This window comes from Nycticebus coucang, chromosome 2, assembly GCF_027406575.1.
Source record: "Nycticebus coucang isolate mNycCou1 chromosome 2, mNycCou1.pri, whole genome shotgun sequence".
NCBI classification, from domain to species: Eukaryota; Metazoa; Chordata; class Mammalia; order Primates; family Lorisidae; genus Nycticebus; species Nycticebus coucang.
Window position 1 is genome coordinate 112769692 of NC_069781.1, and position 288358 is coordinate 113058049.

At 45.1% G+C, this 288358-nt stretch overlaps 3 protein-coding genes across 5 annotated transcripts; 1 reads left to right on the plus strand and 2 right to left on the minus strand.

Moving 5' to 3' along the window:
- Window positions 1-20593: 20593 nt before the first annotated feature.
- ROR2 (receptor tyrosine kinase like orphan receptor 2) lies at window positions 20594-233095 on the minus strand. 3 transcript variants are annotated; one of them, XM_053579054.1, is made up of 9 exons: window positions 232644-233069; window positions 71514-71591; window positions 54539-54826; window positions 53691-53721; window positions 40236-40363; window positions 29016-29330; window positions 27180-27425; window positions 24035-24237; window positions 20594-23007 (listed from the first exon to the last, which is right to left on the minus strand). In XM_053579054.1, exons 1-9 carry the CDS (start codon window positions 232738-232740, stop codon window positions 21562-21564), a joined length of 2832 nt encoding a protein of 943 aa, XP_053435029.1. In that variant the 5' UTR covers window positions 232741-233069; the 3' UTR covers window positions 20594-21561. The 3 variants fall into 3 exon arrangements, 2 of the variants coding, with proteins under 2 accessions (XP_053435029.1, XP_053435032.1); XR_008377500.1 differs by having other exon boundaries at window positions 22882-23007; window positions 27214-27425; window positions 232644-233095; XM_053579057.1 differs by lacking the exon at window positions 20594-23007 and having other exon boundaries at window positions 23934-24237; window positions 27214-27425; window positions 232644-233095.
- On the plus strand, window positions 156703-157053 carry LOC128576961 (small nuclear ribonucleoprotein Sm D2-like). Its single transcript, XM_053579060.1, has one exon. It carries the CDS (start codon window positions 156727-156729, stop codon window positions 157051-157053), a length of 327 nt encoding a protein of 108 aa, XP_053435035.1. The 5' UTR covers window positions 156703-156726.
- A 46732-nt stretch (window positions 233096-279827) lies between the features above and the next one.
- On the minus strand, window positions 279828-280345 carry LOC128569864 (thymosin beta-15A). The gene has a single exon (XM_053568494.1). It carries the CDS (start codon window positions 280282-280284, stop codon window positions 280147-280149), a length of 138 nt encoding a protein of 45 aa, XP_053424469.1. The 5' UTR covers window positions 280285-280345; the 3' UTR covers window positions 279828-280146.
- Between the last annotated feature and the right edge of the window lie 8013 nt (window positions 280346-288358).

Here is a 288358-nt window from a genome sequence, read left to right on the forward strand (position 1 = left end):
CTTCTTTGGCACTACTTTAAAAGGAATAGAGTCCTTAACTGTTTTTTCAGCTTGACTATTGGTATATATAAAGGCTACAGATTTGTGAGTATTGATTTTGTAACCTGAGATGCTGCTGTATGCCTTGATCACTTCTAAGAGTTTTGTAGTTGAATCCTTGGGGTTTTCCAGATATGCAATCATATCATCTGCCAAGAGTGAAAGTTTGATCTCTTCTGACCCTATATGGATACCCTTGATTGCCTTTTCTTGCTTGATTGTGATGGCTAAGAGTTCCATTACAATGTTAAAAAACAGAGGAGACAGTGGGCAGCCTTGCCTGGTTCCTGATCTGAGGGGAAATAATTTCAATTTAACTCCATTCAATACGATATTGGCTGTGGGTTTGCTGTAGATAGCTTCTATCAGTTTAATAAATGTCCTTTCTATACCTATTTTCTTAAGTGTTCTGATCATAGAAGGATGCTGGATATTATCAAAAGCTTTTTCTGCATCAATTGAGAGAATCATATGGTCTTTGTTTTTTATTTTGCTTATGTGATGTATTATATGTATATTGAACCATCCTTGAGACACTGGGATAAAACCCACTTGGTCATGGTTTATAATTTTTTTGATGTATTGCTGAATTCTGTTTGCTAGTATCTTATTGAATATTTTTACATCTATATTCATTAAAGATATTGCTCTATAATTTTCTTTTCTTGTTGGGTCTTTTCCTGGTTTGGGGATCAGGGTGATATTTCCTTCATAGAATGTGTTGGGAAGTATTCCTTCTTTTTCTATGCTTTGGAAAAGGTTATGTAATATAGGTAATAATTCCTCTTTAAAGGTTTTGTAGAATTCTGATGTGAAGTTGTCTGGTCCCAGACTCTTTTTTTTTTTTTCTTTTTGCAGTTTTTTGGCTGGGGCTGGGTTTGAACCTGCCACTCCTGGCATATGGGGCTGGTGCCCTACTCCTTTGAGCCACAGATGCCACCCCCCAGACTCTTCTTTTATGAGAGACTTCGTACAGTTTATGCTATTTCAGTACTTGATATAGGTCTGTTCAACATTTCTAATTATTTCTGGGTAAGTCTAGGAAGGTGGTATTGGTCACGTATTCCAAGTATTGGTCAATTTCTTTCAGATTTTCGTAGTTCTGAGAATAGAGTTCTTTGTAGTATTCATTAAGAATTTTTTGAATTTCTGACGTGTCTGTTGTTATTTCACCTTTGTCATTTCTGATTGATGAAATTAGGAATTTTAATTTTCTATTTCTAGTAAGGCTAGCCAAGGGTTTATCTATTTTGTTAAACTTTTCACAAAACCAACTTTTTGATTCATTGATTTTTTTTTTTTTTTGCAGTTTTTGGCCAAGGCTGGGTTTGAACCCACCACCTCTGGCATATGGGGCCGGCGCCCTACTCCTTTGAGCCACAGGTGCCACCCATTCATTGATCTTTTGACTAATTCTTTTGTTTTCAATTTCAGTTTATTCAGCTCTAATTTTGGTTATTTCTTTTCTTCTGCTGGGTTTGGGGTTGGAGTGTTCTTCCTTTTCCAGTTGCTTGAGATGTCCCATTAAGTTGTTGACTTCCCCTCTTTCCTTTCTCTTAAGAAAGGCTTGCAGCACTATAAATTTCCCTCAGAGGACTACCTTTGCAGTATCCCAGAGGTTCTGATAATTCATATATTCATTATCATTCTATTCCAAAAACTTGGCAATTTCCTTCTTAATCTCCTCTTTGACCCAGATATCTTTCAGCATAAGATTATTTAGTTTCCATGTCTTTGTAAGAGTATGCAGATTCCTGTTATTGGTGAGTTCAACTTTTATTCTGTGATGATCTGAGAAAATACAAGGAATAATTTCTATTCTTTTAAATTTGCTGAGGTTAGCCTTGCAACCTAAGATGTGATCGATTTTGGAGGATGTTCCATGAGCTGATGAGAAGAATGTGTGTTCAATTTTGTTAGGATGAAATTTTCTGTAGATGTCTATTAAATTCAATTGTTGTATGGTGAAGTTTAAGTCCAGAATTTCTTTTCTTAGTTTCTTCTTGGAGGATCTATCAAACACTGCCAAAGGGGTGTTAAAATATCTGACTATTATGGTGCTAGAAGATACCAAATTGTTCATGTCAGGGTCTTGCTTATAAATTGAGGAGCATTTTGGTTGGGCACATAAATGTTAATAATTGATATCTCATCATGTTGAGTGTTTCCCTTAACAAATATGAAGTGACCAACCTTGTCTTTCCTTACTTTTGTTGGTTTAAAGCCTAATATTCTGCAAATAAAATTGCAACTCCTGCTTTTTTCTGTTTTACATTTGCATGGATTATGGTTGTCCATCCCTTCACCCCAAGTCTGTATTTATCCTTTCAGATAAGATGAGATTCTTATATGCAGCAGATATCTGGCCTGAGTTTTTGTATCAGTCAGCCAACCTGTGCCTCTTTAGTGGACAATTTAAGCCATTACCTTAATTGAGAGTATTGATAAGCCTGGTAGTATTTTGGGTGTCAATTTTTTGAAAGACCAGTGGACGTTTTTAATCCTTTTCCCACTGTGGAAGTTGGGTTTTGATCAATAATTTCTAAATGAGTTTACTTTGGTAGTAGAACATTGTGGTGGTCATTATGGAGGATGGGTCTGAGAATATCTTGAAGAGCTGGTTTAGTTACAGCAAATTTCTTCAATGTATGAATGTCATTAAAGTATTTGACTTCTCCATCATAAATGAAACTCAGTTCAGCTGGATACAGGATCCTGGGATGAAAGTTGTTTTGTTTTGGGAGATTGAAGGTTAATGACCATCCTCTTCTGGCTTGAAATTTTTCAGCAGAAAAATCTGCAGTCATTCTAATATTCTTCCCCCGATAGGTTATGATTTTCTTACGTCTGGCTACTTGCAGGATTTTCTGTTTCATATTAACTTTGGCAAAATTAATTACAATGTGTCTAGGGGATGCTTTATTTGGATTGAGTTGTGCTGGGGTTCTGAAACTGTCTGCTATCTGAATTTCAGTATCTCTTGCCATGTTTGGAAAGTTTTCCTCTAAAATCTCTTGGAGTAGAGTATCTGTGCCTTTCAGATCATTCTCATCACCTTCAGAAATCCCAATAAGGTGAATGGTTTTTTTGGTTTGTTTGTTTTGGTTTGCTTTTTTGGAGTGGTCCCACAACTCTCTTGGGGAATGATCCGTCTTTGCTTCCCATTTCTCTTTGTCTTTGAGCATTTGGGAGTGTTCAAAAGGTTTGTCTTCAATGTCCAAGATCCTTTCTTCTGCCTGCACCATCCGATTACTGAGGGATTCTACTGTATTTCTAAGGTCTTTGAGGGATGCAACTTCTTGTCTCAATTTGTCAAAATCTTTGGTTGTTTTATTTTGAATTCATTGAATTCTTGAGCCAACTTTTGAATTACTCCTTGAACTTCTAATTCCAATTTTTCTTCAATTCTGTTAATCTTATTTGCTGTCCAAATTCTGAACTCAATTTCTGACTCTCAGCCATTTTTTTATGAATAGGTCTTCTGTTACATCTCCTTTGTTGTACCTTGGGGGAGGTGATCTACTCTGGTTATTCATGTTGCCTGAGTTTTTCCACTGATTCTGCCCCATGGTTATTTTTCATCATTTGTTTAGAGAGTCTGGTAAAGTGGAATTAAATTGAGGGCTCCTGGAGATGTAATTAATCAGCCCTTTACCAGAGTGCTCGGCTTTACCAAGGTCCCATTTCAGTACTACAGCCTGAGATATGGGGGCCTGCTTGGGGGCTAGGTGGGTCTGTCTTGTATTTAGCTAGACTCTGACCAATCCTAGTGGATCAGTGACTTTGGGTTGAAATCTCAGCTGTGGAGGAATACAAGTAATTAAGACACCATGCCCCCCACTGGCAATAACTAGGGGAGGAGAATCAGACCTTCCTTCTACAACACAACCAGGGTATAACCTTGGGGGAGTCCCTGGGTGATTGGCCCAGATCAAGAGTTCCAAACCAATTGTCCCAGTCAGCACAGATCAAGTGGGAGAGTTCAAAAGGTCTTGAGCAACTGGCAGCAGGTGGCCACTGATAGCTCAAGTGTGATTCACTCCTGTGCTCTGAGGACTCAGAAAGCCCCACTAAGCAAAAGAATTATTCCAGGGGAGCTGGGCCTCTTTTCCCACTTTGCATCACCATCACCTCCAGTCACTGGCTACCCCACACGGCTGCAGCCCAGCTCTCTCTAATACTCAAGTACACCAGGGACTTGCACCTAAGTCAAAGAGGAGACAATGCCTCACCGACCTGCCATTTCACTGGGCAACCTGTAAGCAGGACTTGTTCTGGCCTGATTCCCTCCAGTGATCATTGGAAACTGGGGAGTGTTCCACCTGTGTCTATGCCCCGCCAGGGGTTACCATAGAGGAGTGTGGTTCTCTCCCTCAGAGACCAGGCCTCTGCCTTGGCCATAGTCCACCTCTGGAACCCCTGCAGGTGAGGTCAGCTTCCCCCTGTGTTTCACAGGATTGGGGAGGTTTCTCTCCCAAATTTGACCACAGTGGGAGGGACCATGGAGCTGCCACCACTGTCAGGGGTGGCACCACTGGTCTGGGGTACTGCTGTGTGTAGGTCCCAGGAGTCAGTTGGAGAGGTGGAGGGTGGGGTTTCTGGCCGTGGGCCACAGAGGTCCCAGGAGCCAGGCTGGAGTCACCGGCCATGGGTCATGGGTCACAGAAGCCAGGTGGGGAGACCAAGGGCAGAGTCTCCAGCCATGGGTTCCACTCTCAGGACCTGGGCAGGGAGCCAGCGAGCCTTTGGGAGGTGCTCTGTGGGTAGCAGAAGCGGGTGGGGTGTGGTGCCCACCATGGTCCCAGGTGGTTGGTGGTGCAGGTCCTGCACTATGCTCTTTCCAACACAGAGCAAGTCCCCGCCTCCTTTTTGGTTTTTAAAAATATTTACCTAAGTGTTTTGATCTTTTCTTCCTTCCTTAGATAGACTCTCACTTTGTCACCTGGGCTACAGTGCTGTGGCCTCAAGCAACAGCAATCTCAAATTCCTGGGGTCAAATAATCCTTTTGCCTCAGTCTCCCAAGTAACTGGTACTACAGGCACACGCCACTACATTTAACTAATTTTTCTATTTTTAGCAGAAATGGGGCATTTCTGCTCTCATCTGTAATCATTACATTTCCTTTCCTTCTGCTAACATCACTATTAATTTGTTCTTTACTTTCTAATTTCTTGGGGTACAAAGTTTGGTTTTTTGAGATATTTTCTTTCACTTGATGTAGACCTTTATTTCTATAAAATTCTCAGTTTGATCTATTTTTACTACATCCCATAAGTTTTGGTATGTTGTGTTTCCATTTTTATTGTCTCAAATATTTTTCAAATTTCCCCTCTGATGTATTCTTAGACCTGTTGGCTGTTTAGGAGAGCATTGTTTAATTTCTAATACTGGTGAATTTTCCAATCTTTTCCTGTTACTTATATTTAATTGCATATCATTGTGTGCAGAAAGGATACTTGATATCATTTCAATCTTTTTCAATGTGTTAATACTTGCTCTGTAGCTTAATATAAGATCTAGCCTAAAGAATGTTTTGTGTATGCTTGAGAAGAATGTGGATTATTCTGCTGTTGGGTGGAATGTCCTACATATGTCTGTTAGGTCTATTTGGATGATGATGTTAAAATATGATGGTAACTTATTGATTTTTTGTCTGAATGACCTAGACATGGTTGAAAGTAGGGTATTGAAGTTCCCTACTACTGTTGTATTCTGTTTATCCCTCACTTTAGCTATGCTAATATGCTTTATCTATTTAGGTGCTCTGATGTTCAGTGCATGTATATTGACAATTGTCATATCCTCTTGATGAATTTACCCCTGTATAATCATATAGTGATCTTTTTTGTTACTCTTGTGATAGTTTTTGACTGAGGTCTGATATAGATATGTATCAAACTTTTGTATTGTCTGATATAAACATAGCCACTCTTGCTCTTTTTTGGTTACCATTTGTATAAACTATCTTTGTCCATCTCCTAATCAACTTATTTGTTCTTAAAGCTGAAGTGAGTCTCCTATAAGCAGCAATATTGTTGGATTTTGGTATCTTTTTTTTTTAATTTATTCAGCCACACTCTGTATCTTTTGATTAGATCATTTAATTCATTTATATTTAGGCTAATTAATAGTAGTTAAGGACTTGCTATTGCCATTTTATTAATTGTTTTCTAGCTTTTTAATATTCCTTTGTTCCTTCTTCCTCTCTACCTTTGTGATTCAATGACTTTTTGTGCAGTATACTTTGTTGTCTTTATCTTTTGTGTATGTACTACAGCAGCGGTTCTCAACCTGTGGGTTGCAACCCCTTTGTAATAATGAAAATACATCCTGCATTTCAGATATTTACATTATGATTCATAACAGTAGCAAAATTACAGTTATGAAGTAGCAATGAAAATAATTTTATGGTTGCGGGTCACCACAACATGAGGAACTGTATTAAGGGGTCACAGCATTAGGAGGCATTAGAAAGGTTGAGAACCACTGCACTAGAGGTTTTTATCTTTGTGGTTACCATGAGGCTCACATAAAACATCTTATAACACTGTATTTTAAGCTGCCATATATTTCAATTGCATACAAAAAACTTATCACTTTTATTTCTGCCTCCCATTTTATGTTATCGATGTCACTCTTTATATCTTTTATATTATAGCTATAGTTAATTTTAATGCTTTTGTCTTTTAACTTTTATAGAGAGATAGTTTAAAGTGATTTATGCACAACCTTCACAATATTAGAGAATTCTGGGCTTGACTGTGTATTTGCCTTTACTGTTGAGTTTTTCACATTCACATGTTTTCATGTTATTAATTAGTATCCTTTCATTTTAACTTGATGAACCTCCAATAGCATTTCTCATAAGGCAGGTTTATTGGTGATTAACTTCTCCAACTTTTTTTTCCTTGGAATACCCTTATTTTCTCTTCAATTCTGAAGAACAGATTTGCTGGTAATAATATTCTTGGTTAAAAAGCTTTTTCTTTCAGCCCTTTCAATATAATATTCTATTCTCTCTATCCCAGTCTCTCTGGCCTTCAGGGTTCCTGTTGAGATATCTGCTTATATGAACATTCCCTTGTATGTAACAAATCAATTCCCCCTTCAACTTTCAAAATTCTGTGTTTAACTTTTAACAATTTTACTATAAATCTTTGGGGTTTTTCTTGTTTGAGAAGTTTTGAGTTCATGAATCCAGATGTCATCCATATCCTTCCCAAGAGATGGGAAGTCTTTAGCCATTATTTCTTTAAATAAGCTTTCTTCCCCTTTCTTTCTTCTCCTTCTAGAAATGCCAGAATTTATATATTCATTTGTTTGATGGTGTCTCAGAGGTGTTATCTGCTTTCTTTGTTCTTTTATCTTTTGTTCCTTTAACTGGATAATTTCAAAAGACCTATCTTTGAGTTCACTGATTCTTTCTTCTGCATGATTGAGCCTGCTGTTGGAGCTCTCTGTTGAATTTCTTAGTTTGATCATTGTATTCTTCAGCTCTAGGACTTCTGTTGGATTCCTTTTTATGGGTTCTATTTCTTCATTAAACTTCTCATTTTTGCTCATGTGTTGTTTTCCTAATTTTGTTTAGTTCTCCGTGTTCTCTAGAATCTCAATGAATCTCTTTAAGATGATTACAGTCTCTAAATATCCAGACCTCCTGTGGCTACCAAAATCCACAGATACACATGTCCTGATATATGACCTAGTATTTGTATGTAATCTAGCCATATCTTCTTGTATAATTTAAATCATCTCTAGATTATTTGTAATGCCTAACACAATGTAAATGCTATATAAATAGTTGTTTGCTCTACTATACTGTTTGGAGAATAATAACAAGAAAGAAATCTATACATGTTCAGTACAGATACAATTTTTTTCAAATAGTGTTCATCCACGGTTGGTTAAATCCACAAATGCAGAACTCACAGATACAGAGGGCTGACCATATTTTGAACTTCTTGTCAGGCAATTAGTTGAACTTTATTTCTTTGGGGTCTGTTGCTGGAGCTTTATTAGTTTCCTTAACAGTGTTATATCTTCCTGATTCTTTGTGATACATGGATTGGATCACAATAGCCTTGGATTGGTATTTGTGCCTTTGCAGAAGCAAACCATTTTTCCATTCCTTACAGACTTATTTTGCCAGGTAAAGACCTTCTCCTATTAGGTTTCCAGGCTGATGGGATTTCTTCCAGGACCACAATTCACTGGGGTTGAAGCCAGGTTATGTGACTGCTGCTAAGTCTGCAATAGCATTTGTAATTGGTAGGTCTGTTACCAAGTGCTTCAGTAGGTACTGATCCTGCCTAGTTCCTGGGCAGACAGGACTGCCTCCTGGACATTAGTCAGTCTGGCACAGGAACAATCATCCACTTTAGGGTTCCCAGATGAGTACACAAATGGCAGGATTACTTCCAGGTGCATAGATGAGTGTGACTTCTGCCAGGTCCCTCAGAAGTCTTTTGCTGGGCCACTGGGAAAGTACAGGACTTGCCCTGGGCCATGACTTAGTGGGACTTCAGATCCCCAGCTGACACTGAGGTCTACAGGCCTGCCAACAGATATGCCTCCTGCTGGGTTCCTGGGCATGCAAGAATGCCCCCAAAACCATGGCTGAGTGGTACTGGCACTGTGTCACAGGGTTGCTCCAGCTTTTGCAACTGGGCTGAGGTCAGAAAATCTACCTCCAGGGTCACAGCTGGATGTGTCTCTCTCTAAGTATTTGGGTGAATAAGGCCACTCTCAAATCATGGTTGAGAAGAGCTGGAGCTGTTTACAGTGATATTTCAGGATCTGTTATCAAACTAAAGTCAGTGGACTTGTTACATGAGGCATAAGCAAACATGCCTTCTCCTGTGTTTCTTGGCAGGTAGTATTGGCAAAATCAGGACCAAATGGAGCTGTAGCATAGTCCATGGAGGAATAGGGCTGTTTCCACATCTGTAGCTCAGAACACAGCCAGTAAGCCTGCCACTGGGAACAGGCCTGCATTCTCAAAATGACCTTCCTCAGTCTTTGGCTCTGCCAGAGATCCTAAAGCTCCTACAAAGGTACTTTTTTATTGTGGGTGTTGCTGAAAAATTTTGATTGTTATAGGGGATATAAGCAGAGAATCTCTTATTCTACTATCTTGCTGAAGTCACTAGAAGTCAGCTTTTAATCACTTATAACACCGGAAGATTATGACCTCCCCCACAAAAAAATAAATAAGTAAACTCAATTTACTACTGGATTAACAAGTTAGCCAGAAGAGGTGGGATGCTCAGGAAGGAAAGGGTCAGAAATCAGGGTTGAGGGAGTGAGGCTGTCCAGAGAGGAGGGAAGAATGGAGTGGGTTGCAGAGCAGAGTGAAGAAGCCCTGATGTCTGGCTCAGCACCTGTAGCACGGTGGTTACGGCATCAGCCACACGTACCAAGGCTGGTAGGTTCAAACCTGGCCTAGTCCAGCTAAACAACAATGACAGCTACAACAAAAAAAATAGCCAGACGTTGTGGCAGGAGCCTGTAGTTTCAGCTACTTGGGAGGCTGAGGCAAGAAAATCGCTTAAGCCCAAGAGTATGAGGTTGCTGTGAGCTGCAATGCCATAGCACTCTACCGAGGGTGATGCAGTAAGACCCTGTCTCAAAAAAAAAAGAAGCCCTGAGGTCTTAGGAAGCCGAAATCACTACAATGTAGACAGAAGGTTAGAACGTAGAGTTCTAGTCAATTCTTGAATCTAAATTGTTCTTGTTTTTTTTTTTTATCAATTTTTAATAACAATAGTAGTTAAGCTATAGTTTTTCCTCAGAATGAAGCTTTAACTCTATCCCATAACTGTATTCCCTTTTCATTGATTTTCTAGATACCATGACTGAATTTTGAATTATTTGTTGGAAAATTGGTAGAACTTTATTTCCTTGGGGTCTGATACCAGAGATTTACTAGTTTCCATTAGGAGTGTCATATCTGTCTGATTCTTTACAATCCATATGCCTTGCATTCCCTACATTAGTGTTTGTGCCTTTGGAAGAGCAAATCTTTCTTCTATTCTTTACGATTTATTTTATCTTTGCTAGATAAAGACCTTCTCCTAGTTTTGATACTCTCTTTAGTACAGGGTTTACTTATAAGAGTGTTTCTTAATCTTCAAGTAGCTATTTTTCTGGCCATATTAAGTTTTATGGAATAATGGTTAGAAAAGATGATTTTTAAAATGTCTACTTTGGAGATTTTAATAAGGTTTACATTATTGTCAAGTACATGATTGATTATTTAAAATATACCATAAAAAGATTTTGTGTGTTCAGATGAATGTTATATTTATTAGCTTGAAGTGAGAGATTGTTTTATTAAAACTAAAATGTTTGCTTATGTTTTTCCAACTTGCTCTTGCAATTTCTGAAAGATGCATTTAATGCTCTGACTATGGCTCTATCTTTAGAGTTATTACTTTGAGTATTTATCTGCCAGCCTTGGTGTTTAATATCTGTGGCTTCCATTACTTTTTCATGAACTCTTATCAAAACATGGACTTCCTCATTATTTCCTTGAGTAATTTTGCCTTAACATTTCAGATTAACAGAGACTCTCCTCTTTTTTTCTTTGTATTTTTAATCAATCTTTTTGACCTCTGGTGAATGGCAAAATTTCTTCCTTGACCAAAATTTAGCCACACTCCTCTGAGTCTCTACTTAACTAGGCCCCAACCTTGGTCTATATAGACTTGAATATCCACTATCATAGTTTCTAAGAGTTCAAGGAGATATCCCCCCACCCATACCCCCCATAATATGCCTACTTAGGAAAACTCAAGGCTGCCAAAGAAATTTACTGTTTGCTTCAGCCAACAACTGGATATAGGGCCACTATCTACAAGCCCTTGTGAGAGAACAGGAGCCTCATTTCAAGAGTGCCAGTCAGCAAACCCAGAGGGTTTCACAAAGACCACCCTCTTTCCCACTTTTTGAAATTTTTCACTTCCCTGACTCTGTTGAGGGTTCCCACTTACCCATTTTTTTGTCCTTCATTCTCCCTTTAAAATGTCCATTTATTGCTGTTCAGATCAAAATTGAGTTCAGCTCTCATTAGACTCTCCCTGTTGCTACTGACTCGAATCCACGCTCACCACTTCTGTGCCTGGCACTTGGCAACATTAAGATACCAAGGGGTTCGGTTCTGATAGAGCACTGGCACTCACATGCATGCACTTCATCTCATATCATTGCTGACATCATACCTTTGATCCACATGAAGACTCATCTGGAGGTTTTTACTTGGTGTGGTGGAAGTCACTTTGAAAATCTCAGTGCCTTAATGTCATGGTACTTGGACTAGGTGTATTTTCAGCCACATATATGGGGGAAGTGCATGAAAAGTGTTCGACTTTTCTTCTGTGCATTTGAGTTCATGCAGACCATGACCAAGACCTGTGGCCACAATGCCTTTACAACAGCTTTATTACTTGATCAAGTTTGAAGCCAGGCGGGGGGAGGGAAGGAATGGGAAAGGTTTCCAGTGAAACATGAAAGTTCCTTCACCTGGCTTCCATCTGTAGGCCTAGGTCACATGAGAAGACAATAAGTGTGGGGTAGACAACAGCAAAACAGTCTCAGGAAAAGCACGATCATAGAGGTGAACAGAGGCGGGACACAGAGAAAGAGGAAGGCAAATAGGATCACACTGGTGTTGCTGGACACTGCAAGATGGACAGCCGCTGACTCTGCTTCGCTCTGCCAGACAAGGTGATAGTCAATGTTTTGTGTACAAGAATGTTCACTGTGACAAGCCTAAGAGCTCAAAAAATCTAGGGGTGGAAAAGTTTATCTAGCAGAAATGCACCATGAGGATTTTTAGAAAGAAAGACAGGGTGTAGTGTTTGGGATGAAATATGTGTGTGTGTGTGTGGTTTGTATGGTGGGTGTGTAGTGTGTGAGAGTTGTGTGTGGTATGTGTGCAGTGTGCGCATTGTGTGTGTGTGTTGTGTGGATGGTGTGTAGTGCGGGGAAGGTGATGTGTCAGGCGTCTGGCCATCTTCCAGGCTCAAAGCAGGTTCGGAGGAGAAAAGGGAGAGGCAGCAGCTATTTCAAGGTAGGAAACTTGGGGAGAGGAGGGTGAGCAAAATGTCCTGTTACCCAGGATCCCACGTTGTTTTTCTCTTGAGGAAAGGGTGGGAGTGAGGTTAACATTCTGGGTCCTTGACACCTTCTGTCCTGACACTGGATTGACAAGCCTTTACGCACTGGCTGCAGGCCAGCAGGCAGTGCAGGTGAGAAGGGCGGCATCTTTACTCTGTCCTCACAGCATTGCATCTGCCCTCAAATGTAAACACTCCAGCCAGCAAAGCTGCACCCTCGAAAGTCTACCAGCCTGTGCTCCATTCCACAGCGGTGAACACGAAAGAGAAAGAGAAATTCCTGTCGTGGGATGGTGGGGACCATCTTCCCTCGTCTGAGGTTCTCACTCTCAGCACACACTTTTGTGGGACCTCAACACACACTTTTCTCCTCCAACTTGTACTTACACCACCTTTAAAGAGGTGCCCAAGATCCTGTCCTTCCCTTTTTTTCTGGCTGTGAACTAAGATTATTTTTAGAGAAAGGAGAGAGAGAAAGAGAGAAGGATCTCAATGAACAAATGAATCGAAATTCCCTTTCTCGTGGCATTTCTCAGAGTTCTGCCACTTGTATTTGGAGCTCCATGACTGACAGGCTGAGGACACCTTCAGGCCTGGCAAGCAGCTTGCAGACTGGCTGCGTGCGGCTGGAGCTCCCGGCAATGTGAGTGGGACAACCAACGTTTCTGTGCAGGTTTTCTTACAGATGAAGATCAACTACTTGTCTCCCCTGCAAATTCAAACTACTCACCACTGGTTTCTCCCACTTTCTGTAAGCCCCAGATCCTAACCTCACAGACTGGAAGTCAGTTTTCAGGGGTGCTTTTCTTGTAAATAATGAGAGTGAATTTCTCAGCTCTCTGTTCCGCTCTCTTACCCGAGTGCGTTGCCTGTGGTGGTCCAGCCTGCACAGGATTGCTTCCGGTCTCAGGGTCTCAATGGTCTCAGGAAGGAAAGGAACCTTGAAGATACCTTTTTAGATGAGTCTGAGTCACAGGATTTTTTAAGAGCCATATTTGATGACTAATGGGAAGTCCTTCCCTCCCCAGTAGGGCCAACGAATCCTCCTCTCCCAGCTGTATAATGTGCTATTTTGTGATGTTGTAGAATGTGCCTCCCCAGGTGAATCTACTCGGTTCTCTATGCCCAAAATAACAGCACCAGGCCCCGGAAGGCTGAGATCTGCATCTGTCATCCAAACTAATCGAACAATCTCACGTTCAATCTTTGTCAGGGTTTCTGTGGCTTGATCTGTAATGCCGCATGTTTGCGTTTGGGACAGAGCATTTCACCCCCAATTTAATCCATACACACTATTCCAAAAAACTGTGTAGCCGCAGCCTATGAGAAACAGGACTTTTCTAATAAGCTCTCTAATTTTCCTGCACATATCTGGAAGAAACTGGGTTGTTATATATACTAGGTTATTTTAGCAAAGAACTTCCCCGAGGTATAAACAAGATCATGAAATATGTTAAAAGAGAATACATGTACAACGAATATGCATATTTATAAGATCTACATAATAAACTCTGCTCTTATCAGATCACTTTCCTTTGTAAAATAAACATGATCAATTGTATTTTGAAGGGAAAAAATGTAACATTTATGTTATGCTAATGAAATCCGCACTGAAAACTATTTGAGGTAACTAGAAATTTACTGTGATTGGATAATAATTAAAACGTGAAGAACATTTACCTGAAGCAAATAAATAAATAAATACAAGCATCACTTGCCCTCCTGAGAACACTGGCCCTGTAGACGGAGTCCCCACAACCTAGAGGGGTGTTTCCTGAACCCTCCAGGCATGGGCTGGACATGCAGAGAACAGCTATTACATCTCTGTCGGTTGGAGGCCCTGGGCACAGCAGATGGAGACAAGATTAAAAGTGAGAACAAACTCAAAGCAACAACATTAATGTTCACGCCACCAAAGTTTCAGTTTGTTCTGTTCAGCCAGGAAGTCATCGTTCCTGCTTTTATAGGGCTATGGGTCCCTCTTAGCACACACTTTTCAGAAAAGGAGGAGGCGTGCTGGGGAGCAGGTGGGATGTCACACAGGACTCACACCCTCTCCTTGCCTGAAATGGGCTGGGAGCCACAGGATGGGAGCTGGGGAGAGGCTAGGCCAGCCAGGGGAGACTGGGAACACTTCCAGGTCCTGGGAGGAGCCGGAGCAGGTGAAGGAAAGGTGGAGGGAAAGACCGGCTTTCTGGGAGGGTCTTTCTGGAGTGTAGTCTCAGAAGACAGACCTCCCAATAATGGTGCCTAAACTTTTCCACACCTGCAACCCCTTTGCATTTGGGTTCCTTCCCGGGATATACATTCTTTTTTTTTTTTTTCTTTTTGAGACAGAGCCTCAAGCTGTCACCCTGGGTAGAGTGCTGTGGCATCACAGCTCACAGCAACCTCCTACTCCTGGGCTCAAGTCATTCTCTTACCTCTGCCTGCCAAGTAGCTGGGATGAAAGGTGCCTGCCACAACAGGCTATTTTTTTTTTTTTTGGTTGCAGCCATTATTGTTGTTTGGTGGGCCAGGGCTGGATTCGAACCCACCAGCTCAAGTGTATGTGGCTGGCACCTTAGCCGCTTGAGCCACATGCGCTGAGCCAGGGATATACATTCTTAATGCAGAAAATAAAACATATTTCAAAGAAAACATTTATATCGAAATTATAAAAATATTGAAAAACAAAATTGCAACATAATATGCATGCTTCCATGTTAACTCAAAAACAAGATAGTGAGGCATGGCCAATAATGGGTATAATTTTGTAGCAGCAGTGAGTGAAACAGAATTTTGGGGAATCAGCCACAACTGCAATGTGACATGAACATAACCAATTTTTAGTGGTGACCAGCCACACACGCTAGTGACACATCTCTGGGATTTTCCCTACATTTATCAGAAGAAAAACTCCATTTCAGTTAGAGGTTAGTGAAGATAAACATGTGATTGTTTCTCCACCCAAGTTCACAGACAGACCCTTAGGAGTCTTGGGCTCCAATGTGGGGACCCTGCTAATGAGTTCTGCAATTGGGGAAACGTTGGGATCTTTACATGAAGGAATAGCTCTGCCACCAAAGACGCCAGCCCCTCCTAGTCACAGCTCTAGGAGCATGCAGCTGCCAGGCCCCCCAGTGAGGCTATGAAGGAGGAGGCAGCCTTCCATCCTTTGTCACTTGCAGAAGCAAGGACCCAGAACCATAAGCATGGGCCTCATCGGTTGTTATAGTTGTTCTCTGGCCAAGGCATTGCTCAGCAAATACCGCTTTCTCAGAAAGATCTACCCTGTTACTATGGTATTTGTAAATACCAGGGATGATGTTGTTCCCTAGCTGTTCACCACCACACTCAATAGCACATGTCCAGGAAACATTTGTTGAATGGCTGTAAGAACAAAAAAATGAAGGGCATTTGGTGAGAATGAAACAATTTGTGGAACTTGCCCTACAACCTCAATCAATCCTAAGTCATGTTTTATTCAGACATTCTTAAAAGTAAACGACTCACATTTCACACCCACCAGGATGACTCTATATACAGTGTGTGTATATATGTGTGTGTGCGCACGCGTGTGTATAGATAACAAATGCTGATGGGGATGTGAAGAAACTGGAGCCCTCACTCATTATTAGGGGGAAGGTAACATGGTGCAACCACTCTGGAAACTAGTTTGCAAGTTCTTAAAAAGATCAACAATTAACCACAGAAGTCAGCTACTGTGACTCCTAGGAATCTACCCAAAAGAAAAACATATGCCCATATACAAGCACATGCCAATGTTTATAGCTACATTATTCATAATAGCCCTAAGCTGGAAAAATCCTAATGTTCACGGATGGCTGAGTGTATAAGAACGTGGTATATCCACACAATGGAATACCACTCAGCAAGAATACGAACTTCTGACAGGGGCAGGACATGGGTGAACCTCACAAACATTCCGTGAGTAAAAGAAGCCAGATGCAAAATACCACGCATTGTGTTATCCCATTTATATGAAACGTCCAGAAGACACATTCCCAGTGACAGGAAGCAGAACAGTTTGCCTGGGCTGACAAGCCTGAGGGATCCTTGCAGGATAATGGAAATGTTCTTAAATTAGATTGGGCAAAGGCTGGACACTCTGCAAATTACTGAAAATCATTAAATTGTACACCTAGAATTTAAAAATGTAAATTATGGCATAATAAAGCTGTTAAAAATATACCCGGTGGCTCAACCTTCTGGGACACAACAGTAGAGACTAAGTGAGCCCGAAGATTTCCACCTTAAAGACCAGAAAAGTAAACAACTCACATTTCACACCCACCAGGATGACTATATATAGTGTATATATATATGTGTGTGTGTGTGTGACTGCGGCTCACAGCTAATCTGCAGCGAATGTCGGCCTGCAGCGCCCTTTGTGTTATTTATGGAAAATCAGGGGGCAGGGGGACACTTCCGGAACCCTAACAGATAGTCCAGGCAATCTGCTAAGTCTCTTGGCTCCTGTAGCCTAACTTGAATTATTTCACGTATCTGGAAGCAGTGGTGAATTTTCTTAACCAAATTCTGGGGTTCCACATTCCACTGTGCACAATGGCCTCCCCACAGCAGGGGTGGGGGGGTGGGTGTACCATGGTTTTCCAGGAGACAATCGAAATATAAAGTGCAGTAAAAAAAAGGAAAGAGAGACAAGATGATGGTTTTTAAAACCCTAGAAAAGAAAGCCATGTTAAACAGTGCGTGAAATACATAGGAAAATGCTGAGCGGGAATGTAATGGGGGCGGGACGGGCAGTCACACAGGGTGACCCCAAGGGGAGCAGGAGTGAGGGGGGTTGGGCCGCCTGCCCTCTACCTGTCTGGATAGCCTCTCCCTGCCCTGACACCTAGTTCCTGCCTAGAGACACAAAATGTCACGCCTATAGGCACCCAGGCCATCTGTAGTGAGTTCCCCAAGATTGGCAGCAGTGAGGGAGCAGAACTGGCCATCCTGGAGGGGGGTGCATGGCCATCTGCCGTGGGGGTGGCTGTTACAGTTGCCATGGGGCTGTGTGTTGCAGTTATCATCCAGGGGAGGGTGTTGAATTGCCATGGGGGGAGGGTTGCAGTTGACTTGTGGAGTTCAAAGGAGATGGTCAATTCCATTGGTTCCCCCCTTTGGTACTTACAGATGCGCCAGGGCCTTCCAATGCCCAATGGATGGTTGACACACTGCTCTGCCTCTGGGCAATATGTTCACTGAAAACCCGTCTCAGAAATACAGTGAACAGGACAAATTAGTGTAGAAAAAGCAAGAATGAGCAAAGAATGCTAACTTACCCTGTCCTCATAAACAGCATGCAGGAAGGCTGAGCCATGTGTCCCCAGGACCCTCCCTGGAAGGTGCCTCAAGCAAGCGGAGACACCTATAGCTAAAGGTGAGTGGCACTCCAGGACCAAGCAAGACGGCACCCTCAGATGTCTCGGTGGCAGCGTGTGTGGCACTATCTACCAAGTGACAGTGCGCTCCACAGCTCCCTAAGCAGGCTGCCTCTGGGCGTGCCTGCAGCAGACACACCTGCGGGCTGGCCAACAAGACAGGGGCAGACTCCGCAGCCACAGAGGGCAGCTGGTCAGTGAGCCACGGGTCTGACAAAGTATGGTCCACCCCACCATGGAATACCGAAGAACCCAGAGTGCCCGTCCTCTGACACACTGAGATCACCAAGATACGCTGCTCAGGGCAAGAAGCCAGGCAGAAAACAGCTTGCAGAGATGTTACCATTGACGTAAAAAAGTAAGAGGAATGAATACAAGAACATATAGGTATATTCACTTACATATGCACGAAAAACTCTGGGAAGAGCCCCAAGAAACAGAGGGGAAAGTCAGGGCAAATGAGGGGCGGAGCTTCCATGGTGCCTTTAAACCAGAGGAATGAACGTATTAGCTATTCAATAATCAAAGAACAAAGTTAAAACTGAAAACACAATACCATAAAGACTCTATTGTCCTAAGTTTAAACATTTGGCAACCAGGCTTATGTCCTTCTTTGTAGCTGCTGAATTTAGGTGAACTTAAATCCAGGCCTTCTCTACCTAAATTAAGCGTTACTCTCTTATTATTGGTGCCCACCGAGAGCAGGGCCAGGAAATATCTGCAGTCTCTACTGCTTCAGGGAACACGAGGGGGAAAGGAGGAGGGGTGCAGGACTGATCTTAGAAATTTCGTGCAGACTAGCAGAGGCCAGGAGAAGGTCAGAAATTTCCCTTGGAAGTACATTTACTGTGACACACCCAGTTTTAAAAATTCATCTTAAAAAAGATTTTAAATGTCCCTGTAAGAATTATTCATATAGAACCAATGCCTGTGCAAGATTTTTTCCAAAAATCATTATAAGAGGACAAACTGTCCAAAAAATAGCTATCAACATGGAATTGTGAGGTTGAACTAAATCTTTAAACTAAGCATATTTAAAGTGTTTCCATGTTGAGAGACCCCAGGGATTTTCCTGAGCTAGTTGAAAGCTCTTATAAACTGGATGATTTAGTTACATACCCTAAATTAGCATAGAAACACTTACCCACTGCTCTAATAGACTGTTGTAACAATTATTATGTATCAAAAATCATAGGGAGTGCAAAAGTATTTGTGGCTTGATTAAAACTCAATCACATTTGGCGGTGCCTCATATACCAGAGGTGGTTCAAACCCGGCCCAGGCCAAAACAAAACAAAACAAAACAAAAAAAACTCAATCACATTTAAGTGAGTTACCCAAGACCTGTAAAAACCTGCTTCTTTTGTGGGTAGAGATAAGGACAGACTTGTCACTAGTGACATTTACCTGAACTGTGCCACTTAGCTCTGGGATCAATTGTTCTGGAACAGCCCAATGAAGTCGCTATCTCTTAAGTGTAGGAACTTTAAAAACTCAGTAAACCTCCTTATGATGCTTTTACATTTTACCAAGATTTTACAATTAGAATGGCGGTAACCAAAAGCAATGTCACATCTCCCTAGCCAAATCCCCCTCACTTTGTCAAAGCGAACCTGGTGACCCTCTTATGCAGGGTCTCTGCTGTGGCGACCGTGCCCAGGGCATGAGTGGCCTGGGCTGTTGCATTCTGTGGGCTGAGTGACACTGAGCTGACAGGGCTTACTTCCCATTTCTGACTGTCAGGTCTCAAAAGAACAGGTAAGCCATCAGGTGTACCAAATCAAAGACAGAATTAAGGTCCTCTTTCAGGTCCGTGGAAAAGAGAGGTAACCCCATTTAGCCTGAGTGCCTTTAATACACAATCCAGGCAACCCTGGCCAGGAGGGGCTTTAAGTCCTCACCCCAATGACGTCACTGCCTCTGGAGGGGATCCATCCTGATTTGGGGACACACACTGAAACATCCGTGAGTAGCAGTATGTGAAAGCCAGGAGACAAGAGGGATGGGGCCCAGGAAAGAAAACCCATGACATGGCACTAGAGGAAATTACAGCTGCAGGGAGGTCCCTCTGCCCCTCCCACCCTTCACCTCAGAGGCAGGTCATGAAACCCTCATTCCAGAGAGGCCCTGCCAGGGGAATGGAATGTCCTTATCTCTAAAGGCAGAGGGACTCAGAGAAGAACCTAAACAGGCCTGGCTAAGTCCCCCAGTCTGCTACTGTTGGGTCAGACCCCTTTGTCCAACCACACCTCCACACTCCTGTCCACTCTTCACCAGACGTAGCATGAGGACAAGCAGGTCTCCCTGCTTCTCTGGGTCATTTCTGAAGGTTCCATGTCATGTAAAATTTATGTCAAATCAACATGTTTATCTGTCTTTTGTAAAAAGGACCTTAGCCACAAACCTGGAGATAGGCAGGATGACTTCTTCTCCCCACAACAGGACAAGCCTCAGGTTTAGAATGATGTGGTCAGTTTGGTGACCTAGCATGTAGGATCTACTCCAAGGGAGGGGACTTGCTGTTACAGGTGGGTTTCTGCCCAACTGAGTTTTCATCTCTCCTCAAAACCAGTTATACCACAAGCCCATCTTGGGCACATCTGGCCACACGGGGGTGAGTGGGGGGTGGGAGTGGGTGTGCAGGCAGCCCTGGGCAATTGGTGGAGGCCCATCTCCTACCCCTCCTTGGCCCACAGCCCTGCTCCAGGACCCCAGGAAGTGCCAGCCTCCAGGTATAAAATGCCAGGGGCTCTGGGACCTCAGGAAGGGCAGGATTGGCACTAAGAAAGCCTTCACATCATCTGCAATTGATACGCTCTCATGACCTTGACAGAGAAAAGCCAAGCAACTATTTCCATCATCTGCCTACCAATGCATACCCATGTGAGCATGGAGCACTGGTCCTTGGCAAGCCCCCAGTCCCACTGGAAGGGCTTGGGCAGAAGGAGCCCCATCCCAGCACCTCGTGCCCTCACGTACCCACCTCGTGGTAGTGCCTCCCACCCAGTGTCCCTGCAACCTGTAAGAGAGTTGAGCGAATGTGCTGTTCCGCTTTATTGGATGTACCAGCTGTGGAGTTTACAGATGGGACCAACGACAGATGCAGGACACAGGCCTGCGAGTGACAGGGGCTCTGAAATGAACGGACCTTGCCACGTGGAACCAGATCAGCACCCCAAAAGCCAATCAGACGGCGTCCCAGCATGGACAATGTGAACAGTTAAATTACTAAGTCATGGCATATTAAAAACATATAAATTACATTTAAGGTCTGTACATGATTCTTAAAAAAAATAACAATACTGTATTCTGTACAATATTGCTTCCTTTGAACATTCCAAACCCCAAAAAACACTTTCCCTCAAATTCCAGATCTGTGGACAAAACACACATGCAGTATAATTAAAACCATTTCACAAAAATACAAAATTGTGTCGGTTTGTTTAAAGGCACACTTCGTTGTAATACGGAGAGCTCCCACTTCAGGGCCCCTTGTCTGTCATGGGACCCAGTGGGCAGCAGGAAGCAGGCTCCATTCCCCTCCCCCCACCCCTGATCTTTGGCTGCTTAGGGAGAAGATTCCCAGCAGGGGGTGGGGGGAGGGCAGCAGACCCCCCATCCCCAAACCAACAGGCCTGGAAACCCAAGATGCCTCCTCGCTGCCTCTTGCAGGCTTGTGTTCCCAAAATTTCAAAATATTCACTCCATATTTATGAAGTGAAGGTGCCACCCATTTTTTTGCAAAGCATTTGCTGGTCGCTACCAACTACCACCAGAATAAATGCAGGGGTCACTGTGTGTCCAGTGTCCAAGGATGTTGTATTGCTGGGCCCCTGGCCAGGCCCAGCACTCCTAGGCAGCGGCAACTCCATGTGTCTGAGGGCAGAGAGGAGCAGGGTTTCACACCACTGAGGCTGCAAACCAGCTCTGGGTCTTATGTCTTTTCAAGGCAGCTGACAACCCCACAGAGTCACTATGGGGCTTCTCTCTCCAGCCCTAGCCCTCCCACCCCTCAGGCTTCCAGCTGGACTTGAGCCTCATCCACCTGCAGGGTGTCATTGTCTCCCAGTAGCTCGGTCTCTGGAACAGAGCCCTCCTCCTCCTCCTCTGCCTCCTGCACGGGGCTCTGGGACACATCTTCTGGGACATTCTGTGCATCCTCCGTACCCTCTGAGAGCAGGGCCGCCCTATCTGCCACAGATGTGTTGGAGGGGGCAGTGGTGACGTAGCCCGTGCTGGTGGAGCCACTGCCGCTGTGGTGTGAGCTGGGCTTGGGGACCATCTGAGGAGGTACCTGCTGCGGGGCCATCTGCATCGGGATCTGGACGGGGTAGAAGTTGGGCAGGTAGGCCCCGTAGGCTGGCACTGGCTGGTAGCCATTGACGGGGATGTAGAGTTGAGGTGGGGGCACCAGGGGCCTAACCTGGCCCTTCATGGGGATGAACGGGGGCTGCGGAAAGGGCTGGACCTTCTGCTTGGGCCCCGTGTAGCGGGCATTGCTCACGTTGCTCACGGGGCTGGTGCTCAGGGAGCTGGTCTGTGTGGTGTTACTGGCTCCGGAGGTCTGCGCCGAACTGGTATAGTTGGAAAGGTTGCCCCAGGCACGGAGCCGGCTATGGATGTCCTTGAAGCGGGGCCGCCGGCTGGGGAACTCGTTCCAGCACTCAACCATGAGGGCATACACCCAGGCGGGGCAGTCATCAGGGCAGGGCAGCACCTGCCGGCTGCGGATCATCTCCACCACGTCCTGGTTGGAGCACCCGCAGTAGGGCTGCAGGCCGTAGCTGAAGACCTCCCACAGAACCACGCCATAGGACCAGATGTCTGAGTCCACAGAAAACTTGCCATACATGATCGCCTCAGGGGACATCCAGCGGATGGGCAGCAGCGAGTTCCCCATCAGCTTGTAGTAATCGGCAGAGTACACCTCCCGGAAGAGGCCCAAGTCTGAGATCTTCACACTCAGCTTATCGTACACAAGCACATTGCGTGTGGCTAGGTCCTTGTGGACCACGTGGTGGCTGGACAGGTACTCCATCCCCGCCGCGATCTGTGCCACAACATGCACAAAGTCAGGGGGCTCCAGGGCGGACTTCACTGTGCGGTCATCGTCAGTGCTGCCCACGTCTGAGTGCGGGGACCGCATGACCAGGAACTCGTGGAGGTCGCCATGTGGACAGTAGCTGAAGACCATGCTCAGGGGCTGGTCCTTGGTCACCACGCCCAGCAGACAGACGATATTGGGGTGCTGCAGCCGTGCCCGCAGCATGGCCTCGTGCCGGAACTCCTCCCGGAGGGGCCCCTCTGCTTTGTCCTTCAGCGTTTTGATGGCGACAGCCTGGGTCTGCTCCCCGGGGGTGGGCCCAAATAGGTGGCCCTTGTAGACCTTCCCAAAGCGGTCCTCTCCCAGCTCCTCCATGAACCTCACTGTCGACAGGCTGATCTCTTTGAGTTTGGCCTGCCAAAAAGAAATGTTCTACATGAAACATTGCTGTCACTGCAACCCTGGAAGAAGGCGCAGGGCAGCTAGGATGGAGCTCAGGAGAAGCAAAGGATATCACAGGCACCTTGCAGGAGACCCACAGGTCCTGCCCGCCTTGGGCTCAGCCTGCCTGGCACACGGCTCTCTGATTAGTCTCTTAGTCTCAAATGTGGCTTGGATGCCATGTTTGCCATGTCTGAAACCCTAATTGGTCCCAAAGGCTACAAATTAGGTCCCTCCAAAGACACTGCTGCAGACTCTCTTCTCACTCATGTGCCCTCCTGTCCTCCCCCCATCTCTCCTTCCTACTTGCAAACACTTGCCTCCTTGCTGAAAAGCCAAATGAGTCAGCTTCCTCCAAGTTCTAGGGAGGGCCCCTCTAAGCCGGGGGAATGTGTCCTCTCACAGCCCACCCTGAGCATATGGCCATTGCTCTGCAGCCAGTGAGGCCATGGCACACCTTCTCCTCTGCTGCCCTCTAGGAGCACGCAGGATAGGGGTGGCCTGTCCCTCCTGCTCCCATTCAGAAACTGGTATTCATCCTTCCTTGAAAAGCCAAACAAAGCAAACCCAACTCACAAAAAAACTGACCAGAAAACAGCTCCCAGTCTCTTTAAAATGCCATATGAACCTCAAATTGCGGGGACAATTTGAACTCCCTTTTTCTTGTGTGTCCCATGGGCACAGCTGAGGCACATGAACAGGGAGGCAATTCACTGAGGCCCAGAAGAGAAGCACAGTCTACTTAGAGGGGAAGCCAGCCCACTGCTGAGGGGGAGGTAAATTTCCAGCTCTTTTATCATTATGGTTGAAGGACATGTGTGTCTTGACAGAGTTTACAGAGGTTAGAGAAGAAATAGCAAAGTGGAGTATAGTTTAAAAGAATGACATATTATGTGCTGAGTAAATTAAGAAACTAGTGTCACAGGCAACCAATCCCTGGGATTAAACCCAAGGTTAAGCCTGGAAGAGCCACCATGTTAGAATGCAGAAGCAGGGAGACCTGTTTGTGTTGGCCAATGAGAGGCATTTCCATGTCCTGGCTGGGCGAGGCCGTCAGCTGCCGGCGCTGTGGTGTGGACGCAGAAGCCTTCTGCTTATTCCGGCACATGCAGACCAAGAAGAAAAGGCAAGCAATGACCAATGGAATTGCGATGCTTGGAACCAGGATGTACAGAATCCCCATCTTGCTGCTGTCTCGGGGACCTGTGAGCAATAATAGGCTTCCATGATTTTTTGGATGACACTCCCCTTTCCATCTCCCACCTCCAGCCAAAATATCTAACTGCAAGTAGATAATCCAATAAATTATGCAAAGAGACAAAACTGTACATCAACTCCCCCAAAGCGATGCACAGACAAAAAATGTATACCCTGCAGCATCCTAGTGAAACTCAGCGCAAGGTACTCTACCCTCTTTTATTTTTATTAAGGTCCCCTCAACTACTGACAAGTCAATGAAATACATTGGATACTCTTGTCCTTGGTGAAAACTTGTACTGGGATTAGAAATGATCCTTTCCTTATTCAACATTTTAATACCCCCTTCCCATTTTTGTATAATGGTTACATATTCTTTTAGGATAATAATTAAAAATGTGTTTGATTTAAAACCACACTGGCATACTCTGGTATCCCTTCAGTTTATATAAATCTTTCTCCTTTTTAAAAGAGCCCTGGCAGTCCAGGAGTCTGTCCCAATACAATATGCGACGCCGACGCTAGAATTCTTGAACAAGAGGCACAGGGCAGGCCTCCAGCAACTATGCCGGCCCTGCTCGCCCAGCCAGAAGTGGCGCGCTGTCTCCCTCTGCAGGGCTTACGGAGAGTTGCAGCGAGGCAGCCAGAGGCTGGGAGCAACAGTGGAAGCCTGTGCTCTCAGGTCTGCCCCCCTACCCCAGCCCTGGACACCTCACTGGAGAAGGCCACACCATTTAAGGAGGCTGCCCCATCTTCCATGTGTGGCAGAAGGACAGTTAGTTTTCTGCAGGGTCACTCACCCACATCCCTAGGTCTCCCCTTAACCCTGAAAATGACTATATTTGGCTTAGACAGCCCTATGAAGAGGGCTGGAAACAAGTAGTTTCTGGTCAGTGGAGTGTCTGGAAGCTTAATTCATTTCTAAAAATGAATGCTCAGTTGTCCAAATCCAGTCTTGCCCCACCCCTATTCTCCCCAAAATAAGATCAAATCAAAACTACAAACTCACTCTCCCCTCCCCACCACCACCAGGAGCTCCTCTTTCTGAAAGAGCCCCCCAGGCAGATGTTCCGGAAAGGTTTTGGGGCAGCAGAGACTCTGGTTCACTTTCCATTATTAGGATTAGGGGAGATTCCGTGCCCCTGACATGAAGGTCAGAGATGTGAGCACTGGTCACGCGTTTGCATGGCTCTTTGCTTTATTATTGTCTATTTAAAATTACCAATGCTTGCTGGGAAAAGATTGTAGTATTACAGAAATGTAGACTTCATAACATGCATATTCCTTTTCCTCAAAGTGTCAGTTGTTAATAGGTTGATGTTCACCTATTTTTTTATGTGTATTTTAGGTTGAACCACACAGAGCAACTGATATTCCAACTGTTTTTACATATAGAAACAGTAGTTTCATATGGTTTTTAAACACAGAATTTTAAATAGACTTCGCTCTAAAGAGAATCATATCATCCTTGTTGTCCTGCTCTGAGTTTGGCCCCATAATAAAATATCTTGGATAACATTTCATGTCAGAACAGAAAGATCTGTGCATTCTGTGGCAGATGTAGCTATCCCACTTCAACTAACTGATCCAACACCTTACTGATTAGTAAAAGATCTGTTTTGTATTTAGCTCCCACAAGTAAGTATGCAACACGCAAACATACTGTGTTTCTGCCCTGTAGGTGCAAATACTTCAGTAATGTAAGATTCTAGGAATTGCCAGGTCCAAAAAAAATGTTTGTTTTTTTTTTTTCCTTTATGTTTTATACTTAATTACAAAAGTAATACCGACTCATTGTAAAAAGTGCCTTATATTTAAACGCTTCCATAGGTCTGGGGAAGGCCCTGCTATCAGTTTGCTGCGCATCTTTCCAAAACTTCATCCGTGAAACTTCAGGTCACCTATGTATGCACAAACTTCCACTCACTTTGTTTCTTTTTGCCAGAAACAAAACAAAACGTTAAACAAAAGTGGCCCTGGCATAGCTCTTGCTCTGCAACTTGCTTATTTTCCTTACAGGGCACCCTGGACCTAAGTCATTTCTTGCAGGAAACAGTTTTAAAGGGCTGGAGCCTTCCAGAATGGTTAGACATTAGTTTAACTACTGATATTTGCAGTCTTAAAATCTGTTTCTGTAATGAACACACATTCTTGAAGATCTGTGTGTGAATTGCTAATCCAAAGGCAATGCCACATTTGGAGCTGCCAGATGACACTTCCGGAAGGTAATTAATACCAGTTTTTATTCCCTCCACTGCTGGGTGGAAGCCAATGGGGCCTGCGCCCCCGAGAGAGGTCTCCCGGCAGTGGGTAGCCTGGGCTTGCTCCATGGGTGATCGATAGTCAGTGTCACACCCTCAATCAGCCACTGCTGCCAGTTCCCACACAAGTCTTGGCCATCCCGCCGCTGGGATCATAGCCACTGCCACTGGGATCATAGCCACTGACAGTGTCAGCCAGTTGCTACATGCTGTTCCCCACATGTGATGCAACAGACACACTTGTGAGGAACGACTGAGCGAACTGAATTTTGTATTCACCTCACTCCACTGCAGTGAAAAGCTTCAACGCTGAGGTGGGAGGGACAGCCTTTTTCCTACTATTAGGAAATGCTGCACAACAATTTAACAGAGAAACAAAATGCCCAAGTGAACATCCTAGGACCATACACCCGAAAAGGACTGACAGAGGATTCAACATACAAACAGTAGTCACCACTGAGTGGTAAAATTGGGTGAGCTACAACTTGTTCATCAGCCATTTCTGTATTTTAAAACATCTTGTAATGACCAGCAGCAGCTTAATTGAAAACAAATGATCATGGTGCTAATATGGGGGCTGCAGTCCCCCGGTACCAAGGCGGCCAAGCCCCTGATCAGGACAGTGTGCTCATCACAAGGTTTACTCAACAGTCAACACTTCAAAAAAAAAAGAGAGAGAATACATACTACACGAGGGTACGTCACACAGTTCCATGCGTACGTTTTTATTCTGCGTAAAGCACCAGGGGCCTTCCATCTGGCCTCCAGGGTTCCGGCAGTAGGCGTGACCCCCTCCGAGCTCGGGGAAGTCTGCACTGGACAGGTGGTGGCTGTGCGGGTGCTGCAGGGCCCATGGCTGGCACTGGTGCCCTGACTTGGTGGTGCGTGCAGTGCCTCTGTAATCCGCGCCCGAGCCGTTGTAGCACTGGTGGTCTGAGAGAGGAAGGCAGGTTAGGAAGCCTCAGCGGCACAGAGTTCACCCTCCTTCAATACCTCAGACAGGAAAACCACTTGCCTACATGTGCCCAAACTAGAATTTGCAAAAGACCAAAGGATTTTACCTAGCTTCCAAGAAAAGCAGCATTAAGAGAAGTAATAACTTTACTAAAGTCCCAAGCCCACAAATGAAAGGAGGGAGCATCAATCAGGGGAGAAAACCTGTCAGAAGTTATTTTGCAGCCCTGAAACTACCTCTGGGACTGGCCAGGCACCCATTTCCCCCTCAGGATCACTTGCTCTCAGCGTAAATTCGGACTGTGCAGGCAGGAAGGGCAGAGTCCCTGGCCTGGCCTTCAACTTCAGGGGCCACCTTGCTCAGCAATATGAGCACAACACACACCAGCCCATCTCCATGGAGAAGCCTTGAGCTGGGTGTGCACCTGTCCAATGTTTACACAGCATTTACCACATGCCAGGTACTTACCATGTGCCAGGCACAGTTCTAAGACCTTTCTAAATATTAACTTATTTAATATTCATTCCAGCTCCACCCACTTAGTGCTGTTAGTATCTCTGTGGAATATGAGGACACAGGAGCTTAAACAACTTGCCCACAGTCACGGTAAGTTAAGTGCACCCTATAGCCTGGTTAGGACCCACACAGTGGGCTGGAGCCCCACCCTCTCATGGAGCCCCCAAGACTAGGCAAGGAAGTTATATATAGCCCAGAGCCCCAGAGGAAGGTGGCCTCTTTCCCGGGTCCCACTCCTCATGAGGGGCAGAAACACTAACATATTCAGCAATATGAGCCAAAGGTTCTCCTTGGAGAAGTCAGCACAAGGACCTGTCCTGTGCCTTCCACCCACCCGCTGAGATGACCCACTCTGCCAGGCTCCCTTGGGGTTCATGGAGGCTCCAGAGAGTAGGAGCCACTCTGCTGCAGCAGGAGGGGCGGTGGGAGGAGGCTTCTCTGTCCTCTGCAGACCCCAGGCTCCAGGCTCAGAAGGATTACGTGCCTGCACCCTGGCCACGTTGCAGAGACCCCAGGAAGGGTGCCTGGAAAGGCAAGGGACCTTCCATATTTCGTTGCCTCAAGAGGAAGGTAGTTCCAAGTCCTTCTTGAGCTCCCACCAGGGTAGACATGGATCATCGAGGCCTGTCTCAAACACAGGCAAGGCTAAGGAGCATACGGATTGCTGGGGACTGTGCTTGGGGAGGAGGTCTGGGGCAGGATCAGATAGTTGGCACTTTGCCAAAGCACGTGAGCGGCCTCAGGAGAGGCGGATGAGGACAGGCGTCCGCTAACGCCCCCAACAGACTCTGAGGGCTAAAAGCACCCTCCCTCCCATTTCAGAGAAGTGAACTCCCAGGCTCAGGGAAGTGGAAGGACTTCACTTCAGCCTCAGAGATAGACGTGGGCCCAGCCTGAGGGCAGCCTGGGGCTCGTGCCTCCAAATCCCCCGCTCCAAAGCCCCGCCGGTCCCAGTGCCCCACGGAGGCCTGGGCCGCTCGGCTGCTGGCAGGGGCTCCCCGCAGCTCCCCGGGCCCACGTTCCGTTTGCGCCTGCACCCGCCCTGGACTCACAGCGGCCCAGCCTCTCGGCTGGGATGCCGATGCGCATGCAGTTGGCAGCGTCTGGGCTCTCGGGCAGGGGCAGCGCCTCGCACTTGGGCAGCTGCAGCCGCATGAGGATGAGCGGGTCGGAGCGCGCGATGCTGTACTCCCGGCGGCACAGCTCCCTCTCCAGCACTTCACACTCGTCACGGCACAGCTCCCGCGGTTTGGGCGAGCGGGAGCGCGCATCGCACAGCGGGAACACGAAGTGGCAGAAGGACGGGATGGCAAACTGCGAGCACTGGTCCGACAGGTGAGTAGAGGTGCCGATCATGGTGAAGGCCGCTGCGGAGGCGGCGACACGGTTAATGGTGACCCTGCCACGCTCCGACCCCTAGCCCCAGATGCCCCGTCTGTGCCCCTACCAAGCGGTCCCAACCCCTAATCTGCACCCCGGTGCCCCACTGCTCACTCCACCACCAACCCTGAGCCCTCACACCCTGCCCTGCGCCCGTCCTCCACGTGGGAGTAGGCCCCAGGGCACGGGTCTGCTCGGATTCCCAGCAGACACAGAAGGTCCTAAGGGCTTCACTTACAAACATCAGAAGCAGAATAAGAAAGAAAACCAGGCCCAAGATCTCAGTCAGCTAAGATGCTTCCTCCAGGACAGGAAACTTAGATTTCAGAGGCAAAGGCCATTTTCTAAGGACCTACCTGAGTGGAGAGCACAGGACCAGAGAGGGCATGAGGCTGGCCTTCCCAGCCCCAGGTCTGCCTGGGAAGAGGGAATCAGCCCGCTCTGGAGATGCAGCTGTGTGTGGGGGAGGGGGAGGGGGACGGGGGGCAATGGGTGGGATGTAGCAGTGTGGGTGTGGGTGGGATGTGGCCGTGGCAGGGCCGCAATACAAATCAGGAAGCAATCAGAAGGCCCTAGCTCCAGTTGGCCAGGGGTGGGGAGCTTTTGCTGCAGGGGGAGGGCCAGAGGCAAAGAGCTGGCCATCCTAGGGCTCTAAAGGAGGCATCGCTGGCCCTGTGCAGGTGCCCCACCTCTACTTGAGAAAAACCAGCTTAGAGCAACTGATCCTGGGTGGCTGAAGAAAAGAGACCCTTCAGCCCACATGCTGCTGAGCCTAACCCATGGGGGTGGGGGGGGGTTAGCCCCACTTCACCAGCCAGAAAGCACCATGCCAGTGCCTAGTTTTCAAAATAAATTTGAATTTATTGTTTTCAAAAAGCCAGAAACCTAGAGAACACCTATTCTGAATTTTCCCTAAAATGTCTATAAAAAGTTGCTTTGATATCTGAGTTGTTTGATCCCTTAAAAAACTCCTGTCCCATTGCCAGAAGCCCCACCCTGGCCATGGCAGTTTGCTCTGTGGCAGTTGCTCAGGCCCCTCTGGGCCTGCTCCTTTACTTGTAGTGTGATTTGAGACCACACACTGGGAGGTGAAAGTCCCAGAGGAACCTATAAAGTGGCTGTGATGCTAGTGGCTCAGGGCTGGCCAGTCAGCTGGTCAGCAGGGGTCTGGCAACAGGCTGTGCCAAAGACCAAGACTTGCTGAGACTGCTCTGACTAGTGCTGGACACCACTATGCCCTTCACATTGTCCTCAGTACTCCAGGTTCCTTGTGGCTGATATTAAAATTCAGGAGCAGAGAGGTGAAGGTACCAGATGTTTGGGATTTGGTGGAAGAACTGAGGTTTGAGCCCAGTTCAGTCCCATCATTAGGAATTTGGCCACTATGGGAAAGGCTGTTAAAAATTAATGACCTCCAGGCAGGAAAAGACTGTCTAAGAAGGCTACACCTGTCACTTCTCCTGGGCCAATTAACTGATAGAATGTCACAGGTGGACTTTACAGGGTTTCTCCTTCTCCCACTCAGAATGTGGCACTCCAGGGCTTATTTCTGAAAGCAGCGTTCAAGGCACCGAGGAGTGTGACAGCGCAGTCTGACAGCAGGGTTCTAGGCACCAAGGAATGTGACAGCGCAGTCTGAGAGCACGGTTCTAGGCACCCAGGAATGTGACAGCGCAGTCTGAGAGCAGGGTTCTAGGCACCGAGGAGTGTGACAGCGCAGTCTGACAGCAGGGTTCTAGGCACTGAGGAGTGTGACAGCGCAGTGTGAGAGCAGGGTTCTAGGCACTGAGGAATGTGACAGCGCAGTCTGAGAGCAGGGTTCTAGGCACCAAGGAATATGACAGCGCAGTCTGAGAGCAGGGTTCTAGGCACCGAGGAGTGTGACAGTGCAGTCTGAGAGCAGGGTTCTAGGCACCAAGGAATGTGACAGCACAGTCTGAGAGCAGGGTTCTAGGCACCAAGGAATGTGACAGCGCAGTCTGAGAGCAGGGTTCTAAGGACAGAGGAGTGTGACAGCACAGTCTGAGAGCAGGGTTCTAGGCACCGAGGAGTGTGACAGCGCAGTCTGAGAGCAGGGTTCCAGACACCGAGGAGTGTGACAGCTCAGTCTGACAGCAGGGTTCTAGGCACCGAGGAGTGTGACAGCTCAGTCTGAGAGCAGGGTTCTAGGCACCGAGCAGTGTGACAGCGCAGTCTGAAAGCAGGGTTCTAGGCACTGAGGAGTGTGACAGCGCAGTCTGAGAGCAGGGTTCTAGGCACCGAGGAGTGTGACAGTGCAGTCTGAGAGCAGGGTTCTAGGCACCGAGGAATGTGACAGCGCAGTCTGAGAGCAGGGTTCTAGGCACCGAGAAGTGTGACAGCACAGTCTGACAGCAGGGTTCTAGGCACCGAGGAGTGTGACAGCGCAGTCTGACAGCAGGGTTCTAGGCACCGAGGAATGTGACAGCGCAGTCTGAGAGCAGGGTTCTAGGCACCGAGGAATGTGACAGCGCAGTGTGAGAGCAGGGTTCTAGGCACCGAGGAGTGTGACAGCGCAGTCTGACAGCAGGGTTCTAGGCACCGAGGACTGTGACAGCGCAGTCTGAGGCAGGGTTCTAGGCACCCAGGAATGTGACAGCGCAGTCTGAGAGTAGGGTTCTAGGCACCGAGCAGTGTGACAGCGCAGTCTGAGAGCAGGGTTCTAGGCACTGAAGAGTGTGACGGCTCAGTCTGATCTCAGGGTTCAAGGCACAGAGGAATTTGAAAGCTCAGTCTTTGTGTCCATCTACACCTGCTCTCAAACTGCATCACAACCAACACCGTCTTGACTATTCATATTTCCAAACCTCAAGTCAGTCAGTTGGGAACAACTTCAAATTTATTGTTTTCAAAAAGCCACAGATCTACAGAACCCTTATTCTACATTTTCTCTTAAATTGCTATATAAAGCTGCTTTGGTATCTGAGTTGTTTGATCCCTTAAAACTCCTGAAGAAATCACTGAGGGTCAATCTTGTGCCTTGAGTCAGTTTTGCCAATCAGTGGGGCCTCGAATTGATCTGGGTTAGCATTTTTTTTTGTTCCATCACTCAATACTGTTTTATTGGGGATAAAATTTCCAGTGCATGAATTTTAGGAGCCAGGGGCAGAATGCTATGGTTTGAATGTGTACCTTCTCAAAAGACGCTAGCTAACTTGGTCTAGCTGATTGACCCTTTTCCAGATCAAATTTGGATATAAATACTTGAATGAAAATAAATTATAATGATACTTTGTGATGCATAAGAATTTGCTTCATCTCTCTAAACCTCTGATAATTTTTTTTCTTTTTCTTTTTATTGTTAAATCATAGCTGTGTACATTAGTGCAATCGCCTGTACCCATTCTAAGATGCACCATAGATGTGCCCCCACCCATTATCCTCCCTCAACCAAAACCTCCCCCCTCCCTTCCCCTTCCTTGGCCCTTTCCCCACAGTCTCGTGCTATAGTTGGGTTATAGTCCTCATGTGAAAGCTATAATTTAGCTTCATAGTAGGGCTGAATACATTGGATACTTTTTCTTCCATTCCTGAGATACTTTGCTAAGAAGAGTATGTTCCAGCTCCATCCATGTAAACATGAAAGAGGTAAAGTCTCCATCTTTCTTTAAGGCTGCATAGTATTCCATGGTATACATGTACCACAATTTGCTAGTCCATTCGTGAGTCGATAGGCACTTGGGCTTCTTCCATGACTTAGCCATTATGAATTGGGCTTCAATAAACATTCTGGTACAGATGTCTTTGTTACATTGTGACTTTTGGTCTTCTGGGTATAAACCTAGTAAAGGAATTATAGGATCGAATGGCAGGTCTATTTCTAGGTCTCTAAGTATTCTCCAAACATCCTTCCGGAAGGAACGTATTAGTGGGCATTCCCACCAGCAGTGTAGAAGTGTGCCCTTTCCTCCACATCCACGCCAACATTTCTGGTTTTGGGATTTTGTTATGTGGGCTACTCTTACTGGGGATAGGTGATATCTCAGAGTAGTTTTGATTTGCATTTCTCTGATGATTAAGGATGATGAGCTTTTTTTCATGTGTTTGTAGATCGTGCATTGGTCTTCTTTAGAGAAGTTTCTCTTCAAGTCCCTCGCCCACCCTGAGATGGGGTCACGTGTTCTTTTCTTGTTAATACATTTGAGTTCTCTGTGGATTCTGGTTATTAGACCTTTATCAGAGGTACAACCTGCAAATATCTTCTCCCATTCTGAGGGCTGTCTGCTTGCTTTACTTATATGTTCTTGCTATGCAGAAGCTTTTTAGTTTGATCAGGTCCCAGTAGTGTATTTTTGATACTGCTTCAATTGCCTAGGGAGTCCTCCCTTATAAAATATTCACCCAGGCCGATTCCTTCAAGAGTTTTCCCTGCACTTTCTTCAAGTATTTTTATAGTTTCATGTCTTAAGTTTAAATCTTTTATCCAGTGAGAGTCTATCTTAGTTAATGGTCAAAGGTGTGGGTCCAGTTTCAATCTTCTACAGGTTGCCAGCCAGTTTACCCAGCACCATTTCTTAAATAGGGAATCTTTTCCCCACTGAATGTTTTTAATTGGCTTGTCAAAGATCAAATAACGGTAAGTAGCTGGATCCATCTCTTGGTTCTCTATTCTGTTCCAGACATCTACTTCTCTGCTTTTGTGCCAGTACCATGCTGTTTTGATCACTATGGATTTATAGTACAGTCTCAGGTCTGGTAGCGTGATTCCTCCTGCTTTGTTTTTATTGCTCAGTAATGTTTTGGCTATTCAAGGTTTTTTCTGATTCCATATAAAACGAAGTATTATTTTTTCAGGATCTTTAAAGTATGACAATGGAGCTTTAATAGGAACTGCATTAAAATTATATATTGCTTTGGGCAGTATGGACATTTTAACAATGTTGATTCTTCCCAGCCATGAGCATGGTATGTTTTTCCATCTGTTAACATCTTTGGCTATTTCTTTTCTTAGAGTTTCATAGTTCTCTTTGTAGAGATCTTTCACGTCCTTTGTTAGGTACACTCCCAAATATTTCATCTTCTTTGGCACTACTGTGAAAGGAATAGAGTCCCTGACTGTTTGTTTGGCTTGGTTATTGTTGGCATATATAAAGGCTACAGATTTATGGGTGTTGATATTGTAGCCTGAGACATTGCTATATTCCTTGATCACTTCTAAAAGTTTTGTAGTAGAATACCTAGTGTTTTCCAGATATACGATCATATCATCTGCGAAGAGTGAAAGTTTGATCTCTTCTGACCCTATGTGGATACCCTTGATCGCCTTTTCTTCCCTCATTGCAATGGCTAAAACTTGCATTACAATGTTAAAGAGCAATGGAGACAATGGGCAACCTTGCCTGGTTCCTGATCTAAGTGGAAATGATTTCAATATTGGCTGTGGGTTTGCTGTAGATAGCCTCTATTAGTTTAAGAAATGTCCCTTCATCAGTGTAACTGGCTTATTGTACCCTCAATGAATCCCCAACAATAAAAAAAAAAAAAAAAAAAAGAGAAATGTCCCTTCTATACCAATTTTCTTAAGTGCTCTGATCATGAAGGGATGCTGTATATTATCAAAAGCTTTTTCTGCATCAATTGAAAGAATCATATGGTCTTTATTTTTAAGTTTGTTCATGTGCAGAATTACATTTATAGATTTACGTATATTGAAACAGCCTTGAGACCCTGGGATAAATCTGACTTGATCATGGTGTATAATTTTTTTGATGTGTTGCTGGATTCTGTTTGTTAGGATCTTATTGAGTATTTTAGCATCTATATTCATTAGTGATATTGGTCCATAATTTTCTTTTCTTGTTGGGTCTTTCCCTGGTTTGGGGATCAAGGTGATGTTTGCTTTGTAGAATGTGCTGGGTAATATTCCTTCTTTTTCTATATTTTGGAAGAGGTTTAGTAGTATATGTACTAGTTCTTCTTTAAATGTTTGGTAGAATTCTGACGTAAAGCCATCTGGTCCTGGGCTTTTCTTTTTAGGGAGATTTTGTATAGTTGATGCTATTTCAGAACTTGATATAGGCCTCTTCAACATTTCCACTTCGTTCTGGCTAAGTCATGGTAGGTGGCGTGCTTCCAGGTATTGGTCGATTTCTTTCAGATTTTCCTATTTGTGAGAGTAGAGTTTCTTGTAGTATTCATTAAGGATTTTTTGAATTTCTGGGGGATCTGTTGTTATTTCATCATTACCATTTCTGATTGATGAAATTAGAGATTTTACTCTTTTTTTCCTGGTTAGGTTGGCCAAAGGTTTATCTATTTTATTGATCTTTTCAAAAAACCAACTTTTGGATTTATTGATCTGTTGTATAATTCTTTTGTTTTCAATTTCATTTAATTCTGCTCTGATTTTGGTTATTTCTTTTCTTCTGCTGTGTTTGGGGTTGAAGTGTTCTTCTTTCTCCAGTTGCTTGAGATGTTCCATTAATTTATTGACTTCCTCTCTTTCCGTTTTCTTGAGGAAGGCTTGCAGTGCTATAAATTTCCCTCTTAGGACTGCCTTTGCAGTATCCCAGAGGTTCTGGTAATTCGTGTCTTGATTATTGTTTTTTTCCAAAAATATGGTGATTTCCTTCTTAATCTCATCTATAACCCATCTGTCCTTCAGCATAAGGTTGTTTAGCTTCCATGTTTTTGTATGGGTACTCAGGTTCCTGTTGTTATTTAGTTCAACTTTTATTCCATGATGGTCTGAGAAGATGCAAGGAATAATTTCTATTTTTTTTTTTAATTTGCTGAGGTTAGATTTGTGGCCTAGGATGTGGTCGATTTTGGAGTATGTTCCGTGGACTCATGAGAAGAACGTGTATTCAGTTTTTGGGGGATGAAATGTTTTGTAGATGTTTGTTAAGTCCAGATGTTGAATGGTTCAGTTTAAATCTAAAATTTCTTTGCTTAGCTTCTTTTTGGAGGATCTATCCAGGACTGCTAAAGGGGTGTTAAAATCTCCAACTACTATGGAAGTGGAGGAAATCGAGTTGCTCATGTCTGTTAAAGTTTCTCTTATAAATTGAGGTGCATTGTGGTTGGGTGCATAAATATTAATAATTGAGATCTCATCATATTGAGTATTACCTTAAACAAATATGAAATGTCCATCCTTATCCTTAATTATTTTGGTTGGTTTAAAGCCTATTGCGTCTGCGAACAGGATTGCAACGCCTGCTTTTTTCTGCTTTCCATTTGCCTGGAATATAGATGACCATCCCTTCACCTTGAGTCTATATCTGTCTTTTAATGTAAGATGTGATTCTTGGATGCAGCAGATATCTGGCTTGAGTTTTTGTATCCAGTCCACCAACCTATGCCTCTTTGGAGGACAATTTAAACCATTCACATTAATTGAGAGTATTGATAAGCCTTTCAAGAGACCGGTGGACATTTTTAATCCTTTTGTGACTGTGGAAGTTGGAATTTGATCAAGAATTTTTTGGGTGGGTTTACTTTTCTGGTGGAGAATTACGCTGGTCTTTATGAGGATAGGTCTAAGAATGTCCTGGAGAGCTGGTTTAGTTGTGGCAAATTATTCAACATGTGAATGTCATTGAAGTATTTAATTTCTCCATCAAAATGAAGCTCAGTTTAGCTGGGTACAGGATCCTGGGTTGAAAGTTATTTTGTTTTAGGAGATTAAAAGTCAATGACCATCCTCTTCTAGCTTGAAAGGTTTCAGCAGAGAGATCTGCAGTTATTCTGATATTCTTCCCGTTGTAGGTAATGGTTTTCTTTCATCTGGCTCCTTTCAGAATTTTCTCCTTCGTATTTACTTTAGTGAAATTGATTATGATGTGTCTGGGGGATGTCTTATTTGGGTTGAGTCGTGCTGGAGTTCTGAAACTGTCTGCTATCTGAATTTCAGAATCTCTTGGCATGTCTGGAAAGTTCTCCCTCATAATCTCATGGAGAAGAGACTCTGTGCCTTGTGAAGCCATTTCATCACTTTCAGGGATTCCTATAAGACGAATATTGGTTTTCTTCAAATTATCCGAGAGCTCTCTGAGAGAGTGGTCTGTTTTTGCTCTCCATTTCTCTTCTTCTTTGAGGGTTTGGGAGCGTTCAAAAGCTTTGTCTTCAATGTCAGAAATCCTTTCTTCTGCTTGCTCCATTCTGTTACTGAGGGATTCTACTGTGTTTCTCAGATCTTTGAGGGATGCAACTTCTTGTCTCAATGTGTCGAAATCTTTGGTCATTTGGTCTTTGAATCCATTGAATTCTTGAGATAACTTTTGGAATTCTAATTCGATCTTATTTGCTATCCAGATCCTGAATTCAATTTCTGACATCTCAGCTATTTGTTTGTGCATGGGGTCTGTGCTGTGTCTGCCCCATTGATCCTTGGGGGAGTTGATCTACTCTGATTATTCATATTGCCAGAGTTTTTCTGTTGATTTCGCCTCATGATTGTTTTTCACGGTTGCCTCTGGCTGTCCTCAGAGTTGGGGAGGTGTCTCTCCAAGATTAGACCCCAGCGGGATCACTCTATTGTTGCTGGATCTTTGTAGGGAGTGACCCTGTGTAGTTCCTCTGGGGCTGCTCTAGCTAGGGAGTTCTGGTTGTGGAAGCAGCTCCAGTTTATGACACACCCGGATCCAGCAACAGGGCTGGGGGTGCTGCGCACAGTTCTGGGAGTGCCAGGAGCCCAGTGACTTTGGCAAAGAGAGCCCAAGGCTCCAGCAGTCTCTGGCCAGGAGAAGAGCTCTGCACAGAGGCAGGGAGGGCTCCAAAGTGCATGCAGCTACCAGAGTCCCTGTCCAGATGAATGGGGTAGTGTGGAAGCTGGGAGGACACAGGAGGGAAGACGCAGGGTTGCGTGGATCCCACAGTTCCTGGTCAGGGAATGTGGAGGCCCCTTGGGTGCGGGTCACCCGTCAGGGGTTGCTGCACAGCTCTTATGGAGGTCTGGGCAGTGCCAAGCCCAGGAGTTTGAGGTTGCTGTGAGCTGTGATGTCACAGCACTCTACCCAGGGCAATAGCCCAAGGCTCCAGTGTGCCCAAACGGTCTTACTCTGCCCCTAAGGATTAAGGCGGTAAGGCAGCTCAGCCCCCACCTTTAGGCTGCTCAGTCAGTAGGTTACTTTGACCCTCCCAATCCTTGCTCTGAGACCCTGAGGGCGGAGCTTGCCAGGGCAGTTCTTTCACAATGGCTTCTTGCGCCCAGCTCAGTGGCTCAGTCTGGGGCCCCAGACAATGCCCAAAGTTCTCCACACTCCTGCTCAAGCTCTCCCCAAGGCAGTTCAACTGAGTGCCAAGTCCAAGAACACCGGAACAGTTCACAGGTAAGGCCTTTCCAGTTTGCAGTCTCACTGCTGCTTGTACTTACGGTTGCCGGCATGATTAGGTCGATCGAACACATGCAACCACTTGCCAGTTTTCCACTGTGTTTGTCCTCCTCTTGGGGTCCAGAAGTCCCTTGCTGGCTTCCTGTATCCTCAAAGGGATGATTATAGGTAGATCCCACCGGCCAGAGATGCCTGGAGTCTTGTCTCCCCAGACTCGCTGTTCCCAGTTGCAGGGAAGCTGTTACTTGGCCGCCATCTTTAATCTCTCTCTGGGTTAGCATTTTAAAAGACAGAATAGGCTAGAGCAGTGGTTCTCAACCTTCCTAATTGCCACATTGTTGCAAATGGAAGAAAGGAGTCGCCACCCACAGGTTGAGAACCGCTGGGCCAGAGGGTGTCAGAGTGCACGGTTCCCATTAAGGGGTATAACTGACCATTTTCTTTGATAAAATACAACTAAAGAGAAAACTCAAGAGTGCCTGGCTTATGTGAGGTTGTTCCTCATACCCAACCCACTTTGGTCTGTGAAGTGCACACATGTGTAAAGTAAGGCACAAGACGAAATCTACTTTTCACTGCGTGCTGGGGTCAAAAACATTTGAGAGATTCTGCTTTAACAGTCATAAAAAGCTTTTGTGGTGAGAGCTAACAATATGTTCAAAACTGTCTCCCAGTGGATGGAGCCCCCAAGTTCCTCCATGGTGCCCCCGAGTTCCTCTGCGTCTCATTCTGCCTCTCCACTTCCCACCGGACGCATCTCCATCTCTTTGTGACAGCACAAGCCAAGCAAGCCCTTCTGTGACCATACTTTATACGCTCTGGTCTGAGGCTGACCTGACCTTAGCAGGGCATGTGTCAATGACACCAGCTGAGTTTCCACCTTGGGTCCGTGCCTCCCCAGACTCTCCCAGGAGCCCTGGCATCAGAAATCATCAGAGAAACTGATGGATGGTCAAGAGCTACTATGTAGAAAATCTGATTAAACTGGGGTTCTGACACCTGCCATCTGCATAAGCTTTTTCTTGATCCGTATGGGGTCAGGATAGAAGATATGTATATGTCTATGAGTTAAATCCTAAAGGACCTGCCACATTTCTTAGATCCTGAACCAGGTACCTGAAGACCTGGCTTTGTTGTCTGCATTCACGGCAGTGACCCCCACCCCCATGACCAGCAACCCTCCCCGCCCCCCCGAACAGCTGCAGTCGGCCTATGTACCTTTGGACCAAATGTGGCCCAGAGGGTTCATGAGGAAATGTAGGACGAGGAGAAGTCAAGCAAGAGTGAGCTGGGTGGGTGGCTGGCCCAGGACCGTGAGGATGGTGCTGTGGACCAACATGTTCGGCCAAATTAAAAAGTGCATATTCTAAGCAACTTGCACTCATAATTTCAGCATACAAGCTGGAAATGTTTCAGGGCGAATATTAGCAACTGTAACTGCTTCTGAAAGTTCTTTGATTTTCTATTGTAAGCTCAATGGAAGGACCTGCTGTCTGTGCCAGTAACTGCTGGAACACACAGTGGTCACCGACTGCATGCCACAGGTATCTGGATGTGCTCACTGTCTGGTGAGGAGAGGGAAAGGTGTGTGCCTCCTACCTGTGATTCGGTTTTCGATCTCCCCCTGCATCTGGAGCGAATCCACATAAATGGTGCGGTTCCCGATGAACCGCGCGCAGGCAATCCCGCGGTAGGGCTGGCAGAAGCCGTCCTCGTGGTAGTCATCCCTGGGGAACACACATGGTCCGTAAGTGCACTGGGAGGCCCCAAAGAATGCCCCGTGATTTTTTAATCCAGCATTTTATAATCTAGCAATTTTGATATGTGGTATTTATCCAAATGAGTCGAAAACTTCAGTACACACAAAAAACCTGCATGTGAATGCTTATGGCAACTTCATAATCGCAACCAAGGTGTCCTTTGGTAAGTGAATATATAAACGAACTGTGCCTCCTCCACACACTGAAATATTATTCAGTACTAAAAAGAAAGGAACTAGGAAGCCATGAAAAGATACGGAGGAAGCTCAAATGAATATTACTGGGGGAAATGAGCCGATCTGAAAAGGCTGCAGACTATAGGATTCCAAGCATGTGAGGTTATGAAAGAGGCAAAGTGATGAAGGTGGTGAAAAGTCCGGTGGGTCCAGGAGTGCTGGGCGTATGGAGAAATGCCCACAGGAGGCAGAGGATTTTTAGGGAAGTGATCCTGAGGGTGGACCTGTGTCACTATACATTGGCCAAAACGTTATAGAGAGTACGACACACAGAGTGGCCCCCAACATAAACGACCAACTTTAGTTAATGACGACGTACAATTCTGGCTCGTGCACTGTAATAAGTGCTCCATGGTAGCTCAAGATGTTCATAATAGGGGAAACTGTGTGAGGGAAGCCTGGAGGGGGGTGTATAGGAACTCTCTGGATTTTCTGTTTGATTTTTTCTATAAACATAACCCTGCTCTACAAAATAAAGTCTATTAATTAAAAAATACTCAGCATGTTTAGGGGAGTATGGAACAAGAGGAGAAATAACTAAAGGTGAGGATGGTTATCAAGATGAGGCACACACGTAGGTGGGGACAGGTTTATGAGAACACACTGGATGTCAAACATGGTATGTGACTCATCTCACACTTGAACACAGCAGAGACAGTGTGGCAAAGCCGGTGCAAACATCCTTTGTTTGCAAACAAGGTTTTTATGAAAATTATGATAACCCAGAAGGTGTGTTCTACCATTAAATCATGGAGAGAAATCTTTGAAAAGGCAAAAGCAATATACAAATGTCTCTTCTATGACATTCAAAGGCAATGAAAGAGACTCCAAAAGGCCTGGCTCTCCAAGAATTCAAAGGATGACAGGCATGTTTATCATACACAGAGAGGCGACCTCCACCATGTCACGGCACAGGTTTACAGCAGGCACAGGAGGTCAGAAGAGGACACGACCACAGGCTGCTTCCCTCCTGCCATAGCCAATTGTTCCAATCCCCAAAGGGACAGCTTTCTCTGAAGGAAAGGGGGCACAGTCCTCAGCCCCCAGCTTGGAGTTTGTACTAAATTCTTTTCTGAAAAACCTGTTACTCTGGCTTCCAATGAAATCCATCAGGGTCACTACCCTGGTGCTTTTTCGAGTAGTGTTCAAGATCTTCCCAAGAGTCGCCAGGGGGCTACGGCAGACACAACAGGGCTGCCATTTCAGGAGTGCAGGTAGGAGGCTCTTAGGACAAGCTTCTCTTAAGCACCTCAGGCCCATAATTTTGTTTGTAAGGTTTCCTAGCAAATCTGGAATCTACCCTAAATCCACTCTACACGGATTTATACCATCCTCAAATGAAATCTGGGTTGTGTTCAATTTAACAAAATGGACTTGAAATCCCTATCTGAGCTCTCACCAAGGCTGAGGCTAAACACTTGCAATAGCAAAGACCTTCTTAAGCCCCTAATGAAAATATTTTTTTCTAAAAAAAGAACCTGGAGCCATAAATAATCTAAATAAGGAGATTTCTGTGTCAGTAAGAGCAAGATGCCCTTCTCTCCGACTCTCTAGCCATTACTGCTTTGGGTCAAGTGTTCATTAAATGTAATTTAAATACAGGAGAGCACACGTTAACAATACCAGCTGCCTCCCCCTCTTCCACTCTTTTTGATCTAAAGTTAACTGCCAATTACATACTGGCCCAAAACACCAACATAAATGAAAGTCACCTCGGCCCGAGTGTGTACAGGACACACCCCATCTGTAGTTGGGTTCAGGATACTTGCCCACTGTGCCAGAAAAATCATTAAGATATGCTGGTCAGATGAATATCAGCTATGCCCTGGGGATGAGATTCAGTTTAGTCCCTTGGAGTGAGCCCAGAAGAGTGAGTCATTCCTTTTACCCTGCAAGAGTCATGGAAGACAAAAGTGGGCCCCTGCCTGAGGCTACTCTCTGGCCACTGGTCAGGTGCCCATAGGAAGGGTGGCGAAGGGTGCTGAGAAGGGACTTGGGCCATCACGCTTCATGTACAGATTACTCTGGCCTCCACTCTGGACAGAGGATATTAAAACAACCAACAAGAGTGGTTGGAAAATGACATCCTACAGGCTATGGAATTCTGAGAAACAAGTGAGAACTGTTTTCTGTTTCCAAACAGAATTATATTTTATCTTCATCTGGCTTAGTTTGGGACCTCTGATGAGTAACACAGGTAGAGAAAGTCTATAAAATAGGTCACTTGGAAACCAAAGGGCTAAGACAGAATGTGGCATCTGTACATTTCTTCATCAACATCAGTGAAATAAACATGCTTGCCAGTGGCAGAGCAGCTGTGGTATGGAAATGCAATTTGAAAATCTCAAATGTAGTTGAAAAATCCAAATGTAGTTGCCTAATGTGTAGGAAGTTAACCTTTTTCCTCCAAAGGATTTTCTTTTGTTAAAAAAAATAGTGACTCAGTCTCACAACCGTTATTCTTAGTGTGAGAGAACCTGCTGGTAATACATGAGCTGCCTGCTTGAATGAAGCAGAGGAAGCTAAATCTGCAACTTACCAGGAGGAAAAGCCAGAGGACAAAGAATGAACCAGCCACATTAACAAAGCTACAAGCTAAAATGCCATAATCTTAAGGTGATCTGACAGTAACTTAATACACTGTTATGCTAAAACTCAATACTCTTCACAAAAAGATAACAAAATCTAGAGTACAAATCACCACATGCCCTATACAATAAAAGATTACCAGACAAGCAAAGAAACATGAAAATATAATTCATGCTCAAGAGAAACAAACCCAAGGATGACTCAGATGTTAAGACTCAGCGGACAGGGACTTTAAAGTTGGTAAATAAAACACAAAGGAAGGTATAATGAAGATGTGGGGTATTTTAAGAGAGATGGAAGCTATAAAAGAAGAACTAAATGGAACTCCTATAACTGAAATATACAGTGTCTACAACAAAATATCCATTGATAGTACAGTCATGAGCCACATAATGATGTTTCTGTCAATAATGGGCTACATATAGGATGGTGGCTCTCTACAACTGTCAACAAAGCTGAAAAATTCCTTCTATTGCCTAATGACATTGCAGCAGTTATAGCATGGTAGTACAATCATTTCATTTTTAACTTTAGGATAGCCTACCTATACAGTGTTTACAAAATCTGTAGCAGTACACAGCAACGTCCTAGGCCTTCCCATTACTGACCATTCACTGACTCCCCCAGACGAACTTCCAGTCCTGCCAGCTCCATTTATGGTAGGTACCCTATACAGGTGTACTACTTTTCATCTTTTATACTGTACTTTTACTGTACCGTTTAATGTTTAGATACACATACACAAATACTCATCATTGTATTACTGTTGGTTCCAGTGTTCAATGCAATAACATGCTGTGCACTTTGTAGCCTAGGAGCATTAGGCTATCCAGTGCAGCCTACATGTGTTTGTGCAAGTACACTCTATGACATTCAGCATTGTCTAAAGATGCATTTCTCAGAACATATCCCCATTGTTAAATGACACGTGACTGAATTTACAATAGATTGGATAAGACAAAAAAAAAAAAAAAACCTTGTGCACTTGAAGACAAGGAATAGGGAGAAATTTCCTAAGTGAAGCAAAGAAACAAAAATATTTACAAGAAGCAAACACAGCGCAGTGACCTTTTAGAAAGTAATTACTTGCAATTAAGATCCACAGCAGAAGTCAGGAAAAATTTAAAGACATAATGACCAAAACGTTTCCAAATTTGATTAAAAAAACAAACTGTATATAAAACCAGCACATTGTACCTCATGATTGCATTATTGTAGACAGCTATGATTTAATTTTTAAAAAAAAAAAGAATAAAAAAAAAAAAGTAACACATTGGTCAAGGCATGTCTATGAAGCCCAAACAAGATAAATACAAAGGAAGTCACACCTGCACACATCACAGTACACTTGCTAAAAATCTAGGACAAACAGAAAAGAGGAATCATGAAGAAATACCAGCCAGTCACTCAATGCACAAAAGAGGACAGGGAATGGTGCTTTGATTTCTCTGCTAGAAGAGAAAATGAACTGTCAACTCAAAATTCTGTATCCAGAAAAATCCTTTTTAAATAAAAAGTCTATTAATTAAGAAGAAATAAACATGAATGTACTTATTTTTTTCAAAGAGTTTCTTTTTATTTCTGTAATATCACTGCATACAAAGGCAATAGACTCCTGACAGTCTCAACGAGAAGTTTACAATTGAATATTTGAACAGAAAACCTGTACACAATATCATTTACATAAATTACATAGTAAATTAACTAAATGCAAAACAAGTTCTAAATCCCTTTGCTGCCTTAACTTTCGGAGTATTCCGGATAATGAACCGACCTAACGCTAATTACAAGTACCAAATTAAGACCGTATAACTTACAGAAAGCCCATCAGGAGTCCTCAAACTTTTTTTTTTTGTAGAGACAGAGTCTCACTGTACCGCCCTCAGGTAGAGTGCCGTGGCGTCACACGGCTCACAGCAATCTCCAACTCTTTGGCTTCCGCGATTCTCCTGCCTCAGCCTCCCGAGTAGCTGGGACTACAGGCGCCCGCCACAAAGCCCGGCTACTTTTTTGTTGCAGTTTGGCGGGGGCTGAGTTTGAACCCGCCACCCTTGGTAGATGGGGCCGGCGCCCTAATCACTGAGCCACAGGCGCCGCCCCCTCAAACTTTTTAAACAGGGGACCGGTTCACTGTCCCTTAGACCATTGGAGGGCCGGCCGGACTATAGTTAAAAAAAAAAAAAAAAAACTATGAACAAATTCCTATGCACACTGCACATGTCTTATTTTGAAGTAAAAAAAAAAAGGAACAAATACATTCACACAGCCTCATGTGGTCCACGGGCCATAGTTTGAGTGTTCAGAGCTTTGTATGAGGAAAACCTCACTTAGCCAAAAACTTAAGTTTCCATAAGGATATATGGGTGTTTGGCACTGACAACACTTTGTCAGACACATGTAAAGAAAGCTGACTCTAAATTCCTCCCATGAATTCATGATTAAATCTAAAACAACTCATTTGACAAGTGGCAACTTCACGTTTAAAACCCTTGTGGAAAGATGTTAAAGGATACTTGTAAGTTTCACATGGAGGCTGGTTAAAATTAAGCAATTAAGTTTGCTGCACAATTGCTTCACGTCCAATCTTCTTGGATTTAGCTCCATTAACAATTTAAAACATGCAAAATACACTCGCTGGTACATAAAACCAATGTTTCTTACAAAAATAAGGCAGCGCAACAATTCCTCGTGAGACAATAAGCTAGGAACAAAGAAACCTTCCAGGTCCAGGGCGCAGCACACGCAGCTCCAACTGGGTGGGGGCGCCTGTTTCTCCGGCGGCCGCCAGGGGGCAGAGCGAGTCCGCGCGAGGAGCCTCCCCGGCTTTGCAGGACTCGCTTCCCGGGCAGAGGCTGCGCACGCGCTCGCGGGACTGTGCAGAGACCCATCAAGTTAGAGGGGCCACTTCGAGGTCTGCAAGTCACAGCCTTCCTCAGCCAGAGGACCTGAGGAGGGGCAGAGCCACTCCTGCGCGTGCTAGTCCCTGCCCGTGGACGGGGGTCTCGGCCGGCGCTGCAGACAGGGGCTTTCTTGGATCCCAGCTTCCCAGTGAGGATTCTCTCTCTTCTAAACTCGGTTACCGAGAAGTTTTCTTTCACGTCTTGCCACTTCCTGGTGAACTGGCCCGGTTTCATCCTCCTCATCTGCATGTGCCCGGTCCACGTACCCAGAGCTGGCTGGGCCTTGGGGGGCGGTGATGCGCACTTGGGGGGGCTTTGCCACCAACTGACTCAGCAAGCGACCCCCGCCCCCGCCCTGCCGGCGCCTAGGGCTAAGTGTATTTAACATCAGAGCTTAAAACGCATGAACAAAACCCCTCAGAACTAAAGGATGAAACAGAAAAAAACCACGATTATATTGATAATTGGGAACTTTAATACCGATCCCCTAGCAATCCATGGCGCTAGACGAAAACAAGAAGAGAAACGGACCTTCACCACCACCCTGAGCTAAGGGACAGCTGCATCTGACCAACAGGAGCAGAACACAACCACCTTCCAATGCACAGGGAATGTTCGCCCTGACGGACTGTATGCCTGGCCAAAGGTAACCATTTAAAAGAACTGAAATCATAAATCCTAACCACAGGAAATTAAATTAGAAATCCATCACAAAAAGTATTTTAAAACTTCTCAAATATTTGGAAATTAAATAACACACTTCTGAACAACTCTTGGGCCAGAGAAGAAAATGCAAGGAAAACTAAACAGCATTTGAAATTGAACATGAAAATACAAAATGTCAACAACAAAAGCATAGGGCACCAAAACTTTTTGGAATGCACGTAGGAATTGTAATTAGAAAGTAATTTATAGCTTTTAATGCTTAAATTAGATGTTTACACTGTAAGAAGTTAGAAAGGGGGCAAATTAAACCAGAAGTAATTAAAACACTAAAGAGCAGAACTCAATAAACTAAAAACAATACAAAAATCAAAGATGAAAGTTAATATAATTGCCAAGAATAACTTAATGACAGAAAACACATATTATTAATGTCACATATGCACAAGGGACTATCACTAAAAGACCCCACAGGTGTTAAAAGATAATTACTATGAACATATGTCAACAAAGATCCAACAACTTAGAAAAAAATGACAAATTCCTTGAAAAACACAAAAATACTAAAATTAATACAAATAGAAAAATCTCAGAATAGCCTTGTCTCTTTAAAAACCTGAAATTGTAATTTAAAAATTCCCCAAAACTAAAACTCTAACCCAAATAATAGAAATGAAATTCTATCAAACATTTAAGTGGCAAATGTGAGCAATTTTACATAAACTCTTAAAGAAGTACAGGATGCTTTTTCATTAATTTTATAAGACCAGCATAACTCTGGTATAAATATCTAAAAGGACATCACAAGAACATTACAGACCAATATGTCTCATGATCAAGCAGCAACATCGGCCTCTAAACATTAGCAAACTAAATCCAGCAAAATAAACATGGAAATTATAAAAGAAAAAATGCATAATGGACCAACTGGGATTAATTTAATGTCACCACACTCTACATTTGAAAATGGTTAAAATACTTAGGAATAAACATAAAAGCCATGCAAGACCTCTACACTTGAGCCTTCAAAACACCATGCAGAGAAAGAAAAATAAGACACTAAATAAATGGAAATATATAGCATATTCATAGATTGGAACACTCAATAGTGTTAAGATGACAATTCTGGTAAAGTGGAATACTGTCTCATCAAAATACTAGAGGATTTCTCTATAAATCACTTTTAATTACAGAAGGAAAACTATATAATGAGAAAATGAGTCTTAGAACTGAGTAAAATTAGCACCCCTGACAAGAAACAAACTGACATCATATATCTCCAGATATGATTTGTAAGAAGGAAACTTAAGGCTGGGCACGGTGGCTCATGCCTATAATCCCAGCACTTGAGAGACTAAGGCGGGTAGATTGCCTGAGTGAGGCCAGCCTGAGCCAGAGTGAAACCTCCACTCTAAAAATCGTCAGGTGTTGTGGTGGGTACCTGTAGTCCCAACTACTTGGGAGGCTGAGGCAAGAGAATTGCTTAAGCCCAGGAGTTGGAGGTTGCTGTGAGCTATAATGCAATGGCACTCTAACAAGGGCAAAATAATAATAATAATAATAAATAAGTTGCGTGTCTATTTGCTAGGTGCAGTGGCTCACACCTGTAATCCCAGTGTTTGGGAGGCTGTGGTGGGTGGATTGCCTGAGCTCACAGGTTCAAGACCAGCCTGAGCCAGAGTGAGACTCTGTCTCGAAAAAACAGCCAGGCATTATGGTGGGCGCCTACAGTTCCAGCTGCTTGGGAGGCTGGGACAAGAGAATCACTTGAGCCTAAGAGTTTGAGGTTGCTGTGAGCTATGACTGCATTGCACTCTACTAAGGGTGAACAAGTGAAACTCTGCCCCTACCCCCCCAAAAAGAAACTGAAGTACTATTTTAGTCAAAACTACAAAACTGCAATCTAATCAGGATTTAGAGACATTCTATACAATAACTCCCCTGTATTTATCAAAAATTTCAATGTCATGAAAAGATAAGGAACTGTTCCAGATTAAAGGAGACTAAACCGACATGATTAGAATCCTGTACTAGGAAAAAAAAATCTAAAGAATATTATTGGTACAATTAAAGAAACTGGAATATGAATGGCTGTTCAAAGACATATATCCTGAGTTTGAAGCTTTGATCTTGGGCAATATACACGGAAATATTAAGGAACAAAAGGGTATAATGAAGCCCTCTAATCTCAAGTGGTTAGAAAGCAAATAATAATTTAAAATATGCCTAGCAGGAATGCTAAATCAAACATGACAAAATGATAAAAACTAATAAATGTGCCTAAAGATTATCCTTTATATTTATTACTCTCTACTTCCAAAAAGAAATACTCCTAACAACTGACTATACTTATGTCATGTAGAATAGACGTGGCAAAAAATGTCTACTTGGTCCCAATTGAACACACCCAACACCAATGTTCATCTTATAAAAATCCAAGTCAGGTGAACCTTTTAGAAATATTGGCTTTTTCCTTGGCCACTCTGAAGGCCAGGGTCATGTAAGGTACCCAGTGGAAAAGAAAATAGTGGCTCTGACAGCACCAGTTCACTGGGAAGTAAATCTCATTCTCTTCCACAGCATTCAGACAGCTGGTCCCCTCCCTAGTAAACCAAACATGTGCCCCCTTGGAAGATGGTGTTTCCCCGGGCAACTCTGCAGGTCGGTGATTAAAGATCTCTCACCGTGCGTAATACAACATGAGGGCTGACACAGGGGATCTGTGCCCTCAAGTGAAAACAAAAAGTCCAAGTGGCAGCATTAAATATGTCAGTGCATATCAAGTGTTCACACTGTCATCGCTCCCATGCAAATATTTTATCTGTGTCACTATGATGTCTGAATTAAAGAGATGTGTGTCTGTGTTCTCTGTTTATGTAACTGATGATTGTCTTTTGCCCATATCACATAATCCAAAAAGGAATTCAGTTCTTTATTCAAGTTCTGCACCAGGGGATTTAAGAAGTTACATTCTCCAGGAAATAGAACCTTTCTTAACAAGATGTTACTGAGAAAAAAAAAAATTCACTCGGCTTCTCCCTTCTTCCCAGCTCCATTTGAACAGAGTTAAGCTTGACTAGGTTGGTGGTTCAACAGCTTTAACATCAAATGGGAAATGTCAGCCTTTCCCCTAAGTGAACTTACTAGCAGTAGGTTTAACTTACTAGCATGGTTTATCCTGAAGTCATTTTTAATTACTGGTTAGTTGTTAGCAGTTTCATCTTTTTACAGTGCTATTTTCCTGTAATTAGGATAAAGTTTGAACTAGACTTGTAACAATTCTCCCAAAATAAAAAAGGAAGGAGTTTGAGGTGGAAGCTGGCCGAGTTCCGCCTAGATGTGCTGAATGTGAGCTCCTGTCTCTGAGTCACACAGAGAGGTTGACAACATGTGGCCTGGAGATGAGACATGAGTCAGACTTGGATGCAGAGAGTCCTGGGCCACAAGCATCTTCACAGTGCAGCTCAGTGGTCTAGGAATCACCCGATGTTTGCTATGTAAGAAGGTGAGAGGGACGGGCCCAAAGGGAGCTTATTTCCCACAGGCCAATAATCGATATTTATCCAAAAGAACAACATACTTTCTTTAAGCAGTCATGTGAGTGAAGCACAGCATGTGTGCATACACTGTGGGCCCTGGGACAGCCACACAGGAAAAGATGGGGGCTCTGATGCTCCCTGTCCCCTTGTCCCCCAGCAGGCAGGACCTGTGCATAGCCTACAGTCCTGCAGAAAACAAAACCCACATGTGACAAGTCAGACAGGGAGCTTGGCATGAGTGCCCAGACACTCCCAGCACACCAACTGGAGAAACGGCCTCTGCATCAGGTTTTTGATCTCTGAGTATACACCCTTCCCACCTGCACCTTTGCATGCATGGAAGGAAAAACTATGTCTTGGTTATAGTAAATCCCTCAACCTCCAAGGATACTCTCCAGAAACATTTGAGCTGATGCACGAAAGACACACCGCAGTGCCCACAGAAGAGGACATGTGAGCTAAGCACCCGGGTAGGGCCACAGGCCAGAGGGTAAGAGTCAGCAGCAACCACCCGCATTCCAGAGAAGAAACAACAGTGGTATCATTACGCTCTGTCCCAACTCTCCAATCACACACTCAGGACACACCTCTTCATCAATAATGAAGGAATGTGAACTGCTGTGAATTTCCTAGGCAAGGGGCTCGACAGTCACTGACTAGGCTAAACCGACCATTCCAGCAACAAATGCAGGGAACTTCCAGCAGTTGTTTTACTTCTCCCTCCTCCTGTCTTCATTTTGGTTAACTCCAGAGGCGTCACACACACATCATAGGAATGCGGAAAGGGTCAGTCTACCGAAACACAATCATGGTCAGTGGGGAAAAAGAAACTCATGGCCACAGAAAGATAATCGTCAATGGTGATGACAAGGTTACAGAATGTCAGAGTGTGAAAAGTCAACTGCTAGAAAGCACAAGGGCCATTACCAGAGGCTCAGGGATGGGAGGTCTGTGGAGATCTTGGCCAAAGGATACAAAATTTCAGGAATAACTCCAACTAAAAAAAAAATTACTGGGCAGTGCCTGTGGCTCAGTGAGCAGGGCGCCTGCCCCATATACCCAGGGCCTGGCCCCAGCCTAACTGCAACAACAACAAAAAAAATTACTTCAAGCTGGAGGCTGGGGTTCCTGGTAGGGCTCTCTTCCTACCACCTTTTCACTGAGTCCTCCCGTCGAGGGGAAAGAGATCTCTGGTGTCTCCTCCTCTTTTATAAAGACACCAGTTCTGCTGCATCAGGGTTCCACCTTTGTAACCTCATTTATCCTTAATCACCTCCTTAAAGACTCTATCTCCAGTACAGTCACATTGGGTTGCCACATGAATTGGGGAGGGCATAATTCAATCCATAGGTGAAGAGGCTGTCCATGAATGTGCCGTTCAATGGTTATTAACCCAACCTCACTATTTACTGGTGAAATCTAATTTGAAGTTACTATAAATTATTATTGGTAAATAATTATTGGCAGAATTTTAAGTTCTGATAATACCACAAGCTAGAAAACAGAGAAATGATAACTCATGCATTGCTGGTAAAACCATGAGGTCCTTAGGCACTATAGAGGGCCATCTGGTCATTCCTAGTAGAGGCGAGAAGTGTCCGTGCACCTGCCATTCTATTCCCTAACCTCTGCCCTGGGAGGAATCTTGCAAAGGGGGGGACGTGGGACAGACGTGCACTGTCAGACTGTCTGTCTCAGCAGAGAGAACTGACCTTCCCTCGGCAGGCAGTGCCTGCCTAAAGTGGCCTGACTCACAGGATGAAACACTGTGTATTAGTTAAAATAAACTTTATCTACATGTATTACATGGACTTCCAGATTGGAAAACCCTCCTCATCAGTCTCCAAAAAATATCTAGTTATGCTATTTTCATAAAACAGAACAGAAAAGTTATAATTAAGTGAGGCAGGAACAGTCAAAAAGGACCCTGGCAAAGGTAAATTTTTTAAAAAGCAGATGTAGCCGGTGAGATGTGGTCAATTTTTGTGACTATGTCCTGTTGCTTAAAAAAAAAAAGCGTGTGGGCGGCGCCTTTGGCTCAAAGGAGCAGGGCGCCAGCCCCATATGCCGGAGGTGGTGGGTTCAAACCCAGCCCCGGCCAAAAACTACAAAATAAATAAATAAGTGTGCTCTGATGGTGCCCACTATTTCTTGATTCTTACATGAGATCAAAATATTAAGTGTGTTATTGAGGGCATCAATATGTATTTTTTGTCCACATGGGTAACAAATATCTGAAAATTTGTTGAAGTCCTCCACACTCATTCTGTATCAGCCCATTTTTATGAGTCTTCTATTTTTTGTTTTGTCCTTAAATACGTATAGATATGAGGCTGTTTGTAGCTTTTTCATTGTTGTTTCTTTTATAGTTCCTTTAATGCTTTTTGCCTGGAATTCAGTTTTGCCTAACAATAGTAGAGCTACACTTGCTTTTGAAAATTTTAACTCAAAAAGAAGAAACAAGAATAGTAAACAGATAGTGATATTCTCACAGATGGGTAGAAAGATCAGTGGAGAAACTAAAGCACACTAAGGTGTGTTAGCATCTAGCTGGTGGGTACACGGATGTTTGCTGTAAAATCCCTTCTACTTTTTTGTATGTTTAAAATTTTGCATGATAAAATGTTATAGAAAAAAATACCTTAAAACACAAAGAAAGTGGTCCTTGATAGAAAAATACAATTTACATCTTAATTCTCACCAAATTTGCCTAAAACTTCAGTAATTCCAATCAAAATATCAGAAATTCTCAAGGGCCTTCTTTAACAAAAACCCCATAATTATCAATAAATAACAGAAACACTTTCATTTTCATATGACCAAGAAGAATAAATAATTATTAAAAATCACCAAAAAATAAACAATGTAAAAGGAAAATGGGCACGGGCTTCAAAGCAACAATTAATCAGGGGAAACTTGAGTGCTCCAAACACACGCCAACCTGCTCAGCCTCCCTAGTAACAGGGGAAATGAGAAGGAAAGCAGATTATTTATTCATTTCTCCATTCTTCAGGGTGGCAAAAAATAAACAAGTTTGGAAACCATCGTATGGAAGTTTAGGAGAAATGGGTCCTCTGATGGTGGGCAGGAGGTACCCTGGCAGTCTGGTCGACACTCCTTTCAGTTACCCTGTGTAAGAGCGTCATCACTGAAAGAAATTAACAATTGCTGTTATGACATTTTCTCTTTACACTAAACATGGAAAATGTAAATGTTCCCCAATGCAAAACAAGCACGGCACCATCCTTACGTGAAGCCCAGCCAACTTCCAGCAAAGACATGAGTTGGCAGGACTTAAAACCTGAATTCTCGTATGATGGAAACCCTCAGAACACCAGAAAATGGTTTGGGGAAAACAGATACTTACTGAAAGTTATGATTTGGGCTGTGTGTTGGACCTAAAAAAAAAAAAAGAGAAAGAAATAAAAAGACAAGTTATTAATACTTCATGATTTGGAATATAGCTTTCTCTGAGTCAAGCCACTGGCTGAAGTCTTTGGGCTCGCTGGTGGCCAGCCGTCCTCGAGCTGGCTCTGCACCTGCCCATAACTGCATGGCAAGCAGTGCTGAGAACCAGGGAAAGGGAAGGGTGTTGGTGTTGCTACAGATACTTCTGTTGGTATTTTGAAGTTTCTGCTGTGCTTTCTCTCTTCTCACCTAATCTTTAAACAAAAAGCCTGTTCTTCTACTTGTGATAGAATGATGTGAGCATAGGGGAGGGGGCTGGGATTGTCCCCCAGCTGGACAGAGGGGACACACCCTTTCCTCTCCATGTGTGAGTTGAGAGTGGTCTTAGTGCTCTGCTCCCTCTCCACCCAGGGAGACAGGCATGCAGCTCACCAGAACCACAGCAGCACCAACTTTCCAGTTGGGTCACACCACCCACGGGGCCAGCCTCCCGCCCTGGCGCCCACAGCCCCAGGCTCCTGGAACACGGCCTTCCTGCCCAGAGCCTCAGACACTGCAAGTCTGGTCTGGGAATACATTCTGTGTGCTCTTACAGATCATTTCATCTGCATCAGTTTTCTTTTATTCGTAGTGAATGGGGGGGCAGGTTAAGCCGGGATCTTGGGCATAATGGGAAAGCCCTGGGGAATGGTTTATGGATTTCCTCTTGTGTTCACTCAATGTATGTTCAAGTTTCAAGTGGCAAACTGACCTCTGGCTTGGTGGCTGTGAAAGTCTAACCCCCAAGCCTGGGCCATCCCAACTCACCCAGCCGCACGAATAGGACTCCGGTGGCAGTGATGGTCTTCACTCCGTTGGTGGCCACGCACTGGTAGTAGCCTGTGTCCGTCGTGTCCAGGTCTTGGATTCTCAGCCGAGAGCCATACTCCGTCTTACGGATGATGATGCGCCGAGGCTCCTGCACCACCGGGGCATCGTTCTTCAGCCACCGCACGTTGGGGGGAGGGTTTCCTGCCACCTTGCAATGCAGAATTGCTGTCTGGCCTTGGACAATGGTGATATTGTTTACAGGCTCCAGAAAATTTAGAAAGTAACCTGCCAAGGAGAGAGGCCACAAAAGAGGAAACGTCAGTGAGGGGTGGAGGGAAGGGCTGCCTGGGGCTCCATCATGAATTCCTCTGAGAGAAGGCTTCGGTTTTCTCTCACATATGTACAGACAGTCAGTTCTTGTTATTTGTGGTAATTATGCTCCAGAATGTTGCAGTGAACACTGAATTGGTGTGTAAGGAACCACCACTCCTATGGGAAACACAGGCTCAGGTTCCTGTGAGCCTCTGGCCATAACATTTTCATCAACTAGTCAGTAATTTGTTTCATGTGTGTTTCTGCATTTCACGTGTGTTGTTGATTCACTCATGCTGAGCTCATGGCCCACCGCCTTATAACTCACGCCTGAATGAAGCTTCTCCAACACAAAGGTTTTTTCCATAAGGCACATCACTGTCCTCTGGCCCTCAGGACACCAGCACTTCCGCATTATGCTTGGGGCCATTTTAAATACCAAAATCACCACCAAAAAGGACAAATGCATGAGAAATGTGGGACTGAACAGAACAAGAAAAGGACACATGCATGAGACCTAAAACCAAGAAGCAGAGCACTGCCTTACTCAGCTTCAGCTGGGAACATGCACGTTGAGTGACGCCTCTAAAAGACCATAAAGCTCCACGGATGTTGATTTGGGGGGGTTACAAATAAACAGTAGCCATTAGGTGAACTTGCAAATATGAAATCTGGAAATAATGAGGATCACTTATACGTTACAAACACTAAATCTAATCAGAATTGATCAGGCTGATGTAAGATCATGCTCAGAAAGTCTCCTTCTCTTCCCCTCCCCCAATACCATTAAGCACAAAGCCACAGGGAGGCCAGGTGCAGTGGCTCACACGTGCAATCCTAGCTCTCTGGGAGGCCGAGGCAGGTGGATCTCTTGAGCTCAGAAGTTCGAGACCAGCCTATGCAAAAGCGAGGTGCCCTGGGCATCTCTAAAATTAGCTAGATGCTATGACAGGCACCTGCAGTCCCACATACTTGAGAGGCTGAGGCAAGAGGATCACTTGAGCCCAAGACTTTGAGGTCGCTGTGAGCTATGACACCATGGCACTCTACTGAGGGCAACAAAGTGATACTGTCTCAAAAAATAAGTAAATAAATAAATAAAGCCACAGGGAATAAAATTTGAAAAGAAAATATATGACAAAGCATGGACATCCCAAAGTCAAGCCAGCCTCTAGCCTGTAAACAGAACAGAAATTCCAGTGCTGAGGGCAGCTGAATGCTCTGTCCTACTGTGCCCAGGCCAGGAACAGGCAGGACGAGACCAGGGTGCCCATGTGGGAGGGGGCCCTTAGCAGCAAGTACCGCTCTCTAGAAGGGAGCTTGAAACACTGCCCCGGTGTATGGGGAGCCATAGGAACAAAAGATAGTACCCAAAAAGGAGGAACTGTGTGCGCATGTGTGCACGTATGTGTGATGTGGTTGGGCTGGAGGACTACTCTCTCATAAGACAGACATGCAAACTAAAATGTCATTACACATAAGGAAAACTAACGTCAGACATGACAACCACCAGGATTTGAACTTACATCAGATAAAACTACAATAGGAGAGCAATCCAAAGGTAACTTGAAAATAAGTTAGATGCATGTTCTGAATCTTTTGGCTTATTTTTGGTTGGCTAGCTCCTTTCTTTTTAAATGAAGTTGAAAGATAGTGTATATCTGTTGCTACCATTTTAACTGGAAAATTATAGGATTTCTTATGGCCCTCAGGAGTGTGAGGGTTGTAGGACAGCTGCTGGTCCCCAGACACTGGGCAGTTGGAGGTGGCCTGGGAGGTAGAGGCCAGGTGTGGACTTCCAGGAGGGAAGCTGGGCTTCACTCACGAGGACAGTGGGTAGCTCCCCGAGTGCAGAGCAGTCACTGATTACAGCGATCACCACTGACAACTGTTATTCACAACATTGCTAGGCCCCCCACCAACCCCTTCTCAATGTGCAGGGTTAAGCTACAGAAAGCCATTTTTATGGATAACACAAAGCTACAAGGTAACAAAGGCAAGGAACAACTCCTTGAAAAGTGGATCTGAATCAAGCAGGATGAATTTCTGTACATACGGTTTTCACTAACTCAGCCACGCACAACCTGAGGACCCTGCATTCCTGAAGCTCCTGTGTGCCAGACCCCCTCTGTGGAACACAAGATCTATTCAGATTTGACTCTGTGAAGCAGCTGCCCATCCCAACACATCATTTCTCTGTGTTCTGGCCAAATTAGGCTCAGATGAAGAGGAAAAAGGTACTCCTCAATGGCCAACTGGGAAGATACTGGGGCAAAGGCATGTCCAGGCCTGCCCAGCAGAGCATAGACCAGGGCAGAATCTCCTGGGCAGCTCCACGTCCTGCCCCCACCTAGACTCAGCCACCTTCACACCGCACTGAAGCTCAGTAGGAACAGACCACAGGTTGGACAGTAGGTAACTTGCTAAATTCATAGTTCTCTCCCTAGGTAGGTGAGTAAAACTGAGCCTTCAGGAAGAGATCAGGAAAATGGATAACGGAGAAGGACTAATTTATAACCATGGTATCAGCCTCCTTGGATTTTCTCTATCCTTCCCCATTCTTCCCCACTGGAGGGCCGTCCCTGCTGTCCCCTAAAACACACCAAGCTGGCCAGGCACACTCCCTCAGTGTTCTGTTATCTCTCAAGGGTCAAGTCTGCCAAAAATGTCAACTCCACAGAAGGCACTCCCTGGCTGTCCATCAAAAACAAGGTTTCATTTCCACTAATCTACCGGCCTCATACTAAGACTAAACCATATTTGTTAAATTAAGATGACTGAAGTCATTGAGCCATTTGACATCAAGAATAACAACTATTACATTTTAGGGCTTTTCTTAATTTCATGACATTTTACCTTCAAGATTTTAAAGTCCTTGTTTAACAAAACAGTACTGTGGCCAGGTTTGGTGGCTCATGCCTATAATCCTAGCACTCTGGGAGGCAGAGGTGGGAGGACTGCTTGAGGCCAGGAGACCAAGACCAGCCTGAGCAAGAGTGAGACCCCATCTCCATAAAAAATAAATAATTATATGGGTGCGGTGGTACCTGTCTGTAGACCCAGCTACTCAGGAGGCTGAGGCAGGAGGATCGCTCGAGCCCAGGAGTTTGAGATTGCTGTGAGCTAGGCTAATGCCCCAGCACTCTAGCCCAAGCAACAGAGTGAGACTCTGTTTCCATAAACATAAACATAAACAAACAAATAAAGAATAGTGCTTTGATGGAGAAATACCTGCATTTGTAGATGATTTGTCTAAAAAAACCGTCCTCTGATGATGCTGATAAGGCATGGTCTATGCATCTAAATTAGACCTTCTTAACTACTTGGAAAAGCTTTACAAGTTTCTTTATATAAATCTTCATGTTTATACTTAGATACATTTTTAGCTATTCTCTTACTTTCCTTACCATTGTAAATTGGTTTTATTCTATTATTTCTGTATGAATGGTTTAAGGTTAACAAGAAACTACTAAATAGCAATCTTCTGCACATAGGTACTGTCCTAATTTCCTATGGCTTCTGAAACAAATCACCACAAACTTTAGTGGTGCAGAACAACACAATTTTATTCTCTTACAGTTGTGGGGTCAGAAATCCTAACATCTATGTGTGGGCAGCGCTGCCTTCCTTCTGGAGACTCTTGGCTGACAATCTGTCCCTTGACAATCCCAATCTCTAGGGGCCACCCTCCTCCTTGGCAGAGGATGCTGGCTTACATCACTCCAACCTGTTCCCCGCCGTCATATGTCCTACCACTGAATTTAGCCCTCTGCTCTCCATTTCCTGAGGACCTCTGTGGTGACACAGGAACCACATGGATGATCCAGGATCACCTTCCCATCTCAAAATCCTCAATTCAGTCACCTCTGCGAAGTCTCTGTGCCATGCTAGGTAACAGATTCACGGATTAAGTAATGTGTTTCAGGATTAGAACATGGACAATTTGGGGGAGAGGGTGTTATTCTGTCATACTGTCCACCATATATGTTTTCCTTTTATTTTGCCACTTTACTGAGCTAACTTATTAGTCATAACAGTTTGAGTTGACTGTCTTGGATTTTCTACACAGGTATCATCTTCTGCCAATAATAACATAGTCTTTCTGCTTTCAAAATTCAAACCTCCCCTATCTCCTTTTGCCCAATTATTTTGTTCAATATTGTTTTTGATTTATAATTTTTAAATGCTGAAGTGCTGAAACATGTAGAAAAATACAGATGTTAATAATATAGATATCCATTCGCAAAACACCAAGATTTCGATGTTAACATTTTGTCATATTTGACTTAGGACACCATTAAAACACATGCCATTCTAGAATGCAACGAAAGCCTACCCTGGCCTTGTTTCTTCCTCTCTGGAGAACTAGCATGCATCATTCCCATGCACATTTGTATTATTTTTATATTTTCAGAAATTTTCCCTGAAACAATGAACATCTCTGGTGATTGATTTCTTTATTCAAAGTTATCTATGTTAATGTGGTCCATTCTTTTAATTACTGTGTGACAGTCCACTTTTCTTTTTTTTTTTTTTTTTTTTTTTTGTAGAGACAGAGTCTCACTTTATGGCCCTCGGTAGAGTGCCGTGGCCTCACACAGCTCACAGCAACCTCCAACTCCTGGGCTTAAGCAATTCTCTTGCCTCAGCCTCCCGAGTAGCTGGGACTACAGGCGCCCGCCACAACGCCCGGCTATTTTTTGGTTGCAGTTTGGCTGGGGCCGGGTTTGAACCTGCCACCCTCGGTATATGGGGCCGGCGCCTTACCGACTGAGCCACAGGCGCCACCCGACAGTCCACTTTTCAAACCACAAAGTCTTTATCCATCTCCCAGCTGAGGGACAGTAAGTTAGTTCCACATTTTAGCTAGTGTTTAATCACCACCTGCACACACGTCTTGTCCTGCACACACAGAAGAATATCTCAAAAGCGTCCGCCTGGATGCAGAAGTTGTAAGTCAGAGGGCCTTGAAATCTTTAAACTAGTCAAGTCTCCAAAGTGCCTGAAACAGTTTGAACTACACTAACAGTGTTTGAGTTAAAGTACTTGCCCACAACTGTGTCAACATTTGGTGTTTTAGAGCTTTAAAATGTTTGCCAGCACAATGGGCATGAAACAGGCCTGCACCATTGTTCTGTCGGCATCTTAAGAATTCCTCATGGGTGTCAGCACCATTTAGAATGTTTCCTGGCCATTTGCCCACCCCCCACTTCTGTAGCCGACTGTTCCTCTCTCTAGTCTACCGTTCTTTCTCTAACTTCTATAGTTAATTTGCTTCCATCATTTTCCTTTCCTAACATATGCATTAAATGTAAAATTTCCCTTCAACCCCTTCTTTAGCCATCCAATAAACTGAAATTTACTTAGGAGGTTTTTCCTCCTAACTATTAGTTATTACAAGTGTGCTTTTCAGGCTGATGTCACAGAACATAGTCTATGTGATGACGTTTCCTTGATGCCGCTGAGACGAGCAGCCTAGCACAGTCAATTCCTGTAGACGGCCCATATGTGCTTGGTAAAAATGTGTTTTTTCCAGCTTCTTGTTGCAAAGTTTATACATGCCCATCAGATAAGCTTGTCCACTTTGTTGTAAAAGTTTTTAATATGCATATCTACTGGTTTCAATGAGATGTGTACTCATTAAATCTACACCTGTCAAATAGCTATTAGCAATTCTGTCAAGTTGTGTTTTATAATGGAAAGTATAGAGCTGAGCGTATTCAAACTCAGGGTTGTTACTTTATTTGGTCTTTGTATCACTATGTACTGCTTTTGTCTAAAAGACAGTTTTGTCTGATATTATTATGGCTATCTCAGAGTACTTTTGGTTAACATAACTCTAGTCTTATATTTTTAACACCTTTATCATTTTAATGATTCTGTATGAGGCATACATCTTGTAAGCGGCACATAATTTTACATGTCAATTTATGAGTCCAGTTATTAATCTATGAGTTTTTTAACTGGATTTATTTGTTTGTTTATTTATTTATTTTTGAGACAGAGTCTCACTTTGTCATCCTCAGTATGGCATCATAGCTCACTGCAACCTCAAAACTCCTGGACTCAAGTGATCCTCTTGCCTCAGCCTCCCGAATAGCTGGGACTGCAGGCACCTGCCATAACACTCAGATGTTTTTAGAGACAGGGTCTTGCTCTGGCTCAGGCTGGTCTCAAACTCCTGAGCTCAGGCAATCCACCTTCCTCAGACTCCCAGAGTACTGGGATTACAGGTGGGAGCCCCCGCACCCCGCCCTTAACTGGTTTTATTTTTAATGCTTTCATTTTGCCTTTTACTTCTCCTTCCCTGTTTTCTATGGGATTTGTTTTTTTCCCCAGTTTTTGGCCGGGGCAGGGTTTGAACCCACCACCTCCGGCATATGGGGCTGGCGCCCTACTCCTTTGAGCCACAGGTGCCACCCATGGATTTTTTTATTTTTCATTTTTCTCCTGTGCTTACTTGAAAGTTAGGTGGCTAGCTTCACTACCTTTTCACAGGCACACCTAAGTTGACAAAACCTCCCAAATAAGAGAACCTTTAAATGCTGTGAGCTACAATCATACTCTCTCTCTCATACACACACACAGATTTTGCTTCCCTGTTAGAATTTAGATGAATTCCTTCTATGTCTAAGTCTCCAGTGACCATTATTCTTGTTGACATTTTATTAGTGGATTCATTCAGATCTGCCAACTTATTTACCAACTTCTTTCCTCTCTAGCACTTCTTACATCACACTCCCTCCTAGGTTCAGTGGAGCGCATCCTGAATCACTCACTCTTTGGGTAAAGGATTGAGGTTGTACACACTCGTAGTCTTGTCTTAAAAATACCTGAAAATTTCATCCCTGAGTAATATTTAGCTTGGTATAGAATTCTAGACATGTTCCTTTGTAGGTTATCTGAATGTCCCCCCTACGTAGGCTATTTTTAACATTTTTCCATTGCCTTGGCCATTCCAAAGATCTATCACCAAATGTAAATTTGCTTTTAACTTATTCCCCTCAGGTCTCAGTGCCCTCCCTCCAATCCGAAGGTTCATGCTTTCCATCAATTCTGCAAACTTCTCTATCAATATTTTATGAAATGTTTTCTCTCTCCCTTTCCTTTATTTCTCCTTTGAAATCTTGTAGATATGCTGATCTTCCTCATACATACATGATTCCTGGGTGTCCTTGACCTATTTTTTATGTTCCCTATCCTTTTCCGTCTTTTGTCAGGTGCCATCTGCTCTTTCACCTGCCCACCAAGATTCATGGATTGTATTTTCCTTCCTAGAAAGTCCGTGTGGTTCCCTTTACTTCTACCCCTGCCCTTTCTTCTGTGGTATGTGCATTTCCTCTTTTGTCTTTAACATCTGGCCTCACTGTTCACCAGCTCATAGTCACCCTGCACCTCTCTGAGGACATGTTGCCACCTGCATTATAAGGACGGGGCACCTTTGACAGGCAGTGCCAAGTCTCACATTAACTTTCTGGCTTGGGATTTCCCACAACGGTCTGGTAATGTAAACCTGGTGTCTAGAGGTGCAGACCCAAGTTTTACTTCTCATGGGAGAAAAAAAAAAAGCCTTCTGTGTTTCCCACCTGGGAGCCAGGGCTGAGGCTTCCCTGGACGGACAAGTAGAAATGCGTCCATCCTGGGCAGTGCCTGTGGCTCAGTCGGTAGGGCGCCAGCCCCATATACCGAGGGTGGCGGGTTCAAACCCGGCCCCGGCCAAACTGCAACCAAAAAATAGCCGGGCGTTGTGGCGGGCGCCTGTAGTCCCAGCTGCTCGGGAGGCTGAGGCAAGAGAATCGCTTAAGCCCAAGAGCTGGAGGTTGCTGTGAGCTGTGTGAGGCCAGGGCACTCTACCAAGGGCCATAGGATGAGATTCTATCTCTACAAAAAAAAAAAAAAGAAATGCATCCATCCTGCTTCCCAGGACACAGCTCACAGGCCTCCTAGCTTTCCGGGGAGGCTTGTCTACAGCGCCTCAGTTCTGTGCACTCCATGGGTTCCCACCTGCCTAGTGTCGAAACCCAAGGCTCTTGATGAAACTGGGCCCAGCAGAATGAGTAGCTTCTATAACAGGGAGGATACACTTATTCCATAGACCTGAATGAGGGTACAAGAAACATAAATTTCTTTTATTTTCCTAAAGCCAATCTTGATTTTTATCCTAACCTCTTATTCCTCCTGATTAAAGGACACTTAATAGATCCAATTCCAAGTGAAATCAGTAACTTTAATGTACTGACTTTGTTTAATCTTAGTCTGGATTTTTCTACACCAGCATCTTCTCTGCCGGGGGGCATTTATGCCCTGGAGGACTCCCTGGCGCTGCAGCTGCTCTGCTGCATGGGGCCCACGGCTGCTTGGTGCTATCTCTAGGCTGAAGTCCACTGACTCAGCCACGTAGAGAAGCCACTTTCCACTGCTAGTGAGCACATGTCATAAATACATGACACCTTCAGAATCCAACTGTATGCCTCAGAGAAACTTTTCCTGAGGCCCCGGGCAGTGGGCTGCTCTCCCAGGCCTCACTGTGAGCGCCTCGGCTGGCCTCTGCTACAGCAGCCCAGGCTGACATTTACAGTCCTTTTCCCTTTCTAGGCCTGCTCCTGGCATTTTTCCATCTCTCTTGGAAGTTTGTATTTGCATTCACATCTCTTACTAATATTTTATTGCGTACTTGTATGCAATTTATAGTGGGAGGCCTGCCAAATTAGTTTGGTCCGCTATTTTCACCATTATCAATTCTCTAGAGGTCAACTACAAAAGCTGGAAAGAAAGCTCCCTGGAGATTAAGCACAATATACCCTTCTCCCTTGGTGTTTAATTTATAGCCAGCCATTTAACCTCTCTTGGCTTCATTTCCCTCATGTACAAAATGTGGGGTTTGTACTAAGCATTTTCTAAGCTCCCCTCTAGCTCACAAAAACATTCCTTTAGAGCTGCCCCCAACCTCTCCAGACACAATTTAACAGGCAAGAGCCCCAGCCAGCCACGTCTGCTTGCGGCTCTGGCCAACAAGGACCCAGGCAGCACGCACATGTACAGAGAACAGAAGTCTTCCCTTTTAAGTGATCCAGAACAGCCTCTTCCTCATGGCAGTGCAGCTTTAACACTGATGCAGGAGCCCGGGCCACCTCCCTTTATACCCTAAACTCTGAACAGGGGAGCTCAGTCCAAGCATTAGAACACACCCAAAGGTGATGGGAATGGGAGAATCCATCATCAGGGACCTCCCAGCACCACCCCCTACAGTCACAGTCAGATCAGCCGTAACGACTGTCACACCCATGGAGCATCTAAGTATTCACCTACTTGGTTAAATTTCCAAGGTGTCTGAGGATCTGTTTCATCACCAGGCCACACTGAGGGGCCTGGGCAGGAGATACAGAATGCCACGTGCACTAGCGGCATAAAGCGCAGGCTGCAGGGCTTTGATTAGTGGGAAATAAAACAGACAAGTTTGCTGGAAGGCCAGGTGGAAAAGAGATCCTAAGAGCTGTAGGAAGGATGTAAAGCCACCCTTCTAAAAGGAAAATATTTGCAGGTTAATAAATCAGTGAACAGTGGCCACTCGGCTCAGGCTCTCCCGCCGGGCTACCTCGTGTCCTGCAGGAAACCAGCTGTAGAACGCAGGGGACACAGGCAAGGACACAATGGAGAGAGTAAGGGCAGCAGAGGGACAAGGACGGCACGTGGGTGTCTGCATCTCTGAGAGACAGAGGGTGTCGTGGGGTGCACTGAGCCCCCCACACAGACCTGTTAAAAGTCCTCACCCCAGAACTGGGGTGTGAACTTATTTGGAAATAGGATCATTGCTGTTGCAATCGAGTCAAGAGGAGGTGCGTTTGGTTAGTGAGGGTGGGCTCTGATCTGATGACTGATGTCCTCATAAGAACAGGGACACCAAGACTCACACAGAGGGAAGGTGACCACGGGATGGAAGAGCCAGGGTCTGGAGGGATGAGGGGCAGACAGAGGCATGGGTCAGGCTGTCCTCAGAGCCTTCAGAGGAACTGCCCCGGCCCACAGCTTGACCCTGACCTTCCACCCTCCAGCACTGTGAGAGAATACATTTTGGGTGTTTTGAGGTACCTAGACTGGAGACTCTGTCATGGCAGCCCAATGGAACTCTACTGCAGAGGGCTAGCAGGATTGAAGAAGAAAGGAAGAAAGCTGTGGAAGGAAGCAGACAGGCCAACAAAGTAAGGCCCACATCCACACCTGCACAAGGGGCCAGGACGGGGCATGTGCACACATACACATGCCCCCAGAAACAGACACAGACACCTGAACGGCCCATTGCAGTACGTCCTCAAACCTAGGAGGATGACTGCTGTCTTTGTCAACTACAGTAGGAGGGACAATTCCGGTCAGTAGAGACAGCAATGTCAGCCTGACATAGTGATTCCACCCTCCTTGAAGTACAGGTTGTCAGACGTTGTCCCTGGGAGAAAGAGAGAGGGCACAAAGGAAGAAGGCGAAACAGACGGGAAGACTCAGAGGGAGAAACCAGGCTCACTGATGACAGGAAGCCACTCCAGGCCCCTGTGTGCCTTGAGGGGGTTTTGGGTGCCCAGCCCAAACTCTGCTCTAAACAACTGACTGTGAGAGCTTTGCAATCTCCTAGTTGCGGGCCAGAGTTTTCCCCAACCCTGTCCTGACCCAGCCACTGCACCACCCAACACTGAGATGTTTTTAGGGACTCTGACGGCCCAGCATGCACGGGCTTCAATAAATACTTGCTGAATAAACGAAGACTTGGTCCAAGGGCACATCCTCCCAGAAACCTCCCATGCCCATATGGATAACCCCCACTAGACATCCATAGGCATTACTACAGCATTGTACTCTTCACATTATTTTTTGTAATTTCTCTGTGTCTAGACTCCGCCTGTTCCCCCTTTACAGGGAGATTATTAAGGAGTAAGTAATAGGACAGTCCACAGCAGGGTGCACCTGAGTGGTGGTCCAGACTGCACCGTGCTCCCCTGCTCAAGTCCCCTCTGTGGGTATCTGGTACACCCCCCCACCCATGTTTATTCTTTATGTTAACAAAATGAAAAGAGTTCTGGGGACAGGCTGCATCCAGTTGGCAGGAGGGAGACATTCCGGGTTGTTCTCTCCCTTGGTCGCCTGCTGTGAGTCAGCACCGAGGCCCACCCCAGACTCCCCTTAGGTGAGCAGGACGCCTCTTACACTCTGGTCTGGGCATCTAGAACAACCCCTACTCTAGAGGACCCACACACACACACTCAAAGGGAACAACAAGCACAGGGACAACAATCTTATGCCTTCTGGAGCCCAGCATGGGCAAGCCACACCCACCAACCTCCGCGTGTAGATTAAAAAGTTGGACCCTGAAAAGTCTCCATGACTGGCCAGAAGAAACTTTGCAGGGACATTCACTGAGCATCCTTACGCTCCAGTCCTCAATCACAGAATTCAGTCTTAACACTAGCAACACAATTAGATCCTATTTTCATTTTCTATTTGACTAGGCTTAGAGACCCTAACTCTACCTAAGAAACCAACACACGTGCACAAGCACGCCGAGAGTTACAGAGCAAACCAGAAACACGTGCAACATATTTGCTCATCAACCCTTAAGACCTACATGAATTGGGAAACTGACTCTTTGTAAACAGTGAATAACAGGCCTGGGCTCCATGTCAACACAGTGAACCCCATTGACTGCTTTGCTTTCTCTTTCCACGGAGACATTGGTTCAGCACCACAGAGCAGGCACTGGTTTCACGACCCTGTTATTTAGAACCCACTAGAGATCATCTGTTAATTGCAACATCTCCTCAGACTCAGGAATCCCCTCCCAGCTACACCAAGGACAACAAGCAGCTCTCCTCTGAAGACTCACAGCTCACCGGGTTCATCTTGGCAGAGCCAGAGCTCGGGAGGCCAGCAGACTACAAGCCCACACCACCGCACCCGGCTCTCAGAAATTACCGTTGGCCACCTACATCTCAAAGCGCTGATTTTACACAGCACAAGCTGTATTACGTGTGCATTAAAACTCAGCTTTGGAATAAAAGAGCAAATGGTTTCTAGGTCAAATGTAAGATCTTGTAAGTAATATGACAGTAATAATTATGAAATATATGTGTCATACTTGTATGTGGGACATGTATGTAGGTAACAGGGATACAAAGCTCCTGTGAACATCCGCTGCAACGTGAACCTGGTGCTGTAACCGCTCTGAAATGTCGCCATCAGTTCTAACTATGGCAGTAATTTGGTGTATCAAAAGTGGAGGCAAACTTTTCATTTGAAAATCACAACATTTTTAGGTTCATTTGCACTTCCACATGGGCCTTTTGCTTTTGGATCTCTCTCCCTCTCTCTCTCTGTCTCAATACCATCTACCAAATGTAAGCTATATGCTACATACTGGCACAGTGCATCTGAACAAAAACTTTTTCCAGCCAACTCGCAGAATTTGTTTAGCTGAGGCCAAAGTAAAATTGTCACATCACTGCAGGCCAGTTCCAGCACCAGCGAAGGTACAGATGTGTGAGCATCACAGTGATTGGAGTCAAGAAACCGCTAATATAGTACAGTCAGCTATTATTACTTTGTACATCTAACTTAAGCCGACAGTGGCCAAGCAGCAGGGACATTCTCAGAAGTTCTCTGAGCACAAAGTCCAGGAATGATGAGTGTGGTACCGCCAGGTGAACTCCTTCCGTCAGTGGCAGGAGGAGAAAGGAAGGGTTGAGTAAGGCCCCTTTGTGCACAAGCTGGAACTCACATTACTGAACCAGAGAATTAGGTGGTAAAGGAAAGTCAAGGGCCTAGGGGCCACCCTAAGACTGGGAATGGGGGGCTCAGTTTGGAATCTATACCCCTAGGGTGCTGATGGATCCACCAAGAATCCTAATTGTGATGTTAACAAATGGCATCAGCAGCTACTCCTTCTAGGTGCTTGCAGAGAGCTAGGCAAGCCCCATCTTCCCTTCCATCTGGAGACTGGGCAGACCAGCACCACACCCAGAGCCAGCCCCAAGGGCAGGATAGAGCCACCGCCCACGCAGGCCTGATTATTTGCAAGCGGGGCTCAGGACAGCTGCACCACACCACTGGGGGTAGTGCACCACTGAGACATGTGGCCTGGCATTCTGTGGCTCTTTGCTTCCTGTTTGCACGGCCCTTTTGTAGTTGCACACATGTACACACACACACACGGTTACCTTCACCAATCTGTGTTTCTGTGTCTTGGAGAGATCCAAGGCAAACTTCTAGAGTCTGATTAAAACTTCACTTGGCATTGAGAACACATGGAACACACATGGGTTTTAACCAAACACTTGTGGGTTAACAACAGCAACAAAAAAAGTCAGGAGACAACCCCATCTCAAGTAAAAAAAGCACATTAGAAAGCATCTTATTCCAAGCTTGCAAAGTTGTTCAAATGCCTAAAGTGTCAGGAAAAGAATCTCACCTTACGGCACTGAATTAGAGAAATGTTGGGAAGTGGTGGCTGAATGGAAATAAATATTTCTGTTAAAATTTTAGTGGATGGCTTGGCGCCTGTAGCTCAGCGGCTAGGGCACCAGCCACATACACCGGAGTCGGCAGGTTCGAATCCAGCCCAGGCCTGCTAAACAACAATGACAACTACAACCAAAAAATAGCCAGGCATTGTGGCGGGCGCCTATAGTCCCAGCTACTTGGGAGGCTGAGGCAAGAGAATCGTTTAAGCCCAAGAGTTTGAGGTTGCTGTGAACTGTGATGCCACAGCACTCTACCCAGGACGACAGCTTGAGACTCTGTCTCAAAAAAAAAAAAAATAAATAAATAAATAATAAAAAATTTAGTGGATGGTCACTTCTTTACCTCACTGAGGAAACATGCTGTCCTAAGTGCAAAGGGACCCCATGGGTGGTTTATGAGCTCCACATGAAGAACAGCTCCCATCCAGCCCCAGCCGTCTGAGGTCCCCGCTGCAGGAGCCTCTGCCAGTCCACATCCCAACTTGAAACAAAGGGCTGCAACATATTTCCCCAGGGAAATAGCATAATTCTGTCTGTCTGCTTCCCTCCTCCCACTGTCTCCACCTGCCCATCTGCCCTGCACCACCTCCCAGGCTAGACCCCTTAGCAATTTACAACACAATATCCATTTTTCCTGGGACCTAAAGAACCGTGTGTGATGTAGCCCAGGGCCACCCAAGGGAACTTTCTGTGGGTGGGGAACATTCCAGACCTATGCCACCCATTGTGGGAGCTTCTCCCCACACCGAAATGTAGCCAGTACCCCGGAGGAACTGAGTCCTTAATTGTGTTTATTCTAATTGACTTAAATTTCCAACACACACAGCTGCCATATTGAGATGCTGACTCAGACTCACTCCACTGCCCCATGGCCTCCAGGGGCAGATCCCTCTGAGCCAGGGCCCTGCATACACTTCCCTCCCATCCCCATGTGCTCCACATCCAGGCTTCGGATCAAAGCACAGCCATCTGCCCCTCATCAAGATGCCCTCTTCTCTTCTAGTTGCTCCCCAAAACCTGACCTCTTCCTTAGGGCTACTCACCACACCTCAAAATGTTATAGTGACGTGATAGTTCCCCTAAGATGCTGACTCTTCACCCACACGCATGCCCCAGAATCATGCACAGAACTGGCTGCTGGGGTGACCAATATCTGTGGCCCAACCTATGGAGAAATGAGTTGAGACTCTAACCATCAAAAACTATCTTTCTGGCCAGTCAAGGTGGCTTCTAATGCTCTGGAATGCCGAAGTAGGAGGACTGCTTGAGCTCAAGAGTTTGGAGACCAGCCTGAGCAAGAGTGAGACCCTGTCTCTAAAAATAGAAAAATTACCCAGGCATTGTGGCAGGTGCCTATAGTACCAGCTACTTGGGAGGCTGAGTAACGCAGGAGGATAGCTTGAGCCCAGGAGGTTGCTGTGAGCTAGGCTGATGCCACAACACTCAAGCCTGGGGCAACAGAGGAAGACTGTGTCTCAGAAAAAAATCCCCCAAAAATACTATCCTTCTAAGGAAACGTAGTCCCGAGGCTCAGAACCCTAAACAAGCTCACTTTCTGCCTGCAGGTGGTGTGAACACAGCTGAGTCTCACCCAGAGGACAGTAGACTTTCAGGGACTGCCAGAACATCACTGTCCTGGTACGAGGTGCCTCTCATGCACAGCTGGGTCTGCCAGGTCCACAGATATTGACCTAGGCCACAGACAGATACCTGACCCTGCCAGAAGGGCCAGGGTCATGTGCAAGGGCAGCAAGACAGTCATGTTTGTTTACTGCATTTAACATCCTAAGGAGGGCAAAAATCTCTTCTAAGCAGGCTCCAAATTCTGGGCACCAACCTACCCCTGCCCTGCATGGCAGAAAGATCTGCCTGGTCCTGGTGTTAAGAAGCCAACCTCTACACAGACAGATGCCCACACCACCACCATTGGTCCACAGTGAGATGAGAAGGGGCCCGGCAGCCTGTGTGCTGCACAGAAGCCCCTCAGTACACAAAGGGACATTCTAAGGACCTTCTAATCCCCAGGAAACTGTAGCCCTGGGTGTCTGGAGGTGAACACACCTCTGGAAGGACACAGGGACTCCTCAGCATGCAGTGCAGGGGGTGGGGAGTGGTTAGGAAACTACTGTGGTTCTTGGGAGCTGTTCTATAGGTTGAATGGAAATACACAGGCCCTTCTGATAGTTGCTTGTTGTGGACTGAATGTTTGTACTTCCCCCAAATTATATTGAAACCCTAATCCCCAATGTGATAGCATTTGCAGGTGGGGCTTTTGGAAGGGAATTAGGGTTAGATGGGGTCCTGAGGGTAGGCCCCACAATGGGATGAGTGCCCATACAAAGAAGAATCAGACAGAACTCTCTCCACCATGTGAGGATGCATTGAGGAGGCAGCTGTCAGTGAGCCTCCCAGAGCCCGCCCACACCTGCACCTCCAACTCCAACATCCAACCTCCAGGACTGAGAAAAGAAGTGTCTGTTGTTTCAGCCACCTGGTCTGTGATGTTTTCTTATGGAAGTCTGAGCTCACTGATGCAATCTATGAACACAAGGTGACCATGTATGACTCAGAAGGGATCATTTCCTCTAATAACGGCTCTGCACCTGAGGGAAACCTGTCCTCTCATCCCACAAACCCAGGGTGCCTACGAAGTGTGCCAAGTGAGCATGCTCTGACTGCAGGCCTCGGGGAAAGGCCGCAGCATCACGGCAGAATGACTGCTCCCCAGATGCTGGTGAGGAGGAGAGCCTCCTGCCCGCCCGAGACGCAGACATGCACTGTTACATCCAGAAAGATAAACACTCAAAAGATAGTCACTTGGCAGCAGGCTGCTTAGAGGTCAAGAGTCTAGTTCCTAAGGCTTCCCCTTCCAGCCCTGGGGGGTCCCCAAAGCCCTTCTTTCCTTGCCACACTGCCATCTGCCCACCTATCCTCTCCCCACCCACCTGCAGCCCAGCCAGCACACCTGAGTTGGGAAACACAGGAATAAAGGTGGTGATCCAGCATGCACACCATCGGGGGGCAACACTGGGCCAGGAGGCCTACCTCACACACCCCCATCAATTCAGCCCCAACTTTGAGTAGAAGGACAGCTCCACTGGGGAGCCTTCCTCCTGACATTCTGAAAACATTCAAAGAGCACCTGCTCCCCAGCTGACCTTTCAGAGTTGGGATCGGGCTCTCCTGTCCATCCAGTTGTCCCAAAGGATCGTTTGGGTCCGGAACCTCCACTTCACCTGGGAAAAAGAAACCAGGGCACACATTAAAGAGGTTTGCATTTCAGGAGCCTTTAATTTTAGCAAAGACAATGATATTCTAGCAGAACTGCCCACTGTTTGTAGAAAATAGAAAGGGCTAAGACATTATGGGATCTTCAAGAGGGCTTTTGTAGTATCAGGTTTGATATAGCCATAAAGCTGATTCTTACACTTACCCCAAATGTAAATGCCCTGCAGCCTAAGCAGGTGAGGGAAACAAGAGAATGAAGCCCTGGGAGAGGGACAGACAGAAAGAGCAAGAGAGAGAAAGGAAGAAATTAAAGCCCTGGGTGGCAAAACTCGTGTAGTCAGACTCAGCAGAGGGCCCCTGGTAATTAGGTAATAAATTCAGAATTAGAGACTTTCTTAAGCAATTCATTTCTCTCCCTGCCCCCAGACCGGTGGGCAGCAGCCAAGTCTCTGTCTCGAATGTAAAGGGCATGAGGGGTACCGAGGCTTTTCATTTCCTGTCCACACGCATCCTGGCATCTCTGAGCAGCCATGCAGAGGCTACGTCTTTATTCCCTAATCTCCCCACAAACTGTACTGCCCTCTGGGGACAGGCATAACACCCTGACGGGGCTAGTGATTGCATTTTCATCTTCCCCGACACACGTGAACAGTTTGGGGACAGGAGGTGCTGCACCCCAGGGAGGAACCAGTGGTCCCATCATTAAAACCCAGACAACATGACAGAACACAGGCAGGAGTGAGCCTTGCAAGGCAGACAATGGAGTTTTGCTAAGGAAGACCTCAGTTTGGGTTTGAAATTTTAAATTGGCACGCTACACATACTGTCACTCAGCACTGTTTAAATGCAGAAAGACCACATGAAATCAAATACACTTGCACTACGTACACATGTTGAAAACAGACATCAAAGTTATTAACTGCTTAGAAACTGACAGATGGTGTGAAACAATCAAATAAATATATACCCCAAAGAAAAATAAGCGTCGCTAGCCCAATTCCACTGTGGAAAAGATTTAGAGCTCTTCCCAGCCAGCTTCTCATTCCAAAGCAGAGTCAATTTCACACGTGAAAATTCCACTTCCTCTGCAAATCATGTCCAATTGCTGAAATCCTTAGAATCAACACTTAAGCTTCAACAAAATTAGGCTCAGTTACTGTTTGCCAACTAAGAAATAGGAACACCACTTCTATTTTGAAGTTTTAAAATGTCGTCGTCCTACACTATATAAAGTTTAGGCTCAAGATGCTGTGGCCTCCTACAAATGATAAACAGAAGGATGTGGTGAGGAAGTATGTGAACTCTGGGGGGCAGGGGTGAGTGAGCATAGGGCCTGAGGGCTTCAGCACTTCCCAGCTCTTCTGGCCCTAAAAAGGACTAAGCATACCCCCCAACCACCACCAAATAAAATAAGGAACAACAACAAAAACTGCCACACACACACATCGAAATGTTACATTCGCTATCTGGAATTATAGGAAATTAAAATTTCTTGTTGCATTTCATTTTAAAATGCCTCTCCAGTGAACAAGGATCAATTTCTTTTATGGTGTGTGAGATATAATTCACACACCATAAAATTCACCATTTTAAAGCATACAATTTAGTGGTTTTTCGTATATCCTCAAGGTTGTGCAACCATCACCACCATGAAATTCCAGAACATTTCATCACCCTCCAAAAAAAACCTTGTTCCCATTAGCAGTCACCCTCCCCCACTCCACCTTCCCAACCCCAGTAACTGCAAACCTGCTTTCTGTCTGTGTGGATTTACTTATTCTGGACACTTTATATAAATGGAGTCATACAATGTGTAGCCTTTCAAGCAAGCATCAATTTTATGATTAGATTTTTGAAAATGTTTGCTCTGTCACAGAAGAACACTAGACCAGAGCATGCTGTTCCTATATAATTAATAAACCAGGACACTGAAGGGCTGTGTTAGCACTGGTCAGACCTCTGCCCAGACGAGGGGCTCCTGGAGAACAGGACCAGGAGAACACACAAGTGTCCTGGGAGGTGACTGAGGGATGGCAGGGAGAGACCAACCCAATGACGCAGGAGCAGACAGGCGTGCATGGTGCATGGGGCAATACATGACCACACTGCTGCTGCTGTTGCTGCCCGAGGCTGGAGAATGATGGCCAGGACATAGAGGGTGAGGGAGGATTTCACTGCCACCAGTTTAGGGCCACCATAACAGATGTCACACTGGGAACTCACAGGCGCATCTACACGTAACACTGAGCGAACCACTCTGTGTCACCATGCCCTGCCTCAAAATGACTGCTACCTCCGCTCAGCTACTGTCTGATTGCAGTCTGTGCACCCAGGAACATCTCTGAGGTGCCCGTCCTGGGTCGTGTTTATAATGAAGACCTATTTGGCTTCCACCTGGTGAGGAGACCCTTGTACCGGACCCATGTCTTTGTGAGTTGACTGGATATCGTTCACTGGGGTGATACAGATGAGTTGACTAGGGCAATGGGGAGAGGGGGGCTACAGAAAGGCCCTGCAGCCTTCAGCGCCACCAAACAGAGCTTGAGAGGAAACTCGGCTGTCCCGACTCCTCCAGACCCCTACTCAAGGCAACTAGCACATCCTTCATTTTGGTAAAATCCTAGTAACTGTGCCTCACACGTCCATTAAGAATGTCATGCATGTGACAGGCACAGCTGCCCTAGATTTTCTCCACTGGACACATGTACAATTTCTCCCAGTGACAGTGCAGAATGATGTAAAGCTCCTAAAGACCAAACTCTTTGGAGACATCAATAGGGAAGTCGTGATTTATAAAGCTCCTTATTAGGTATTTCATGCTGAAAGAGAGAAAAACATTTAATATGAAAGAAGGATTTAAGTACTGGTTATAATGGAATGATGTTACATTAAACATATACTTTCATCTATGACAAAAATACACATTGTAGAAGCAAAGACTAAATGTAACGTGGTATCCTGGATGGGATACTTGAACAGGTAAGGATATTAGGTAAAAACTAGGGAAAAATGAATAGTGGTCAGGAATAATGTGCCAGTATTGTGTGACAGACGCACCACATCAGGGGGGACACTGGGTGTGGGGGTTATGGGGACTCCGTGTGCTACTTGTCCGTAAATCTGAAAACATTCTGAAGTTAAAAGTTTATTGAAAACCAATTACACATTCCACAATATGGTTTAATACTTTAAAACCAAGGTGCACAGGAAAGAACCACATGAGATGTCCCCAACACCTTAATTCTTACTGGAAAGGGCCCCAAAGCCGAGCATGAACGCTAACCATGTGAACAGAGTGTGACACATACTTGTCGCCTTGAATGTATATTATTCAATGATTCTTGCAGGGTATCAGAGGATACTTACAGATTTAGACGCTTTGGGAAATGCTGGGTTTTTAGTTGGCTCCTACATTAAGTACCACTGGCTTGGTGACACCAGCCCCTACTCAGAAACTTACTGCACAGTCTTGCAAGCACTATAGGAATGTCCTGCATATCTGGGACTGACCCAGTTGGCATTTGCCAAATGACTAACAGGAAACGATTCACTGCCAATGCCGGTGAAGCTTGTTAGTTCTCAGAGTTTCACACCCACACGTGCAATAGCTAAACACACAGATTCTAATAATAAGAAATTGCCCAGCTGTCAAACACAAGTCTTCCGAATTCATTTTTCTCAGCATGGACCTCTGATGAAACATCTCGATTTACAGCATCAATAAGATAAAGATGTATTTGCAAAGTAGAAAGTGGGTCTCGGCCAGGCGAGGTGGCTCATGCCTGTAATCCTAGCACTCTGAGAGGCCAAGGCAGGTGGATTGCCTGAGCTCACAGGTTTGAAACCAGCCTGAGCAAAAGCCAGACCTCGTCCCTAAAAAATAGCCAGGCCTTGTGGCGGGCGCCTGTAGTCCCAGCTACTGGGGAGACTGAGGCAAGAGAATGGCTTGAGCCTAAGAGTCTAAGATTGCTGTGAGCTGTGGCACTCTACTGTGTCTAACCAAGTGAGACTCTGTCTCCAAAAAAAGTGGGTATCCTCGGATTCCCAGGCATTTCCTATAGTGTCACAATGCCCCCTCTCTTATTAATAGCAGAAGCACATTAAGCAAGAATTTATTAATGAAGTTCAACCCATACCCTTGGTTGAGTCCGTGGTGCTATTCTAGTTTTGATCTGTGTTTCTTTTGAACATTTTTATTCGGACTTTTCGTCCATTTAATCTCCTCACCTGTGGATCTGAGTCACTATGCTTATTGTGATGTAATTAGATGCACTCTTTGGAATAGCCAGACAACTTCAAAGCAGTCTCCTTTTAATTAGTGAAGGCATTTTATTCACCAAAGCCTGGCATTCCTCTGGATTTGGTTGTCCTCATGAAAAGGTATGAGAGAAAGAACAGAGAGAAAGAACAGAGTTGTGGCGTGGAAAAGGACCACAGCTCAGGAGTGTGACCACGCTGCAGACTGAGAGACTCTCGAAGAGCAAGTATAATTTTTCTTTTTTTTTTCTTTTTTTATTTTTGTAGCAAGTATAATTTTTCAATGCGATGCACTAAGTGGAAATTAGGGCATCCACTGCCCAGGTGCAACTGGAAACATCAGTCACATGTTCCAGAGTGACTACTTAGGTCAGCAACTGTCAAATCAAAAACACCATGGTGCCAGGAAGGCAATAGTTAAGGGAAAAAAGTGATTAAGTGGAAAAGAGCAGAGTTTAAAATCCTACAAAGATGAGTAAATTAGTCTGGGAACTGGGTCAGAAAAAGTGTGTCCATAGTAAAGAGCCCTGAGAACATTAGGGGGATGCTCTCATTAAAACACTGTGCTCCGGGTTTAATTGCAGCTAGAAACCCACATAGCATTCAAGGTGAGCTGCCAGTACCTAATTGGCAGTAGCCATAACAGTTTGTAATTTTTTTATTCTCATTATTTCTAACTTGGAGTTGAGTAAATACAAGACTCTGGTTCTATATCCCTTTAAGGCAGGGTTAACTCTACTATGGAAGTAAAAATCCAACAACTTGAAAATGGAACAACCATTTCATGATTTGACTTTTGCTTTGATTCCAGCAAACAAATTAAACCTGAAATGTACCAGCCCAACTCCCTCCAATATTGCCTTCTGCCTCTGACAGCCCCAGGGCCCCCAACAAAAGCCCGCTGTCAGGGGCCAAGTGGATATTTGGCTGTTGGGGGAGGGAGGCTGCTCCGGCAGCTGAATTGGGGCCTTTCACTCTTCCCACATCTGCAGCCCCTGGCGGCCCAGCCATTGGGCCTGGGAAGGGGGGAGGCACCCCACTCCCACCCAGGGCAGTGGGGAAGGTGAGATCCTGTCCCCTCCCCTGATAGCTGACAGAGAACTCATTTCTCTAAATAGCTGCTTGTTTCTGTACCAAAGCCAGTTTAAAAAAAAAAAAAAAAAAAAGGGAAAAGGAATACGAGGTAAGTACTCCTATTATCTTTTCATTTGGTTTCACAGAAGCATTTTTTGAATATCATTTATTCTCAACATACAAAAGATCACTTTTTCACCTTGAATCTCAGGAAAAGTTTTTAATGAAAGGCTGGCAGTGGGAAAGGGACATTAAAAAACAAACAACTTAACACTAAGTAAAAGGGAATTAAACTGCACTGTCCCTTGGCATGAAGGTTTTTTCTACTCATTTAAGGCCTGAAGTCCAGGCCTCAGCGCTGTTCCCTGGTCCACAGACCCTGCTGAGGACACTCAGGGCTGACTAGAGGAATCCTAGGGCAGAGGGCGGAACCAGAGGAATGGACTCTGAGGGCATAGAGCAGCTTCCGTCAATGAGGAATCTGCATTCCAGTCTAGCACAGGAGGTTTAAAAGCAGAAGACTCGGGCAGCCACCACTTCAGAGTCTCTGGAAGCGAACTGTGGTAAACACCTGACATAATCAAAGGTGGGTACAGCCATCTTTTCTGTAAGGAAGCTTCTGTATTAGTTTCCTGAGGCTGCCATAAGGAAGCACCCACCACAGACCTGGTGGCCTGAACAACAGAAGTGTCTTGTCTCTGGTTCTGGAAGCTGGAAGTCCAAGGCAGAGGAGTAGGCAGGTGGGCTTCTTCCAGGGACTATGCAGGGGAGTCTGCTGCAGGTTCAAGGATGACAGTTCCTCCTTTTGTCTTCCTGTCACCTTCCCTCTATGCCTGTCTGTCTCTGTGTCCCTTCTTAAAGGACACCAGTTCTACCGGTTACAGCCCACCCTAAGGACCTCCTTTTAACCTGGTGACCTGTGTGAAGACCCTATCTCCAAATAAGGTGACATTCTGAGATCTAGGGTCAAGACTCCTAGACCTATGGGGACGCAATTATGAGTATCATTTGCCTTCATGACTTAGTGCTGATGTGAAGGTGACTTGCATGACTGCCAGGCTCAGACTGTCAGGATGGCCACCCTGAGGGACAGCAGCCCAGTCTTGGGCTAAGCACAGAAGCTACCCACACACCAGAAGGACTATCAACAACCCGCTAGTGACTCTGGTGACCCCATACTCCTCCCTCTAATGCCAACTTCCTCCTTATGACCATCCCAAACTTGAAGGCCCCAAGTCCTCTGCACGTAGCAGCTGATATGCGCTGTCCTCTGAGCTCAGTTCCCACCACTGGGGTGCCAGTGGCAACCCTGGGACCTCCCCCATCCCAGTCTTATGCTCAAATGAGCCCTTCAGCTCTCATCTCTCTGGCCACCATTCCTTTTTCTCATCTCATTTACACCAACACCACCCATGCCACCCACACCGCCAGGTGCAGTGTGGGTCAGCCTGGAGGGCCTCGCTCAGGCTGAGGAAATAGCAATGTCACACACACTGTCCACACAGGCCCTCACTGGACTGCTGGAGCGGAGGTCTCCTCCTGTCTCAGTCACCCCGCAAGTCTCTCCCCTTCTCCTGTCATCTGAAAGGAAACCTTTCCCTCTCTCTCCATCCCTGACCCCTTGATAGCTAGCTTTAAATGACACCAAAGTACTCATAACTCCCAAATCACCTTTCTAGGCCAGACATGCAACCAAAAGCCTGACTCCGGAATCCCACCGCCTGTTCAGGCCCCCATTCTACATGTCCACGCGGGACTCCAGCTCCCCACCCACCCTGCCACAAAGTCACACCCCTGCAGGTCACCTGGCTTCATCAGGGCTCACCCTGCTGTTGGCTAAGGAGCTGCCTTTGACTCCTTGCCCCTCCTCTGGCAGCACCCAAGCCCACTGCCCCAGTCCTCTGGTCAGACAGGCCTCCCTATGTGACCTGCCTTGGCCCCAGCTGGTCTCCAGGCAGCAGCTAAAGGAAATCTCTAAGGAGCTTCAAACACCATGGCCTACTACAGTGGGTGAAGCTCAAGGTGTACAGTGGGGTGGAGGAAACTAGACACAAAGAGTGAGCTCGTAACCACACTTGTACCAACTTCAAAGACAGGCAAACATTGGTGTGGAGATGGAGTTGAAGGCTGGTTACACCTGTGTGTTCATTATTCAGTTCCCCATACCTGGAGAACAGCTTGTGCATGGGTCATTACAAATGTTTTGAGATACACAAAACTAAAGAAATATAAAATCTGCACAGATGGAAGCAAACCAAGCCCTCCCAGCAACACCAACAAGCCAGCAAGTTGAAACTCGCGTGGGTGAATCAGAAAGGATGCTGTCAAGTGTGTTTCTTGGAAGTGAAATAATGGACCAGAACACAGACTGTCTCCATGCTTTCGTAGCGACCTATTAGTTGCATTTATTCTTCCCCCTGCCTGGAAGATGCTTCCCCAGGCACGCACATGGCTGATGCCTCCTCACTCCCTTCAGGCCTCCAGTGTGAACCCTGGAGCCCCTGGATACCCTTATTTAAGGCACTTCAGCCCTGCTCTCTTCAGAGCAGTGCGTGTGTGTGTGTGTGTGTGTGTGTGTGTGCGCGCGCGCGCGCATACCTGCCTGCTCTGTCTTTGTATCATGAGAGCAGAATCTGGGTTATGGGTGTGTGACCTGCTCCCAGAACACATTAGGTACTTGAAGAACATGTGATGAATAAACAAATGCTGATGGTAACCAGGTACCATTGTGATCATTGTTTGAGAAGCTTTAAGTCTTGGCTCACAGTTTGAAGGCTGCAGCCAGGACTTGCACCTGCTACAGCTGTGGGGTGGTGCCCACTGTGCCAGAGCCACCTCCTCCATGTTTTGCCACCACTGCTTCCCAGAGGCAGAAGATGGTGTCATGGTTACGAGCCCCCAAGTCACAACTCTGCAGCCCTCGGTTCCTGCCACCGTTTGTGGGCTCCCACAGCCACCAGGACTGCTCTACAAGGTGCAATAGGCTCCTGCTCCCCAAACGTCTAAGGAGCACCAACCTGCTTCACGGCCACTGGACCTGAAGTTCCCCAAATTCCCTGGGAGCTCTGGCAGGCCCAAGGTTCCCAATGTCCCTGACAACGGCCCCTTCCATTTGCATAAACATCCTAACAATCCCAAATGAACAAAAAGAAACTTTTACAACTTTAAAACTCTCCATATATTACCCAACCATAAAAAGAGCCAACTGATGACCCACACATACAGCAGAGCCACCTCCATACACACTCTGCTGAGTGAGGGAGGCCAGACTCAAAAGGCAAGGAACTGGAGAATTTGCTTCCAGAGTAGGGGAGTGAGGGCGGGAAGAACTTGCCCTCCCTCTACACCAATTAAATGTGGGCAGAACTAAAATCAATAATTTCACCACTCTGGGAGTTGATTGGAGCCCCAGAATGAAGTAAAAAACTATCTCAGAGAACTTCCTGAACTCTGATGGGACAGCAGGTCTGGGCTACTCCCACTGTCCTCCGTCCCCAGCCCAGAGGTGAGGCAGCCAAAGCCGACAGCCTTGCAGACAGCCAAAAGAGCCGGCGCTCTCGGAGCTCTGTGAAAAGCACCATTGCCGTGTACAGTCAATATTCTGTTTGGACTCGCAGAACTCCTGGAAATCACTAGATTTGACACAAGCTAAGCCGGGGGCAGAAGGGGCGGGAAAGGTGGCAGGTGGCGATTACCCCAGGGCATTCCCAAAACAACAAACTGCTGGCAACTCCTCAGCTGCCTAATGCTATGACTACATTTGCAATAAACACAAGCCTGGCCCAGAATTTAAAAGGAAATCCTGAAGAATTAGAGGGCCTAGGAAACTTCAAAAGCTCTGACAGATTCCTAGGGATGGAAGAGTCTGTGTTTTTGCCCAAGGCTGTGCACATGCCCAGGAAAGACCTGGGGAAGGAGAGGGCACCAGTCATCCCTCCCTGGGTGATCATGAGGTCCTGTGCAATCAGGAAGCGAAAGCTAAGGCCGTCTTGTAAACTGCCAAAGCTGGACAGCACACCATTGCACACGGATCCCCTCTGTGAAAACATGACATATACAGGGCAGGCATGTAAGGAAATCTTCTGACCAATGACTAGCCAACCATACAACGACACTGACTCCCATGTGAACCCATAGAATCCAGGTTTAAAAATAAAAAGAACATTAAAAAAAAAAAAAAAAAAAAAGACAGCTAACTCCGTGGTCACACATTACAGGAAATACAGAAACCACAGAACTAGTAAAGAAATGCTGCTGAACAAATTAACAGAAACAAGAAAAGCACCACTAACCAACAAAATGAAAAAAAGCAAAAACAAAAACACAGCAGCAACAACAAACTTTGAAGGGTATAGGAATTTGCTACCCAAATTGTTATAATAGTATTATCTGAAATGTCTAGTCTTTAACAAAAAATTACAAGACAGATATGGAAACAGGAAACTATGCACAGGGCACAGGAAGAGGGGGGAAAAGCAGCCAAGAGAAAATATCCCCCAGAGGGCCAAGATTTTGAACGTAATAGACAATGACTTTATAACCACCAAACTCTAATCGACTGAGCTAACCAGGCACACAATAGACAAAGAATTTAAATAAGATATTATAAATGTGTTTAAAGAAAAGAGTATCTAAGGATTTTTAAAAATTAGAACCCCTCTCTCTCTCCAATAGAATAAAGTAATAAAGTAATAACAAGAATTAAACAGACATTCTACAATTGAAAGTGCAATAACTGGAATTCACCACATGGGCTCAATGACAGATCTGAGCCAGCGGGAGAAAAAAATTAGTGAATGGAAAGGTCGATATGGAATATGCCATCTAAGAAGAGAAAGGAGAAAGAATAAAGAAAAATGAACAGAGCCCAAAGAGCTGGGAGACAGTGTCAAGAATACCAACTCTTACATAATTGGAACTTAGTAGGAGAACAGAGGCAAAATTAAAAACTGGAAGAGGGTGGTGCCTGTGGCTCAGTGGGTAGGGTGCCGGCCCCACATCCAGAAGGTGGCAGGTTCAAACCCAGCCCCGGCCAAACTGCAACAATAACAACAACAAAGAATAGCCAGGTGTTGTGGCAGGTGCCTGTAGTCCCAGCTACTGGGGAGGCTGAGACAAGAGAATCGCCTAAGCCCAGGAGTTAGAGGTTGCTGTGAACTGTGACACCACACACTCTACCGAGGGCAATAAAATGAAACCCTGTCTCTACAAAAAAAAAAAACATTGAAAAAAACTAAAAACGTACCAAATTTGACAGAGGAATTAATTTACATATTTAAGAAACTCAGAGGACCCCAAGTAGGATAAACTCCGAAAGACCCACAACTGGGAACATCATAAACAAACTAGTGAAAGACAGAATCCTGAAGTGGCCTATCCCACAAGTAAAGTGCTTCTTTTCCCAGTGAAGCTGTCACACTTGCCTCACCCTGTCTCAGTCACCCAGAAAGCAAAGTCTCTCTCACTGCCCCGGGCACTCCACCCTGGCTCTGCTTTCCCCAGTGTCTCTCCAGAGGCTCTGAGCCCAGATCTCTCTCAAAGCTCTTAGTCTCTGCTGGGAAAGGGCTTGGGACAGGCCTGAGCCTTCGCCAGTGGTCTTTGAGGGTTTACAGTACAGTGGGAGAGACAAACGCCTGCCATCCCAGAAGGACAGAACGGGAGCAGGCACTATGTATGGCCAGCGGTCAGCCCACACGGTAGAGAGGAGACTGCCACCCTGCCACCTCCACGCTCCAAGGCAACCCCACCCTGCCATTGTCACTGCCACCCTGCCCGCCACCCGGAGGCCTCTGCAACACCAGGATCCAAACAGCAGGCAAGGAAAGTGGGCGTGTCACCGGTAGTCTCCACAGTTCTGGAGAGCCAATGGCCACCGACAGGGAGGCCTCCTCTTCCGGTCAGTGCCCCTGCATCCTTAGCCCCAGAGGTGGGAATGTCAAGATTTGTCACTCTGTGGGAGTTACTTGTCTTAGAAAGACCTAAAGAATATACTTAGACACTTACACTATGTGTGAACAGGGGAAGGGCCTTAAAAAAATAAAAAGAACCTAAGCAGATTAAAATCAAAAACAAACCAAAACAAAAAAACAGCCTCAGACAGGTCCTCCAGGAGGTATCCAGAAGAAGGCCTTCTCATCACAGATGACAGCTCCATGGATGTTCCTGTCCCTGAAGACCTTCCAGTGGGACACATGTCCAGGTGAATGAAGGTAGTGACACTGACAATCCTGACCTGCGGAGGCCTAGACTAACGTGTGTGTTTGTGTCTTCGTTTTCAACAGAAAAGCTTAAAATGCGGAAAAAATTTAAAAATAGTAAAAGCTTCTAAAATAAAGACAAATTATTTTTGTACAGCTGTACTCAGATTTGTGTTCTAAGCTAATGTTAAAAATGCTATGGTCCAAAAGTTTAAAAAGTAAAATTCAAAAAAGTAAAAAGGTTAAATAAACTAAAGTTAATTAATCATTGAAGAAATAAAAAATATTTCTATACAACTAGTGTAGCCTAAGTGTGTAGTGTGTACAGAGTGTTCAGGGGGCACAGTGATGACGGAGGCCTGCACACTCACTCTCCACCCCCATTGACTCCCCCACAGCAACCTCCGGTCCTACAAGCTCTACTCACAGCAAGTGCCCTACACAGCTATAGCATTTTTTACCTTTTATACTATACTATACCTTTTCTAAGTTTAGATAAGTTTAGATACACAAATACCAACCATTGTGTTATACCTGCCTGCAGTATTCAGTACAGTAATATGCTGTACGGATTCATAGCCTGTCAACCTGCATAGCCTATATACAACATAGCCTAGTTGTGTGGTAGCCTAACAATCCAGGTTTGTGTATGTATCCTCTGATGCTCACACAATGATTAAATAGTTTTTTAGGATGTACTCCATCTTAAGTGACACGCGCCTGTATATGGCAAAAATCACTATTAGAAACAAAGAAAGACGTTTTATCATGAAAAGATGGTCAACCCATCAATCCACTATAAATGTATAAGAATTTAACCATGTCCCGCAATACACGAAGCAAAAACTTACAGAAAGAAAGAGAAAATTAGATAATTCAACGATAATTGGAAATGTCAATACCACACCTTCAATTAAAAGACAGAGGAACTAGACAGTAAGGAAAAGGTCGGTAAGGAAAGAAAAGACTTGAACAACATCATAAATCAACTCGATGTTAACACTAACTCCCAACAGTAGAGTAAACATTCTTCTTAGGACGTATGTAACATTCTCCAGGATGCTAGGCCTTAAAATAAGCCTCAATAAATTTAAAAATAGTAAAAATCATAACGTATGTTCTCTAACTACAATGGAATAAAATTAGAAATCAAGAACAAAAGGAAATTTGGGAAATTCACAAAATTCACAAAACATTTAAATAACCATTGAAACACAGAAGAAAAGGACAAAGAGATTAGAAAAAGCTTCAGGATGAATAACAATGAAACAACATAAAATTTATGAAATACAGCTAAAGCAGTGCTGAGAAGAAAATTTATAATTTTAAATTTTTAGTCCACTTTAAAAAGAAATATCTCAAATCAACTAACTCAGTAATTTAAGGAATTAAAAAAAGAACTAACTCTAAAGCCAGAAGAAGGAAGGAAATAACAAAGATTAGAAGGAGAGAAACAAAATAGAAAAGAGAAAAATCATTAACTTTGAAAAGATCAACAAAATTGACAAATCTTTAGCAAGAAGGACCAAGAAAAAAAAGTGGGGAAATTCAAATTATTAATATTAGGAATGAAGGAAGGGACATACCTATGACTTTACATAAATGAAAAGGGAACATTATGAACAAATTTCTACGGAAATGAAAACTACTAAAACAGACTTAGGAAGAAACAGAAAATCTAAATAGATCTAAAATGAGAGGCTGGTTAATAATCAAAACACTCTCCAGAAAGAAAAGCACAGGGCTAAAAGGCTCCCCTGGTGAATTCTACCAAATGTTTAGAGAAGAATTAACATTAATCCTTCATAGATTTTTTTTTTTCCTAAAAATAGATGAAGGAGTACTTTCCAACTCATTCTTTGAGGTCAATGCTACCCTGATACCAAAACCTGACAAAAGACATCATCAAGAAAACAAAACTATACACCAATAACTCTTATGAATACGGAAATGAAAGCCTACCACAAAATATTAGCAGATAGCATATATTCTTTGGAGTAATGTCTATTCCCTCTGGCATATAAACAGATCAATAGGCTGGAATCTCAGAATACAGAAATGACCCAAATAGGTATGAAAACTAAGATTATAAGCAAGTCAGTTTTTCAACTAAATGATAAAATGAAAGATGAATCCATAAATGGTCAGGACAGGGCAGTTATTCGGGTGAAAAGGATGAAATCCTATTTCACTTTTCATGAAAAAGTAGATTCCAAAGGATCAAAGACTTAAGCATTTAATATGAAACCATGAGTAAAGCCACTCTGCTCATTAATAAGAAAAAACCAAGCCGCCGGGTGCAGCGGTTCACACCTATAATTCCAGCGAGGTGCTTGGACTGCTAGAGCTCAGGAGTTTGAGACCAGCCTAAGCAAGAGCAAGACCTCATCTCTAAAACATAGCCGGGTATTTGGTGAGCACCTATAGTTCCAGTTACTCGAGAGGCTGAAATGAGAGGATCACTTGAACCCAGGAGTTTATTGCTATGAGCTATGATGCCAAGGCACTCTACCCAGAGCGACAAAGTGAGACTCTGCCTTAAAAAAAAAAAAAAAAAAAGGTGAATTTTCTGGTATGAATCATATTTTGAATAAAAAAATTTAAATTAAAAAAAGAAACTTGGGGCCAGACACAGTCTATAATCTTAGCACTCTTGGGAGCCAAGGCAGGTGGATTGCTGGAACTTAGGAGTTTGAGACCAGCCTGAGCAAGAGCAAGACCCCTATCTCTAACAAATAACCAGGTGTTGTGGAAGGCACCTATATTCCCAGCTACTTAAGAGGCTGAGGCAAGAGAATTGCTTGAACCCAGGAGTTTGAAGTTGCTTGCTGGGAGCTATAATACCATGGCTCTCTACTGAGGGCAACAAAGTGAGACTGTCTAAAAAAAGAAAAAAAAAAGCCAGTACAGAGAGCCAAATGACACAGTATTTACATAAAAGTAAATTCCAGTGGCTCATAAGTATGAAAAGACTCAAAACTACAGTGCTATAATTAGCAATTTATTTAGAAATAAAGGTAAACTGAAATACGAGATCAGTGTTCCCACCTCCAGCCTGGCCCACAGCATGGAGAAGGCCTTAAAACTTCTGCTATACCATGTGGCCATCTGCCAAGATCAACCATGTCCCTGTGTACAACACCTCAGCCAGGAATTTATCTTCCAGGTAATTTTGGGGTTCAACTATAAGGATGTTTGTTCCAGCCCTGTCTGTCATAGCAAAAGACAGGAGAATATCCAAATAGCAATAACGCCCAAATTGTCTAATAAATTATGGTTCAAGGCGAGGTGGCTCATACCTGTAATCCTAGCACTCTGGGAGGCCGAGGCAGGTGGATTGCTTGAGCTCATGAGTTCAAGACCAGCCTGAGCCAAGAGCGAGACCCCCGCCCCCCGTTTCTACTAAAAATAGAAAAAAACTCTGAAGCAAGAGTCTTCATGTTGAGTCCAAAAGTTGGAAGTTGCTGTGAGCTATGATGATGCCCTGGCACTCTACCCAGGGCACCAGTTGGAGAGTCTGTCTCCAAAACAAAAATTGATTAATTAATTATGGTTCAGACTTATAATACGTAAACAATAATGACAGCGATAATCACAAATTTTGAGCACATAACCTGACCTGGGCATTTCTAAAACCATGTCTCCTGAATTATCCTGTATAACCTTCAAAATCAGTGGTTCTCAACCTTCCTAATGCTGTGGCCCTTTGATACAGTTCCTGTGGGTTGCACATGAGAACAGCCCAACAGCCATCAAAATGGTGCTATAAGTTTTTCTGTTTTTGCCCCAGTCACTGCTCGATTAACTGCTAAACTTCACTTGGATTGCAGCCCCGTGTAAATCTGTGTACAAGATACAGAAAGGTGGCAAAGAGACTCGTGTAAGCAAAGCAAGGTGAGAACCATTGTACATAGTGTGTCCCCTTTAAGTCACTCCTGACACACCATGATCAGTGACAGTCACTGGAAGTTCTGTAAGAACAGATCCGTGTGGAGGCTTTAGGGAGAGTAATGGTGAGCGGCTCTCTAAATTGTTTTAGCACACCGAGGCATTTTCTTATCAATTAAAAATGCATCTAGCTTAGTCTTTTTAGACTAAGTAAAACAAAGTAAAACTTTCACCTTCTAAATTCTGTGATTGAGATTTTCTAGTTTTCTAAAAATTTTAAAATACAAATAAATCATAAAAGTAAAATATCTGTTGTACTAAATGAGATACAGCTGCATGTAGATTTCTCTGCCTCTCACCCCCCCAATCGTGCATTTCCTACAACTTGAGGACAGAGTTGTTATGTTCTATTTCCTGCATATCGTCCATCCACCCTCTTTACATGTGGGGTAACATTAGATGTCTTATTTCTACAATATAATGAGCAAGGATTTTGATAGGACAACACAAACATTGTATTTTATGGTGACAGCATTGGAACATTAATGTGGACTAGACTAAAACAATTTAAACCACTGCTCAGGGTTATCATAAAAATGCACGTAACTGCCAACTATGAATTTTCTTCTATAAACTAATGTCTTTGTCACTTTCAAGCTTCTCCTTTTAAAGGAAAAGAATTTATTGAAAGAATTAAGTTGGCGATCCTATCAGCAGACACTACTTATTGCCTCTGCCCCTATTAAAAAAGAACATTTTTTCAATGCATTGTTTTCCCTGAGACTCATAAACTCATAAATCATGATTGTTTCCAAGCTTTTCTTTAAGGCCTTTTTATTTTCACAGCGCAAAGTCCTAAACTGATCAATCATGACACCGTGTCATGGGTAATTACCATACGTGGATATGCCTGCTCTGTTTCTCTGAGTTGCAGGGGGGCTCTCAGCTCAGTGTTTTAAAGCACTTTTGCCTTAACAAACAAACAGCACTCAGGAATCTGTTATCAAAAATACACATGAACGTACACACAGGTGGGGGCAGCCCAGGAAACCAGAGCAAAACTTTGATTATCTGGGGACCTGTGATAATGTGGTGATGGCAGGCTGGCTGGACAGGTGTGCGGGGTGACACCTGGGCTCAGTGGGCGGGAATTGGTCTTGCTCCCTGGGGGGCTGTGATGAGAAACTTCTTGAATTGTGCTTTGCATTCTTTACACAGAAGACCATAAATCCTCCCTCCTTCTCTCGACCTCTCCCCCTTTACCTGATTTTTCCTCCTCTCGCCCCTCATTTGGGAACTGCCCCTGCTGCTGAGCAGGCCCGTGGCAGCTTCCTCAGAGGATCCCCAGGGCTGTTGCACCCAGCCCGGACCCCAGGTATGTGAGTGACTGTGTCCACCCAACATGGAGAGGCTGAAGCTGAGCAGCGAGGGGAGATGCACAGGCCCTGCTTTCCTTTCTCGAAATGTTTGGCCATTTTTGTATGTCTCTTCATTATGTACCAGCTTCTTGGGGACACCACTGCAGAAACGGCTGTCGGCATCAGTGCATTTGTAAAGCGCCTGTGGCCGGCCCTTCTCTTGGCCCATGGTGAGAATAGCAAATAGCCAGAGAAGCCCAGAAATATCGACCATTTGAGGACTCACGTGGCCAGAACCAGAAAGGGGACAACATCTTCGTGACCTCCCCTTCTCTCCTTGGAGGGTTGCAGAGATCATGGTAACAAAAATGCAAACACAAAACAGAAAGCCAGCCACACAGATCAGCTTCTCAGATGGCGAAGGAGGACAGGGAAGAGGCAGGCAGACCTGGAGCTCACAGCACGGGCCCCATGCACACACACCACCTCTCAGCCTTGCATCTCCTTCCCAGCTGGTTTAATGCTCAGTTACTAGGCCACAGTAAAGTTCACAGCTGTGTTTCCAAAGAGACTCCTTATGTACGCAAACACCCTGTTCCTCCGCACGCACTGGCTCCAAGACAGCAAGGAGCCCTTAATGGGCTACAGTCCTATTTAAAATATTTACCAAAATAGATGCCAAGTCTAACACCATGTAAAAGTTGATGGGGAGGAAAGTCCTGGAAAACTTTCATCTTGGGAGGGCGAAGGTTTTGCAGAAATTAGTACTTCAGACCACGGCAGCCAATGAAGAGCTCCTGGAGCTCTGCTTTCTGAGAGCTGGGCTGGCCGACCCTACACAGGGAGCTGAATCTTACCTCCCACACTAGCTACATTTTCCCTCCCATTGTCATTTTTACATGTAAAGAATTCAAAACACAAAAGAGTTTAATTAGTCATTTCTCTAAAATTAACCACCCTAGCCCAGACTCCTTGCCTTGTCACATCAGGATTTACGGCTCTTTCCCAACCTGGGATGTTAGTAGTTTGCTCAATCAGCTTCTCGGAGTCTCCATTTTTCTTGGAAGGCCCCCACCTACATGTAAAAGTTACTAAAATAACATGTGTATGCTTTCCTCCTGTTTATCTGTCTCATATCAGTTTTTAATTCTTAGGTTTGGCTAAAAACCTTGCAAGGGAGAGGGGAGATTTTCCCTCCCCTACACTACAAACTGCTGTATTCCACAAGTTTCCTGCATACAGACAGCTCCCATAGGAAAGGATAAGGGGTCGTGGGATTTCCATACATCTTTGCACCTCTGGAAGGAGTTCGGTGACCGGATTCTCTGAATGTGAACCAGCCAGAGGTGAGGTCAGCAGGGCAAGGCTTAAAGACTGGGGACCACTGTGAGCACCAGGGTCTCGGCTTCCTTCGGGTTTGGGTGAGCGGGGCTGGGGCTGGCAGCTGAGACCAGGCCCTGTGTGGTTGACAAAGCCCACCCCGAATAAACCTCTTCTTCATTGGGAGGGTTTTCGGCAGAGTGAGCATGGGGCTCCCTTGGCCCGACGTGCCCAGGAGGGCACTGGCGGGCATTTGGGTCTGAGTCTCAACTGCAGGGACCCCATGTTCATAGCCCAAGGACGATGGCAGCAGTGCTGCTGCAAAGGCCATTTCAACCTAACAACTTCAACTTCAGGGCTTTGCACAAAAAGGGCAAAGGAGGAGTCCGGGGGAGGGGGCAGAAGGTGAGGCATGCATAGCACGGCCAGAGCAGTACCAGCAGCGCCCCCCACCCCGCCGCCCAGTGGACCACAGTGGACCGCAGCCAGCCTGCAGCGGCACTCGTAGCGAGGCCACAGTGGAAAGAACAGGAGCAGTTCCACGGAACATTTCACTAAAGGTGACACATGAAAAGACGCTCAACATTATTAGTCACTAGGAAATGCACCCAGCAGGACAGCATAACAACAGAAAGTAAAGAGAGTTGCTGAGGATGTGGGAAATCTGGAAACTTCCTGCACTGCTGCTGGGAATGCAGAATGGTGCAGCGGCAGTGGAGAACAGTACGGAGACTCCTCAGAAAATGAAAAATACAGCTGAGAGATGGAAGCAGCTCCAGTGTCCATGCATGGATGAATGGACAAACAAAATGTGTTCTGTCCATACAATGGGATGTTCTTCAGCCTTATAAAGGAAGGAAATTCTGACACAAGCTATGACGTGGATGAAACTTGAAGACATTGTGCAAAGGGAAATAAGCCAGTCACTTAAAGAAAAATACTATTTGAACCCACACATAGGAGTTATCTGGAGTAATCAAGTCCATAGAAACCAAAAACAGAATGGTGGTTGCCCAGGGCTGGGAGGGGAAAATGGGAAGATACTGTCTAATGGGTACAAAGTTGTGGTTATGCAAGATGAAACGAGTTCTGGAGACGGGTCACACAACAGCGTGAATGCAACAGAACTGTGCACTTAGAAATGGTTAAGATGCTAAATTTTACACTATATATTTTTAAATACAATTTTCAAAAACAGGTAAGAATTCTACAGAACAGAATGATGGGAAACCAATACAGAGCACTCCACACCCGCAGCCGCGCACAGACATACATCCCCGTGTGATTGTGCATAGCCTTGCACACAAAACTGTAAGATCTGTACTCTCCCGGGAGCTTCAGTCATTTTCAAGAACTGTTTTGACTGTGTGAGTTTGATTCCTGGCAGACTTTAGTATCTCTGATGTGCGTGCAACTCCATAGCACAGAACACTGTATCAGGGAGCTGGCTTCAAACCATGTCCTGTGTTTTCTGAGATGATCTCTTGTCTGTGTGAAACAATCTGAGATTTTATTTTTAATTTACTATGACCAAAAACACACTCATTTCTGAACTTTTGACATCAGGAGAGTCTCTTTATGGCTCAGTTGACTAATATGAAAATGGACACCATGGTACTATCGTCTACCTGTGAAGCCACCCAGCGCGGTGCCAGGGCTCCTTCGGTGTGGGTCCCACTGCCATCATCACCACTGTGGAGGCAGCAGGAATTAGATGCTCAAGAACTGGGAGGTGGGAAGAGGTCAGCGCCATCTCTGCCTCTTCCTCCCAGTGTCAGGCAGGGCCGTTTCAGTGCAGTCACCCTCCCGTGTTCCAGCCACCTCTGATCTGAAATGCTGAGCCAGTTAGCTCTTCTCTCTATGCAGAAGCTGCCCCAGCAGAGGGTGTGCCTGTCCCACAGCTGCCGAGTCTACTAAGCTGCCAGTGGGGGTGAGGGGTCTCCCCTGCTCAGCCTCTTACTAAACTGCCTCATGGAGCTGCCAGGGATACAGGGCCTAGTACCCTGCAGTCAGCAGGTGGGATTTTTACCTCCTTCTCCAGGCCTGGGCTCGGGAGAGACAACCAGCCCAGGACCTGGCCAGGGTAGCAAGAGAGTAATTACAAGGGCATTTCAGTCCCTGGCTACTGTCACTGTGTGGCTGCGCTGGACCTCTGCCCGTGTTTGCTCAGGGCTGATTCCCACGTTCCCAGGCTAGCCCCATCCCGAATTCACCAACCAGGCCAAATCTCTAGGGACGAAGCTACAGCAGCAAATCACGAGTGGGGATGTACAGCTGACCTCTGGAGCTCAGACCTATGAATGAACACAGGCTGTTAGATGCCACTGTCAGTTGACTTTTGAGTTCTTTTCTTTCACTTTAAAAAACAAGATCATTCAAATTCTTAATTCATACTATCCAGTGTTCTCTATTACACCTGTTGCTCCCTGAAATTTTCCTTTTTCTTTCCTTTGTCTTTTTAAGGCTAAAACCAAAATGCCCTATAGGAATAAGGTGCATGGCCTTAACTCTCCTCCTCCTCACAAAAAGAGGTACTCATGGCAGGACTCAAATATTTAAGTGTTTCATGATTATACTGAAATTAAATGGCTCCAGTCACATGACTGTCCTTGAGGCCCCCGAGGGTGAGGACCCTCAGCAGCCCCTCAGAACCCCACCCTTTGCCTCAGTGACCACAGCATGAAGTCACGCACAGTCATTGCCAGCAGCACCAACCTCAGGCTCCTGGACACCCACACTCAGCTGAAAATAGCCCCATGGCCACAGCGTTCTTCCAGCCACACCCAGCTACTGTGTTGGGAAAGGGAAGAACCAACCTGAGACCCCCACACACACCTGCACTCTTTCTCCTTGGGGTCCAGGTACACAGGGGAGGACTCACAAGATGCAGCCCCACGCAGTCAGCAGCAGGACTGGGCTACTCCTGGGGCCCCGTGTTTTCCCACTGTCCCCTCTCCTCCCATCAGATATGGCCCCCCCTTTTCCTACCCCTGAAGGGCACTGTCCACTCCTCAGCTTAAGCAAGAAGCCCCAGAAAGGATGCATCCCCTGGCTGAAAAGGCACACGTTTTTGGCACAAACACTGGACATCTAAACTGCAGGCATCAGCCAAAGTGGTAGCACAGGACGAAATGCAAGGTGCTCCAGGTGAGTTGCACAGGATGGCAGCACATGTGCACACACATGCTCACACACGGGCGCGTGCACACACCTGTTCACACGCACATGCTTACAAAAGTATACCCACACTCGTGTGCATACCCTTCACAAGACCCTGGCTGGAAGTACCCCACCAATACTGAGGGTCGAACACAGAAAGACGAGGACTGAGACAATGGCATTTCCACACCCTTACGGGTAAAGGCACAGACTGTCCTCAGCTCTTGCTCCATCATACATAAGGGCTCCTCCAACTCCATCAGCAGTCACAAGCCAGGAATATGCGGAAGTTTTTACACTATTATTGTCTTTATTCCTTTCAATGACTTTATGAAATAGCTGTCATCGTACCCATCCTTCAGATAAGTAAACTGAGGTATACAGGAAGTAAACAATTTAACTAGGTCCACACAACCCATTAGGTGACACAGATGTGTCCCTGGGTCTTCCTAATCCACAGCAGTGCCAAAACTACTGTTCTCCGGCCTCAAACTAGACCTCACTGCACAGAAGACACCACATAATTTCTAGCTGAAATTGTTCAGATGGACAAACCACCAATGGAGAAAGTGCAAAGGGAAATACACATTAAGCCATAGACACATTTTAAAAGTAACTGTCTATGGAATTTCCATTCCTTCAAGATGACTGGTTAAATCCTCTATCCCCAGCTTCTAAAAAACATCCAGGCTGGTGCACTGTCGAGGATTTCAGTGGACATGTCATTAGGTTTTAGAAGAAATGTTGATAGTAACACAGTAGACAGCTGTATTTTGTTCACTGAGAAGACATGAGAAGTGGTTTTGCAAGTGAACCATTTTTTAAGACATCTAAATGCCTACCTGGTGGGTCAGTTGTTTAAATGAGCCACATGCCTCCCATTCCCTGGGTCACAAGGAGAGAGGGGAACTCAAGAAACAGCCAGAAAGATCATCTGCCCGGGGCATGCAGCTGATGGCTCTAAGGTCATCAGCATGAGGCATGGGGAAGTCCCAACCATAGACAGGGGCAACCAGTGACCAAAAGAGCTGTGACAGGTCCCTGGGCCTTGCAAGGACCTCAGGTCCTACAAAGCTGTCCCTGTACAGACGAGGCAAAACCTATGCCTTGTGGACCCCACTCGGGGCGGGCATCAGAGTCACCTGGGAGACAACGCAAGCAGAACGTGGGCACCTGCCAGCCTTTCCTGTTCCAGAGGTCTGGGGTAGACCCCAGGAATATGCTGTTTTATTTTATTTTTTTGGAGACAGTCTCGCTCTATCACCCTGAGTAGTGTCCTAACGTCACAGCTCACAGCAACCTCAATCTCTTGGGCTCAAGCAATTCTCTCGCCTCAGCCTCCCAAGCAGCTGGGACTACAGGCACCTGCTATGACACTCAGTTTTTCTATCTTTAGGCTCTTGCTCAGCCTCCAAGCTGTGGATCCCTACAGTCTACTTCCTTCAGTGGTCCCCAAAGAGTCTGTACTGTCCTTCCTCCCCTCTCTCCTCATCAGGTATTGTTTTATCCCGGTATTCAGGGGCAGAGGGCTACAGACAATTTGCTGGATGGGAGTGTCAGTGTCAAGTCTACTGTCCCACTCCTGAGCTAGCACACAGGGAAGGTCCTTTGTGGCCGCCCCCTACCCTCTGTCATCGTGAACCACGAGGAACAAAGTTTTTCCCTGCTTTCTATTGTTTCTGCTTCTGTGCAAACAGTCATTTGCACAGCTGCTCTTCTCACAAACACAGCAATTCTGCTTCATAGTTTTCTGCACCCCCTTGATAAGCCACTGAGCCCACCAGCACCACCTCCCATAGCCAGTGGGTAGGTCTGGGGCCAAAGCCAAATCCGGTCAGCAGCCAGCAGCTCTCACCACTGTCATTCATTTGTAGCAACTCACTGGCACGTGGCCACAACTCCTAGTGGGTATCTGAGGACTGGCAGGCAGCAAGAGTGGACAAAGGGCGTGGGCATCCTCAAGATAGTGTGTCCAAGAGCACACAGGCCCACAGGCCGGGTTGGGCAGAGCCAACGTCACCTGCCATGGGGATGACGTCACTGCTCCCAGCACACCCGACCCGTAACAGCGTGCAGAGAAGCAGTGAGGGCAGCGACAACTGAAAACAAGTCACTCCCTCAGTCACCCCATTATGTGGCAACTGAGTAAAACTGATTTTGTGAGAGGCACAAAGAGAATCAAAGCTAGTCTGTGCACCTGGAGCTCACGACAAGAGGCCCACCATGCTGTGCTGTGACCCCAGCAACAGTCCTCCCCACATGGCCAGGAGGGCGAGATGATGGGCAGGGGACCTCCTACCCCACACTGGGAAAGTGACACCAGAATCAGAACAGGGTTCAATGATGTCCTGACGTTCACGAGAGGGGTGCTGGAATCTACATGGCCTCCCTGGGAAAATCTTCACAGCTGGGCTGAGCAATTCAGAGGGAAAGCCAGCCCCGGTCCGCAGCACTCATGTGGGAGCCACCAATAAATGCCTCTGATGGGCGCGTGTCAGGCCTGAAGCACCTGGGGGATTGGAGATGCAATTCTGTCTCCTGCTCAAGCAGGTGTTTTCACAGCCTTTATCCCCTTGTAATACATGATGAGCTAGTTGCAAGGCAGAGCCAGAACACACCATCCAAGCAGGCCCCTCCCACATTGTACTTCTGACAGGCTGCAAGTCTGGGCAGGCCAGCTCCCAGCCCACAGGTTCTTGACTGTTAGCCTCACCAACACTTAGGGAAATCCAACCTCAAACAGGGGATTAGCACAGGGCAGCTGTCTAGTTGCTCTCAGCAGAGGCTCTGTGCTCAAAAATCAAGGCTGCCATATGGACTACCAGATGCAGCACTGGGAGCCCTGGGGTCTGTGTCAGTAGGTGTATCCTGGACAGGAGGGACCCTGCTGTAACCATGCTAGCCTCTGTCGCCAGCTGCAGAACGGCCAGGGAGCCCATGTTCATCTGCCATGTGGGCCACCCACATGGAATGTGCCCTGAGTAGGACTTGACTTCACTGTGAGGACAAAAAACCCAGAGGGGACACAATGGCACGTCCAGGCTGCACAGAGGGGGGCAACAGATCAAGACCCAAGCCCTACCTCGTCCAGAGTCCCCTCAAAGGTGCTAGCGATGGGGACAGAGGAGGGGAAGGCAAAGAGGCCCAGCACCATCTCCCACTAACCACCAAGTGGACAGTGAAAACTCCACTTTCCTGCCTTCCCCACTTGGCTTCTGTCATGGGCTGGATTTTGCCTCCCTCCAAAATCGTAAGAAGAGGACACAGACATAGACTGAGGGGTGACCAGGGAGGACACAGAGGATGGCTGCCCACACACCAAGGACAGAGCCCTGGGGAGAAGATAACCCTGCAACACCTTTATCTCAAGCTTCCAGCCTCACACAGGTGGTGCTTTGGCTGTGGCAGCCTGAAAAAAAAAGCTTTAAAAAAGCAGAATTCCCTATAGGAATGGGCAGAGAGAAGGCCACTATGGCTGTCTTGGGGGGACCCCTTTCTACAGGACAACAAAGAGGAAGCTGGTGGAAGTCTCTCGTGGGTCAGCTGCAACACCCCAGGAGGTTCCCCAGTCAGCAGCCCCTGCTTATGGCTGTCACCATACTGCCACATCGCTGCCTCTCCTGTACCAATTTATGACATGCTTTCAGACATGACTCTGGATGGGAAGGGGAATAAGTGATGCAGAGGAAGAGCCCCACACAGGGCCCTGCTTCCAGCCTCTCTGGGACCAGGCTGGGCTGTGGGACAGCGGACTCATTTCCTGCACATGCCAGCACCAGGCATAGTCACTGACACAGTCACGTGTGAGAAACGCTGTCGCATGACTTCTCCAATCAGTGAGAAGATCCAGTCATCTGTGGTAGGCGTCTGTATTCCTTCATCCACTCAATAGCTCCTAAGAGCCAATAGCCCCCTGGCCCAGTCGGACAGACAGCCCCCCAGCTGGCATCCACACCTGAGGCCCCGGCCCGCCTGGTACACACACCCACCAGGAAGGCTGAGGACTTATAAAACGGTGCCAGGAGGGCTGCTCCACCCAGAGACAGGTGCCATGGGGAGGCCCAGGACGGGCAGGGACTGTGGAGGTGACCCACAACGTCCTAGGAGCCACAGGGTATGCTCCTGTGCTGAGCCAGGAAGGGTGGGGATACTGGAAGGTAAGGGGTGAGGTCTACAGGTGGGAAAGATCATGCTGACGTCCCACAGGACGGGTTGGGGACTAAGCAGGAAAGGGCGGCCAGAATCCACACACTGATGGGAGCAGTGCGCGGTGGGGTGCTGCACCTGACACCTCAAGTCCAGGGTAGCCTTGATGTGTGCCCTACAGGCTGCTCCCTCCACAGCTGCACTTTGCCCAGTCCAGGAGAAGCAGCCTCAAGGACAGCTCACAGACCACCCACCATCACAGACGCACAGCCCCAGCTTACTGCTCCACACCAGCCCCTGGAGTAGGAGGGATATAGAGGAATGGACTCTGAGCCCCATGTGTACTTGATCAGAGTTCCCACATGTCCTCACAAGGAACGGTGAACAGTGAAGGGATGCCAGGGCTTCTAACAGCAGCAACATGAGGACTGTGTGAACAGGGGGACTGGATTACAAAGCACATTTCCAAGTGGGATCTTGGATGTGGCCCATGAGGGCTCAAAAGGACAAGGTCACCATACCCGGCCCAGGGGGGGTTGGCCCCGAACCTGCCTTCAAACAGCATCAATGCCAGTGCACCAGAGTGTGAGATCAGGACGCCAAGTGTATAAGGAGAAAATAAAGACTGGAAGATGCCAGATGACTTATTTTTCCAGAACCATATTAATGTAAAAGATCCTGCTGCTATACAAACGTCCACAGATGACCCACACAGTCTTGTAACTTTACCCTCAGCATCTCTCTTTCCCCATTGGGGCCAAGCTGGGCCCACACAACAGATGGATATATCAGAAATTACTGGTGTGAAATGCTTCTCATCATTTTTTTCTCACAATGACTTAGCTTTATTGCTTTTTTCTTTACATGAAGATCCCATACTTATACATTAAAACAAATAAAATAGGAAAAATAAAAGAAATTAAAATCTAAAATAGACTCAAGTACCTACCATTAACATTTCTCAGACTGTCTATCTACGAAGCTGTAAAACATACATTTGCTCTTAGATCCTGTCTCCTCGCACCCAGCTCCTGAAATCACTCTCCTTAAGGATATTTTTTGTAGGCTAGTGAGTCGGCTGCAGTCCCTGGAAAGACCAGGGCAGAATTGGAGACTTGGGACTTTCAGCCCCTCCCCAAAGCTCCAGGAGAGAAGGGAGCTGAGTGTTGAGTCCTTCACCAAAAGCCAGGGTTTAAGAAACTTCCAGATAGCTGAACACATGACAGTTTCTGTATGGCAGACACGGAAGCTCTGTGACCCTTCCCCATACCTCGCCCTACACATCTTTTCACCTGGGTCCTTTGTAATATCCTTTATCATAAGTGGGTAAAGCATTTCCCTGAGTTCTGTGAGCTACTCTGCAAACAGAGCAAACCCAAAGGGGGCAGGTGAGACGCACAGGCAGGGCAACACAGGGCTTGTGGTAGCATTGCAAGGAGGGCGGTGTTGAGACTGGCCCCTCACTCAGGGCGTCTGATGCTTCCTCCAGGCGCAGTGTGAGCAGCAGACCAGAGGACACCAGCTGTGTCTGCTGCAGTACTGACGGTTTGCTTCATGCATGTGGAAAACTCACACTCGGTGTCAGAAGCATGCTGAGGAACAGTGGGAGGAACTGGGTTTGTATAGTCTACACCCTGTCCATCCTTCTTACAATGAAGGCATGAAAGTCAATCAACTCTGGTGTTCCGTATGGTAGTACATTTTTATGATCTACTCAAAATGGCCAAATAAATCCCATAAATAAGTTAAACCAAAAATATAAATAAAATAAATCCCAGGTACAGATTATATGCATTACAGGGCATTTATACATTGCAGAGCAGATATACATCTTGAATCACCTTGGAACACATTTTCATTGCAAATAACCTCTGATAACCAGTGCTCAGACTAGCGAGTATCCTTCTACACTTTTCTCCCAAAGTATCACAGACACTAAGAGACTCCAGCCCACTTTTTCACAGTAGCATGACAGTCTATAGTATGAATACACAGGTCCACCTACGTCCTGGAGCCAGGCCATCACTGTTTCCTTCTTTCTGTTGTTTTGCGGCTACAAAAAAGGCTGTGTTAGCCACCCTGCCCACTGTCCCTACGATGTGATAGTGAGCAGACTCTGAAGAAGGAGCTCTTCTACAGAGGAAGATTTCCAGAACAAATACCCGAGATGCTCACAGGGCATTACCTGCGGGAAATGAGGACAGGTGTTATTGATACTGGTGTCACCTGTCACTGTAGCACCACGTGCAGTTTCACATCTGCAGAGCACAGGGACAAATCTCAAGAACTCCCATTCTCTTTGGCCTAAGGGGCCAAGAGGGGCTGCCTAGGAGGACAGTGGGCACTCCACCCTGAGGATGGAAAATGAAAGCAGATGGCAGCCGAGCCTCTCCTTCCCACACTGCCCCCAGGCAGGACATCTGTCAGCTCCTCCACCAGCCACCTCTTCCCCTGCTGGGCCTTGACAGGGGAAGGCGGGAGGCACTGGCCCTTGTATGTCCCTCTGGGGAACCCAGACCCACATGGCAGAGACTCTAGGTGTGGCTGGAGGTCTACGGGCAGCCCACGGAGGAATATGGCCACTTCCCCAGGTCCTCTCTAGCCCTTCTCCAGCAGGGGTCTCCCAGAGGAAGGGACTATAATGATCATGCCTTTTTATTTTCTGTATGTTCTGATGTTTTCACATCTGGAGCTTTGCTGATCCTGGAAGACAGCCCCAATTCCTAGAGAGAGTAAAGGACTGACCGCAAGTTTGCCTTAACATGCAACCAACCAATCTGAAACCCACCCCCATGCCCTCCCACATGGACTCTCCCTTCCCAGGCCTTACTGCCCTGCCACAGTCACCCCAGGGCCAAGCCTCAGACAGCCTGGGAAGCCCCAACACTTAGAACCCACTGAAATTACTCAAACTTTGCTCCTCAAAAATCCTCCTGCCCATATCCCTCCACCCTAACCCTCTGCCTAGTGACTGGCCTGGTGCTGTCCCTGCAATTCTGTGTGGCCTGCCTCCTGCTGCTAGGGCCCTCCCTCTCATCAGTCACATCTGTGTCTGTGTGTCTCACTACACTTGATTTTTTCTTTTTTTGAGACACAGTCTCCCTATGTCACCCTCCACAAAGTGCCATAGCATCATATCTTGCAGCAACCTCCAACTCCTGGGCTTAAGTGATTCTCTTGCCTCAGCCTCCCAAGTAGCTGGGACTACAGACGCCCGCCACAACGCCTGCCTATTTTTTTGTTGCAATTGTTTAGGGGGCCTGGGCTGGGTTGGAAGCCGCCATCCTCAGTGTATGTGGCTGGTGCTGTAACCACTGCGCTAGGAGCACCAAGCCTCACTACACCTGATTAAAAAACAAATCCCAGGCACACTTTAAAGTGGGGGCATCACTCGAGGGGGCACTCTCCACAGGGTTCCTCCAAGCACTGTTTCCCTCTTACTCAAGTTTGGCCTGTCTTTGTGTCCATTTCATTTGCCTCTTCATTGCTGCTAAAATCTATACAATCCTCTCAGCTCTGGGGCAGGGGGTGAGGGGGGATCCCAAGATCACGTCTCCTGGAAGGGAAGAGAAGGAGGTAACTTAGCTAACAGCTAGTCAGGCTCACCCTGTCCTTCTGTTTTCCCTAGGAAGTAATCTTAAAACAAACACATCCTTAAGTCCGTGTGCTGGGCCGGGCATTTGGGGAAGAGGAGACGTCGGAGGCCTGAGAAGCTAATGCATGATTCACTGCAAGTGTGGAAACCAAGAGCACATGTTATTTCCAAACATGAGGTAGGATCAGCGCTTCTGAGCAGCAGGCGTACACACGTGTGTGACCTGTCCCTTGCACACATGGGTGGCCTGCCGTGCACACTAGGGCCCTTGCAGACAGGCCTCAGGGTGTGAATCAGCTGCACTGTTGGTGGAGAGAAACCAGTAATTCTTCACACCCAGGGGACTCTCCCACCTTGCCCCTTTCTCCTTGTAAAGAAAAACACAAGTTTACACGTCTTCAGATAGTTCCCACTATGACTGAAAACTAAAAGGAGGGAGGCTTCACTCTACCCGTCCACCAGAGAGGAACCCAGGCAAAGACCCCAAGACCACTTTACTTCCATACAGAGCTCAGCTTCCTGTGCCCTGACGCCATGTGCATTGGACTGGATACCTGGACCCTTGTTTGTGGTTCTTTTTCATGTGTTCATCTGTCTGGTTATCGTTGAATTACCTTTAATCATGTGTTGTTGTGGTTTGTCCTTAATTGTTTTTTTAGTACTTAAGAGTGGCTAACCAGCTGCAAAGTTAACCCCCACTGCCCATACGACCTTGCCGGGCCCGGGTGCCATGAACACCAGCCACCTAGCTGAGGTTTGCTTTTGGCAAAAAAATGAAATTACGTGTGTGTGTGTGTGTGTGTGTGTATTCTGACAGGTGCTGCCCCCTCGAGATTAATTCCCATTGAAAGAAATGTAACAAAGTTGGCCTCCTGGCACAATGACAAAATATACATAAATGAAATGCTGGCTTTCCACAGCTTACATCACTCACACCCCTGACTTCACAAGGGCCTACAAACAACAGCTGTTGATGTTTTCCCACAGCCTAAACTTTCACTCTGCAGAACTCTTGCTTGTCTAAATGTATTTATACTCCTAGTAACGGAGGCCTCATTTTTTACATGGGCTGTTTAAACAGTAACCAGATTGTTTGGGGCTGGCACGTCTGGGACAGGACGGGTTTGCCGTCTGTGGACACCACACAGAACCCACGTGATCCAAGAAGCCAAATAAACTGACAAGAGAGATGGGGACTCGAGAAAGGGCCTTTGTGGATGGAAATAGGCCTACCTTGTGGGGCCTGAATCCGGATCCTGCAGGAACGAAACAGCAATGGGATGTCAAGAAACACCCAACCACAGAAACCCAATTACACCTCTGAGCAGCCTTCCAGAAGATTCCATCATGCCCCACCCCCTCCCCTCAGCTGCACTGAGTGTGAATTTGAGGCCCTTCTAGAAAGCTCTCTGTGAGGTCTTTCTGACTCCCTTTACCCAGACATTCCCCTCATAACCATGTGGTTCTCAGGAGAGAGGGTTTATGGCTTGGGAAAGCAAGGCTTCTCCAAGCCAGACTTCAGAGAAGGCCCTCAAACATCAGAAATAAGGAAAATCTACTCAGAAAAGTTAAACATGACAGAAAGCAAGAGAGCTGCGGGTCTGTGGGGTGCTAGGGTGCTGAATGATCATCCTGAATTACAATGCGTGTTTCTCTCCTAAAGGAGGAGAGACTGCAAAATAAGACATTCTGTTAAGAAGAAAAATGGTTGAGGAAAAAAGCAAAAGGAAAGCAACTCTGGCGTATTTCTACCCTAGAGGACAACAGCCTGGCTGTCACCTGCCCAAAGAACAGAACCCCTCCTGTCCATCACACCCGTGTGCTCTGGCTGTGCTCCCTCTAGAGAGCGAGAGCCCATCTGCCCCCAGTAGACAGGCTCCAGAGGGGCCCAGGGAGCTGGTACAACAACACCACCCCAGACTCTGGTCACGTTAGTGACTGTTAGCACCACTGACAAGCCATGACTTCTAGACACAAAAATAGAACTTCACTATACACAATACGTCTAAAAGCAGGCCAGCCACAAAGTGCCACACTTGGGAAAAAATTCCACAAATTAAAAAAAGGTTAACTTCAGTCCCCTGAGCTTTACAAACTCCTTCAACAAGTCAAACAGTAAGAAATTGCCACCATCTGCTCCTCATTTCTTCTCGTAAGGTAAAGGTGACTGGGTTCTGCCTTTCAAATATCTGCTCGGTGGTGAGGCTGGGGAACTATCCAGAAAAGAAGATGTGGGGCTCTGAACCAATACATACCTACAGTGTGGCTGAGAAGCAGCAGATGGTGTGGAATTTAAAATACAGAAGGAAGAAAACTCACCCGGAACCCAGGCTCTGCTGGTTTCCACCGGGCACCCCTTCTTCATGGCACCATGGCTGGCACCTTCAGTGACAAGGCACCAGCAAGACCTCAGAAACACGCCCTCTCACTGCCTGCTCCAAAATCAGAGTACAGAAAAATGGCCGCAGTTCTAAGGCAGAATCAGGGACTACAAACCGTTTGATTCCTATAGGGAATTATGAAGGCCAACTTCCTACGAAGGGGCTTACGGAAAAGTGCACGTTTCTATAGATTATGTTTCAAGAAGGAAATCCAATACCATCAACTACCTTTTTCCATAATAAATGAGATGCATTACATTTCTAAATGATCTATGGCTCCAACGTGCTGTATTACAGATTCACGGCGTATACGGAACAATTTTTCTCTGAAGAGCAGCCACTACAGCACAGTACAGCTTCCTGCAAGGAGCAAAGAAACCACAGGCATTTTCATTCATAAGAATAGTTATCACGGGGCTTGAAAAATAAACGTTAAAGCCAATTAGAACACATGGGTCAAACAGCAGTGATTAAAAAGAATATTAAATTTTCGCAGGTAAAACGAGCACAACTAGACCGAGGCATTAAACCAAGCTCCTCTTGCTTTTGACAGGCATACAGGAATGGCAAAATTTCCACTAATCCTCAGATAAACAACGTAAATACTGTTCTCAGCTCAAAACCTGCCTGCTGGCTACCCAAGAGTATTCTCGAGAAAGAATGGGACAGCGCCTCCACAGCCTTTGAGAAGCCAGTGGTCTCAGGTAAATTCCCTGAGAAGTGAAATGATTTGATAGTATGCTGGAGAAATCATAAAGGACCACTCTGCAATGCAGAGCAACTCCTGAAGACCTTCTTAATCCATTAGGAGGAGATGATCACAAAACCAGGCAACACTCCGATGGGCATGTTTCAAAATCCCAACACCACCACAAAAACCACCACCACCCATCGGGAAGGCACTGCCCTAAGATTGGCTTTTCCCACCACAAACACCAGCCCTGTCCCCATGTCCTTTTGCACTATCCGCTGCTCCACTCGCAGTCACTCTCGAACCCTATGTGAAGTTCCCTCTTGAAGAAAACCCTTTTCCAAAGACAGTCAATGGCCCTGCTTTCCACCCAGCACCACCTGCCTCCCTGTCCCCACAGACTGCTCAGAACCAGTCAATCAGTCATCATTTCTACCTCCATGATAGGTTCCACCCTGATGTCAGCCACCAACACCTTGCTCTGGGTCACTGACCTGGCCCTGCTGAGGACCTGACTTCCCAGCTCTCCCATCATAGCACATCTGTGTGTGCACAGCCAGAGGAGTCCCTCCTAGAGATAAATCAAATACATCACTGCCTGGCTTAAATTCTCCAAGTGGCCCCCAACATCACCCCTATCCCACCCTCAACTAAAGCTCTAGACCAGGGGTGTCCAGCCTGCTGCTCATGGGCCTCATGCAACCCAGGATGGTTATCAACACAGTCCAACACAAAAGCATAAACCTACTTAAAACACTATGACATTTTTTTGTGATTTTTTTGTGAATCTGGATTTTGCAGTTCCCAAGCATGAACTTTGCAGACATCATCATGTCACAGTGTCACGTACAACATACACACATATGCTCTGGCTATTTGTACACATGCGTGGCTTCATTTTAACATGGTGTGTGGCTTCCAGTGTGCTGTCTTCCAAGTGCAGACAGCTGAATTGACACCACCAGAAGTTACATGTGCTCGTGACGACTTGGCAAGGCAGTAATTATCAATAGTATTTCAACCTACCATTGCAACGTTAGGCGTGTAGTAAGCATTACACGCCTAACTTAGAAGTCAAGTAAGCATTCTTATTTGAAAATTAAGGTACTTCCACACCTTGATGACTGTCACACTTCATAGTCGGCTTCCACCTCACTCTGCATCAGCAGCCGAGAAGTGCAGGGGCCCGAATCTTGCTTTCTCTTTTCCTGCAATTAGTTTTCATAATAAAAGTAAATATAGTTCTTTATTTATTACTATTTTTTTAATCCCAGAATAACTTCCACAACATCGCAAAAGAAAACAGAATCCACAAAAAGAAAAATTACAGATAAAGGAAGATTGTTCAATGAAAACTGGACAGATGACTAGTCTTTTGTCAAGGTAAATAGTAAGGGACTCTTCTTAATTTGTAGGGAATTTGTGCAAGTTTTTAGAGACTAATTTCAAAAGGCATTATATGCAAAAATACATAGCCAAATTCAGTATGTGTGAAGGACTGCATCTTAAGGACAAAATAGAAGAACTGAAAAAAAAGTCTATCTTTTCAAGAAACATTTTTTTTTTGAAGTTACAACTCAGACATATTCCATTGTAAAATATAGTTCTGTGGTAGTAGCATATTTAATAACAAAAAAATCAAAAGCAGTTACTGATGCTAAGTTTACTAAGCAATGTATGGAAAGTATGGTAGATATAATTTGCCCTGTTTGTATCACCAGACTATAGCCAGGTGAATTAAAGACATTGGAAAATCTGTTGAAAGACGCTTGAAGAGTAAAGCTACTAATTTTAAACATTATGCTTTGGTGATGGGTGACAGCACTGATGCTCCAAATACTTTGCCATTTTTATTAGAGATATTGGCTTCTTTCGTGCCATTAAAAGACATAACTAAATCAAGCACTGATGCTCCAAATACTTTGCCATTTTAGTGCCATTAAAAGACATAACTAAATCAAGACATTTATACAAAGCGGTAAAAAATATGACAAAGCAATTTTCTTTGTCCATTCTCAACGTATCTGTTATGGTTACTACTGATGGTGCCCCAGCAATGGTAGGTAAGAGAGAGGGGCTTGTTAAATTAATAAAAGATGATGCAATTGCTGCCCAAACTCAGGTTTGATGAAGAATCACTGCATTGCACATCAAGAAAATTGATGCACAAAAGCTTTAAAAATGGATAATATCATGCAAATCCTCATCAAGATTGTGAATTTCACAAAGGCCAAGGGATTGAATCATTGCAATTCCAGGAATTCCTTAAAAGTACTGATGCCAACTGTGGCAACATCATTTACTTTTTGGAAATAAGATGGCTAAGGGAGGCCAAATGTTGAAAAGATTTTATGATTTGTGACATATTATCAAAACGTTTATGGTATCAAAAACCAAATTCATGCCAGGACTTGAGTATGAAATCTGGCTTACAGATGTAGCATTTTTAGTAGATTAAACTGCTCATTTAAATGAGTCAAGAATGGGTCTTCAAGGTGAAAACCAACCTACCATTACCATGTTTCAAACCATAACAACATTCCAAATGAAACTAAAATGACAGCAGGCTCAAATTAAGGCAAACAATTTCACACATTTTGACATGTTGGCTAAACACAGTCCTGTGAACAGCTAAAAATATGCAGCCTTGCTTTTCAATTTGATACAAGAATTTGAAAATAGATTTCAAGATTTCTAGGAAAATAATCAATATTTTGGTACATTTGCAACTCTATTTTTGGTTGACATAAATATGTTACCCGACAATTTTCAAATGGAATTCACAGAGCTGCAATCTGACACTCAACTTGAAAAAAAAATTGATTGTGTCTCTTTAGTAGACTTTTATCGGTCCTATCTTCCCAGAGACAAATATCCCTCACTTCATGATCACGCCTTACTCATGTCATTGCTTTTTGGCAGCACCTACATTTGTAAGCAACTATTTTCAAAAACGAAGCACAGTAAGAGTAAAATTAGAGCCAAACTATCCAATGAACACCTTGAGAACTCACTGAGAATTGTAACCACTTCCATAGAACCAAATACCGATGCATTAGTTTCTCAAATACAATATCACACATCCCACTAGTTTTATGTTGCCCAGTTGCCTTTTACTTTTATAATAACAAATATCAAAAAAAGATGTTTTATTACTTAGATATGTATATTTTCTGTATTAGTGATCACAACAAACTCAGGACCTGCTCAATGATTTTTAAAGGCTCTCTGAACAGTCCATTGCATACTTATTTAGCATAATTATGTGAGGACTTTTTGCTCATCTGTGATGGATGAAAATTCTGCATGCCTCCCCCATCAGATGTCATTTGTGTCTGTGTATGCTTAATGTGCAGCGCAAGACAACTCTTCTTCTAATGTGGCCCAGAGAAGCCAATAGATCCTCAGTATCCCCTGTAAAGGGCCTGTCCTCCTCACCTCCTACCAGAGGAGCTGCTCTGACCTGGGCAGGTCTCAGCCCACCCAGGCTCCTTTCTTCCAGAGACATGGGCACCATGCATGGCAGACTGCCCACCCCCTACCGTCTGGGTATCCTTGTCAAAGCCACTTGTCCTCTCAGGCCTCTGTGCCCACACCCAAGGCTCCCCTTCCACTGCTCCCCCCTCTCTGCCCCCACTGCACCCCACATCCCCTGGCTCAGTTGTTCCCTATTTATCCACCTCCCACACTATCATTCATCACTGCTGGTTTTGAGCCTCACTTCAAAAAAGGAAGACACCTATAAATGGGACTGGAGAGAAACTGATCAGCCCCACACAAGCAAAACTGCACTATTTTAAGTTGGCACAATCTTAAATCTCCTACAAATGTAACAAAGCATTTGAAAAGTGTATGTTAACTAACCATGAATGTTTTCAAATCACTCTGAGGACAGGAAGTGGAGACTGCCAGGGAGTCCTGCTCACCAAGGCTGTGCCTTTCACCCAGCAACCCTTCTGCCTACAAGGCCTGGGGGCAGGCAGTGAGCAGGCTCCAAAGGTGCCATTTCTAATACAACCTCTGGGGCTGAGTGCTGGTGAGAAGCTTGGTCTGCCTCCATCAACCTCACTTCTGAAATAGAATGGGGGGAGGAAGGCTGAGACCCAGCAGGAGGGCGGAAGGGGGCTGCCCAGGACGGTGAGGACTCCACCAGGGTGAGGGTGGCCCCAGACTGATGGAGTCCAGCAACCCTGCAGGTAGCTTACTTGTGGCCTTGTGGCCTTGGGGTGCGTTAATTGTGCCGAGAGAGGCTATCTCTGCTACAATGAGCCAGGAAAGGGGTTCGGGGCCAGGCCTGCTGACTGCCACCCGCCACCTCTGACCCCACTGCCTGAAGCTCAGGCACCTATGTATGAAACACCGGGGAAGGCGGCCTCCCTAAGGCCATGCCAGGCCAGGCACTGATGCCAAGACCATCTTGCAGCCCCCACAGCAGCACCCCCTCTGTCCCTGGACACCTGTTCCATGCCGCCAAGAGGGGCCCCATCTGGTATCCATGGGAACAGAAAGAAAGTCAAGGCTGGGTTTAATGACCACGATGAAGATTTACTTACTGGGTAAAAGCAAAAAGAAAACAAAGGCCCAGCTAGTTGTAGATGCAGAAGAAGAGGGGTGGGGCCAGTGGGGCTGCTTCAGCGTCTCCGGCTTTTGTTTATAGCTGTTCCAGATGATCTTAAAATTATCAGGTGGGGGGAGGGAGCCTCAACATGCCCTGGTCCTCAGTGCAATTTATGAAGCATTTCCTTTCCTCTAGATCCAGAGCAATGATCACATGAGCCTTTGCTTTCTCCAAACTCCATGTTTGTTTTTGTAGTTTCTGCCAAACTAAATCAATTCAGCTTGTGGCAACTTTAAAGAATCACGACTCTCTCAAACAGTCTCAAAGTTTGACTTCTTTCCAAGAACCTCGACTAACATTTGTATAGGTTTCACATGCCTGGTGTTCAAATCCTCTAATTAGTCAAATCTGTGTCACAGAACTGCAAATTAGCGACTTCTGAGATGACAGATTTCTATTCCTTGATATGGGCAGCTGAATTTCTTTCACTCAAGTAGGCAGAAACATTAAACTTTTCTTGCAACCATGTATAAGTATCTCTCATAATATCTTTAACTGGAACAAAAAGCCACACACCTCCATCTCCCTCACCACCTCCCACAACCAGCAACTCCCGTTGTGGCCAGCCCTCTCCCATGGGCCTCTCAGGCTGCTGGGCCCCACGTGCAGGCTGAAACCCCTTAGGTCTCAGGCAATGTCTACAATGGCTGGATCATTTCCTAACAGAGCCTTTTGGAGTGTGTTACAAAGGAATACACATGGCTTGTTAGAAGTAACGGAACCACCGCCCAAGCTGGCATAATTAGCCTGACACTGTACCCATGGGAAAACAGGAAGAACAGTGTGTGGGTTTAGAGGGGATCAGACTACCCAGTGAGTCTAGAGACAAGGTTACCAATAGAGAATGGGCCACCAGAGCCTCCCTCTGGCCTCTCTCAGTTACAAAGGAGGCCTCCTCCAGCGAGCATCCAGGACAGAATGCTGGCGTGCCCCATACATGCACTCCACCCCTAAGCAACTCAGTGGAACCACAGCCTTCCTGGCCTACAGGCTCCTGCCACCCTCTCCCTCCCCTATGGGTCACACCCTTTGAGATCCAGAGGAAGTCACCTGCCTTTCCCCCACACCCTCAGCCACAGCCAGCCTGTGGCCCAGGTGAGTCTCTGCAGCCTCTGGGAGCTGGCAGAGGTGTGTGTGTATGTGTGTGTGTGTAGGAGGTACAGAGACACATGAGCCCATGGCAAGGATTTACACAGCACTGAACAAAGCCAGGGCCCCACAGAGTCTCAGACCTTTACGCTGAGCTGCTGGCCCTGACCCCCAGGGTCCTCGCTGAGATCCCTGTACAGAGAAGGTCTCTGCTTCCCAGGCTCCTTCCACAGGGCCAAAAGTCTCTGTGGTGAGTCTGTGAGTCTGTGAGTGTGCGTGTCTGTATGTATGCTCGTGAATGTAAGGGAGGTGGGGGACAGCAAGAAAGGAAGGGGCAAGGGGCAATGGGTGGAGCAATCTTTGCTTTTCAAACTTTTTCCTTTCTACTTAAACATTAACATAAAATATGCATTTTCCATTACATAACCATATTTGTTCTGGTTTTTTAAAATCCCTCTCCCACATTTTTAAGCTAACCCCCCCCCCACCCAGTGTCTGGGAAGATGGATTTGTTTCTCCTGTGGCTCCAAGTCTCATCTTCTAGACATGAGCAAAGCCACACTGCCACGGAAGGGCAGCCAGCAGGAAGCTAGGACCCTTAGCTCTACCCTACTGTGCCAGCCACCCTGCACCAGGAGGTGGGGCTCCCTGTCAACCTCTTCATGTAAAAAGCTGGGGCAGGGGGCAGATCTGAGGAATCCTGGTGGCCTATTACAATCACCCAGGAATCCCAGCAAGATCCACACCAGGGCCCCACCCGAGAGCAGTGGAATCAGCACGTCACGCCCTGAAGGCATTCGCTAGGGGCGTCCCAAAGGACCTCACAGACAGCACCTCCCCAGCCCTGAACAGAAAACACACACATTGGTTCAGGATGGGCCCCAAATTCATAGCCAGGAGCAGCTGCAAACAACCACAGGGAGGGTCTGCGACCCCTCACCCCTGCACCCATGTGGGCACTGATCTCTCATAGCACAAGGGGTATCTTGTACCCAGGTGCTTCCAATCTGTGGATGTGTGATGGGCTGAATTGTGTCCCCCCAAAAGTTATCCGCTGAAGTCACACCCCTCAGTAATGCAGAATGTGACCCTGTTTGCAAAGGTCTCTATAGAGGTGATTAAGTTAACATGAGGCCCTCCAGGTGGCACTACTCCAGTGCGACCTCTTCACAGAAGTGGAGATAAGGACCACGTGACGACTGATGGAGAAGACACAGTCTGTGTCTGCGTCCCGCCTCCAGAATTACAAGAAAGAAAATGTCTGTGGTTGAAGCCCATAGTCTGTGGAATTTTGCTTATGATGGCACCCAAGCAAATGAAGGCAGTATGCGGCAGGCGCCCTCCTGCTTTGTTTTTGCTGCCCTATTTCCTTTTTAATTAGAGAGCACTTCCCTCCACCATGGAGCCACCATCCTGCTTTCCGCACCTCTCCTGTCTCCTTTCCACAGGCACTGCCTGGTCTTCTTGGTGGCCTGCTCCCTCAGCAGCACTCGAGGGTCAGGGCACCCCTGCCTGCCCTGCACCCCCAAGCTTCCCATGTGCTCACCCCTCTAACCCCTGCAAAGGTGGCTGACCATCCCTCCATTCTAACCCTTCACCTTTCCACTCTCAGAATTCACTTTCACTCCAGGTCTCAAATATCACTGCTTTGGGGAAAATGCAAAAGTTCTTGCTTTTTCCTCAGGCAATAACTAATTAGAAAATCATAAGTAGGGAGGGGGTGGGCAGTGGCTCACACCTGTAATTCTAGTACTCAGGAGTTCAAGTCCAGTCTGAGCAATAGCAAGACCCAGTCTCTAAAAATAGCCGGGTGTTGTGGTGCAATGGGATCACTTGAACCCAAGAGTCTGAGGTTGCTGTGAGCTATGATGCCACAGTACTCTACCTAGGCAAGAAAGTGAGACTTTGTCCAGAGGAGAGGAGAGGGGAGGGGAGAGGAGGGGGAAGGGGAACAAGATATATGCCAAATGCCCAGGTATCATCCCACAGATTTCTCTCTCAGAACAGGTGACCCTTTCAGAGGCTCGGGGACAGACACCATGTTGACTGAGTGACCAGATATAGCATCCCTGACAGCAGGACACCAGACCCCACAAGTGAAGCAGCAGGAACTCACAGCTTCCCCAGCGAGGGTTCTGGCCACAGAGGTGCAGACGGAGAACAAATAAAGGTAAAGGAGCCAGTCAAAGGTCAGGGGAGGGAATCAGCACGCCAATTCAAAATGTGTGCCATTCTAGAAGAAAACTAGCCTGCACTCCTTGAATAATCAATGTCTTAGAGACAAAAACCAAAGGAAAGGATTGTCTTACAACTGGATCCCAGACCGGATCCTAGCGCGGGGAGATGGAAGATGTAAAATACATTCTGGAGAGAACTGAAGACGGTGATATCAAGTGGCTGAGGGGCTCTCACAGGCAGGCCGTTAATTTTCTTAAAGTCTGGCATTGCCTCCGTGTAGAACAAAGGTGTGACTCTTAGGGGACAGAACCTATGTACTTGGGGTAGGAGAGAGTCATGAAGGCAACAACTTATTTTCAAACTGTTCAGCAACAGATCTTTATAAAATTTGTATGTAGGGGACAGAGAAACCAAGAGCAGGAAACAGCAACATACTAACAATGGTTGACTCTGGGTGCAGTGTTTGTTTGTCGTACTTTCAGTATTTTTAGCATATTTGAAAACTTTTATAATCGGGCGGCGCCTGTGGCTCAGTCGGTAAGGCGCCGGCCCCATATACCGAGGGTGGCGGGTTCAAACCCGGCCCCGTCTGAACTGCACCACCACCAACAAAAAAATAGCTGGGCGTTGTGGCGGGTGCCTGTAGTCCCAGCTACTTGGGAGGCTGAGGCAAGAGAATCGCTTAAGCCCAGGAGTTGGAGGCTGCTGTGAGCTGTGTGAGGCCACGGCACTCTACCAAGGGCCATAAAGTGAGACTCTGTCTCTACGGAAAAAAAAAAAAAAAGAAAGAAAAGAAAACTTTTAGAATCAAAAGATGGGGAGGAATAAAGAGGCCCCCATTCAAAAGGTGACAATAAATAAACAAGATTAGGGCCTCTGGGAAGGTGCCCCCACCACTCCCAATGCATCAGACTTCTCCGTCTCCTGAATGTCTCTGAAATACTGTCTGCGCCAGATTCATGAGCAGTTTCCTCTAAGATCTTTCACAGTTTGCTAATGTCTGTCCCCACGTGTCCTTAGGTTCAGCCTGGTTCTACCTTCACAAGCGAAACTCTGAGAAAATAGGTCTTTTTTTAATTTTTACATATACATGTGTTTATTAGGTTTCCATTTTTTGCCTTCACAAAATTAAAGAGGCTTACAATTTAATAACAATAACAATGGTTAAGATAAGGACTAGAAACAAAAACCTTGTAAAGAAGGAATGAATATAAAGAGAAAATAGGTCTTTCACCATGAGCTGTTAGCTCAAAGCCCTGCAGTGTCAAAAATCTATGGGCGGAGAAAGTAAGAATCACATCTAATAAACACATAATTTTCCAGCCTTTCTCTGCTTCACACATTCCCAAGTAATCCTCATGACCACCCTGCCAGAGAGACACTTGTTGCTGGCATTTTACCCACAAAGGAGTGAACTTCAGGCAGGTAAACCAGTGCTTAGGACTGCAAGGAAGTGGTGGAGCTGGGCATTAAATTTCCCACCCTCATTCACTGTGCTGTCAGCTCCACGAGCCTCTCTACTCTGGAGTAGCCTTTGGGACCACAGCATCAGTATCCTCTGGGGGTTCCATGCCCAATGAAGATGTCACTAAACTTCCCTGACACGCAGGTAGGTTTACATCACGTGAACCTGCAGGCGGGTGCATCCTAGAAGTCTACTTTATAACAGCAAACACATTCCACATGAAGAAAAAGAAAGGAGAGATAAATTTCAAAATCATTTACTAAAAACTCAGCAGGAAACAGATGATGAAATGTACCCAGACGCCAATGTTCAAAATACACAAGAACATTCACTGAGGGCTGTCCGCTGGCCCTGGAATGTGACAAATCAGTTTCCTCAATAAGCAGCAGGGCACCAGGGGAGAGACACACACAGCCTCACACCAGGTGGGACATGGACTCCACCCCACCCTCTGGAACTAGCCCAAGAGTTTGCAGTTAGGGGCAGCCTGCCCTGCCAGCAAAAACAAGCCCCCCCTTAACCCAGTGAACAGCACTGCCCAAGGGCTCCCCCAGTCCTCTGGCCTCGAGAGAATGAAAGGAAGGGGAGCTCCAAGCGGGATCACGTTCTCAAGTCAGACAGGCCACCAGGCTGAAACCCTCAATGTTTCCAGGTGGGTTTAAGGACACCAGTGACTAATAACATGTGTCTTTCAGACATAGGGGCCAATAAGAAAAACACATCTGTTTCCACCACTGGCAGGGGGTCTGGTACACAGAACCCCTTACAGCAAGGTACCCGCCCTGGATGTGGAAGGAAGCGCTCCGTAATCAGGGAAAGAGGATGCCCACAATAAAGTAAAATATGCCCACAATAAAGTGTGCTCGGGCCACTCCCCCCACTCAAGCAGACGCTCGAGGTGTCAGGAGAGACCCTCCCTGAAAGTGCAAGGCAGCACCAGGCCATCCTCTCCCACCCCACGACTCCCAGGCAGAGGGGTCAAATTGGCTGGGCACCCACAGGTTCCACTGGAGTTGAACTCACCTCTGATTCCCTGTGGTGAAAAAGTAAATGGAGAGAAGGAAGCACCTGTGGCTCAGTGGGTAGGGCGCCGGCCCCATATACTGAGGGTGGCGGGTTCAAACCCAGCCCCAGCCAAACTGCAACAACAACAACAACAACAAAAAATAGCCAAGCTTTGTGGCGGGTGCCTGTAGTCCCACTTACTGGGGAGGCTGAGGCAAGAGAATTAATTGCCTAAGCCCAGGAGTTGGAGGTTGCTATGAACTGTGATGCCACAGCCCTCTACTGAGGATGATAAAAGTGAGACTCTGTCTGTAAAATAAAAAAAATTAAAAAATTAAATAAATGGAGAGCCAGGTATTTGGGAAACCAATGCCCAAGAGATTTTATAAAGATTTGCACAGGAACATCATGCCTGAGACCCAGTGGAGAGGAGAAGGCATGAAACATCCCAACTCCAGTATTTGGGGACATCTGGAGAAAACAGAGAGTGGGGGCACCAATCTAATGTCATATTTTGAGGAGTCACAGGGCTTTCGAATCAGCTCTCAATTGGTGTCACCACAGAGAAAGGATGACTCTTAAATCCAGAAGAGGAGTGAGCTATTACTCATTTTGCCAGAAAATGGGGGGTGGGGGCAGGGAAAGATGGGAGCGTGAAGGGGAAGCCCAATTTAGCAAAGTGCTGAGCAATTCCCAGATTTTCTCCATTTCCACAAATTGCTGTCTTGGGCAAACACTCTGATTTTAAATAAGGAAAAGAAAGAGAACGTCCATCTTTAGCAAATAAACCATTAAAAGCTTCAGAGCTGATTTGCGTCAGCCTTGGTTCAGCAGGCATTCTGGGTCCCCTCTTGCAGCTCTAGACCCTCTAATTTGGTGGCTGCCCGTCCCCACCCCCGCCACTTCTCCAAGCCCCTACACAACTCTGGCTGCTGATGAAACACTGCTTTTCGAACAGGGAATGTTGATGTCATATGGTTTTGTGGTTAACAGCCCAGCCCCCTGGGTTCAAATCTCAGCTCAGCCATGGACAGCCAAGATGCACTCAAAAAGCATGACAGCCCAGGCTGTAGTTTTCCCATCTGCAAAATGCAAGGATGAGCCCGTCTCATCCAGATGCACAGGACACAGAACAACACAATGAACATTCTACCTGTATATACACATGGTTCATTTTTATACCTGCATATGTCTACACACACACTCCAGGGCCCCATTTCTTATTTCATGGTATTTTTAACCTTGAGATACTTTACATCTTTATTTGCATTATAACCAAAGTGTACCTTTAAAAGAAAAAACAAAACATATATACTGTGGATAAATTACATGATCCTGCCATTGTGCATTGGTAACCTGCTATGCAGAGATCAGTTGTTAATTCTTCGGTTAAATAAATGAACTTGTGTAAACATAAATAATCAATAGCTACATGCCTGTGCTCAGTAACATTTTGAGAAGGGGAGATTACAGGGGACCTTTTAAAAAAAAAACTCTGTTCTGATTACTAAAATGCACATCAGTTTTTACAGAAAATTTGGAAAATATTGGAGAAAAGTATAATAAAGGAATAAAAATCACCTGATCACCTGGCATACTTTTACCAAACAAAACCACTGTTAAAATTTTGGTGCATTTTTTTCTAACTTCCCAAACTATATACACATGGTACATAGCAACACAAACACCTTTTGTAGCGAGGTTAGAATCACTTCATAAACTAAACTTATTATTAATATAAATACTAATACATTATATTCCCCTCAAACATGTGCTTTATAAGGAAGGCTGTTCTTCTATATAGTCAAACACATCCTATGAGTTCAGCACACTTCCTGGTACAAAACAAACACTCTTAGTATGTCTTAGTTGAACAGACAAGAATTATATTGTAAAAATTGCCCCCTATCATCATAGAGGAATATTATATTATGAAGGCTTTTGCCATATCGATAATTATTTTTTAAAATGTGGTTCCCTTAATACTTCTCTATGGAGCTTACCAAACTTACTGAAGCATGCCCCTGAGAATGAACACTTGGATCACTTCTAATTGTCAACAGAACCAAAGAAAGCTATGATAAACATCTCTATCTGTGGATCTTTATTTCTCTCTCTATTTACTCAGGACAGATCCCCTACAAGGGAAAGTTCTGGGTCCAAGGTGCAGGGGATGGGTTGAGTAGAAACGGTCCAGAATGTTCTCTCAACAGAACATTTGCACATCAGCAATGTATGAGAATATAGTGAAGTTTTTTCCTCCAATTTGATAGCCAAAATGTAGTCCATCATTAAGCTTAATTTATTTCTGCAATTTAAATGATACTGAGGACTTTTTAAATTTCCATACTGCTTGTTAGTATTGTTCTTCTGAAAATGAACTTGGCTCCTCTGCCTGTTCTTCTATTAGTGTTTGTCATCTTGAGCAGTACAAAATTGTTTTAGCTTTTGCAGTTTTTTGTTTTTGTTTTTTTTGAGACAGTCTCACTTTGCCCCCCTCGGTAGAGTGCTGTGATGCCAGAGCTCACAGCAACCTCACTCTTGGGCTCAAGCGATTCTCTTGCCTCAGTCTCACAAATAGCTGTGACAACAGGCGCCCACCACAACGCCCGGCTATTTTTAGAGACAGGGTCTCACTCTGGCTCAGGCTGGTCTCAAACCTGTGAGCTCGGGCAATCCACCCACCTCAGCCTCCCAGAGTGCTAGGATTACAGGCGTGAGCCACCTCACCCAACCAGCTTTTGCAGCTTTTAACGTATTTTTAAACATAGTAAAATTCTTTTGCCATTTACTGAACACAACATTATCTTTACAATTTTCCATTTCCTTATTCTTCCAGGTGAGCTGCAAGATCATTTTGTCCAGCAACCCTGAAAACTCTTATTAGGATGTAGATTGTGGTCATTTTAAATGTTAACTACCTTAGAAAGAACAGATATCTTTAAAACATTTAGTCTTCTAGAGCACAAATTATTGTATTCTTTAAAAATTTCATTATTCTTCATGAACATACTTTCACACCGTGGGGTAGAGTTCTTAGGTTACTTCCACAGCACCTGCGTATTTTTGATGGCATGGCAGTCATTTAGAAATACCGTTTACAATGGAATTTTCCCCCATATGTGTTCTGATTATTGGTGACATAGAGGACAGTTTGTCCAATAGATTTGCCTAATTTATTAATGAGTTCACAAATTAATTTTAACAGTTTTTTAGTAAAACTTGGGTTTAAAGCACACAATCTCATAAAATAATAACTGTATCTTTTAGAATCCATTAAATCTCCTTTTATTTCTTTTTTGTGTCTTAATACATTGACAATCTTAGGCAAGGATTTTCTAATTGGCCTTGATATCGATGGGGCTGCTTAGACACCACCTATGTCTACTTTGTGGTGTGGATATCAACTGACATTATGAAAAGCTACCTATCTATCTACAGTTTCCTATGAATTCTTAATGTCAGAAATAAGTGATTACTTTTCTGAAAAGCTGTGTGGATATTACATCATCTCCCTATTTTCAGGGCCTAAATTATTTCAAACACAACCTGGGGATTAGGGAGAACGGTATTTCTAAATGACCTCAAGCTAGAGCTTAAATATACATTAACTAGTCATCATAACACTGTCCCACCTCCAAGCAAATTAAACAGCACAGGCAGCCACATCCATAGACTGCAGCCAGAGTGAGACAAAAGCTCTGTACGTTTGGTGTGGCGCCCATAGCACAGTGGTTACAGCACCAGCCACATACACGGAGGGTGGCAGGTTTGAATGAAGCCTGGGCCAGCTAAACAACTGTAACAACAAATAGCTGGGCACTGTGGCAGGTGCCTGTAGTCCCAGCTACTTAGGAGGCTGAGGCAAAAGAATTGCTTCAGCCCAAGAGTTTGAGGTTGCTGCAAGCTGTGATGCCACGGCACTCTACTGAAGGCAACACAGTAAGACTCTGTCTCAAAAAAGAAATAAATAAATAAACCCTCTGTACATTTTTAGAAGTGTATGGGCATATTTATCTGCAACTAAACACAGACACTCTACAGAAGGCTACAGCCGCAGTGTAATCTGTGAATATTCCCACATTACCTGAAAGCAAAGGTCGAAGAAAGTTTTAAATAGTTAGGGCAGGCACACTGAAATGAAGGCATGCTCCTAGTCTGGAAAGTGAGACAGCTGGCACCTTTTTACCGACATGACCAGGATTCCATGAAGGTTTATTAAGGGAAACATTAAAAAATGATGCAGTTGAGGACTATAAAAAATTATGCACACCTACAATAAATATTTTTTAATCTAAAACACATAAAATAACCATTATTAATCAATCTACTGATGTGCATGCCTAGACCAGCACTCTGAGTAAAACGTCTACTGATTGCTGTTCACATTAATTTCTTCGTAAGTCACACCCATCATGCCATCTGTTTCCTGGTTTGGTTTTCTTAACATTGGAGAAAAACAAACAAAAATGCAGCCTCCTTCTTGGGGAAAAATCGGGGCCTCCTGTAGCCCTGAAGCTGGTGGGAGGAGGACGGGCCCCTGCTGCAGGTGAGGAGAGATGCCAAAAGCAGAATGAGCAGCACAGCCCTCCAGGAGGAGCCCACCAACAACCCAGGACTTGAAAGAAAAAGTGGGCACAGGGACTTGACTCCCTAGACCCTGCAACAGTCTTGAGGAGGGAGGTGGCCGACGGACAAAACGCCCAGGTGCTCTCTCTGCAGAGCGGGCATGAGGCTTGGCATTCAGGGCAGCTGCAGAGTGGCTGCCATGAGACCAGTCAGGACACGAATGCCCAGGAGGGAGGGAGGACACCCTAGGGCTGCTCAGCCTCTTTGCAGGACCCACCAGGTGCTGCCCACATGTCCATACCAGGCTCTAGCACCCTGCCCTGCACTGCTGTGACATCGCATCCAGCCCCTAGCAGCTGCACGTGTACACAGCACATCAAACGCACTGTGCCATTTCTGTCAAATGCACATCGTGACTCCCAGGTTTGCCCCCCTCGCCACTCTCTCCTCCGAGCAAATGGCAGTACATCTTTCTAGGTTCAGACCAAATCCTTCAAAGTCATGAAAAAGTAACTCCAACCTGAAACTGATTCCTGGTCCCACCAGTGGCACCTCCACACTGAAATCCTCCTCTGGGGCCTAAAGGTAGCTGGCACTCCCTTCCACCCATAGCCCTTGACAGTCCCCTCTCTAAGAGAGGCAGCCCATGCCCACGCCAGCCTGCACATCCATGTGACCCTCTCCGTTGGCCTGCTCTCCTGCCAGCTGCCCCTGGCCAGCTCTGCTCGGGTCCCGAGGGAGTGCCTGGGGACTCAGCCTGGACATCAGGCTCCAGTGCTCCTTCTTCCCCTTCTTCCCCAAGAGAGCAGAGCCTGAGCCCTGCTGAGAGGGTCAGCATGAATGACTCAGAGGGAAGACCGTCCCCACAATGTACACTTAAAAACAGCCCAACATCTAGGAAAACTCAAGGCATATGTGAGCAATGCAGTGTCTTCCCTTGTCTTGCCCAGGGCCGCGCACCACGGCTGAGGTCGGGGATGGCTCCACGGAGGACACAGTGAGGAGAGGGGTGGCCTCATCCTGACTTTCATCCCAGCCAACAAGTGGAAAATAAAAATGGGTCTTAGGTTCCAAAGCACATTGATCTACATGGCAAAGGGTCTGCCTCTCCTGAGCTGTTACCAGCCACTGTTCACCTGAACGGCCACTTCATGCAGGGCGCTGCTGGTCAGACCCTAACAAGGCTAGAGGAGCCTACCTGTGACATCTGGGGATTGTTTATTCACTTCTAAGGCCTGCTGTCATAGGTAAGCTGGGGAACTGGGTTCCATGGTACCAGTCAAGGACCCAGGGCACTCTGTGCACTCGGTGAAGTGTTGCCTAAGTATACATTTAGTCTACAGTAAGAATGCTTTGAAGATATAAGCACTTTAAGATAGGGAGATACTGTGTAACTTTGTAACCTATGAGGGGGACTTTGTTTGATGTGTAATAACACAGCTGATGTTTACTTTTACCCTGAGAATAAAAAGTAACAAAGGGAAAGAGGGAGGAGAGCAACTCTTTTGGGAGAGATCCTCCTCTCTGTGCTCCGAATCGCTGGCTTTTCTGTAAGTACAAGTGAAACTGTTGACCTCTCTTCCGCTTCTCCGTTGATTAGCTTTGGTGAAAGGCAGATGGACTCCTCAATCCAGCAACAGAGCAACCTCCCGGGCACCTGCTAGGTAGGTCACGCAGAGCCCCAGAACCACACTTCATCCCCTCTCTTCCTTGCTCCACACTGCTCTGACAGTCCCATCATTCAAACCCATCGCTGCCTGCAGGTCACCTGACATCTACTATGTCTTAAAGTCAGCCGTACTTGAAGGACAATTGTGTTTTGTGGGGGCTTTTTTTGTTTGTTTGTTTGTTTTTGAGACAAGAGTCTCACTTTGTTGCCCTCAGCAGACTACCATGGCATCATAGCTCACAGCAACCTCAAACTTAGGCTCAAGTGATTCTCTTGCCTCAGCCTCCCAGGTAACTGGGACTACAGCCTGCCACAACACCCAGCTATTCTTAGAGACAAGGGCTCGCTCTGGCGCAGGCTGGTCTCGAACCCATGAGCTCAGGTGATCCAACCACCTCAGCCTCCCGAGTGCTAGATTAAAGGCATGAGCCATCTCACCCAGCTGTTTTGTGGTTTTTTAATCCCGCCACAAAGCAGACATCAATCCTGAATTCAGCATGGCATGGATTTTCCTTCTGTCTAACAGTAGCCAAGGTAGAAGACACACTCTGCGCCTCACTGTGGAACAGCAGGGACAAAGCACCCCACTAGTACAGCCAGCAGGGCTGCTCTGTGACAGCCATGAGAAGCAAAAAAGAACAGCAAGATTCAGGTTCCAGTCCAAACAAAAACAAGACACTGGGTAAGGGACCCACCTATCAAAATACTTAAGATTCCAACATGAAAAACTTAAGTGGGATCAATTTTTTAAGATCTTCTCAAAGAACATGGATCCCAAATGAAAGCTCTTGTGATTTCAAAGCTAAACAAAATCGTAGCCCCCAAACCGAGGGAGGTGTGGCCTGTCTGCACACTTGCAGGTTTACAAAAAGTTCCTTCTGAGCCACGGCTTTGACTCCCGCAGGGCTCAAGATAAACACAGCTCCAATAAAACTCGGTGGTGCAGGCTCTGCTCAAGTGAGGCCACTTTATGACTTGACCAAGCCGTGTGCCAGGAAATGATTGCTTTTCCAGTTGGATGCAGGAATGTGTCCCCTCACTCTGAGTGGGTGGGCCTGGGAAGCAGAGCCCTGGGCCAGGGCAGGTCTGACAAACAGCTGAGTGATGCAATCCAAGACGCCCAAAGGAGACCCCAGACACAGCCCCAGGAACTGAAGATGCCCAAAGAGGACCCTGTGGCCCTTGCGTGCCACGCCCTTGTTGGGGGTCCACTCATATCCAGCCCCACCCCTACCTCCAAGGGTTCTTCGCCAACCCAGCCAGGTCAGAGAAGATGGATTTGCTATCAGAAACAAAGATGTGCCTCATGAACAGTATATGCTAGGCCACCCCAAAATAGCTTTGGCTTGCCTATGTTCAAGCACTCCAATTTCAGTGGCTTCTTTAAGGAGACATGTACCATGTCACTGTGACTGTCACACTGCTTTAAGGCAGCAGTTCTCAACTTGTGGGTTGCGACCCACAGAAACTGTATTAAAGGCTGCAGCATTAGGAAGGTTGAGAACCACTGCTTCAAGGGTCCCTTCCACTGCTGTCTTCACACACTGACACTGACCCCATTCCATATACTGAAAAAGCCACTGGGGACACATGATGGGACAGGTCTCTTCAATGCCCGATGCTCCATTCCTCTCCCCCATCCCCAAAAAGCAAAGATGTTCCAGTAAGGTATCTTACTCATCCAGAGTGGCCTTGGGAGCCTACTGCACTAGTGGTGGGCATCTTTCAATAAGATCTGTGAAATAAAAGTGAGCCACATTTCTCTAGGAAAGCCAGGAAAGGCAGAAGCCACTGCAGGAGGCAGGACACACCTATGGAGCTCAGGGGGAGCAAAGCACCCCAGACTAGGAAGGACTCCCCACAAGACCTCTTTCTCAAGACACAACAAAAGCTCTCTCCAGGGACAATGTCCCTTCCTCTCCCAGAGCAACCACTTCTTAACTTCTGGACACTATTCCCCTGCTTTCACAGTAATCGCCTCCCTATTTTTCTACATACTTCTATCTCCTACATTTGCCACCCCTCCCCCAAACAAGGTTCAGTTTCACCTATTATAAAAAACAGCTTTACGCATGGAGTCCCACCACTCTCATCTGTGGCTTCCTTCCCACACAGTGTAGCTTGTGGTGAAGTTTGTTTTGTTGCTGTGTGGCACTCTGTCCTATGAAGAGGTCTCAGTATTAATCTGGTCTATAGCCGATATGGTCTGGGGAGTTGGTTCCTCCAAATCTCATGTCAAAATCTGATCCTCAGTGTTGGCAGTGGGGCCAGGAGGGAGGTGTTTGGGTCATGGAGGCAGATCCCTCAGGAATGGGGTAGTGCCCTCCCTTAGAAACGAATGAGTTCTTGCTCCTGGTTGTTTAAAAGGGCGTGGGCAGCCCTCCTCTCGCTCCTCTCACCATATGACACACCTACTTCTCCCTTTGCCTTCTGCCTTGATTGGAAGCTCCCTGAAGCCTGGAGCAGATGCTGGCTCAGGCTTGTCCTACAGCTTGCAGATCTGTAAGCCAACAACCCTCTTTTCAGTTATAAGTCACCCGGCCTCAGGTGTTCCCTTGTAGCCCTGGCAAAACAGACTGAGACTGCAGCTCATGGATGTTTATGAACCACGCTGCTGAGAACACATCCTTCCATGAGGCCCTCTGTCCTCTGGGAACGTGACACAAGTGACCACTCACCCTTGTGCCTCCCTGGGTCCGGAAACTGCACCAGCTGTCATAAGATCCAAGGGTGGGGGTGGAGCTACTGCTCCCACTTCAGAGTGAGCTGCAGAACTTCTCAGAGCCTTGGTTTTCCAGCATGCCCAGTCTAGAATGGCAACTCATTCCTTCATGGTTGTAGCAAGCAATAAGCCATGTTTGTTTGTGTGACACACTTGGTCCACATGTATGCTGGTGCAAGCTCTGGGCCGGCGTCCCTCTGCAGCCTCTTGCTGTAGCCAGACCTTCCAGGTCTGACAGTCATCTCTGTAATAACCCACACCCTGCCAAATAGCTGCCTTAAGAAAAGCCACCCTACCAGGTATCTACTGAGGCCCTAATATGGGCATTGACACATCTCCCAAACACCTACTATTATTCAGTCCCGTCAGTGGTTCTTAACGTTGACCATTCATCACAGTGTACTGGAGTCTCTGGGCTCCAGCACCGTCAAGGCGTTGGAATAGAGCATCTTGGAAGTCCAGAGCAGGGCAACATGGTAGACTGAAGACCACAGACAGATATTTTGGTCTACCCATCCCCACCTCTTCTTTAATCAGGGTGGCCCCAGGGCTGTTCTCACCCAAAGAGGAGGGCAGAACTGATGCCATGCCAGTGCTGTACCAGGTGTCAGGAGCCTGGCAGCTTCCAACTCCTGTCTCTTGACACATTCCCTGGAGTGTGATGGAGCCTGAACTTCCAGGTGAGACAACCACCTTCCCAACCCTTGGGAAGGTGAAGAGTGACCCCTGCCAGCCCTGGGTGGGCTATGCCAGGTGGGGGCCCTGCCTGTTCAGGCTGACTCTGTCTGTCCTTGGGTGCATTCTACTACCTGCAGTGTTAAAAGCATAGGAGATTTTTGTTTGCAACCTCAGTGGATGGCACACAGTATGTTTGTTTCCAGAGGAAAGAAGTTATAAAGATTTAAGATTACTGGATTTGAGAATCATCTGAAGAAAATTAATGAAACTGTTTTTAAGACATTTGTATTCAAGGAAAACTACTTAAAAAGTCCACTTCAGATTTTACACACACACACTATTAAATCTTTCCTTAAGAATTTCTATTCTGTCTTGTTTCCTCATCTTAAAATAAAAAAATCATATAACGAGATCACATCACATCTAAAACAAAACCAAAAATTGTAACAATTTATAAAACACCAAATATTATAGGCTGAAACTTCAATGTTTAAGAGGAGAAGGGGGAAAGCCTTGCTATATTAAAACAACCCTTCTATCCCTTTGCATTTTATGAACATGACCCAAAAGTAAGAGATCTGAGGGGTTTGGGGGAGAGGCCCATCAATTAAAGGATCAGCAGTTACTCTCAAAGCTGATTCATAAATTTTTCATGTCCCAGCTGTCTAATTTTCAAGCTGTTTAAAGTGTTTAAAAGGAGAAGAAAAATTCCACTGGTGCACAAGGAAATTTCTTAAGGCCCAGTGTTCTTAGACTGCTCTACACACATTTGGCAAGTAGAAAAAAATGGTTTTTTAATCACTCTTGTAAGTTCAATTTTTTCCACCACCTTTGCTTTGAAACTACCAGGTAAGAGTAAAAGAATAAGGTATGTAGATTTAAGCGCCACGTGCTCACACATCCTAAGTGGAACACATTTTTAAAATGCCCAAATCATAGTTTTATTTTAATTGTCAAATTGCCATTTTAAATATATATTATATATATACATATATTTTATAAAAACAGAAATTACCCATGCCCCCTCCACCCTCGCAAAACTGGTTTCATTTTTGCATGTTGATGTCTAGCTTTTACTGCATCGACCAGGAGTTTATTTAGGGTTTTATAGTTTATTAGGTAGTTAAAATCTTTACCGTATTCCTTAACCTGGGCATACCTTATGTGTATAATTCTCCTGAATTATGGCTCCTGAAAGATGTGTCCACTTAACTCACAGAAGAGGAAAATACCACCCATTTGAAATGCTCAAGCTCACCTGATAGCTTATAAAGGCAAATTAAACCACGTAATCTGAGGCCACTCCGGAACCCAGCAAGCCACCCGAGCCACCAGAGGTGAAACTATGGATTAACCCAAAGGCCTGGAGAGCTGGGATCAGGGCTGAGCACACACACCCTGCGTTGGGTCAGGGACTGAAACCCCGTGTCTGCTGCAGCCTCTCCACCTCTCCTGACACATTCCAGTGCTACCAGTCACGTCCCACAAGGATAGCAGCCTCTGCTTTTTCTATCCTCACCATAAATCATCTTTTTATAGACAAGACACTCTGGGACCAAAACCCAGGGGTTTGATGTTGATTTAGAACGGTACATTCAAAATCCTCTGCTTCTGATGCTGGCGCGCTGCAGCTCGGGGCTGGGTGCCACAGGGCCTGTGGGCAGGTGCCCCAGGGCAGCACAGGGACCCCGAGCACCATGGCCGGTGCAGGAGACCCTGCCACAGTCAGAGAATGGGATCTCTCCTATTAGGCCCTTTTAAAACAGCAAAACAGGCATTGTGCATCCAAGTATTTAACCATGACAGATGTTATGAGTTTTTATAAAATGCAGCATTCATAAAAGCAAGTGCTCCGTTCTGGAGTTTTAAATAAAAGCACACAAAGAACAAGAAAATCGTTTTTTCAATACACAGTAGAAGTCTACTTCAGCAGAAACTAAAGAGAAGGTTTCTTTGTGGACTCTGAGGGAAAACTAGATAAATTTCAGTTCAGTAACGAGGGAAACCTAACACCGAATGCTGGGCAAAGAGTCAAAAATGACATTAAATAAAGTATGCACTATACAAGACACGGGGTCCCTGCACACTGCTGCCATGCGGGCGCAGCTAGGAACACAGACGTGGGGTGATGGCAGATTAGGGATGAATTACTAATTAACAAAAGAAGGGGTTTGTGGAGGCGGAGAGTCTGGGTTTATTCTGACCTTACCAGAACACGTCCTCTGATACGGTGTTGGCAGACCAGGGTGTTGTGTGTTTGTGTGTGAACGTGGTATATAGCATGTGTTTACGTACGTGCCATATGTGTGTGGAGTATGTGTGCATGTGGGAGAGGGTGGAGTATATGAGTGTATGGAGGTGTATACATGTGCGTGGTGCATGAGTGTGAGTGTGTGAGAAGGGGTGTCTGCTTCTCTACTGAGGGGCATGGACTGAGAGGGCATCGGCAGCCAGAGGCCACTGTTCTCAGCCATGCCACAATCCCTCCTGGAGCCCAAGCTATGTTTAATACAATTTCCCATTCTCAGCTACCTTGTCCCGAGACACAACACTGACAGCACACTCTTCTTTTTCACAAGCACATTTCTCTCAACTATTCATGAACATCCACCCCTGTGTTGCCCAAAGCACCCACCGTCGCCCTGAGATTGTCCCAGTGTTTCTGCCTCCAGCCCAGCAACTCCTCACGGAGCAACATCATCCTGCCAGAGACCCACCAGGACATCTGGATGTGTTGCAGACATTCCTGAGTGGGTCCAGTTGTGCTGGGCAGAGGGCAGTCAGGATGGGGACGTGGGTAATAAATAATGGTGCTTACATGGGTGGCTCGTGGAAATCAGAGAGGATGTGAGTAATTAGAGTAAAAAACCACCAGTTGCACAGGGCTATACATGTGTGACCTCATTAAACCACCACCACAACCCAGGGTAACATTATCACATTCCTCTTTCTCTTGCTAACCTTCTCTCCTTATGAATAAGGAATCCTGGCGTCTTGTGGCCCACTGAAAACCCATGGCTTTCCAGTGACAGACCCATGACAAGAACAAGCACTTCCAACAGCACATTCTAGAGTGGTCCACGGCACCAAATTGCTTCAAGAAGGCCCCTGTTCATTAAAAAAAAGCCTCACACCCAGCACAGCAGAAATGCCTGACATCTTCTTTCCAGCTTTGATGCCAGCCAACCCCTCTCCTTGAGGTCTGGGGCCATAGTACGACGAGGCTGGGGGACTGGGTCAAGGGCTGGACAGGCTCAGGAGGCGGTGAGCCATGTTCCTGGGCCCCACAACATCACCACCCTACACTCCTACAGTACAGGGTGCACAGTGAAAAGGAGGAAAAACAGACAAACACACCAACAACCAGGATCACTGAGGCAGTGATGACCAGAACCAAATGCCGGCAGGCACCGCTCTCTTCTACTCTCTCCTAGGAAGGCCAGAACGCCAGGGGTCCACATGCTAGTCTAGATGAGTTATCAGGCATCCCTGTTCCTAAACGTGGGCCTGAGATACACAGGCTGAACACTGCTCATCTTCCAGCTCCACTTCATTCTCAAACTGGCTGGCTGCATACGTTGTTACATTTTATACCTACGAAACTATTACAGATGTGTGACCACAGGCTGTGTGGATTAACCACATTATTTGGAAGACCTTGAGTCCAACCATTAAAGACAAGTTGGAACAGCTCCTTAAATGTAATGTAGCAAAGAAGCCACACTCATGGGACATCATGGACTGGGGTGACATCATCCAGATCCAATCCCACCTGTCCCCTGACCATTTGCCCATCAGTTGAGAGCACATGAGCTCACAGATGTTCCCTTTATCCTTGTTTTATAGAGCAGGATGAAACACAGGGGTCTGCAAGGATGACTAGGGACCCCATGGGTTTTAACTCCCAGGGTAACGGCTTTTTTTTTTTTTTTTGAGACAGAGTCTCACTATATCTCCCTTAGTAGAATGCTGTGGCATCACAGCTCAGAGCAACCTTGAACTCTTGGGCTTAAGCTATTCTTTTGCCACAGCCTCCAAAGTAGCTGGGACTACAGGCACCGGCCACAACGCCCAGCTATTTGTTGTTGTTGTTCTTGTTGTTGTTGGAGTTGTCATTGTTATTTAGCAGGCCCAGGCCGGGTTTAAAGCCAGCAGCCCCAGTGTATGTGGCCGGCACTCTAACCACTGAGCTACAGGCACCAAGCCAGTAATGGCTGATTAATAATGCATTTAGTCCCTCCCTCCTGGATCCATGGGAAACTCAAATGTTTTCTGGAGTTTGGCCAAGAACTTTTAAAACTTACAGCGTTCACTGGTGGGACCGCAAACTAATACAACCTTTTTAGAAGAAAATATGGAGAACCCTCAAAGATCTCAAGCTAGACCTCCCATTTGATCCTGCAATCGCATTACTGGGCATCTACCCAGAAGGAAAAAAATTCTTTTATGATAAGGAAACTTGCACTGGACTGTTTATCGCAGCTCAATTTACAATCGCCAAAATGTGGAAACAGCCTAAATGCCCACCAACCCAGGAATGGATTACCAAGCTATGGTATATGTATACCTTGGAATACTACTCAGACATTAAAAAAGATGGAGACTTTACATCCTTTGTATTAACCTGGATAGAAGTGAAAGACGTTATTCTTAGTAAAGCATCACAAGAATGGAGGAACATATATCCTGTGTACTCAATTCTCATATGATGACAATTAATGACCTAGTACACAGTGGGGGGTGGGGAAAGGGGAAAGCAGAGAGAGAAAGAGAAGAAGGGAGGAGGGTGGGGGAAAGGAAGAGCAGAGAGTGGGAAGGAGGGAGGGGGTGGGGGAAAGGAAGAGCAGAGAGTGGGAAGGAGGGAGGGGGTGGGGGAAAGGAAGAGCAGAGAGTGGGAAGGAGGGAGGGGGTGGGGGAAAGGAAGAGCAGAGAGTGGGAAGGAGGGAGGGGGTGGGGGAAAGGAAGAGCAGAGAGTGGGAAGGAGGGAGGGGGTGGGGGAAAGGAAGAACAGAGAGTGGGAAGGAGGGAGGGGGTGGGGCCTCTGTGTGTGACACACCTTTTGGGGGCAAGACACAATTATAAGAGAGACTTTACCTAACAAATACAATCAGTGTAAACTGGTTTCTTATACCTTAAATGAATCCCCAACCAAAAAAAAAAAAAAAATTTAGGTATATAAGAAGTTAAATTTAGTATTTTTAAAAAACTTACAACAGTTCTCTTTCTAAGCTGTAGATTTTTTTTTTTTTTTTGCCACCTTCACATATTAAAAGATCTCCTTAGAACCAAGCAGACGTTCATAAATTCTCTAGGTCTCAGAATACAGGTTGAGCCCAAATTCCCACACAACACTCCCTAAGTTCATGGGCAAAGCTGCAGTCCCTACCACAAACTGGCAGAGGCCTGAAGTTGTTCAAGATATTACTTTTTAAAGACCCTTTTCCACTGTTTTGTTTAAATTGATATTTTAAATGTAACCATCGGGTCATCTGCAAATAGTGTGGGTCTGCAGATAAGTCTGTAAATGCATATTACTGTGCAAAAGCTGGTGCTCAACAGCACTGCCCCTGCCATCTCCTAAATAGCCTCCATCCTCCCCTCTACCCTTGCTATGATTGCCCTGCGCTGTCCTGGCAAGCTCTGGTCAGTGACTCTTCAACCTTCCAAAACACCTCCCTACCCAATACTAATCTATGACTTTATCAGTTCCTGGCCAGCAATACTCTCAGATGCCAGGCCGGTGGGGTTTGCACCAGCCCCACCTGCGATCTCCACCAGGTTTCTTCTTCTTGGACCCTTTCTTACATCAATGGCACTTCAGCTGCCAGCAGCCTATGGATTTCCTCCATGTTCTGTACATGACCCTGGCAGCTGCCACAGGGGCATCTCCATCTGCATTTTCTAAAGGAAAGAGAATGTCTTCCCCATGGCCAGAACATGGAGTCAGGGTGGTACTGGGTCTCCAGTGGACCTGCCCGGTCAGGCTTCTCAGTAATGGACTCAGATCCAAACTCCCCTGTGCAGATCTATGTCTGCAAAGCAGGTGCTGTGTATAAATAAGAGAGAGAGAAGTAACAAAAGAGAAGGGAGAAAAAGTATGAGGACGGATGGTCAAAAATACATATTTTCAAAAACTAGGTAGTAGGCCTTGGGAAGAAGTGCTTATTCTTCTTCCTCCAATTACTTAAACATATTCTGGATCCCCGTGTCATGATAGTACACTGTCACCATTATTACTGCTGCCATAAAGATTAGGAACACCCATATTATCTCCTTTAATCCTCTTGATGACCCCATTGTTATCCTGCTTAATAGCCAGGGAAACTGAGGCACTGAGAGGGGAATCCAATAGCCCAGGCACCAGCACCTCAACGTTGGCCCTCGGCTGCCTGGTTGGCCCTCGGGTGTCTGATTGGCCATCGGTGCCTGGTCCTCACCCTGTTAGCTTCTCATGCAAGAGGCTGATCAGATGCCACACATGCCGGCAGTCACCCAAAGGGTATTGCAGCCAGCCCACTTCCAATGCCCTTAGTGTTCCACTGCATCAAGGAGATGGGAAGGACCCCAGTGACTCAAGGGAGAACAGGGGGTGGGGGTGCCAGGGCTCTCGGGAGGGCCAGAGGCCTTCCCCTACCATATGGCATCCATGTGTTGTTTGCAGGTTTCCACAGCAGCTCTGCACCTAGCTGGAGAGAAAGCACACAGGTGCCACCCACTTCTCCCAGCTCTTTGCTCATCTGCGGCTGTAGCCAGGGTAGCACCTCCCCAAGGCCCCCCATCAACAAGTGCCTAAACACCCTTGCTGACGTACTCCTCAAAAAATGTTCTGGAGTCTCTTTTCCTTTCTACACTCATAACTGTTTGCTAGAAGGATATGAATAAAAGAGAGTCACTGGGGATGAAAATAGGATGGACAGAAACCTACACAGGGTAAAGTTGACAAGAGCGGGAAAGAGAGAGCATGCTGGGATGGAGGGAGCGGCTGGGATGGAGGGAGCGGCTGGGATGGAGGGAGCAGCCGGGATGAAGGGAGCAGCCGACATTCTCCCGGTAATTCAGAAAGGGCAGAAGGTGGCTGGGGGCCCTGCAAAGAGCCAGGCTGGCTGGTGGGAGGACCCCAACAATGAGCACAGAATGAGAGGACATCCAGAACCTCTTGCAGTTCCCGAAAGGAGGCCCTTGAACACAAATTAAGTCCTAGCCAGGAGCCCCAACATCAATGAGTCTGGGCCAGGCACCCTCTGGGACAGGCCGGGTACCACGAGGTCAAAGACCCAGATGCCCCATGGAGGTAGTTTGTTTTATCTCAGCCTTATTTCTCCAGAAACATTTTTATTTCACATAATATATTGTTCTTGACAGCCCTCCACCCCTGTTAGAGATGCTGATCTAGGTCAGGGGTAGGGATGGGACTGTTGACTTCAATCCCTTATGTTCCTGGGAGAAAATGGACTTCTCCTAAAAGGCTGTGACCCCAACCCCACTAGCGCCCTTGAGCTTAGAAATTACTGTATGTCTACAGGCTCCACATGGTGCCATATCCTCTGCGTACACGTCAGTGTCTGCGGGTGACATGTCATCTGCTGCCACAGCCTCTTGTGACACCCAGCAGGTTCCAACTCCTGCCCCCTTACCCCAGAGCCATGACAGAGCTGTCTAGGGGACCCCATTTGGGGGGCTGACCTCCGGGGCCTCTCCCACCCCACAGGTATCGCTTCTCACTCTACCTCCCCCAACACAGCCATGGGGAAGAAATTATAACCTGTCAAATCCACATCAAGTCCCAAATCTACCCTTTTTAAAGGAAGACACTCAGAAGGCCTCGTCCACAGCAGAGAAAAGCCTCGTGACTTTCTCCCTGGGGCCCCAGCCTGTCCCTGTGCTCTCTCATACCCCGTGTTCCCTTCTCTTTGAGGAAGGGGAGTCTTCAAGAGTATTCGAGTTGACACTGTTTTTAGTTAAGTGGCCACAAGACACTAAAACTCTCAATTCAAAACACAACCGGCCTCTATGCTGCCCGAGCTGCCCAGCCTGCCGTCTGCACCTCCGGCCCAACGGCCACTTTCCCGCAGAGTGGGGCCTTTCAACAGCCACTCTCTGGCACTAACACAGTCCCCAAACCCTCCTTCTGAATGCTTTTTCATCCCCGCAGAGGAGCGGATGAGGAGGGGGCCGGGCAGGCTGCCCCAAGCCAGTGCATAAATCAGAGCAGGTTTTAGTATTTCAGGGCAGAGGAAATGGCTCTCCAGCTAAGTTCCCTACCGTTTCTTGAAGTGATTATTTTGATTTAAGCTGCTGCCTGGTGGCTAGACTTTTAGCTACCAGCTTCAGGTCATTTGTCCCGGGAGCACAGAGCACAAAGAAACACTGTCTGCTAGGTCGGGGGCCTCTGCCCACAGGGCTCGAGGTGGGCTCTCCTCCTTCCACAGACCCGCCTTGTTCCTGCGCCGGGAGCTGCCAGCCCCAAAGACACCGCTTACTTCTTGCCAATCGCTGTCACACAAGCTGTGGTTTTGCAGGAGAGCTTCCGGCTGTCTGCAAAGTATCAGGTTCTCTCCTTGTCTTGAGAGAATATATGAATTTTGAGGGGGATGCAATTCAGTCCACAGCGAAGTCTAAAGTGCAACATTCTTAGTTTCAAGATGAGGAGACTGAGGCTGGACTGGCTTGAAATTGTTCAGATAGAGAACCAGTGAGCCGGCCCCACCCCCACACTGGCAGGGACTTGCTGTCCTAATAGGCATAACACGTGCACAGCCACCAGGACCTGTGAACGTAGGAAGGTTAAAACGAAAATCAGAAGCTGGGTAGATTCACTAGGGCAAAAAGGCTGCCTTTACTAACGTCTTCCATACTTTCAGCTGCACACAGAATAAGAAGGCTCGCCCCAGGGTCACTGCACATCCCCTGGGAGAGGGGTGGAAGGAGAACAGGGAGTAATCATTCTTGCATTTTCCACACACACCTCATAATTTAAAGCCACCATTTCATGGTTTGCAAAAGATTGCTAGATAAAGCAAAATGCATTCATGACACAGTTCAAAATTATGAACCAAATCAAACACAGGAGGGTGACAGTGGTGTGCCAGGGAGGCAGTTTCTTGGGCTGCCCTCCCCACCACAGCTACTCCAGGCAGGACAAGGCTGTCTCTGGGCAAGGCCCTTCCACCCGGCAGCATGAAGAGCACAGAAGGGCCTGGACATCCCGCCCCAATCCTCCTCCCTACCGTGACAGCTTACAGCCAGCCAGGGCCTCAACAAAGCACAGATGCCAAGGTGAGCTCACTGGGCACACCCCAGGCCACAGGTGTGCATAGAGAATCTGTCCCGCAAACCGCCCAACCCAGTTCTTACTCAAAACTCATCAGCCTGGCAAACAAGTAGGCATAAGGCCGGGCAGAGCTCCAGCGCCCACCCCCACCCCCACCTCACGCAGGGTCTATGACACACAACAGAACACACCCATTCTGGGTGCACCCTATGGAGAGACTAGAGCTGTATGTACCAACGCAGCCACCACTACAACCAGCCCTGACAGAAGTGATCCCCAAGCCACCGCAGTGGGGGAGCTGGAGGGATGGGGTATCCATGGAGCATGCCACCAGTACAGTGGGGAGAGACAGGGCCCAGTCGCTCTCTATCTGCGCGACCTTGAGATGTCACACCTCAGTCTCCTCTTCTTAATAGTAAGAAGGCTGGACAGTGGATTTTAGACTTTGCTGTGGACTGAATTGTGTCCCCGACAAAATAGGGTGAAGCCCAAGACTCTCTGTGGAGACAGGACCTGTTAGGAAGCAATGAAAGTTAAATAAGGTCACAAGGGGCTTCTAATCCAATAGGCCTGGCATCCTGTATGAAGGGGACAAGGCACCCTCCAACTCCAGGAGGACATGGTGAGAAGGCAGCGAACGCAAGCCAGGAAGAGAGCCCCAGCCAGAAGGCAAATCTGCCTGCCTCAGCCTTGGACTTTCAGCCTCCAGAACTCTAGAAACAAACGCCTACTGTTTAAGCTACTGGTCTCTGGTCCTCTGCCACGGCAGCCGGAGCTGACTGAGAGAGACTTGCTCCCAGTCAAGAATTAATGTACACAGCTATGATTTAATAATAAAAAAAGAATAGAAAGGTTCTAAAGGAAATCTCAGCTAAAACCTCACTATACAAAATGCGGTAGAAGTGTCTCTTTAAGCAGGCCAGGGGTCTGGGATTTCGAGTCTTGCCTACCCCCCGGGATCTCCCCAAGCACCCTCTGTTGTGGTCCCTGAACCTCCTTTGAACTCCAGAGCTCTGGAGAAGACAGAGGCAATCCACTGGCCTGGAGGGTGTCTGGGACCCAAATATCAGGGACTTCAGGGACGCAACTGAGCCTCCAGAAACTATCAGTCAAAGTGCAAAGACATGTAAGAAAAGTGTTTCTGATATGGGGACACCCACAGGGTATGGAGACACCTGGGGCAGAGCTGAGGGCATCACCAGCAACGGGAACATGGGTGCATGGGGGAACAGGTGGGGGAGGGTGAGCCCAGGGAGGGGGTCTGAGCTTGAGAGGGCATAATTCAGCAGAGGACTGAGAAGAGGGGTTCAAGGTGCCAGTTCCACAAACAGGCTGGAGATAGAATGGACAGCTGCGAGGCTTTGAAGGGCTTTCCCACTCAGACAGAATGCCTGAGTCCCTGGAGGCCACTTTTTCTCCCTCCTGGACCCCTCATTAGGCCCCAAGGGTACTGTGGCCCCACACATGTGCTAACAACTACAAGCCCAGCTACCATCTCCCAGTCTCTAGGGATGGTCTTCTGAGGACAAGATCTATTGCTAAGTCCATAAATGATCCTTGCTCCTCTGTACAAGGCACAAAAAAAAGAAAGAAAAGAAAATTGGAAGAAAGGTTACATTCACATGCCAAGCAGAAGCACAGATATTCCCCCCAAAGGGCTCCCAAACCCAGGTTCCCTCCTTTCCACATGCTGGGTTCAGCTCACACAGCCAGGGTTCCACCCTTCCAGGTTAAGTCTGAGTGGGCAAGACCCAGCTGCCTTACAACTCTCCTCCAGAGCTGTGTAGCCCATGTCTGAATGTCTGAGTGCAGGGTAGGGATGGCAGCTCAGGCCTGAAAACACCCCCCAGCACATGGGCACCCTGTTCCCATCCAGAGATGCTGGTATGCAGAAAGACATCCCTCATGTCTCCGCTGCCACCGGCAATTACACTCCCCAGAGCTCAGGTCCACTGGGCCGGGCTTGGGTCAGTCTTTGATCATGCAGGAAACGCCCACACAGCCAGGACAGGAAGGACACGGGAAACAGCTTCAGCAGGACTCCCGCCAGCAGCCCTGCCTGGCAGTGCTGAAACTGCCTCAAAATGTAAAACAGATGAGCCTTTTAAAGAAAAAGTTATTTATATTGTGGAATCTTTCACAGCAAGCAGAAACTTGAAGGAGTTTATCACCCGGGGCACAAAACCAATGATACTCAAATCTTCTTGCACTGAAGGAATGGATCTTCTCATAGAAGTTAAAGACAAGGAAATGTGTTGGTTTGATGCTGTTTCTTGATTTCTATTTCTAATAACATACGCATGCCAGTTCTAATCAATCAAGGAAAATGCCATTTAATGAGCCAGCAAAGAACCCTTTTCCTGAGAACTCTCCACCCAGATCAGGATTAAGATAAAAGTGTACAAATTAATGAAACTGGGGGGTTAGGGGGTAAGCAAAGTCTGCTCGTTTTTCAGAAAAGAATGGACATCTGTCCACTCCTCTAGAGACAGAATTAAGCACAGGGCCTCTGCTCGGTGTCATCTACTTTTTAACCAATCTAGATGACGTCTGTCCCCCCCCCCCCCCATTTTTAGACTTATTTGCATTTTTTCATTGTTTGGGATTCACTGAGGGTACAAAGAATTGACATTTTATATTTTTAAATAACAGCGAGACATGAGGCTTTAGTTGACAACATTATGCTGGACTCATGCTGACCTAAAGTGGGAACCTCGTTATAGTAATATCCATATACATGAAGGAAAGAAACACTCTCTGTTTGAAGACTTCTAAAGCAATTACAACTCTAGGAAAATCAGGATTCTTAACACCAGAGCTGTGAGCCTGTGGGGAAGCCTCTCAAGCGTCCAGTCCCATGGTGTCCGCCTCCACAAGCCTGTCACCAGGACCAGCAGGCCTGCCTTCAAGGCATCCACCACGTTCTAACTTGGGTCACTTCGGAAGAGATGCTAGGACTTGCTACTCACCTAAGATGACTCTAGCTAACCCCACCACAGGAGCAAGCCCTTTCTTGTGTGCATTTGTGATTTCAGGAGAATCACAGCAAATGTTTCCACAAACTCCTCTTATCCTTCCCAGCCACCGATGCACAAGATTCCCCATGCTTGTCTTGATTTTAACATAGAGAATCAGGGGTGACAAAATATAACAAGAGACCAGGAAGTGGGAATAAACTTCAACAAGAAAAACATCTCAACTTATGGAAATGAGATCTCTGACGGGGCCGGGTGCTCCAAGCCCTCCTCCCTCTTCACCTTTCCACTAGAACCAAGGATCCCAAGGAGCCACCCAGCAAGCGCCGTGGGCTTCAGCTGAAGCCACAGGGCCTGAGAACCTGCACTGCTGGGGATCGCTACAGAATATTTGGCCTTCTATGTTATACTTGCCCTTAATCTTCAAACTCTCATTTATTCTATGCAAGGAACCCAGGAATGCACTCCGCTCTGTGTCACCTCTACCTATAGGAACCAGTACTTGAGCATGTTGTTTTCTCTGAACACGAGCACTGCACACATGCTATTTTTACAAACGACTTTTTTTCACTGAGCCTTGACTTGGAAATCGTTAAGGGCAAAGCCATTTTTTTTCAACATGTTCCCTAGTATAAATATTCCGCATTTGGGAGTTTGTTTCCCAGCCATATCCCAAACAGTAAACAGTTAACATTTCTTTCTCTCTCATAAGCAGCACTGCCATCAATATCTGTGTCCATGCTTCCCTGCACCCCCAGCTCAGCATGTCTGGAAGGTAAATCCCAAGATGTGGAAATACTGGGCCCACAGGTGTACCTGCTGTTGATCTGAAGTGCAGTGACTCGCCCTCCAAAGTGGGTGCACCAAGCTATACCCCACAGTTTATAAAAATGCCCATTTCCCCCAAACCCTCATCTTAAACCTTGCCAATATGATAGCTGAAAATCATAATTTATTTGTTTTATGTTTCTTAATATAGTATGGGAAACAGAATAATGATGCACCAAAGATGCCTACCTTCTAATCTCCAAAACATATGAATATGTGGCGCTATTTGGCCAACGCGACTTTGCAGATGTGATTTAGGGTCTTGAGAGGAGGAATGACCCTGGACTCTCGGTGGGCCCAGAGTAGCCACAAAGCAGAGGGAAGAAGATGGTGTGTGCAGAGGTGGGGGGCTGGGGTGTGTGCAGAGGTGGGGGGCTGGGGTGTGTGCAGAGGTGGGGGGACTGGGGTGTGTGCAGAGGCTGCTGGCTCTGCGAGACGGAGCACTGCCCCCAGCTGGAGAAAGCCTATTGGATTCTCCTCCAAAGGAGCACAGCCCCACCACATCCAGACTTCTGACTCCAGAACTGCAAGGGGACAAATGTGCACTGAACAACTGAGTTAGCTTATGGTATTTGTTACAGCAGCCAGGGGGAAGTAATACAACTAGTAAAGATGAGCCTTTTTCCTTATTTTATTAGTTGTATGTTCCTTTCCAAAGCATTGCTTTCTTAATTTCTTTTGCCCATTTATAGGGCTTCTATTAAGATTTATTATTTTTTCCATTACAGCTCTTGTTGACTTAAGGATGATTTTCCTACCTCAAAGTCACAAACAAATCTCATGTCTCTGGTTTCTCAGGGTGACTGGTATGAAGCAGAGGACTAATGTGATCTTCTCCCAAAGGTGTTTTAACACCATTTCATTTACCAAACAACTTCATTATTTCCCTACTCTTTGAAAAGGTATATGTACAATTTAATAATTTCCCATATATGCCTTAGGGCTAGTCCTGGATAATACTCTATCCTCCGATCTGTTTATTTAATCCCTACAAACTTGATATTGGGCAAATCATGGCCAGAGGTCTGATTTAGGACTGGGTCTTACCAGATGGCACAGGATGCCACAGCCAGAGGAAGGCAGAGTTAGAAAGAGTTGCTAGAAAAGCTGACTGTGCCCTGGACTGGTAGGTGGGCTGAGTTTCCCATGAGGTGGAATAAGAAGACAGAACCCAGAGTTAGGGAGGTGGGGCCCACTGCAGAGTGAAGCAGAAGGTCCCAAGAGGTGAGAAGGCCAGGCCAGGGTGCCACCACACCAAAGGAGCCTCCACAGATGATCTGGGCATACACAAAGCACCTTGACAAGCTTCTGTCTCTCTACTACCTTCTAACCAGTGCAGGAGACTCAAGTGGGTGCAGGGCCACTGAGGGGCCCCAACAACAAGCAGTAATAATGGACAATGCTTCTCAACACAATCACGAAGGCGTTACTGGACATCTTGCTGTGCGACTCTCCAGTAAAGTGCCAACAGCCTAGCTGGTGATATCTCACATGTTTTGACTACTCAGCACCACCTGTCAGTGCCATGGGACCTGCACAAAGACATGAAGATGACAGTACACAGAAGACCTCTGAGCAGAACAGGATTCACAAAATGCAGCTGAACAAAGCGTTCTTCAGCCAACATCTGCATTATTTCCATTATAGACTGGGTTCCCCATGAAGCCAACTCAAAGGCAAGCGTTTGAAGTCAAGTAGTGTATTTGGGAGATGAAGCCAAGAGGTAGGGGGGAGGGGAGGAAGGAAGGAGGCCACACAGGGAGTGATGAGCTCAATGGCACTGGGTACCCAGGGACAGCTATGGACAGCATACAACTCAAGATAACCCTCCCAGAAGGCAAGGCAGCTGGAGTATTCACCACCCAGTCTGCTCATCCCTGGCTCCCCAGTCCCCGACTCCCCTCCCCAGTGTACCTCACCAGTGACAGAGCACAGTCCAGGCCAGGAAAAGCCTAGGACAGAGTCTCAAGGGCTTGGAGTCAGCAGCCTGTGTGAGGTGGTAGGGGACTTGTGTGGGGGCCAGAGGCAGTGCCCTCCCACACACAATTCCTCAGGCTAGGCTGATGTGGTCTTTTCTTGCCACAAACACCCTGTGCTGCTGGTAACATTTTGCACAAAGACGGTACTGCTCCATCTGCAGAGTCTTCATTGTAAGGTAATACAGCATCGATTTTAATTGACTCTAATCTCTCAGCAAAAGAGATTAGCTTTCATATCACTGTCCCCGTCTTGTAGATGAAGAAATTAAGATCAAGTGTCCCTCTTTCAAAAGTGCACTTGTAGGTGTTTTTGCCTGATCCAAGGTTTAGGTTTGGGACCCTCAGCTTATCAACTGTCTTCTACTTTACAACTTTCTTGGAGGCAGCAGAAAATTCAGGGCTCTGAGGTGCTGAATCCTGCATTCCCATCCCATGTGACTTTTGACTTCTAGAATAATACCTTACCAGTTTTGCCCCTTGTTAGAGGTGAGGCTTGAATTGCAGAGTCCTGTTAACACAGCATTGCCACCAGCCATTTGGCTTGGATAAGCAAACAGGGGAACTGGCAAAGACTTTTATTTTAAAAACTACATAAATCCATCAATTAGAATAATTTGTTAATTGGCAGATATGCTTTCAATATTTTAGTACAGTCAAATGGAAACATACATAAATAGGTTATATTACAACTGATACTAAAATAGAATTGTTCTATAGACTTGGTGAACATAGAAATTAGCTCAATTCCTCTTATTCCTCTTAAAAATACCTTGACCTTAAGTCAAATTATCACCCCGTGCCTCTACCCCAAAAAATACCTCCCTGGCCTGGCAGGCCTCACATTAATGTTAGACACAATGACCACAGGGTATCAGATGTTCTGTGGACCCCTGGAGCTCCTACTAAATGGCCAACAATTTGTTTTAAAGCCCACCCCACCCTTACACATTACCGGAGAGCAGCACATGCCCAGAAAGCTCAATCTCTGAACTCTTCCTCCCACCGGTGCAGCTGAGGGTGCATGAGACATGTTCTCAGGAGTAGTGTTGAGATATTGGACAGGTCTCAACCCAGGCACATCACTCTGCCTACCCCACCTCCCAGCCTGGCCCCAGCTCAAAGCCAGAAGTTCACTGGCCCCAGGCTGGGCATGTGCTCTCCCTGAGAAGGCTGGTGTAAAGTTGCACCTCCCAATCTGCTCGACCAGCCCTTCCCACAAATTAGTGACTCCACCCTGCAGGTCCTGAGCCAGGTGACAGGGTGAGCACCGCAGAGGCACAAGGCACACCCAGGAGCTCCTAGTCTGCCCCTGCAGGAGGGATGCTTCCCCCCAGCTAGGCCACAGCAAGAGCAGCCTTCCTGTCTGGCCACATCACTGATTCAGGGACACCATGACATGGTGACATTGTGGAGGGGCCAGGATAGAAGTAACCAGAAGCAGAGACGTGCATAACCATTTAACTCTGGGACGCTGCTTCAGAAAGAAAGGCCAGAGTGGCCTCGGGGTCAACGCTTCCCAGAGTGGCCACTACAACCAAGCACAACAAACCCACAGGCTGGGTAAGGCATTTAGGTCACAAAATGCTGCGAGTTAAACTGCATGTCTGGGCTCAACCATGTTGCCCCCCAAATTTTCCTACTAAGGTCCTAACTACCAGCTCCTCAGAAGGTGGCTGTGCTTAAAGAGAGGACTTTAAGGAGGCAATTGTTATAAACTGAGCTAGAAGGGTGAGCGCCAATCCAGCATCACCAGTGTCCTTAGAAGAAGAGGACATGTGGACAGCAATGCACACAAGGGACAGCAATGCACACGTGAGGACACCGGAGAAGGTGGCCGTCTGCAGGCCAAGGAGAGAGGCTGCGGGAGAAGCCACCCCAATGACTCCTTCATCTCCAGCTTCCAGCCTCTGGAATAGGTAGAAAATACATTTCTGTTGTGTCAGAGGCCCAATCTGGAGTACGTGGTTATAAGCACGCACAGCGGCTCTGGAAAACCAATACAATGTCCTGTCTGAGGGTCGCATACTGCAACAAATACCCCCATTGCAATAGTGGAAACAGCTGTTAGTGACACCTGCTCTTCTAGGTGCTTTCATGAATTAATTCACAGTCATCATTAGCCCCGATAAAGATAGGAACAAATTCCATCACTATTTACTAAGCCATTCACTCCAGGTCACCCTACTGATATGTGGCAGACACCTTGACCCTCAGGTTCCAGAACCCCTGCTCATTCTCACTGCCCCAGAACAGCCCCTTCACCAGGGCTCCTGTGCACACTCCTGTGGTGTGGCAGAAGGGTGACCAAACCACAGCTGCTGACCCTGCCATCTGGTTTCACTGGTGCCTGTCCTTCCTCCTCCCTCCTTCTCGACCCAACCTGTGGGTCTAACCAGTTTTTAAATCTGACACATATTATAGAAACAGTTTCAAAAGCAACAACTAGATTGTCTTAACTTCAGCAGAGAGACCTTCCACAGCTGGCCTTGACCTCACTGGTCAGACAGTGGGGCCGCCACCCTGCCACCCCAGGTAAAGCGCAGGCCGTGTGACAAAGCAGAAGTTGTGCATAGTCTTGCCTTTATGAGCAACTGCGGCCAGCACTGAGGAACCGACTCAACTAGAAAGACACTTCTAAAAAGCATTTCGGCAGGTCACATCCCTCAGTGGGGACCTGGGTCGGTGTACAGAGCCAGCCCTTCCCTGACTGCGCTGTAGAGCGAGCTGCCACACGCTGGCTCTGGGCAGGACCCAGGACAAGGGCTGGGGGGCCAGGCAGGGCGGCCAACTTCCTCCCTGCAGAGCTTAAATTCCCTCTCCCAGCTCGCAGCAGACCGGCCTGGGGGAGGGGCAGGGGCAGCAACAGGGCGGCCCTTGTTCCCCTGCAGGTTCCACAATCTGGTTTTCATTGAATGGAGTTTTTAGTGCTCTCCCACCACATTTTTCTTTAATTATGATAAAAGAGAGTAACTTAATCAAGCATAAATCCTGTTGAAATGAACAGGAGAAAATAAAGGGGTTAACTTGGAGAAGGAGGAGTGGGTGGAAACTACTGCCACAGGTCCCCGGGTTTAGGCCACCAAGCCCTGCACATAAAAAAAAAAAAAAGAAAGCTGGTTCCCACCCAGAATCCAGTCCTGATCCTGCTGCCAGAAGAAGAAACAAAAGCCAGACATCTCAGGCTCAAGGGAGCACCTGGGGAACAAAGACTGGGCTGTCCCCCAAGGCATGACCCCTGAGTCCCAGCAGTCCCACAGCCCCCAAGCTGAGCTCCTTATCCCACCTAAGGGCTGACCAGGGGTGAAGTGGTGACTGCCAGTGACTCACGTGGACAATGAAAAGGTCTGGGCACACACACATATTTATTTGCACACGACACATGGGAGCACACATGCATGTACACACATGCACACACGTAACTGCACGCACCTACATACATTCACCCAGGAACACACGTGCGCACGCACCCCATAGAGCAGTGGTTCTCCATGTGCCTAATGGCCAGCACCCCAGAAATGCAGAACCCCAGGCCCACCACAGACCAACAGGACAAAATACTTGGGGATGGGGCCAGGCAGATTTAACAGGCTTTCTAGGCTAATGTTTGAGAATCCCTGCTGCCCAGAGCATGCTTCATTAATGTGGAGGAAAAGCATTCCATTAAAAAATAAAATCACAATTTTCTCCTTCACCTAAAGAAACATTTTGCTTACTACAGATCACAGGCAATAATAATAATTATTATTATAGCACTTAGCACTCTCCCAAGGCCTGTCGCACAGGGTCCAATGTACCAATACAAATGAACTCACTGAATCTCCATAAGGACTTTGAGGCCAGTGCTAGCATCTCCAGCTTACTGAGGAGGAAACTGGAGCACAGAGAGGAGGAGTAACTTGCCTAAGATCACACAGCTAGCGGGGGGTAGAAGAGGAATCAGACCCAGGCATCAAGCTCCACTGTGCACCTCCTATACACACACAACGCTTAAGTGCCTCATGGGGTACCAGGCAGGCAGGGCAGCCCTGCCCCTCAGAGAGCACCAAAGAGAAGGCATGAAGGACAGGTGCTGGGAAGGCCCAAGCACAGGGGCTCAGGGGCTGGGCAGGCCTGGCCAGCTGAACACAAGGCCCAGCCTGGTCAGTCCATGAGAACAGTGGTGACCCACAAGGAGAAACAGTACAAGGTAAAGGACCCAGGCAGGGGTGGAACTCAGAAGGAGCATGTGAAACTCTACCCCGCACCCCTGAGAAAGACTCTGAAGAAGCCAAGGGCTTTCTGGAACATTCCAGACTGAAGCTCCTGGAATGACAGTCTCTCCCCTGGAAAAGAACACGTTTAAGTCAGAACGAGGGTGTGAAGCTCCTCCACCTGACAGGCCTATCACAAAGAAAGCTTCCAAGAAAAGACCCAGCCATCCCTCAGCCCACCCCAGGGGGCCCCAGCATGTGTGCAGTCCTGAAGGACTGGGCACTGCTCCCCTTGGTCCAGAGAACTCATTCTAGAAGCAGGTGCAGGGCTTGAGGGCCTTTTTGGAGGGGCGAGTGGAGACTCCAGTTGGCATGGTTTGAGAAGAACCTCAGGAAAGGCTCAGGTTCCAGGCCCTTCCCATCAGAGACTCAGAAAAGTGAACCACTGACCTCAACCCTCTGGGAGAGGGAAGATTCCACCCTTCTCCCCTATAAGAAGTCTGTGGGGTTCCCTTGGCACCAGGCCAGGAGATGAGACATCCTTAGCAGAGGGGCCTTCGGCACCAGCCAGATTCCCTGGCTTTGAAAGAAACCAAAGCAACTCAGGGTTGTCCCTGTTCTCTGGACAAATGAGGGGACCTCAATCAGAGGCACAGGAGTCAAAAACAAAAATCAGCAGAGAGGGCAGATAGTGAACCCATCCTGTATTAGTAAGAAGTGTCCAGGGAAACAGAACCAAAAGAGATAAAGATAAAGAGATATACGGGTGGTGCCCGTGGCTCAGTGGGTAGGGTGCTGGCCCCATATAGGGAGGGTGGTGGGTTCAAACCGGCCCCAGCCAAATTGCAACAAAAAAATAGCCGGTCGTTATGGTGGGTGCCTATAGTCCCAGCTACTCGGGCGGCTAAGGCAAGAGAATCGCCTAAGTTCAGGAGTTGGAGGTTGCTGTGAGCTGTGACAGCACAGCACTCTACCAAGGGCGATAAAGTGAGACGCTGTCTCTTAAAAAAAAAAGATAGAGAGATATAGAAATGGACACAGATACAGATATAGAAATAGATGGGAGAGAAAGACAGTGACAGAGTGAGATAGAGATGTATCGAGAGGGGATTTGCTAGGGAAACTGGTTCACATGACCGAGGAGGCTGAGAAGTCCCAGGACAGGCCATCTGCGGCTGGAGATTCCAGGATGCTGGACGGTGGCTCAGTCATAGTGCACAGACCTCAGAACCAGGGACACTGATGGTGTATATTTTAGTGTAAGGTCAAAGATATGAAAAACAGGTGCCATTGGTATAAATCTCACTCCCCAAGGGTGAGAGGAAATCTCACCCTTTCCTCCTTGTTTTTAGTCTGTCCAGGCCAATGGGGCAGCCACTCTGAGGGCAGACCCTCCCCACTCAGTCCACTGATGCACATGCCAACCTCTACTGGGAACGCCCTCACAGACACACCCGAAAATAATGCTCCACCAGCCTCTGTGTTCCTAATCCAGTCAAGATGACATCCAGAATTAACCATCACATATATATATATATATACAAAGCTACTATACAAAATCAACTGTATGTATATGTGTTGGCAATGAAAAATCTGAGAATGGAACTAAAGTAAGTCTATTTACAGTAGCATCAAAACAAATTTAACCCCTAAAGAATTGTAAGATTTACGCTCTGATAATTGCAGAACATTGTTGAAAGAAATTAAAGATCTAGAGAAATGGGAAAACATCCCATGCTCATGGATTGGAAGACTTAATACTGTTAAGATAGCAATACTACTCCAGTTTTTCTACAGATTGGACACAGTCTCTACCAAAATCCCACTGGCTTCCCTCCACACACACAAAATACAATAATTACCTCACAATAAATCACAGACCTTTGCTATAGATGGGGGCTGTTTTAAAAAAAAAAAAGTTTTCTATAAAAAAATAAATAAATCATATACCTAATTATAATTACTAAAACTACACAAAACTCTTAGAAAAAACTGGCATAAATTTTCACAGCCTTGAGTTAAGACAATGGATTCTAACATATGACACCAAAAGAAAAAGAAACAGCAACTACATAAACTGGCCTTCAATATTAAAAAACCTTTTCAGCTTCAATAGACATCATTAAGAAAGTAAAAAGATGCCCACCAAATGTGAGGAGGCATTTTCTTATCACATAGTTGATAAGGGACTGGTATCTACAGTATACAAAGAACACTGCTACGGACTGAATGTCTGTGTCTACCTAAATTCTGTTCTTATCCTTAACCCCCAATGTGATGGTACTGCAGGAGGCTGTCTGGGAGAAGTGATTAGGTTTAGATGAGGGGATGAGGGTGGGGACAACGGGACTGGTGACCTTATAAAAAGAGGAGGGAACACCAGAGCTCCCTTGCTCTCCACAGTAGGAGGGCAGAGCAAGAAAGTTGGCCTTGCAATATGCCGGCACCTTGATCTTGGACTCCCAGCCTCCAGCACTATGAGAAATAAATGTCTGTTGTTTAAGCCACCTGGTCTATGGCATTGTGTTATGGCAGCCTGCGGTGCCAGCACCCGACTACAACAAAGACAACCAGGTAACAAAAAGACAATTCAATCAAAATAAGGATCTGAATAGTCACTACGCCAAAGAAAATACACAAATAGCAAATAACAGGTGAAAAGATGTTCAACATCATTAGCCATCCATAAAATGCAAATCAAAACCACAGTGAGATACTACTTCACACTTACCAGCATGATTATAATCAAAAGATACATAATAGCAAGTGTTGGTGAGAAGTGCAGAAACTAGAACCCTCACGCTGCTGGTAGGAGTGTAAAATGGCTTGGCCTCTGTGGGACAGTCTAAGGATGCCTCAAAATGCTAAACACAGGGCTACCTTGTGACCTAATTACCCTGCTAGGTATGTAAACAAGAGAAACGAAAACATTAAAGCTTGTACAGGAATATTCATAGTAGCGTTACTCATAATAACCAAAAAGTAGAAACAACCCAAGTGCCCATATAAATAAATAAAATGTGGTATATCCATAACAATGGACTATGATTTGGCCATAGAAAAACTGAATACATTGTACAAAATCCATGAACCTTGCAAACACTGCACTAAGTGACAGAAGCCAGATACAAAAGACCAGGCCACATATTAAATGATTCCATTTACACGAGATTTCCAGAAGGGGCAAATCCACAGACGGAAAGCAGATGGGTTAATGGTTAAGGCCTCAGGGCAGGTGAGAGAAAGGTGATGGAGAACAGTTCTTTTTCAGGTGGTGAAAGTTCTAAAAATGGGTTGTGATGATGGTTGTACAATTCTGTGAATATGCAAAAAATCGCTGAATGGCAAATTGCCTGGTATGTGGATTATACCTCAACCAAAGTATAAAAATAAAAATGACTGATTTGGAGATGCTGGAAATAGGGAGGGAAGGGGAACAGATGCAAGCAATCTAAAAACTAGAAACAAAAGCAAGAAAGCAGAGCAGAAACAAAGCTGGTTTATGAAAAGGTCCAGGGGGCTCAGTATGGGAAATGAACTCTTAGACCCCCTTAAGTGTGCAGGAGTCCGGTCTTTGTCCCCGTGTGCAGACTACCTTCCTTTCCCACAGCACATCTCTGCATCCCCCGGCATTCAAAGTCAGCCTGAAGGGCCCCAGGATTCGTGTTAGATCATCTGGACCACTGGACACAACCCAGGGAAACAGATTCTCCTGTCTGCATCTGTCCATCACAGATTCCGGCCAAAACAAGCCCTGGTTCTTGCAGTGAAGAATACCCTAAGTCCCACCGCAAGTCCAAGAGTCCACTCTAGGTTCCATGTCTATCCCTTCCTTAGGAGGCCACGGCCAAAGCCCCGGACATCAGCCCTGGTATTTGTGCACACAGGGGAATAAATAGTCTGGTCCTGCTACACAATCTCAATTATGACTTACACACATCATGACTCTGGATCACAGTTTGCAGGGAGACTCCACGGCAGATCAAAGCATGAAGATACCTCCCAGCCAGAACTATGAGAATCACACACATCAGGAATGTATGGATGAGCCAGCTGCCTTGCCAGAGTGGTCACTCTGGCCCAGTTTCTCCTTCCAAGCAGAAGTCCCATGGACGCACTGCTTCCCACAGACAGGAGAGAACGCCACGGGGTTCCATGAGGCTGGGTATTTTCAGGATGTGCTCACAACTGAGCACAGAAAACAAATTAACAGATAAATCACATCTTGGTAAATGTTTTATTTAAGCTAATGCTACTCCATTTTATCTTCCTTCTGTCTGCTCTGAAAGGGAATGCGGGGTTCGTGGAGATAAAGCTCTCTCCATGCTCTGACAGCTTCCTCACATGGGAAGTCAACGCGATCACAGAGCTGTTCTTAGCTAGGGTTTTCTGTGCTGTGCAAACTGCTCACTCAACACCGAAGTCTTCAACAGAGTTTTCTGTAATCTTCAAAATCCCCAACGTAAAAGCTAAGCCTAAAACCTTTTTTCAGTATAGTTTTCAAATATAGTAATTCTACACGGCAATAAAGAGCTTAAAATACCTCCCTTAGTTCTTTCACAAGACAACAAAGGAAAAACCACAGGAAGGTGCTGGCTCTCCCTAAGCCCCGGCAGTGACAAGCTTCCCACTGCATCCCCAGAACAGTCCCCGGTTAGAAAGAAACTTGAGGAAACAAATGACACTTGAGGAAACACCTTTTTGTTTTCTTTAACCGAAAAGTAACGTGACTTTTAACAACATTAACATTCCTCCTCTTTAGAAATTAAAATAACAAAACATTAACTTCATAGGAGTCAGACAAAGGAGGGGGGAGTCAGGTCATGCTGAAAAGCACACCGAGTAACCAAAAGTGATTAAGTGATCATCTCTTCCTAAGCAAGAAAGAGATCGCTTTTTTGCAGATGTGAGTCCTTTGCCATTCCTTTAAAAGTCAGACAAGAGCATGATAATATTTCATTTTCAAGATATGAGGCCAAGGCCATTGATTTTAAATTTTAAATAAGTAATTACAAGACTGTGGACTACTCTCAGTGGGAAGCATGGGAGTGAGAAGATGCAGTGGCTACTTTGGGACCATGTGAACCCACCAAAGGCAACTTCTGAAAGAAGGGTTCACCTTAATGAGATAGTCAGCCTTGCCAGCCATGTTCCATAGGGCCCCCTCCCAAAACTGCAACACGAAAGATGTTTTCTTTAAACGGCTCCAGATCATATGCCTCCAACACGGGCCGCTGTCCAGATTGAGCTACATGCTGACTAAATGGCCACCTTCTGCATTACCTAAATCAAAGCACACCAGCAAGGTGCTCTGGTACCACAGTGGTCTCACAATGAAAATGCTTGACTACGAACTGGCCAAAGAAGAAACACAGATGTTCTTCCCTCCACCCAAATCCAAGCCTGTCACCCGCATGTGCTAAAGAGTAGCTTTCCACAGAAGAATAAACTTGCTGTACAGTATGATAAGGCAGCTGCTAGACATACGGAGCTAATAAAATTTAATTAAGATTAAAGCAGATTTAAAATTTGGTTAGTCAGTCCCACTAGGCACATTTCAAGTGCGTAATACAGGTAAGCCACTTGATGCCAAGAGTACCACACAGGCAATACTTAAATCATCCCCAAAAGTTCTAGGGGACAGAACTGACGATTAATTTTAGGAGGAGGGGAAATGGATAGAATCTTGACACAACCTGAAACCTACAAATAAGGTTGGTGCTAGTATGTCTTAAAGCAAACTAGAAAATGAAATCTGCACATTATCTATTCTGATCAAAACACCTTGAAGGTCTGGGTTCTGGACAAGATGCCATAGACACACTCTGTCCATCTCTCACAGAATGAAGCTGTAAAACCTAGAAAAAATTAGGGAACAGCAGCTACTGGGGCACTCCTCCGTGTCCTCTGAACTTCATATAACCCAGAACTCATACAAGATCATCAGCATAGACCCGAGAGCTTCTGGAGAAACCTTTTAGTTCCACTTGAGGAGCGTAAAGATGAGTGTATTCTTTCCCACTAAAAGAGCACAGAGAGCACCCCACTTTCTTTTTACATTTTCTTCCTCTCCTTCTTTCTCTGGCACCCCAGCCCCCATGAGGGGTAGAACAGATGGCAACAGATGAACACAGGAACTTCAAACTCGGAGGGAGAAAAACTTAGCTTTGCAATCCCAAGACGTAGTCAAACCCCACTGCTTATTGCTTTCTCTCTCAGTCCTCCAGCCGCTTATCCCCAGACCTGGGTACAGTCAAGGTGACTTTGAGACAGTAAAGGGTAACTAGAGCCCAAGGTTTGGGGCAGACGTGAGAGCTCCAGAGACCTGGAAAGAGCCAGGAAGATGATGGGGAGAAAAAAAAACTAAGGGAAGTGACCCTTCGAAGTTGTTTATTAATTTCTGAAACCACTCATAAAGCTACACATGTGTAGACAAGACCCTAAACAGATGCTGGAAATAGAACAGTAAAACGGAACACCACCCAGGTCCCAGACTGGCCGTACTGTGGCGTGCGTGTGTGACATACCCAACAAGTACTACAAAACTGACACTGGAACCACACACACAGAAGGCTACTCTGACTCTGAGGCCTGAACCCAAACAAATTGACTACCTGCTATCAACAGTCTCCACAAGACTTAAACAATACCCAGAGTCTCATAACCAAAACATAAGACTTAAAATTTCCATGACATAATCCAAAGTTGATCAATGTACAAAGAACCAGGAAAATCTCAAACAACTGATGTCACAGACGTTGGAACTACCTGCCAAAGACTTAAATACAACTATAAAAGAAAAGCACTTTGGAAACTAATAGAAAGATAGACTATCTCAGCATCAAAATATTCATAGAAGACTTTGCAAAAAAAAAAAATTGGGATGTTTACAATGAAAACATCATTCTAAAAGAGAAAAATGTCAATGAATGGGAACCAATAGCAGTGAGGAGATGACAGAGAGGTTTCGACAAAAATTACAGAAGCTGAACAAAAGAAAAATGTTGAAAAAATGAACAGACCATCAAAACCCAGTGGAACAAATAAAATGGTTTGACACAGATTCATATCATCAGAATCCCAAAAGGAGAAAGAACACGAACGAAGAAACAATAGGTACAAACTTCCTAAATATGGCCCCAAAAAAGTAGACCCACAAAATAAACAAATTCAGTGGATCCCTAAAAAGATAAACCCAAAGACATTTCATCCAAATACATACTAATCAAATACTAAAAACTAAACATAAAGAAAAAAATCTGAAAAATAATCAAAGAAAAACAACAAATGTTTTATAGAGGAAAAACTATCTTAATGACTGGAGATTAAAAACAATAGAGGCCAGAAGGATGTGGACAGAACATTTACACTGCTCAAAGAAACATTTTATCAACCAGGACTTCTATACCCAGGGCAAACATCCCTAAAGAATGAAGATGACCGGGCGGCGCCTGTGGCTCAGTCGGTAAGGCACCGGTCCCATATACCGAGGGTGGCGGGTTCAAACCCAGCCCCGGCTGAACTGCAACCAAAAAATAGCCGGGCGTTGTGGCGGGCGCCTGTAGTCCCAGCTACTCGGGAGGCTGAGGCAAGAGAATCGCTTAAGCCCAGGAGTTGGAGGTTGCTGTGAGCTGTGATGCCACGGCACTCTACCAAGGGCGATAAAGTGAGACTCTGTCTCTACAAAAAAAAAAAAAAAAAAAAAAAAAAGAATGAAGATGACCTTCTCAAATGAAGAAAAACTGAGAGACCTCACTGTCAGCAGATTTGCCGTGAAAGAATTGCTTAAGGAAGTGCTTCAGACAGAAGGGAAATAATACCAGGAAGAGAACTTGGATCATCAGAAATAAAATTAGAAGAACAAAAATGATAAACTGGAACTCTCATACATTGCTATTGGGAACACATTCTGGGAAACAGTTTGGTGGTTTCTTGTAAAGTTTAACATACACTGACATAGCCGGCAATCCCATTCCTAGGTATTTACCACGGGGAAATGAACAATTAAGATCTCACAAAAACCTGCCCACGAATATCAAAGCTGGTCAAAACTAGAAATCATCTAAATGCCCTTGAACAGGTGAATGGATAAGCAAACTGTGGCACATCCATGCAATGGAATATTGCTCGGCAATTAAAGGGAATGAACTACTAATACCTTCAACAACTCAGATGAATAGCTAAAGTATTGTACTAAGTGTAAGGGGGGGGTGGTGTGGAATTAGCTCAGAAGGTTAAATACTACATAATTCCACTACATGATAATTTTGAAAAGGCAAAACCGTAGGGACAGAACACAGATGAATGGTCATCAAGACGCACGAGTCGGGGAGAGGCAACTGCAGAAGGCACCAGTGGGAAGTTCTGGGGGATATTTGAACAGTTCTATGTCCTGATTTTGGTGGCAGTTACACAAATGTACACCTATACCTGTGTGCAAATTTGTAGAATTGTATATCTACAATATATTTTACTATATTAACTTAAAAACTAAAATTAAAGAAAGTCTTTCTTGGGAATTTTTTTAAGAAGAAAAAGAACTAAGCATTCACAAAAGTTACCTAGTCGAGTATCCTGTGACTATTTTTGTGTCTGTTCCCATAAGATACTGGGAAACAGCAAACTGTGGCTCATGGGCCAAACATGACCCACCACCTGTTCCAAGCACCAAGAATGGCTTTCACGTTTTTAAACAGTTGAAAACAACATCAAAAAAAAAAGATTTCATAGCATGTGAAAATTCTGTGTCCACAAGAAAGCTTTAATAGGACATATCAGGTACATATGCTATCTACCTGTTTTCACACAATAAAGGCAGAGCCACAAAACCTGACATATTTATTATCTGATCCTTTTATAAGGAGAGCGTTGCGCAGGGTGCGGTGGCTTCTGCCTATCATCCTAGCACTCTGGGAAGCTGAGGCAGAAGGATCCCTTAAGCTCAGGTGTTCAAGACCAGCCTGAGCAAGAGCAAGACCCCATCTCTACTAAACCAGAAAAATGAACCAGGCATGGTGGGTGCCTGCAGTCCCAGCTGCGCAGGAGGCTGAGGCAGGAGGACTGCTTGAGCCCAGGAGTTTGAGGTTGCTGTGAGATAAGCTGAGGCACTCTAGGCTGGGCAATAGACTGAGACTCGGTCTCAAAAAAAGGAAAGAAAGACAGGGAAGGAAGGGGGGAAAGGAAGGGAAAGGAGGGAGGGAGGGAGGAAGGAAGGAAGGAAGGAAAGAAGGAAAACTTTGCCAATCCCCAGTCTAAATCATTACTTGGATAACTTAGTCATTAAATAGAAAAAATGTTTTTCTTTATTGATCCAACTGGCCAAAGAGTAGAACTCCATAATCTGCCTAAAGCCTGTATTTTAAAGCCAAGTAAATTCACTTGGCACAGCACAGAAAAGGCAGAGTACACAGGCCACCAGAAGTCGGCTCCTGTTGGCAGGGCAAGGATACCCAGACCTGCTCAGTGATGGCAACGTCCCCTAGAAGGGCCTGAAATGCAACGGCTTCCACCACATTAAAAAGAAAAACAAATTTCTATTTCACCATTCACTTCTTTTCATGGCTCTACTTATGAACATCATTAGCCTTCAATTCCTTAACACATATATCCCCTATCACTGTTTTAAAAGAATGAAACACTTCAATGCTGCTGAAAGCAATTCAGGGTCAGAAGGGCTTTTTTAATATTGAAAAAAATATTAAATTCTGAAAATGCAGGTGTCAAAAGAAAAAAAGATCCTCATATTTCAATAAATCTGACTCCACTGTTTCATGCAGCCTGTAAATGGTCCAAGCCGCAGTTACAGCCCTGATTCATCTAGTATACAGAATATTTTTATACACTGGGGGAAAATATTTATTCAAGCGACACTCACTTGGTCCAGAAAACCTGACAAGTGATCATCCTTTAACTTCTGGAATGCTACTAGCAGAGTTCACAGTAAGTAAAAACATAATTGCAAAGAACTATCCAGACCCACATTAAAAAGAGTATTGTTCTACAGATCAATCCAATCACTCCCAAAGCGGCACCTTCCAGGGTTTATTTAGCACAGCCCACAAAGAAAGTGTCCACTGTCTTCTCTAGAGCTGAGCAGGGCAGCTTCAGGTGGTCTGTCCCACACCATCCCTCGAAACTTTAATGTGCAGCCCTTCCCTGCTGTCCTTTCTCCAACGTGGCCGGTTTCCCGGTTTACACACCAGTCCCCCTCCATGTACCGAGCAGACATCTGCTGTACAGTGGCTCTGAGCCTTTGTCTTTCTATGTCTTTGACTCTCACTTTCTCCTGCTCTTCCTCACCTTCCATCGGTTGCCGATTGAGGTAGTTAGTGCATCACAGAGAGTGCTGGATAAAAAGTGGCAGAATGAAGGAATCACCCTGCACCCTGGAAGTATGTGTTCACGTGCTCCAACAACACAAATGTGTATACTCCTATTACAAAGCACCTTCACAGTCAACTTGATGTCAAAATCTATAATAGGTTGTATTTTTCAAAGAAACCTGCAACAATACCTTCCATCTTGCCCGTTCTTCCCAAAGGCATCCCTACCTCCCCTGGCAAGATCTGGGGTCTGTTTCCCCACCTTCCTGAATCAGGGTGGAGTGTGATGCTTTGAGCCACAGAATATAAAGGAAGTGACGGTGTGTGCCAGTTATGCATGAAGGCTGTAACTGGCCAGACTCTACTTTCTGCCTTTAAAACACCTACTTTCTTAAGAGTCCTTCTTGGAACCCAGTCACCATACTATGGGAAGGCCAAGCCACATGCAGAGGTCACAAACAGCTTCTCGGGTTAAGGGACTCCTTCCGCACCCAGCCCAGCACCACCAGCGGTGTCCGAGCACAGCTTGGACACCTGGGGTGCTGGGCATAAATCTCAGGAAGTAGGCCCACATAGACCCACAGGCCCACAGCCTTTACTGACTGCGGCCCCAGCTGACATCTTACCAGAGCTACACAGGGAACCCCAAGCAAGACCCCATCACCCACAGAACTGTGAGGCATTGTTGTTATACGCCTCCCAGTTGTGGAATAGGGTTTTGTTATATAGCAACATATGACAAAAACAGATCTGCAGAGGAATTTCATTTTCTCCATAAGTAATTCTAAATAAAGAATTTTGCATTATTTATTCACCCCTATTTGCCTTTTTTTCTCTTTCTAGAAAACAGCATAAAAGGGATCCCTCACCTCTGGTACAAACTACGTGCACAGCACACAGAAAGTTTTTTGACTGTGGTCCCTCATACCAATATGTCTGCAGTTACCAGCTCATGTTCGTCCTAGGATCCACCTTATCATTTTAATTATGAATAACGATACCTCCTGGGATAAGCCAATGATCTTCCTTACAAATGTCCATGAGCCCCAAGATTTCCAAAGCATCCAATGACTATTCCTCACGTTCCTGCCAAGCCTTGACGAAAAACCAGGCAGTATTTACACCACATAGCCTGAATCAGCTCTATTTTTGTTAGCACAGATTTTTGAAAAGTTACTAGTAAGTTAATCCTTCTTTTACCCCAGTACTGCTCAGCTCCTACTGTGGGGCCCATGTGTTTAAAGGCCGATGTATAAAGTGTTCCTTATACAACACATTGCTTATGAGGCAGCTCTGTTGACTGCCAAAATAAGGCCATGCATTTGATTATATAACCCCAGAGGCTGGGCTAGAAATACAGAAATATGCAGAATAAGAACTCCCTTTAGCAGGCCTTCAGTGTGAAGAAGCAGGAAGGCATGGCTCACAGCCAAAGTAACAGCACACTGCAGGGGACGGAGAGGGACCTGGATGCTGTGGTCTTTCACCCACTGAGAAGAAGCAAAGACACCCGGGGTGCTGGGCATAAATCTCAGGAAGTAGGCCCACAAGCCAAACGTCCCTTGGACCACAGCATGACTCATATTTTTGACTCTGTAAAAGAACCTAAGTACAGTTTCTTTGAACTTCTTAGAAGTTCTTGGAGACTCGAAACTATTTAAGGTTACCATCCTCATCATCTTTGTTTCAACTCTGACAGCTATGGGCTAAGGCTTGCTCTCCCCAGTAGCCCCCCGCCCCTCGGGTCAGATCTGTCCCCTCTGGATGAAACTGAGAAGGGCACGAAGAAAGGGGCTACAAGGTGGAGTGGGAGGAAAACCTGGCCTGCTGAACCAGGAAGTCTGCAGGGCTCCTAAGAATGTGGGTATGAAGTAACCTAGGTAACCAATCACCAATAGGAAAGGGCAATACTGTCTGGAGGGGCAGAGAGGCCAATGAAAGACTGGCAACCAATTTCTTTCTTTTTTTTTTTTTTTTGCAGAGACAGAGTCTCACTTTATGGCCCTGGGTAGAGTGCCGTGGCGTCACACGGCTCACAGCAACCTCCAACTCCTGGGCTTAAGCGATTCTCCTGACTCTGCCTCCCAAGTAGCTGGGACTACAGGCGCCCGCCACAACGCCCAGCTATTTTTTTTTTTTTGGTTGCAGTTCAGCCGGGGCCGGGTTTGAACTCACCACCCTCGGTATATGGGGCCGGCGCCTTACCAACTGAGCCACAGGCGCCGCCCTGGCAACCAATTTCAAATAATATTCAGACTGCTGAAGACCTTTACATCTCACCTCTCTCACTTGCTCTTTGTTCTCTTTGTTCTTCCTAAATAAAATCTATTACCCTGAAACTTGTGTGGATGACTTTTACTTTCTGTGCACCTGGCCAGTGTAGCTCCAGTTTTATTTTCAGTTTCTACTCACTTTTGCTTTCACTTACCACCACGCCCCTGTTGATCTTTCTAGCTCAGCTGAGTAATCGAACCTGGTCAAATGGGTTCGGGGAATCGAGACCCCCCCAGCCTCCAATAGAAACAGCATCCAAGTTGGTTTTTATCCCCACTGGCTGTTTTACACGTGTGTACAACTGCACCTCAACTTGCTACTATCTGTGTGTCTCTGACCTATCTCCCTTGTCTGCTACAAGACTCTCTCTCTGGCAAAGGCCTTAAACAGCTACCAAAAGGATCACAGGGTGCAATGTGGCCCTCTTTGCTGCCATACCACAGACAGATGATGTGCGTGTGACCCAGACAGGCAGATGTGCACAGGCCCTCCGTGAGGACGGCACAGACAGCAGCCCAGACAGCTCTGTGGTTCATCAAGGGCCCAGGAGGCGAACCCCCAGAGTCCAAAGCCACGTTCCTCACACAGAGTCTTCCAAACAGATGCCTTCAAGGGAACTTTTTCCTCCCCTGAAAATTCAGGCAGTAAATTACCTTTGACAAATTAACTTTCACTTCTTAGAAATAAATCGTAAAAGGAAAGCACCAAGAGAGCACTTGAAAGGCCGCCCGTCCTGGTCCTGCTGAGTTGGTAAGGGGAGTTGGGCTTCTTTTGCTTCCACGAAGACTTACAGCCTGTAATTTGGTCTCTGCCCACAGAAAATCAAGTTGGGGCTTGAGAAGATGATGGCAGCCACCTGGAGGCGCTGACGAAGCCTCCCTCCCAGACAGGGCCTCAAGGGGTCAGCCCACTTAGGCTCAGGACCTCAGGACAGGAAAGAGAGAAAAGACTCCTCACTCCACTGGTGTGTGAGGCCCAACCTGCTTCAGAGCAGGATCATCACAGCAAAAGGTGCTTTGTCACTTCACTCTGCCCCATCCACCCCCAGCCTGAGTGTGCCAGCTGCACTCCCTGCAGTTTTGTGATAAACATTATTTAATATGCAATATTTATAAGGAAATATAACTGTAAAAAAAAGTTATATTTAAGAAAACTGAGGCCTCAGAGACAGAAGCAACTCAGAGAAGGAAGTGACTTGAGAGCACAGCCACCACCGTGGGCCTCCTTAACAAGCCTAAGAGTGAGATGACCCCAGAGGAGCTACAGAAGCAGGAGGAAGAATTTAACACTGGTCCACTCTCCGTGCTCACACAATCAGTCAAGAACAACACTCAAGTGCTTATTAATTGCTGCAATAACAAGAAACTCCTGGGCCAGGTGAAAGCCTTTGATAGACACTGCAACATGGTGCTGGAGAATGTGAAGGAGATGCGGACGGAGGTCCCCAAAAGTGGCAAGGGTAAGAAGAAGTCTAAGCCAGTCAACGAAGATCGGGGCTACATCTCCAAGATGTTCCTGCATGGAGACTCGGTCACTGTGGTCCTGCGGAACCCACTTATTGCTGGCAAATAGGGCCCTCTTCCCCGCTAACAGCTTGCTCCCCAGTCCTGTGAAGGCCTGCTCTTTGTGATGGGAATAATAAAGCCCTGTGGGTTTTTAAAAAAAAAAAAAAAAGAAAGAAAGAAAGAAAACTGAGGCACAGCGCCTGTGGCTCAAGAGGCTAAGGCAACATCCACATACACCTGAGCTGGCGGGTTGGAATCCAGCCAGGGCCCGCCAAACGACAATGACGGCTGCAACCAAAAAAAAATAGCCAGGCATTGTGGCGGGCACCTGTAGTCCCAGCTACTTGGGAGGCAGAGTCAGGAGAATCGCTTGAGCCCAGGAGTTGGAGGTTGCTGTGAGCTGTGATCCCACAGCACTCTACCCAGGGCGATGGCTTGAGACTCTGTCTCAAAAAAAAAAAAAAGAAAACTGAGGGGCGGCACCTGTGGCTGTTGGGTAGGATGCTGGCCCCATATACCCAGGGTGGTGGGTTTGAACCCAGCCCCAGCCAAACTGCAATAAAAAATAGCCGGGCATGGTGACATGCACCGGTGGTCCCAGATACTCGGAAGGCTGAGGCAAGAGAATCACCTAAGCCTAGGAACTGGAGGTTGCTGTGAGCTGGGATACTACAGCACTCTACTGAGGGCAACAAAGTGAGACTCTGTCTCAAAAAAAAAGGAAGGAAAGGGAAAGGAAACTGAGAAACCAAAACTGAAACCCCTGGGAACTCATCCCAGCAGACCTCCACCAAGAAACCTGGGCCTACAACAAAAGATTGGTAGTTAATGGACATTAAGTTGACTAAAATTTCTAATGTATGGATGTCGCATTTTATGACTTTTCTCCAACTTTAGAAGACATTTTTTTTGTGTGTGTGTGTAGAGACAGAGTCTCACTGTACCGCCCTCCGGTACAGTGCCGTGGTGTCACACGGCTCACAGCAACCTCTAACTCTTGGGCTTACGCGATTCTCTTGCCTCAGCCTCCCGAGCAGCTGGGACTACAGGCGCCCACCACAATGCCCAGCTATTTTTTTGTTGCAGTTTGGCCGGGGCTGGGTTTGAACCCTCCACCCTCGGCATATGGGGCCAGCACCCTACTCACTGAGCCACAGGCACTGACCAACTCCTAGTCCTAAGAGCAAAGTGAGCAGACTTCTACTAAAATTTTAATACATAATTCTATGGACAAAATGCCTAAAGATATTTTGTAACACTGTCAGTAACAATTTTGAAAGGACAAACATCTAACTAAATCAAAAGTAATAAATATCCGGCCAGAGGGAGCGGATGTAGAAATGCCAGTATTTCTCCGAACCCATTTGACAAAGCTGTAGAAATGAGATGCCTTTAAAAGAATTTCCAAGTGCCCTAAAGGAACTAAATGCTCGATTTTCATATTTGAAGAGCCAGCAGAAAGTAGGAAAAAGTCTACTGAAGTACTCCTCAAATTATTATAACTACCAGTGAAAAATGCTAGATTGGCCATGTGCTTTCTCTTTTTTCCTTTCTAAAAGTCCCGCAAAATGATAGGAATGACATAAAATAAGGATTAAACCCATAACCACATAGAGAACAAGAAAAAGGTCATAAGAGGTGAGAGAGTTCCGCAAATTTATAGAAGAAGGCAAGTCAACGGACAGATGGCCCCCAGCAAGGGACCTAGCAAACAGAGGGTCTAGGGGACACAAGTCAGAGGCAAAGCAACACAAAGGGGGTCCCAGTGGCCAGCCCAGGGCAGCAAGACTCAGAATCTAGAAATACTAGTTCATCTACTAGAGAGCAGGGTGGGGTGAAAAAAGTTTTGATTAATTGTGAATCTATAGATGGACATGTAAAAACCCCACAGATCAACTCCTATCCCAGCAGCTGAGCCTGGCACTCCGGTAATTTCTTACCCTTCTCCCATACCCTACAGGAAGACAAGCAGATGGATACATTTAAAAGTCAAATGAAAGTGACCACCTCAGAACAGACTTGTACATGTTGGCAACCAGGGCCCCAGTGCCACGGTCACCCCCTCACTGAGCCTGCAGCGAAGCCTCCTTCCACACAGGCAGGCTCCCGAGGTGTGTACTGCCGCTTTAACCAAGAGTCAACCGAGAACCGCCAGGTGGCTCAGAAAGCCCCCCAGGTGAAAAAGTGGTGCCAGGATAAGAAACAAGCCACTCCAGGAGAACTAAGGGCAATTCAGAAGACAAAGAAAGTTAAATCTTTGGAGACATTTAGAGAAGGTATTGTTAAAATCTGATGAAACTGCAGTGAAAAATGACTAGAGAAGAAAGTACTAAATATTCAAATAGGATGCCAACATTAAAAGGAAAGTCCACCATGAAGCCTACGTTGAACAGTTTGATGAGAATATTTCAGACTGTATATGAAACCAGCACATTGTACCCCTTGATTGCGCTAATGTACACAGCTATGATTTAACAATAAAAAAAATTAAAAATTAAAAAAAAGGAAAGTCCAATTATAAAACTGAAAGATAAAGTTGAAATCGCATGGCAAGGAGAGCAAAACAAGAAAGAGGAACTTCATAAAAAAAAAAAAAGAAGAAGAAGAAAGAAACTTCAGGAAGAACAGGAAAAATGGAGGGGTAGGTATCTTTAAAAGGATACAGAGAACAGCCTCAAGCTCAAAGACACCAGTGTCCATATTATCCCAAAGCGGCAGATGCCAGAGTGGTGTGGCAGGACAGGAACACACATGCACTATTGGTGGGTCTGCAAACTGGTACGGCTTCTACGGAAAGCACTCCAGAGAGTCCTCAAAGAATCAGAAATAGACCTTCCATCTGATCCCACTACTAGGTATGTACCCAAAAGGAAAAAAGATATTTTGCCATAAGGACATTTACACTCAAATGTTTACAGCTGCTCAATTCACAATCGTAAATATGTAGAAACAACCCAAGTGCTCTTCAATACATGAGTAGATTGATAAATTGTGGTATATGTATACTATGGAACACTAGGCATCCATTAAACAAATGGTGATCTAGTATCTTTTGTAACAACCTGGATGGAACTGGAAACCACTCTCCTAAGAGAAGTATGGCAAGAATGGAAACAAACACCACATGTGCTCTATACTAAATTGAACTAATGGACCAACACCTATATGCTCATAGGGAAGCAAAACTCAATAAAATTCAAGGGAGAGAAGGAAATGGGTAAGTCCCCACCCAATGGGTACCCTGCAGGGGTATACTGTACACTGTCTGGGTGAAGCACACCTATTTACTTTGACTTTAACCTTACCAAAGGAAACTATGAAACCAAAAGCTATGAATCCCCCTAACAACTTGAACTTTTTTTAAAAAAAGGTTGTCTATAGTAAGAGCCAAGCCAGCACTCGGAGCAACACACCAAAGTATAAGTACCTTTAAGCACCATTATGATATTTCAGAATGCCAAGGATAAACAGAAGATCCCAAAACTTCTCCAAGCAAAAGCAAGTTGCAGAAAAGAAATACAGCCTCACGTGGGGGTGGGGCTCTCAGAAGGCCACACAGAGTGCTCAGTGACTATGGGTGACATCCCAAAGAAGAGAGCGTCCAGCGGAGAATGACATCCAGCCAAACTATTGAGCATGGGCATGTGGGACCTGCAAGTACTCAGAAAATTTGCCCTTTAGACACCACTTCTTGGGGCACTTCTCCCCTTCCAGTATCCCCCTGCACTCTGCTCTCAGCCTCCGTCACCACACACTGAAGGTTGCACCCACACTTCCTGAAGGAAGGAGAAGACCAGGGAGTTCCAGGGAGGCTTCAGACCTGACCATCATAGGGTATCTGCCTGTCTCTACATCATGTGCTTGCCCTAAGAGGGTGGGGGCAGAAAGACAAAAAAATGACCTCCCAGGGTGAGAGAGGGGTTCTAAGACCAGAGAAGGATAAAGAAGATACCCTAGTAAGGCTGGGTGTAGTGGTGTGAGCCCGTAATCCTAGCACTCTAGGAGGCCGAAAGGGGTGGATCGCCTAAGCTCATGAGTTCGAGACCAGCCTGAGCCACAGCGAGACCCTATCTCTAGAAAGAGCTGGGTGTTGTAGAGGATGCCTGTAGTCCCAGCTACTTGGGAGGCTCAGACAAGGGAACCACTGCAGCCCAAGAGTTTGAAGTTGCTGTGAGCTATGATGCCATGGCACTCTACCCAGGGCAACAAAGTGAGACTCTGTCTCAAAAAAAAAAAAAGATACCTAGTAAGTAAAAATTAATCACCTAAAGGTGCCTGAATAACTGGATTTTTAGGAAGCATATTAAGTGTTGATAGATGACACTATCCTGTCACTTCTAAGACTCAATCCTTGCTCAGTCTCTAACAATTCTGAAGAACTCAGAGCTGGAGCTCGTTGGACACCAGTTTTTCCTGTTGTTATCTGTTGACACACTAAATAATACTGAGGCAAGTCACTTCATCTCCCAGGTTTAGATTTATGCTAAAACAGAAGGAAGGGCCACAACACAGTAACACCTGCTCCCAACCTCCATGGGAGGGTGTCAGGCTAATAATTACATTGCATTTGCAAACTGTTGCAGAGTTCCCTCAAAAGACAAAGGCTATAAATAACTCAAGGTATTATCCCCAAAGATAATCAATTATTTTCTCATCAAAAGGAGCCTAACAAAGGAAGGCTTTAAGGCTGAGGACCCCATAATTTTTGTTAGCTTTTAGCCCTAATGAAATCTCCAGTGTTTCCAATTTCACAGGGCCCCAGTACCAGTTCTGGCTTCCTCCAACAAATGGATTATTTATGGCAACTGATAAATCTTTTTATTGCTAGAAAAAGTACCAGAGTAGCACTTTAATGAATCTTTATTCATTAAACTCATTTATTCTACAGGCTAGTGTGTGGTGGTGGAGGTGGGGGAGGGAGGTTGCTGTGAGCTATGGCCCTTGTGGCCCTTGTTCTCCACCTGGAGAGGGTGACTTGCCTCTCTTGCTCAGAGACTGAGGCCATGTCCTCTTCTGCAAAGCTTTCTTGGCCTTACCTGGCAGAAGGAGGTGTTTTTTTTATCTAGGTCCTCACATGAAATACTGCATTCATATTTCTGTATTCACCTGATAGCATCTCCCAAACTGAACAACTATTCACTTGTTGGCCTCCTCCTTTAATATAAAAGGTAACATCCCTAAGGACAGAGTCTGGGCGCATTCACCATCAGCACTCCCAGAAGCTCCCCATCACACAGACAAGCACTCAGATGGGTCTAAAGGAGGCAAATTACCTCTTTGTGATGCCTTTCCAAGGCCTAAGCCAAGACATGGTATGTCATTCTCTAAGAAGCACACACAGTGGAAAGGGCCTTTACTCTTCATAGATCAAAATTAAAACCCAAACATACCACCAGAATTCTTTCTTACAAGAAAACTGCACTTTTTTTACAAAGACAAATTAAAAAGAAAGGCATCCCCAAAGACCATGAAAACTGATCAAACACAAGAAAAGGAACTCTCAATCAGTGGTGTCACCAACCAATAGGACCCAGGCTCTATTTTTAGGAGAAGGCATCCAGAATCCCAGCACTCTGGGTCACTGCCACACCAGGGGACCTCAGTAGGGACCAGAACAGCAGGGAGAATGACAGTGTCCTTCTAAACCTCACAAAGGACAAGCAAGAAAAGAATGCTGACCCTATGTTCTCTTCTTCATTTTTTTCAAAGTTCTAATTATGTTCTGAACAGGGAAAATATGTGTATATGTATACACACACACATATACATACCTACGTGTGTATATCCACCTCAAATTAAAAAATAACACAACAGTTAAGAGTAAGGCGGGTGGCGCCTGTAGCTCAAGGAGTAGGGCACCGGTCCCATATGCCGGAGTTGGCGGGTTCTAACCCAGCCCAGGCCAAAAACCACACACACACAAAAAAAAAAAAAGAGTGAGGCTTTCTTCCGTGTTTGTCTTCCACTACTCACATTTCCCCCAATAATGACTTCAGGTTCCTTTATTTATTAATATTTTAAGGGCAGAGGACAGAGTCTCACTCAGTCACTCTGGGTAGAATGCCATAACATCATAGCTCATAGCAATTTCAAGCCCCTGAACTCAAGTGTTCCTCCTGCCTCAGCCTCCCAAGCAGCTCAGAGTACAGGCACCCACCACAACATCCAGCTAATTTATTTATTTATTTATTTATTTATTTATTCATTTATTTTTGAGACAGAGTCTCACTTTGTTGCCCTGGGTAGAGTGCTGTGGCATCACAGCTCACAGCAAACTCACACTCTTGGGCTTAAGCGACTCTCTTACCTCAGCCTCCATTGTAGCTAGGACTTCAGGCACCCACCACAACACCCGGCTATTTTTTTGTTGTAGTTGTCATTGTTGTCTACCAGGCCTGGGCTGGGTTCAAACTCTCAGCCCCGGTGTATGTGGCCAGCACCCTAACCACTGAGCTGTGGGTGCCGAGCCATAATTTTTCTATTATTGGTAGAGATGGGATCTCACTCTTGGGTCAGGCTGATTTCAAACTCCTGAGCACAAACAATCTACCCACCTCCGCCTCCCAGAGTGCTAGGACTACAGGCATAAGCCACTGTGCCTCCCTGATGTCACTTTTTAAAAATAATCTGCAAGCCCTTGAACACTTTGCTGTACTGTCATGCTTTGATACAGGGGTCTAGGCAGTTGATAAGCAGGGCCTTGGCAGAGCCCACTTCTGCCTCCTGTACCTTAAGTCATGCAACATAGGGGTGTGCCCACCAGAAAGCAAATCCCAGGAAAAGTCCAGGTTCTGGGCAACTCTGGGCCCAAGTGTCTAGGTGGAGACCTTGCCATGCACACAAGAAGTCCTGTTAACTTAGATGAGAATTACAGAAAGTCTACTTCCAACCCCCCACATTCCCTTCCCACAGTATTTTTGCCTCTGTTTGTACTCACTCTTTCTGAGAAGATTCTTAGGAACACTAAGGAGGTCAATACTAAGTTTTTCATCATAGCTGTCAGCCAGGCAGAATGTTAATACCATAAAATGCACAGTCAGTACTTGTCATGGGCTGAGCTGTGTCCCAAAATTAGGAAGCTGCTGGGGTGCCTCCTGGCCTAATGGTTAAAATCATGTTGAAGTCCTAACTGCTAGTACCTTAAAGAGTGTAAGGGCCTTTGGAGGTCGGGCCTTTGAAGAAGTAATCAAGTTAAAACGAAATCATAAAGGTGGGCCTTCATCTAATCTGACAATGTCCTTATAAGAAGAGAAAATTAGAATGCAGATACACAAAGAAGAATGACCACAAGAAGGGACACAGGGAGAGGATGCCGTCTACAAGCCAAGGAGAAAGGCCTCGGAAGAAACCACCTCTGCTGCACCTTCATCTCAGACTTCCAGCCTCCAGTGCTGTGAGTCAAGCGTTTCTGCTGTTCAAGGACACCCAGTGTGCGGTACTGTGTCACAGCAGCCCTAGCGGGCTAATACAGTTGTAAATATAGTTAATGTTTGTAGGAGCAGCAGTAATGCAGATACTGCCCAGAGGTAACAGCAGGATTATCATCCCCTAAATAAGACAGGGGCCCCGAGTCCATACTCATATAAATCAACAATCAAAGTGAGCGTGTGATGAGGAACGGGATGCTTTCTAAGTACCTCACCACCAAATACCAAATACAAATTAATATCACAAAGGGAAAGCCTACAAGACACCCCACTCCCCGCCCCCGGGGGTGAATCTCACTAGACAGGAGACAAAGTAAACTCAGATGCCACCACTAGGAGCACTGAAAGGGCACAGAGGACGTCACTTTTACTGAGGGCCTGCCAAATATGCAGAGTCTGGGAAACACAAAATCCTCCTATGAAGTAATGGGGCGGCACCTTTCCCAAGTGTCAAGGTCGTACAGGTCAAGACCTTGGAGTTCCAGACTGGAACAGATGACAGTGGCCTGATGCTAGATGCCTCAGGTGGCCCTGAGCTGGATCCCTTTGCACAGAGGACATCATCACAGGGACCCTTGCTGAAACTGCCCTGATTGGGGTCTGATGAAGACCAAGGCTGATTTTCTGAGTTTCATGACAATTGTATTAGGATTATGCACGAGACTACCCTTGTTTATAAGAAATACACAGTAAAGCATAAGGTGAGTTGATAGGTATCCTGTCAGCTGCTTACTTTCAGATAGTTCAGGGGAGGGGGAATTTTTATGCACTTTAGTTGCAACTTTCTTTCCGATCTGAACTTCATAAATATAATTGGAAAAATTTAAATACCCAAAATAATGGAGACTAGAAGCCATGACTCACACCTATAATCTTAACACTTTGGGAGGCCGAGTTCAAGGAAGTATCATTTGAGAGTGATCTCAGTGGTCTCATGAGTTGGAGACCAGACCGGGTAACAGAGCAAGACCCTATCTCTTCAGAAAATCCAAAACTTAGCTAGACATAGTGGCACATGACTGTAGTCCCAGCTACTCACAGGGTGAGGCAGGACAATCACTTGAGCCCAGGAGCCAAAGACTGCAATGAGCTACGATTCAGCCACTGCACTCTATCTCAGGTGACTGAGAGAGACCTTGCCAAAAAATAAAAGAAAAATAAGAATGGAATGTCTGCATGTTTGATCTGTTACAAGAAATGGTATTTGACCAGATAATACGCAACCATTAAAACTAATGGCTACACTGAGCTTATCCCAGTCATCTGCAGTCCTAGCTACTAGGGAGGCTGAAAGAGGATTGCTTGAGCCCAGGAGTTTGAGGTTGCCATGAGCTAGGCTGAGGCCACCACACTCTAGCCCAGGTAAAAGAGTGTGTCTCCAAAAAAAAAAAATCTGTAAAAAGACTATACAGGCAACAAGAAGTGAATGAAGAGACTATGAAAGGAGGAAATGCCAAGGAAAGGTGTTAAGAGATCCTATTTCTGAAGAGGAGGCTGAAGAAAGTTCTGCCAGGGCGGACAAGAGGGCACCAGCATGTGTCCACCCAGATGGGCAAAGTGAGCAGAGGGGCCAGCCACACAGGAGCCTCCCTCCTTGCCATTCCCAGGAAGACCCAACAGCAAGGAGGGTTTGTTTCCAGCCCATTCAACCCCAGATGAGAATGCAGAACTGACCCCTTCATCCACAGAACTAGCCCATGACCAACACAACCACACCCCAAGGCAATGAAAATGCTCAGTGGAAAAAGGAAGACTGCCAAAGAACATATAACACATTCCACTTACAAAAAGGTCAAAAACAGGCAAAGCTAAAGATGTGCTGTTCCGGGATTGTTACGGGCTGAACTGTGCTCCTCCAAAAGTCATACGCTGCAGTCCTCACCTCCACACTCACTCCTCATCATGTGAGTATATTTGGGGAAAGGGTCTTATAAGCAACAATTAAGTTAAAATGAAATGACATGGGTGGAATCTGATCCAGCATGACTGGTGTCCTTCTTTTTTATTATTATTAAATCACAGCTGTGTACATTAATGCGATCATGGGATACCATACACTGGTTTTATAGACCGTGTGACACATTTTCATCACACAGGTTAACATAGCCTTCCTGCCATTTTCTTTTTTTTTTTTTTTATTGTTGGGGATTCATTGAGGGTACAATAAGCCAGGTTACACTGATTGCAATTGTTAGGTAAAGTCCCTCTTGCAATCATGTCTTGCCCCCATAAAGTGTGACACACACCAAGGCCCCACCCACCTCCCTCCTTCCCTCTGTTTCCCCCCCCATAACCATAATTGTCATTAATTGTCCTCATATCAAAATTGAGTACATAGGATTCATGCTTCTCCATTCTTGTGATGCTTTACTAAGAATAATGTCTTCCACGTCCATCCAGGTTAAAACAAAAGATGTAAAGTCTTTACATTTTCTTTTTTTTTAATTGTTAAATCATAGCCGTGTACATTAGTGCAATCAAGGGGTACAATGTGCTGGTTTCATATACAATCTGAAATATTCTCATCAAACTGTTCACCGTAGCCTTCATGGCATTTTCTTAGTTATTGTATGTAGACATTTGTATTCTGCATTTAGTAAGTTTCACATGAACCCTTGTAAGATGCACCGCAGGTGTAATCCCACCAATCATCCTCCCTCCAACCATCCTCCTCCCTCCCTCCCCCCACCACCTTCCTCCTGCTTTGTTTTTATTTCTGAGTAATGTCTTGGCTACTTGAGGTTTTTTCTGATTCCATATAAAACGAAGTATTATTTTTTTCAAGATCTTTAAAGTACGACAGTGGAGCTTTAATAGGGATTGCATTAAAATTGTATATTCCCTTGGGTAGTACGGACATTTTAACAATGTTGATTCTTCCCAGCCATGAGCATGGTATGTTTTTCCATTTGTTAACATTTTCAGCTATTTCTTTTCTTAGAGTTTCATAGTTCTCTTTATAGAGATCTTTCACATCCTTTGTTAGATAAACTCCCAAATGTTTCATCTTCTTTGGCACTACTATGAATGGAATAGAGCCCTTAACTGTTTTTTCAGCTTGACTATTGTTGGTATATATAAAGGCTACTGATTTATGAATGTTGATTTTGTAGCCTGAGACGCTGCTGTATTCCTTGATCACTTCTAAGAGTTTTGTAATAGAATCCCGGGTGTTTTCCAGATATACAATCATATCATCTGCGAAGAGCGAAAGTTTAATCTCTTCTGACCCTATATGGATGCCCTTGATCACCTTTTCTTCTCTAATTGCAATGACTAAAACTTCCATTACAATGTTAAAGAGCAGTGGAGACAATGAGCAGCCTTGTCTGGTTCCTGATCTAAGTGGAAATGATTTCAATTTAACTCCATTCAATACGATATTGGCTGTGGGTTTGCTGAAGATGGCCTCTATCAGTTTAAGAAATGTCCCTTCTATACCAATTTTTTTAAGTGTTCTAACCATGAAGGGATGCTGGATATTCTCAAAAGCTTTTTCTGCATCAATTGAGAGAATCATATGGTCTTTGTTTTTAATTTGTTTATGTGCTGAATTATACTTATAGATTTCCGTATATTGAATCAGCCTTGACACCCTGGGATAAAACCGACTTGGTCGTGATGTATAATTTGTTTGATGTGTTGCTGGATTCTGTTTGTTACGATCTTGTTGAATATTTTTGCATCTATTTTCATTAGTGATATTGGTCTATAATTTTCTTTTCTTGTTGGGTCTTTTCCTGGTTTGGAGATCAGGGTGATGTTTGCTTCATAGAACGTGTTGGGTACTCTTCCTTCTTTTTCTACATTTTGGAACAGGTTGAGTAATATAGGTACTAGTTCCTCTTTAAAGGTTTGGTAAAATTCTGACATGAAGCCATCTGGTCCCGGGCTTTTCTTTTTAGAGACATTTTGTATAGTTGATGCTATTTCGGAACTTGATATGAACCTGTTCAGCATTTCCACTTGATTCTGGCTAAGTCTTGGAAGGTGACGTGCTTCCAAGTATTGGTCAATTTCCTTCAGATTTTCATATTTCTGAGAATAAAGTTTCTTGTAATATTCATTAAGGACTTTTTGAATTTCTGAGGAGTCTGTTGTTATTTCATCTTTGTCAAATCTTATTGATGAGATTAAGAGATTTTACTCTTTTTTTCTTGGTCAGGTTAGCCAAAGGTGTATTGACCTTTTCAAAAAACCAACTTTCTGATTTATTGATCTGTTGTATAATTCTTTTGTTTTCAATTTCATTTAATTCTGCTCTAATTTTGGTTTTTTTTTTTTCTTCTACTGGGTTTAGGGTTGGAATGTTCTTCCTTTTCCAATTGCTTGAGATGTCCCATTAAGTTGTTAACTTCCTCTCTTTCCATTCTCTTGAGGAAGGCTTGCAGTGCTATAAATTTCCCTCTTAGGACTTCCTTTGCAGTATCCCAGAGGTTCTGATAATTCGTGTCTTCATTGTCGTTTTGTTCCAGAAATTTGGCAATTTCCTTCTTAATCTCATCTCTGGCCCAGCTATCATTCAAAATAAGGTTATTTAACTCCCATGTTTTTGAATGAGTATGCAGATTCCTGTTGTTACTGAGTTCAACTTTTATTCCATGGTGGTCTGAGAAGATGCAAGGAATAATTTCTATTCCTTTAAATTTACTGAGGTTAGGTTTGTGACCTAAGATATGATCAATTTTGGAGTATGTTCCATGAGCTGATGAGAAGTATGTGTATTCAGTTTTGTTGGGATGAAATGTTCTGTAGATGTCTGCTAAATCCAAATGTTGGATGGTTAGGTTTAAATCTAAAATTTCTTTCTCAGCTTCTTATTGGAGGATCCATCCAACACTGCCAAAGGAGTGTTGAAATCTCCGACTATAATGGAGCTGGAGGAAATCAAGTTGCTCATGTCTGTTAGAGTTTCTCTTATAAATTGAGGTGCATTCTGGTTGGATGCATAAATATTCATAATTGAAATCTCATCATATTGAGTATTAACCTTAACAAATATGAAGTGACCATTCTTATCCTTCCTTAATTTTGTTGATTTAAAGCCTATTGTGTTGGCAAATAGAATTGCAACACCTGCTTTTTTCCGATTACCTTAGCCTGAAATATGGACGACCATCCTTCCACCCTGGGTCTATAATTATCTTTTAAGGTAAGATGTGACTCTTGTATGCAGCAAATATCTGGCCTGAGTATTTGTATCCAGTCAGCTACCCTGTGCCTCTTTAGAGAACAGTTTAAGCCATTCACATTAATGGAGAATATTGGTAAGTCTGGTAAAATTTTGGGTATCGAGTTTTTCGAAAGTCGGACATTTTCATTCCTTTTGCCACTGTGGAAGTTGGAGTTTGATCAAAAGTTTCTAAGTGAGTTTACTTTTGTAGTAGAGGATTGGGCTGGTCATTATGGAGGATAGGTTTGAGAATATCCTGAAGAGCTGGTTTGGTTATGGCAAATTTCTTCAACATATGAATGTCATTAAAGTATTTAATTTCTCCATCAGAAATGAAACTCAGTTCAGCTGGATACAGATCCTGGGTAGAAAGTTATTTTGCTTTAGGAGATTAAAAGTCGATGACAACCCTCTTCTGCCTTGAAAAGTTTCAGCAGAGAGATCTGCAGTCATTCTAATATTCTTCCCTTTGTAGGTAATGGTTTCCTTACATCTGGCTACTTTCAGAATTTTCTCCTTCATATTAACTTTAGTGAAGTTAATTATGATATGCCTGGGGGATGTCTTATTCGGATTGAATCATGCTGGGGTTCTGAAACTGTCTACTATCTGAATTTCAGAATCTCTTGGCATATCTGGAAAATTCTCCTTCATAATTTCATGGAGAAGGGCCTCTGTGCCTTGCGAGGGCACTTCATCACTTTCAGGGATTCCAATGAGGTGGATATTAGCCTTCTTTGAATTATCCCAGAGCTCTCTGAGAGAATGATCTGTTTTTGCTCTCCATTTCTCTTCCTCTTTAAGAGTTTGGAAGCGTTCAATAGCTTTGTCTTGAATGTCAGAAATCCTTTCTTCTGCTTGCTCCACTCTGTTACTGAGGGATTCTACTGTATTTTTCAGATCTTTGAGGGCTGCAAATTCTTGCTTCAGTGTGTCAAAATCTTTGGTGATTTTGTCTTTAAATTCGTTAAATTCTTGAGACAACTTTTCAATTTCTCCTCGAATTTCTAATTCTGACTTTTGAATTTCTAATTCCAAATTTTCCTCCGTTCTATTAATCTTGTTTGCAATCCAAATTCTGAATTCGATTTCTGACATCTCAGCCAGTTGTTTATGAATGGGATCTTCAGTTACATCTGCCACATCTTTCCTTGCGGGGGGGGGGGGGGGCTCTATTCTGGTTATTCATGTTACCAGAGTTTTTCTGCTGATTCCGCCCCATGATTATTTTACACCATTTGATTTTTCCCCTGGAGCTTTGTTGAGGACCCGTACAGTGCTATGGCCTGAGAAACTGGAGACCTGTTTGGTGTGGCTGGGGCTAAGTGGCTCTGTCAGACCCTAGTGAAATAGTTATTCTGAGTTGAAGTCTCAGCTGTGGAGAAATACCAGCAATTAAATTATCCCACCCACCACAGGCAATTGGAAAAGGAAAATCAAACCTTCCTACAACCACACACCCAGGGCACCACTTGAATAGTCCACGGGCAATTGGCTCAGTTCAAAAGGTCCAAATCAATTGTCTCAGTCAGCACCTGTCTCAGGTGGGAGAGTTTAAAAGGTCTCTGGCAACTGGATCGCAGGGGTCTGGTGACAACTCAGATATGACTTGCTCCAGTGCACCATGAAGTCAAGAGGACCCACCCAGCAAATAGATTAGTCTAGGAAGGTTGAAGCCTCCTTCCCCACCTTGCTCCTCTGTCACACCCAGTCACTGATAGCCCCTCAGGGCTGTGACCCAGTTGCCTCTAGTGAACAGATTCTCCAGGGGTTTGCACCTGCCTGAATCACAAGGAAATCTATATCTGCTCAGCCAGGCCACTGCACTCTGCCTCTATCCAGCAGGCGGAGGTGAGGCCTGACAACCTCAGGTGCCTGATGGAGGCTGGGGGGTGTTCACTCAGTTCCAGGCCCGCCCCTGATTGATGTTAACTGACAGAACAGAACAGAACAACTTTGCGTGAATTTGTTTCTGACCCTGCTAAATTTCCCTGCAGAAGAGAAGCTGTTTTGAGTTCCCAGAACCTGCACTTCAGGCCCTGTCTTTGCTCTTGCAGGTTTGTATTCGGTTAACTGTCAGTTCTAGCCTCCTGCCTTCCTTTGTCTATAGGGTGACAATCCCCTGAGGTCTGGGTGTGTCTTCGGCTCAGTAAAGTGGTCCTCTGGGTCAGCCCCACACTGGGAATTTCCTGGCTCTGTGGGTGCGTTTTCTAGTCCCCACACTCCACCCAGGCCGGTACCGCCTTAGGCAAACCCTTTACTCACAGGGCCTGCGTTTCCATCCCAGATCTGTTCCAGGGTGGTTGCCACCTGAGAAGATGCCCGGCCTCCTCTGGTTGCCCAGGGAGACAGGGGGTGTGGCTTCAGAATATCAGGGAGTGAGCCCTATTGTTGCCCAAAACACCTGCTGCTTTGCGCCTTGGGGCACCGCGGCTCCAGTGTGGTTCCCTCTCAGCCGACTGTCCTCTCCTCACTCCCGTGCCACAGAATCAGCACTGACCAGCTGCAGTCTAGGCCCTGTCCACACCCCTCGAGAAATCGCCCAAGAATCTGGACTCCTCAGGGACAGGCCTCCAGACCTCAGAGTGAGAGTGGAGGGGAATGCTAGGAGCTCAGAATTGCAGGTAGAGAATATATACAGTTCTATACAGTTTTATGCCTGGCAGGAAAACACCCTGGCACCCTAGTAAGGGAGGTAGGTCCAGTTTTTAGAGGGTCTCTCCCATGAGTGTATGGGAGGACCTTTGAACTCTGCTCGTTTGTTTGTGGGGCACTCCGAGCCGTTCTCATAGGGGAGGGAACTTCCATCTGCTTGGTGATGGATTTTGTACCTTTTGTTTATATCCTTGGGATCACAGCTCACCTCAGCAGGATTGATGTGCATTCTTCAACCTTCTCTCTTGGTGCAGCTGTAATCCACCAGGTTACTTGCTAAACCTCTGTCCTTTATCTCTCCTTCTGGACGGGAGCCTCTGTAGAAAGCTGGCTTCAGTCAGCCATCTTGTCTCTGCCCCTCAAGACTGGTGTCCTTATAAGAAGATAAGGACACAGACACACAAGAGGGACAACCACATGAGGATAAGGGAGAAGACGCCATCTGCAAACCAAGGATTGAGACCTCAGGAGAAACCAGCCCTGCCCAGGCCTTGGTCTCCGACCTCCAGTCTCCGGAACTGAGACAGTATATTTGTCTTGTTTAAACAGCTCAGTCTGTGGGACTTTGACACAGGAGTCCCAAGAAACTAACATACACACTACAAATTGAGTATCCCTAATTCAAAAATCCAAAACACTCCCAAATCCAATGTGGTCTAAAATCAGAAACTTTTAAGTATCCACATGATGCTCACTGGAGAGCACTTCAGATTCCAGATTTATGGATTAGGGATGCTCAACCAGTAAGTATAATGCAAATATTTCAAAATCCAAAGAAATCCAAAATCTGAAACACTTTTGTCCCCAAGTATTTCAGACTAGGAATACTCAACCTTTTTATATGGCAAAACTACAAAGATAATAAGGGACTTATTAACATAAAACAGAGGACTATCATTACCTTGGAAGACCCGGAGAGCTTTATAAGAACTAGCAATGAAGCTAATTGCTTACACAGGGTGGAAGGCACTTGACTGATTCATTTCCTTATTTTTCACAATGCCACTCTCATTTATTCACTTTCTCATGGGCAATATAAAATGATAAGGAGCTGGGACACTGCAGCCAGGAGCCACACAGGGTCCTTTAAACTTTAATTAATCAAAATCAAGTAATAGGATCAGAAATTTGGTCCCTCGGGCGCACTGGTCACATCTCAAAGTGCTCAATGGCCATGTGTGGCTGGAGGCTACAGATTCAAAAAACGAGGAATAGAGAACATTTTTAATATTTCCAGCATCCCATAAAAGTCTATGGCACAGTGCTACTCCACACAGGCTCACTGGTCTCTGGAGAGGACACCGGAGGACCAGAATCCTCTCTTACTCCAACAGGAAACGTGCCGTGCCCATGGCCATGTCTGCAGCGTTAGTGAAACAGCCAGAAGTTAGTGAATCATTTCCAACAAAGCCCTTGCCAGAGCTTAAATCACAGCCAAAATGCTTTCCCCTTAAAAGGTCTCATGGGCCTCCTCCCCCTGCCCCCACCCCCATCCACCTTGGGCCCCTTTCTAGTATAACTTCCTACTGGAATTAAAATGTCAGGGTATTTCAGGACAATGTAGTACCATGTTATGGCTGATAAGAAAGCCCTGTCACCATCTCCCATGTAGCTGGAGCCAGGGCACCATTCAACAGAGAGCTGGAGGAGGTGCCAAAGGGGGTCTGTGTGGGAGGAGGTCAAGGTGCTTGAGGAGTGATCCCTTTCTTTTCTCCTGAGCTTCCCCCAATCTATGGGCTGTCACTCGGTTCAGCTCTCCCTGCTCCTCACTCAACACCCTCTCATAACACCCGCCTGCATGTCCCCATGGTGACTTCTGCTGAAACACATCCAACTAAGCACAGCAACACACCCTCTAAATCCCTTCAAACCAGCCTTTCAGATTTCACCTCTCAGGGACACCTGTTGGCAGGCAGGATGTGATGGGGTCCCAGCCTCCAGAAATCAACAAGAAAGGATTCAGGCATTATTTGCCTAATTGGCCAAAGGAAAGGATACTTAGCCTCCACTTATCCTTGATTATTAAAAAGAAAAAAGCCTCAATGAATCCCCAACAATAAAAAAAAAGAAAAAAGTCTTAGGTCCAGAAATTCTGTGTTCTACATTCTCCATTCCCCCCTTACCTGTTTTTCTAAGATAGCTTTTAATATTAATGCTGAAAAGGCTTTATCTAAATCTTCTCCCTGGCCTGACATTTGACAGATTGGTTATTCTCCTGTATTTTTGGCAGGAAATGGAGCTAACGAGCCCTCAGGCTGTCAAGCACATTGGAGACTGTTCCATCCACTGAACATACACACCTCCATCTCCAGCATGGCAAAACTTTCGAGTCTTTGTTTCTTAATGAAATCTCAGGGTATAACCTAGTCAGGGGTCCTCAAACTGCAGCCCACGGGCCACATGAGGTGGTGTGATTGTATTTGTTCCTATTTTGTTTTTTACTTCAAAATAAGATACGTGCAGTGTGCATAGGAATTTTTCTTTTTTTTTTTTTTTTAACTATAGTCCGTCCCTCCAACGGTCTGAGGGACCTCCTGTTTAATAAGTTTGAGGACGCCTGATATTCTAGATACTAACATGCTGAGAATTAAGTCTACAGAGCTATTGGACCAACTTTTTAAAAGATACTTTCTAAATTAAGTCATCAACTTCCTGTGCTGAGAAGGGGATTAATTGGTTGGGGAGACACTTTTACTGCCTTAACTTAGCATTTTCTGTGCTTCCAGGCAAAGCTCATCAGCCTTCTACTAAAAAGCTCACAGCCTCAGCTCAGGACTCCAGACCTGGAAGTTCCTAGAACCCAACACAGTAAAGCTGGCAACTCTAGTTTCCACCTTTCTCCAAAATACTCTCTGAAAGGCATGAAACTTCACATCTCAGTCCTGTCCTGTTTGTCCATCAAACCAAGGAAACCCATTTCCAAATGGCAGCGTGACCTGAACAAAGGGAGCCGGCAGACAAAGGGCAAAGGCAGCAAAAAACTTTAAAAAAAAAAGAGCCTTTCCTGAAGCGTGGGGGCTGGAGGGGGTGGGGGAGGGTGATCCATCATTGTGAAGGCCTGACTACTGGGCCTCTCAACAGGAGTGCTTATCCTTGAAGGATCCCTCTTTTATTTATTTAGAGATAGGGTCTCTTTCTCCATGTTGCCCAGGGGAGACTCGAATTTCTGGGCTCCAGGATCCTCCCACCTCAGCCTCCCAAATAACTGGGACCACAGGTGGATTCCTTTTAGTAAAAGGCAAATTCTCAGCACACTGTCTTCATCATTGGCATGGGATGGGGGCCTGGGATCCCCAGACTGACCAGCATGTGGCCAGGACAAAGGAGCCAGGAAGGCACTTGAAGGAAAGGGCCAAATGCCTGGGTGAGACTGGGATGTGAAGGGATGCTGGTCCTGGGCCAAAATGTTAATTCCAAACAGAAACAACAGGGAACTCTAAAACTCATCTACAAAGCCCTCCCCCAGGTGATGGCTCTTCCCCCCCCCCACCGCCCCCTTTGATGGTCTAAATCAACACAATCCCATCAAGATACCTAGGTCTTAATTAAACTCTGGTTGAGTAAGAAGTAAAGTAAAACAAAAATCATGAAATAATTATGAAAATGTCAGCACTGAAGATTTTATATTAGGAAACACACACCTTTTTAAGTGTGATGAGGGTAATCTTTTTTAAAAGGAGCCCTTATCTTCCTGAGACACATAATAAGATGTTTTAGCAACAGTTTGGCCTCTCAGAGGAGGTTCTTGGTCAGAGAGGAGTGGGAGGCCACACTGGTGTGCAGTTGTGATTGTCAGAGCCAGTGGGAGTTCCCCTGGGGTCACCATTCTCTCCTCTCACCATTTCCAGAGTGCAAGCAGGGGCTGGGGGGGTGGGGGGTAAGGTGGGTGAGTCTGACCTGGGCTGGACCTATAGTGTGTGCTATGATGTCAGTATCTGTCTACACCACCATCTCTTCAACCATGGCCTCATTCCCACCCTCCAAGGCAGCCCCAGTTGAAGTCTTCTTCCCACCTCCAATTGTGTGCAGGAGTTAGGAAACGATCCCTGACTACACGGTCCCCTCTCCTCCGGAAATACAGACCAAGTTTCCGCCCTGGGATGAGGTATCTTTTCTTTTCTCCTTAAGTAAATCAGGTTTTTCAGCTTGAGGGGTGGGAAGGATGTAATTGCAGGGCTCAGGGTGTTTTGCCGGCAGCAGCGAGATTAGCAGATGAAAGGGGAGATAAGGTTACCTGCTGGGGCATCTTTCTTCTCACTTCAGGTCACAAACCCATTACTTAAAATTTAAAACTTGGCAGGAGAGGATTCCTAGGAATATGTAAACACAGACCCAGAAGGGCTCCCCAGTAGGGGATAAAGACTGCCTGTGTTTCTCCCATCCAGGGCTGTGGAAATGCAAACTCTTCAAAAAATCCTGAGTGAAAGCAGCTTTTAACTTCTCAGGCTTGCAGAGCAGACGCACAAAGGCAAAGCTTGCCAGGACCTAGGGGAGAGTCTGGGGTTTGTGCTCCAGGTGACAGCCTGGACACAGGTACAAAAGTAGGGAAAAGAAAATACTTTAGAGTTCTGTTGGGGGGCCTAACACAGCCACACACAAAACCTCCTGACATCCAGTTATTCTAGCATCTCCATAGGACCCATTTGTTTTTCTGGTTTGCAAACAGGGTACCCTAATTTAGAATGTGGTATTTCAGCTGTAACCCAAAAAGTGAATGAATAGCTATGAAAGAAAAAGCCCTGCTCCTTCCTCATCCCCTCCCAAGTCCCTGGGATCCAAGTTTATATTAATAAAATACTACCATACATTATTTGTCCCAAAGAAATACACAAGATTGCCTTCCATAGATTCGACCTTTAAATAAATAATATCAAGCCATTTGAACCTCCGGTCACTTGCATTCCCTGCTCAACACCATGCTGAGATCCATCCACATTTAAACATGTGGCTCCACTCGATAAATACACCACAGTTTTTTTCCATTGTTCTGTCAGTAGATGTTTGGCTTGTTTGAAGATCTGGCAAATTCCAACAAAGCTACTAAAGGAACACGGCTTCCTTACACTCCTGTGGGGCTCTGTGACCTCGCCCTGAGTGTGCCGATGGGAGAGGCAGGCCTCAGCTCCTCCACGTGCTGCTGGCCGCCTCCTGGCACATCCGGCTCCCTTGGTAGTTTCTTCTCTCTACAATCTATTTTTGCCCACACTTGGTATTGTCAGACTTCTAAACTTTTTTTTTTTTTTGAGACATAGTCTCATTATGTCGCCCTCGGAAGAGCGCTGTGACATCACAGCTCACAGCAACCTCAAACTCTCGGGCTTTAGTGATTCTCTTGCCTCAGCCTCCCAAGTAGCTGGGACTACAGGCGCTCACCACAATGACTGGCTATTTTGTTGTTGTTGTTGTTGTTGCAGTTGTCATTGTTGTTTTACCTAGCCTGGGCCAGGTTCAAACCCGTCAGCCCCAGGGAAAATGGCCAGCACCCTAACCACAGGTGCCAAGCAGACCTCTAAATTTTTGTCAATGTGATGGGAGCAGAGTGATTTTTAACTTGCATTTCCCCAGCTTGTAAGTCTTAGGAAGGTTTCCTCCTCCTGATGAGCTCCTTGTGTGTATTCTGAATGTGTGTCTAAAAATACAGATGGTCACCTGGTGCGGTGGCTCACGCCTGTAATCCTAGCACTCTGGGAGGCTAAGGCAGGTAGATTGTTTGAGCTCAAGAGTTCAAGACCAGACTGAGCAAGAGCAAGACCCTGTCTCAAAAAGAAAAAAAACAGTCGGGTGTTGTGGCAGGTGCCTGTAGTCCCAGCTACTTGGGAGGCTAAGGAAGGAGGATGGCTTGAAGTTTGAGGTTACTGTGAGCTATGACGATACAGTACTCTATCCAGGGCATCAAAGTGAGACTCTGTCTCAAAAAAAAAGAAAGAAAAAGAAAAATACAGATGGTACGAACAACACTAACCTGTGGGGCAGAGGTACACAGACACACCTGGGCAGAAGTCAGGGCCTCCTCCCCCTGCACACTGACACACCTTCCTGCCTCCTCTAGCTACTCGGGGAGACGGTGCAGGCACTTGCGAGGCAGGGCTAGGATGGGAGGGAAGCACCACACCATCAGGTCAGTGCAACTCTGCTGCCATTGAGGCCATGCTATGTGCTCAGAAATGACAGAATAGACTGTGTGCCTGTGCCCAACAAGAGGAAGGGCAATCAGACCCAGGAAGCAGGATGAAACCAGTGGGTGGCCTGGTGACTGCTGTCCAGTTGTCCTCTGCACAGGAAGCACACACCTGTCCTTCCCTTACCCCCTCAACCCTGCTTGCACCTCTGAGGGAAAGGAGGCGGTAACAGTGATCAGCCCAACAGCTTGGTGCCCATCCTTTTCTACTTTCTGGTGTTTATGGCCCCGCCCCTTTTTATTTTGCATTCTAACCAGCTCTGAACTCCTCGGAAAAACAAACGGTTACAATAAGAATAATCTCATTGGCGACCATGTAATATTATCAAACAGAAGGCAGTGCTCTGTCCCCCACACCTAGCCAAGAAAATATTAAATCCTGATCGCTTTCCAGTGAGCCTGGTGGGATGACTCAACAGTCCCAGGACACTCACTGAAAGTGGCAGCACATGGTACCAAGGAAGGAGCAGACGCTGCCTGCAAAGCTGAAGCTGCCCCGTGTGGGCCTCATGCCCCTACCCTGAGGGAGAGTGCGCGGGCAGGGGACGGGGTTGCTGAGGCCCCTGCCCTGAGGGAGAGTGCGCGGGCAGGGGACAGGGTTGCTGAGGCCCCTGCTCTGAGGGAGAGTGGGCGGGCAGGGGACAGGGTTGCTAGGAGTCCTACGGCCCAGCACACAAGGGCTAAGCTGCTACACAGATCAGACCCCCAGGCCAAGGGTCCCCATCTGGAACCTGCACCATGAAGGTTGACCCACAGGGGACTGAAGATATCCCCACACACAGCTGGTGGCCATACCACCCGCTAGATGTGTTTGTGAGACCCCGGCCCTGGACCTGCTCACCCCCAGGGGTGCCCCTCTGTGCTGCACAGCCACCCCACACTGGGGGGCCAGAAAGCTCTGCAGTCCCTTCAGGCTGAAGCCATCGGTGGCTTATGAAAAACACCACACCAACATCAGGCGCCAAAAATCGGCACAGAACATGCTGAGTCCTCAAAATTGGGCAAAGACCTGGCTTCAGAAAGGCTGATTCGGGAACTTCTTGAGGTCCAAAACTTTAGCACTCAGCTTTTCAACCCACATGTGTGTAGCCTGCCTCTCTGAGGGCCTTCAGAGCAAAAGCTGAAGCTGTTTCATGGCTGTCCCACTCAGGAAACCCGCTCTGCACAGAACAGCCTCCAAACAACCCTGGCTTGGGCCCACAGAACACAGGTGCCCTGCTGTGGGAGGTCACTGTCCTGCAGCCTGGGGTCCTCCCTGCTTCACCTGCAGCAGGCACAAAGCCCTCTAGCTTCTTCTCCAATAGGGGCTGGGCCGGCGCTGCAGCCTCTGGGGAGAGGGAGTAGATGGTTCTTGAACAAACTGCTCTGTTAGGAAAAAGAAGCATCTTTCCCTCACTCTCTGGAAGAAAAGCTGAAGATAAAATCAAGGATTTTCAAAGGCCAGCAGTGGAGACCATCTGTGAGCAGAGACCCATGCAGGCATCCCAGGGAGCCACTGTCAGCTGCAAGCAGGGCAGTGCTGACCCCACCTTCCCAAAACCGCTACCATTCCCACTGGTCCAAACAGGGAGCTGGGGCATCCCGTCCCAAGGGACAGTGAAGCCACTGCTATCCCCCAGGCTGTGTGCCCCACCTCCCGGACTTCTCCTCTGACAAGCTAAGCTGGACACACCCCACCTGCCCATGTGCCATTCAACACCCAGGGAGGGACACATGTCCCAGATCTCCTGGGTTGACTCGGTAACTACAGCTCAGAGAACTCAGCTGGGTATCAGCAGGATACAAAGTCACTGCAAGCCAAAGACTGTCATTTTGAGGAGAGATTTGCACACTTTGACTACATTAATATAATTCCACAGCTTTTCCAACAGAAGAGGGATATCTCTTTAAAGAACCATTTTCTTGCACAGTGTAGGGTAAACATCACAAGTCTATGCCTGATACAAAATTTTCAATGACCATGTTCAAGGAAAGGCTGACACTGCTACCCTGTGAACGAGCTGCAGCCCTTTAAGAGCCCCGCCCTCACCTGTGGGGTCCCCTCAGCAAGGCCTTCTTCCTCTAGAACAAGAGACCACCAAGGCACATCTCAAAGTGGGAGCTTTTCTCAGGAAAATAAGAGAAGCCTCTACACATCAGGCGGCCTAAACAACAGACATTCATTTCCCCACAGCTCTGGAGGCTGAAGGGTGAGGCCATGGTGTGGGCAGGGTACTTCCCCCTGGGGCCCTCTCCTTGGCTCATAGACAGCATCTCCTCCCTGTGTGCTCATGGTCACCCCCGTGTGTATCTGTGCCCCCCCTCCTCTTATAAACACACGACTCACAGTGAGTTAGGGCCCACCCCAATCACCTGGTCTCACTCTACCCACCTCCTCAAAGGACCTGCCTCCTACTACAGTCACGTTCTCGGGTACTAGGAGTTGGGACTTCCACATATGAGTTCAGAAGACAACTCCACACGTAACAGTTGTCTGTTCTTGTGTCAACATCAAACAATTCCAATTACTGAAGCCTTAGCCCCGTACTCTGATATTTCTCGGAATGATCTTGGCTGTTTTTAGGCTTTACACTTCTACGTAAATGTTAGAATCAGTTCATTGAGTTTCGTGGAAACACCTTTTGCAGTTTTGGTTAACAAGACACCATAGATTAGTTAGCAGAGAAACAACAGGTTAACACACCTTAGTCCGCCCAGCCAGTAACATGGTTTCTCCTTTCCTTTTTTTTATTGAGACAGAGTCTCACTATGTCGCGCTGGCGTCACAGCTCACAGCAACCTGAAACTCTTGGGCTTAAGCGATTCTCTTGTCTCAGCCTCCCAAGTAGCTGGGACTACAGATGCCCGCCACAATGCCCGGCTTTTTTTTTTTTTTTTTTGTAGTTGTCATTGTTGTTTGGCAGGCACAGGCTGGGTTCGAACCCTCCAGCTCTAGTGTATGTGGCTGGAGCCCCAGCCGCTAAGCTATCCTTTAGTAAACTTTATTTCCTATTAAACTTATTTCCAGGTGTTTTATAGTTTTTGGTTTTGTTCTAATAGGTCACTCCTGTTATATCAGGAAGCAGATGGGCTTTATGTATGCTAATTTCACATCTGGCCACCTTGCTAAGAGTGCTCCTTAAGTTTCACTAGTTGTCAGTTTGATTCCTTTGAATCTTTCAGAGCAATGTGTATTTAACCTACAAATAATGACAGCTTTCTCTGATCTTTCCTAATTATCATGTTGGCTGGGACATCCAGAACACCACTGAATTGTAACAATGACAGCAGACATCTATCTCTTGTCCCTTGATTGTTTTACCTTGAGATATAATATAAACTATAAGTCTTTGAAAGAATCCTTTTAGAGAGGAAACTGGGCCTATTTCGCTAGTGTTGGCAAAGAATTCTGACATTTAGCACAAGCATGTACAGCATCTATTGAGATATTTTTTCCTCTAATCTGTTCCCTCTAATCTATTTTTTAAATATTGAACCATCCTAGTGTTCCTAGGATAAAAATTTTATTGTTATTGTTTTACTGTATTACCAGATCTTTCTTTTTTTTTTTGGTAGAGGCAGAGTCTCACTTTATTGCCCTTGCTAGAGTGCTGTACCATCACAGCTCACAGCAACCTCCAGCTCCTGGGCTTAGGCGATTCTCTTGCCTCAGCCTCCCCAGTAGCTGGGACCACAGACGCCCACCACAACGCCCGGCTATTTTTTGTTGCAGTTTGGCCGGGGCCAAGTTTGAACCCACCACCCTCAGTATATGGGGTCGGCACCCCACTCACTGAGCCACAGGTGCCACCCTGTATTACCAGATCTTACTGCTAAATTCTTTACATGATTTTTGCATCTGTACTTTCAAGTGTGGGAAGGCATCTGTGTTCAGTATTTTAATTTCCTACTGCTACATAACAAAGTGCCTGAAATACAGCAGCCTAAATACCACCCATGTATCAGTTTGCAGTTCTGTAAGTCAGAAGTCCAAGAAGGGCATAGCTGGGCTCCCAATTCAGCGTCTTACAAAACTAAAATCAAGGTGTCAGCAGGGCTGTACTCCTCTCTAGATGCTCCAGGAAAGAATCTACTTCCAGGCTCACTCAAGTTGTTGTCAGAATTCAGTTCCTTTTGGCTTCAGGACTGACATTCCTGTTTCCTTCCCAGCTGTCAGCTAGGGCCCTCTCAGCTCCTAAAGGCCTACGTGCCTCGCCCAGCCATCGCCCAGCCATACCCTCTACCTTCAAAGCCAGCAACAGCGCATCAAATCCTTCTCAGTTTAAATCTGTGACTTCCCGCCCTCTGACCTCTAGGCCCCGATTTAAAGGGCTCAAGTGATAAGGCCAGTCCAGCTGGATAATCTCCCCTTCTTAAATCCAGGTGTGCCATACAATATGACCTAATGACAGAAGTGAAGTCCATCCTCTTCACATTCCTGGAGAGAGCTTGGGGTATGTGCTCCAGCAGCCAGGAAGCTCGGGGCACCTTCACATTCTGCCCAGAGACACAGCAGCCTGGACAGAATCCTGTCTCCTGTTACTCCTAGTTCCTAGGAGTTTCCTCATTTCTTAAGTGGGGTAACACTGCACCTACCTCAGAGGCTGTCTGGGTGAAGAGATGGGTGAACGTATTTAAAGCCTGAGCGTGGCACTCAGTGTTGGATGGTAGGATTTTAACTACAGTGGCAGATACTTTCCCTTTGGTACTGTCCTCGTGTGGGTGTGGCATCCATACAATGGATAAAGGGATGATTTTAGAAATAATCATTTTTGAACTGCTGCTCAACAAATGATACATTAGACAAAAGTCAAAGTCTCCCTGTGAGACCTCTCACTGCAGGGGAGACACTGGGCCCCAGAGGCACCCTCGCATTCGCAGGACTCCATCTCTGCTGGTACAGAGCATGTCCTTCCCCCAGGCAGGGGCCCTACCAGCGCATGCCTGGCACTCAAGCACAGGACTCCGCTGCCTCTGGCTTTGGCTTGGAGACACAGTGACATCCCTGCCAACGCCACGCAGACAGCCAGAGCTGCAGACTGAGTCACTGAACCAAGCTTCCTCCCACCCCCACCACAGGACTCCCAGCTTCCCCTGCCTGCTCCCCCCAACCCCCATTTTACCACTCATAGTACTTTCCTGATAAACATCTTTCACATCTAATCCCCTTTTGGAGTCTGCCCCTCAGAAGACCCAGACTACCACAGCACACATGTCACAGAAAACGTTCCCATAGAATCCTTCAGCAGCCAGGGCCACCCCCTCAGCCTTTGAAAGGCATTCCTACCGTGGACCAACACCCCACACCACCCACTCCAAGCCACCACCTTCCCCCACTATATTCAATTTTTTAGGTAAGAAACACATGCCTTAAAATTTATCATGTTAGCTATTTCTAAGTGTACAGTTCTGGGCTTTAAGTACATTCACATTGTTAGGCAAACACCACAACCAGCCAACTATACTTCCCCCCCCACCCCCCGTTTTTGGCCGGGGCCGGGTTTGAACCCACCACCTCCGGTATATGGGGCCGGTGCCCTACTCCTCTGAGCCATAGGCGCCACCCACAGCCAACTACACTTTTCATTTTGCAAAACTAAAACTGTGAGCCCATCAGGGAGTGTTTTCTTATCATAAAACCAGATAAACCTCCCAATGCACATTGAAAAAAAATTCCAAGTCCCTATGCAGCCTGCAAGGCCCTCCATGACCCACTCTTGCCCCAAAATTCCAGCTCCATCTCTCTCCCAGCCGCAATGGTGCCCCTCCTGCTCCTCCTCCACAGCCTGCTTACTCCAGCCTCAGGGCCACTGCCCTGGCCATTCCCTTTACCAGGAAGGGTTTTCCCTCAGCCATTCCTGGGTTTTGGTCCCTCAGTTCCCACCTTCATTTGCATGAGCCTCGTCTGATCTCCCCTGACATCACACATGAACATTTGCTGACGAACACTGATTTTTAGACTGCATTATTGAACAGAAAAACACACCACCTGACCATTCTTGCAGAGAACACATGGATAGATAGATGCCTGCAATATGCCTCGGACTCCAATTTTAAACAGTGGATGTCTCTGGACATTGCCACTGCTATTCTTGAGGAAGAAGGGGAATTTTGTCCTTTCTGGTCTTTTCAGGATACTTAATTATTTCTACACTGAAAAATCTGCCTATCAAAACACTGACAACACCAAATGCTGGTGAGGATGTAGAGCACCAGGAACCCTCATTCACTGCTGGTGGGAAAACAAAATGGTACAGCCACTTAAGAAGATAAGTTGGTGGTTTCTTGCGAAACTGAACACACCCTGACTATATGATCCAACAATCACACTCCATGGGATTTACTCAAAGGAGGTGAACGCTCAAAACCACACCAAAACTTGCACACGTATGTTTATAACAGCTTTTTAAATAATTGTCAAAATCTGAAAACACCAGCACCTCTTTCAGCAGGTGAGTGTACACACGACTGTGGTACATCCAGTCAATGGAATATTTCCCAGTACTAAAGAGAAACGAGCTATCAAAACCATGAAAAGAGATGGAGGACACTTAAATACACACTACTAAGTGAAAGAATTCAATTTGAAAAGGCTGCATACAGTCTAAGATTCCAGCTATAAGACATTCTGAAAGGCTCCATTAGGGCGCCAGCCACATACACTGGAGCTGGCGGGTTCTAATTCAGCCCGGGCCTGCCAAACAACAATGACAACTATAACCAAAAGATAGCTGGGCGTTGTGGCAGGTGCCTGTAGTCCCAGCTACTTGGGAGGCTGAGACAAAAGAATTGCTTAAGCCCAAAAGTTTGAGATTGCAGTGAGCTGGAACGCTACGGCACTCCACCCGGGGCAAGGAAGTGAGACTCTGTCTCCAAAAAAAGAAAAAGAAAAAAGACATTCTGGCAAAGACAAAACAATTGAGACAGTAAAAAATCAGCAGTTCCAGTAATGGGGAGGGAAGTGTGAACAGGCAGAACACAGAGCATTTTTACGGCAATGAAAGTATCTGTATGATCCCGTAATGACGTAAACATGTCATTTTACATTTGTCCAAACCCAGAGAACGCACAACGTCAAAAATGAACCCTAATGTAAATACAGGACTTCAGATGATGTGTATAGTGTAACATCAATTATAACAAATGCACCACTCTTGTAGGGGACATGGGTAATGGGTGGGCCTGGGGCTAGGGGATCTACAGAAAGTCTCTGTCCTTTCCTCTTAATTTTCTCACAGACCTAAAACTGCTCTAAAAAATAAAGTTCATTATAAAACAACGCTTCTCTTAGTTGATGATTCAGATGGTGATACACAAAAGCCCATGTCCCTTCATGTCACCCCTGTGCCAGTATCTCCCACCAAACACCTGTGGAAACTAGAGCTGCTGTGTGTCACCATTACTTCACAAAGCCATGGTTTAATATTGTAGAAAACAATGAAATTCATACGATCTGTTACTGGAAAATTTTTCAGACTCTGCCTTCCTTCCCCTAGAAGAGAAACTCAAGCAGTTTCTATGCTGTCCAGGTGAAGAATCAGCACTGCTCTGAGACCACCTCTTGTTAGACTACATGTGAGGCCTTGCCAGTGCTGCTCCACTGGGCATATTCATAGCCCTGTTTCTGGCTGAATCTTTTAGAGGTAAGTCTGCATCCCTGCCTCCTCACTTTACTATCTCCATCCAGTTTACCTTCAGAAGCACCACTTTAAAAACAAGAGGATTCTTTCTCATATTGCCATTCTCCTTGCAAGGTGATCAAATTACAGATTTCTCCTTCAGTTTCTGGAAAGATCTAATCCTAACCAGATCTTCTGCAGCCAACAGAAGTACAAATCAGCACTTGACATTCCCTTACACCCCACAGGTGTCTGCTCACATCAGCATGTTTCTTGCTTTCTCTGCTTCTATTTCCCTTTAGAGAAAGTGCCTCACTGGAAACCAGGAATAAAGACTTATCTGCCCTCTTTCCCCTTAAAGTTTAAACCTATAAACTGAATAGAAGAAATACTCACATATGTGTTGTAATCCCTCTTAAAATTACTTCTAAGGGCAATTTTTTTCCTTTTGGGCTTAGAACTGATTAAACAAAACAATGTTCTGTCCAAACCTGAATTTTTCTCATTACTTTCTAATCATTTTGCCACCAACATAAAGACCTGTTCTTTTCCGACACCAGGCTCTTTAATCACGTGTGACAGGCCTCTGCTTTCTGCTTGGCTGGGCCCCAGCAAACACGGTCGGGCTCGGGCTCCCCTGCCCTCGGCTGCTCTCCTAACATCCTTTCCGGTGGATAGCACAGTTCATTTAAAGAGCAAGTACCAGAAAAGAGGAGGAAGAGGAAGGCCTTTGCACCTCATGAAAGCGCCTCTTCTGAGTTAGGTTCCTGCAGCGCTGGTGGCTGGATGCACACTCTGACATCCGCAGGTACACTGGTTATGCTTCCTGTCCAACCCAGCACAGCACTCTGATCAGAATCATAACACTCCAATTAACTGGGAGGCCAGGAGTTTTCAAGGCCCACTAAATCTGATAGTCAAGCTACTTATTAATATCAGCAATTTAAAAATAATACGGCTCAATTTTCAAACTGCATTCAAGTACAGTCTCTTGTTGGAGGTCAAAGTAATCTTACAGAGGAAGCAGGGCAGACATTCCTATCCCATTTGTACAGAGGAAGGAGGGTGAATGAGGTCTTCTGGCATGTTCTCCTCTGGTACTGCCAACAGTTATGTGGCTAATAAATGGTATAAATAATCCCATGGGGGTGGTGATAATTTTAAGAGTTAGTATAGACTTCCATCGCTTTAGAAAATTTCATCAGATAAAAACAGAAAGTCATATTAAGTGGTGCTCTAACCAATGAGGAGGCTTTGGAAGACAAAGGGGGCAGGGATTCCAGGTGGAGGGAGTTGCTTGGCCATGGTGCAGAGGCTGGAAGTGGGGTGACCTTTAAGAGTCCACAATGGGCAAATGCCAGGCTTCCAAGGCCCAGAGGCAGGAACACAGCTGGGCATTTGCTGCGGCATACCTCACCATGGAATCTCACCATTCATTCTAAACAAAAGTATTCAAAGCCTGGAGATGTCCGAAAGCCCGGAGATGTCCGCAGCAGGGCTCCAGGGGCAAAGCAGGCCAGGACACCAGACCTCCCTCCCTAAGCTGGGTCTGCTTCAGAGGAAGTCCTCAGGCTGCATCACTATGTCCACCTGAGGACTGGTGGCTAAGGAAGGAAGACAGAGGGAGTGGCCCCACACCTAGAGCCACCAAGGGCCAGAGTAAAGATGTATGAAGGGGGAGGGGGAGCACCAGATAGGTCACACCAGGCTTGTACCTGACCTCACCACAGCTGGGCCCAAACACCCCTGGAGACCCTTGGACCACATCACTGAGCCTCTCTGACTCCCACAGACCTGACCACCAAAGCCCCATCCATGGTCACCCAGTTCCTTCTCCACAAATGGTGTTTAGAGTCCTATGAACAACTTCCATTATGGACTTCCTTTGGAGGAAAGGTGACCTGTGACCAACTCAGAGCCCAAAGTGATGACATCTGGGTAACACCACATGCCCAGCATTGTGCTCAATGCCAGATGCATGTCCTATGCCCCAAACTTCACCAAACACTGCGGGGAGAGGGGGAGTGATATCTCCACCTAACAGGCAGAAGTTGGAGACCCAGACTGCTAAATGACCTGTCCCAAAACACACAAGAAAGCCAGATTCCAACCCCGAGAGCTCCCAAACGGCCCCACACTTTTCTTCACAGCAACTTTATGGAGGCATAATTTAAACTTGGCAAGAAATATCTGATTTGAGGGCATGACAAATAAACAGCGGGTAACAGCACAATGCAGAGCCCACTTCCACCAGGGGGCTAGCCAGGGAGCTGCTGGCAATGAGGACATTTGCCTGGAATGCATGTAAATCGTCAATTTTCACTGTATTTTAAAAAAATAGTCCTATCTGCAAAGCTGGATATCCCCACTTCTCCTGGCTAGCAGGGCCACACACGGTAGAAATGAGCTGTGGTACAGAAGGACAAACTCGCCAAACTGCACGTGGTGGCGGGTGGTGCATGTGTACTTGGCAGCCCGCCCAGCAAGTCCCGCAGTCACTCCAGGAAGCTGGGAGAAGCCACATGGCCCAACTATTGTCACTCTGTTCTGCCCATGAAGTGGCAGCAGAGGCAGCCTCTGAACAGAAAGTGCAGTGGGGACGGCAGCCAGCTTTAGCTTGTGTCTCAGGCCACGTGGCCCCCCAGGCAGCCTCTTCCTGTCCTGCTGACCCAGGCCTGACCTCAGTCCTCCAGGAATGCATGTGCTATGGGAAAAGAGCCCCAGGGTGCAGGAGGACCACATCCTGGAGAAAATGCACAGGATTTAATGAGGCAAATAAGTGCTCCCCTATGCTGAGGCACTCTGCAAAGAGACTGCAGACATAGGGGCCACAGAGGGAGGCAAGGCTGGATGGTTTTGGTTTTGCAAATATTTGGGGAGCCGGCCTGGTACTTACCACATGTGGGACCCCAGGTGAATCTCCCTTGTAGGCCTCTCTCCTCCTCTGTCAAAGGGAGCCAAGGAAACCCGTGACTTCCCTGCACACAAATAATACCCTACCTGTCCCCGTGGGGCAGTTAGGTGGGCACCCAGTGTAAATGGGTGTGTCTGATACATCTGGAGAAAGAGGTGTGCTTAGGAGCTGAGAGCCGGGAAAGCTGGGACCCAAAACTGGAATGAGATGGAGAAAGGGGACAAGGAAGGGGTGGCTAAGGAATCTACCCAAACCCGAGTTCCTCAGTAAGTGTTCCTCAAGCTCTGTCCCTACCCACCTAACACCTCGATCCCAACACACACACACCAGGAAACCACCCACTAACGTGTGCACATACCCACTCATGCGCACACACACATACACACACAAATCCACGCCCCACACATGCCACACGCATGCATACACATCAGGAAACTACAAACGTGTGCATGCACATGCATACACATTACATACACATGCATAGACATTACACACACACACACACGACAAGAAACTATGGACATGTGACTCAAACTTATAAAAGTACAAAATCTATACCTGACCTGTGATTGCAATGTGGATAAGTTGGTAAAATATTAATCTGTAAGTACCTAGGGACCAGAAGAATCCCAGCCTCAAACCACCTGGACCCACTCAGCACACAGATTAGTTTTAAAGTTGCTAAGCGACAGACAGCAAGTCAAGAGGACAGGGGACAGGGGATCTGCCCATGTTATCTGCCTGAGCTCCAGATAAGCCCCCAGAAGGACACCCAACCACCTTCTGCCTTCCTTCGGGAGCTGGAGTAGCTGAGCACAGGGAGTACAGTCTGGAGCCTGGAGCTGCAGCCTGGAGTCTGCCCCCAGAGGTGCCTGAACCACAACAGAACTGGCACGTGGCAGGCATCAGCAGTGACTACAGATGGTCCAGTGTGACAGCTAGACCCACCACAGACCCTCCAATGGGACACAGGGCACGTGGCTGCCAGCCCCCACCTGCCAGGCTGGCGGGCAAGGCAGGAAGGTGCTGGTTTAGTGACCGTGGCACTGCAAACTGTTCAAAGTGACCAAGGCAGGCCTGCCAGGAAGACGCACCCACAACTGGGAAGGCTACCATGAGTGAACCCCGACAGGCCCAGGAGACCCGCCTCATACTAGAGTGGGGTAGGGGTCCAGAGGAGTGTCTGAGGCTCCAAAGAAATCATGAAGGCCTCTCATCCAGAGTCAGCACTTGTCACTAAAGACCGTCATGGCCAGGCGCAGTGGCTCAGGCCTATAATCCAGCACTTTGGGAGGCCAAAGTAAAAAGATCACTTGACACCTTGGGTCCAGACCAGCCAGGGCAACATACCAAGATCTTACCTCTCTACAGATCATCTTTTTTTTTCAAATTAACTGGGCATGGTAGTGCACACCTATAGTCCCAGATGCTTGGGAGGCTCACCAAGAAGTTCAAGGCTGCAGTGAGCTACGATCACACCACTGCGGTCCAACCTGGGCAACAAAGCAAGACCGCCCCCCACCTCCCAATTTTCTTGAGGAAGGAAACAAAAAGAGCACCTTCTTAAAAATCTCCCAAATTGTAATGAACATCTAGCTTTGCACCTAGATTCTGTGGAAAACAAATGCATATATGCCCGTAGTGGGAGGGGCAAAACCTTAAGCCAAAAATGAACATCTGTTTTTAAGAAGGGAATCCATTATTAATTAAAAAGCAACTAAGAAGCAAAGTTCTGGAAATTAAAAAACACACTGTTTAACCAGGTACTAGGTTGTAAATCCCTTTTCTGGGAAGATAAAGAAAAAAAAAAAAAGAGTTCTTAATATGGACATCCAGGAAGCTGCGCAAGGAGCCCCTCTGCCTGCGGATCAGACAGGGCCAAGGACCTTCCATTGCCATTCAGCATCAAGAAAGAGCTGTCTTGTAAAACTGCTTTATTTGACAGCCCAGCTAATGTAAACTATACTACAAATAGATGCAGTATAAATTACATGGTATATAACATACAAATTATACATCTACTATAAATTACCATACCCAACTATTCCCGTCAGAAATGCAAATCTGCATTCAGGAGTTTGTCAATGTGTTTAGATACCCATGGATAGTCATCAAACACCACAACTCACAGGGAGTGACAGTTTACCAGCGGCCTCAAGTGTAATCAAATCTACAATGCCCTCAAATGGCATCATCCCCCACCTCGATTTAGAAACAAGCTCTTTGTTTCCCAGCAAGAGGAAAAGCTCCTTGTCATTTCAAACACTGGCTCAGTACATTATGTCCATACTACCTATAAGGGGTTAAAAACAAAAAGTGCTCTGGCCTTTCTAAGCCTGAGGCTCAGGAGGAGCTTTGTTTATTTTCCATAGTTCCCGTGCCAGGACGGTCATTTGTACCTATGCCAGGTTAGTCTCCAAATTCTGGAACATTAGGCCAAGAGAGCTAAAGGCAACTGAAAGGGGACTGTTTGTACGGAGTATCTCCCTTAATTCATTCAACAAGTTCCAACATTTAATCCACACGATAAGTAACATTCCCATTTTCCAGATGTAGAAATTGAGGCTTAGGAACATGAACTAACTTATGTCTCCCTGCCTAGCACAAATAGTGACCTAAACCCAGATCTAAGCGTTATGCAAATAATGAGGAGATTCAGACTCCCAGAACAGAGAAGAGGAAGGGGTAAGCAACAATTATTTTCAAAGTTCTGCTTGCATTTTATCTATTTCTTTCCTACATAGCAGAAATATCACATTGCCAAGCCAGAGCTGAATGCTGTCTTCTATCCTCAGGTATCACAAAATGAAGTAAACTTCCCCCTCGCCATGAGTGTCTTTCCTCTTTCCCTCTGGGAAACCCAAATCCCAGGTGCTCACGAACTCTCTGCAGAGCCCACCCTACCTGTCTCAGGCATTGCCAAGGCGTTCCCACGCCCCAGCCTTTACTATCTGCAGACCCAGAAGCAGTTCCTGACAGGGCCTTGGGTCACTGCCACAGTTATGTACAGGGACCCTGAACTATACCCAGGCCCTCCTTGGCAACCCCATCCCCAGCAGGCCCCGTGGGGGGGGGGGGGGCTCTGGCGAAGCATCCACTGCCATCTGGAGAGCTATTGATTTAGTTTAAGTCCCAAGTGAGGTAACAATGAAAGAACACCACTGAGCTCACTGCAACAGGAAGCTGGCTCATCGGCATGGAGTTAATAAGTGAACACTGTATGTGCACTGACAAAACAAATTCCCATTTAAACCCACACGTGTACTCAGGAACGGAGTTCCGACAAAAGCTACCTCATGGCAGGCTAAATGAAACAGACCGGCCACAGAAGGACAAAGCCTGCACCTTCCGCATCCTCGAGGTCCCCAGTATGGTCAAATCCACAGAAACAGAGGTGGCTGCCAGAGGCCAGCTAGAGTGGCAAGAAGCTGTTAATGAGTGCAGGGTTTGTATCTGGGATGTGAAAGGATCCGTGGGTGGGTGTTGGTGATGGTGCAAAACAGTGTGAATGTGCTTAATGCCTCTAAACCATACACTGAAAAATGGACAAGATGATGAAGTTTAGCATATGTTTATTTTACCACAATAAAGAGAGAAAAATCCATATGCTTAAAAATAACACAAAACACACAGACACGCATCCTCCGGGAAGCATGACCGTATGGAAAGCCCACCCCGGCCTAGCAGGGGCTGTGGGGGCCCTGGCTGCCACCACCCGTCTGGCTCCAGCCCTCCCCACCACAAGAATTCAATTCCCAACACAAACCCCCAAACAAAAGGGAATTAGAATGCTGAGAGGTCAATTCACAGTTTTTTTTCCTTAAGGCCAAAATGAAGCCCAGCTTTACAACTCCACATTCTTCCATGGAGTATTTTAAAGGCAGATAGGAGCAGAACAAACAACCCCAACCTAATGTTTTCCATAAAGCCAAGGACAAAGGTCTCCCCCAGACCAGCCCCCAAAGCCAGAGTCAGCCTGGTTTCTCCACACTGTCAGTGTCCCAGGGGAGTGACCTGCCACCCTCCAGGGAGCATTCAAACCACTCTGCAGACAAAGAGACCTGAAAACACATGCACCAGGCTTCTAGAACACGTTTACTAGTGGCTCATAAAAATGCCTCAGACCAAGGTCGTCTAGGAGTATATGGCAATAAAATGCCCGTACTTATTTTATGTATTTAAAGGGATATTACCGCTTTCTCAAAACTAAATCCATTTGATTTCCAAAGACACCATCAGTGGAGGTTTGACATATTTTGAAAGGAGAGTGGTTTTAGATATTCTAAGGAACAACAGAAGCAAACCATTCCGCAAGGGTTAGGAATTGCTGCCCTGACATGTCTTGATATATGGCATCTTTTTAAACCAGATTTGGTAGCAGGGATAAGAAAAGGATACTGGAGCACAGAGATTCTTCAGAGCACAACTCAGCCCTCTCCTAACTTCACTTCCCCCAGGATGCCCACGAGGTCCACCACAAGGGGACTGCACCCCTCTCAGCACCAAGAGCCCAAGAACAGCTGGGTCAGGGGACTCAATCCATAAAGGGAGGGAAGGCCTTGAGGGAGTGTCTGAAACTCAGTGATATGATCTGGGCTGACCAATCTGCCCTCATCCTGAGAAAAGCCACCCAGTCACAACCTTCTCTTTCCCACTGGGGAAAGCGAGGCAGAAGGTGGCCTGACCTTGCAGAGCACAGAGGCAGAGTTAAGGCTCTACACCAGCAGTAGGGACGTCTCGGGAAGCAACCACAGCTCTCCGGGAAGGCCTGGGCTGGAGGGCAGCACACACTCTGACACCCCCCACAACCAAAGAGCTCTGGTCCCTGCAGGGCTCACACTTGGAACCAGAAGTCACTACCGGCGCAGGCGGTGTCAGACACCTGTCACTAGAGACAGGCCAGTCCCATTGCAAGACAGCACCCGACCACAAGTCAGACAAACAACGCTGCTCAAACTACAAACGTTGGACTTGGAAACTCTCTGTCAGCCACTGTATTCACCAGACCTTGCACCAACTGACTACCACTTCTTCCAGGCTTTGGACCACTCCTTGTAAGGCAAAATATTCAATGCTCAACAAGCTGTGGAAAATGCCTTTTGCAATTTCATCACCACCTGCTCTCCAGGCGTCTTCACTGCTGGCATAAACAAGCTACCCTTGAGATGGCAAAACCATGTGGATAATTTGGGAACACACTGGATTAATTGTACTGCTTCTTTTCAGAGATATAATAAACTAGTTTTTTTTTTTTTTTTTGAGACAGGGTCTCACTCTGTCACCCTGGGTAGAGTGTCATGGCATCATAGCTCACAGCAACCTCAAACTCTTGGGCTCAAGTGATTGAGCCTCTTGCCTCAGCCTCCGTATAGGCGTGCACTACCCCACACAGCTGGTTTTTCTATTTTTAATAGAGATAGGGTCTGGCTCTTGCTCAGGCTGGTCTGGAACTCCTGAGCTCAGGCAATCCACCTGTCTTGACCTCCCAGAGTGCTAGGATTATAGGCATGAGCCACCACGCCCAGCTACAATACACTAAGCTTTCAATATGGAATGGAATATTTCACATTTAATGACCTAGACAACATGTACGTGTTACACAAACACATACATATGTACAACACATATACCACACAAAAAATACACAAACACACCATATGCAGGACACTCCAAAATCTCTTTTTTAAAAGACCACACCCTTGGGTGGTGCCTGTGGCTCAAAGGGGTAGGGCGCCAGCCCCATATACCGGAGGTGGCAGGTTCAAACCTGGCCCTGGCCAAAAACTGCAAAAAAAGAAAAAAAAAAAAAAAAAAAAACACCACATGGTACATAAAAGGGAGGGTCAGTGCAAAACATCACACTTAAAAACAGAAATTAAAGCAAATGTGAAGAAATTGGGGACAAAGTCCAAGAACTAACAAAAGGAGCCAACTAGATGTCATTTTTATTTTTTAAGAGCTAAAAGCAGAGGCTTTCCTAGGAAATTCCCAATCTCAGTAGAAGACTGCATATTAAAGAAAATGTAGAAAATTACAGGCTAGATTTATATGCAACCCTGAATTGCTGGTTTTAAGAAACTATTAGTAATGAAGGCAAAAACACTGCTTTTTATTTAAAGAGAATACTTTGAAAAAGAACACACAGTAATAATTGCTGAGCAAGCATAATAAAGTCAAACTCGCAGGGTTTTTAAACCACACCAAAACCCTGACAGGCATTACGTCCCTAAAGCTCTGCAGCTGGGCAATGACCTCAGTTCTGTGTGCCTGGGGAGGTATCAGGGCTGGGAAGAGGTGCCCAGAGCAATGGCAGGTCGGCCCGAAGGAAGCCAGACGGCTGAGCCCTGGAGAGGCCATGCTGCAGAGGAAGCCTTGTGTTCCCATGAATTCAGACAATTCTGTAGCTCACCCTGGTACCAGGTGGGACGTCTTCAACAAAGTGTCCATTCATAAGGAAAATTCTACCCTGACCTACAGAACAAGGTCTTTGCATAGCAACTGTTGGGGGAAAGAAACCTTAAAGGGTGTCTATGGGGTCTGAGCACCCCGCAAACCCAGAGCCACCTCTCAGTGGCACGTGGTCACAGGGCTGCCACCAAAACTGCAAGACTCAATTACCCTGGGCAGTCTCAGCTCCTGCCAAAGGATCACCAGAGGATGCCCCTCAGGTCTCTCCCACCATGACCTGTCTTGCTTCATTCATGGGGTTTCAGAAAACTCCTTCGGTTTTGTTCATTTTGTGTTGTTTTCTGCCTTACGTCATAGTCAATAGTCTTTGCATTAAGTAGATTTCATCTGTCTCTGTCTTTGTTTTTCTATTAGTTCTTTTCATTGTATTTTAGAGACATTTTGTTTTGCACTAATTGGGAGGAAGCCCACTACCTGGTTCTTCACGGACCATTTGAGAGAAGCACCAGGGACTGCCCAATGTCCAGGTTCCTGGCTCAGAGCCCCTCTATCCCCGAGGACACAGGTCTTCAGGCTGTTCTATTTTTCCAGCTGTGGTCAGCACCTACCATAACACTTGGTGCCTTCACCATGTTTAAGCGGACGGTTCCATGGTGTTACACACTGTTATGTAGCTGTCACCTGGAGCTCATTTCACACTGCAACGCTGAAACTGTCCCATTAGGCACTAACTCCCCGCTGGATTTCATTTGCAGCCTATGAAACCCACGAAAGGGAGAAATCTGCAGAATTTTTTTTTTTTTAAGAGACAGAGTCTTACTTTGTCGCCCTCAGTAGAGTGCCATGGCGTCACAGCTCACAGCAACCTCCAACTCCTGGGCTTAAGTGATTCTCTTGCCTCAGCCTCCAAATAGCTGGGACTACAGGCCCCTGCCACAACACCTGGCTATTTTTTATTGCAGTTTGGCCAGGGCTGGGTTCGAACCCACCACCCTCAGTACATGGGGCTGGCACCCTACTCACTGAGCCACAGGCACCGCCTACAGAATTTTTTTTTAATGTGAAAAAGGAAGCCCTTTATTCCAAATCAAATGCCTCTTCCCCTTCACATTCTCAGGGGCCAGCATGCCTACAGTAGCACTCTGTAAACTGATCCCAGCCTGCGGTACTAATACATACATGTGGTGCACGTCCTGCCTATGAAAATTAGGTTAACATGAGAAGGAGGTCAGTGCAAAGAGGTGGTCAGTGTGGAGGTTTTGCCCGTGGAACAGCAAGCAGTCCCTCCTTGTAGCCACAGAGTAGGACAGCACTGGTGGCTTGGGAACCAACCCAGGTGAAACTGTCCTCCCTGAAGATAAGTGGACTCAGAGGACGTGTCCAAAACCCATCAGAAGAAGGACATGAAGCACAGCGTCTCCTGGTTCCCTGGCAGGAGGCTCAAGGTGGCCACCGCATGCAATCTCCTTTCAGACATCATGATGTGACCCCTAACTTACTTTCACCATCAGTGAAGTGGATGCTGCACAGTGGAAATCCAGAAAATAAACAGCTGCCAAAGGTGATGTGAAAACAGAAGGGTGGCAGGGAGCAGTGGCTCACACCTATAATCCTAGCACTCTGGGAGGCAGAGCCAAGTGCATCACTTGAGTCCAGGAGTTGGAGGTTGCTGTGAGCTATGATGCCACGACACTCTACCCAGGGCAACAGAGTGAGGCCCTGTCTCAAAAAAATAAGAAAACAGAAGAGATCAAAATTGAGTCAATTAAGTGACCTTTCTGAGCAAACCACATTCCAAAAAGCTGCTTGCAGGGCTCCGTTTTCCAGGAAATCGGGCGATTCCCACTCTGAGTAAAGTCCACAGAGCAGGCCCACTTCCCAAGTTCCTGAAATCTGCCCTCCAGAATCCATTCTCTAAACAGAAGCCATCTTCTCAGATACTTGACACTTCAAAGAAGCATTGCAGTTCCACAGGGACCAGAAAGCTGAGCGCAAGGCAGAGTGGGCCTCCCCCTCAAAAGGGGTTCAGGTTACCAGGCTGTAGCAGATAGGTGCCACCCACCCCCAAGTCAGGGTGTGCCCAGTCTTCCCTGACCCCACCCCTAAGGTCTGCACTGGTGGCTTCTACCTGGACAGTGGGGCAGAGTCAGAGGAAAGCAAACGTCCAACCTTCAAGGGAACACGTGAGGGTCATGAAGAAACCAAGAGGCCGTGGAAAATAGCTTCCTTGAGGCTCTAAATGCCACGATACAAAACCCCTCAGTTTCCCCAACCCCATCTACCCCTACTTGAATGATCTGAAATTAAAAAATATACAAATAAATAAAAAGTTGAGTAAGATGGTAAGTGAAATCCAAACTGAGTCCAGAGGTATAGGCGACGCCACTATCACCCGTGCGGTAGGAAGGACTGATGTCCTTGGTGTCCATCCTAGGCCACAAGGGAATGGTGGGGAACCCTCCAAGAAGGCCTGCAAGGGACGGAGGGGACCAGTCTGCTCCTGGAGATGCAGCCCCCACAATACCCACAGCACATCCAGTGCTAGATGTCTGACGTACAGAAATAGTCCATCCAAATGTCTCCTGACTATGGGAACTCAGGAAGCCTTTTAAAATATAATAGGAAAAATATACCTTTTGAGTGACTTTTTAACAAGGTGCACAAGTGGGCTTAGCAAAAGTTATCTCAAACACCAATCTAGCACTTTCTGCAAGCCAATCGTTTAAACCATTAACTCATTTAAACCCCCAAACAATGACCCCAGGGGGCAGGTGGGTACCAAATACCCCATGGGAGGGGATGTTTACACAGGATTCCAGGAGCACACCACTACCACGGGGAAAGAAACATTAGTCCCAAAGAAAGATGTTTAAAATAAATTCAGCATTCCTCCTCTATAGCTTCAAAATTGATATTAATAACAAATAAAATTAATGTCATACTTGAGAGATTACCCAAAATGAGCTCCACTGAGGTTTCAAACATTCAATAGAGCCAAGAGAAACAGCACTGAGATTTCAAGTGGAAGGTACCAATTAAGAAAAGTGACTCAAATTCCTTGAAATGTAAACACCTTATATTTTCATTATGAAAACCCATAAAACTAACACCTTAGCTGAGTCTGCTGATCAGGAGGGAAAGTTTCCCTTCCATCCCCCTAGATTAGCAGCGCATCATGGAAGATCTGGCTGTTGTCAGCATCGAGCCAACAGAGGAACTTAAGAAACCACAATGACCCCAAACCTCTTAATTTACAGACCACGGGAGTCTCCTGGGTCTAACACAACAGGCTGCTTTGCCAAAAACAACCTATGGAATTTTTCCTGATGAGAAAATGTAAATTGCTTGCTAATTACTTTCCCTCCTCCAGTGATCCGTCTTGGAATCACACAGCGTGGGTAGCTTCACTGGCCGGGTGACAGGAGTCAAACCAGAGCACATTGAAGGACTGGCTGCATGGTGCGCAGGCCCTCTGCACAGCCTTGTCCTTGGTGAACTCCTGGGGGCGGGGGATGCAAAAACTGCCACAAACGAGCCAGTTATAGCAACCATTGCACATACACATATGACTGGACATTGGCTTGTTTCCATCTTAAAATGCAAACAAGTTCCTCTTATTGCAAAGACTATGCGTCCCCACTGGCTGGGAAATCAGGAATGAAGATGGGACTTACCTCCCTTCAGGCTCCCATGTCTAACCATAGGAAAGATCTGGTTTTTTCTGTCCCTTCCATCAGTGGCTTTTAATACCAGGAGAAACTCTGTGTTTTTCCAAAGAAAGGGAATAGTGTGCTTTTTCTTCAAAGCACCTGCTATTTTTTTAACCATTGTTACGCTTATTACTTTTCACCTATCCATTTAGAAGAAAAGAAAAAAATGGCAATGCCCAGTGGGGGCAGTGATGTGGCAAAACAGGCAATCTCAGACTTTTGAGATTTGAGAGTGAATTCATGAATGTAATCTAGCCAGATTTATCAAATAACTGTACCCCAAAATATCCTGGGAACCTATTTATTTTACGTATGAAAATTTACCCTTAAGTATTAAGACACCAAAAGCACAAGCAATGAAAGCCAAAATAGGGCCGAGCACGGTGGTTCACACCTGTAATCCCAGCACTCTGGGAGGCCGAGGAGGGTGGGATAGCCTGAGCTCACAGGTTCAAAGCCAGACTGAGCAAGAGCAAGACCCCACCTATATTTAGAGTTGTGGTGGGCGCCTAAAGTCCCAGCTACTCAGGAGACTGAGGCAAGAGAATCGCTTGGATCCAGGAGTTTGAAGTTGCTGTGAGCTATGACGCCACAGTACTCTACTTGAGGGTAACAAAGTGAGACTCTGTCTCAAAAAATAAAAATAAAAATATTTTTAAAAAGCAAACATAAGCAAATTGGAAAATGAAAACCTTCTGCCCAGTCAAGAAAACAAAGTGAAAACGCAATTCACGCAATGGGAGAAAATATTTGTAAACCATGTACCAGACTATATAAAGAACTCAACAACAAAAATAAATGAGTAGGCTCGGCACCTATTGCTCAGTGGGTAGGGCGCTGGCCACATACACTGGGGCTGGCAGATTCAAACCTGGCCCAGGCCTACTGAAAATAACAATGACAACTACAACAATAACAACAAAAAATAGCTGGGTGTTGTGGTGGGCGCCTATAGTCTCAGCTATTTGGGAGGCTGAGGCAAGAGAATTGCTTGAGCCCAAGAATTTGAGGTTGCTGTGAGCTGTGATGCCACAGCATTCTACTAAAGGTAACAAAGTGAGACAGAGTAACTCTCTGAATTGAGTAAATAACTCAATTTAAAAATGAGTAAAGGACTTGAAGGGTCATTTCTCCACAAGACATACACCTGTCAATACATACACAGAATGATGATGCTCAACATCACTGATCATTAGGGAAATGCACATCAAAACTAATGAGAGACCATGTCACCCCGATTAGGACGGCCACTCCTAAAACAAAACAGAACAAAAACAGAAAAAACAACAAGTTTTGTCAAGGGTGTAAAGAAATTGAAACCCCATTCCTACTACTGATGGGATGCAAAATGGTGCACCTGCTACAGGAGAGAGTATAGAAGTTTCTCAAATGGAATTATCATCTGACCTAGCAATCCTACTTCTGGGACACAACCACAATAATTGAAAGCAGGATCTTACAAAGATAGTGCACACCTATGCTCACTGACCATTATTCACAACAGCTGAAAGGTGGAAGCAACCCAAATATCCCATGGACATATGAATGGTTAAAAAAAATAATAAAATGGGGTGTGTGGTATCTGTATGAAATGGAATATTACTCAGCCTTAAAAAGGAAATTCCCTCATATGCCACCACCTGGATAAACCTTGAAGATGTTATGCTAAGTGAAATAAGTCAGGCACAAAAAGACAAATACTGTCTGGTGGCACTCATCACAGAGTCGTGACCAGAGCAGTCCAATCCAGAGACAGACAGCAGAACGGCAGCTGCCGGGGTGGGGGCAAAGAGAAATAGGAACTGTTACATAATGCCGACATGATTTAAGTTTTGCAAGATGAGTAAGTTCTGTAGATGGTTTGCACAACAATGTATTTAGCTGAACAATATACTTAAAATGGTTAAGATGGTAAATTTTATGTGAGGATATTTCATGACAAACTTTTTTTATTTTGGCCGAGGCTGGGTTTGAACCTGCCACCTCCAGCATATGGGACCGGCGCTTTACTCCTTTGAGCCACAGGCACCACCCATGACAAACTTTTTTAATCGACACTCTAAAAAGTAACTTGGAATACAGAGAGACATTATATTCAAAACAACTTGGCTTTTATTAAATACATGTAACATGTAATATTTTTAATAATACGGAACAATGGAAGCAACATAAAATAGAACAATAGAAAAAAGCTTAAGAACACTATTATTCACTTCCTGGACTTCCCAAAAAAACACGTGGGGCAAAGGAAGGGATGGACACCTGCAAGGCTCATCTCTACATCTGCACACTATCCTCCCACCTGCTTTCAAAAATATACAGAACGCAGTGCTTTATATAAAGGCTCTTTTTGGAAAACGACACTTGCCGATAGGGACATAATGATGGGGATACATTTTGAGAAAGGCCCTGATCGGCTATTCTGTCTTTGTGTGGACACCATGAAGTGAACTTACACAAACCTAGAAGGTACAGGTACAGCCTGCCACACGCCTCGGCTGTACTGTTCCTTCGAAGCTACAAACCTGTCCAGCAAGTTACTGTACTGAATACTGTAGGCAACTATAACACAACGGTAAATATTTGTGCACCTAAACATATCTGTATTTAGGAAAGGTATAGTAAAAATACCTTTAAAAGATAAATACCTATAAAATATAGAATACCTATGAAAGATAAAATACCTACAAAAGATTTTTTTTTAATGGTACATCTGTGTAGGGCGCTTACCACGAACAGAGGTTCAGGACTGGAAGTTGCTCTGGGTGAGTCAGTGGGTGGGGAGTAAATGTGAAGACCGCGGACATCACGGTGCACTGCTGCAGACTCTTCACAACACTACACACTTAGACAACACTAAATTTATATTTAAAAAATAATAAGTGCACTGCAACATTAAAACACTGGTTGACAGAGATTACCCATTATCCATTATATATAATCTTACAGGACCACCATTATATATGCTGTCTGCCGTTGATGAAAACGTTATTTTGCACCACATGACTGTATTTTAAAAATAAGCTTCAATAAATAAATAGGGGAGAAGGGAGAGGAAAATTTCAATTACTAAATGCAGCAGGACGGTGGATTACAGAGACACCTTAGACAAAAGCCACAGTCATTACTGCAGGAAGAACCACAGGTAGGATGCTAAAGTTAGTGGATGGAAGCAGGATGAGAAACAGGATACCTACATAGCTGCAAAGTGTTTTTCCAAAAGATACACACTAATCAGCACAGGGAAAAGGCAGATTAACAGTGAAGAAAGCTAGTAGACACCTTAACGCAGAAACAAAAGTGACACCCCCAGTAAAGGGACAGAGTGATGCCAGGTGCCTCCTGCCACAACACAGCATGCCTCTGTGTCTCCTGCCCAATACGTCCCTGAGTCTATGCAAAAGAAAACAGACAAACCCAACTCAGATAGTCCATAAAATGTAACTGGAGTATTCTTCCAAAGAGTCCTGTAAAAAATAACAATGCAATACTGAGGAACTATCTTAAAAGAAAACAAATAAGGAGACATGTGAACTAAATGAAACCTGGGATCCCAGACTGGACCCCGACACAGAAACAGATATTGATGAGAAAACTGGTAAGATTCAAAGAAGGTCTGTGTTTTACTTAATAGTATCACGCCAGTGTTAACTTTTTAGTTTTGATAAATGTATCACCTGATTTAAGAAATTAACATGAGGGCGGCGCCTGTGGCTCAGTGAGCAGGGCGCCGGCCCCATATACCGAGGGTGGCGGGTTCAAACCCAGCCCCGGCCAAACTGCAACAAAAAAATAGCCAGGCGTTTCGGCGGATGCCTGTAGTCCCAGCTGCTCGGGAGGCTGAGGCAGGAGAATCGCCTAAGCCCAGGAGTTGAGTTGGAGGTTGCTGTGAGCTGTGTGACGCCACGGCACTCTACCGAGGGCAATAAAGTGAAACTCTGTCTCTACCAAAAAAAAAAAAAAAATTAACATGAGGGGAAGCTGCGTAAAGCGTTATGGAACTGTATTATTTCTGCAACCTTTCTGTATGCCTAAAATTATAGTAGAATCTCCGTAACTGACCACCTCCTTAAGGTGACCTAATTTTCATAGACTGGACATGCACCACATGTACATATCAGTACAGTAGGCCTGGTTCCTATGTTGAACAGTTTGTTACAGTCCCTTGAGGGGTCAATTTATAGAGTTTACTGTATTTCACATCTGATAATACAGTAGGAAATTATAATTTACTGTATACTTCAAAATAGCTAGAGAAGAACTGTAATGTTTCCAACACAAAGAAAAGATGAATATTTGAAGTGATGGATATTGCAATTACCCTAATTTGATTATTACATGTTGCATATACATGTATCAGAATATCACGTGTACCCCCAAAAGATGTACAACTACTACATATATCAATAAAAAATATACGAAGTAAATTAAAAATAAAATCATTTCAAAAAAGAAAAGTGTGTGTGTTCTTCTGCCAGAATGCACTTTTCTCTAAAGTCCAAGAAAAAAATCTTTGTATTTGAGAGAATGTGAAGGTTAAGTTTTTCCAAAAAAAATTACTAAATCTAACAAACATGCACTAGGTGAATGAAAATTAAGGGTATTTCAGGTTTATCAGTTATAACTATTCTTTAAGTTAACTTTTAAATACAATATTTATTTAATATTCTATTTCCCACATTGTATTACAGTTAACAGAATAATCTGATCTTTAGCCAATACTATCTTGAGATCATAAAAATATTACAGATTGGGCGGCACCCATAACTCAGTGGGTAGGGCACCATCCACATACACCATAGGTGGTGGGTTCAAATCCAGCCCCAGCCAGCTAACGAACAATGACAACTGCAACAACAACAACAAAAAAAGCCAGGCGTTGTTGAGGGTGCCTGTAGTTCCAGCTACTTGGGAGGCTGAGGCAAGCCCAAGAGTTTGAGGTTGCTGTGAGCTATGATGCCACAGCACTCTACCAAGGGCAACATAGTGAGACTCTATCTCAAAAATATATATATATATATATATTACAGATAGGAACAAATATGAAATAGGCCAGCAAAGAGTACAAAATGGTACTCATTTTAAAGGGGAAAACAGCAATATTTATTAAAACTTAAAATGACTACAAAATATAACAGACAACAATATCTGATACAAATCCTTCAAATGCATGGGTAACAAAGATTCGCACTTGACGTAGGTTGACCATTTCTTAATCTTTGAAATGAATCACATTTTCAGTCTTTTCAAAATTTAGTCTCTTTTTTTCTCTCTTCAGTACAGAGAAGAAATACAACAATTACAGCTTTGCTAATCAATGAAAATAGCACAAATGGTGGTGCCTGTGGCTTGGTGAGTAGGGCCCCATATACCGAAGGTGGTGAGTTCGAACCCGGCCCCGGCCAAAACTGCAACAACAAAAAAAAAATAGCTGGGTGTTGTGGCAGGAGCCTGTAGTCCCAGCTACTCGGGACTGAGGCTGAGGCAAGAGAATCGCCTAATCCCAAGAGCTGGAGGTTGCTGTGAGCTGTGACATCATAGCACTCTACCGAGGGCAACAAAATGAGTCTCTGTCTCTAAAAAAAAAAAAAAGAAAATAGCACAGAATTCTGTGTTGCACCAGCAGAGATAAGGACTGCCCAGTTGCCTTCTGGAGATCTGATGGCTGAAGCTGCCTAAGGAGAAGATAGATTTACCAATAGCTGCACCTGGATCCACTGGTAATTAAAAATTTGACTTCAATTGGGGCAAAGCCATTTATCTCTAGTAGACATGGGAAGGCAAGAATTAAAAGGGCCCAAGGAAGGTTTGGAAAACTGTGAGGAGCAGGGATCCAACTCAGAATGACTTTCATGAGGCAAATTCCTTATTCACTTTCTTGCCCTACAGAAAATTCCTTCCAAGGGCCTGAGTTCTGCTCCACAGGGACTATTTCAAACCTCAGTGGACTTCCTCTCTGAGCTATCCCCAAATTCTCCCCTACTCTAGCCAATCTATACCTTCATCAATCTTGACAGTTTAAAAAATCTAACTTTCAAAGAGTTTTCACATATGAGGTGCCTAGAACAGTCAAGTTCATAGAGACAGCAAGTCGAATGGGGTTTCCCAGGTTCCAAGGGAGGGAAGGAATGTGGAGTCGCTGTCTAAATGGAAAAAGTTCTAGAGATAGACAGTGGTGCTGGTTGCCCAACAATGTGAACATATCTGATACCACTGAACTGTCCACTGAAAAATGGTTCAGGTGGTCGGTTCTGTGTTTATTTAGCCACAACTTTCTTAAATCTCTTAAAAAATAAAAAAAGTTTTACAGAATAGAAGTACAGTCTCTCTGGAGATTTGCAGAGTTTACAGCCGGAAACTCTTCTTACCAAGTTGAAATGACTCAGGCTGTTGCTCCACTGCCACAGCCTAAGTCTGCTGGCCCATCTGTCTGCTGGGCCACATAGCATGTCTAAACACACCTGTCACAGCCAGCCCGAGGGAGGAAGGGACACTGCGGGCACTGAGGGCCACAGAATCCCCCCAACCTCGGTTTACAGGGGTTTAAGATCTCAGTTTAAGATCTCAGCTACACATAAGCCTCATTTCAGCTCACAGGGTCATTTTCTAATTTGGTAAATATTATTTTTCCAGCCAAGCATAATGTGACAGTATCTCAAGTGTATGTGCATAAAGTCTAAGCTCCAAGAAGCTTCAATTTTTGTTCAGCAAATCAAGAACTAGGACACTATATTCCCAAGACACACACTAAATAGAATTTCATTCCCTTCTAGCACTTAGGATGTTTGGGGCTGTAGGTGTGACAGAAAGCTTCTAACCATAGGGGTCCTGAGGCAACAAAAGGACTGTAGGAGACCTGAGGTTCTGTCTACGGCCCCATCCTGACAGCAATCTTAGCAATCTTGCTGGTCGCCTCTTGTCCCAGACACCAACTCCAGGGAACAACAGCACCCTGCCAAAGCAGCCAATGCAGGGCAGTGCCAAAGGCTTTCTCTCCCTTTTCCTGGAAAGGAAGCCCCTCCTCCCCTTACATCTCAGTGGCAGGAGCTAGCACACATACTCATCCATGATTGCCATGGCAGATGCAGATACAGGTCAACCAGGACTACCTGGGCCCTCCTGCTCCTGAGCACCTGACCTCGAGCACAAAAAAGGCAGGTGGGGCAGACCTCAGAAGAAAGCAGGGAAAACTCACACAGGGCTTAATCCTTCTATTTCTTTCCTAGATTCTGGATCAAAATACCACAAGTCTATCTGCAGAGTAAATTGTCGACTTTTATATCCACAGGTAGCTCCATCATCCATGCCTTATTATTTCCATTCCCTAATGTAGGATCTCCCAACATGACTGCTTCTTGGGTCAGGACCTGGCCACTCCAACAAAAGGACCATCATCATATCATCAGAAGAGCAGGGGTCTCGTGTGATCAAGGCACCAGGCTTTGTGCCCAGCCCTGCCTCCTGGTGTTCCCAGGTGCTTAACACAAGCTCCACAGCTGGACAGAGGAGGATCCCAGGGACAGCGGCCTCCACCTCACACAGGAAAGCAGAGGGAACTGAGGCCTGTGACTGCTGTCGTGGCCCCCAGGAATGGCCCCACACCCTTGTAGCTGGACTCTCCTCTGGCATCCCTGGGGAGGAGTTCAGTGCATTTCCATTCTTCTTTGGGTGCAGGGCGTAATGCAAAGGGCCAGCGTCTGGCTTAGTTCTGGCAGGCTCTAGACTTGAACACTGGGCAATTCTCAACACCTCTTCCTTTAGTGTCTCACAGCAACGGTTAGCAGAGGCTCTGAGAACCAAGGTCTGCAAAAGGATCTCAGGGCACCCAGCGGCTTCTGGGATGTAAGAAAAATCACATATTGGCTGCAACTGAGTCCAAAAAGAGAGCCACAAAGAGGAAGGGAGGGGGATTCTATGCCTAGGAGCCAAGGCTGCCTTGATCTAGTAATGGAAATTTGTTTTCTTGCCCATTATCTTTTTGGGACCTCCCATGTTCTTGCCAATAGTCAAAAACCCTGGAATTAGAAACTCAAAGTCATGAATAATCATATGTGGATTTCAAATCCTGTTAGCTTATTTTGTTCGGGTGAGACTGCCACGACTTTTATGTTGATTAATTCTTTAATCATTATTTTGCGATGCCATCCCTGTCTGGCCTGCCTCCCAGCCCCCCACCTACAGGGTGGCCCTGCGGGAAGCCCTGGGCTCCCCTCGCCATCCCTCCCCTTCATCTTCACTGCTCCTCCTCCATCCCAAATGGCAACATCCACAGCGCTTCAAATCCAAAGATCCTCCTCAAAAGCAGGAAATTCTCAAGTGGAAGGAATTCTAAACATTAGCCATCCAATCCCATCTGCTTCCATTATGGTTATTTTTTTTCCTTACAGTAATTCAGATTTTAAGCAAAGCAAATGGATGACAATAATTGTGCTTAGGGCTGTTTTCCATGTCTTGACACCAGGATTCCAGGTAGACTCATTATTAAGAAAATAGACTTGGCAATACCCTCCTTTAGAATGTGAAGACTTAGGTACTGAACCGCTGCTTTCTCCCAAGAATCAGGCAGAGGAGGAAGAAAGCTGAAGTTGGCCACCAGCATGGTAGAAAGAGCCTCTCGAGATCCTTAAAAAGAACAGGCTTCCTAAATGCTCAAAGTTTTCTCATCCTCAGGAGGAAAATGTTTCCTGCTTCAAAGTCTATGGTAACAAATGAAACCAGGAGACACGGATTTTTCTTAATAAGTCTTTAGTCCTGTCTTCCCAGCGGCTCCAGAATTAACTCCCCATGTTTATTCCTGTGTCGCTTATCTGTTTTCCATCACCAGCCCTGGGCAGAAGGTCATTAATTTCCTCTTGCCCATGCTACATTCTTCCCACTCCCTTAAACGGTTTAAAAGCAATGCTTCAGCTCAGCCATTTTTGGTCTGGCATGGATTTCAAATTCCCTCTTCAAGTGGAATCTCTGTTCTGTCTCCCGCACTGTCATTTCTTTCCTACACTGGGTCTGTACGTTTCTTACTTCTAAACACCTTGGCCACTATCACCGAAAAATCAACTTAGGAAAAATAATCCTAAACCCTGGAAGAAGATAACATGCAGAGAAGCAACAGCAAGCTACAATTAATGTCACAGAAAAAGGAATGGAGGGTGGAGCCGGGGGACACAGATGCCTGTGCAGAGGGCAGGGAGAACCAAGCGTCCTCACTGTGGGAGGCACTGGCAGCCACGCCCCCCACCTTTCAAAGTGTCCTCTGTGCTGAAAGAGAGGACCAGGGCAACTGATGTCCCTCCCACCAGCCAACCCTCCTCGTGTCCTCAGGATGGTAGGCACAAACCCTGCTCCTGTTGCTTCTGAGTGGAGGAGACAGACGTGGCCCAGCCAAACCTCCGAGGCATGGAAGAAGCAACCCAAGGCCTCAGTAACACTCAGAAAGGGCCAGGGGCAATTTCAAAGACTCAGACCTCCATCTCTTGAAAAACAAAAGAATCTATCAGAAAGACAGAACAATAACAAACGTTGAGGAGGATGTGGAGATATTGGAACCCTCTGGTAAAGGTTTGACATACCCCAAAATGTTACACATGATGCTACCATTTGGCCTCACAAATCCATTCCTACACATATGCCCGAAAGAAGTGAAGACACACGTGCACACAAAACTTGTACACAAATGTTCATCACAGCCAAAAGTGGAGGCAAACCAAGTGTCTATCAACTGATGAACAGATAAATAAACGTGGTCTGTGCACACGTGGAACATGTTTCAGGAGTGGGACGAAGGCCCACACGGAAGTGGTAGCTCATGCTGACAGCTGCATCCTTGAAATGCATCCTTCACCTTGTAGTCTTCCTCCCACACCCACAACAACCCGTCTAGAGAGAAAAACCTGCAACAAACCCCCAGTGAAGGACATTCTATAAAATACCTGACCGGCACTTCTCAATACTGTCTTGGTCACCAAAACAAGTCAAACTGCTATAGCCAGGAGACATGAGAGCTAAGTGTGATATGGGGCACTGAATGGGACCCTGGGTCAGAGAAAGGTCAGCAAAAACTAAGGAAACGAGAATACTGTGGACTTTACAGTGAAAATAATGTGCCTACATTGGTTCACTGCTTTTGAGAAATGCACTGCCCATCTCCAGACCCTCAGTGGTCTGCCTGGGATCTTGCTTATAGCGTGCCTGGGGTATACAGTCCAGCTTCTCAGGTACAGCTGAAATCTTGAAGGACGAATAAAGGTCATGGAATGTGCTTCTTCACACAGCCCAGACATCAATACGTGGCCCTTAATGGGCACTCGGTAAACTTATGTAATTGCTAGTGATAATAACCAGGGTCACCCCCTGGCTTTCAAAGTATTACATCCAGGTGAACTCCAAGGACATCATGCTCCACGGAGCAGGCCACTCACAAACAGAGATATCCTGTTTGATTCCACTCCTATGAGTTCGCTAGAGTGTGGTCACATGCACAGAGTCATAAAGGAGGGAGCGGCCAGCAGCCAAGGGTGGGGAATGAGCAACCATTGTATAATGGGGACAGTTTCGGTTTGAAAGGATCTGGCCATGGAGGGCAGTGATGTCTGCACAACCATGTGGATGTTCTCAATGCCACTGAACTGGACACTGAAAGACGGTAAGACAATGCCTGTGTTACGTGCATTTCATCCAAGTTTTGAAAAGTAAAAAAATAACACATTTTTTGTAAAAAAAGAAAAAAAAGTCATATCATTGACTTGGGCAAAATGGTGCGCTTTTGCTCCAATTCACAGTCCAGACTCAGCCCAACAGAGCAAAGTGGTCTTTTTTTCAGACCGTAAATCTTTCATCAGTAACCAAACTGTGGCCTGGACATAGTCAGTCAGAGGCCATACTCCCCAGGCCAGTATCCCACAGCTCCCCCAGGAAACCAAGATCTTAGAGTCACTTGGTGGTCATCACCCTCAGTGGCTTCTGAACATGCATCCAAATCCCAAAACTGCCATACACTTGGAGTGCTACTTGGCAGCCTGTCCACTGAAAATACACCCCACCCACCCAGCTGCGGGGAGCACCGTCTCCCCAAAGACCCCCAAGTGGACCTCAGAGGGAAGGGCTGGGGGCAGGAGCTGCTAACCCATGATCCTCTGTTACTGCTGGCTCCATGATTTCTTAGATTCTGTAATTGTCTGTTCAGATCCATTCATCACAGGGCAATTGTACTGACTGTATTTTCTCATTTTCTGTGTTCTTGGTGCTTCAGTATTTCTGGTCCCACTCACTGGGGATACACTGCCCCTCCCAGGTCTAACAAATCTCAGAGACACAGCAAAGGAAGCTGCCTTTCTTATGCAAACCCACCAACCCAGAGCCCACCCCCACCCAGCCACTGCCCCCTGCCCTCCATCACCCCAGGGCCGGGCATCAGACACTGAAAGACAGAATGAGTCAAACCAGCCCATCCTGACTGCTTTCCCTCCCCACATGTCTTTCCTGCAGAGACTCCACAAAGGCCCCAGCCTTCCCTCCCCCCTGCTCTGCCTCCTGACCAAGGATGCTGCTGCCCCATGGCCCCTTCTCCTCCGTGGCCCCTTCTCCTGGGAAATGTCATAAAATCTTTCATTGTAAAATGCCACAGTACAATCACTCCACAGTGCAAGACTGTGCCCCAGTGGCCCCACACAGAAAGGAAGGGACATGGCACTCTGATGTTGGCTTCCCCACTGGCCCCAGGGCTCCTGATGTGGGGGCACAGCCTCCGAAAGTCAAACCACAGCCTCTGGACCCAGATCCACCATTCCAGGGGCCCAATACCAGGCAAGGCACACTGCCTCGGTCGGCCGTGGTTTCCTCATCTGCAAAAAGGAGTAATAACAGCATGAACTATCCCAAAGACTAAATGGCAATGCAGACCCTACCACAAATAGAGTGCTGAGGAATGATTCTGACTCCCAGAGGGGCAACCAGGCAGATGGCCTGCAACAGTAAGTGGACACAGCCCAGCTTGGTGGAGGCCTCAAGCTCCTCAGTAGGAGAGTCGCACCGCAGACTCTCCTAATCTCCATTGCTAGTTCAGTAAATACTGAAGACTGAATATGGACAAGCCGTCAGCATGTCGATCATCCTTGAACAGAAAGACCACCAGGAAAACCAGCCATGTGTGCTATCACCCCCTTCCCTGCAGATACAGGGACCGTGCTGTCACTGCCACACAATAAGCCTGCACTTTGTGGCTCTTGAGTCCCCACGTGGAAGAGCAATTATGCTATTTGTGACTCTGCAGATCAGAGACAATCAGCCTCCACATCCATATTTCCCCTAACACAGCCTCAAAACTAAAGGAGCTCCATGATCAAACGTGTTTAGGAAACGTGGTGTCAGAAAACACAAACAAGGGGCGGCGCCTGTGGCTCAAAGGAGTAGGGCGTCGGCCCCATATGCCGCAGGTGGTGGGTTCAAACCTAGCCCCAGCTAAAATCTGCAAAAAAAAAAAAAAAAGAAAGAAAACACAAACAAGTTTTTGTAAAACTGTATGCACCCATTTCCGGTCATGCCACCCCAGAGCCCTGCGTCTGGGAAGGAACTCAAGGAAGGGATAAGCAGAGAAACCCACTTTGGGCAATGCCACTGCAGCCACAGAAGAAAACTTAAAAAGTACCACACCAGGCTGGCAGCCCCAAGGCTAGGTGGGGGCAGCACAGACACCTAAGTGACCAGAGGACTGCATCACACATGACCTGCACAAGAGGAGTTCCACCTTGCAGAACCCATATTACACATAATCAGGGACAGATATCACACCTACACAATGAGAAGTGTTTACAGACACAAAAGAATCAGCACCAGAATTTGCTCTTTCTACTCAATTTGTGCTCCCAAGAGGTTCTGACACCATCAGGTGATTTCCAACAAGAGATGGCACAGTGAACATGCTTCCCTCTGCCCCCTCACAGAAGCACTCCAATTTCAAGAAATACCTAAGAAAGCCTCAACTCTAAACCACCCCCAGTGTGAAACAAATCAAAGGTGGCACTGAAAAGACATGTCCACAGATCTCAGGGAGAAGGCAGCCACTCCACCACCTCCAGCAGCATCCCAGATGCGAGGCCAAGGCTGTGCAAGGTCCCAGGGGCTTTCTCAGGGTTCTGACTCCCACATCACAGAACCCCAGGGGGCAAAGATTGAGGAAAAGTCAAGAAAACCTGCTGTCTTCATCTAAATCCCCAGATCTGTGCCCTGCAGTAGCGGCTGCTCAACTCCCATTGCACACTATTCTTAACTGGAAGCTTTGACAGAAGTCAGGGCGCCCAAACTAGGCCAAGGTCAATTGAACCAGACCACAAGCCAGGAGGAGTTGAGCTCAGTCACCATCTTTTTAAAAGTGTCCCAGAAAAGCAGAGATTCTTCCACCTGTATATTAGAATCACCTGAACATTTTCTCACATAACGTTGGTCCCGCACCAGACTCCATATGTAGGCATAGGGAGGCAGTCTTACTCTGGCTGAGAATCAGTCAGGAGACAGGGCAGCTCCAGACAGCTGAGACACAGCACAGCAGAAACACATATTCAAAGGTTTAACAGATGAAATGAAACTAAAATAAAACAATACTTAAGGCCGGGGGTGGTGGCTCATCCCTGCAATCCCACAACTCTGGGAGGCCGAGGTGGTTGTATCATTTGAGTTCAGGAATTTGATACCAGCCTGAGCAAGAATGAGACCCCCATCTCTTAAAAAATAGCTGGGCATTGTGGCAGGTACCTGTAGTCCTGGCTACTTGGGAGGCTGAAGCAAGAGGATCACTGGAGCCCAAGAGTTTGAGGTTGCTGTGAGCTATGACACCATGGTATTCTACCCAGGGTGACAAAGTAAGGCTCTGTCTCAAAAAAAAAAAAAAAAAAAAATACTTAATTTGCAGGCCGAAGTCTGAATTCCCTAGAAAAATGGATAAGCACCAGTCATTATCAGGGCACAAACTGATGCAGTTACTGAATTTCAGGAATTCATATTTGCCTGGTACACTACCCTTCTTTTCATTTTTTTACCTTCTAGTCAGGTATTTTACGTAAAAGTCAAAGCAAACAAATCAAACAAAAGGAAGAGAGAAAAGAAGCATTAAGACTAGAAAAATAATCTCTAAAATGTGACAGAATGAAGGTGAAATAAAGGGTGGATGGAAAGTCCATGTGCAATTTACTATGTTAAACTATTTAAAATTATATGCGAACTTTATGTCCACCCTGCCTGTGATCTCAAATACAACTTAGGATAAACTAAGATCTAGAAGAAAAAACAACAATCCAATAGGAGCAAAACCCAAATAAAGCTCTTTGTTATACACCTATTTAAAATCTGTCTGGGGACAGCGCCTGTGGCTCAAAGGAGTAGGGCGCTGGCCCCATATGCTGGAGGTGGTGGGTTCGAACCCAGCCCCGGCCAAAAACCTCCAAAAAATAAATAAATAATAAATAAAATCTGTCTGGAATCAACAAGAAAAGCACAAAATCCAGAGATATGAACAGACTCTTTTCTCACGAGGACAGACTAATGGCCAACAAACACATGAAAAAATGCTCATTGTCTCTAATCACCAGAGTCATGCAAATTAAAACTACCCTGAGGTATCACCTAACCCCATGAGAATAGCCCACATCACAAGGTCCCAAAGCGCCGCATGGATGTGGAGAGAAGGGAACACTCATGCACTGTGGATGAGACTGCAAACTAATACAGCCTTTAGGGAAAGAAGTACGAGTCTCCTCAGAAAAATAAAAATAGACCTTCCCCTTGATCGTGCAATCCCATTAGTAAGTAGTTACCCAAAAGAAAAAAGTAATTTTACCAGGAGGACTTTTGCCCTTACTTGAGTTTACTGCAGCTCAATTCATAGTCGCCAAGATGTGGAAACAACCAGGTGCCCTTCAATGTAATAAAGTGTGGTATATGTATACCACAGAATACTATTCAGCCATAAAAAAAGATGGGGATTTTATATCTTTTGTAATAACCTGGAAGAATTTGAAGAACATTCTCCTAAGTAACATTATCATAGGAATGAATAAGCAAGCATCCCAGCTACTCAATACTAAATTTAAACTAGTAGATTGATAAACCTAGGCCCAAATTAGAGAAAAATTCAAGTTCAACACGGAGGGGAAAGATTGGGTAAGTCCCAGGTATATGGCACACTTTGGGGTGAAGGACACAACCTTACTAATGCAAACCAGTGTAAGCTAATCATATGTTCATATGTGTCCCCATATTAATCTGAAATTTAAAAAGAAAGAACATAAATCCTGTGGCACTACTTAGCCACAAGAAAGTATGAAACAGTGACATTTGCAGCAACTTGGATGCCCATTATCCTAAGTGAAGTAACCCAGGAACAGAAAAATAAATGCCACATGTTCTCACTTATAAGCTAAACTCTGGCTACACACGGGCACATAGTGATATTATGACATTGTAGACTAAAAGGAGGAAGGGTGAGAGGGGTGAGGGATGAAGTTACCTATGCGGTCCCTTGGACACTGCTTGGGTGATGGATATACCAAAAGCCCTGACTCCATCACTATACAATACATATGTGTAACAGAATTCACCTTGTCATCCCAAATCTATTAAAATTAAAAATAATTTTTTAAATAAAAAAATTTTTAGAAATAAAATCAGTCCAAATCCAAACAACTAGAAGATAGAAATTTTTAAAAGACAAAGACTGGGCTTGGCACCCATAGCTCAGTGGTTAGAGCACCAGCCACATACACCAAGGCTGGGGGGTTTGAACCCGGCCAGGCCTGCTAAACAACAACAAATAGCTGGGTCTTGAAGCGTGTGCCTGTAGTCCCAGCTACTTGGGAGGCTGAGGCAAGAGAATCGCTTAAGCCCAAGAGTTTGAGGTTGCTGTGAGCTGTTCCTCACGCACTCTACTGAGGGCAACATGGTGAAACTCTGTCTCAAAGAAAAAAAAAAAAAAGACAAAGACTGACCAGACTAAAGCCACAAATAAGAACAATCCATAGTATTAATTTCATACATGATTTAATTCGAGGCAAAAAGCAAAAAGGATACTTTAAAATGATTAAAGGACAAATTCTCAGTAAGGGTGTTTCATGAACACATGCAGTAATCATCACAGTGTCCAAAAACACAACACAAAACCTGAAGATCAGAGAAACAAACTGAAACAATGGGGCAAATAAAGAAGACAAAGAATATAAGCAAAGATACAAAGAAACTAAACTATATAACCAGTGAGGTTGCTCTAAACTGATACTAACACCTAAGTTCCCCTGGACATAGCAAATAACCATATTTTAAGCCATTAAAAAAATCAAATTTTCCAAAACAAGAATCAGATTCTCTACACAAAATGCAATGAAACTACAAAATTAACTTCCTAGAAGTATTAATATTTCTTCTTAAATTCTTAAATCACAGAAAAAAATAAAAATTGAGAGCGTAGACCATTTGGAAAAGAACAACACTAAAAATACTATGTAACACCTAACACAGTCTAAAGTTGTAACTAAAGGTACATTCATAGGAAAATGTATCCCTTTCAGAACTTGCCCTACTTATAATAGTTTCATTCTAAGGTTCATGCAGGAAAATACAAGCCAGTAAAATTTTGGAGAAAATAGGTAAAGAGTTAATGCTATCAAATATTAAAACCATAAAGCTATGGCAATTAAAAGTGAGATAAAATCTGAATATTTCAGAAATAACACCAATCTAACACAGGATTTTAATACCAAAAAAAGAAAACCTACTTTTTAAATCATTGATAAGAAATAGATTATACAATAAATAATTTGAGGTCAGCTCATTTTTCTGAGGAGAATAAATAAAATTGGATCTAAATTCTATGTGAACCAAAGATTTAACCTCAAAAAATAAAGTCATAAGAAACCCCCCCAAGAAAGAATAATTCTAAAAAATTTAAACAGCAGAAGGTTTCCAATGTATGACTCAAAACTCAAACACATCAAATAAAAGCTGGCTTAGTTTGACTCCATAAAAATTAAAACTTCTTGCATAATAAAAAAAAAGTATCTTAAGTAAAGGCAGAAGACAACCCGAGAAAAAAGATTTTCATGTGATCTGGAACATAGCTAAATATTCTCAGAAATATTCATAGATATCAATGAGATAATTGAAAATACCTAATAGAAAATTAATAGAGAAAGTGAATACTTATTTCCCTGGGGAAAAAAAAGAAACATGGATTACTTATAAAGACAGTAAACCTCATGAGCAATTTCTAAATATCAACACACAGAATGAAAATACCATTTCTATTTTTCATACTTTCTACGATTAAAATGCCTGATAATTTCCAAGGTTGGTCAGTGTCTAGAAAAATCGGAAAAGTTCACACACACTTGTTTCTGGGAGCATAAATTGCTGCCACCTTCTGGGAGAGCAATTTGATCAACTCTGGCAAAAATTTAAATATAATACCTTGGACCAAGGCATTTCACTTCTGGGAATTGGCTCTACATATATTTATATAAAGCAAAAATATTTTTTAAACCTGCCTACGGAGGTTCACTGCAGACATGTTTAGGGTAATAGCTAGAAATGAGAAGTAACCACCCACAGGAGACCAGTGAAATAAATTATGTATATACAACTGACAGATATTAACGATGGCTTTAAAAAATGAGGTTGCCTGGCAAGTACTAATATGGAAAGATTTGTAAGAACTACCGTTATGTGGAAACAGCTAAGTGTGTATGGCATGATCTCATTGTATATAAAAGCAAATAAAGGATGAACCTCCAGAACATGGTGCTCAGGGAAAGATGCCAGATATGAAAGGCTGATATTGCATGATTCCATTTACATGACATTTCCGGAATAGGCAAGTCCATGGAGACAGAAAGTAGATCAGCGGTTGCCAGAGGCTGGAGAAATAGGGGTAGAGGGGTTGGGGGAGGGACTGCTAAGCGGTAGGGGGTCCACGGTGGGTGATGGAAATGTTCCGGAAAAGAAGGCAGTGAGGTCCCACAACACTGAGCATGCACTGAATGCCATTGAATTGTTCACTTCAACATGGTTGATTTTACGTTCTGTGAATTGCACCACAACTTTTAAAAATAAACAAATAACAGAGATGTACAGACAAGCACATATGCCCAGAAAATGTGTGGAATGAAGCACAAGTCTGTTAGCCAAGTTTATGGGGGCGGCAGGGGGGAGAGGGAGAGGGAGTGAGAAGTGAAAGGGGTTCTTCATTGTTCACCCTTCTAAGTTTGGGTCTCTTTTTTTAAACCATCAGCATGTCTGTTAGTAGACTTTTTGGTTTGATTTTGTTTTACTGGATTTTTACTTCATGGAGTACCAAACATATGACCCTAATATAAAACTAAAATAGTCAAGAGAAAACTAACTGAAGTCACACCTCAGAGCCAGGAGGGGCCTCTTAGAGGTATTTGCCTCCATAAAAGATAGAAAATATGGTGGCGGTGCCTGTGGCTCAACAGAGTAGGGCACCGGCCCCATATGCCAGAGGAGGTGGGTTCAAACCCAACCCCGGCCAAAAAATACAAAAAAAAAAAAAAAAAGAAAGAAAATATGTACTACTGTGAGGGCTTTCACATTATTGATTTTTTAAAATAAACACTCATAAACAAATACTGTCCCAAGCCAAAGTTCCCTCAGCATCACCATCACCCCCACCCACATTCTCTGGGTAAGGAAAAAAGCAATCATGAAGAGCAATTTTGAAAACCCAATCCTGGGCAGTTTAACTTATACCCATACTTAGCTTTCCTTCTCTCTTTTTTATTTCCAATCAGCCTAGATTTTAGGACCCATAGAAACACGTGGCTAGTCAACTAAAAGAAACTCGACAATCTTGGTTCTTTCTAAAATTATTATTTTCTTAAAAAAAAAAGAAAATACGGGTGGCACCTGTGGCTCAGTGAGTAGGGTGTAGCGGGTTTGAACCCAACCCCGGCCAAACAGCAGCAAAAATATAGCTGGGCGTTGTGGTGGGTTCCTGTAGTCCCAGCTACTCCGGAGGCTGAGGCAAGAAAATCACCTAAACCCAGGAATTAGAGGTTGCTGTGAGCTGTGATGCCACAGCACTCTACTGAAGGCGATGAACTAAAACTCTGTCTCCTAAAAAAAAAAAAAAAAGAAAGAAAGAAAAGAAATGGGCTAAAATTTAGAATAATACTAAAAGAGACAAAAAAGTAAGTGACCCTTATTTGAACTCTGAAAACATATACAACACTTTACTAATTAGAGATAATTGTGTCTGGGCTCTCCCTTGCGAAACAATGGATTTTCCTTCTTCCCAAAAGAAAATGCTAATAACATTTTATTCCAAAATAAAATTTCCAAACTAAAATGATGACACACCCAATTTTGGAAATAAAACCGGTATAGGCTGGAAACAGTGTCGCAAGCCTATAATCCTAGCATTCTGGGAGGCCAAGGCAGGCAGATTATATGAACTCAAGAGTTTGAGACCAGCCTGAGCAAAGCAAGACTCCCATCTCTACTAAAAATAGAAAAACCTAGCAGGGCTTTATGGTGGGCACCTGTAGTCCCAGGAGGCTGAGGCAAGATCACCTGAGCCCAGGAGACGGAGGTTGTTGTGAGTTATGAGGACGACATGGCACTAAAAAGGAAAATCGGTATATGTCAAAAAAGCTACTTGAATCTTACACAATTATGTTCTTGACAGAACTGTTAATATAATCAGAAAGAAGACAGAATGCCACGCAGACACCCCCAAACATGTTCACTGCCTCCACACATAGCCCCTGGGACCCCACTCACAGCACTGGAAGGTCAGCTCACTGCTCCACCAGGTACCCTTGAGGAGCAGCCAGCCAAGCCCCTGCCGTGGCCCCGGCCCCTGAGGCTCCCCCAGAGCAGAAGGACCAAACTTAGGTACAGCCCAAGTCGCTTTTCTGCCCACTGCCTCTAGAGCCAGCCTTCTGCTCTGGAAACAGGACAGAAGTGTGCCAAGCCACCCTGAAGCCAAAGGACAAAGGAATGGGCTTCCCAGAATGCCCTCACTGACAAACCTGACCTGCGGACTGGACAGCAGCTCCTTCCTCCATTTGGTGCTGCCACAGCCTCCCCAGGAGTCCAGGACCTTCCAATCTGCCTCCCACTTCAAAGGGCTTCCAGGTCCCGCATAAATCACACTTGCTGACAGCCCCACAATTCCAGCCCCAGTGAGGATGTTTGCTTTTGTTAGCTTTTGTTTTTGTTTTGCCCAGGCCCCAAAAGGGAAACAAAGGCCCAAGAATGGTCAGCACTGGCTGCCTGGCATTGGGGCTGGGGGTGTGTCAGAGGCTCAATGCAACTGTCTTCCTTCCAGCACTCACCCCTGGAAAGCCACCTCATCTGCTCTGACACCTGGGACACCCCAGGTGAGCCACATGGCTCAAGACCCTTCCCTTCAGGCAAACTGCTGGAAGTCAGCTGGAGGAAAGTGACTGGGGACAGATGGGCAGCCAACCAGGGACCTCAGAGAACAGGCCTCAGACACAGGAGGAGGCACTCTGCATGCCCCTGCAGCTGGCCAGCCACGGAATGATAAGCAAGTTGCTCCCCACGCCAAGTGACTTGCTGCGTCACATAGTGGACACGCTGCCCACAGCCCCTGATACTCTCCAAAGCATGTGGCGCCACCAGCCAGGCTGGGCCTCTAAGTCTATGCCCCTGACTCCTGACTGAGGTACTGACCAGTGCTGGGGCTGGGGCCAGGGCCAAGGCCAGGCAGCTCACCACCCAAGGGCTCAGCCACAGGAGCAGTGTGGGTTAGTGGGTTAGCAGGTTAGCAGTAGAGCCTTGTCATCAGGTAAATTCTTATGCAGAAACCCCCAAAGTAAACAAAAGTAGGCAGCATCTATCAGCATGCAGGAAGCATAGGGGGGTGTCATCTTCCTAGGACTGTCCTAACAAAGCACACAGACTGAGGGGCTTAAAACCAACAGGAATCTGCTATTTCAGGGTTCTGGAGGCAGGGGTCCAAAACCAAGGAGTGGGCAGGACCACAAGGGAAGGCCTGGGCCACTCTTCACTGTCTCATCTTCAGCCACCTGGCAAGTCCTCTTCCCTCCAGTGAGTCCACCCGAGACCAAGCTTCCCCTCAAGGGCTCCAGTCATACTGGATTCAGGCCCATCCTAACAACCTCATTTTAAATGATCACCTTGGTAAAGATCTTTCTCCAAATAAGATCACATTCTAAAGTAATGGAAGTTAGGACTTGAATGTATCCGTAACAGTGTAATAATTTCTGTTAAAAAGTCAATAAAGGGAGGCGTCTATGGCTCAGTGAGTAGAGCGCCGGATCCCATGTACTGAGGGCAATGGCTTCAAACCCAGCCTCAGCCAAACTGCAACAACAACCAAAAAAAAGTCAATAAAAACAACAAGTCTCCATGTTAAATAGCCATAGAAGCTTGAATCTGCAAGTTTAGAAAGGCAGCTCTAATCCCATTTCCACCTCAACATCCTTTTAGATCACCTGTATTTGGCTCTAGTATGGAAATACCAAGAAAATTCTGATGGTTACAGCCACTTATACCGGGTATTTTTTAACAGTTCAAAGTGCAAACTCAGGAACCTGGAATGCAACAGAGATGGCTGCTTCACTCTGACCAAAACAAGCTAACCAGGGACGTCTGTGAACACACCACTGGTCTGGCAGGAAGCAAACTTGCATGGAGGTTTTCACGGTAACTTTAAAAACGTTAAACATGTTCAAAATGGAATGTGGATCAAGTATTTGTAAAGCCACCAGGGGTGTCTGCAAACACAAAGGAACGGGCCAGCTGAGTTTCTTCCAATTTCATCCTCTAATTGCACACAGAACCCCAAAGACCCAGATGTATCTACCCCCTGATGAGCTTACCGACTGCCATGGTCTCCTCAGTAAACTGACTTCCCACCTTTTTCCTCCCCTTCTCCCCTGGTCAGAGCCAGAGAAGGACTTCCTACAAAGCAAGCAGGAGGATGATGGGACAGCAGCCCTGACTCATTTATCCCAATTTGTAGAGATAGACATCTGGGCGGCACCTGTGGCTCAAGGAGTAGGGTGCCGGTCCCATATGCCGGAGGTGGTGGGTTCAAACCCAGCCCCGGCCAAAAAAAAAAAAAAAAAAAAGGCTCAAGGAGATAGACATCTTCCCAGGGCTTCAAGAAAGGGTTCAATAGTGATCAGGAGCACAGGACATCCATGGTACAAAAGACCTCGAACTGGCTCGGCGCCTGTGGCTCAAGCGGCTAAGGCGCCAGTCACATATACCAGAGCTGGCGGGTTCGAATCCAGCCCGGGCCGCCAAACAACAATGATGGCTGCAACCAAAAAATAGCCAGGCATTGTGGCGGGCGCCTGTGGTCCCAGCTACCTGGGAAGTGGAGGCAGGAGACTCACTTGAGCCCAGGAATTGGAGGTTGCTGTGAGCTGTGATGCTACAGTACTCTAACCCAGGGGGACAGCTTGAGGCTCTGTCTCAAAAAAGAAAATTAAATTAAATTTAAAAAGACCTCGAACCTCTTTAATGACACATGAAACCAGCCTCCTTGTTAGAATAAATAAGCAAATAAACTATAGCCAAGACAGGAGGATGCCTTTGGCCAACCTCCTCGTCTTCCACAGGGTGAGCTGTGTGTGAGCTGTGTCCTAGTCCGTGGGGTGCAGGTCCATTTTAAGACCTTACTTGAGAGAGAGCCGGACATCTCGGCAAAAGTGGTGGGAGGGATCTGGGAGGCTTTAGACAAATCCTGAGCCGTTAACACTGTGACTTGATCTCCCCACCTGGATTCCTCTCTGGAATCTCCCTGTTAGCACCACAGGTCTGTATATTCATACTCATTTACCTGTTAACCTACAGTTAAGAAAAATCACCATTTATTACAAAACATGCCTATGTTTCCAACGTGTCAAAACTGCAAATGGTGCTGCAATAAAATGGGAGTTTTTATGGAGTAGGCCACAGAATATGTGTTTTTAACAGGCAATGCAAACTGGCAATGCAAACTGCCCCAAATGTGGCAGTGCCCGTGAACAATGCCAGGCTCCCACACTGCCTGAATTCTCACTTCTGACTTCAGGGCTAAGATCATTGTTTTATAATTCACATTTTCTTGAATCCTAATTATGCCAAACTTTTTTAAGTTTGTGGCCTCTTGTTTTTATTCCTCTGAAAACTGCCTGACTACCTTCTGATCTCCTTTTAATTGGAGTATTTATCTTTTTCTCACTTAGCTTGTGAATTCTTTAGTATATTCTGGATGTTAATCACTCATCTGTTCTATGCCTGGTAACCACCACCTCAATATCCTATAATCTAGTGGTTCTCAACCTTCCTAAGGCCGCGACCCTTTAATACAGTTCCTCGTGTTGTGGTGACCCCCAACCATAAAATTATTTTCATTGCTACTTCATAACTGTAATTTTGCTACTGTTATGAAGCGTAATGTAAATATCCGATATGCAGGATGTATTTAGGCGACCCCTGTGAAAGGGTCGTTCAATCTCCAAAGGGGTCGTGACCCACAGGTTGAGAACCGCTGGTATAATCAGAATTCTCAAATGGGATATCAAAGTAAAAAAGGAGGGAGGGGCAGTGATGCCTCCCCTTTTTCAACATGTTAATAGTACACTTGTTTAATAAACCCAGGGCTCTGAGAACAGCAGAGCATGGCCCAATCTATGACGTACACACAGGTGGTGGTAACAGGAGCACCAGGCCCGAATGCAAGGGGTCTGGGAAGAGCTGGGCTGAACAAGGCTCAGTGGAGGGACCCGCCGGAGCTTACCTTCTGGGACCCTCCCCAGACCACGTGCATGGGAATCTCCAAGGAAGAGTCAGAGCCACCCTGAAACAACCCTCCAGGACAGAATCCCTGGACTCTGCACTCAGGGCCCCACAGCCTGTGCAATGCTGAGACGCAGCACGGGGAATTCAGAGCCCCCAAGCTTCTGGGAATCCCCCAGTATGGCTCGAGGTGAAGCAAAGACTGAGGGAGCAAAGAAGGAGAAAATCCAGGTGAATGGAGTGAATCATATGTGGATTCACTGCAAGCAAATCAGGACTAAACAGCCATTTCCAGGTGGCTGGGGAAAAGGAGCAGGCCTGGTATCAGTTAACACTAGGCTCTTGGTTACAATAGTATTGAGGTTAGGTGAAAAAATAATTCTTACAGGTAAAAAAAAGTTAAGGCTGCCTGGGACCCGTTAACTACCAGGGGCCAAAGGAAATGAAACAGACTACAGAGTGTGGTAACTTCAGGCTGGGTGAAAAATATGTAGGGTTCACTGTACCAGTCTAAGGTATGTTGGAAGTTTTCTGTAATAAAAATATTAAGAAAAAAATCAGAAAACTTCTGGCAACCCAGAAACAAGACTAAAACTTGGGGATTTTCAGTTCCTTTAATGAAACCCTGTCTGGCCTGGAGGGTACCTGGATCCCAGCCCTCCCTGGTCCCTGGGACACCATTTCCGATGAAATAACTGTTTGCATCTTTCTTCTAAGAGAAGGTGCTAACCTCTACTGTGCATTCCGCTGGCTTCAACCACACATGTAACATTTTTAATTCTTCATTTTGAAACAATTTCAAATTTACAAAGAAGTTGCAGGAATCCTGCATGGGTTCCCCTCTGCTCTGCCCGGGCCGCTCTCTGACACATCACCACCCAGCCAGTGCTCCATCCTTGTCTCCAAACTGTGCACAGGTTCGGAGCTAAGCTGTTCCTGAGCTCTAAGAGGAGGCTGCAGACATCAAGCTCTTTATCCCCAACACTTCAGTGTGTGTGTCACGGTCTTAGGCACAAGGACAGTCTCTTACACAACCTCACACAGCTAACAAATTCAGACAAGCCAACTTTGACAACACTTTAAATAATTTACATCCACCTTACAATTTCATCAACAGTTCCAGTAAGACCCGCAACAGCGTGTTTTTGCCCCCAGCACAGGGTTGCCTCCAAAATCTGCACTGGGCTGCCTCGCCCCCATAGTTTCCAATGAGCTGGACCCAGCCCGGCTCCTTCTGTCTCTCATGCCATTGGTAATTTGCGCCCCTCCATTTTGGTTGCTGATTTCCATGCCCATCTAAAACACAACCTAAGTGACATGTGCTTCTCTAGGGACCAGTGGACACCTGCCCAAAGCCATGACATTAACCTGGATCATCAGCTAAGGTGATGTCTCATCTCCACAGTCTAGACATCTCCACAGTCTATAGTTAGTAACTGCCCCCACGAAAATGAGGAACAGGGACAACCATTGAGACCATGGGTATTTCCTGCTCGCGCCAAACATGCTCCCTTATATTAGACCTGGCACTCACCGCTGGCTCTTGCTCTGGAAGTGTTCTCTCTCTCCCATCATTCCCATTTTTTTATGTAATGTAGTGAGTTAAACAGTGTCACTCCCGAAGTTCATACCTACTCAGAAGCTCAGAATGTGACCTTATTTGGAAAGAGCCTTTCCGGCAGTAATGAGTTAAGGAAACTGGGATCAGGTGGCACCTGTGGCTCAAAGGGGTAGGGTGCTGGCCCCATATGCTGGAGGTGGCGGGTTCAAACCCAGCCCTGGCCAAAAACCACAAAAAAAAAGGAAACTGGGATGAAATCATCCTGCATTGAGGGTAGGCTCTAAATCAGCGGTTCTCAACCTGCGGGTCGTGACCCATAGGAATTGTATTAAAGGACCGCAGCATTAGGAAGGCTGAGAACCACTGCTTTAAATCAAATAGCTAGTGTCCTTATAACAAGAGAAGACACACATGGATATAAGAAAGGTCATCGGAAGACAGCGGGGGCAGAGGGGGCAGAGTGATGCAGCCCCAAGCCACAGGCACCAACAGGAACTGGAAGAAACAAAAAAGGATTCTCCCCTAGATCTTTGGGAGGGAGTGTGTGGCCCTGCCCACACCTTGATTTTAGACTTCCAGCTTCCAGAACTATGGGAGAATAAATTTTTGTTAAATCGACCAGTTTGTGGCTCTTTGTTATGACAGCCCGAGGAAACGTATACATGTAATTACTTAGCTATGTACTTATTATCAACAATGGATTGGGCGGCACCTGTGGCTCAGTCGGTAAGGCGCCGGCCGCATATACCGAGGGTGGTGGGTTCAAACCCCGCTCCTGCCAAACTGCAACCAAAAAATAGCCGGGCGTTGTGGCGGGCGCCTGTAGTCCCAGCTACTCGGGAGGCTGAGGCAAGAGACTCGCTTAAGCCCAGGAGTTGGAGGTTGCTGTGAGCTGTATGAGGCCACGGCACTCTACTGAGGGCCATAAAGTGAGACTCTGTCTCTACAAAAAAAAAAAAAAAACAAAAAACAATGGATTGTGGATTCCTGTTTTGTTCCATGCCATACCCCAGGCTTGTCTTATCTATGTTGATGCTTAAACAATCCCAGATTTGGCCACTGGAGCTCCCTCGAGTTGCCTCCTGTGTACATTTGACACACCCCGGCCACTTCTGAGCGAGCACTCACACACCTTCTATAAGAACGTGTTCCGGGCTCATCTTGTATTCTGCCCTGTCCCAAACTCATAACCAGCCATTTCTCCAAAGCTCTCTAGCTCCTTTAATAAGTAACAGTATTTAGAAACCAAGAGTAGTGCTCACTGCTAATGAAGTGCTAGGAAATAACGGTTATGTGAATGAAATTTTTTACAAACTCTGGATTTGTCCTTTTACCGTGACATGTACCATATGCATGAGTTATGCTGACACTACCACTTCCAACCCAACCCATCCAGAGCCTTCCTTACCTTCCCTCAGTCCTCATTTGCATCTCCTTCCTTCCACAGTGAGCACCGGGCTCCAACACTATCAACAACATACTCTCATTTGTCCCATCCCACAATTCACAGAAAAGTGATTCGGAATTGCTTCACCCACACCACTGTGAAAACCCAAACCTACTAAAAAGAGTGCAAGATTTCCTTTCAGGTGGTTGTTGTTTTTCCCTGTTTACTGAGGATACACAATCAACCCACTGATCCAGCATTTACTTGAACTGGGCTTCGTCTTTCCCATCATGTGGTCATGTTATTCATTTACAATTCAGTTAGGTCTGTAGGTTTATTTACTTGCTTGCATTCGATTTAGTTTCCCACCATCGTTTTTCTGGACACAGAGTCTTGCACTGTTGCTTGGGCTAGAGTTCCATGGCATCATCACAGCTCACTGAACCTCCAACTCCTGGACTCAAACAATCTACCTGCTTCAGCCTCCAGAGTAGCTGGGACTACAAGTGCCTGCCACGATGCCTAACTAATTTTTTCTCGTAGAGATGGGGGTCTCACTCTTCTTCTGGGAGGTCTGGAATGCCTGAGTTCAAGCAATCTCCCATCTTGGCCTTCCACAGTGCCAGGATTACAGGTGTGAGCCAGAGTGCCCAGCTTAGTTCAGTGATTTATTTTTTGAACATGTAGACAATTAACACATTCCAAAAGTTAAAACATACCAAAAAATTGGGAAAAGAATTGAAAGGCATATTAAAAGCTACATATGATAAGCCCACAGGGAACATCATAATTTTTTACTTTTCTTTTTTTTTTTTTTTTTTTGAGACAGAGTCTCACTCTGTCACCCTGGGTAGAGAGAGTGCCGTGGGTCACAGCTCACAGCAACCTCAAACCCTTGGACTTAAGCGATTCTCTTGCTGCAGTCTCCCAAGTAGCTGGGACTGTAAGTGCCTGCCACAATGCCTGGCTATTTTGTTGTTGTTGTTGTAGTCGTCGCTGTTGTGTAGCAGGCCCAGGCTGGGTTCAAACCCGCCAGCCCTGGTATATGTGGCCGGCGCCCCAGCCACTGTGCTACAGGTGCTGAGCCCGAAACATCATACTTAATGGTGAGATTCGGAAACCTTTTCCTCTAAAATCAGGAACACACGAAAGCCCACTTTTGCCACTTCTACTCAACACAGCACAATCACAACTCACTTAATAGGAATACATTCTGAGAAAGGCCACCGTTAGGCAATTTCCTTATTAAGTGTTTTGTCCTGGGAACATCACAGAGTGTGCATACACAAGCCTAGATGGTATAGCCTACTGCCTATTTAGGCTCTGTGGGCCAACCTATTGCTCCCAGGCTGCAAACCTGTACAGCATGTTACTGTACTGAATAGTGTAGGCAACTGTAATGCAACGAAGTATCTGTGTCTCTATCATATCTAAACACAGAAAACATACAGTAAAAAAGATGATACAATCTTATAGGATCGCCATCATCATATGCAGTTCATCACTCAAAATGTCATTAAGTGGCCCATAACTGTACTGGAAGTTCTAGACCTGAGCAACCAGGCAAGGAAAAAAAAAAGAATAAAGCCATCAAAAAGGAAAGGAACAAATAAAATTATCTGTTCGCAAATGACATGATCTTATGTACAGGGTAAGATCCACAAAAATGCCGTTTGAGATAATAAATTCCACCAAATAGGATAGAAAATAAACATGTAAAAATCAGGCAGCACCTATGGCTCAGTGGGTAGGGTGCCAGCCCCATATACTGAGGGTGGAGGGTTCAAACCCAGCCCCCGCCAAATGGCAACAAAAAAATAGTTGTGGCGAGTGCTTGTAGTCCCAGCTACTCGGGAGGCTGAGGCAAGAATCACCTAAGCCCAGGAGTTGGAGGTTGCTGTGAGCTGTGACGCTACAGCACTCTACTGAGGGCGATAAAGTGAAACTCTGTCTCTACAAAAAAAAAAAAAGAAAAGAAACATACAAAAATCAATTGTACTTCTATGCACTAATAATAAACAATCCAAAAAGGAAATTCAGAAAACAATTCTAATTCTAATAGCATAGGAAAAAAGAAAATATCCAGGAACAGATTTAACCAAGGAGGTGAAAGACTTGTGCACTGAAAACTACAAAATAAAACTTAAAGAACTTAAAGAAGATTTAAATAAGTGCAAAGACATTCCAGGTTTAAGGACTGGAAGTCTTAATACCATTGAGATGTTAATACCTCTCAAAGTCAGCTACAGATTCAACACAATCCCTACCATAATCTCAAAAACATTTTCCGCAGAGCTGTAAGTGGCTACTTGTACCTGAAATGAGGCCAGTGAGGTAGAGAAATTGATTCTTTAATTTCTTTTCATTTTAATTAATTTAACTTAAATAGCTTGCACATGGCTAGGGACTACTATATTTCACAGCACAGCCTAACAATGAGTTCAGGCCAAAATGTTTCCGTAATTTAACTGCACTTTGTGTTAACTACCTCTCCAGGAGGGTGTGGAAACCATTAGGCTGTGAGCATTTGGGACTGCAGCAAACCCTCCCCCACTCAGGCAGGATTCAAAGCAGCAGCCACACTTTCCCCTGATAACATCTCCACAGTGACAGAGGACTCTGAGGCTCATTCCAGGGACAATTAAAGACACACACTTCCCACTGGAACTGAGACTTTCTGGAGGACTAGCTACTTAGTCGAATTAGGCTAAATTTTTCTGTAATTATTTTTGGCTTTTGATTTTTTGGTTCTTTCAGAGATAGGACTTAAGACACTTTCAGAAATCCCCAAAATGATGCAAACCACACCGACACAATTCCCTATTTTTGAAAAGCTTTGTGAAAATTCCCAACACTGTTCAACAATTCCTTGGCCACTCTGTTAATATGATTTTAAACAGATTACACCCAGACATATTTTATGACAACTGCACATGCAAGCAGAGATGTCCCGCCCTCATTTCCATCTTGGCAAGCTCCTCTACAAAACCAAATAAATACATGCTAGAAAAAGGTGGCTGGGAGAAAACGCCAGCCAGTTGCAGCCACAATTAATGGGCCAGAGCTCCTCTTGTTGCCTGGATTTTTACTTCAAGACTCAAGAAGCCCACACTCCCCACTGAACTCCTAATAGTGGTAAGGGCAGAACAATGCAAACCCAAGGAGCCCAAAGGGTCACCAAGAAGCAATGTTTTCAAAACCAGTCCTTTCTGCCCAACAATCTTTTCATGAAACTGCTATTGCCACAAAGCTGGGACACAACCAATAAAAATCCACACCTCACCAGCAGCGCTTCCTCTACAAAGCAAAGCACCCTGGTTTCTTTGCTTTGAAACCTTTCATGCTTGGTATTCTTGGGAGTCCACTTGGCGGTCACTGCAGGGTTCCCAAAGAACAAAATACCCTCAAGACAACATTCTTTACAAGGGCCACAGCCAAGGGGTGGATGCAAAGAAGAGCCAGCCCTGAGGAACCCTGGTGGGGCACAGCAGTTAGACCCAAAACTGAGCAGCAAACCACTCTCTACACCGCCAGGTGCAGATGGGGCAGGGGAGAGGGGAGGGGCAGGGGGAGGGGAGGGGAGGGGAAGGGAGGGGAGGGGATCCTCTTCAGTTTCCCCTCCAGGTTCCCAGGAAATAGACCAGATAAACACCAAAAGGCCTCTACCATGAACAAACCCTTTAGAAGATGATGGATTTAAGCGTGGAGCTAACACTTAGCAGGGGATAACACTTAGTAGTATGCTTTCCTTTCCACCAATACAATTTGGAAGGACATAATTTGGGCTCTCCGGGGGGAAAAGACAAAAGAGCACACAAATTTCCAGTACTTCGTCAGACTAGCCAGGTCCTGCAGATTAGGGAGCCTAAGCCCTTCTCACCCAGTCTATTTCAATGATAATGATAACTTTTCCCATCCTGGCCTCCCATGGAATGCATTTTAAAGGAGCGCCAGTTTCCCAGCTGAAACCTTTCTAAAGAGGATTAATCTTCCCTACCTGTCAGACAGAGCAGTTCTCACTCCTGCATTTCTATTCCACTAACTTCAGAAAAAGATCTTGCAAAGAGTGGTATAAAATTCCGACTTTGCAAGACTTAAAAAATCTCAGAGGTTAAATCCAGGCTAAATGTTTAAGGGGCAACAAATGATTCACTGCCAACCACACTGTAAGAGAGAAGCACAAACACCAATTACAGCTGCACTTTGGATCAACAATAGAAAAAAGTTTCATGATAAAAACAGAAACATCATTTTTCATCACCTCATAAATCTGCAGACCCCTGTCACCATACATTACCCCTAGAAAATGCAAATTTTTTAACTCATGTTGCTTTTTTCACATACCTATTAAGCAGAATTCTTGACAGTGTTCTAACGATGATTTGCTTTACTAATTAAAAGTTCCGCCTGCCCTACCAGAGCCCCCAGAACTGCCCTGAGTGTATCATAGGGTCCCTGGTGTTCAGATCTTCAGGGTGACACTCTTTACCAAGTGGACACTAGGGTTAAGCTCCATCTCATAATTAAATACTGAAAATTTTCAAATGTGTAGTTAGTTCTTTGCTTGGTACACAATCATAATAAGAAAAATATGTTGCCTTGCTATACACATAAAAACTTTTCTTTTTCCACAAAGTCTCCTCATTCAATATGTTTTCATTTATTTTCTTCTAGGTGGATCACTATCATTACTTATTATGACCATCATTGCAGGGACTGGCCCACAGGTAAACACTACACTGTCACAGTGCGGGAGGGACGCCCTTAACGGTCCCTTCTCCCCTACCCTGCCTTGGAGGGGTATAGTCCCAAACCAGATATTTGTCCCCATAAGGAACAGTCTTTCCGTAACAAGGGAATCAATCCTTTTAGAATAATCTTTTGATGTTTTTACATAGTAAACTATTCGGTGTATAAAATCCACTCAAATTACAGGGACTCCTCTTCACAGGAGAAAAGATTCCAAACACCCAAATCCCCTGTGATTACATAATTCTATTCATATTTTGAATGTTATCATATTCTTTGATTTTCAATTAACTTAGCCGTCCAGAACGAAGAGAATTATATCCTACTCCCTCCACTACAGCGATTATTATAATTATTTAAAAATTGAAGAAAATGAACCCGTTTTGCTTTGTTCATCACAGATTTCTTACAGTCGGCTGGAAAGGACGGCAATGTTTAAACACTCCACCCCAAACGGAAATAACGTTCCTGTTCTAGTTACAACCTTCACGCAAGCGCCGGGCCTCATCCTTTCTGAGCACCGGCCTCAAACCCCTCCCTGCAGCGCCCCCTCACCCTCACCCAAGGCTGCCCTCGAGCTACGCGGCCTGCAAGGCTGTTTTTGCAGCGCAATCAACCGCAGGGTGGCCACCAGCAAAGGCTGTGCAACCACACGTCGGGGCAGGGACTTGGACCCGCTCCCAGGGCAAAGGGACGGGGCGGGGGGGGGGGAATTCCAGGGACAGGGTGCAAGAGAGAGAGGATGTTAGTGCTGGACACTACTTGGAATGTACTTTACCTATTTCATCGCGCAATCTGCGCTGTTTATGCTTTAACGGACAGCGATAAAATGCAAACTCTCTTCTCAAATCTACTAGTAAGAACGTCCTGATGTGATCAGCATCTGCTTAAACCAAACCGCCCCCCAGGAATGGAGGCTCAGCCTTTCTGACTAGCGTCTGTCAGGCCAGAGCGCTCGAGGGAGCGGAGCGTCCCCCGCCCCCAAGAGTGCTGGTTGGGTGGGGCAGGGGCACTGAAGCCCACTACGGGTAAGGAGCGTCTCACCCCCGCTTCGGGGGTTAAGTCGAACCCCCTCCGTCTCTAAAGCCCCAGTGCCTGGAAGCCCCGCCGCCACCCCCGCGCCGGCACGGTGCCCGGAATCCACCGAGGGCGCGCAGGCCTGAGGTGCTCATGGGGCTGCACAGCCAGGACCGGCGCCGCCTCCTCGAAGGCGACCTGGCACGTAGCCCCAGCGTCCCCTCGGAGGCACCCTACAGTTCCTCTGCTCCCCGGATCTAGGCGGCCGAACCCAAGTAGCGTTCCCAGGGGCAGTGGGTGTCCCTCGAGGAAAAGCCACCGGAAAGCCAGGCCCCGCCCCTCCTGCCCCACGCCTCCTACACGTCCTGGGGTCCCTCGGCCTCGCGACGGAAAGTGGACGCGCCCCCGCCGCCCAGGGACCCCTGATCTCAATTCACGAGAAATGCCGCTTCGGCCACCCCGGGGCGGGGGGCGAGGGAAGGTTTAGGGGCTCACGAGACAGGGAAGTGGTGGGGCTAACAAAAGGTATGCCAGAGCACTGGTCTCAATCAACAGGCCCTGAGGCGGGGGCGGGGGTGTAGTGAGGACTTGGGGTCTGCGGGCCACCCCACTGGCGCCACGAGGGCTGCTTCCCGGGGGCTCGTCTGACCAAGGCTCCCGCAGGGCATCAGCCCAACCCGGGGCGGGGGAACCCTGGGACAGGGGTACCGGCAACCGTGCCCTATTAGAGTAACCTCGGGGAGTAAGACCGAGTCCCGGTCCTGAGACCTCCGGAGCACGTCCGCGGACACTGGTCGGGACCCGGGGCGCGCACTCGCTCACTCGCGACCCTCGGAAAGCCCGGGTGAGGCTCCCCACCGGCGGCGCCCCCGGCCTCTGGAAACACTTAGGCGTCCCCAGAGTGAGGCTTATTGGAACCATCCCGTGGCGGCCCGCCGGACGGAGCCGAGGCTGGCGCCGGGGGTGGCGCGGAGGGCCCTGCGGGCGCCCCTAGCTCGGAAGCACGGGCGCCGGCGCGGCGGCCGGGAGCAAAGTGGCAGAGGAAGGGGCAGCCGCGCGAGCTGCAAACCCACGCCGGCGGACGGAGCGGCGCGCCGGGTCCTACCTGAGGTCCCGCGCAGTGTGAGCAGGAGAGCGGCGGCCACCCAGACGGCCGGGGAGCACAGTGGAGCCTGCCGCGGTAGCGCCGAGCCCTGGGCCATGCCGGGGGCCGTGGGGGACGGGCCACCCTCTGCCTGCCGCGCTCGGCCTTCGAGTTTCGGGCCGGGCGCCACCACCCCTTTTGCCGCGCGTCTGCTCCTCTTCCTCCCCGGCGCTTTGCAAGTTTGTCCCCCTCGAAGAGCTGGTCGTCCTCCTGTCCCAGCCGGGATGCGCCGCTCGGCTCCGGCTCCGGCTGCAGCGCGGGCGTCCCGCCGGCCGCCGGGACGAGAGCTGGGGGCAGACCGCGGGCGGCGTGCAGGAGGCAGGGTCCGCAGCTCGCCCGCCCCGATGGGCAGAGCGAGGCCGGCGCCGGCGCCCCCTGCCGGGGAGACGCGCAGAAGACGGGCGGGACGCTTGGGAAGCGGGGAGCCAGGGGCGCCGCTGGGTCCCCCCGACTTGCCTCGCGCGCCCGCCCTCCGGCCTGCGCCTCGGAACCCTGGGATACAAAGCTGGCACCTGGGGGGTGTCTAGCGGGCCTCACTGGGGCGCCTAATGGAGCAGTTGCCACCCACCTTCGTGGGTGGGGGCAGGACACCGGGGGTGGGGGCTCTGGGTCACAAATGAGGATCTGCGGACTACCCTGCGCCCGCCAGCCTCCTCCGGGCAAATCTGGGAGCTACTCAGTCCTAGAAACCAGCGCGAGGGAAGAGGAGAGGTGAGGGCTCAGCAAAGGAAACGTTCAAGAAAAGGAACAGGCTGTGTCACCGCTGGGGCCCCTGCCAGGCCGGTGGGGACAACCTGGTCCTTCCGAAATGCTCAGAAACTGCGGGGGGTGGGGCTGCGCGAAGGGAGCCCTCAGGAGTGCGATGCTATCGGCAGCCACCGTGCTTTTGGTTTACTGTTAAAAGCAAATTGTGTAATTTTACCCATTAAAGTCAGAACACTTTGCTTTCTGCAGAGCCCCAGAACATGCAGAAGTAATTTGTTTCACTTGTAAAAAGACATTTGAACACAACTCAAATAGCATATTTTCTTGCTTATTCTTGGTTTTGCTTAGCACATGCAAAAGCCTGAATCTGGAAGGCCCCACCCTCTTGTTTGTGACCCAGGAATTTTCTTTGTTTTTCCTCTCAGAGAAAGGATTTGGATTCTGTGTGGTGAGATTTAACTGATTATCAAGTAGTGTTCGGTATTTTAGCTGGACCAACATTCCCTGTTAATTGAGGTGAATTAGGGAGAGCTCTGGCCTTCCCGCCAGACCTAGAGGCCTCTGAGCCTGCTCCCTGCAATTGCCTCCCCACCTCAGACAGGAAATAAAAGTTCTCTTGGATTGACCGCAGACAAAATGGTTGAGCCACCCCTGGCTCATTACCCCAGTTAAAATTATTTAGGACTACTGCTGTCTCTATCTGGTTTGGGGGAACATCTTACACAGTTCTCCTTCCTAACATGTGTTGGAAGGACAGTGATTGTGGCTGGTGGACTGCAGGAAACATGAGAGAGGATCCAGCTTCTCCTGGGCTGGATGATAATATCATTCTCAAACCTCCAGGACCCAAGCCCCAGGCTCAGGCCAGCCCTCTGCCCATGTTAGTGCCAGTCTGAACTGGAGGCTGCTCTCCCCAGTATTGTTTGAGGACTTCTGGGTGTTTGTCTTTGGGTTTTTCCTTTTACCTTCCCTTCTGAGCCCTTAAAGATGCCTTTAGAGTATGTAAGGTTGTCAGAGTTAGTCTTGAAGCACAAAGTTCCATGCTGCTCCCTTCTGTGTCTAGGGAAAACAGACAGGGCGGCAGAGAAGGGTCCTAAGTGCCCTATCCAGGAAAACTGGTCACCCAGCAAGGCCTTGTCCTTTTCCTGGTGCTATTCATCTCAAAGAAAGTGACCAGGCACAGTTGCTTTTCACTTCACATGCTCGAGTTTGTATGTAGTTCCAGAATCATTGATTGTTGTGTGATTTCAGAAAAATGACATAATCATCCTTCAACCCCCTCATTTGTGTGTTATTTTCACATGACTGGGGACATAAAACCTGACTCAAGGTTTAAACACCAACTTATATTTTTACTGACAGTTTCTTGGGTGGGGTCAGAAATGTGGGTTTCACACATGATTCCTTGCTTACACCCTTTTCTTTCTTTTTTTTTTTTGTAGAGACAGAGTCTCACTTTATGGCCCTCGGTAGAGTGTTGTGGCCTCACACAGCTCACAGCAACCTCCAACTCCTGGGCTTAAGCGACTGTCTTGCCTCAGCCTCCCGAGTAGCTGGGACTACAGGCGCCCGCCACAACGCCCGGCTATTTTTTGGTTGCAGTTTGGCTGGGGCCGGGTTTGAACCCGCCACCCTCGGTATATGGGGCCGGCGCCTTACCGACTGAGCCACAGGTGCCGCCCTACACCCTTTTCAAACTTAACTTTTTGGTACTTCTTTTTCCCAAAAATGTCCCTGTCGTAATTCCTGTCTTCCCTCCCCCACCTTTCTCTCCGTCCCCCTTCCCCCTCTTCTTGCAGGTTCAGAAATAAAGGATAAACACAACAAATTAAATTGGAAGGGTCTGGGCGGCCCCTGTGGCTCAGCGTGTAGGGCGCCGGTCCCATATGCCAGAGGTGGCGGGTTCAAACCCAGCCCTGGCCAAATTAAAAATAAATAAATAAATAAATAAATTGGAAGGGTCAAAATCCAAGCTTTCTCTATGGTTAGCAGAATGTGGCTTATATCAAGGCCAGCCCAGAACTCTGTGTTCCTTCCCACCTGTGTTAGTTAGCATTGCTGCATAACAGATCACCATCAAATTTAACAGCTAAAAGCAGTCAACATTTATTATTTTACAGAATCTCTGTGGTCAAGAATTCAGGAAAGCCTTAGCCAGATGGTATTGTCTTAAGGTCTCTCAGGAGGTTGCAGTCAAATGTCAACCAGGGCTTCTGTCACCTCAAGGTTTGATGGGGACTGGAAGATTTTCACAAGTCAGGTAATTGACATGTTTGACAATGTGCTGAGTGTGGGCAGGAAGCCTCAGTTTGTAGCCACATGGTTTTCTTGAGCATCCTCACAAACCACTAACTTCCCCCTAAAGAAAGCCAGGTGGAAACCACAATGTCTTTTATAACTGAGACTTGGAAGTCACACACCATCATCTCTACAGTATTCTCTTGGTTACATAGGAGGAAACAAGGCAGGAGTGTATATACCAAGGGACAGGAATCAGTGGAGACAGACTGCCTGATTACCACCTGGGAGTCAGCCTTACTGAGCCTCAGGATTGGCAATAAACAAGAAGAGAAAATGAGCATGGTTCATACTGGGAAGAGGCACAGGAAGAAGCTGGGCACCCCTTGCAGGTTGTAATGGGGGAGCCATTCAGATATCTGGGGAAAAGCATTCTGGGTGGAGTGAAGAGCCAATGTGAAGTCTTCTCAGCCAGAGCTGTCCCAGGATATCTGCTTTGTTTTGTTCTGAGACAGTCTCACTTGTCACCCTGGGAAGAGTGCTTTGGCATCACAGCTCACAGCAACCTCAAACTTTTGGTCTCAAGTAATTCTCTTGTCTCAGCCTCCTGAGTAGCGCAGCCTGCCACAATGCCTGGCTTTTTTTTTTCTTTGCGGTGTGTGTGTGGGGGGGGGGGGGTCCTCACTCTTGCTCAGGCTGGTCTCAAACCTGTGAGCTCAGGCAATTCACCTGCCCCGGACTCTCAGAGTGCTAGGATTATGGACGTGAGCCACTGCACCTGGCCCCCCGTCCCAGGATATCTGAACAACAGCCCTGAGACCTGGGTAGTCACAGTGGTATGTGGTTTTTTGTTTGTTTGTTTTTGAGATAGAGTGCTATAACTCACATCAACCTTCAATTCTTGGGCTTAAGCAATCCTCTTGCCTCAGTTTTTCTATTTCTAGTAGAGACGGGGGTGGTCTCACTTTTGCTCAGGCTGGTCTCAAACTCGTGAGCTCAAGCAATCCACCCTCCTGGGCCTCCCAGAGTGCTAGGATTACAGGGTGAGCCACTGCACCTGGCCTGGTTTAATTTGCATTTTCCTGATGAATAATCATGTTGTGTATTTTTTCTTATGTTTTCTACCCATTTGTATACCTTATTTTGTGAAACATCTATTCAAATTTTTACTCATTTTTTTCAAGACTTATATGTCTGCTTGTTCTTGAGTTTTATGAGTTCAGAAAGCATATGGGGTATTTGACGCCTGCCAAACTGTATGGCATAAAGAGAGAAGCAGAAAAGTGCAGTTCAGAGCCTTTCTGCCCAGGTGCCTCTGACTAGCAGCAAGTTCTGCAGAAATCCCAGCGCAAACAAGATAAACAGCCGTACTTGTCAGACACGATGGCTCCATTTCCTTGCTCTACCCTTCTTGCCAGTCTGACCCCCACATCCACATCAACAACGTGGGGTGGACCCGGAGGACCCCAGACTGCTGAGCTCAATGAGTATTTTTGTTTCTCTCAGCCTCTGCCAATTTTCATCCTATACCATTCCTGCAAAACACGTTTTCCCTCAGCTTATATGACATCGAGTGCTCCTGGTTTCACTTCCATTTCTTTAGATGTTCCTCTTTGTTTTTCTCCTTGACTCAGCCTCTTACTCTGGCAGTCACGCTGGGGTTGGTCCTCCACAATCCTCCTGTCACACTCATTGCCCTCCCAGTGGGAAATCTCTTCCAAGCTCACTATTTCCACTGCCACCTGGAAACCCCTTCAACGTGCCTCCAACCGGAACACGCCCTGACTACAAGAACTGTATCCTCTATGGTCTCCTTGGCATTTCCATGTGGCTATTCAACAGCACCTCAGACTCGAGTTATCCAAATCACAAACTTAAGACCTATATCCCCGCACCCCAAATCCTGCCTCAAACCTCATCTTTTTCATGCATTCCCTCCCACATTTGGCAGCACGGTCATCCTTGCGATTCCACAGGACAGACACCGGCCCCTCCTTGTCCCTTCCCTCTCTCCCCGAGTCCCCAAGGCCTATCTGTTTTGCCACCTACTGCCCTCTGTCTCCATCACCACCACTCTGGCCTGAGGTCATTTCAATTTCTTCTCCTGGAGAAGAGCCTCAGAACCAGGCTCCCCATCTCTGCCTTCCACCAGCTCCCAGCTTTCCTCCCCACAGATACGGGAGCATCTTTTCAAACCCAAGTCTCTGGGTTTGACACCTCTGCCACATGGCTCTCACACCTTCCTAGGTGAAAGGGTGAAAGACTGGACAGTTACGTAGCCCTGAGGACCTGGACCTGCCTTCCCTGCCCACCTTCTTCCTGCACAGTGTTCTTCTGGCTTTCCATTTCCATTTCCCCAAAAACACAAAGAGCACTGAGCTTCCTTCTCCCCCTTTGGACCTTTTTGCAAGTGGCTCCTTTTGCCTAGAGAATGTTCCCTCACTTCCCTCCTCAGGTCACCCTGAGATGTTGCTTTCCTGGATTCTGTGTCATCCTCGCCCACAGCAGCTGGGGCCCACAGCAGTTATAGCCTTACCTGCTCTCTGCAAGCTTCCCTGACGGGTCCGTCTCCCTCCTGACCAGAACTTGCATAAGGAAGGACTGGCATATTCCCAATGATGCCTGAGATGTGCCAGCAGCTTCTGGATAAAAGGAAGGGAGGAAGGCAGAAAAAACTGATGGGTTGCACTCTGATTTGCAATAAATTCTTGCATTGCTCAAACTGCTGCCTCTCTCTGACGCCCAGCACGTCTTTATCAGATAATACAGGCAGTTTCCCACTTGCCTGAATAACTTTTTTGTAGGCTCATCACAAAATTACACATGCATCCGGCGCCACCACGTTTTTTTAAAGCATGTGTTATCTGAAGCCATTTATTTCTATGTACAGCTATTTCAGCTGCTGAGGCTTTCTTGTCTCCAAAAATTTAGATCCAGGAATAATAAAGCAAGGATTCCAGTTTTCACCAATAGCTACAAACTTTAGAACTTCACAGAGCTTAAGTGCAGTAGTCATTATATAGCAATAAGGGAACTTGATTTTAAATTTCCAATTTTTCCGTCAGGACATGGTGACAGCAGAGGAGGCTGGTCTTTCCTTTGCAGCCGGTCACTTGGCAGGAGATGCCTCCCACATGGCAGGGGGTGGCCCTAGATGTGGGGAGCCCCAATACTAGTTGAAGCTCTAGTCTTAATCTCTTTAATCACGTCCAGAGGATTTCTTTTCTTCTCTGACACCAAGTATGTGGTATCTTTTCCAACACCAATTCTCTGATTCTCCAAAACCAGGGGGGCATCCAGCAATTTAATTTTATTCTGACACGAACTTCCCAGAGTCAGGAGCACACTCAGTCCCACAAGATTGCCCCCACTTTGAACACCATTGTGAGTGCTTTGCTCCCAGGTTATCTGCCTCTCTGTCTGCCATGCTGCAATCCAGGGGCTCCCGCAACCTTTTCAGTTCAACTATTTGCTAGAACTATTCACAGAACACAGAAGCACCCTACCTACTATTACCAGTTGATTATGAAGGATACAACTCAGGAACAGCCAAATAAGAGAGATGCATGGGGTAAGGGCTGGGGTCGAGGCACAGAGCTTCCAAGCCCTATCCACACCACCTTCCCAGCACCTCAATGAATCCTCCAATTTGGAAGCTCTTCAAACCCCATAGTTTAGGGGTTCTGTGAAAGTTTCAGAAAATTGATTAAATCATTGGTAATTTGTGATTTTTTTTTCTGAGACAGAGTCTCACTCTGTTGCCCCAGGTTAAAGTGCCATGGCGTTATAGCTCAAAGCAGCCTCGAATTTCTGGGCTCAAGTGATCCTCCTGCCTCAGCCTCCTCAATAGCTGGCACCACAATGCTCAGCTAGCTTTTCTATTTTTAGTAAAGACAGGGTCTCCCTCTTGCTTGGGCTGGTCTTGAACTCCTGAGCTCAAACAATCCACCTGTCTCAGCCTCCCACAGTGCTGGGATAACAGGTGTGAGCCACTGGCAATTCATGACTGAACTCAATCCCCATCTCCTCCCCACTTCATGGAGAGCTGGGGGAGGGCTGAAAGTTCCAGCCCTCTAGTCAAGGTTTGGTCTTTCTGGAGACCAGACCCTAACCTGAAGTCATCTAGAAGCCCCCAGTCATCAGCCATCTTCTTAGCATAGACTCAGGTTTGGTTTAAAAGGGCCTATTATTAGAAACTCTGGGACTCTGGAACTTCCAGGAATTTTAGGGCTCTGTGCCAAGAAGTGGGGACAAAGATCAAATATTTTTTCCACGATACCACACATGTGGTCAGAAGGTTTTTTCCTGAGGGGGTAGTTAAAAATTAAAGTTAAAACAATAAAACCAAGATGTATTTGTATCACTGTGGTTCCTACATTAGTATTATTGGATTAAAATACTAATGTCACTAAAACTTTAGGGCAGAAAGACTTCATGCCAGTAATACCTTCCAAAATTCCCTTTTAAAATAATTTATTTCTCAGTCTCCAAAGCACACGTTAAATCTCTTTTCCCTATGGATTAACACTCACTGGTTTTATTGGACAATGCTTAAACCTTCAGCTACACTCTTAATAACACAATCTCTGAAATATGTAGAAAATTAGGTTTCCACTCGTGAAGCTACTGGAAGCCCAGGACCCATGGTGAGCTGTCTCACATTCACTGCCCTGGTTTCAACGTGTGTTATGGGTTGAATCATGTTTCCCCAGAAGACTTACAGTCCTAACCCCCAATACCTGTGAATAGGACCTTATTTGCAAATAGTCTTTGCAGACGCTATTGAGTTAGAACAAGGTCCCTAGAGCAAGCCCCAATCTAATTTGACTGGTGTCTTCATAAAATGGGGACATTCCAAGGAAGAGAGAGACATGTGAAAGGGAGAAAACAGAGCATAGAGCACATACAAAGACTGGAGTGTGGGAGAGGCCGTCAGAGGGAGCACCATCCTGTCTGCACTCTGACTGCAGACTTCTGGCCCCCAGAACGGGGAGACAACACATTTCTGCTGTATCAGCCATGCAGTTTTGTGCAGCCCCAGGAAACTAACACAAAGTGATAGATGGACATAGACCTTTTGAAGTACTACATATTATAAAATTATTAAACATAAAAAATTATCTAACAAAATTTTCTCAACCAGATGTCACACACACACATAAGGGAAGAAGGTCATGGCTGCTTCACCTCCAGGAGGATGTGAGTCATGGCCCCTTTATCACCCAGTAGACATAGCTGCTCTCATTCTCTGGATGTGGCCACGCAGAAGGCCCTCGTCAGAGTAAGATCCAGAGCATCCGTAAAACATGGAATCTGCAAGCTTTAGGCAAGTAGATCAAGAGCATGTAACTCTTCGGAGGGCGTGGGTATCTTCATATTTAGCAGACCTGGCTGTGCTAGTGTAAGATGTGTCTGGAGCACATGCCAGCCAGCACTGTGACACTTCCTGTAGGTTTGCGAGGCCATCCTAGTACTTTGAAGTTAACAAGGTATGGAGGTTCTCTTTAGGACTTAGGCAGTCCTCAAATGTGAGGTGATGAAGTTACTAAGGTGAGACATAATTCCTGTAGCTTCTCTATGCTTTACTTTGGGAGGGTGCAGGTGATACCCACCTAAGTTTATGATAATAGGATCATAATGAGAGTGGCCTTGCAGGTGTATAAATACCTTGAAGTTGTCAGCTGCAGGGAGTTGCATACCATAAAATACTCAGCAGCCACAGGCGGGAAACTGGGAAAGAAGCATGGGGAAACCCAGAACATAAGCCTGTTTTTCTCTTTTCCAATAGGCAGTTTTTTAGGGGTTTTTTATGTGGTTTTTGGCTGGGGCTGGGTTTGAACCCGCCACCTCCGGCATACGGGACCAGCGCTCTACTCCTTGAGCCACAGGTGCCACCCAACCAATAGGCAGTTAATAGAAATGTTAACACAAATAGCGAGTGAATATACAAACAAGTACTTACTTTGGTCATCGGGGAAATGCAAAATGAAATGAAAGCCTCTTTTCAGACTCCCAAATTGCTGGGATTATAGGTATGAGGCACTATGCCCAGCGACCCATATACATTTAAGTGACTTCAAAAGGGTCGGGGCCTCATACCTGTAATCCTAGCACTTTGGGAGCCTGAGAAGAGATGATTTCTTGGGATGAGTTGGGGTCTTGCTGTGTTAGTTACCCAGGCTGGTTTTCAATTCCTGGGCTCAAGTAGTCCTCCCACCTCAGCCTCCCAAGTAGCTGGGGCTACAGGTGTGAGCCAGGCTAGAAATCCCTTTTTTTTGAGACAGAGTCTCAAGCTGTTGCCCTGGTAGAGTGCCATGGCATCATAGCTTACCGCAACCTCCAACTCTTGGGCTCAAGCAATCCTCTTGCCCTAGTTTTTCTATTTTAGTAGAGACAGGGGTCTTGCTTTTTGCTCAGCTTAGTCTCAAACTCTTGAGCTCAAGCTATTCACCCACCTTGGCCTCCCAGTGCTAGATTTATAGGCACGAGCCACTGCACCCAGCCCTAGAAATCCCATTTTTGAACTGGAAAACATTTTAAGGGCAATTGGTACTCCTAATCATCGTGAGTAGGGATACATAGCTATATACAGCCATTTTGCGTTTAACTCGCAGGATTTATTAAGACTTGATGTGCCTGCCCCATGATCTAGCCATTTAGTTTTCTGTATATACAGAGGATAAGGAGGGAAGTAGTGTGCAAGTTTATGAAAGAATTTCACTTACCTAATGCCACATGAGTAAACCTAAACGCTGGTAGCTTAAAACAATTCATGATTATCCCTCAAGATTCTGTGGGTTGACAGGGCTCAGCTGGGGAGTTCTTCTACTAAGTTATAGAAGTCAACTGTATTCGAGCAGCGAGATGGTTTCTTCACTCACACATCTGGCACCCTGGTGCTCCTCCATGTGGCCTTTGTCTCCGGAGGAAGTGTGAAACATCTCCTTCTCTAAGGCCTCTGCGTGTGGCCTCTTTCTTCAGCAGGGTATTGAATTTCTTAGGTGGAACTGGTTCCCAAAACCACAAAAGTAAAAGCTGCTAGTATTTTGTTAGGCTTAGGCCTGGAACTGTTACAGCTCCAAATACAAATGCATTTTGCTGGTTAAAGTGAGTCACAGCATCAGCCCAGATTCACTGTGGAGGGAAATACGTAAGGACATGAAAACCCAGAGGTGTACTTTATTGGGAGCCATTTTTGGACACTAGCTTCTACACAGAGTATTGTTTTTCATAACAAGAAATTAGAAGTCACCTAAATATATATCAATAGGTCATTGGGTACAGTGCCTCATACCTATAATCTCAGCAATTTGGGAGCCTGAGAAGGGATGATTTCTTGAGGCCAGGAGTTTGAGACCAGCCTGAGCAGAAGCGAGATCCTTGCCTCTGCAAAAAATAGAAAAATTAGGCAGGTGTGATTGGTGTGTGCTTCTAGTCCCAGCTACTCAGGAGGCTGAAGCAGGAGAACCATTTGAGCCCAGGAATTTCAGACTTCAGTGAACTATAATGACAGAGTGACAGACCAAGATCCTGTCTTACAAAAAAAAAAAACTATCTACAGGAGAATGTCTGGATGAACTGTTTATATTTATATAACACCTATATTTATAGAGACACACACATTTATATATGTGTGGATACTATGATACATACAGATGTGCAGCAGTGAAAAAGGATGAGGTCCATCTCTATTTGCTGACACAGATAGGTCTCTAAGACATATTGGGGTTTTTCTGGGTTTTTTTTGAGACAAGAGTCTCACTGTGTCACCCTTGGTAGAGTGTTGGCATCATAGCTCACAGCAACCTCAAACCCTTGGGCTTAAGCGATTCTCTTGCTGCATCCTCCCAAATAGCTGGGACTACAGGCGCCTGGCTATTTTTTGTTGCAGTTGTCATTGTTGTTCAGCTGGCCTGGGCTGGTTATTTTTTTGTTTTTTGTTTTTTATTTTTTTTTGTGTGTGTGTGTGGTTTTTGGCCAGGGCTGGGTTTGAACCCACCACCTCCGGCATATGGGACGGGCGCCCTACTCACTGAGCCATAGGCGCCGCCCCCTGGGCTGGGTTTGAAGCCACCAGCCCCCGTGTATGTGATTGACACCATAACCATTGTACTATGGGTGCTGAGCCTCCAAGAATATTGTTAAAAAAAAAAAAAAGAGTCACATAGCAATGAAAATGTGATAGGATTTTTTGCAAAATAATAATAAAACACTAATCCCATGCCCAACCTATACCATATAATTATATAGAATAAGGACTCTAGAGATATAATTTGAGCAGCTATCAATGCCTGCCTATGAGGAACAAGAAATGAGATTGGGGTAAAAGTCAAGGGCAAGTAACATCCATTATTCCAAGTATTTTTCTTATTTTCCTTATATTTGTGTCCACTCTCAATTTAAAAAAAAATTAAAAAATTAAGCCCAGATGGAATATTGTGATCCTGTCTTCCCTACATTCTTCACTGTTCCCCAAGGAAGAAAAACACAGGATGTGCCCTCACTCAAACCTTTGCCTGGTCCCCCTCAAGCACAAGAAATGAAAATCTTTGTGTCTCTGCTCTAGGACCAGAAATTTCTGGAAATAAACCTGGCTTTGCTTTAACTGACAAAACTAATATGAGATAAAATTGAAATATGTGATTCAAGTTTATTTAAAACATAACCATTTTCCATGTGATGAAAACTGTAAATTGCACAAGCTCCGATTTGCAGATACACAGGCAGAAGACATGGTGTGTCACACTGTCACACTGTGCTGTCTGTTCAGAGAGTAGGACAGGCACTGTGATGTAGGTTACCCGCAGCGGAGCTGAGGGCTGTGCGTGGGCACAGCCTCGGAGCACTCAACAGCAGTGTCTTCAAAATTTAGCTGGGTTCAGATGGGACTCTTCTGTTTATATGCCTTCGCGTTTTTGTCAGGATTAGGTGAGTAGGAAAAAAATCCTCATCTGTTGTGGGGTTCAAGATATTTATTTATTTTTATATTTATTTATTTATTTATTTTGTAGAGACAGAGTCTCGCTTTATGGCCCTTGGTAGACTGCCATGGCATCACACAGCTCACAGCAACCTCCAACTCCTGGGCTTAAGCAATTCTTTTGCCTCAGCTTCCCAAGTAGCTGGGACTACAGGCGCCCACCATGATGCCTGGCTATTTTTTGGTTGCAGTTCAGCTGGGACCGGGTTTGAACCTGCCACCCTTGGTATATGGGGCCGGCGCCCTACCAACTGAGCCACGGGCACCGCCCTATTTTTATTTTTTTTTTTTGAGACAGAGCCTCAAGCTGTCACCCTGGGTAGAGTGCTGTGGCATTACAGCTCACAGAAACCTCCAACTCCTGGGCTCAAGTGATTCTCTTGCCTCTGCCTTCCAAGTAGCTGGGATTACAGGTGCCTGCCACAATAGCCGGCTATTTTTTTGGTTGTAGCCGTTGTTGTTTGGCAGGCCCAGGCTGGATTCGAACCCGCCAGCTCAGGTGTATATGTCTGGCGCCTTAGCCGCTTGAGCCACAGGCGCTGAGCCAGATTCAAGATATTTAAATCAAGGTTACTCCGAGTAGATGGTCTGTGAGCACTCTATCAGGACTGTGATAAGATATGGAGCTTATGCTAGTATGTAAATCAATGCACAGCTTCCTTCATAAGAAGGTCTTGCCAGCGGCGCCTGTGGCTCAAGGAGTAGGGTGCTGGTCCCATATGCCAGAGGTGGCGGGTTCAAACCTAGCCCTGGCCAAAAAAAAAAAAAAAAGAATGTATTGCCATAAAAAATCTATTAGCCAAATCAAACTTGGAGGCGAAGTTGATTTGTTTTTCCTGCACAAGCTCCTAAAATTATAGCACACTTGCACAAAGACCAAACTTGGAGGGGCACTGTTTTAAATCTTCATTGTCTCATTGTCTGCCTGTTTGATTTATCAGTGTCTAAAAAGGGCTTTTTTTAAACTCCCACTGTGGTTATGATTCTGTAAATTTGTCCCTATATCAGGCTTTACTTTTTTGCATTTCTCAGTGATGTCATTGGGTACATATAAGTTTATGATATATTTTTTAATGCTTTATTTATTTATTTATTTATTTATTTATTTATTTTTCAGTTTTGGGCCAGGGCTGGGTTTGAACCTGCCACCTCTGGTATACAGGGCCACCGCCCTACTCCTTTGAGCCACAGGCACTACCCAGTTTATGATATTTGATGGTAGCTCACCTCATATATACTCTTCTCTTCTTTATTAGCAAAAATACCCCAATTTTGGTTGGATTGGAAATGTACTCAGCCAAAAATTTACAATTCCTTGTTTCCCTTATATATAGGAGTGGCCACGTGTATAACTTCTGACATGGGCACCACCCCTTCGTTCCTTACTCTTCTTCCTGTCTGGAGGGCAGGAGTAAGGCTGGACATAAGGCCTCATGTTAGGATCACAAAGAAGACTTGAGGATGACAGGACATAATGCTGGAAGATTGCTGGCAACACCAGCCTGAGGCAGTTCTGACCCGTCTGGCCCTGTCTGACAATGTACTATTGATATTATAAAAAAATTCTTTTTTTTTTTTTTGAGATAGCGTCTCACCTTGTCACCCTCGGTACAGTGCCTTGGCATCACAGCTCACAGCAACCTCAAACTTTTGGACTTAGGCGGTTCTCTTGCCTCAGCCTCCCAAGTAGCTGGGACTACAGGTGCCTGCCACAATATCCGGCTTTTTTTTTTTTTTTTTTTTTGAGACGAGGTCTCCCTCTGGCTCAGGCTGGTCTTGAACCTGTGAACTCAAGCAATCCACCTGCCTCAGACTCCCAAGTGCTAGGATTACAGCCGTGAGCCACCGCATCCAGCCAAAAAAAAAAATTCTTTTTATTGAAGTCATCATTATCGGGTTTTGTTACTTACAGCCACACCAAATCCAAGTTGATACTGTCTAAAACAACCCAACTGTTCATTTTTATGCTTCAGACCTTAAATTATATAAGATATTAATATTACTATTTCATCTTTGTTTTTTGTTTGTTTGTTTGTTTGTTTGTTTTTTGCAGTTTTTGGCCAGGGCTGGGTTTGATTTTTGTTGTTGTTGTTGTTGTTTGTTTTTTGCAGTTTCTGGCTCGGGCTAGGTTTGAACCAGCCACCTCTGGCATATGGGGCTGGCGCGCTACTCCTTTGAGCCACAGGTGCCACCTTCATCTTGGTTTTTATAGTACAACATTTTCCTGGTACATTTCTTTTCAAACTTTCTGTTTTGCTTTAAGTGGTGTCCTTTTGATGTCCCTCTCCCCGTATTTAATGTATGTCTTTTACACAGCATATTGTAATTTTTTTTTTTTTTGTAGAGACAGAGTCTCACTTTATAGCCCTCGGTAGAGTGCCGTGGCATCACACAGCTCACAGCAACCTCCAACTCCTGGGCTTCAGAGATTCTCCTGCCTCAGCCTCCCGAGTAGCTGGGACTACAGGCGCCCGCCACAACGCCCGGCTATTTTTGGTTGCAGTTCAGCCGGGGCAGGGTTTGAACCCGCCACCCTCGGTATATGGGGCCGGTGCCCTACCAACTGAGCCACAGGTGCTGCCATCATATTGTAATATTTTTAACATCCAACCCAACTGTCTCCAACTCTTTGTAGATAAAATTGATTTGTTAATATGCATTTTTTGTATATCTGCACTTATTTTTAGCAACTTATGTTAAACATCCACTTTATTATGTTCTGTTATATTAGTTCTATTTCCCCCCTTTTATTCCTTGTTGAATTAAAAGTATTTTTCACTATCTTCACTTGTTTGACAGTAATCCATTATATTTACATGTTTTATTGATTATCCTTAACAAACATACACACTTAAATTTAAGCCTGAGGTTACTGAGTTTATTTTTCTGCTTAAGTCTAAGAATTTGACCTGGCTTGGTGGCTCATGCCTGTAACCCCAGCACTCTGGGAGGCCGAGGTGGGTGGATTGCTTGAGCTCAGGAGTTCCAGACTAGCCTGAGCAAGAGCAAGACCTCATCTCTAAAAATAGCCAGGCATTGTGGTGGGCGCCTGTAATCCCAGCTATTTGGCATTTTATTTTTAGATTTTAGTGAAATAAATACTTTGTCTTTTTATTATTTTTATAATCAGTACTTAAAATGTTTTGAATTTTATTTTCAAATTACCATACAGTAAAATTGACTTTTATTATTTTGAGATACGGTGCTATGTGTTTTTTTCTTTGTTTGTTTTTGAGACAGCCTCACTTTGTCACCCTTGGTAGAATGCTTTGGTGCTATGTGTTTTAACACATGCATGGATTTCTATGTCACCATCCCAGGCAGGATTCAGAACAGTTCCTTCATCTCAAAAATCTCCTGCGCTGCCCCTCGCTGGTAAGATTGCCTCCCATCCCCAATCCCCGGCAGCTTTCATCTGTCCTCTACCTGTATAGTTTGCCTTGTTGGAAATATCATATAAATAGAATTCTACAACATCTCTGAAGGAAGAAACTGGCTTATTTCACTCAGCATAGTGCCTTTGAGATTCATCCCAGTCATAACTCTACTAATAGTGCCTTTGTTTTTATCACTGAATAGTGTTCCATCTGTGCAAGTGCCACAGTCTATTTATGCATTAACCTGTTTGGGACATTTGGGTTGTTTCCCAGGCTTAGAGTTGCCCAGCTATTTTTTTTTTTTTATTGCAGTTGTCCTTGTTGTTTAGCAGGCCTGGGCCGATTTTGAACCCACCAACCCTTAGCCAGATGTTGTGATGGGCGCCTGTAGTCCCAAGCTACTGGGAGGCTGAGGCAAGAGAATCACTTAAGCCCAAGAGTTTGAGGTTGCTGTGAGCTGTGATGCTACAGCACTCTACAGAGGGTGACTTAGCGAGAACGAGACTCTTTGTCAAAATAAATAAATAAATAAATATAAAAAAATGAACCCACCAATCCTGTGCATGTGGCCAGCCCCCTAGCCACTGAGTTATGGGCACCGAGCCATCAAATGTGCACTTATGTCATCCTTGTTTTGTTTTTTTTTTGTTTTTTTAGAGACAGTCTCACTTTGTCACCTTCAGTAGGTGCCGTGGCATCACAGCTCACAGCAACCTCCAGCTCTCGGACTTATGCGATTCTCTTGCCTCAGCCTCCCGAGTAGCTGGGACCATAGGCGCCTGCCACAACACCTGGCTATTTTTTGTTGCAGTTTGGCCAGGTCCGGGTATGAACCTGCCACTGGGTATGTGGCCGGTGCCATTGAGCCACAGGCAACGCCCTATGTCTTCCTTGTTAACAAAAGTCCTCTTTGATCCCATATACCATGTCAGCTACTGCCCCATTTTTATGCTTGATTTTAGAGCAAACAATGAAAGCATTGCCTTTTCTGTTCCAGTTTATCTCTCTCTCTCTCTCTCTCTTTTTTTTTTTTGCAGTTTTTTTGGCCGGGGCTGGATTTGAACCCGCCACCTCCAGCATATGGGGCCAGCGCCCTACTCCTTTGAGCCACAGGTGCCACCCTCCCAATTTATCTCTTGATGTACTCTTTTGAACCTAGTTTCTTCTTTTTATAATTTGTATGTATAGCTAAGACATTGTTCTCTTTCCTTTATTTGTTTAGACATAGTTTCCTTTAGTTCTCTGGACATTTTTAAAATAGCTGATTTATTTCAAAACTATTAAGAAAAGAGTGTAATTGTCTTACCACAACAAATAAGTAAGCAAGGTGATAGATGTGTTATCAGTTCAATGTAAGCATTTCACATTGCATATCAAATCAGTACCCTAAACCCCATAAATGTACACAGTTATGATTTAATGAATAAATTAAAAATAAATAAATAAAATAACTGATTTAAAGTCTTTGGTCTAGTATGTATAATGCTGGGGTATCCCCATTTTCTATTGATTGCTTTTTCCCATATATGGGTCATATTTTCTTACTTCTTTCAATGCTCCATAACTTTTTGTTAAAAACTAGACATTTGATCAGGTCCCATTTGTTGATTGTTTTGGGGTCTTCTTCAAAAATTCTTTCCCTGGGCCAGTATCTATAAGAGTTTCTCCAACATTTTCTTCTAGAATTCTTATAGTTTCGTGCCTTAGGTTTAAGTTGTGAATTAATTTCTGTGAGTAGTGAGAGGTGTCGATCCTGTTTCAGTCCTTTAGATGTGGTTTTCCAGTTCTCCCAGCACCATTTATTCAACAGGTTTTTTTCCCCCCTAGTGTATGTTTTTGTCTGCTTTGTCAAAAATCAGATGGGAATATGAGGACAGTTTTATCTCTGAGTTCTCTGTTCTGATCCATAGGTCTGTGTCTCTTTTTTTGTGCCAATACCATGTTGTTTTGGTTACCACAGCCTCGTAGTATAGCTTAAGTCTGGTAAAGTGATGCCTCCCAATTTGTTCTTACTACATAAGGCCGCTTTGGCTATTCAGAGACTTTTCTGAAATATTTTTTCTACATCTTCAAAAAACGATGTTGGTATTTTAATGTGTTGAATCTGTAAGTTGCTTTGGGTATCATAGACATTTTAACAATGTTGATTCTGCTGATCCATGACCATGAAAGGTTTTTCTACCTGTTTACATCCTCTGCAATTTCTTTCCTCAGTGTTTCATAGTCCTCCCTATATAGATCATTCACTTCCTTGGTTAAATATATTCCTGGGCAGTGCCTGTGGTGCAAGGAGTAGAGTGCTGGCCCCATATCCCAGAGGTGGCGGGTTCAAATCCAGCCCCAGCCAAAAACTGAAAAAAACAAACAAAACAAACAAACAATATATATATTTGTTTGTTTGAATATATATATATATATATTCCTAATTATTTTATTTACTTGGTTGAGACTGAGAAAGGTATTACGTTTTTTATTTGATTCTCAGCTTGATGATTTTTGGCATATATGAAAACTATTGATGTGTGCTCATTGATTTTGTGCAAGTAAGGACACAAATCAATAAAGTAAATAGACAACATACAGAACTGGAGAAAAGATTTGGATGCTATACATCAGATAAAGGGCTGATAATTGGAACCTACTACAACCTCAAACGAATCAGCAAGAAGAAAATCAAACAATCCCATTAAAAAGTGAGCAAAACTCATGAACAGAAACTTTTCAAATGAAGATAGATTAATGGTCAACAGACATATTTAAAAAATACTCTAAAGATAAAATTTTGCCATTCTTGTGGCATAAAAAAAAAAATACTCAACATCTGTAATCATCAGGGAAATGCAAATCAAAACCACAATGAGCTATCAACTAACTACAGTACAAATGGCTCTGATCAAAAAGTCCCAAAACAGTAAGTGCCGGTGTGCATGTGGAGAGTGGGGAACACTTGTACGCTGTTGGTGGTATTGCAAACTTGTACAACCTCTGCGGAAGTAGTGTGGGGATACCTCTAAGAACTAAAAGTAGACCTACCATTCAACCCAGCAAGCCCACTGCTAGGAAAAAAGACACTTCATAGGCTGGTACAGTGGCTCATGCCTGTAGTCCTAGCCCTCTGGGAGGCCAAAGCAGGAAGATCCTTGATCTCAGGAGTTCAAGACCAGCCTGAGCAAGAGGGAGACCCTGTCTATACAAAAAAATAGAAAAATTAACTAGGCGTGCCTGTTGTCCCAGTTAACTCAGGAAGCTAAGGCAGGAGGGTCGCTTGAACCCGGGTGTTTGAGGCTGCTTTGAGCTAGGCTGATACCACAGCACTCTAGCCGAGGCAATGGAATGCAACTGTATGTCAAAAAAAAGGACATTTATAAAAAAGACACTTGCACTCAAATGTTTATAGTAGCACAATTCACAATTGCAAAGATGTGAAAGCAACCCACGTCCCCATCAATACATGAATAGATTAATAAAGTGTGGTATGTGTATACCATGGAGTACTATTCAGGCATAGCAAAAAATGGTGATCTAGTATCTTTCGTAACAACCCGGATGGAACTGGAGACCGTTCTTCTAAGTGAAGTATGACAAGAATGAAAACGAATACCACATGCACTCTGTACTAAATTGGAACTAGTCAACCAACTCTCATGTGCACGTATGGAAGAAAAACTCAGTGGAAATCAAGTAGGCTGGAGAGGGGAGGGGGATTGGGTAAATTCACACCTAACCCACATAAGGTCCACTTTTTGGAGAAGGGCACATTTACAACTTTGACTTAAAATGTACAAAAGCAAATTTTGTAACCAAAATACATGCATCTTTGTAATATTCTGAATGTTTAAAAAAACTGGACATTTAAATAACATAATGAAGCAATTCAAGAAATAAGAATTTCCCCCCTTTCCATCCAGGGCTTGTCCTTATAGCGTTTTTTTTTAGACAGAGTCTCAAGCTGTTGCCCTGGATAAAGTGCTATTAGCATCACAGCTCACAGTAACCTCAAACACTTGGGTTCAAGCAATTCTCTTGCCTCAGCATCCTAAGTAGCTGGGACTATAGGCATCCGCCACAACACCCAGCTATTTTTTGTTTGCAGGCTCAGGCTGGGTACAAACCCACCAGCCCCAGTGCATATGACTGGTGCCCTGACCAAATGAGCTACAGGCACCAAGCTATAGCTGATGTTTTAGTGCTTATGTGTTTTAAAACTTTTATGAACTAATTCTGCCTATATTTGCTTTAGACCAGGGTGTTCAACCTGTTGCCTACAGGCCGAATGCAGCCCAAGATGGCTATAAATGTGGCCCGACACAAAATCATAAACTTTCTTAAAACGTGAGTTTTTTTTGATAATTTTTTTTTTTTTTGAGACAGAGTTTCATTTTGTTGCCTTCGGTAGAATGCTGTGGCGTCACAGCTCACAGCAACCTCCAACTCCTGGACTTAGGCGATTCTCTTGCCTCCGCCTCCCAAGTAGCTGGGACTACAGGTGCCCGCCACAATGTCCTGTTTCAGTTTGGCCGGCTAGGTTTGAACCCGCCACCCTTGGTATATGGGATCGGCACCCTGCCCACTGAGCCACAAGCGCTGCCCTTTGGTAATTTTTTTGGTAGAACACGATTGGGTTGTTCCTGAGCATGAACTTTGTAAACAACATCATACTGTAATGCCACATAAGATAAACAGACATACACTTCACTATTTGTACACAAGCACGGCTTTTACACGGTATGTGGCTTCCAGTGTGTTGTCTTCCAAGACAGTCGAATTGACACCATCAGACATTGCATGCGCTCGTAGTGACTTGGTGAGCCAGCAATTATCAATAAAATTTCAACCTACCATTGCAACGTCAGGCGTGTAATGTTATTTAGCAGTCAGGTAAGCATTCTCATTTGATTATGAAGGGCACTTCCACACCGTGGTGGTGCCCTACACATCACCCACCCGCCGCACTTCACACTCAGCCTGCGCCTCACTCTGCATCAGCAGCCGAGATGTAGAAGGGCCCAAGTCTTGGGCAGCATTTGTGGCTCAGTGAGTAAGGTGCTGGTCTCATATGCCGGAGGTGGCAGGTTCAAACCCAGCCCCGGCCAAAAAACACACACACACACACACAAAAAAAAAAGAAGGGCCCAAGTCTTGCTTTCTCTTTTCCCTGTCAATTAATTTTCATAACAAAAGTGAATATAGTTCCTTATCTAGTATCATTTTTTAATCCCAGCAAGGCTGCTACAATGTCTCAAAAGAGAACAGAACTTCCCAAAAGAAAAATGAAAGATAAAGGAAGATTGTTCAATGAAAAGCAGACAGATGACTACTGTTCTGTCAAGGCAAACAGTAAGGGAATTCGTGCACGTTTCCAAAGACTATAATTTGAAACGGCATTATATGTGAAAACATGCTGCCGAATTTGATGCATATGAGGGATTGTGTCCTAAGGACAAAATAGTGGAACTAAAAGAGGTCTGTTTTCTCAACCAACTTTTTTTTTTAAAGTTACAACTCAGTTTCCACTGTAAAAGCTAGTTATATGGTAACATTTAATAGCAAAGAAGTCAAAACCATTTACTGATGCTGAGTTTATTAAGCAATGTATGGAGAGCACAACAGAGATCATTTGTCTTGAGAAAAAGGGGGATATTTCTAAAATCAGTTTGTTTCACCAGCTGCTCATTTTAAATTATATGTTTTGGATGATGGATGACAGCACTGATGCTGCAAATGTGGCTCAACTTGCCATTTTTATTAGAGGTATTGATGACAAACATAATGTCACTAAAGAAATAGATTCTTTTGGGGCGGCGCCTGTGGCTCAGAGGGGTAGGACACTGGCCCCATATGCCAGAGGTGGCAGGTTCAAACCCAACCCTGGCCAAAAATGCAAAAAGAAAGAAAAAGAAATAGATTCTTTTTAACCTATATTTTTATTTCAAATTATTATGAGGGTACAGATGATTAGGTTATATTGCTTGTGTTTCTAAGGTAAAGTTCAAGTTTACCTGAGATCTTCATCCAGGGGGTGTGCTGTATACCCTCACATTGTGCCCAGAAATGGCTATTCTAGCGCTATTAAAAGAAACAACTAAATCAAGACATTTATACAAAGCAGTAAAAAATGTTAACGTGATTTTCTTTGTCCATTCTCAACATATTTGGTATAGTTACTGATGGCATCCCAGCAATGGGAAGTAAAAGAGAGGGACTTGTAAAATTAATAGAAGATGATATACTTGCTGCCCAAAACTCATGTTCGATGAAGTATCATTTCATAGCACATCAAGAAAATTGATGCACAAAATCTTTAAAAATGTATAAATGTCATGCAAAGCGTCCTCAAGACTGTGAATTTCATAAGGGATTGAATCATTGCCAATTCCAGGAATATCTTAAAAGTATTGATGCTAACTATGCAACATCATTTACTTTTTGGAAGTAAGATGGCTAAGTCAAGGCCAAATGTTGAAAAAAATTTATGATTTGTGACATGTTAGTTGTTTAAGGTATCAAAAACCCAAATTTGTACCAGAATTTGACGATGAAAACTGGCTTTCACATTTAGCGTTATTAGTGGATTTAACCACCTGTTTAAATGAGTTTAACTTGAGTTATTACTGACTTAGTAATACAATGTTTCAAATCATAACAGCATGAAACTGAAATGATAGCAAGCTCAAATTAAGGCAAATGATTTTATCCTAAATACAATTCATGCATAAATAAAATATGTAGCCTTGCTTTTCAATTTGATATAAGAATTTGAAAACAGATTTCATGATTTCCAGGAAAATAACCAATATTTTGGTGCATTGGCAACTCCATTTTCAGTTGACATAAATACGTTACCTGCCAATTTTCAAATGGAATGTACAGAGCTACAATCTGACGTTCAGCTTCAAGAAAAGTTTGATCATGTCTCTTTATTGGACTTTTATAGGTTTTATTTCTTCCTAGAAACAAATATCCCTCACTTCACAATTACGCTTATGCATGTCATCGCTTTTAGGCAGCACCTATATTTGAGAGCAACTATTTTCAAGAATGAAGCACATTAAGAATAAAATGAGAACCAAAAACTCTGATGAACACCTTGAGAACTCACACAGAATTCCAACTCCTTCCATTGAATCAGATATTGATGTATTCGTTTCTCAAATACAATATCAATATCTTACCCACTTTTCTTTTACTTTGATAATAAAAACACCAAAAAAGTTAAAGACGTTTTATTACTTAGATATGTACAATTTCTATATTAGTGATCACAAATTTGGGACCTGCTCAATGAATTTACTTATTTATTTATTTTTTTTTTGAGATAGAGTCTTAAGCTGTCACCCTGGGGAGAGTGCTATGGCATCATAGCTCACAGTGACCTCAAACTCTTGGGCTTAAGCAATTCTCTTGCCTCAGCCTCCCAAGTAGCTGGGACTACAGGTGCCTGCCACAATGCCTGGCTATTTTTTGTTGCAGTTGTCATTGTTGGTTAGTTGGCTCGGGCTGAGTTCGAACCTACCAGCCTCTGTGTATGTGGCTGGCACCCTAGCCGCTGAACCACTGGTGCCGCCTGCTCAATGACTTTAAGGTCTCTTTGAATGGGTCACTGCAAAATTAGGATTATTTTTGTTTGTTTATTTTGTTTTTATTTTTGAGACAGAATCTCACTGTGTCCCCCTTGTTTTTATTTTTGAGACAGAATCTCACTGTGTCCCCCTCAGTAGAGTGTTATGGCGTCACAGCTCACAGCAACCTCAAACTCTTGGGCTCAAGTGATTAGCTTGCCTCAGCCTCCCGAGTAGCTGGGACTACAGGTGCCTGCCACAATAGCCAGCTATTTTTAGAGACCGGGTTTTACTCTTGCTCATGCTGGTCTCAAACTGGTAAACTCAGGCAATCCACCCTCCTCAGCCCCCCACAGTGCTAGGATTACAGGTGTGAGCCACCACACGGGGCCCATAATTAGGATTCTTTTTTTTTTTTTTTTCTTTTGAGACAGAGCCTCAAGCTGTCACCCTGGGTAGAGTGCCGTAGAATCACAGCTCACAGCAACATCCAACTCCTGGGCTCAAACAAATCTCCTGCCTCTTCCTCCAGGTGCCCACCACAACTCCCTGCTATTTTTTGGTTGCAGCCATCATTGTTGTTTGGTGGGCCCAGGCTGGATTCGAACCCGCCAGCTCAGGTGTATGTGGCTGATGCTTTAGCCGCTTGAGCCACAGGCGCCGAGCCCATGATTAGGATTCTTATGTGAGGACTTCCTTGCTTATCTGTGTGGCAGATATCATGAAAATTATTCATGGCCTTTTTTTTTTTTTTTTTTGCTGATCAGCTTTTGATTTAATGTGTAGCCAATACGACTCTTCTTTCAAGGTGTCCCAGAGAAGCCAAAATGTTGGACAACCCCTGCTTTAGACTGAATGTTTATGTTTCCCACCTCAAATTCATATGTTGAAACCTAATATGAAGGTATTAGGAGGGGAGACCTTAGGTCAGGAGGTCAGAGCCTTTGTGAATGAGATTAGTGTTTTTATAAAATGGCCTCAGAGAGCCCCCCCTCCCTTCCTGGCTTGTGAGGACTGCAAGAAGACAGCCATCAATGAACCTAGAAATTAACCACCTACATTTGTGAGCAACTCACCAGCCCTCACCAGACACTAAAGGTGCCAGTGCTACTAGTTTGGGCCTTTCAGCCTCCAGAACTGTAAGAAAAAACTTCCTGCTGTCCACCCAGTCTATGGTGTCCAGTTATAGCAGTCCAGATGGACTAGGTATAGGGTGGGACTAGGGTAGTATTCTTTGTTGGGTGTGGCCACTAAAGCCTCTGCTTGATTAGCTTAGTGGCCAGGTAATGATTGAACTAAAATTCCCTTAAAGATCTGGAACCAATCAGTCTCCCAGTGTTGGCCAAGGGGCTGTGCCTGCATTTTGGGGGTGTGCCTTCAACAATGAGCCGGGCAGCACAGAGCCTCAAGGTCAACCAGAGATGAAAGCTTAGGGTTTTCTCTAGTCCTTCCTGAGCATGCACAAGGCCTGGCCTTCCAGACCTCAGGAATATGGCAGAGCTTTTCAAAGCCCCCATGGACATCTCATTTTTCACCTTTTCCTTTTAAGCTTTCTTGTTGGCCTATAGTTTTTCCTAACCATGTAGCTGTTGAGTTAAACAATTGCCTCTAAATTTTTCCCTTTTGGAAAAGGCTTTCCTTACTAGACAAGCTCTAAATCGGGTCAAACAAAGACATTTCAAGTGGAATCTTCCAGGGAATCACTAGACAAGCCAAATAATTATAGTTCCCTGGGAAGGGGCCTTTGAAGAATCCCCTACCTCCGCACTGCCCTTTCTCTAGTGCTGCCAGCCTGCTGGTTTTCCAGCTTCTGTGAAGCTGGAGAGATGGAATTGGGTGAGTTAAAGCACCATGAATCTCACTGTTCTTACCAAGACATTCCTTCCTTCCTTCCTTCCTTCCTTCCTTCCTTCTCTCTCTCTTCCATGAATACTCCCTGGATTGCTATAAACCTTTCATTAATTTCCAGGGTTCTTAGAAAATTGATTCTGACAACTGTCAGTTTTCCCGTTGCTATTATGGAGCAAAACACTTTTAGTAGTCCTTATTCTATTATTTCCACTGACCTTGAACCTACTTGCACCAGGATTTCTCCTCCACCTTTCCACAAAAGCTGTTCCTGATAAGTTCTTCAGTTCCTGTCATGTTTCTAAATCCAAAGATCAATTTTAAGTCCACATCTTATTTGGCTTGTTAGTAGCCCTTGGTCCTCACCTTGACACACACCTTTGTTTGGCTTCCTGAACATCTCGCCCACCTGGTTTCCTTCTGATGGTAATGGCCACTTCTCCCCTCTCCTGTTCTGTGTCCTCTCCCCAACGTAGCTTCTAAATGCTGGGCTGTCTGTGCCCTGGTGGTGGTATGCACCACCAAATGAATATCTCCCATCTGGACCCCTGCCCTGAATTCTAATGCCGTATGTCCAATGACATACTCAACACTTCCATTTGAACTTTGAGAGGCACATCAAATACTGAAATGTCCGAATATTACTTCCTGATCCTTTTCCCTAACATGTTCCTCCCACAACCCTTCCCATCACAGTAAATATCACTCAGGGCAGAGACTTCGAGTCACCCGACTCTTCTTCCCTTTCTTCCACAAGCCAAATCAAATCCACCAGCAAACGTGTTGTCTTTGCCTTCAGAACATATCCCCGTACCAATGGATTTTTATCCTCCCGACTGTGCTTCAGGCCTCCATCATCTCTCGAGTGAGGTCCCGCCTTAGCCTCCTACGTTCACTCTTTGCTTCAGTCCTTGCTCTGCTGGTCTAGTCGCAATGTAGGAGCCAGGATGACCCATTTGAAGTCCAGCTCACACAAAATAAGGCTCAAAACTAAAACCAAATAAATATAGTCCAACTCACATCTTTTTCTCCTCTCCCACCAGTTTTCTCCACAGTTGTCACTATGTGTAGGAGAAGCAAGCATTTGTCAAGTGGTCTGCCGTCTCCACATGACCTGCCCTCTGCTGCCGCACCCCAGGCCTTTCTCACATTTCCACAGGGACTTGCTTAGCCTTTCCCAGCAAGTTGGTCACAGTCCCCCTGCTGCCTGGAATGCCCTTCTCTAAGGGGTCATGTGGCACACTGCGTCATCTCCTCAGCTTCTATCTAAAGTCATCACCTCAATGGAGCCTCCCCAACTTCCCTAGTCCCGGACTGAACCACTCCTATCTCCCTTTGCTGCTGTAGTTTCTCCTTCCCACACAAATCACTATCTATAAGACTATAATTTTACTGATTTTTATTGAGTGTTTATTTCATATTCAACTCCCCATATGAGCTGGTCCAGATGTCCCCTTTTTGGATTTCACTTTCCTCTATCTTCTCTTCCATAGACACTGTCTGGGAACATGGTACAACTTTCTTATCCTAAGGGTGAGGAGGAGGGGGATGAGTCACCAGATCCACGTAGACAGCCTGGCAGCCAGTGAGACAACTGAATCAGTCCACTCCTTTGTTCCATCAGTCCTTTTGGAGAGATGTACCCCATCCTTTAGAGTCCTTGCCCCCAGCCCTGGACCATCACTTGAAGTAGTCTTGTCCAGAACCAGGACTCTGACCTGCCACAGATGTTCTCAGAGTTCCTTAGTTGCAGCACATGGGAACTCCTTCTATCCTACTACACAAGAATGTATGACTTATACATCTCTTAGGGGGTGTAAATTATATAAATGGTGCACTGTGCCAAGACTTTCAACCCTGCTCCTGTCAGGACTTATTTGAGAGTCTGATGCCATATCACAAAAAATGATATGAACAGTCACAGCTACAATTTATGGGGGCTATTTGAAACAATGAGACTGAGAACTTGTTGAAATAATAAAACACAAAGTGTTTTTCTTTTTAAGGAGGGAAAGAAATTTAGTATTCCTGTGGGATGTAATCTAAATCCTTCTTGGTAACCTCTGATCTAACTGATGTAGCAAAATAATATAACAGGAAGCATACCATCCCTGAAATGTGTTTATGCTCAAGGGAAACATTTCCTGAATTGCCGTATATAGCAATTCTCACTTCCCTGTTGTAAATAGACCACTTTATAATGAGGTAATCGTAAATAAATTACTATTTGTACAGCACTTAGATACCTATATACTGTAAGCACCATAGGTAAAATCAATTATTAATAATAGAGCACAAAGCTATATATTACATCATGCATTTCATTTTCCACATGAATCAATAGTTTATAGTAGCATTACTCTGTAAATCATTCAAGTTCATTCCAGCAGCTATTTTAGAAGACACGTTGTTGAAATAATCAGGAATCCATACTGACATATGGTTGAATTTCCTGATTGTGTTGCATTTTAGCCAGCATCCCACCTTATGTTTAACCACACAACTTTTTTTTTTTTTTTGAGACAGAGTCTCACTTTGTCGCCCTCGGTAGAGTGCCGTGGTGCCACAGCTCATAGCAACCTCCAACTCCTGGGCCTAGGCAATTCTCTTGCCTCAGCTGCCATCACGACACCCGGCCATTTCTTGTTGCAGTTTGGCTGGGGCCAGGTTTGAACCTGCCACCCTTGGTATATGGTTTCTTTCTTTTCTTTTTTTTTTTGCAGTTTTTGGCCGGGACCAGAGTTTGAACCCACCACCTCCGATATACAGGGCTAGTGCCCTACTCCTTTGAGCCACAGGCGCTGCTCAAGCCTTGGAATATGGGGCCAGCACCCTACTCACTGAGCCATAGGCACTGCCCACCACATAATTTTTCATAACTGAGCATCATCAAAGCTTAAATTTGAGCACAAAGTTTTTGCTTATTCATTTTTATTTGTTTTCTTGGTTTGTTTGGTTGATGCAGTTTAGCATGTACATTAAGAAAATAGATAAATAGATTTGGAGGCAGCACCTGTGGCTCAAAGGAGTAGGGCGCCGGCTCCATATACCAGAGGTTGTGGGTTCAAACCCAGCCCCAGCAAAAAAAAAAAAGAGAGAGATTAGATTTTGGCTCAGATAATCTGGAGTCTAAAACCATGTGACTTAGAGACAGTTTGTAGGGTTTATAATATATGTACAAGAAAAATCTAAGACAACAATGGCATTAAGATCAGCAAGAGAAAGTGGGAATATAAGCTTATAAGGTTCTCATGCTGTACATGAAATGGCATAATACCACTTGAAAGTAAGCTGCAGAGGTTAAAGACATACACTATAAATCCCAAAGCAAACACTAAAATAATAAAGCATTTAATTAGCTAATGAAACAAATAAAATGGAATCATAAAAACATTCAATTATTTCAAAAGCAAGTAGAAAAAGAGAAAAATAGGGGGGAGGAAGGCAGGACAAATTGAAAGCAAAGAGCAAGATGATGAACTTAAATGTAATCAAATTTATAATCACATGAAATATAATTGGATAAACTCCACAATTATTTTTTGGTGTTGTTGCAGTTTTTGGCCAGGGCTGGTTTGAACCCACTACCTCCAGTATATGGGGCCGGTGCCCTATTCCTTGAGCCACAGGTGCCACTGCATAAACACCATAATTAAAAGCCAAAGATTATCAGATTGAATAAAAAAAGCAAGACTCGATTATATGTTGTTTACAAAAAATGCACTTTAATAGCCGGGCGTTGTGGCGGGCGCCTGTAGTCCCAGCTACTCGGAGGCTGAGGCAAGAGAATCGCTGAAGCCCAGGAGTTGGAGGTTGCTGTGACCTGTGTTATGCCACGGCACTCTACCGAGGGCCATAAAGTGAGACTCTGTCTCTATAAAAAAAAAAAAAAAAAATGCACTTTAAATTAAAAGTCACAATTGGTGGGACCACACCTATGGTGCATTTTACAAGGGTACATGTTAAATTTACTAAGTGTAGAATATAAATGTCTTAACACAATAACTAAGAAAATGCGGTGAAGGCTATGTTAACCAGTTTGATGAAAATATTTCAAATGGTATATAAAACCAGCATATTGTACCCTATGATTGCATTAATGTACACAGCTATGATTTAATAAAAATTAATTAATTAATTAAAAGTCACAATCAGTAAAAGTAAAAAGATAGAGCTATACCATATCAACACTAGTCAAGAGAAAAGTGGAATAGTTACATTAATACCAGGCAAAGTAAATTTCAGAGCCCAAAATATTACCATTTCGTAACAATAAAAGTGTTAATTTATCAAGAGGATATGACAATTCTGACATTTCTAAATTCTAAACATTTGTGCACCTGATAATGGAGTTCTGAAATAAATGATACAAAAACTGAAAGGAGAAAAAGACAAATTCATAATTATAGTTAGAGATTTTAATACCCCTCTTTCAATAACTGGTAGAAGAATTAGATAAAAAGTCAGTAAGGATATAGAAGACTTGAATGACACTATTATTCAGTTTGATCAACTTGCTATTTATAGAACTCTCCATTCAATATTCTTTTCAGGAACACAGGAGAGTTATAAAACAAGTCTCAATAAATTTGACAACATTCAAGTCTTAGATAGTACATTCTCTGACCACAATGAAATTAAATAGAAATCAATAACAATAAGATCTGTGGAGAATTTCCCCAGATACTTGGAAATGGAATAATACATGGCTAAATGATCTGAAGAATATAAAAGAAATAAAAGAACTTAGGAAGTATTTTGAATTGAATGCAAATAAAAACACCACACTTTACAAGGTGTAAGGATGCTGCTGAAACATTATTCAAAGGGAAATTAATAACATAGAAATCAATGACCTCAGCTCCCAAGAAAAAAACTGGAAATAAGAGAGTAAATTAAACTCAAAAGAAGTAGGAGGGAAATAACAGAGAGGAATTCCATGAAACAGAAAGCAGAATGCCAAAAAAAAAAGACAAATATTTCAGAAGACCAGATAAAATTGATGACTCTCTAGCCAGAGTGACACAAAGTATGAATTACAGGGATGAGAGCTATGACTTCAATACAGGCTATACAAGCATTCAAAGAATAATAAGGGATATTCCAAATAACTTTATGCCAATAATTTCAACAATTTAGATATGTTGGGCAACTCCTTGAAAAACACAAACTACTAAACCTCATTCTGGAAAAAATAGATAAACATAACCCTACATCTATTAAGGAAATTTCAATTACAGTTAAAAATGTATTTCCAAAGAAAATAGCAGACTCAGATGTCTTCATTTGTGAATTCTACCAAGTGGGTAAGGAAGAAATAAATAACAATTCTACACACAGTCTTCCATAACATTGAAAAAGGGAAAAATTTCTTAGCTCAATTTAGGAGGCCAGCATTACCCTGATACCAAAATAAGACAAAGGCATTAAAAGAAAACAAAACTATAGGCCAATATCCCTAATGAGCTAGAAGCAAAATATTCTAATTAATATTTCAGTAGGTCAAATCCTACAAATATGAAAAGGATAATACATCATGACTAAGAGGATTTTATCCTGGGAATATGAGTTTTGCAACAGAAGGTCATCAGCTATTCTGTTCCCATGCCAAAATTTGGGTCAAAGTGTCACAGTCTCCTACCCCAGCCCACACTCATCTTTTCCCAAGAACATTTTACTTTCTTCTGGTTACCTATGGCTATGTAACTAAGTACATCAAGACTTAGTAGCTAAAAACAACCATTTGATAATAAAACAATCATTTTATTTTGCTCGTGATTTTGTGGGTCAGGAATTTGGGAAGAGCCCAGCTGGGAAGCTTGTGTCTGAGTCTCACAGGGTCAAGAGTGGCTGGGGCGGCCCATTTCCTCCCCAGATGGCTTCTTTACTCACGTGTCTTGGTGTCTCAGCCCTTCTCTGTCTTCATGCAGTGTCTTACTCTGCAGGGCATTTTCCACATAGCTTGGAAAACTCACAGCACCACCATTACAGGGAAGTCAGACTGCTCAGGGCTGTGAGAGAGCAAGCTTATAAACACCAGCCGTAAAGGCCAAGCCTGAAACTTACTGGGCTTCACATCAGCCACAGTCCATGAGTCACAATGGCTGCAGGCCAGCCCACATCCCGGGCCAGAGAAAGAGTCTCACGTCTGCAGGAGAAACATGGGGAAACTTCTGGCCATCTTTAATTTGCCATATACATTTACCCCACTAATAGTATTTGTGTTTGTGTTACTTAGGGCTTATATTTTAGAAGGAATAGAAATAAACTCAGGTTTCCCAAAGTGAAAAGAAATGTGGACTTCCTCCCACCTCCCAGCCAACCTGCCTTCCTGGTCTGCTGCTTCTCACCTGCATCAGCTAGCCTCTCAGAACAAAGTTGCACTTTTAGGGTATATCCTCCTTAGAAAGGAACTTGTGAGTGGATCATAAATAAGAATTCTTTTCCTGTCACATCAAAGCTACCAAAGTATTGTATTTGAATGTATTTTGCTCCGATTCTGTCTTGTGTCTGACTATATTTCTCCTCTTCCTGGTACTTCCTCGACCTATCAGTCCTTGTTTTCTTCACCACAGTTACTACATCTTCTTTTCCTTTTGTTATTTCTATCTCCCTCACACTTTCATAATATGCCTCTACCCTTTTCTCTGTAATAGAAAGTAGGTGAGGGTATGAGGTGGAGGCAGTCAGGGAAGAGAGGTGTGGGGCAGGGGAGCAGGGTGCTGGAGGAGAGGTGCAAGAAAACAAAAAAAGCAATCTCTATGGAGGAAAATCAAGAAATGGACAGGAGCCTGGAGGACCAGACTTGGAAATTGATGGGAACCAATGGAGTTCCATATGGCCTGCAATAGGAATCACCAGAAGAGTTCTGGAATAGGGTCAGTCTGATGCTGCAATGACTCACCTACCTCCAATTGTCACTACTCTGCCACTGTGTCTGAAGTGCAGGGACAGAGCTCCCATCCAGATGAACTTAGTGTCCAGGCCCCTCCCCTAGACCATGCTGACATCAACCATGGGGAGAAGCATCTGCTTTGGCTTTGAGAGAGGCAGATGATGTAATCATTTGATTTATTTATTTATTTTTTTGAGACAGAGTCTCATTATGTCACCCTTGGTAGAGTGCTGTGCCATCACAGCTCACAGCAACCTCAAACTCTTGAGCTTAAATGATTCTTTTACCTCAGCCTCCTAAGAAGCTGGGACTACAGATGCCCACCGCAACACCCAGCTATTTTTAGAGACAGGGTCTCACTCTGGCTCAGGCTGGCCTCAAATTTGTGAGCTCAGTCAATCCACCCACCTTGGCCTCCCAGAGTGGGTGGGAGGATTATAGGCATGAGGCACTGTGCCTAGCCAGGAAGCAAATTCTACATGTTTTCTACAGGTAGGAAGGGTGAATAAAATTATAGAAAGTTAAAACTTGTTGGAAGAAAGTTGAGATAATTCAGTGAGAGCAAGATGGTGGCCACGTAACAGCTTTCCTGCAACTGGGCACCGTGAGTCTGGGGAGATAAGACTCCAGGCATCACTGGCTGGTGGGATCTGCCTATAATCATCCCTTTGAGGATACAGGGAGTCAGCGAGAGACTTCTGGACCCCAAGAGGAGGACAAAAACAGTGGAAAACTGGCAAGTGGTTGCGTGTGTTCGATCGATCTAATCCCGCCGGCAGCTGTAAATACAGCAGCAGTGAGACTGCAAACCCGAAAGGCCTTACCTGTAGACTGTTTTGGTGTTTTTGGACTTGGCACTAAGTTGAATTGCCTTGGGGAGAGCTTGAGCGGGAGTGCAGAGAACTTTGGGCGTTGTCTAGGGCCCCAGACTGAGCCGCTGAGCCAGATGGAGCTAATAGTGTTTGGCTGTGGGTCGCACGGAGCCATTCGGAGATAACTGCTCCAGCAAGCTCTGCCCTCAGGGTCGCAGAGCAAGGATGGGGCAGGAGCTAGTAACCTAGTGACTGAGCAGCCTAAAGGCAGGGACTGAGCTGCCTTACAGCTTTAACCCTCAGGGGCAGAGTGAGACTGGTTTTGGCACACTGGGTAAGTGGATAGCCACTTCAGCAGTGATCCCAGTGATAAGCACCTTCCTGGGAAAGCTTCTGCTTAGTCAAGTTTAGAAGTTTAAAGTGCCTTTTAAAAGGGCTGAAGAGAGATTTAGGGTCTCCACCCTGTGGGGTTTGAGAAATCAGTGGAGGCCTCCAGTCGTATCAGCATTGTGATTAACATCTCATACCCCAGAAGACCACCTGTCGCCCAGACAATATTCAACAAGATATATATACTGCTTTGTTTTTTGGTTATTTTTTTGTTTATTTTGTTGTTGTTGTTGTTGTTGTTGTTTTCTTTTTTTTTTTTTTTTATTGTTGGGGATTCATTGAGGGTACAATAAGCCAGGTTACACTGATTGCAATTGTTAGGTAAAGTCCCTCTTGCAATCATGTCTTGCCCCCATAAAGTGTGACACACACCAAGGCCCCACCCACCTCCCTCCTTCCCTCTTTCTGTTTCCCCCCCCATAACCATAATTGACATTAATTGTCCTCATATCAAAATTGAGTACATAGGATTCATGCTTCTCCATTCTTGTGATGCTTTACTAAGAATAATATCTTCCACGTCCATCCAGGTTAATACGAAGGATGTAAAGTCTCCATTTTTTTTAATGGCTGAATAGTATTCCATGGTATACATATACCACAGCTTGTTAATCCATTCCTGGGTTGGTGGGCATTTAGGCTGTTTCCACATTTTGGCGACTGTAAATTGAGCTGCAATAAACAGTCTAGTACAAGTGTCCTTATGATACAAGGATTTCTTTCCTTCTGGGTAGATGCCCAGTAATGGGATTGCAGGATCAAATGGGAGGTCTAGCTTGAGTGCTTTGAGGATTCTCCATACTTCCTTCCAGAAAGGTTGTACTAGTTTGCAGTCCCACCAGCAGTGTAAAAGTGTTCCCTTCTCTCCACATCCACGCCAGCATCTGCAGTTTTGAGATTTTGTGATGTGGGCCATTCTCACTGGGGTTAGATGATATCTCAGGGTTGTTTTGATTTGCATTTCTCTAATATATAGAGATGATGAACATTTTTTCATGTGTTTGTCAGCCATTCGTCTGTCGTCTTTAGAGAAAGTTCTATTCATGTCTCTTGCCCATTGATATAAGGGATTGTTGGCTTTTTTCATGTGGATTAATTTGAGTTCTCTATAGATCCTGGTTATCAAGCTTTTGTCTGATTGAAAATATGCAAATATCCTTTCCGATTGTGTAGGTTGTCTCTTTGCTTTGGTTGTTGTCTCCTTAGCTGTACAGAAGCTTTTCAGTTTAATGAAGTCCCATTTGTTTATTTTTGTTGTTGTTGCAATTGCCATGGCAGTCTTCTTCATGAAGTCTTTCCCCAGGCCAATATCTTCCAGTGTTTTTCCTATGCTTTCTTGGAGGGTTTTTATTGTTTCATGCCTTAAGTTTAAGTCCTTTATCCATCTTGAATCAATTTTTGTGAGTGGGGAAAGGTGTGGGTCCAGTTTCAGTCTTTTACATGTAGACATCCAGTTCTCCCAACACCATTTATTGAATAGGGAGTCTTTCCCCCAAGGTATGTTCTTGTTTGGTTTATCGAAGATTAGGTGGTTGTAAGATGTTAGTTTCATTTCTTGGTTTTCCATTCGATTCCAAGTGTCTATGTCTCTGTTTTTGTGCCAGTACCATGCTGTCTTGAGCACTATGGCTTTGTAGTACAGACTAAAATCTGGTATGCTGATGCCCCCAGCTTTATTTTTATTAAAGAGAACTGCCTTAGCTATACGGGGTTTTTTCCAGTTCCATACAAAACGCAGAATCATTTTTTCCAAATCTTGAAAGTATGATGTTGGTATTTTGATAGGAATGGCATTGAATAGGTAGATTGCTTTGGGAAGTATGGACATTTTAACAATGTTGATTCTTCCCATCCATGAGCATGGTAAGTTCTTCCATTTGTTAATATCCTCTGCTATTTCCTTTCTGAGGATTTCATAGTTTTCTTTATACAGGTCCTTCACCTCCTTCGTTAGGTATATTCCTAGGTATTTGATTTTCTTTGAGACTATGGTGAAGGGAGTTGTGTCCTTAATTAGCTTCTCATCTTGACTGTTATTGGTGTACACAAAGGCTACTGACTTGTGGACATTGATTTTATATCCTGAAACATTACTGTATTTTTTGATGACTTCTAGGAGTCTTGTGGTTGAGTCTTTGGGGTTCTCTAAGTATAAGATCATGTCGTCAGCAAAGAGGGAGAGTTTGACCTCCTCTGCTCCCATTTGGATTCCCTTTATTTCCTTGTCTTGCCTAATTGTATTGGCTAGAACTTCCAGCACTATGTTGAATAGTAAAGGTGACAGAGGACAACCTTGTCTGGTTCCAGTTCTAAGAGGAAAAGCTTTCAGTTTTACTCCATTCAGTAAAATATTGGCTGTGGGTTTGTCATAGATAGCTTCAATCAGTTTTAGAAATGTGCCACCTATGCCTATACTCTTCAGTGTTCTAATTAGAAAAGGATGCTGGATTTTATCAAATGCTTTTTCTGCATCTATTGAGAGGATCATGTGATCTTTATTTTTGCCTCTGTTAATATGGTGGATAATGTTTATAGACTTGCGTATGTTAAACCAGCCTTGCATCCCTGGGATGAAGCCTACTTGATCATGATGAATGACTTTTTTGATGATAAGCTGTAATCTATTGGCTAGGATTTTGTTGAGAATTTTTGCGTCTATGTTCATGAGTGAGATTGGTCTGAAATTCTCCTTTTTGTTTGGGTCTTTTCCTGGTTTTGGTATCAGGGTGATGTTTGCTTCATAGAATGTGTTGGGGAAGATTACTTCTTCCTCAATTTTTTGGAATAATTTCTGCAGTACAGGAATAAGCTCTTCCTTGAAGGTTTGATAGAATTCTGGAGTGAAGCCATCTGGACCAGGGCATTTTTTGGTTGGAAGCTTTTTTATTGTTTCTTTGATCTCAGTGCTTGAAATTGGTCTGTTCAGGAGCTCTATTTCTTCCTGGCTGAGTCTAGGGAGAGGGTGTGATTCCAAATATTGATCCATTTCCTTCACATTGTCAAATTTCTGGGCATAGAGTTTCTGGTAGTATTCAGAGATGATCTCTTGTATCTCTGTGGGATCAGTTGTTATTTCCCCTTTATCATTTCTGATTGAGGTTACTAGAGATTTTACTTTTCTATTCCTCGTTAGTCTGGCCAATGGTTTATCTATTTTATTTATTTTTTCAAAAAACCAACTCCTTGTTTCATTAATTTTCTGAATGATTCTTTTGTTTTCAATTTCATTGATCTCTGATTTGATTTTGGATATTTCTTTTCTTCTACTGAGTTTAGGCTTAGATTGTTCTTCTTTTTCCAATTCCATAAGATCTCTTGTGAGATTGTTGATGTGCTCTCTTTCAGTTTTTCGAATGTAGGCATCTAAAGCGATGAATTTTCCTCTCAAAACTGCTTTTGCAGTATCCCACAGGTTTTGGTAGCTTGTGTCTTCATTGTTGTTATGCTCAAGGAAGTTAATGATTTCCTGTTTTATTTCTTCCTTCACCCATCTGTTATTCAACAGAAGATTGTTTAGTTTCCATGCCTTTGGGTGGGGTCGAGCATTTTTGTTAGAGTTGAGTTCCACCTTTAATGCCTTATGGTCTGAGAAGATACAAGGTAAAATTTCAATTCTTTTGATTCTGTTGATATTTGTTTTGTGTCCCAGGATATGATCAATTTTGGAGAATGTTCCATGGGGTGATGAGAAGAATGTATATTCTTTATCTTTGGGGTGGAGTGTTCTATATGCGTCTATCAAGCACAGTTGTTCTACAGTCTCATTTAAGTCTCTTATATCCTTGTTTAATTTCTGTTTAGAGGATCTGTCCAGCTCTGTAAGAGGAGTGTTAAAGTCCCCTGTTATGATGGTATTATCAGATATCATATTGCTCAGACTGAGTAAGGTCTGCTTCAAGAATCTGGGAGCATTTAAATTGGGTGCATAAATATTTAGAATTGAAATGTCTTCTTGTTGTATTTTTCCCTTGACCAATATAAAGTGACCATCTTTGTCTTTTTTGACTTTAGTTGCTTTAAATCCACATGTGTCTGAAAATAAGATTGCAACTCCTCTTTTCTTCTGAATTCCATTTGCCTGAAAAATTGTCTTCCAACCCTTGACTCGGAGCTTTAATTTGTCTTTTGAAGCCAGGTGTGTTTCTTGCAGACAGCAAATGGATGGCTTGTGTTTTTTAATCCAGTCAACCAATCTATGTCTCTTCAGTGGGGAATTCAAGCCATTAACATTTATTGAGATAATTGACAAGTGTGGTAGTATTCTATTCGTCTTATTTTGTGAGAGTCCATTGCTTAGTTTTATCTTTTGCATCAGTGTGGAGGTTAGGTTCTGTCCTTTGATTTCTGAGTTCTTACTTTGCTGCTGATCCATTGTGGTGGTCAGCGTGCAGAACAGGTTGAAGTATTTCCTGTAGAGCTGGTCTTGTTGTGGCGAATTTCCTCAATGTTTGTATATCCGTAAATGATTTGATTTCTCCGTCAATTTTGAAGCTTAGCTTAGCAGGGTACAGAATTCTGGGCTGAAAATTGTTCTGTTTAAGTAGATTAAAGGTAGATGACCATTGTCTTCTTGCTTGGAAAGTTTCATTAGAGAAGTCTGCGGTCAATCTGATGGATTTGCCCCTGTAGGTCAACTGGCGCTTACTCCTGGCAGCTTGCAGAATCTTTTCTTTGGTCTTGACTTTGGAGAGGTTCATCACAATGTGTCTTGGAGAAGCTCGGTTAGAGTTGAGGCGACCTGGGGTCCGATATCCCTCTGAAAGCAGTGTGTCAGAATCTTTGGTGATATTTGGGAAATTTTCTTTTATAATATTCTCTAGTATGGCTTCCATTCCTCTGGGGCATTCTTCTTCCCCTTCTGGAATTCCTATAACTCGTATGTTGGAACGCTTCATAAAGTCCCATAATTCTGACAGTGAACGTTCTGCTTTCTCTCTCTTCTTTTCTGCCTCTTTTACTATCTGAGTTATCTCAAAAACTTTGTCTTCTACCTCTGAAATTCTTTCTTCTGCATGGTCTAACCTGTTCCTGATACTTTCCATTGCATCTTTAAGTTCCCTGATTGACTGTTTCATTTCCTTCAGCTCTGCTATATCCTTTTTATATTCTTCATATCGTTCATCTCTTATTTGATTCTGTTTTTGAATTTCCTTTTGGTTATTTTCCACTTTATTAACAGTTTCCTTCATTGTTTCCATCATTTCCTTCATTGTTTTCAACATGTGTATTCTAAATTCCCTTTCTGTCATTCCTAACATTTCTGTATAGGTGGAATCCTCTGCAGTAGCTACCTCATGGTCCCTTGGCGGGGTAGTTCTGGACTGGTTCTTCATGTTGCCTGGAGTTTTCTGCCTATTCTTCCTCATGGGTGATTTCTTTTATCTGTTTACTTGCCCTAATTTTCCTTTCAATTCCTCTTGCTCTTTAAGTTCTTGTGCCTGTGGACTAAGGGTTACAGGACCAGAAGGGTGAGAAGGTTTAAGAGCAAAAAAGCGATGAAAGAAATGAGGACCGAGTGATAAGAAAAAAAAAAAATGAAAAAAAAGAAAAATAGAGAAAGGAGAGTGGTTGGGTGAAAGGAATATTGACAAAAAGAAGAGAGGCACAGAAAGAGGGAGACAGAGCAATATAGGTGTACAGTAGGGTACTTTGATACAACCTTAAAAAAAAAAAACACCTTCTGGGGGTGCCAAGTGGGGTGGTTCCCTTGAGGTCAGCAGCTCTTTGCTAACCTGATCAGACACAGTACCCCACCTCCACCAAGTAGAGAGGAAAGACAAAAATGCTATAAATCAAACCAAAACAAGCAAACAGAAAACTTTACGGGATAAAATTGGCTGGAAAAACCAAATAATAGTGGTAGAAACACTAACAAAAATGAAGTTCTGATTATTGAAATAGGCAGCAATGGGAAATTATAATTAAACTAGAAAAATTGAGAAAGAAAAAGGATCTGTACGGAAAAGGTTGAACTTAAAAAACAAAACAACAATCTAGAACGTCAAAATAAACAAAAAAAAAACCAAACCAAAAAAAAAACCAAACAAACAAACAAAAAAAAACACACACGCAACCAAAAACAAAGTATATGGAATTGAATATTGTCTGGGCAACACGTGGTCTTCTGGGGTATGAGATGTTAATCACAGTTCTGATACGACTGGAGGCTGCTAGTTTCTCGAACCCCAGCAGGTAGACACCCTAAATCTCTCTTCAGCCCACTTAAAAGGCACTTTGAACTTGTTCACTTACTGAGCAGAAGCTTTCTCAGGGAAGTGCTTGTTGCTGGAATCACTGCTGAAGTGGTTATCCACTTACCCTGTGTGTCAAAACTGGTCTCCCTCTGCCCCCGAGGGTTAGGGCTGCAAGGCGGCTCAGACCCCGCCCTTAGGCTACTTGGTCACTGGGTTACCAGCTCCCACCCAATTCCAGCTCTGGGACCCTGAGGGCGGAGCTTGCCAGGGCAGATCGCTCACAATGTCTGCCTGTGACCCAGAGCCAAACTCTATTAGCTCCGTCTGGCTCAGGGGCTCAGACTGGGGCCCTAGACAAAGGCCAGAGTTCTCCGCACTCCCGCTCAGGCTCTCCCCAAGGCAGTTCAGCTGAGTGCCAAGTCCAAAGACACCAAAACAGTTCACAGGTAAGGCCTTTCTGGTTTGCAGTCTCGCTGCTACTGAACTTACAGTTGCGGGCGGGTTTAGGCGGATTGAACACACGCGACCACTTGCCGGTTTTCCACTGTTTTAGTCCTCCTCTTGGGGTCCAGAAGTCTCTTGCTGACTCCCTGTATCCTCTCAGGGGTGATGATAGGCAGATCCCACCAGCCAGAGATGCCTGGAGTCCTATATCCCCAGACTCACGGTGCCCTGATGCAAGGAAGCTGTTACTCGGCTGCCATCTTGGTCCACCCTCTGTTTTGTTTTTTAATTTCAACCTTTTCCATATAAATTTTTGCTTTTCTTTTTTCTGTCTTTCTTTTCTTTCTCAATTTTTCTAGTTTAAATACAATTTCCCATTGCTGCCTTTTTCAATAATTAGAACTTCATTTTTGCTAGTGTTTCTACCCCTATTATTTGGTTTTTCACCCAATTTTATCCTATAAAGTTTTCTGTTTGCTTGTTTTGGTTTGATTTGTAACATTTTTGTCTTTCCACTCTACTTGGTGGAGGTGGGGTACTGTGTCAATCAGGTTAGGAAAGAGCTACGGACCTCAAGGGAACCACTCAACCAGGCACCCCCAGAAGTTGGGGATTTTTTAAACTTGTGTCAAAGTACCCTACTGTACACCTATATTGCTCTGTCTCCCTATTTCTGTGCCTCTCTTCTTTTTCTCAATATTCCCTTTTACCCACTACCTCTCCTTTCTCTACTTTCTTTTCTTTCTTTCTTTCTTTCTTTCTTTCTTTCTTTCTTTCTTTCTTTCTTTCTTTCTTTCTTTCTTTCTTTCTTTCTTTCTTTTTCTTTTTTTATCCCTTCTTGCTCTTCAATCTTCTCATCCTTCTGGTCCTGTACCAAAAGGACTCATCGAAACCTTAGTCCACAGGCATGGGAAGTTGAAGAGCAAGAGGAAGTGAAAGGAAAAATAGGGCAAGGAAACAGATAAAAGAAATCACTCATGAGGAAGAATCAGCAGAAAACTCCAGGCAACACGAAGTACGAGTCCAGAGCAAACCCTCCAAGGGACCATGAGGTAGCTACTGCAGAGGACTCCACCTATAAGGAAATGTTAGGAATGACAGAAAAGGAATTTAGAATACACATGATGCAAACAATGAAGGAAATGATAGAAACAATGAAGGAAACTGCTAATAAAGTAGAAAATAACCGAAAGGAAATCCAAAAACAGAATCAAATAAGAGATGAACAATATGAGGAATATAGAAAGGATATAGCAGAGCTGAAGGAACTGAAGCAATCAATTAGGGAACTTAAAGATGCAATGGAAAGTATTAGCAACAGGTTAGACCATGCAGAAGAAAGAATTTTGGAGGTAGAGGACAAAGTTCTTGAGATAACTCAGATAGTTAAAGAGGCAGAAAAGAAGAGAGAGAAAGCAGAACATTCACTATCAGAATCGTGGGTCAAGGGTTGGAAGACAATTTTTCAGGCAAACAGAATTCAGAAAAAAAGAGGAGTTGCAATCTTATTTTCAGATACATGTGGATTTAAAGCAACTAAAGTCAAAAAAGACAAAGATGGTCACTTTATATTGGTCAAGGGAAAAATACAACAAGAAGACATTTTGATTCTAAATATTTATGCACCCAATTTAATAGCTCCCAGATTTTTTTTTGTTTTTTTTTTTTGTAGAGACAGAGTCTCACTTTATGGCCCTCGGTAGAGTGCCATGGCATCACACAGCTCACAGCAACCTCCAACTCCTGGGCTCAAGCGATTCCCTTGCCTCAGCCTCCCAAGTAGCTGGGACTACAGGCGCCTGCCACAACGCCCGGCTAAGCTCCCAGATTTTTTTTTTTTTTTTGTTGAGACAGGGTCCCACCCTATGCCCCTGAGCAGAGTGCAGTGGGCGTGGTAGCTCACCACAACCTCAGACTCGGGCTGCGGGCACCCCGCTGCCTCAGCCTCCGGAAGCCGCTGGGATTACAGGCGCTCGCCGCGGCGCCCGGCTGGGTTTTTCCATTTTTTTCACGAGTCGGGGTCTCACTGTCGCTCAGGCGAGTCACGAACTCCTGAGCTCAAGCGATTCTCCCTCCTCAGCCTCCCACAGTGCTGGGATTACAGGCGTGAGCCAAAGCTCCCAGGTTTTTTAAACAGACCTTACTCAGTCTGAGCAATATGATGTCCTATAATACCATAATAACAAGGGACTTTAACACTCCTCTTACAAAGCTGGACAGATCCTCTAAACAGAAATTGAACAAAGCTATAAGGGACTTAAATGAGACCATAGAACAACTGTGCTTGATAGGTGTGTATAGAACACTCCATCCCAAAGATAAAGAATATACATTCTTCTCATTGCCACATGAAACATTCTCCAAAATGGATCACATCCTAGGACACAAAACAAACCTCAGCAGAATCAAAAGAATTGAAATTTTACTTTGTAACTTCTCAGACCATAAGGCACTAAAGGTGGAACTCAACTCCAACAAAAACATTTAACCCCACACAAAGGCATGGAAATTAAACAACCTTCTGTTGAATGACAGATGGGTGCAAGAAGAAATAAAACAGGAAATCACTAACTTCCTTGAGCATAACAAAAATGATGACACAAGCTACCAAAACCTGTGGGATACTGCAAAAGCAGTTTTGAGAGGAAAATTTATCACTTTTGATGCCTACATTTAAAAAACAAAAAGAGAGCCCATCAACAAACTCACAAGCCATCTGATGGAATTGGAAAAAGAAGAACAATCTAAGCCTAAACCCAGTAGTAGAAAAGAAATCTCCAAAATCAAATCAGAGATCAATGAAATTGAAAACAAAAGAATCATTCAGAAAATTAATGAAACAAGGAGTTGGTTTTTTGAAAAAATAAATAAAATAGATAAACCTTTGTCCAGACTAACTAGAAATAGAAAAGTAAAATCTCTAGTAACCTTGATCAGAAATGATAAAGGGGAAATAACAACTGATGCCACAGATATACAAAAGATCATCTCTGAATACTACCAGAAACTCTATGCCCAGAAATTTGACAATGTGAAGGAAATGGATCAATATTTGTTTGAGTCTTTCTTTTGTGTGTGTGTGTGTGTGTGTGTGTGTTTTGGCCGGGGCTGGGTTTGAACCCGCCACCTCTGGCATATGGGACCGGCGCTGCCCTGAGTCTTTCAATTTAAGTCTCCCTAGACTTAGCCAGGAAGAAATAGAACTTCTGAATAGACCAATTTCATGCACTGAGATTACAGAAACAATAAAAAAAAGCTTCCAACAAAAAAATGCCCTGGTCCAGATGGCTTCACACCAGAATTCTATCAAACCTTCAAAAAAGAGCTTATTCCTGTACTGCAGAAATTTAAAAAAAAAAAAAATTGAGGAGGAAGGAATCTCCCCAACATGTTCTATGAAGCAAACATCACTCTGATAACAAAACCAGCAAAAGACCCAAGTAAAAAGGACAATTTCAGACCAATTTCATTAATGAATATAGATGCAAAAATTCTCAACAAACTCCTAGCCAATAGATTACAGCTTATCATCAAAAAAGTCATACTTCATGATCAAATAGGTTTCATCCCAGGGATGCAAGGCTGGTTTAACATATGCAAGTCCATAAACATTATCCAGCATATTAACAGAAGCAAAAATAAAGATCATATGATCCTCTCAATAGCTGTAGAAAAAGCATTCAATAAAATCCAGCATCCTTTTCTAATCAGAACACTAAGGAGTATAGGCATAGGTGGCACATTTCTGAAACTGATTGAAGCTATCTATGACAAACCCACAGCTAATATTTTATTGAATGGAGTAAAACTGAAAGCTTTTCCTCTTAGAACTGGAACCAGACAAGGTCGTCCTCTGTCACCATTACTTTTCAACATAGTGCTGGAAGTTCTAGCCAATACCATTAGGCAAGGAAATCCAGATAAGAGCAGAGGAGGTCAAACTGTCCCTCTTTGCTGATGACATGGTCTTATACTTAGAGAACCCCAAAAACTCAACCACAAGATTCCTAGAAGTCATCAAAAAATACAGTAATGTCTCAGGATATAAAATCAACATCCACAAATCAGTTGCCTTTGTATACGCCAATAACAGTCAAGATGAGAGGCTAATTAAGGCCACAACTCCCTTCACCATAGCTTCAATGAAAATGAAATACCTAGGAATATACTTAACAAAGGAGGTGAAGGACCTCTATAAAGAAAATTATGAAATCCTAAGAAAAGAAATAGCAGAGGAGATTATAAAATGGAAGAACATACCATGCTGATGGCTGGGAAGAATCAACATTGTTAAAATGTCTATACTTCCCAAAGCAATCTACCTATTCAATGCCATTTCTATTAAAATACCAACATTGTGGGTGGCGCCTGTGGCTCAGTGAGTAGGGCGCCGGCCCCATATACCGAGGGTAGCAGGTTCAAATCCAGTCCCAGACAAACTGCAACCAAAAAATAGCCGGGCATTGTGGTGGGCACCTGTAGTCCCAGCTGCTCTGGAGGCTGAGGCAGGAGAATCACGGAAGCCCAAGAGCTGGAGGTTGCTGTGAGTCCTGTGATGTCATGGCACTCTACCGAGGGTGGTAAAGTGAGACTCTGTCTCTACAAAAAAAAAAAAAAAATCAACATTGTACTTTCAAGATTTGGAAAAAATGATTCTGTGTTTTGTATGGACCCAGAAAAAAACCCATATAGCTAAGGCAGTTCTTGGTAATAAAAGTAAAGCTTGGGCATCACCATACCAGATTTCAGGCTGTACTACAAAGCCATAGTGGTCAACACAGCATGGTACTGGCACAAAAATACAGACATAGACATTTGGAATCGAATAGAAAACCAAGAAATGAAACTAACATCTTACAACCACCTAATCTTCGATAAACCTAAAAAGATCATACCTTGGGGGGAAAGACTCCCTAGTCAATAAATGGTGCTGGGAAAACTGGAAAACACTGAAAACTGGACCCACACCTTTCTCCACTCACAAAAATTGATTCAAGATGGATAAAAGACTTAAATTTAAGGCACGAAACAATAAAAATCCTCAAAGAAAGCATAGGAAAATCACTGGAAGATATTGGCCGGGGAAAAGACTTCATGAAGGAGACTGCCATGGCAATTGCAACAACAACAAAAATAAACAAATGGGACTTCATTAAACTGAAAAGCTTCTGGACAGCTAAGGAGACAATAACCAAAGCAAAGAGACAACCTACACAATGGGAAAGGATATTTGCATATTTTCAATCAGACAAAAGCTTGATAACTAGGATCTATAGAGAACTCAAATTAATCCACATGAAAAAAGCCAACAATCCCATAGATCAATGGGCAAGAGACATGAATAGAACCTTCTCTAAAGAAGACAGACAAATGGCTAACAAACATATGAAAAAATGCTCATCATCCCTATTTATTAGAGAAATGTAAATCAAAACCACCCTGGATACCATCTAACCCCAGCAAGAATGACCCACATCACAAAATCTCAAAACTGCAGATGCTGGCGTGGATGTGGAGAGAAGGGAACACTTTTACACTGCTGGTGGGACTGCAAACTAGTACAACCTTTTTGGAATGAAGTATGGAGAAACTTCAAAGAACTCAAGCTAGACCTCCCATTTGATCCTTCTACCCAGAAGGAAAAAAATCCTTTTATCATAAGGACACTTGCACTAGACTGTTTATTGCAGCTCAATTTACAACCACCAAAATGTGGAAACAGCCTAAATGCCCACCAACCCAGGAATGGATTAACAAGCTGTGGTATATGTATACCATGGAATACTATTCAGCTATTAAAAAAATGGAGACTTTACATCCTTCGTATTAACCTGGATGGAAGTGGAAGATATTATTCTTAGTAAAGCATCACAAGAATGGAGAAGCATGAATCCTATGTACTCAATTTTGATATGAGGACAATTAAGGACACGGTGGGGATGGCAGAAGGAGAGAGCGCAGAGAGGGAAGGAGGGAGGTGGGTAGGACCTTGGTGTGTGCCACATCTTTTGGGGGCAAGACACGATTGTAAGAGGGACTTTACCTAACAATTGCAATCAGTGTAACCTGGTTTCTTGTACCCTCAATGAATCCCCATCAATTAAAAAAAAAAAAAAAAAAAGAGTTCAAGACTAGCCTGAGCAAGAGAGAGAACCCTGTCTCTACTTTAAAAAATAGAAAAATTAGCTGGGTGTTGCAGTGGGCACCTGTAGTCCCAGCTCTTCAATAGGCTGAGGCAAGAGGATCACTTGAACCCAAGAGTTTGAGGTTGCTGTGAACTATAACACTACAGCACTCTACATAGGTTGACACAGTGAGACTCTGTCTGAAAAAAGAATTCTTAGAAGGGGAATTATTAATTAAATGTGTATGTGCATTTGAATATTGAGAGATACACATATTGGTAAATAGTCTTCATTTTATACAAAGTTGCACAATTAAGTTTGGGAACTCATTCTAGAAAAAGTGCTACATACCTCCCTCATTACTGAATATCACTGTGGTCACCTTTGAAGTACCTCCCTTGGGAAGCTGTGCACTGACACTGTGCCTAGTCTACCCTTCAAAGCACTTTTTCTAGGATGAGTTTGTGAACTTAATTTTCCAACCTCATATATTTCCCTTTGCCCTTGCCAAAACTCATAAAAATGAGGCCAGGTGGAGAGAAAAAAAAGATGGTGGCCAAGTAATTTCTTCTGTGCAGCTGGGCGCAGTGAGAATGGTGAGAGAAGACTCCAGGCATCTCTGGCCAGTGGGTTTTGCCTAGAGGCTTCCCTTTGGTGACACAGGCAGCTGGTGAGAGACTTCTGGCCCCCATGAGGAGGACAGAAGCAGTGGAAAATCTGGCAAGTGGTAGGTGCGTTTGTTCAGTCGGGAGGTTGCCTGCAGCTGTACCCATAGCAACAGCAAGACTGCAAGCAGGAAGAGCCTTACCGGTGGGCTGTTTTGGTTTTCTTGGACTTGGGCACTCAATTGAACTGCCATGGGAGATCTTGGGCCAGTGTGTGCAGAAGACTTTAGGTGTTGTCTAGGGCCCCGGTCTGAGACCCTGAGCAGGAAGGGAGCTAATATATCATTCAGCTGTGGGCTGCCCACACAGCTGCTGTGGGAGAGCCGTGAGACCTTGGATGAGCAATCTAGTGACTAAGCTGCCCAAGAGAGGGTACTGAGATGCTGGGGAAGTGCAGAGTTCCAAGTATGGCAGATTAATAGCCTTGGCCCTCAGGGGCATGGTGGGAGTCCGGACTTGGTGCACTGGATAAGCAGGCAGCCACACCGGGAGAGATCCCAGGGATAAGTGCTTTCCTTGGAAAGCTTCTGCTTGGCCAAGGTTCATAGTTCAGAGTGTCTTCTAAGTGAGCTGAGGACATTTTTGGGCTCCCAAGCCTGCGGGGTCTGAGAGATCAGCAGAGGCTTCCAGTCTCCATCTCATACAGCTGTATCAACATTGTGATTAACATCTTATACCTCAGAAGATCACCTGTTGCCAGGACATTATTCAACAAGATATGTATACTATTTGATTCTTCAGTTTGGGGTTTTGGGGGGGGTTTCTTTTTTTGTGTGTTCGTTTTTTTTTTCTTAATTTCAACATTTTTCTTTGGCATTTTTTCTTTCTTTTTTTTTTTCAAGATTACATATTTTTATTTTATTGCTACATTATAAATGAAAATAAACCATGAGAGGTTGCAAAAGCAGGAAACTTCATGAATATTATGAAGCAATACAGAAGGTTAAAATTGGCTTATCCTATATGAGGTACAAGGACTATACACATGAAAGTCATCAATGGTGAGATTACTGAAAGCACTGGCTACCTAAAATTTACACATTGATAGGCAGTTTAAAAGCAAACTTAAAGGAAATTGGCAATCTTTGACCTCTTAGCCAGGGAAGACAGGTAAGAAAACATCACAAGATGCCTAACATCTCTACAAACACATAGGTTTACTACAAAAAACAAGCCTAAAACCAAGACTCTCAGGCAATACTGAAATTTGCTCTTGGGAAGAGATTTCCATTTTACGATGTTTTAGCGCCCTCTTTCTCCTGCTGGATAGTTTCCTTAGAGGGAAGAGTATTTTTTTCTTCAGTATTAGTTTTCTTCAATTTTGACCTGTCAAACTTCTCCACTTCTGACAAGTCTGGCTTATCACTCATCTTGACTAAAACAAAGCTGAAGACTTGAAGACTCGCAAAATACCAACCACCTAGATGAGCCCTCCGCTAGCTCTGGACCAGGCTCGGCATTTTTTCTTGTTTTTCTTTTTTTCTTTCTTTTTTAATTTTCTTATTTTTTTTTCACTATCCTTGTTTAAATACAATCTTCTAATTTTGTTTTCTTTAACAATTAGAATTTCATTTTCATTTTCTGTCCCTATTATTTGTTTTTTTTTTTCCTCCAATGTTACCCCCATGAGGGTTCTTGCTTGTTTGTTTTGGTTTGATTTATTGTATTTTTGGCTTTCCACTCTATCTCATGGAGGTAGGGTACTGAGATTGATCTGGCTGGCAAAGAGCTGTTGACCTTAAGGGAATCACCCAACCCACCATCCCCAGAGGTTGGGGGTCTTCAAGATTGGGTCATAGTACCCTACCATACACCTATATTACTCCTGTTTCTTTCTTTCAGTGCCTTTCCTTTTTTTTTTTTTCAATATTTACTTTCACTCATCCCCTCTTCTTTCTCTTTTTTCTTTCTTTTTAAAATCTTTTTTCCCTTCTTGCTCTTCAATATTCTCATCCTTCTGGTCCCCTACCAAAAGAACTCATTAAAACTTTATAGAGCAAGAAGTGAAAGGATAATTAGGGTAAGGAAAGAGATACAAAAAAGCACTCATGAAGAAGAATCAGCAGAAAAATCCTGGTAACATGAAATACCAGTTCAGAGTAACCCATTCTAGGGATCACGAGGTAGCTACAGCAGAGAACTCCTCCTATAAAGAAATGTTAGAAATAACAGAACGGGAATTTAAAATACAGATGATGGGCGGCGCCTGTGGCTCAGTGAGTAGGGCGCCGGCCCCATATGCCAAGGGTGGCAGGTTCAAACCCAGCCCCGGCCAAACTGCAACAAAAAAATAGCCGGGCGTTGTGGCAGGCGCCTGTAGTCCCAGCTGCTCAGGAGGCTGAGGCAAGAGAATCGCGTAAGCCCAAGAGTTAGAGGTTGCTGTGAGCTGTGTGATGCCATGGCACTCTACCTGAGGGCAGTACAGTGAGACTCTGTCTGTACAAAAATAAAATAAAATACAGATGATGAAAACAATGAAGGAAATTGCTTAAAAAGTGGAAAACAATCAAAAAACAATGAAGGAAATTGCTGAGAAAGTAGATAATAACCAAAAGAAAATCCAAAAACAAAATCAAATAAGAGATGAAACATACAAAAAAATATAAAAAGGATATAGCAGAACTGAAGGAACTGAAGCAGTCAATTAGGGAACTTAAGGATGCAATAGAAAGTATCAACAGATTAGATCATGCAGAAGAAAGAATCTCAGAGGTAGAGGATAAAGCTCTTGAGATAACTCAGATAGTTAAAGAGGCAGAAAAGAAGAAAGAGAAAGCAGAATGTTCACTGACATAATTACAGGACTTCATGAAGCATTCAAACATATGAGTTATTGGTATTTCAGAAGGGGAAGAAGAATGCCCCATAGGAATGGAAACCATTCTGGAGAATATTATAAATGAAAATTTCCCTAATATCACCAAAGATTCTGAGATACTCCTTTCAGTGGGATATCTGTCTCCTGGTCACCTTACTTCAAATAGAGCTTCTCCAAGGCACATTGTGATGAATCTATTTAAAGTCAAGACAAAAGTAAAGATTTTGCAAGCTGCAAGGAACAAGCACCAACTGACCTACAGGGGTAAACCCATCAGGGTCACTGCAGACTTCTCTAATGAAACTTTTCAGGCCAGAAGACAATGGTCATCTGCTTTAATCTACATAAACGGAACAATTTCCAGCCTAGAATTTCATAACCCACTAAGCTAAGCTTTAAAATTGACGGAGAAATCAAATCTTTTATTGATATACAAACATTGAGAAAATTTGCCACAACAAGACCAGCCTTACAGGAAATATTTCAACCTGTACTATGCACTGACCATCACAACGGACCATCAGCAAAGTAAACACCTAGAAATTAAAGGACAGAACCTAGTTTTCACAATTATGTAAAAGACAAAACTAAGCAATGGACTTCCACAAAATAAGATGAATAGAACGTTACCACACTTATCAATTATCTCAATAAACGTCAATGGCTTGAATTCCCCACAGAAGAGGCATAGATTGGCAGATTGGATTAAAAAACAGAAGCCATCTATTTGCTGTTTGCAGGAAACACACCTCATGTCAAAAGACAAATTAAAACTCAAAGTTAAAGGTTGGAAGTCAATTTTTCAGGCAAATGAAATTCAGAAGAAAAGAGGGGTTGCAATCTTATTTGCAGATACATGTGGACTTAAGGCAACTAAAGTAAAAAAAGACAATGATGGTCACTTCATATTGGTCAAGGGAAAAATATAACAAGAAGACATTTCAATTCTAAATATTTACACACCCAATTTAAATGCGTCCAGATTTTTGAAAAAGACTTTGCTTAGTTTGAGCAATATGATATCCTATAACACCACAGTAACAGGGGACTTTAATACCCCTCTCTCAGAGCTGGACAGATCCTCTAAACAGAAATTAAACAAAGATGTTAGAGATTTAAATGAAACCCTAGAACAACTATGTTTGATAGATGCATATAGAGCATTCCATCCCAAAGATAAAGAATATACATTCTTCTTATCATCCCAAGGAACATTCTCCAAAATTGATCATATCCTAGGACACAAAACAAACCTCAACAGAATCAAAAGAATTGAAATTCTACCTTGCATCTTTTCAGACCACAAGGCACTAAAAGTGGAACTCAACTCCAACTAAAATGCTCAACCTCACACAAAGACATGGAAGTTAAACAACCTTATGCTGAGTGACAGTTAGGTGTGGGAAGAAATAAAAAAGAAAATCATTAACTTCCTTTAGTATAACAACAATGAAGATACAAGTTACCAAAACCTATGGGATACAGCAAAAGCAGTCCTGAGAGGAAAATTTATCTCTTTAGAGGCCTACATTCAAAAAACAGAAAGAGAGCACATCACCAAACTCACAAGCCATCTGATGGAATTGGAAAAAGAAGAACAATCTAAGTCTAAACCCAGCAGAAGAAAAGAAATATCCAAAATCAAGTCAGAGATTAATGAAATTGAAAACAAAAGAATCGTTCAGAAAATTAATGAAACCAGGAGTTGGTTTTTTTGAAAAAATAAATAAAATAGATAAACCTTTGGCTAGACTAACTAGAAATAAAAAAGCAAAATCTCTGCTAACCTAGAGAAATGACAAAGGGGAAATAACAACTGATGCCACAGAGATATAAGAGATTATCTTTGAATACTACGAGAAACTTTATGCCCAGAAATTCAACAATGTGAAGGAAATGGATCAATATTTGGAATCACACCCTCTCCCTAGACTTACTCCAGATAAAATATATCTCCTGAACAGACCAATTTCAAGCACTGAGATCAAAGAAACAATAAAAAAATCTTCCAACCAAAAAATGCTCTGGTCCAGATGGCTTCACACCAGAATTCTATCAAACCTTAAGAGCTTATTCCTATATTGCAGAAATTTTTCCAAAAAATTGAGAAGGAAAGAATCTTCCCCAACACATTCTATGAAGCAAACATCACTCTGATACCAAAACCAGCAAAAGATCCAAGTAAAAAGGAGAATTTCAGCCCAAATTCACTCATAAATATAGATGCAAAAATTCTCAACCAAATCTTAGCCAACAGATTATAGCTTATCATCAAAAAAGTCATACATCATGATCAAGTAGGTTTCATTCCAGGGATACAAGGCTGGTTTAATATACGCAAGTGTATAAATGTTATTCACTGTATCAACAGAAGTAAAACTAAAAACTACATGATCCTCTCAATAGATGCAGAAAAATCATTCCACAAAATACAGCATCCTTTTCTAATTAGAACACTGAGGAGTGGAGGTGGAGCAAGATGGCAGCCGAGTAACAGCTTTTTTGCATCTGGGCACCGTGAGTCTGGGGAGATAGGACTCCAGACATCTCTGGCTGGTGGGATCTGCCTATCATCACCCCTGAGAGGATACAGGGAGTCAGCGAGAGACTTCTGGACCCCAAGAGGAGGACTAAAACAGTGGAAAACCAGCAAGTGGTCATGTGTGTTCAATCCGTCTAAACCCACCCGCAACTGTAAGTTCAGTAGCAGCGAGACTGCAAACCAGAAAGGCCTTACCTGTGAACTGTTTTGGTGTCTTTGGACTTGGCACTCAGCTGAACTGCCTTGGGGAGAGCCTAAATGGGAGTGTGGAGAACTTTGGCCTTTGTCTAGGGCCCCAGTCTGAGCCGCTGAGCCAGACGGAGCTAATAGTGTTTGGCTCTGGGTCACAGACAGCCATTGTGAGCAATCTGCCCTGGCAAGCTCCACCCTCAGGGTCGCAGAGCTGGAATTAGGTGGGAGCTGGTAAGCCAACGACCAAGTAGCCTAAGGGCAGGGTCTGAGCCGCCTTGCAGCCCTAACCCTCGGGGGCAGAGGGAGACCAGTTTTGGCACACAGGGTAAGTGGATAGCCACTTCAGCAGTGATTCCAGTGACAAGCACTTCCCTGGGAAAGCTTCTGCTCAGCAAGTGAACAAGTTCAAAGTGCCTTTTAAGTGGGATGAAGAGAGATTTAGGGTGTCTACCTGCTGGGGTTTGAGAAACTAGCAGCCTCCAGTCGTATCAGAACTGTGATTAACATCTTATACCCCAGAAGACCACGTGTTGCCCAGACGACATTCAATAACATATACATACTGCTTTGTTTTTGGTTGTGTTTTTTTTTTCTTTTTTTTTTTTTTTTTTTTTGGTTTGGTTGTTTTTTTTGTTTATTTTGATGTTATTGATTGTTGTTTTCTTTTTTAAGTTCAACCTTTTCCATACAGATCCTTTTTCTTTCTCAATTTTTCTAGTTTAATTATAATTTCCCATTGCTGCCTAATTCAATAATTAGAACTTCATTTTTGTTACTGTTTCTACCGCTATTATTTGTTTTTTTCCAGCCAATTTTATCCCATACAGTTTTCTGTTTGCTTGTTTTGGTTTGATTTATAGCATTTTTGTCTTTCCTCTCTACTTGGTGGAGGTGGGGTACTGTGTCTGATCAGGTTAGCAAAGAGCTGCTGACCTCAAGGGAACTACCCAACTGGGCACCCCCAGAAGGTGGGTTTTTTTTTTAAGGTTGAATCAAAGTACCCTACTGTACACCTATATTGCTCTGTCTCCCTCTTTCTGTGCCTCTCTTCTTTTTGTCAATATTCCTTTTACCCACCCCCTCTCCGTTCTCTATTTTTCTTTTTTTTTTCTTATCACTCAGTCCTCCTTTCTTTCATCCCTTTTTTGCTCTTCAACCTTCTCACCCTTCTGGTCCTGTAACCCTTAGTCCACAGGCATGAGAACTTAAAGAGCAAGAGGAAGTGAAAGGAAAATTAGGGCAAGGAAACAGATAAAAGAAATCACTCATGAGGAAGAATCAGCAGAAAACTCCAGGCAACATGAAGAACCAGTCCAGAACAACCCCGCCAAGGGACCATGAGGTAGCTACTGCAGAGGATTCCACCTATACAGAAATGTTAGGAATGACAGAAAGGGAATTTAGAATACACATGTTGAAAACAATGAAAGAAATGATGGAAACAATGAAGGAAACTGCTAATAAAGTAGAAAATAACCAAAAGGAAATTCAAAAACAGAATCAAATAAGAGATGAACGATATGAAGAATATAAAAAGGATATAGCAGAGCTGAAGGAAATGAAACAGTCAATCAGGGAACTTAAAGATGCAATGGAAAGTATCAGCAACAGGTTAGACCATGCAGAAGAAAGAATTTCAGAGGTAGAAGACAAAGTTCTTGAGATAACTCAGATAGTAAAAGAGGCAGAAAAGAAGAGAGAGAAAGCAGAACGTTCACTGTCAGAATTATGGGACTTTATGAAGCATTCCAACATACGAGTTATAGGAATTCCAGAAGGGGAAGAAGAATGCCCCAGAGGAATGGAAGCCATACTAGACAATATTATAAAAGAAAATTTCCCAAATATCACCAAAGATTCTGACACACTGCTTTCAGAGGGATATCGGACCCCAGGTCACCTCAACTCTAACCGAGCTTCTCCAAGACACATTGTGATGAACCTCTCCAAAGTCAAGACCAAAGAAAAGATTCTGCAAGCTGCCAGGAGTAAGCGCCAGTTGACCTACAGGGGCAAATCCATCAGAGTTACCGCAGACTTCTCTAATGAAACTTTCCAAGCAAGAAGACAATGGTCATCTACCTTTAATCTACTTAAACAGAACAATTTCCAGCCCAGAATTCTGTACCCTGCTAAGCTAAGCTTCAAAATTGACAGAGAAATCAAATCATTTATGGATATACAAACATTGAGGAAATTCACCACAACAAGACCAGCTCTACAGAAAATACTTCAACCTGTTCCGCACGCTGACCACCACAATGGATCAGCAGCAAAGTAAGAACTCAGAAATTAAAGGACAGAACCTAACCTCCACACTGATGCAAAAGATAAAACTAAGCAATGGACTCTCACAAAATAAGACAAATAGAATACTACCACACTTATCAATTATCTCAATAAATGTTAATGGCTTGAATTCCCCACTGAAGAGACATAGATTGGTTGACTGGATTAAAAAACACAAGCCATCCATTTGCTGTCTGCAAGAAACACACCTGGCTTCAAAAGACAAATTAAAGCTCCAAGTCAAGGGTTGGAAGACAATTTTTCAGGCAAATGGAATTCAGAAGAAAAGAGGAGTTGCAATCTTATTTTCAGATACATGTGGATTTAAAGCAACTAAAGTCAAAAAAGACAAAGATGGTCACTTTATATTGGTCAAGGGAAAAATACAACAAGAAGACATTTCAATTCTAAATATCTATGCACCCAATTTAAATGCTCCCAGATTCTTGAAACAGACCTTACTCAGTCTGAGCAATATGATATCTGATAATACCATAATAACAGGGGACTTTAACACTCCTCTTACAGAGCTAGACAGATCCTCTAAACAGAAATTAAACAAGGATATAAGAGATTTAAATGAGACTCTAGAACAACTGTGCTTGATAGACGCATATAGAACACTCCATCCCAAAGATAAAGAATATACATTCTTCTCATCACCCCATGGAACATTCTCGAAAATTGATCATATCCTGGGACACAAAACAAATATCAACAGAATCAAAAGAATTGAAATTTTACCATGTATCTTCTCAGACCATAGGGCACTAAAGGTGGAACTCAACTCTAACAAAAATGCTCGACCCCACCCAAAGGCATGGAAATTAAACAATCTTCTGTTGAATAACAGATGGGTGAAGGAAGAAATAAAACAGGAAATCATTAACTTCCTTGAGCATAACAACAATGAAGACACAAGCTACCAAAACCTGTGGGATACTGCAAAAGCAGTTTTGAGAGGAAAATTCCTCGCTTTAGATGCCTACATTCGAAAAACAGAAAGAGAGCACATCAACAATCTCACAAGAGATCTTATGGAATTGGAAAAAGAAGAACAATCTAAGCCTAAACTCAGTAGAAGAAAAGAAATATCCAAAATCAAATCAGAGATCAATGAAATTGAAAACAAAAGAATCATTCAGAAAATTAATGAAACAAGGAGTTGGTTTTTTGAAAAAAATAAATAAAACAGATAAACTATTGGCCAGACTAACGAGGAATAGAAAAGTAAAATCTCTAGTAACCTCAATCAGAAATGATAAAGGGGAAATAACAACTGATCCCACAGAGATACAAGAGATCATCTCTGAATACTACCAGAAACTCTATGCCCAGAAATTTGACAATGTGAAGGAAATGGATCAATATTTGGAATCACACCCTCTCCCTAGACTCAGCATGGAAGAAATAGAGCTCCTGAACAGACCAATTTCAAGCACTGAGATCAAAGAAACAATAAAAAATCTTCCAACCAAAAAATGCCCTGGTCCAGATGGCTTCACTCCAGAATTCTATCAAACCTTCAAGGAAGAGCTTATTCCTGTACTGCAGAAATTATTCCAAAAATTTGAGGAAGAAGGAATCTTCCTCAACCCATTCT

Excerpts from the sequence above, each read along its gene's own strand:
- LOC128569864 (XM_053568494.1), bottom strand. The coding sequence starts at position 280,284 with ATGAGTGATAAGCCAGACTTGTCAGAAGTGGAGAAGTTTGACAGGTCA.
- ROR2 (XM_053579054.1), bottom strand. The coding sequence starts at position 232,740 with ATGGCCCAGGGCTCGGCGCTACCGCGGCAGGCTCCACTGTGCTCCCCG. Across the intron at positions 71,592-232,643 it reads CACACTGCGCGGGACCTCAG|GTGAAGTGGAGGTTCCGGAC; the intron begins GTAGGACCCGGC and ends TCTTTTTCCCAG. Across the intron at positions 23,008-24,034 it reads TCATTGGCCAACACAAACAG|GCCAAACTCAAAGAGATCAG; the intron begins GTCTCCCTGCTT and ends TCTTTTTGGCAG.
- LOC128576961 (XM_053579060.1), top strand. The coding sequence starts at position 156,727 with ATGACCCCAGAGGAGCTACAGAAGCAGGAGGAAGAATTTAACACTGGT.